This window comes from Aythya marila, assembly GCF_965140915.1.
Source record: "Aythya marila genome assembly, chromosome: 5".
In the NCBI taxonomy this organism is placed as follows: domain Eukaryota; kingdom Metazoa; phylum Chordata; class Aves; order Anseriformes; family Anatidae; genus Aythya; species Aythya marila.
This window is the reverse complement of record NC_139046.1, coordinates 17,485,132-17,735,647: the sequence shown is the minus strand read 5'-3', so window position 1 is coordinate 17,735,647 and position 250,516 is coordinate 17,485,132. Positions and strand designations below refer to the sequence as shown.

At 38.9% G+C, this 250,516-nt stretch overlaps 3 protein-coding genes across 9 annotated transcripts; 2 read left to right on the top strand and 1 right to left on the bottom strand.

Annotated features, from left to right (window-relative positions):
• Nucleotides 1–32,909: 32,909 nt before the first annotated feature.
• Nucleotides 32,910–110,992, bottom strand: EFCAB11 (EF-hand calcium binding domain 11). 6 transcript variants are annotated; one of them, XM_082760529.1, is made up of 7 exons: nucleotides 110,777–110,992; nucleotides 109,738–109,833; nucleotides 106,268–106,313; nucleotides 103,898–103,999; nucleotides 102,439–102,529; nucleotides 100,726–100,785; nucleotides 94,118–94,458 (listed from the first exon to the last, which is right to left on the bottom strand). In XM_082760529.1, exons 3-7 carry the CDS (start codon nucleotides 106,293–106,295, stop codon nucleotides 94,359–94,361), a joined length of 381 nt encoding a protein of 126 aa, XP_082616655.1. In that variant the 5' UTR covers nucleotides 106,296–106,313; nucleotides 109,738–109,833; nucleotides 110,777–110,992; the 3' UTR covers nucleotides 94,118–94,358. The 6 variants fall into 6 exon arrangements, with proteins under 6 accessions (XP_082616659.1, XP_082616660.1, XP_082616655.1 ...); XM_082760530.1 differs by lacking the exon at nucleotides 110,777–110,992 and adding an exon at nucleotides 110,536–110,767; XM_082760533.1 differs by lacking the exons at nucleotides 94,118–94,458; nucleotides 100,726–100,785 and adding an exon at nucleotides 32,910–33,033.
• A 41-nt stretch (nucleotides 110,993–111,033) lies between these two features.
• TDP1 (tyrosyl-DNA phosphodiesterase 1) lies at nucleotides 111,034–153,255 on the top strand. Of its 2 annotated transcripts, none has more exons than XM_082761904.1 (16): nucleotides 111,034–111,080; nucleotides 111,417–111,964; nucleotides 113,459–113,502; nucleotides 115,126–115,181; nucleotides 116,201–116,297; nucleotides 117,756–117,790; nucleotides 118,866–118,958; nucleotides 121,403–121,573; nucleotides 123,456–123,534; nucleotides 125,136–125,321; nucleotides 125,517–125,565; nucleotides 127,682–127,748; nucleotides 133,259–133,366; nucleotides 135,135–135,237; nucleotides 146,438–146,552; nucleotides 152,779–153,255. In XM_082761904.1, the coding sequence occupies exons 2-16, from the start codon at nucleotides 111,421–111,423 to the stop codon at nucleotides 152,850–152,852; spliced, it is 1,821 nt and encodes a 606-aa protein (XP_082618030.1). In that variant the 5' UTR covers nucleotides 111,034–111,080; nucleotides 111,417–111,420; the 3' UTR covers nucleotides 152,853–153,255. The 2 variants fall into 2 exon arrangements, with proteins under 2 accessions (XP_082618030.1, XP_082618029.1); XM_082761903.1 differs by lacking the exon at nucleotides 111,034–111,080 and adding an exon at nucleotides 111,091–111,275.
• Nucleotides 153,256–162,618: 9,363 nt separating this feature from the next.
• Nucleotides 162,619–227,426, top strand: KCNK13 (potassium two pore domain channel subfamily K member 13). Its single transcript, XM_082761193.1, has 2 exons — nucleotides 162,619–163,070; nucleotides 224,281–227,426. The coding sequence occupies exons 1-2, from the start codon at nucleotides 162,725–162,727 to the stop codon at nucleotides 225,171–225,173; spliced, it is 1,239 nt and encodes a 412-aa protein (XP_082617319.1). The 5' UTR covers nucleotides 162,619–162,724; the 3' UTR covers nucleotides 225,174–227,426.
• Nucleotides 227,427–250,516: the final 23,090 nt, after the last annotated feature.

The window sequence follows — 250,516 nt, the reverse complement described above, 5'->3', positions numbered from 1 at the left end:
GCCCCCAGGCAAAGTTCAAAGTTCTGTTTTTCCAGGCTTTGCTCCTAGCCCAGGTAGGCAGCCGTCAGCATGGTGGCTGCTGGCGATGCTCACTGTGTAGAAACACCCGGTGTAGTCCTAATGAAACCACCCCGAGAGGTGGGAGCGGAGCGTTTTGGCTCAGCTGTCAGCACGGCTAATGCAGGGGGCCCTGGGCACCACGTCAATAACAAGGCGTCTGCGAATTGCTTGTGAAAGTGTAATTATCTGTTTGCAGTATCGCCACATCTGGGAATCCCACGGATGCCAACGGGAGCCTCCGTTAATGGCAAAGTCCTGGCCCCACTCAAGGAATCCCCAAATCATAGTCATTGTAGGCACTGCAGGTGCTGATTACCCTTCACAGGTCTACTCCATGTCAACGCTATAAAGAAAGCACTTTTTCCTGTACATACCCATTAACTCCAAGCCAGGTAATTTTCCTAATGAAAGCAGCAGCAGCATTTCTTTGTCCTTTGATCAGGTCGTCTGAATTGCTTTGCGCCTGTATCTGTGCTAACCGCAGCAGCTTTAAACCTCAGCCTAAGTTCCTGCAGAATTTAGCCACAAGTATGTGCATTTCCCTTCCTCTGTTTGCTCCCAGTGATGCAAGCTTCATTATTCCTTCATTTCTTCCTCCTTCCTCCCACTCGTGTATTTGAGGCTTTCTTAGGTGCTTTGTAACTCTGCTTCCCACCTCCTCTTCATTTGGATCCTTCCTAAAGAAAAGAGTGTTTTAGAAGACCCACATTTGCAAGGGAAAAATATTAATAGTGGAAACTTTCTCAGCAATGTATTTTTCCTGTCTCCAAGTGCATCTTGTCTCTTTGCATCAGCCTTAGCGATGTTCACTCTCCCATACAGAGGGCTGCTTTGTTATCTGTATCTGCCAGATGAAATTAATGAAGATGAAATTCTTACCTCTCTCCAAACGGGGGAGAATTTATGATTTATGTTGCAGAACGTTTTCCCATGTCCAAGTCAGCCCATTTCATCTAATTCTCCTTCGTGTTTTTCATTAAGCCTTGTTCTTCTGGAGAGCCTGCAAACCCGGGCTCCCCAGCTGGCAGCTGCTGGGTTATTCCTGGCCTCTGGCATGCAGAGCACTGGGGTCTCCTCTCCCACCCCAAGAAAAACATTCCGGTGTCGGGGTGCTTTGCCGCAGGGACCCCTCTTGGGAACATCTCCATGGTGCTGTAGCACCAGGAGGTTATTTACCAAGGAGCAATACAAGGAGCTGTTGCAGGAGATGCACACGGTAGTCCCGTGCTTGCCCAGCCCTTGGCTCCATTGCAGTATGTGCTTTCCCATTCCCTTTTTGCACTTCCAAAGTTGTTTGCTGAGACCAGTCTGGCTGGGGAGCACAGAGGCCAGGTATCATGCTTCATGGGAGCCACATTAAAATGAACATAACTGCGGGGGGAAATTGGTCGCTGTACAAATGCTCACTCGTCACTTTCTATATGGCACGTTATAGCTGTGCTGCTTACCCTTTTTGTTTCTGGAGCGTGTTTAGTCTCTTCACTTGGAAGCAAAGATAAAAACGGCAGTGTTTTAGCCACATCATTTGTTTTCAAGGGTAGGGAGATGTCAGTGACTTTTATTCCATCTACCCATTTGCCATTAGTATCTGATTGCAAAACCAGGAGACAAATAAAAATATACTGCATTTTCAGACACACTTAATGACTTTTTGTAGTGCCTCAGTTGTTGGGCTGCCTGACTTGGGTTCCACTGAAGATTTTCATAGGTCAAATACTCACATAGGCAGACCCAGGTCATTTCCCTATTGCCTCTCAGACGCATAGAGCACAGCTGGCCCCCGCTGGTAGGGCTTTGTGCCCGACCACTCCACCACGTGGGCCCGAGCCCTGGACAACGCGGTGAAATACAGGGGGATTACAGTAATGACATCCCCTCTTTCATGCTTATGAATCAAGTCCCACTCGCATTCCCCATGGACAGCCAGGCAGACTGTTTATGGCCACACAGGGGTACTTAATTATGCACATCTATGTGCTCTCGTACGACTTTAATAACAGCATAAGAGTCACTTGAGCAATAGACTTGGTTTTATGAACCGAAAGGATAAGACTCAGGTTCTCTGGTGGACAATGAAACTGGATTTCTTCTGCTCTTCCTTATTTTATTTTTGTTAATATCACCCTTAAACTTTGAATTATCCTGCAAGTATTAGGGCTCATTAACTTTGTTTCAGCTTGTACTTTGTGTTAATGGGACAGTTTTTTGTAACAAATATGAATCACTTGAAGGCTAAGGCTTAAATGTTTAATAAAAGTCATTAGCAGAATTACGTGCTAGGACTTACAAGAAAGATGATGGTGTTGTTATGGTTACTGCTGTATCTCTGGCTGTCATTGGTCTTTCTGACTTACCCTCTGCTTGTGTCAGGCCTTGAGTTTTTACCTTTCCACAGATGGGATAACGTGGTTCTGGCACGCTCACAGCAAGCTCCAGCCCACGTACCTGGTGCATTCTCCAAGCTCGCATGTACATGCGAACAGAGACCTTCATCCTTCCTGTGTGACCCAAACAACATTGGTCAAACAGAAGAGCCTTTTAACCACTGAAATAAAGCATATTGGTTAAAAAAAAAAAAAAAAAAAAAAAAGTCACTTCCACTTTATCTTGCACTCTTTTCAACATCTACAGAATTAGCCATCTGCAGATCTGAGCTCTCTCAATCCCTTTTGGGTTCTTGTTCTCCAAAGCCTCCATTTAAACAGTTCTCTGTAAATTCACAGGGCCTTTCGTGTCTTCCTTTGCAGGCACCCCCATACTCCCAGAGAAATCTCCTGCGAGCCCAGCAGGGCCCAGCCAAAATGTCACTGTGAAGGGCACTTGCTTCATTTCCAAAGTGTTTCCTCAAAAATGTGCGCCTGGATTCAGCTTCTCTCTCCTGGGTACACTGCTTGACAATCCAGCTATTGAAGTAGCTCAACGCATGCACACAGTAAACATGTCAACACATCACGTTCATAAATTATTACAGGCAATGCCAAATCTGCCACAAAGATTTTTCGACTTTAGGCTGTAGAAGAGGATCTTCAGTGGCAGAAATGCTGAAAGACTGAAAGCGAAAAATAAGCAGAAGGATTTCTCTTAACCTCATGGAACTCGGATCCAAGACAGCATGCGCTTTACTGCCAGAGGGAAGAAGACTGATGACTACTCAGCGGTGACCGAGGCAGATTTTAGAATAACATAAAACTACAAGAAAACATTCATAAAGCTATTCTGGTACTGCCAAACTTAGTCCGATGTGCCTGTCTGAGAGGATCACTGGGAAGCATGGTAGTCTGTGATGTTTTGTAAAACCAGCTCTCTTTTTCCTTTCTGTTATTTTAACATCCTAAGGTGTACACAATAGTTACAGGCATTATTTTGGGTGCAACCAGTAAGATGCAGGCAGTTTTTCTAGCTATTCTAGATGTAGCCTGAGGCAAAGAGATGCTCAGTCTCCTACCTGCTCCCCAGCCTGTCCCCTCTCCCCACCCCAGCATCCTACAGCTCCCTGTCCTTCTCAGGCTGCCCCCATGCAGATACGCTTTCCTGCATCTCTTGGGGGTAAGAATTTTGCTCCCTTTTTTTTTTTTTTTTTTTTTTTTTTTAAGCAAATCTAGTTTATTTAGCACAGAAATGAATTAAAAGTACAGAGCATCCCAGTCTGCTAGGACATCCATCTGCCTGTGCCCTCCCCCTCTGAACACCCTGTCCCCAAATCCACACTGGCAGCTCTGGCTTCTGCAGCCCAGGAAGGTCAGCACATGCATGAAGGCATAGGAGGAGCCAGCAGACATTCAGCCTGAGGAGTCTCCAGGCTTGCAGGTTCATCATTTTTGTCTCTAGACTTGGTGCAGGTAAACCCTCCCTCTCATCACCATTAACAACTCCTGTCCCACCCATGCGCATGTGCTCCCTCACTGCCCTGCCTCTTTGAAGACATCTGTAGGGTTTTGTATCTTTACCTTGTTTTTTTTTTTTCCCCCAAAAGGAAACCTCAAAATTCTCAGCCCGAATGCTTGACACAAGCAACAGGACTTCAGTGCTGTGCAGTGAGAGGATCAGACTCTTGGCAGTTCTGCCTTGATAGGGACCAAGAAACCTGGCCACAGATTTCCTCCTCATCCTCCCCTTTCTCACTTGCCAGAGTCTGTGCTCTGTTCTGTTAATCTCACCTGGGCTGGCATCAGTAACATGGTTTTGCTCGATCACGTTTAATTATTTGTATATTTGGATTAATTTAACATGAGCTTTACCAGGAGGGGCTTTACTTCTGCAGGCTGTTTTCTGTTTCTAATAAGCACGGCCACTTTATTATTCTATGGTTACCTCATTATCCCCAAGAAAACAAAAATTCCAAATTTTATTGGGATGAATCAAAGCCGGTGATCAAACTATCTTGTGAACTAGCTTTATGTGCATCTCATTAAATAATGTAAGCCATAATAATGCAATTAATCAGAAAGCAGACCTTTTTCTGCCAGTCTTTTTGCTTTTTTGCTTAAATATTTATGCTGGGAGAGTAGCCCATCTGGTTTAGATTGTAGCACGGAATCACAAGACTTACCCACCATCCCCTGACTTGTAATTCTGGAAGATTGGAAGTAGTTTGGCAACATAGTATGTTTCCCTGCCTCCTGTAGAAATAAATCTCCAGCTTCAGAGTAGATTGCAGCTGACAACTGGGTAATTTCAAGACCTAGGCCCAAGTTACAAAATGAGGAACTGAATCCAGATTTAGTTTTCTGGCTACTCAGTGGCTGGATTTATGTTTAGGTTCTAGCTACCATGAGTTAAGCAGGGATTAGCTGTGCAGTCTGCATTCAAGCCCAGGTTTGGGCTCAGCACCCCGTGACATTCAGTGATACCTGGGGACATCTGGGGCTGTCCTGGCTCTCCAGGCATTTCTCACTACCGTCGTGGTGCTTGTAGTTCAGTTCCTTCAATAGGTCAGTGAACACAAACGAAAAAAACACTGTGGCTGCAGCTATTTCAGGGTATTTGCATGGTGATTGCCTCAGTACCATTAATGTGCTACCTCTCAACACTCATGTAACCAGAGGAACGTCACCATCCCCATTGTGCAGGAGAGGCACGAAGGCACAGAGGGACCAAGTCGCACGTGGAGTGTCAATTCACCTGGGAGCTGGTCCCAAGCAAGTGCTGCAGCAACAGAGCCAGCCCTTCCCCAGTTAATTTGATACCACTTGCAGCTGCAGGCATCTGATCCGTAACAGCACCCTTCTTGCAGAGCTCCCCAAGCCCTTCTCAGAGGTGGCCAAGTAGCCTTCTTTCCCATTTGCAGGTGGAAAAGGAAAACACAAGCAAATTCCTATGGAAAGGACTTACCCAGAGCAATGAGTAACTGAGTGAGAAGGACTGAAACGCTTTGAGGTGTCAGGGTGGGATGTGCCAGGATGACAAACCGCTGCATGCCAGCCCCTCCGACCACACTGGCTGTGCCCAGCCACCTGGAGCCGACATGGGCTCTGAAGCAACCTGGCTGATTTGTACAGGACGTACAGCATGTTGTCATTTAGCCTCTTGGTGATAACTGATGTGGCCACTGGTTTCCATTACTAAGTGACCATCAAGATGAAAAGACATTTATTGCTTTACATCTTATTCTTGCCACGTTCTACACATGGTGGAGCAGGCATGGGGAGTTCTTCCAGTGACACCTGGGCACAGCTGGGACCGAAATGGAGCCTGGCATGTGAACTGCTTCCTGCTGCAAGAACTGGCATGGCCAGGGCAGGAGCGTCACAGCCTGGATCCTTCTCTGTGGTGGGCCAGCGTGGGACATGGACGGCCAATTTTTTCTCTTCTTTTCATTTAATATCCATCCAGATTGATGCTACCAAGAGCCACACAGCTACTCCATGTTACAGAGATATCCCCCCATGCTGGGGGGATGCTCTGGGAACAACAAAATTTGTCAGCACTTTCCCCTGCAGAGTACAACTCTGATGAGCAAGCGGGACCATTATTTAGACTAGGCAAGATAACACTATAATAAAAGATTTGAAGCAAAAGGAATTCTTCACCATGTTGCTACTTCCCACAGATGAAGATACAAATGCTGGAGGAGGTGGGAGGTTGCAGCCTGTGGACCCAGCAGGTGCTGGGACTTATTTACCCATGAAATTCTGGCTCTGTAACACAGTCTGTCCCTACTGGAAAGTGAACCAGCAGTGAGGTTATGAGCATTGAGTGTGGGAGACCCAGGCTAAAAACTTATTCTTCACAAAGGTTTTTTGACCCGCAGGGCTGTGTCATTTCCAGCAGGGATGTTTCAGGAGCACACAGGTGGTCAGACGCCAGGAGAGCACTCTGGTCTGCCCAAGCACATCTCGGCAAGAGCCAGCAGCGCTCCCAACACTTTCCCAGGTGCTGCCGCAGCTGTGGCTTTGGACGCAGGGTACTGCCCTGTGATCCCCTTTCGAGGACAGGACAGCGTGGGGACAAAGCTGCTCCTGCACTGAGCTACACACAGGTATGGGGGGCACACAGCGCTGCTGTGGATGTAACTCGCTCACTGTGAATTAAGTCTCTCAGCATCGCTATGGATACGCTGGCATGGTGAGACACTGAGCAAATCACGTCACAGGGCCCAGAGATGCAGAGGAGCAGAGTCCAGTTTTCATCTTCTTGCCCAAACTCCCTCCTCTCCACACCGTTGTGTCTCCACCGACACACCTGAGATGCTTCTGAGATGCTTCACCTGTTCATGAAGCATCTGTTGTGCCACTGGTTGCCACTAGAATTAGCTGTTTAAAATATTCAGATGCAGCTCCCACCTTCTTTTTGTTTTTCTGCTGACCGTAGAAGTAGAGATGGCATCCCTGGGCAGCCAGGCTGATCAGTCGGGAGGGTTTGTGTTGTCTGTGAGGAGTGGCAGACTCACCAGTTGTTAGAAAAATCCTCTGATGTGTTCATAGCCTTGTTCAGAGGTGTGCGAAGACACAACACGTTATGGCTCATTACAGAAAAACCACTGAAAAGAACAGTTGCATGGAGACACTGCATTTAAACCTCCTTGCTGGAGGAATTATCAAGCAAAAACTAAGATTTGCATGGGCAGAGCAACACTTCGCTTTGAAAACAGGCTCGCTGGCCTTAGCCTAAATGATTTGGGAGAAAGGTCTTGTGTCACTGCAGGAGAGATTCGTGGATTGCAGAGGGGCAGTGCCCAAGGCTGTGCCGGGAGAAAGGCTCAGGCTTTGCCCTGGCAGCAGGGGTGGCCCTGGGTCACCTGCCCCCATCCCCTGCAAGGGGAGGTGGCATCAGCGAGGCTGGTGGCACAGCCCAGGGAGCCAAGAAACGACATCGATCCTTTTTCCTCCCTCCTCCAAGTCCTGCCTGGGTAATGAAACGAAGAGGACACGGGGCCATCAAAGAAATCTCCTGAATGCTACCACCTACCACTTGCCAGAGACACTAAAAGCAATAGGGAAGAAAAAAAAAACATTATCTCCTGGGAGGTTAAATCAGCAAGCCATTACTAAAAAAAGATAAAGGGAGACAACTTTCCTCAGGAAGCAGCAAGAGCAGGGTCCTCAGAGGGATCAAGCAATCAAAAAGGCTCTCTTGCCTTTGTTTCTTGAAGTCAGGAATGAACCAGATGCATATGAAATATTTGAAAAAAACTTGCATTACTTAGTATGCTGTGTTACTGCCTGATGAAAAAAGAGCATTGTAACCAATTACATGCTTTAATGAGAGATGGGGCTGTCTCTCCTCACCCCTCTTCCCTGCAGAAGAGATCAGCCTGCTCAGATCTGTTTATTCCCTGGATTGTACACTGGCATTTGCTCTAATCGCTGCAGCAGTGCGTTTCACAGCTCCTCCTCCTTTACTCCATCTGAAACAAACTCCTGGAAGCTGGAGGAAGGGTCTTGCTTGCCGCCGCATCTCACGATGAATGGCTGAAGCTGTTTGAAGTCACACAAAGGTGCAACTGCATTGCTTCAAAAGGAAGTTATAACAGAAATGAATGTGCCCCTTCTCTGAAGGATTGTAAAATGATAGATCGTGAAAATGGTAAATCTGGCCTCCTTTCTGCCCTTGTTTTGGCCTGAGAGACTTAACAAATGTGATTTGGTGGTAATCTGGCTGTTTTGCATCCTCCCCAGAAGCTGTTTCAGGGCCCTTTGCTCAGGCAGTGAGTCAAGGTTGGCTCTGTTTTCTCTTACGCGCTCAACGAGTCGGGGTGTCTCCTGCTGGGGCTGTGCTCTGCCTTCCACACGACAGGGATGTGGGGAGGAGAAGCGAGGGGCTGCCAGTCAGGCTGGGATCCTCACGTGCTGCAGATACACACACAGGTGTCCAAGGAGAAATAACCTTGAACTCCAAAACTCCAAACCAGAGACCAAATGCTTCTAAAGCAAAGTAAAATATTTTGAATTTCCAATACTGCCCACTGTGATTACACCCTGTATCGAAGTATCTGTGGTTTCTCTGGAATGCAGGGTGGCTACATATTTGCAAAATAATGGATGAAAGACTCTGTTTGTAACGATATGAGCAATCGCAGGAGCCGTGACGGAATCTCTCTGACCAGTATCTGTTCTGTCACTCATCTGCTAGCAGTAATAAATGATGGGTCTAATTCAACAACATTCACATCTAGTTTTTATCTATATAGAAGTCTCAGAAAGTAATCTCCCATTGCCCTGCAATGAAACTGGCTATAATTTTTGATGAACTGTGCTCTAAAAATGTGTCTGTACTTGTTATCACCATGCCTCGGTTATGAAAGCCTAATGCCAAAAAAATGAACTTGCTTACTACATTATCAGGACACGCTCGGATTTTTTTCTGCTCTCACCATCTGCTTGCTTTCATATGCTTTCCATTACTGAGACAGTGTATTACACTGCTAGCAGAATTAGTAAGAATAATTTAGCTCCCCCAACAAACATGATAGTAAATACAATGGGCAACACTCTGCTCGCTCCTAAGTCTGTGCAATCCACCCGCAGCTGTTCTGTGCCACTAAATGGGTCAAATTGTTTTCTTAACCCTAAAGGCCCAGCTCCTACTGACTTCACTGAGGAAATTTGGGTGTAGACAATGGAGGAATGCAGCTCAAATTATGCCTAACATCTAATTTAATGGAATAAGGGTTTTTCTTCATTGTTGTGGTATGCTACACTTTTGAGCTACTTACTGAAGTAGGTGCAAACTATTTAAGGCTTGCCTGACACATACCATGCATGCAAATTGTACAGAAAGGTCTGGTTAGGCTGGTGTGCCCACAGGGCGAGGACAGCCACCAGCACCAGCCCTTTGAGAAGCCAGAGGGGTGGCTGAGGAGGGGCTATGTTCTGCAGGCAGGCTGGGGGAAGGAGGCATCTAAAGGACTGAGGATCGTGGCCATCTCACCCTCTTACGAAGAGGGCTTGGACCCAGCAGGCTCTGCTGACTGGCTCTGATACTTAGCCCCCTTCAGTGAGCAGTTCTGGGCTTTGGGGTTATACCCTAAAGGAGGGAAGAGCTGATGCCAGAAAATGGGACTTACTGGGCCTTCCTGTGGGGTTGTTTTGTGGATTTGAGATGAGAAGCGCCTTTTGAGCATATAGCCTAATAAAACTGAAGTTTGGCAAGAATCATGTGCAAAAGTGCAGGCTTTTGATTACAAAATACAAAATGACAATACTTTTATATATTACAACATGAAAAATTCAGGCATGCCAGCAATCTGTAATGACCTGGCCATTCCTGTATTTCTCACAGATGAATTTTTTTTTAAACTGTGTATTCTTCTTTCACTCTGCTAGGAAGTCATGCACTCACCTTCCACGAATGCTCTTCAGCATCAAGATGATGCGACACCCCCTTCGTCTCAATCGCTTCCACTAGTGCCTCTGCAAGGAGACGATTAGCCTGAATAAAAAGAAAGTAGCAAAGTGAAGAGGTTAACTCTAGCACATAGGAAGAGCAACAAGGGGGAAGGGCTTGGAGGTGAATCTGAACATCTTCTCTTTATTGCATAATTACAGAGAACAGAGAAGCACCACTTGTCACCAGCTTGCGCACTCTCCTTTCTGCTGCACTGACTAAAGCTTGTTTTCAGGTTATATCATAAAAGAAAATGAATGGAAGCAGGTTTATCTCTGAAATGAATTGAGCACATGGCCACTGAGTCTCTTCACCCATACAACACTATTTTGAATACTCTGAATTAAATAACTGCATAACAAAATAAACAGTAGTATATAAACATCAATTAATATTCATAGTAAGTGAACTTCCTCCCAGATTTACTTCTGGTGAATAGCTCTTGGCTCTAGTCCTTGAAAACCAGTGCTGAAAAAGCAGAGCTAAAGCTGTTATAAATTATCATTTGTGATGGCAGTGTCACAGACTAGAAGTCTATCAATGTGAATCATAGTAAATCAGGAAGGAACTCACACAAAACGTGCTGCTGCAATAAACAGGCTTCCACAACTGAAAAGCACTATTGACATCAAGTTCTCAATTCAGTAAAAACATCACTTTCTTTACAGCATGAGCTTCATATTTTCACAATATGGCCCTGCACCCTCTTGAATTAAGATATTAAAAACAGTACTTCCTTTAGCTGTTCCACTCACTCTCACCTCAGCTGGAGGAGCTGCAGGGAAATGGAGCTTAGTAGGAAATTTAAGATATTGGTATACTGTTATTGTTTTAACAGGTTTACTTTGACTTCCTAACACAAGGAAAACAATTTATCTGGGCTATACGTGGCTAATAGCTCCAGGAAACTTGGTTATCTGATGTAGCATCTCGCTCACTTGCAGAAACTGTAACAGATTCTTCTCCGTGACACTGTAAACCATAACGATTGCATAAATAGGTAGATCTGAAGATGAGAAGCACTGTTGAGGATCCACCTCACAACAGACTCCCATTAGAAATCAAATGACCATTGCAACTGCCAACATGGTATAAATCTTTTGTTATTGGGTTGCTTGGTTGTGGTTACTTGCAAATGAATTTGATTATTAGAAAAGGAAGATAATAACCAGGAAACACTTGAGCTCTGCAAGTTGCATATACTTCCCTGTTGACTTCAAAATGTGTCTAAACATATACAAATCAAATCAAGTCTGGCATCAGTGCCTTCATTATTCAACCCAATTCAGTTCATCTTGTGAACTGCAAATTAGTTCTTCACATATTTGTCATGATTAGGCTAGGTTTATGAGTGATTTATAACAGATGGATAGTGGAATACACAATAAAGGATGGGGAAAAAAAAATCAGGGAGGCTGATGTTTCTGGCACGCCTCCGACGGGGATGATATGTGAAGAACGTGATGAGAGCACTGGCTTCCTCTAGAGGGGCTGTGAACTTAGCATATTATTTATACAGTTCAGATATTCCCAATAAGGACCCCAAAATACCTATTCCCCAAACAAGGCAAACACGTTTCCAAGGGAAGATTTTACTGTCTTTTGTGTGTGTGTGTGCACGCACCTCTGGAAAGCAAGCCTTTAAAAAAGAGAAATAGTACTGTTATTATTGTTGGGATCTCACAGTAAAATTCAGCACAAAAAAAAAAAAAAAAGAAAATCATGTAGAATTTCAATCATGCCCTATTTAACATGCAGGTGAAAATATTTGCCTCTGTTCTCTGTCAGGCTAAGGCAGAAGATAAGGTTAAGAGAAGTTAGAGAAAAGGGCTACTTATACTTTACTAGGGCAGAATAAAGGATGTGAAAGTCACAAGGAAAACATGGTCATAAAAACTAATCTATTTCCTTGTGTTCTGCAAATCCTTGAAAGGTACATGATGTTCAGGAAAGATGGAAATCGAGATTATCTTGGCAAATTGATGTTGTAGTGCCGTGATGTGGTAAGTTATAAAGGAAAGACAAGACAGCATGGGCAGAAGACTGTTCATGCTGGAATAATCCTGCAGAAGGACAATAAAAGTTGGTTCTACTGCATCTCCAATAGCCTAAGGAACATCATCAGGAAAGGCTATAGTCCTCCATAATGCTCTCACAGAAATCTCATGTCCAATGCCTAGATCGAAGAACAAATACCGCTACCAATATTATAGTCTAGATACTCACTGAGAAAGTCAGATTTCTTCACCAGAGTCAATACATAGAGCTGCAGTTAAGACCTGGTTTCGGTGAGCAGGGAATACATCATGCAAGAGCTAATCATAGACGAGAATCCTGCAGTGAGCAGGCATGGGCTGGCTCAGTTAAAATTAAATCAAAGAATAAACAAAAATAGATCTGTTACTATTTATTGAAGTACCAGGAAACAACTAGTGAAAATAAGTTGACCAAATAATTCAAGGACTTCAATTCAGAAAAGGCTTGACATTCAGATCAAAGAAACCTTCAAATAAGCTGGGAGGGGGGGAAAAACAACAATTTTAGTGAAATGCTTCAGATCTAACATGATGAATAATCCTTTCAAAATGGCTATTACTCATAGGGAGATCAGACATCGCAGGTTGCCACTGCAGTCCTGAAATACAGATTGTCCTACCTACCTCTTGGCAACAATCTCTGAGGTGGTGCTGAGCTCTGGGTTCCCTCTGTCCCTCCTCCAAGCAGCAAGGAGCCTGCTCCCAGTTCCACCACAATGGAGGAACAGGGCCAGCTTCAGCTCCACACCCGGTCACACACCCCAACACATGGGACATGCCTCTCACCACAGGACCCCACATCTCTTTTAAAATGAAGCAAAGTTAATCACTCTAAGTCCAAGTAATCAGAGCACTTAGAAGACATGGAAAGAGAGACAGATCAGCAATGAAAACTGACTTGGAGGTCAGAACGTGCAGAAATACAGTGGAGACTGCTAAAAGTGGAGCATTGCAAAGGAAATTAATATAACAAATGGTTCCTCAGCTATATAAACAAAAGGAGAACAAGGAAAAAATGGAACTACACTGAAATGGGAATGATGTAAAGATCAGAGATAATTCAAGTATGGCTCCAAATCTAAATGAGTACTTCAGTTTTCTATAATGACAGTGACGCTGAATTTAATGGAGGAAAGCATATATATATCATGATGGATAACAGGAGAGAAAGAAGGGAGTGGAAATGCAAGGTGGTGTGTTCATATGGGGATTGAAGGAACAGGATGGGATGAGCTCCCTCCTGGTGACCAGGACACCAAGCAATGCTCTCAGGGGGCACCGGCTCCCCAGAGAACAGCACAGGGAAAACAGAAAGTGATCTGGGCAACTACATGTTCTGTTGCCTGAGCCCAGTTCTCCAGGGCTCTCCTTATTAGGGCAATTTTTGAATATATATGTATGTATGTATGTATATATATATATACACACACACACACACACATATATCAAAAACATGGAAGTAAACGGGGAAAAATAGTCTGAGCTAACCAAAGCTTATCTGCTATTTATGCCTGAGATAATGCACTTTTCTGAAGAAAAAAAAAAAAGACTAAATTATAATTATCTGGACTTTGGTAAAGCATTTACAATCACGTCAATTGGGAAATTACTGCTTAAGTCAGCATGCGCAATTCCCAGCACAAACATGTGGCAGTGATCAGGCCAGTGCAACGGGACATAGGCTTTACTGGAAAAGGAGGGACCATGCCAACAGAGTATCCTACACAGGGAGGAGCCACAAGTACTGTCCATGAACTGCTCTTGTACAACAATTTCATTAGAGATATTTGCAAAAAGGAAGTTACATTAATATGATACTAAATATTTAAGAAAATTGTCTTATGTCACAGACTGAGGAAGTATTACTAGTATGGCAAAGGGTAGGAGTATCATGCAGAAAGACCTCAGTAACTTGGAAAAGCTGACATACGCTATATTTATATTAAAAAAAAAAAAAAAAAAAAAAAAAAAAGCAAAGGCTGGTAACAGAATTGTTGCAGTAAGGTGGAAAGTTGAAGACTACAGATAAAATCACAACGAGTACTCAACTGCAGGATGAGTACTTCTAGAAAGTGATCATACGTACTCCTAAGCTGCGCTCAGGGCATCCCCTGTGGGTCTCTGCACCATTGTGGTGGTGGGACACACAACAAGGAACTCTTACTGTGCATTGTCCTCCAGCTTGAACAACACACCAGTGGCTGAGCAAGGCACTTCATTTCTGTTGAATGAGAGTCCTCAGCTCTAAACTGACAAAGCTCTGCTGAAACAAGCAGAGCTACAGTAGGTTGGCCCTGGCTGGAGATCTAGTCAAGAATATCTAAGAGAGAGAAAATACATGGGGGAAAAAAAAAATCACAGATCTTAAGCAGGGCTTTGTGCTATAGCTAGTGCTGGTGCCCTGAAGGTTCACTGAGGGGTCTCAGTGAAGGGAAGGGGGTAGCGCTTGCCAGAGGAAACGCTTTTTGCAGTTTTAGCTTCCTTCCTGCTTCACAGTGCTCCAATGGTCAGCCCCCTGAATTTCCATACCTGCTCCAAGACAGTGCTGAAGGCACAGGTGGGTCCCCCTGGTATTGCAGAGAGTGTGTGGCTACATGAAAGCTGAAGGCCAGCTATGCAGGTGGAACAATCCCAGCTTGTTTTCTGCTCCTTCAGCGGGACCTGAAATACTCACATTTTAAAGAGAGCCTATAAATCTAGCTGTACACGCATACACATGTATTCATTTAATTTCACTGTTATGAGTAGCTATATAAAAGTCGACAAAAATTATTTGCCAGACTTCCCCCTCCTCTTCTGCTGCATTGTAACAGCTGGTATATGGATTTACATTATGAACCTAATACAGTAATTACAACTTTAATAGTGTATTATCCTTTTCCCCCTGATGGGACCTGGCTAAGAGCCTCCCTTAAATTAACTGTGCAGGTATACAGAGATGGATGCTGAGTCCAACAGCCACATCATTTCTGATCTTTAAGAAAAGCTCAGCACAGGAAGGACAGTGCAACTCTAATGAAGTGACTGTAAAACATCTTTTTTCCCCCCCCAAGGGTTGCAATTTATAAAGTTTTACCACCCTATCTTTAACATACGACGCTAGGCAGTCAGGAAGAAATATGTAAAGTTACACTGCTTGCAGGGAGAGCAGCAAGGGTGAGCTCTTCACCTCCCTCCCTGGGGGAGCAGCCTTATGAGTGCCCCGGGATGCCCTCATCCTCTGGCTGAGTGCAGGGGGGAGATGAGGCCAGTCTCCTAGGCTGGAGAACGATGAAACAGATTGGGAAGATCTGAACTGATAATGCAGACTGGCATTTTTCCTCTTACAGCTCTTTTCTTTAGCAACAGCTTTCATTGTTGCCAACCTACATTTCTGGCCCTTGTCTTGCCTGTATATAACAAACATACGCCTTTCTTATCCAGCCTTATCTGGTTATAAGGCTGACAGCGAGTGCTATGGCAGCACGGATGTCCTCTTCTCTGGGAGGAGAGGTATGTTTGGGGTGGATCAGGCTGCTCTCTCCATCCAGCAGCCTCTGCTGGGTTAGGGGCTTCTGGGAGTCTGACGAAACATCTCTCAAGCTGCAAGGGCCTGACTGCCGGCCACCAACTCTGTAGGCATTTGAGACATTAAGATTAACCTGGCTGACATACAAATGGAAGTGTCTGTGTCACAGCACCATAGGAAACAAGAACACAAGGTTTAAACAAATATCCCACATTGATTACCAAGGATACTTTCATATGATACTTTCATATGATACTTTCATAACAGGAAGATGGGAGCAAGGATATACCACAACTCTTTCCTGTTGGGACAAGAAGGCGAGGATTGCAAAAATGTTTCCCCATTTTGAACTTATCCAAAGATAAAGGGCAGCAACTTCGCTTTATATTATTGGAACAAGAACTGAGCAAGATTTGGGGCCAAAGCATTATATTATAATAGTTGTTTGATTCCTGGAGAACACAGGACCATCCAAAAGGAGTTTGTCCCTGCCAAGAGCCACAGTGAGGGCTCAGTTGTCAGCATCTCTTGTCTCTGCCTCCCCAGATGCAGACACAAGAAAGATCCTGAGCAGATGTGAACACACGTGAGAAATGTTTGTGCACGCATATGTGAGCAATCAGAGATTGAGCATGAGGGATGGGCAAAAGATTTGTTTAAAATAAAATCACCGTCCTTTTATAAGGTCTTACACTGTTAAGAATACATTCATTTCCTGTGACACACAACAACAAATGATGTAAGGAGGAGTGTTCTTCAGAGCCTGTTTGGAAAGCACTGGGGAAGTGGGATAAACACCTCAAACTTTGAGGTTACTCCCCTCTCATCACGCTTCCCTCTACTTTTCCCCGAACACCAAGTTTTCTGGTCAACAGCCATCATTTTACTTTTAATTAAGCAGCCTGCCCTCTACCTTACAGTGATTTCCCTCCATCCACCCCACCTTTTTCCCCACATTTTCTTTGTCAAAATGTACTTCACTTTTACTTGGAAATCAAGATTGGTCAAATTCCAGCCACTCACCAGTGTAACCCCTCTTGGCTAGGCTCAGGGTATTGGTAACAAATGACATACTTCTGCATATTGTGTCTCACTAATCGGTTTGTTTTGTCTTTCTGAAAGGGACTACTTGGCTTTCAATTAGAATTGCATTACTTACTTTTTGAAGGAGCAAAAATTAATGTCTGATAACATAATTCCATCTCCTACTGACTTGCATGTGACCTCTGGTCTTTCTCTTAAATATCCTGAACCCCCCTTTTTCTACATTTTATTATGACTCACCCGTTATAGTGTTTGTTTCACTTGGTGGAGTCCTGAGTATATTAATTTTGGAATGAGTTTTCTGATACAGCTGTAATATCATCCCTAGTGCTGCTGCATTTTAGCATTACTAAACTAGGAAGACAGATGAGCGAGAAGTGATTTCTTAACTGAGGTAAGTCTCCTTTACTACTACAGTTGATATAACGAAAGAGGTAAGAACACAAAATAGGATGGTAAAAGTACCATTGAAATATTTTCTGGATCCCTGCTGCAGACTGGGAAATGCTGCCCCCCTCCTTGACTCATGGGTCTGTGCCCATCCCAGGCCCCCAGTAAGTACCGACACACCCAAAAAGCAGAGACCTCCCAGTGGGTAATCTTAAAAACATGAGGTAATTGTGCTTGCTGGCTCAGCAATGGTGAGGTCACATCTCTAGTACATCCTGAGGTAGACACGGAACAACCCAGGACGTAGCAGATGGGATGAGCAAGACATCAGGCACACAAAAGTGACAGCTGAACAAATCGGGGCTGCATAAACTAAAGGAAAGTCTGAGTGAGGGCACACCACCATCCTTTAAGTGGAACCAGGCAGCTGCAAATAGGGAAAAAAAAAGTAATTTCCATGTCTGTGATGGATTGGGCAGGAAGTAATTGCGGAGAAGTAACAGATGAGGATGTAATTGCAACAGTGACAATTTGAGAGATTTAGGTCAGATATTAGGAAAACCATAAACGGGATAGAGACACTCGAGAAGATTCACTGAGGCGACAGTGGAACCATCATTACAGAAGGTCTTTAACATCAGGCTAAAACAAACGGCCTTTAGGATGCATAGTCTGACTTTCAGCAGTGCAGAAAAACGATGCCTTGCAGCCACTTCTAGCTCTGCTCCAAAAGCCACATCCCCTGGAACAACTTCCATGCAGGCCCCCATGTTTCCAGTGCTGTCTCAGTCTGAGCAACCAGTCCAGAAAGCACTGTGCCTTACTTGGATTTATCATCCACAGAGAAAACAGATCTCCATATGGAATTTGCCCTCCAGAAGCAAGCAGCACAGGTTTTATTGACTGAAGGATTTAACAGAATGCATGTCAAACCTCTAGGTACCCCACGCAGAGGGCTGTGATGTCCAAGCCTCAGCTGGCTTGCATCAGGACATGTACTGCCACACAGGCTCTCCCTGAGCCACGTTAGATGAACCATTGCATTCGGCTTCGTTTCATGCAAGTAGGGAGAACTACAAACCACAGCGAGTTCAAAGGGAGCACTATCATGAGCCTGAACAGCATGAGACACCAAAGAAAGTGCGGCCTTAATATCCTGGGAGGTTCCTGAATGTTATCTCACTTCAGCCATGCACAGATGGCCCTTATCTATGCTAAGGAGGAGCATATTTTCTTTCTATCAGAGCAGCAAGACACACGAGGCTGCTGCTTCATCCCTGGTAACATGGCTCTGGAAGATGAAGCAAGAGAGGCAGGAGAGGGCTGCAGTTTCTGTAGAGCTACCACAACACTGCTCAGTCTGTTTCACTGCCATGGTCCTACTTCTGAGTTTCACTGAGACGTGTAGGTGAGACATCCATGCTGTAGTCTGGCTCCAGCAGTGCAGGAGCTGTGTCTCTGGGAATTTGACTGTAAAGCCCCACTGGAGGCTCGGTGCCCCAATTCCCCAGGCTCAAAGACACTGGCCACAGCTGGTGGCACTGCACCAGGCTGGATAAAAGCAGCCTAGCTTGGCTTTACATCCCAGGTCCTGCACCACTGTGCAGTCTCACTGAACCACCAACTGCTAGGGGATGAAACGAGATTGCTTTTTAATTTTAGAAGACCTTAATCTCTTCCCTGGCTGATGCTAGCAGTAGCCACAGCAGGATGCAAGGTGACAACTGAAGTCCTTTGTTGGCCCATGGTTTATAACAATACATACATAACTCCCTCAGGCTCTGTGGGGATTAATTAGCTAATGTTCATGAAGCTTTGAAGATAAAAAACACTCTGTAAGTGTTAAAGGATTGCTGTCCCAGTGTGTCATGAGGATATCACAAAATTATTCCTTGCTCTTTGAGGAGCAGTTGCTTCAGGTGATCCTACAAGCAAGCTATTTTTTCCCCAGTGCTTGCACTAAACTTAAAACTTGATGGGGGAATTATTGCGAAGAAAGATGCAAGAGTCTTCTTTCTACTTCCCCTCAGTTACGTGGGCTGTGTCCCCACTGCTCCTTGACTGTGACATGACTGTGCCATGCTCCTCAAAGGTTTATTTAAGCTTTCCAACACACTCTCCTGCAGGAGAAATCCTGCTGCTGGGATGCCAAGAAGAGCAGATGCAGCACACCTAGCCCTGCCATCCTCTTCCACAGTGCCAACATGCTGTATTGGTCCAAAGACACACCTCTGCAGAGCAGCTTCAGGGGAGCCGGGTTGCAATTGGAACAGCTTTGGAGCTCAGCTTGCAGCTGACTGTTCAGTTCCAGCCACACATAATAGACCAGCAATTTGCTTTCAGTTGTCCCTGGTATCTCTTCCCCAGCAGTGACAGAAGACAAGAGACATTATCATGTTTGGGAACCAATTCTCCTATAAAGACATATATGAATTTCAGAGCACGATAAGGGTAGATATCTGCAGTACTCCTTCCTAGCCACATATAATCACAAAGGTTTGTAACACAAGCTGCAGCTCAGACACCAGCGGTCTGTCACACCGGGGCTGGACACAATTCACTGCCTGCTGGAGCCTCACTTGGCTCACCTCTTAGCTAAAATCCCTTTCTCCTAGAAAGAGCAAACCCTTATTCAAGGCTGGATGCTTACAGTTGGTTGTAACTCCAAAATAACTGTCAGCTCCAAAGCACATGAGGGAAAAATGAAGAAAGAAAAAGTTTTCCTAAGCTCTCTGGGAGAAGAAAGTCAATTCCTTGACTGACAGTGCAATGGAGGGCTTTCAAGTACTCCACTTAGTCTTAACATTTAAGGGGCTAGATTTTAAGAAGTTAAGCAGGATCTGAAAGCAGACATCAGGTGGTGTATTCGGAAGTCTCCTGGTACTCGGTTTCTATCAATATCATCACAAATCAGAAAGCTATAGTCCAGCCCTGACTTAAGCACCTAAATCCCTTTTGTTTTCCTTGGTTACTCTGAACCAAATTGATTAGTAGATTTAGAAGTGGCAGAAAAATGAAACATGTGGAACATTTTCCTAAAATACCCTGTGCTCTAGTTGAATGAGCAAGTGTTTTCTAAGGGAGAAGCTGGTTCGTTAGGGTATTACAATCCTTCCAGGTGGACATAATTGAAAAACCTTAGAAGAAGCTTTTCAGTTCCCATCCTCTGGAAAAAAGGGTGGAGCTCTGCAAAACTCAAGATACAGCATAAAATTTAATGTGATGTAGGAAAACGTGTTCCATCCTTCAGACAAAGGTCCACACAAGTTTAGGTGTAGATCTGAGATGGCACACATGATTTATCCTCACAATGCTGTGCATCTTAGACCTGAAACAAAACCTGAATTTTTGGAAGTTTCCTGGTTTGTGTCTGTCACCCAGAATTTTCTGTTTTACACAAAACCAAAGGTGCTGGTCTCAACATGCTGCCTGTTCCAAGTCAGAGGTGGCAGCATCACCTCACATGGCTGTTGAAAGCAGTAATTTCCTTAGACCACATGCATACACTCATGCTGGAGGACTTCTGAGACTTGTGAAGCACATCTGTTCAAAAATGAGACGAGCCTGTTTTCTGCCTTTTTTCCAGCCAATTTTCTTGCTTAGCCTAAAGGAGATATGTTTTTTCTAAGGGACCTCTTCAGAAAAGATGCTGAATTGGGACTTCAGGCAAAATATTCTGCAGTCTTCTCTGGAGAGGAGGTTAATGCATACGCATAAGGTTTCATATTTTTATCCAGATAAGAGTCTCTTGACTTTCTCATTCTGGAAAAGCAAGGCATGCTGCAGCAATACTAACTGAAAACCAGAGGTTCCTGCAGTTTTGTAAAAACTTTCCCAGAAATAAAACCTTCCTGCTACTAATAAATAGCTGCACAAGTATCTTCACATGGCTACAGAAACACTAGTTTTGCAGGAACAGGGTGGGAAACTTCTTGCGTTTCACCAGAAGTCAAAAGCCTCTGGGTTTTTGATTTTGAAAGCAGTGGGGCCAGAGTGCCCACGTTCTGGCTGTGGGTGGGAGGAAAAAACCTGCCCCAGGCACCTTTCACCCTCACGATGCTCCATATGGAGCTTGGCCTTGCAGCAGGACAGGGCAGTCATTGCTGCAGCACCCATGAATGACCACAAAGGTGATGAAGTTCTGTCACACAGTTTCCTCCTTCCTATTTTTAGTGTGCAACACTGATTTTTTTTTTAAATGTATTTTTAAATCAACATTTTATTCTTAATTATGACCTGTCAAATCTGATTTGACCCAAAATCAAGGTAATAAATCAAAGCTTTCATATGCATCCATAGTCAAAAGAAATGTTGCTGTAAAAAAAAGAACATTTAAAAAAATTAATGTTAACAGATTCCAGTTAAAACAACTTATAAACATGCAGAAGCATGTTTGGAACATTCCTGCACCACATAACATGCCATGCTACCTGTGGTGATTTACTTATGCTTTCAGGTTCTCATGCACTCATAGAAGTCACAGCTGAGCAATGTTTCTATTGTTCAAAGAGAAATATAACTATCAATTTAACTATCCAATTTTCATATGCATTGGGCCAGAGTTAGACTGAGCACCACTAGCTAAGGCTTATCATTTATTTTACAGTGGGACTACCATGGGGTCTCTGAGCTACAATGGCCCAGATAAGGCAAGCGTGCATTTTGTAACTGTGACTGAGACGAAGCTAGCAATCCCAGCAGGGCTGTTTCAGCTACAGCAGCGTTCCTCCTGCAATTTCTGTTTTTTTCTCCCCATGCCACTCACATCTTTTCAGTTCTAAAATGCTCCCTATTTTTAGTACACAATTTGAATTAAAAATTAAACAAAATGGGAAATAGCAGATTGGCAACCGCTGTCCCAAAGCGCTGTATGCTAATTGCAGACATGTTGCATGTCTCAGCCCTGTTCTCTTTTCACTGAGTTGAATGCAGGTTTAACAAATCCTCGCTCCTTTCTCCCACACTCATCTGTTTTCCTTGTTTTGCTCACTATATGCCTGGTTCCTTCTTCCCTCCATTTTCTGATAGATGTTATTATCTTCCCTCAGGAAATAATAGGAAACTCTCATAGCATACTTGCTCTCAGGCCAATTCCTAGCATGCTTGCACCAATGAAGCTCCCATTGACAAAAATGCTAAGGACCAGCGTAGGACAGGAGGTGACTGGGAAGGACTAGAGAGGAACAATGACTTCGCATAGATGAAAAATTTAAGCAGTATAAAAAAAAGTGAATCTGAAGCTCAGGGCATTTACCTATCCAGAACTGCTTAGAATTTAATAGAAAATAAAGTCCTCATAAGAAGGCACAAGGAGACAGTCACTGCCTCTTACATACTCTTCGTTATGAGGCACAGTAGCTTTGCCTTGTGATGCATCCATGAATGGAAAGAGAAGAGTTTAAATGATGGAAATGCAGAGTAGCTTCCCAGAGCAAACAGTTATTCAATCAGCATACATGTCTCTGAAATTGGGTCCCTATTCTAAGAGATTAATAGTATTACAGTCTGCTCCAGAGACCTCTGAAATCAGTGGAGATCTTTCAGTCTATTTTACCTGGCTTTTGATTAGCTTCTTAGCATAGACTAAAAGCATGACAAGGTACAATAGAGCTGAGAAGCAAGGAACAGGGAAGGAAAGGTTTGCCAGAATATTACAGACAGCCCTTGTTATTCCAGAAAAATTATGATGTCAAGTCCCAAATAGCTGCAAAGTGTTGGAACTAATGTGTTCTTTCTAATGCATACATTATTTTTAAAGTGGAATCATTATGCAAGCGTCACCTGAAAGATCTTCACTGCTCACACTTACTACATTAGCCTTAAATATATGGTGTTACTAGAACCCAGGATTACAAAGGTAAATCTGCACACAGCTCTGCCCAGAAACACTACAGGTTGCACCTCTCCTAGTTAAAAAAGTCATCAAAATTCAGACTGAGACTCAGAGGACCACAGGGTCCAAGCTCATGGCAGCCCCACTGCATACTCTAGCAGCTGCTGCATGCAGTATTTCAGCAGGCTAGCCCCCTTCTCCTGAACAGCTCAGCTATCCTCAGGTTGGCAAAACTCAGCATGGAGAGAAGCAGCCCATCACACCTGCAAGAGACATAGTTGAAAACCTTGGTTACACCATCTCATCCAGCTTTTCCAAATTGCTAAATATATAGTGCCTTTCAAAAAAAAGGCACTTTTAAAAAAAAAGGCGTGGCTTTACAAGCCACGCAAGCAGCAGCACACACGTAGCAGTGACCTGTTCCAGTCCTAGAGGAATCCAGTGCTAGATGTATGCAGAAAACCCCAATAAATAAATAAATATCTTGTTTTGTCCCAGTTCAAGAAGTCTAGAGAACATCCAGGCTATTTCATATATTCTAATACAACCAACACATTATTTGGCAGTACCTTTGTGCCTCTTTGCCAGAAGTCAGCTCTGATTTCTGCTGCATATGGCATTACAACCAAGACCAGAGCGCCAGCCTGCCTAGCTCCTCACAACAGAGGCAGTCACAGTCACCTTACCCAAATCTTAGAACACTATCTTAGTGAGAATTCTTAAACTTTTAACATCTCATAAGCAGGGCAGGTGTTTCTAGTTGCCTCTGAAGGCACATTTGGCAGGTGTGGATCAGCTGGGTCAAGCCTGCTGGGTTCTTCTGACACCTGTATCACTTTCAGGGCTGGGAACCTGTATGCTGGCCAGATTCTCCACACCACCACAGGTTTAACTGCTTCCAAACACACTGCAATGAACAACCAAACACGCAGAAATTACGAAGTGGGATGTGGGGAAAGCATGGGCTCAGCTGCAAGCTGATAAGAAAGTCTAAAGGTAGCCAGAGAGACCATTCATCTGCTTAGTTTTCTGAAGATCAAGCATTTGGCCTATACATTCCTGCCAGGTATGAAGATCCCTTTTATTGCAGTCAGCTTGTGCACATCACTGCATTAACAAAGTGACCTACTTTGCACACTCAGTGGCTATTTTCCAAACCTGAGCATCTTACCCACATAAAAAAAAAATCAAGGCATAACAATATGCACAAGCAGCCTGGGTAGTGTTCCCAGGGCATTGCCTAGTCCAACACTCCTTCACACGTGAACTTTTCCATGAGTCCACAGCTAGGCCCTTTACATGAAGAAGTAGCACAGGATAATATTGCATGCAAATAACTCCTCAATTTTTTGAGAAATAATTTAAACTGTGTAGAAGGTTCGAGGAAGGAAGAAGAGGGTTAGAGGGTATTCAAGGAGAGGAATGACCAGAGCTCCTCCCTTAGAAATGGGGGGCTATTGCAAAGTTATTTTAGGGTATGTGTCTTTCAACAAAGTACAGTAATGGTGTGAGAAGCTCACTATTTATGCAAGCAAAAAAATGTGTTTCCAAATGTTGGCTCCTAAGGCCACTTCAGTGCCTAAGTAACCTTTATGTTGTGGGCATGGGTAATTCACAGTGAGCCCTGCTGTCTGGTCCCTGGGTTACTGGTTCAGGGACCCAGTGGAAACTCCACACAACCCTGTCTGGCCTCCTACTTGCCTAGTTTTCTTTCTATGGACAGAGTTATGTGAGGGAGGAGGAGGTGGTGTATTTGCAGCTTGTACCTGGGTGTGGGGCTCGCGTGGTTCTCCCAGCTCACTGGACTGGCCTGGGGAGTGCGGGATGCAGGAGGTGCTGACATCTTGGCTCAGACTATTTCCAGAACTACGGAAACAACAGGAAAAGTTGAACAGAAACAGTCTAATGCATGATTGTATACATTGGTATTCAAAACTTGATTTATATGCTTGACAGAAGTGTACCGTGGTCACTCTAAAACTGCTACTTACAAAAGCAAGTGATCCTGTCATGGTGTGGACTCCAGGCTTGTATTTACCCATACGTAATATTTTGGACTGTATCAGAGCAAATAAAATCATGTTTTTGCCCAAGGAACTAAATAAAGAAGAAGGCTACTTTACAGATGAATGATGGAGAGACAGCATTGTGTTTGCATTAGCATTTTCTGTAGAGGGCTAGCACACCGGTACTGCAATGCAGGGCTCCACAGTTATTTCAGTCTTTTGAGCCCTAAAAGTAGGGACAGCTTCTACAGGGTGTCCAGTTTGTATTTCATGTGCTCAGTATCACTGCCATTGCTGTCAGGCCATGCCTTGGGGTATCTCTCTTCTGTACCTTTTCTTATGGTACCCATTCACAGGTGGCATTAGAAAGAGGAGTTTGTGGACAGCCTTCCTGGGGCAAGGAGGAGGACTTTTTCCCAGGGCTTGGAGGAGAAATGTGAAGGGGTGGCACAAACCTCCAACTGCACTGTGGCACTAAGGTGTCAGGGAGCTTTTCTGGGGGTCATGGTGGCCTCTGATTTCACCCCATGGCGCAGGGACCCACAGCTGCTGGCACACAACCCGTGGTGCTGCTGGCCAAGGGTGAAGTGAACTCAGTGCACCAAGTCTCAGCCTTGTTCCCAAGGAAAAGACAGGCACACAAACATGGGAAAGAAAAGGCACAGGACACAAGGCATTAATTAGGGCTGCTCCCCCATGGCAGGTTCTGGTGCATTGGCTGAACTTCACTGCTTTACTGCTGAGCTGCCAAAGGTGTCTGACTGTATTTAACCACCAAATTCACATCTAGGTTTTTAGGCTAAACTGCTCTGGTCTGATTTTCACAAATGGGAAAGATCTGGGACTTTCACTTCACTTCAACTCAACACCATTTAAAACATACAGATAAATCTTTCCGTGCTTTTCAAGATATTCAATCACTTCACCTTTTGTTTTATGCTTAAGACATCACTTGAATAATAAGTGAATATATCAGCTCTTACCCTATTCTTTAATGTGTTTTGAAATCTGGCACACACTTGAGGTAAAAGATGTTTTACAGAATCACAAATCAACAGGCATGTTTTTAAGTGTTTTCTGTTTTAATTCTTTCCATTGAAATGTGTTTAAATACAAGTAAGTATGTCCTGACAGTATTTACTAACTAAACACTGAAATATTCAAACATGAAAGCCTAAAAGCAACATTGACAGGAAACCAATAAAAAAAGCAAAGAGCTATGTTACTAAATGCTAAAACCTAAAAAGGAAACACACTGGCAAAGTAAAAGGGAATTAAGATACGGTCTCAGTTTTCTGCTGTGGTGTGACAAGAAACAGAGAATAGAAGCTCCTAAAACACAGTAACCAATATATTTCATAGTATAAAAATGCAGAGAAATCTTTATTTTAGAAATCATCTCTTAGAAATTCAGTACTCTAGAGTTCTGCTTTATGGTAGCAACTCATTTTTTGTCTTTTTAAAATACATACACTTCTTGTTCAGTATCTTTTTTTTTTTTTTTAAATTTAATTGCATATACATTAGTGAATTGCTTCTTTTGATATGTTTTAAGTAAAAACATATCTATTTTTTTTTCGATTCAAAACCAGAAGGTAATACCTCTGAAGGATACATACATGCATGAGCAATGGCCACATAGCAGCATGTGCGCTTCTATTAGTCTGACTGGAGGTATGGTCACAAATCACTCAGATGAGTTCATTGTCCATATTCAGTTTATTCACAGAATTATTGTTTGAGGTGCTTTGGCCAAGAACTGTAAGGCCTTCCTGTCAGTGTCAGAAAAATAACCAAGACAAATTATACAGCAGATGTAAGTAGTTCGCCAGCATCGAGTAAATATTCATCTGTATGTCTGCAGGTGACATTACCCACAAGGCTTTTCAGTAGGGCAGAGGGAATCACATCTATTCACCAGCTTGCAGTCGCTTCAGAAATAAGAAGTATGCCTTCTGGGCTCTCCTAACATACCTTAGCAGAGGTATAATAAAGTGTTATGTGGCCAGACATTGATACTGACTGACCTAGAGCACAAGTGCTCGTGAGGTTTAAGGAGAGCCGAGCTGGTATGTGCTGGAGGAACTTTTGAAATTCCCACCTATATTTTCTCAGTAGTGCCTAAATCTTACAATTTGCCACTGGAACTGAATCAAACCACAGAAAGCAATATGGGCTCATTGCGGTAATAGACAAATTGATGTTGCCTGAGGACAGCAAATGCTCCAACTGCCCAGCAACGCAGGCAACATCTCACACTTGCTGTGAGAAGCTGAAGTGGGGATTTTTAAGCCATGCTGCTTGGCAAACTTTGAAGAGATTTGAAAATTAGATTGATTGAGCATCACAGACAAGACCATTATTCTTATAAAACTCTTTCTCTGTTCCCAATAAAAAGATTGTTGTAAGCACAGAAATGTAAAGTGCTTTGACAAGAAAAAGCAACAGCAAGGAGTAGACATTGGATGACTTCTGTAAACCTGAAAAGAATTAATCTTTTGAAAATAGAAGTCAGGTTCTCAGCTGCGGAATAAAAAAGGCTCAATTCCACCGTCTTCAACATAATTGTACTGTCTGAACCGTCTACCACTGTGTCATATTCACGAGACACTCTTATTGTACAATTGTCATGGATTCCTCCTTTCTCTAGGATAGGCAAGGAAACCATAGGGCTGGATAATGTGGGAAGAGAAGTACCAAGCAGAGAGGAAAAATAAAATATATATATATAGGGAAAGAAAGAAATGCAATGAAATAGTCAAAGCAACTGCAGTGTTAGCCACAGTCTAGGTGCAAGTGTCGTGGTTCCACTCGAGTGGGCAGCCGAGCTCCACCACAGCCGCTTTCTCACTCCCCCTCCTCAAAGAGGAATGGGGAGAAAATATGTGAAAAGGGCTCAAGGGTTGAGATAAGGACGAGAAAATCACACAATAATTATTGTAACGGGCAAAACAGACTCAGCATAAGAAGATAGTAAGATTTATTGCTCATTACTAACAAGCTAGAGAAGTGAGAAACAAAGGAAAGAAACCAAAAGCACCTTCCCCCCCATCCACTCTCTTCCACCTCCTCCCCCCAAGTGGCGCAGGGGAACGGGGGAATGGGGGTTATGGTCAGTCTACAGCACTTCTTCTCTGCCGCTCCTTCTCGGTCACTCTCGTCCCCTGTGCTGTGGGGTCCCACCCACGGGATGCAGTCCTTGATGAACTGATCCAGCGTGGGCTTCCCACAGGCAGCAGCTCTTCCAGAACTGCTCCAGATACGGGTCCGTACCACGGGGTCCATCCCTCAGGAGAAAACTGCTCCAACCTGGCTCCCCCACGGGCAGCAGCTCCTGCCAGGTCACCTGCTTCTGCGTGGGCTCCTCTCCACGGGCTACAGGTCCGGCCCGGAATCTGCTTCCGGCAGGGCCACCTGCTCCACCGTGGTCTCCTCCACGGGCTGCAGCGTGGAACCCTGCTCCACCGTGGTACTCCATGGGCTGCAGGGGGACATCCTGCTTCACCATGGTCCTCACCACAGGCCACAGGGGACTTCTGCTCCGGCACCTGGAGCACCTCTCCCCCTCCTTCTACACTGACTTTGGCACCTGCAAGGCTGTTTCTCACTCCCTTGACTCTCCCGGCTGCTGTGTGGCGCAGCGTTTTTTTTCCCTGTCTTAAATATGCTCTCACAGAGGCGCAAAACAACATCGCTTATTGGCTCAGCTCTGGAAAACAATGGGGCCCTTCCCAAACATGGGGCAGCCTCTAGATCTTTCTCACAGAAACCACCCCTATGGCCCCCTGCTACCAAAACCTTGCCACGTAAACCCACTACAGCAAGTACTCAGGGTTGTCATGAATTCTAGAGGAGCCTCACTGCACACTGAAGTGACTACCTGGAGTAGGTGCACCTTCAGACCAACTTTCACCAGGGCAAGGCAGTGGAAAGCCACTCTACCCAGATACTGATCTAACACCACAGTTTCAGGGAACACAGAAGGGAGATGGATAAGCCAAAGACAAGTTTTCACTCCAGAGGGAACCAGAGATGGTGAGGAGGAAGATGGACACAGCATTGCTCATTCTGTGGGGAAGAGAGAGTAAACCAGGCTTGACTCATACAAGAAATGGGATTTTAGAAATTAATTAAGGAAAACAGCTTGGCCCAGTGGGGTTCAGGGGTTGTCTGCAGGAAAGGCCAGAGCCAGGACATAGTGCCAGGAGGAAGGGTGCAGAGGAGGCCCAAGCTATGGTGACCCCTGGCCCCAGGCTCAGCCCTGGGATCCCAGTGTGCCCGTGTGGCCATGGGGGCAGCAGCAGAGGGGCACCAGGAGTGGCTGCAGGCACCATGGCAGTGGTGCCCTGTGCTCTGAACAGACATTCTTCGCCCCATCCTTGCTGCCCTTCTCTCCAACCGGTCCCCTCCAAGCAACCAACTGCCTGTATTCAAAGCCTCATCACAGTGCACGTTCCACTCGTCTCCCCTAATTTTACAGCCCCTTTACTGTTCCTTCTCTCATTGCTTTTCCTTTCCAGCCTCCCTCACCTATCCATGTGTGTTACAGAGGAAACACCACTGGACTGGTGGTGTCTGCGCTGCCTGGGCACCTGCATGGCCCACACCACGGGCCTGCCCTGCTGGTTTTGACCACAGGCTCCTTAGGAGCAGGCACTGTCACCAGCCAGAGTCCCAGAGTGTCAGCCTAGCAAACCATGTTTTGTATATTGGGCAAACACCTGTAAACTGGGGAGTGGGCACGAGGGGGAGAGGCTTTTCATGGAAAAGGAAGAGGAGGAAGTCATGACAGCGTCTGCGAGGCTGCGGGCCTGAAGTGGGCAGTGGAGAATTTGCTGAGAAGGACTGCAATGTGCCTGTTGGTCTTAGCCCAAGGAAACCAGGAGGGGGGCAAGGTCTGGAGCAAACCATCACTCCTGCTGGCTGCTGAGGATCAGTTAGAGGACCAGCACGGCTGTGCAGCCAGCAAGGACTGGGGGCTGCAGCTTGTCGGCCATCTGTGCCTGCCGGGCTCACGCCAAAGTGGCTCTCCACAGGTCCCTGCGCTGACACTCACTCACATTTTGGCAGGCAAGGAGAGGAAGATGAGAGAGGAAAGGTACAGAGCTCTGTCTTAAAGGGGATTATTAGTATTAACAAATCCCTGTTTTTCTGTAAGAACTGTGACTGATTGCACCAAACTCTTCTTGCAGACAAAATCTGAAGAGCTGCAGAGTATAACATAAAAAATGCATGTGTTATGCAAAGCCACACTTGTGTTACTGCTCTCCTACACGCGGCACATCCTGTGTGCCACTGACTTCATTTAAGCTTTCTTAGATTGAGGACTTATTATAAAGAAACACCCACCGTCTAACTGAGAAGCATCAATTCATGTGGATACATACACTCTGCATCAAATATTGAACCCTTCATCCACAGAATTCAATGCCTGAGTTAAGGCAAATTCATATTTGAATAAAAACCTCTTGCATATTTACCTCACAATTCTCCATGAAATACTCAGGTACTTAACTATCTGCTGACACACTAAAACTTCACAGTAGCTTTCCTAAAATATATGGCTGAACTTTAGGAGCAGAAGCTTGTACTAGTTCTCAGTTCTCAGGGCAGCAAGTGTCTGTGAGCATCTTTACTCTTCAAGTATAATATCCTATACACATCCCAAGCTGTGTGTGGTTATTTACTTGAACCCTTGTCTTTGCCTTAAACTGCTGAGAGAAAACAAAGGTGAAGAAAGATGACTGGCTGAAGAGTATTCAGTATCCCTCTGGCTCTTAGCTGTGAATCACTGTGTGCCATTGCTTGTATTTTTGACAGGCCTTCAGATACAGCGCATCTCCCCTAGTGTGTCTCCATGCTGTCAGGAACATAGTCTGATCACAGTCTCCCCACTTCCCTCATTCAGGAAAACCTCTTGGCCATTTCAGCAGCAACTTGAGGAAATGCTGCAGGCTTCCCCACCTGCAGGCTGCAATGCCATGTCCACGTGGAGTTGCTCATAGCTACATTTGGTATGTCAGAGGTAGACCAGATGACACAGTCAGAATATCATTTTGAATTTGTAGATATTTTTAAATGAAATTGCACTGAATGAAGCACTAGCTTCATCAAAAAGCCAAATTCCAACAGAGTTATCAAACATCACTCAGCTGTGAAAAAAAAGTTCTGTTATTCCTTCTCTGTGCTTATTTGCTCGTTTCATGTCCTCAGTATTAATTTCCCTTGGGTTTCCTACCCCTAAGTACTGTCTGATGAGGAGATTCTTTCATTTGGCCCCCGTTACACGGTTCTCCAGCTGCCTGGTGACAACAGATATAATTAGCCTGAATGGGGAGGGAACAGCAAAAGATAATCCAGCGAAATGACAGCTGCGAACATCCTGTTTGATATTCTTCATTGTGTGCTAATGACTGTTTTCAACACATGCCAGTGAGACACACTGTGAACATGACTGTAGAGTGGGCACGCATGAGAGCTGAAGAAAGTAACACAAAATCTTCTATCAAAAGATAAATGGGCAAAGAATCATTATTAGGTAATCCCTTGCTGACATATCCAAGCAGACAGCGATCTTGGTCCATTTCTGCCCTCAATTACATGGTGCAATGACCAGGCAATTTAAGGGGAGTGGCACCTGTGTTAGTGATGGCACCATGGATCTTCCACATACTATAATTACAGGAGGCAGGGAAAGTTATCAAACATGCATAAGCACAGCTTACACCTAGTTTTGTGAATGGAGCACATTAAGCGTGCTGATATGTCTTCATTGTTCTAGTTTTATATCTAATAATTATATCTAATGAAATCGATCTAGTAATTATGCTACTATTACTAATAAAGCAAATACAAAGCACTTAGCATTCTGCTACAGAAACATTATTTTTTGAGTTTCACATTCCTTGGAGCACTTACCATAGTCTGGTGAATCATGTCTTTCATCTCCTCAGCCTTTCAGAGGATGCATCAGATTAGCAGAAACTGTAAATTGTTTATTTTTACTGTAAAACCATTGAAGTGACTCAGGTTTCTTTGGGGATCAGCCTGTTCAGCTACTTGTACTAGCCTTAAGATAGGGAACAGTCTTCTGGATCTAAAAACATTCTGCATCTTGGAATACACTTATGCATAAATGCATGCGTTCAAAAATGTATGTCTTCATTGTCAGCTACGACAAGATCTGTTAATTTAAACTCCATTGATAATGTTTTCTGCTTACTATCATTAATTAAAAAAAAAATATATATGAAACCGTAATTCTAAAAGCCAAAACTATGCAGAGGAGTGAAGATGTACACGTTTTAAATGGACAACAAGCAAAGAACAAGTCAGACTATTAAGGGGGCAGCACAAATCCAAGGTCTTTCTATGTGCTGTGGAAACAGGAATTAGTTACTGACACAACAATGCTTTTACCTGTATTATGTATATCAACCTACAAGATTCACTCTGAGGCTTGCACATTCTTTAAGTATTAATTTTCATCCTTTTAAGTCTTTGTTTTGTAAATGTTCTGATGGATAATTATCTATAGTCATTTTACAAATTGGGCTTTTGTGAAAATATCTCTTTTCTACATCTTCTGGCTCTTCAGATGTATTTTTCAGATTTTACTTTTCTGATAGATAGGTAAAATAATGAAATAAATAAATGGAGTCACCAAGGTCACTAGATAATTAAAAAATAGTGAAGATAGCTGTGGCTGGAACTGGATATTGATGTCCCATTGTAATTATACCTGGAAAGCATCAGAGAGTGAAAATGCAGTCTGCACAGAATATGTGTTGTCAATACATTTGCAAAGGTGGGGGCACCACGACTGCTGGCTAGCACCCTGCCTGCCAGCAGCACCCAGTCAGGCTTGCCACTTTCCTCATGGATAGCGTGGAGCAAGGACATACAGTGCTGTGCAAAGCACGCTCTGCTTCGCTCTCCACTTTGCCATAGAGATGTACATCCAGTTCCCAAATAAGGGTAATCCTCTATCCACTGTACTGTTTCTCACCTTGAACACTACATGACGGACTATCAAAAGCCTATCTATCTATTGACATCTCTAGAGCACTTACCCCCATGTATGATACCATAGCACTATACATGGACAAAAGTAATTACAGCAAGACTGCCTATTGGTAGCTTGAAGTGATGGCAAGTATTTTCATTTACATTACTCTTTCTATGGGCAGTTTGAAGTAAAAAATATGTTCTTGCTCAGCTTCCTCTGAAAAGGTTGGTTAGATTTTTTCCATTTCCCATTTATTTGTTTCTCCTCAGCTTCATCCTTTTTTTCTTCCTGCACCTGAATCTCCGTATTTCTTTCACATGCCCCTAGAAGAGATGAGAACAAAAATGTCAGAACCTTTTAAAAGACATATCAAAAAGTTTTCTAAAGAAAATGATTGTTCTGTCTAGAAGAATGTGAATTGCATCTGCTGCTTAACTCACAAAGAAAACCTATCTATTTTAATTTGTAGTAAAGCAGAGGATTGGATGAAGCTAAATAGGTATGTGAGCTCTTTTGTTGTTAGAGCTCGTATTGCCTAGGGCTTAGTTCCATCAGCTAATAAACAGAACTGCTTTTACTATATTACTGTTTCTGGTGACAAGATCAAATAAACACCCAAATAAAGTCGTGTCTATTTAAAGTAATGATTAGAAGACAGAAACTGAGAAAAACATGGGTTTTCGTCCTATGACAAGTGAGACACAAGACCCCCTGCTTGAGGGACAGCACTCACATCAGGAAAGAGGTTCAGGCACTGTTAAGCAGAAAGGACACTCCACTGATATTAAATATCTATCTATATATAAAATATTTAAATCTCAATTTATTTACACTTTTTCCAGTAGGTTCTTGCTGTAATACAGCTTATTTCTAAAAAATATAGTCTCCTACTTTCTATTTGTATACTTTCTATGGTCCTTTATCATAACCAACTTGGCCCTTAGAACAAAGTATTTTACTATGTAATTTAATAATATCCCAAAGATTTCTTAACATTTAAGAAATCTTAAAAAAAAATAACCCTTAACAGTTTCAACAGATAAATAAATATCATGCAAATATTATTTTGTATTGTTATTGACAACTGAGTAACAACCAAAACTGCCAGACATCTTCCTTCTCCAAAGAAAAAACAGAATTCACCAGAGATCACTGGGCAAAAAGAGGTAACTTGAACAGACAGCTGAGTTTACCCATTGAAAAAAAGTTATCTGATGTAGCTTAATATTATAGCATATAAATAAGACAAAGCCCTCAGGACTGGACAGTGCTGCTGTCTTTCCACATGCTCACTGCAAAGGCGGGGGGGATGCCCCTGGTGCAGGGTCACTAGCTCCTAAAGCACTACTCTGTGTGGAGAGGACAGACTTTGACTTGTGGTGGAGAAAGATCAGAAATGCAAAGCAGAGACAACTGGATAAAATTTACCTCTCTTATTCTTTTCTTTATTCTTCACTGTGTTACATTCTTAATGCACGTGGAATTCAGAAACAGTTCAGTTTTTAATAGAGGGAAAGGTGAGATTTTCAGCCACTGATATAAAACCAGGACATAGATCTGTCTTTGAGGTACTGCCCAGCAAACGATATTCTTTTTGTAATCATGACAGATGGAGGAGGATTTCCAGGGATCCAGAGATCAGTTCACTCTATCAAAATTCTGCCCTGCAAATGAGGTAATGTACCACGTGGTGCTGCCCTGAGCCCAGCAGCTTAAGATACGCTTGTAGCTGGCAGCACATTGGCAAATTCTACTCTTATGTATGTATGTATGTATTTATTTATTTATTTAAAAAGGGGCTAAAGAAATTTTTTGAAGAGCAGGCGCCAGACTACTTTCAGAAAGCCAGGGGTGGGTGAGGGGAGCAGTCCATGGGTTTCCATCAACTCAGCAGCACTGCAAACAAGAGCAGCATCACATCCCCCTCACCTCCATCCAGTTCCAGGGCACGTTCAAGCGCTATCAAGGCAGTCAGACATCTATTTCCTTCACTAAGCACCTCACTTCAAACAGCGTGATTTTCAAAATGCTGAGCAGCCACAGCTCCCACTGAGATCACTGAGGGTTGTAGCAACTCAGCATGTGTGAAAGATTGGGGGATTTCCATTTCCACATTTAAATATCACCTCTGGTGTCTGATTTCAGGTGTCCAACACTTACAATGGGTGGCCAAAGCAAATGAGCATCCATGCTCCTGTCTAATTCTTTTTGGAAAGCTGAGCATAGGAGAAAATAATCATGAGACTGAAGGCTTCTTTCAGTAAAATTGTTTTCACATTAAAACAAACAAACAAACAAACAAACAAACAAACAAAAACCTTTTTACTTTGTTATTATTATTTATTTATTTCTTAATGTATTTACTCATACAACATAACAATCATTTCTAATATAGGACCACGTGTATAGAATAAATAATGGAAAGGACTGGAGCTTTCTCTAGCATGTCTTTTCATATCCTCACTTCTGCTTCTGATTAGGTTGGAAGCACAGTGCTGGGATGGAGTAATGAACATCCAGCCAGTAATTTATGTGACAGGAAATTGAACAACCAGCTCCTTGGCCATTATTTCTGTGAATTTCCCAAGCTGTAAATGCATCAAATAGTAACAGAGAAACATAAATTTTATTAAACAAAAGGGCCCGTTTTTCTAGGTATGTCTACAGGCTTTAGGGAAGAAAAACAATAAAAAATTTGAACTAACCTGTTGACAGAAAACCTGTAAGACCAAATTTTGGCTCATTTGTTAATGAATTACCATGGTGACCTAAATTGTATGAAAGGATTAGTGATTTTAGATGCCCAGGAATATGAGATCCTAAAACCTTAAAAACGTCATTGGTTTCAGAAAAAGCCACACATTTGCCACCCAAACTTCAGACCTTTTCTAAACTGCTCAACATCCAAAACAGCTCAGTATTTTTACCAAATATTAGCCTGTAGTTTTGGAAAAGGAGTAAGACAATATTCCTGGTGAGTAATACTACTCTGACAAACAGACACTGAAGTAACGTATTTCTGAGGTGTTACAAATATAGGACTTAATTCTACTTCCTCAAAATTAGGACTATTACCAGTAAGAGTTTCTAGAACTAGTTTTGAAAAAAATGGAAAAAGAATATGAATAACTTTTTGATCTTGTCAGCCATAGATATATAATCTGATAAAATATATTTGAACAAGGAAAACTCTGTGGATTCCTTAGTAACTAAAACTTCAGTGAAGTTTCATTCTTAGGTGTGTTTAAATTGTCTGAAATATACAACATCAAAACCCTCAGCAGCAAAGAGCAAGGTGCCTGTGTCCATTGAGTAATACAAGTATAACATTCAATTCTATTTTTTCACTTTGACTGCCAATTTTATGGCACTTCATTTAAGCCTGAATCTCCAAAGAATCAATTCAAATTAGCTTTATAATTTTCCCCAAAGAATCTGCTTTAAAATAAATTGAATTGGAACATAAGACTTAGTAAATGAGTATAAAATTCAAGTGAACTTCTCTGAAGAAAAACCTCTATTAATCAGAAGACAAATAAAGCTCAGGTGCAATAATATATGACAGCTCTAAAAATAGTTTGTCCTTGCTGGTGGTTTAACATCGGACAAACCATACTTTGTGTAGTTGTGATGTCTAACAGTTTCATGCCATGTTTCTGGGAATATAAATTGTTATATAAGATGGTGTCTTAAGGCAGACATCAGAATCCCTTTTTTCTAAAAGAATAGTCATTTCATCAAATCTCAGTGATGTTCCTGCAGAGAACCAATGCTTTTTGACTCATTTTCATACAGTTGTGGTCCAGAATGAGATATATGAAGTTTTCCATCACCGACAGTGACATTATTTGTTACAAATTTGAATGTTGTCTGGCACAGTTGTTAAAGTTTATCCTTCATAAGCAGCACGGTGTTGATAGGAAGGTGGGGAGGCTCACACTCCTGACTGCATAACTTGATGGCTGGCAGTGGGCACTGGCCCACGGGAATGGAGCAAGGGGGTGAGATGGTTGCAGCAGTCACCTGCCAATTCAGCTCCCCAGAGAAGAGGAGAAGAGCATGCTTGGCACTGGCCTGAAATGAAGGCACAAAACCATAGCTAACTGCCAGAGGAGTTGTCAAAAAAAAAAAAAAAAAATGAGGATGCTCACCTATGGTGATATTAACAGATTTTAACCGATGACTGGATATTCTGCAGAGCACTGAGCCCAGATGTCAACAGCTCTTCTGAGTCCTATCCCCATCATTAATTTTCACTATGTCTCCTTGGCAATTCATTTAGCTTCCCTTTACAGTTTTGAATAGCAAATGCTGAGAAAGTGCTAAGTTTAATTATCATATCACATACGCATAAAAATCACTTTGCCTTCTACTTATATGCAGCTCTGCTCAAGGTGGAAAGCTGGCATTGAGGTAATATTAATTCCAGCCACAGCTTCAAGCAGCCCCAGTGTCGGGTGTCCCTGGTAATCTCCCTTCAGAAGGACGATCGGGGGACAGGATGTGCTCCTGTGGACTCCTGCGGCACCATGCCTGCCGCAGCCTGCAGGGTGCTGACTCCATGCCCAGGTGTGGGAGGTGGCTCCTGCTGCCTCGCCACAGGACCAGCCTGGGTCTCGATCTCAGCTCTAAGCACAAGCAGTTAATGAAGTGGTCAAAGAAAAAAAATCATGTGTGCACTCTGACACCACATGTTTATAAAGGTACTGAGTAGTCATTTGTGTTGTCACCTTTCTGTCCTGTCCCTTACTCTGTCCTTACACTGCCGCGTGGGCTGTGAGCAGAGCTGCCCTTTGTGCCATGCACAAGCCACACACATTTGAACACTTCCTCCTACCATCCATTGCAAATCTGGCCACTTGTTATGGCGCTGTGGAAGATGGCACGTGCATCCAATATGTCCCCAGAGAAATTAAGAACTGTGTTCTGTATCAGGACAGACCATACAACACCTTCAATATCCGTCTTCTATATTTCTTCTAAACTCAAAGAAAAAAAAAAAAAAGAGAAAAAAAAAAAAACACCTCACAACCTATTGAGGCAGCACAGGCCTGGTGGCCAGGGTCTGTCCCACCACCCCAGCCAGGAACAGGGCAGCCGAGGGCACCAAGCACCACCCACGGATGAATGGGCTGAGACATGAGCCCACACGTGGGCCCACTTGTTGAGGCCCATCTCCGGGCTGGGCCAGGCTGTGAGGAGCTGGAGCCCAGCTCTGCTGGGGCAGGGGCTGAAGACCACAAGGTGATGTGGGGGCCTGGGCCTGGCAGGTTGAGGGAAGCTGGGCTGAAGCAGTAAGGCCTGGTCATGTCCTCAGGGCCATAACACAATCTCCAGTATTTTTTGTTTTACCCTATATAACACAGATAGAGTGCTGAAGAGCAAAATTCCCTCCATTTTATCCAGTAGCCTTCATTAATATTATTTCAGCTTTCTGCTTGAAAAAATATATTGCTATCCATATACCTATCCATATAGGAAATGACAAGCCCAAGATGCCCAACAGAGCAAAAACTACAGGAGTACAAATGAATTTTTGATTTTCCATGGATACAGTCAGAGAAGTCATCATTCAGGACACCTCATTATTCACTTAATTATTCATTTTGTTTATTTACAGTAGAGATATTATACATAATATGGTGTAAATCCCTAGCATCCTCAAACACCAGATGCTGGTTTTTCTCTGCAGTCCCAAAAGGAAAAACCAAAGCATCACTGTGAGAATTAACAAAAAAGCCCAATTAAATTCCTTGCCAGAATGTTAATTTCCCAAAGATAAAAGCAGCAAATTAATATTAAGCTTCTAGTCACCTCCCTTATCACTTTTGCACACATTTGAAATGACAGTAATCTGTGTTTAAATTGGAAGTTATCAGGTAGGGAAGCAAATTTTAAAACTGATTTAAAAACTCCAAATATGTAATGTTTCACCATTTGCTCATCTCAAATACAGGTCATCAGGAAGAACTGCTAAGGGCATGGCTCAGCTGAACAACTATTAAAAAATGGTGGTATAAAGGCATGGGAGATGAGACGTCTTCAAGTGCGATACAGAGAACCACAGCAGGGGCTGGATGGGTCTCAAAGGTCATTCTCTCATTTCCCTGCCCCCTGGCAGAACCGACTATACCTAAGTTTTTCCTGGCAGGTATATGTTCAGCTTGTCCTTAGACACCCCCTCTTAATGGGCACTTGACAATGTCTCCAGGTAATAGATCCTTACCAGTCACTCCCTGATCACTGAAGAGTTCATGCTTTAAAGAAAAATCTCACTTGCTACAGTTCTGTCACATTAGCTTTTGTACTATCAATGGATGTGAAGAAAAGTATTAGTATCTGCAAGTCTTCTGTGCATTTGAATAATGTTACTATGTCCTTGCTCAGTTTTCACTCCTCATTGAACAATCACAGCTCATTCACTCTTTTTGCAAAAATCAACTCCTCCACAGTCCTCACAGTTTTTGGGGCTCTTGCTTAAGGATCTCCCTCTTCAGGCAGTGGTTTTGACAAATGTCAATATACTGCTCTATAGAGCATGTATTCATATTCATGTTTAGGAAGGAACACACAAGAATGAGTAATATAAGCAAGCCTAGAAGAGCTTTCTTGATAGAGAATCCCATTCCACTGCCCAGCATTGCTGGAGGTCAAAGCACTGTCCACTTGTCTTTTTCTACCTGCCCTGACTTTTAAAGCAAGCTAAAGATGGCTCTGGCACTTCCCACTGTTCTGGAGGGACAAGGGTGATGCCATCGATTGTTATGGCAAAGGGAGTTTTCCCATTTACTGTCACAGCAACTGGCTTAAGCTGTGACCACCTTTAAACCCAACTACTCCCTAACATTTCCCTTGTGTCAGGGAAGCCCTAGTAGTATATGTAAAATTGGGTGAAGGCTTGATACTGACACTTCATGCTCATAATAGACATTATATTTTTCAAGTGTCAAACAATTAGGTATATTCCAGTCACACTTTCATTCCATTTGGAAAAATTGTTATTACATGCACACTTCTTTAAAGGTTTTGACAAGACATTCCTCTTTTTTTTTTTTTAATATCAAGGTCCTACCAAATCAAGCAGGCTCATATTAAACACCCTTGTAGTTGATGTGTGGGACCAAATCAGTGCTTTCGTTATCAATGAGCAACACATCTTAAGTTGCACCCAGATGGTACTTGAGCAATTATGCACATATATTATCTGGCACACAGAGGCAAAACACCAAACATAGCGTGCCAACCTACTGCTGCCTGGGTGATTTCTTCGATAATACCAGAGACTATTTCACAGAGGTGAAATATTTAGGTTATCTGTTGATTAATTCAGGAAGGGGCATTAGTGGGTTTTGCAAAACCTGCAAAAATTTCAGCATACGTGTAGCTGGAGATAAGTAAAATCAGTCAAAAAACAGTGGAGTAGGAGGTTATCTCAGCAGGAAGAAAGATGGACTGAGTGTGCACCTGTTTCTTAGAGACCCTTTAAAGATGTGTTTGTGGAGTGCTTTGCCTAATGGGATCCTGTGCAAGGATAGATGCTGCTGCAGTAAATATTCTTGAAATAGCGACCACGAGTGTTGAAAGGAAAGAAAAGCTTTTATACTGGATTGCATGCAGTTTACAGCATGGAGGCTTTAAACATCATAAAAATACAAAGTTTAACATAACCCTATCCCTATATTGCAGGTAAGTGAATATAACATATATTTTATATCATACAGTAACAGTGTAACTGTAGAGTTAGATTAACTGTTATGCTCTGAAAAGTGACAAAAAAATGATATTGCAGTGTTTCTTGTTTATCGGGCACCAATGATTTTTTAATCAAATATATGTTGTAAGTAAGAAGATGCTTTGTGTAGCTGCAAATCTTCCAACAAAACTTCCAGACCTGACATGTAACTAGATTACTGTTTTCATGCACTACCATCAGAACTCAAGATTGTGCAGACAAAATAAAATCTTCACTGACATCTCTAATTCCACTGACTATGGGTGGGATATTAAAAATGTCCAGGGGTATTTCTCTGCTGTGGAGACCTCCCCAGTTAGAAAGAGCTCAGAAGTAGCTCAGATAGAAGTAACTCAGATATTGAAAGCAGTTTAGCTTCAACTACTTTTCACTGACATGAATTAGCTCATGCATCATTTTACGTGCTGTGTCAAGCCCCAAGGTATTCAGCAACATGTGGAATGACTTCAGTGAGGTGTGCAACTTATTTTCATAGACACTTTTGAAAACCCCACTTTTACCTTCACTGGTCCCTAGGTAGTCCTCCTGCACATATTGACTTTGCATCAGGTGAAATGGATTACAAAAAAATCCCTTGCACAATTAATAATCTGTTATAACTATGCCCATGGAATAAAAATGCATCAAAGGAAAAAAATAATAACTATTCTCACGTGAAAATCACACTTCTCTTTGTTTGTATATTTCCTCCAATATTTTAAGTTCATATTTGTGTAATTTTCCAAGGTTTTCTCAATTCTACTGACATCCTCTGGTCAGTCTGACACAACACTGCAAGCTTGGCGTTTAGAGTCAGACTGGTTTGGGATGGAAGGGTTCTGTGATCCCTCTTGATACTCCTCAGACTGCTCCTGGCTGCATCACTGGTGCCCACGTGAGACAGCAGCAGTGGATAACAGTCCTTAGGCTGTACGAGGCTTGGTGGTCTCCAGGTAACATCCTTGTTACGAACCCCTGGTAAGTGGCAGACTTTCCCCAAGAGCAGATCAGGAAATCTCAGAAGACAGTCTCTTACCACTGGCACCCATTGCTTTTACCTACTGGTTGTTACATGGGGAGCAGGCTGGGCTGTCTCACTCACCTACATGCCCCTCAAACAGGACTTTCCTTTTCCATCTGCAGAGGGGTGAAGCAGTCTGCTTCTGGACCTGCTCCAGCTCTGTTGTTCAAAATAGTGTCTTTACTAAGTCCCCATCAGTATTTCTACTCTACAGTCAGCAGGACTGTTTAAATATGGTAACCTATTTAAAACTTTTATGTAGCAATTTTATTAACAGAAGTTTAAATCTTGTTTTATATAAACTAAATTCATACTGTTGGAAAGTAAACAGAAAAGTTAAGTCAAGAGGAAATTGAAGTAGCTCATCTACAGTATGAAGATTCAGTGTTTCTCTGGAAAACAAGACAAAACAAGACAAAAAATACAATCTGCTTAACTCAGCTTCAGATCCTCCTTCAGGGGAATTTTTAGGTATGCTTCCCAGAGATATACATTCAAAGGGTCCTTATATTAACTGAGATTTAATCTCCTGGAAATCTCCCCTTTTTCTTGTAATAACAGGATGTCACGTCCACATCCATTGTGGAACAGAAGGAGTGAAGAAAACCTCTAAAGTGAGAGATAGAAGATAGGTACTTCAATTATAGTCAGGCACTTTGGAAGAAGTAATATTTGCAGGAATCTGAGATGTTCTGCAAAGGCTCTCAGAGAAGCCCACAACTTTAAACACAGAGAAAGTTACATAAAAATAGCCATGCCTATGATCTTCATTTGTTCATTTTATACCATTTGAGAAATATAAAGGCATGTTCAAAAGAGTATAAATTACATTTACACTCATTCTAAAATCCCTTTGCAGTGTGAGAATGACATGAAAAGGCCTAAGTATAAATAAGAATTGCAGATCATGCAGGAGATAATACAGTACTCAGGCAATAAGGAATCACAGGACAGCACTATACTTACGTCAATCAACACATTTTTTAAAATCGGATCTTATTAAATAAACTTGATATGATTCTCCTATGAGATTACAAGTCTGGTATGTCAATGTTGTTCTGATATGACAGTCTCTGTGAGGCATTTCACTCAGTACTAAATAGCATTTGGATTTTGAAATTACTGTATAAAAGCAGCACAGCATATTCTAAAGGGATTCAAGTGCCCAAAAAACCTCATTGACAAGCTTATGAGAAATCTTTGCTGAATATATGTGTTCAATTATTTTCTGCATTGTGTATTTCTATTTTCTGGAAGACTAGTTTTGTGATCTTTTTTATTAATATGCTATTCTTTAATGATTGTGTTCATTCCTTAGTTAGGTCATTTTCTTCACCATGTTTAAAATGATGCAATACATGAACCACATCAACCACATCTTTGTGAGATCCAGGGACATGACATTGAGAAAAATAATTTTCTTGTTTTCAGCCCAACTAAATAGAGGTGTTGAAGTAAAATCTAACTGAAGGATTTGTCCAACCCTTCTTCTGCATGCAAGCACATCCTTGGATCTTTCCAACTTTTATACCAACATCCCTGTTAAGAGCTATAGCTGTGCTGGAAGTGCTAGGAAAGTCATTTAAAAGACAGAAGATGTAAGTGAGAGCAAAGTTGCCTCTTGAAAGAATTGAAAGAATTGAAGAATTGAAGAATTGAAGAATTGAAGAATTGAGAAATTGAAGAATTTCCTCTGTTAGCACAAGACTGTGGCACACCATTAATTAGCAGTTAAAATCTAATCTCATTTGTACACTTTCTAGAAAAAAAAAAAAAAGAACTGTAGAAGAACATCAAATGACATATCTATATGAAGGATCATACATACACTACGAAAACCTTGGACTGTTTACATTTTCTTATGACACGGTCTAGGCTTTGTTTTGTCAGTGATGATTGGAAGGGTCTAAGTCATTTCAAGTTTAGCACTAGTCTGTGCTTAACAGTTCCTGTAAAGTAAATGTTCTGTTTTCTCACAAGTCTTCAAGATAAGTGGTGTCCCCTCCAGCTTTCTTAATTCAGTGCCTCTGGGGCAACACAAGGGGACTGAACTGCGGGTAGCATCCTGGCTTGTGCACTCTTTCTGAATAGCATCTCCCATCAGCACAACTGGAGACAGGCTATGGAACTAGGTGGACCATGGACCTGGCCTCATCGGGTATTTCTTCTTCATCAGGAGTAAGATGCCTAAATTTCTTTATGTCCTTTGGTCTATGTACACCATTTCATTTTAGTTCCATACAGGAGTTAGAAAATTGCCATAGAGAACAGGGAACTGCAATAATGAATCACCGCGGTAGAGAACTGGCACATATCAGAGAGCTACAAATGTTTTCTTTGTTATCCTACTGTTCTTTTTGCCATGACTGGCTCTCAGCAATAGATACGATGTGATTTCTCACCCTTGGCTTACAGTCCACAATTCTGTATTTCTCACCCTTGGCTTACAGTCCACAATTCTGTATGCCTGAGAATGTCTTTTCCTGAACTAAGTTTTATTATATTGTACCAGCTTGTAGACTGTGACAGTTTTCATAATTATGAGCAAATTATTATAATCATGTCAACAATGTAATCATAGTATCTGACTAGTCTTCGTCAAAGGCACCTAATAAGTTTCAGTGTTTTGTGTTTTTTTTTTGTTTTGTTTTGTTTTGTTTTTTTTATAAATCCAGATGAGTCACTTTTCTTAAGCCCCAGTAAATTTAGGTGATTTGCTCAGTTTAGAAATCTGCAGCTGTTCGCATGGGCTGCTGAAAATGGAGAAAATCTCTCTAAGTAGTTGTCTCTGTCTCATCGTATGTCGATCATATGATCACATATACCCAGGTTGTGGCCCTGCATAAAGGTTGGAACTGCTTGCCTAATATGGCAGGTTAAGGGCAGGAGACTCTGCTCTGATCTATGACTTGTCTTATTTTTAAAGTTCTTTTTAGTATTTATTCACATGTGGTGTCTACTTTTAAAATCTTAAATATGGAGGCTAACGCCTGCAGGATTTTCAAAGCCCCATAAGTAGTTAGTGTAAGGACTGTTAGATTCCAGAAGCTAAGAGTTGGGTGCCTCAACAGTTTTGTAGATTGCAAGAGCCATCTTCCTATTTATGTAAGTGCTTAAATATTGCAAAAAATATGACTTCTATTTTTTATTTATTATTCATGAAATATATTTTTTATGATAGTAAAGTTACATAATGTATGACTGAAGATAATGGAAAAAAATAAAAAGAAATCTAACCGGTTCCTAATATAATTTCTGAATTAGCTGTGCTTCACTACTGAATCTTCAACTTATTGTTATGAAAGCTATAGAACATAAAATGGGAAATATCATTATGCTGCTATATAAAGCCATGGTTATTTCCACAATTTCAGCACTGAGTGCAGTTCTAATCATCTAAAAAAGACTATAGCAGGACTGAGAAAAAAAAAAAAAAAAAAAGAAAAAAAAAGACAAAGACAAAGAAAAGAGCAAGTATGATTCAAGATGAAATCACTTCTGTAATACAGGATGTAATAGCAAGGAGTTGTAAACCTCTGATTGATAAACCTCTGATAAAAGAGGGTGCTGCGGAAGCAGCACTCTCCGCAGCCCTGTTGCTATATGGTTAATCATCACTACTGCCAACGGTCAGAGGCTGGACACTGGGACAGGTGCGTCTTAGGTCTGTCCTGTACAACAGTTACAATTTTCTAGAGCTCAGCTTAAGCTTCAGGACTCTGCTTTCCATCTTCTACACAGTGAAATCCTGAGTCTCTGTCCAGACGGGGCTTCTGGTTTCCACCATCTGCACTATTCTGCAGTTGTCTCTGTAGATCTGACTTCAGGGCAGTATTAAAATCTGTCCACTTCCTCTCCCCCCTCCCCCCCAAATAAACAAATAAACAAATAAATTAATAAATGTGGAAAAAGACCAAGAAAAAAACAAGCAGCCCTCCCCCAACACCCTCCATTGAATTAATTAAGTCAAATCAAGAGCCTCTCAGAGAAAAGAAGGTTTAAAACATGCTGCTAATATATTTGCTAGTTCATCAAGGTGTGACCTATCTTCCAAATGGGGACTTGGAAAATCTGGGATACTTAGGGTCTTTCTTCAGGGATGCTCTGTTTGTGTACAGCATATCAGTTCTGGAATAATGCTTCCCTCTTCCAATACACTGTCAAAATAGAGAATTTCAAGTTCTTCAACCAAGGCCTTCTTAGACAGTTAAATATATCTGTGTGCTGCTTCCCCAGCAGAGAGAGTAAGTAGAACTTCAACTGACTTGTTATTTGTACTCTTTTAACACTACAGTTTCATATTACTAACTCTCAAAATTGCCCTTAGCCAGGAACAGGAATGTTAACAAATATATGACACTTACAAAATTAGTACAATGTTTGACTATGACATGATGCCATAGCATCTGTTACATCTCAATATGTCACTGAGTATTTCACAATTATTTAACATCTCTCACAGCTTTCTTCTCCAAGAAAGATTAAGTATTCAAAGTTCTTCCCTTTCCAGCATAAATGTTCTGCAGCTTCTAAGGTTTTCTCAGTAGAGCCACCTTATATCTTTTAATGCAGCAATTCATCCTAAGATGTACTGTTGTATATGTCTTACTTTTCTATGAAAAAAACCTAGTTTGTAAGCCATCTTTATCTACATTCTTCAACATTTTCTTGCATTTAGTAAAGCTAATAGTAAAAGAAACAAAAAATTCACTTTGCATATTAAATCTACTTATGTTAGAATAACTTTAACAGAATTATATATTTAAATGCAAACTCAACTGGACATTTTGCAGTGCTCATAGAAGTACTCCACCTTGCTGTTCGTGAGATTTCATCTGATTAAGGCTGATATTTTCACAGTAGCACCCAGCTCTTTCTGGCTAAATCTACATTAGCAAATATTTCAGTGCAGAAACAGTTTAGTATTTTGCTGACATTGGTGTTGAGGCTCTTACAAAGTCGTTCTCTATTGATTTAATCATAGTTCTTTAAGATGAGTTCTCTGTTGGCCAAGTTGTGATCAAGAACTCTGAATCCTTCCTCCTAATACTGATTGACAGTCAACTGCAAATTTAAAGGTTTGTAGGCCATTTCATCATTCCTACAGCATGAGAAGCCCTTCAGAGCATGGTAGAAAGTCTTGACCATTCTGCATGTCTGCTTGATATATGCTGGAAGATGTTGAGGACTTCATGGTGTTGCAAGTTAGTCACTCATTCAGACCCATGTATCCTCCATTAGGTATTGAAGCATATTTTCGGGGTGCCTGAGTGGACTCCTAGTTTATTTTCCATCAGAATGAATCAGATTTGCATGCACCATAATGGCTTTGCAAATTGGACTAATATACAGAAAGTGGGGAATTCCAAGGGATTCACTTCAGAACTACTCCATGTTAATGCATGTGCAACCTATATGGGCTGTTTTAAAATTCATCACTAATTTTCAATTTCTTGCAAATAAGAAGTTCAGATAAGAGTCCTTAAAGAACTATGATTAAACCAAACAACCAAACAACTAAATAAACAAAACAACTTTTCCCTTATGTTTCTCATGGGAAAATGGTATAATGTATTTTCTGAAATCATTATTGGCTAAAAACAGGTCTTATTCTTTTTCCATTTGGGTAGCTGTCCATTCAAAGAACAGTGTTAAGGAATTAAAGCAGGGATGGAGCTGTAATTCATATTAATTTTAAGACAGCATTTCATTGCCAGAGAAGTATAAAGCTAATATGTTATAGTAAATGAGAGTCATGCCAAAGCTTTTCTTTGAACTGCGACATTTTGTGTGTCAGTTAGTTACTGGGTTTGACTTGTCAGCCACCACCCACCCAGCTGATTAAAGATAGAAGACACAGTAACACTACCACAAACCTAATGTACTATCTTTGAACTAAGTTTTATTTTGGGAACCTAATAGGGACATATTGCATATTCTATGACGTACCGCGCATATTTACTTTTGGAGTCTTCTGATTACTGAATATATGGATGAAATATTCACCATCTGATACACCGGAAAAGGAAACAAAAACAAAAACAAACAAACAAGCAAACATCTCAATGAGGAAAATCTTGGTAGCTGTCTCAGTCCTCAGAATTCTTTTTCAGTCAAATCTCTCCTGCATTTCGGTATGCTATACTACCAGAAATATCAGGTTGCCCAAAGACCATAGTTCAACACCTGCTCATTTCATCAATAAAATCATCCAAATCCTTTAAACAGAAATTACAGATTACTAGACTTCAAGAGCTCTAGTGACTTATAGAAGCTCCAGTAGAACAAAACAAATATATTTTGAAAGTATGGTTATATAATCTGTTTATTATAAAGTGGCAGCAATAAACTAAGTGCACAAAGTATCCATTTGCAAGTAATTTGAACAGATGATCCCTCATTTGAAAACTCAAGAAAAGTAAATAATCTTTTCATGCGTATTTTTAACAAGCAAATCCTGCTTGTTAAGTAACTGAGGTGTCAGAAAACAAACAAAAAAATCTACATAATAGGAAACCAAATATGCTTATAAACTTGAAATACAGTACAGCATTCTGTTAAGTAAGTCCTGAAGATTCACCTCTGCACTGTTCCATTGCATATATGAATAATTACTTGTTCCTTTTAAACCTAGGGCTCTTTAGCTACTGCAATTCATTTTTTCAGTGCCAGAGATTCAGTCCCAATTTTGTACCAAGGATTCTGCCAAAGAGGGTAGCCATCAAACAATTTTTTTTTTTTTTTTTCTGGGTTCATATTATCATCATCCTTACTTGCTTGGAAGTGTTGCAAATAAGAATGTAGCCTGTTAGTGAGTGTATAGTCCCTTTTATGTCACTCTAGAGTTGACATGAGTTGTCACTGACATGAGTTGCAGCTTGCAATCTACTACTGATCATAGCTCCTAGCTCTGCCAGTCCTTTCATGTGGACCAGAAAGGGGGCTGTTATATCAGCAATAGAACACATACAAAAATGCAAAGAGTATGGTCTCTTTCATCTGATAGTTGAGTAGCTACTGCTTTTATTGTTTCCCAAATCATTAGTGAGAATAATCCACCACCTAACACACCTACTAAATGTCATTCCTAATTTTATCAATGTTTGTAGTGACAGATGAAGTATTTCTGCAGTTCACTAGTCAAAACCATGATAAACACTACCTAGTAATTAGTCTTTATTCAACTATTCAGTAGGGAGAGCACCACCAGAGTCTACTCAGTTCCACTCAACTGTGATCATCTGCAATTTCTTTCCATGGGTTCTCATGGGAGGATAAACAAAAACACTTACGAACGAACCTTTAGTAAAGTTCAGTTCTTTCCTAACAAAGAAAAATAAAAGCCCTTTAGTGACATTGTAAAATAATTTTGTTGGCCTTTGCTGGAGATAATTCAAGTTCACGGTAACTTCCAAGGTCCTTGAGAAAATAAGGATTGAGAGCATATGGACGTAAAAGAAACAGAACCCCTTTCTCTCTAGAGTTCCTTCATATATACATTTTCTAGACATGTTTCTTAGAAGGAAAAGCATACAAATACTTCAATAATCTTTAACGGTCTGCAATAACCTTTAACAGAAGATTATTCTTGTATGGTACAGAGTTTAAAAACTGCAAATATTGTCAGATATTTAGATAGCAAACCACAGTCAGTCTACAAAGACAAACAAGAGGCTATTGACTTTTTAATGGCTAAATGGAAGCTAGTAGTAAAAATGAGATTTCCAGCAGATGGAAACTTCTCAGATCAGCGGCCCGTTATGAACTAAATAATTACTTTGAAATAAATAAAACAATAAAATGATATATATAATAATAACATAATACTGCATGGAATTAGGATTTAGGAAAGGCACAAGGACTGGATACCATAGTCAGTAGACTGAAGTCTATTGACCAAAAAAATAGAATATAAGTAATAGCACAGCAACCCATCATATATTTTTTCATGAATGTGTCTAGACCTGTAGCAACTGTCCCTGTGGGATAATAATTCAATCTTTTGTGTCTCAGCAGAGACAGCGATGATACTGCTAATTAACATCCATGATGACGGTTCTCTTATGAAAACGTTCATCTATTGGGAAATAGCATTTCTAAGGCAAACCCCCAATCTATTAGCGTGTCTTGCCCTCACCTTTCAAAGATAACACCAGTCCTCTTGCACTGATTAGCACATAAAGCATGCTACTTGAGTTACAGCTCATTTCATCTAATGGATATCTGCTTCTTATATATAGAAACAGATACATCTGCTGACATATTCAGCGCCTCTAATTTCCTCCCATTATTTATGTACTATCTGCCTTGGAATTAAAAAAGATAAAGATTTTACTTTATGTGTATGTAGTAAGGTGCATATATGTAACAGGAACAGAAAACATAGACATTATTTTATAAATACTTTGCCCACGTATTATATTCTGGCATGTCTCACTAAAGGTAGGAAGAAATAGGAGACTTCTCTTTTGATTTAAGAGTAGAATCTTTCTCTTACTGATCATTATTATTTGTTATTTATTTACAGTAGTATTAAGTGCATGCTGCAGTCCATAAGGCCTCATGAGGAGGGGATTGCTTCTGGACAGTTTCAGCAGAAATCTCTAATCCAAGCAATTTAACAACTGGCAGGTAAACAGAAATAGAGCAACAGAGTGGAACATGTGATCAGAGATCAGTGCCCATAATGAAATCTCTACTATCTATTACTACTAATATGAAAACAGAAAGGCAGTAGGAAGTAAAGGATCACAGATAAAATAAATTGAATAAGAAGGATTTATCTCACTACAGCACAGCTTGGATGGGTGTACATAAACTTAGAGCAGGCAAGAACATCTCCATAAGCAGTTACTGGATGATACAGACAGAGAGAGAGAGGAAGGAGGAAGGTAGAGAAAATGGAAGAGAGTGGTGTGTACATCGTGACAGATTCTACCTTATTTTTCTCCTCAACTCTTGGAAAATTCTGATATTACTAAAGCATATACATCGAAGTTCTTCACTAAGAGTCAGCTGAAGGTTTGAATACCTACTATTTTCAGACTGACAGATTTAGGTCCATGACGTACACTTCCAGATTTATTTTTATCTCCATTAAAAAAAAAAAATCAAAAGAAAATAATGTTCATGTTTACTTTACTTCATTATTTTTATTATACACACACCGGTCTCCATAATAGCTCAGAAGTAAATTTGATAGACAGTTAATAAATAAATGCTAAATTAAAAATGAGGTGTAATATTAAAAATAAACAATATAAGAAGGGGAAATAATAAAGGAAAGACAAATATACTACAGATTAAAAAAAAAAAAAAAAAAGACATTATCCACCATAAATTTATCTGCTTCTACATGTGTGAGGTATTGTGGTCTGTCAACAAAGGACTTTGAAAAATCATGCAAATAAATTTCACAGTAATTAGGATTCAGTCGGTCCTTCTCCATATGTTGTCAAAACCAAAAAGTAGAGAGTTGTAGTCAGTTCCTAACTAGGGTGATTGGGAATCAATTGAGTTTTCAAATATTTTAAGTATTCTACACACACATACACATGTAAATTAATACACCCAACTTGTCAACAGTAAAGCTTCAAAGGCTGTTCTTCAGAGCTACACTTATAGTCAAAGTTCTTAAAATGCTGGCTGAAACAAATGAAGTTTCATTGATTTTTAAATAACTTGAGATCTAAAGTTTTCATTTTGTCTCTTCACTAGAGACTATACTTTAAGCAAAGTACAATAGTGATCCTTCATCTTGTCCATACTTCATTGCAGATTCAAAGTCTTTGAAGCCGATGCAACCATCAGAATCCTGATCAACCTCTCTATAAGAGAAATGAGATCTGGTATCTAAAACCTAAAAGACATTATGTAAAACAGACATTATACTTAGTTGTAGATATCCAACACCAATATTGTTTTGAAGAGCTCAAATCCTACCCATTTGAATTCTATAAAAAGAATTAATCAACTAAAAATGCTTTTTGTGTAGTATGTCTCATATGTAGATCTCAAAGCTTTTCAAAAAGAACAAGTATCATAATGTTTATTCAACATTCACCATTAGTGGTAGTATGGCAGTATTCCTACTATACTGCAGTATGCAAAATGGATACATCTTCTACATAGATTAAATTGAAAATTCCAAAATAATCCATGCTGTTTAGCAGAGGCAAATTTTATTATCCCCTGAATACCCTGGAAATTTCAAAGGGATTCTAGACCCTGTAGAAGTAGTACACTGTCTCAGTTTTAAAGAAAACCTCACACAAAGGAATGGGATGTTCTCTTCTGTAAGATATCCTTATTCTAAACACACTTTTGAGAGAACTCTATTAAAGGTAAAAGAAAATAATTTATTTACAACACCTTCAAATATGAAAACAGTTCAAAGGGCTACAAGGGCTGATAAAAGAAAACAGAATACTGCTTACATCTGTCTATCCTCACTTCAATTGCAAGAATCTTCTCTATAATATTCAGCTTTCAATATATCAGTAACTATCAAACCACGTGACTGAAGAAAGGTTTCTTCTGAAGAAAATACTGCATCTCTGTCTTCATAAAGGAGGGTCTTGATTTAGAATATGTACTTCTTATTTCCATCTCCCTGAAGAAGTACAATTTAGATTAAAATATTATCATTCTCCCTTTCAATACAAATATTAATCTGCACTTTATTCAAGAATCCTCCAGTCTGCTAACTTGCAACTTTTAACACTGTTTGGTAAGATTCTTCTCCTTTCTTGGCAATAATTTGTACTATGTTGAACTACACTACACGTGAACTATTAACCTCTCTGGTGATATTAAATGTTTTCTGAACTTGGTCAGCTGAACTTCAAACCTCATGGTGCAAGGATGAACCTCACATGACCATAAACACATGAAACAACACCCTACCATTGAGGAAATATTTAAACAAAATTAATTCCTTCAGCTCATTATTAGCTCTAGATCCAGACCAAAACATGCTCACATTCTACTGCTTTTCAGGTAATGACAAGTTTTGGATGATGATCACTTATGTGTTTTTATGGACAATATGACAGCTGATCCTAACTCAATCTAATGAATTTCTTGGTAAAAGGGATCCTTTCAGACACGATATGTTATAATATAAGCAAATGCAAAGTTATTCACCAGTAGGGGATGAATTCAGGTCATAATTACAAAATGGAAATGCTGTCCTGGAAAGCAGTGACTGAAAAGGGCGGAAGAGTCATAAAAAGTAATCAAATGAAGATTATCTCCTACTGTGATGCTTTACATAAGAGGGTGAATATGATCCTTGAATGTATAAGCAGGATAATATCTAAAACAAATACAAGAGTGATTTTATTTCGGAGTATGGCATTAGGAAAATTATTAGGGAAATACCGTGTCTAATTTCTGGTGTCCAGGCTCCAAAAAGGATAGAGAATTGAGAAAATAACTGTTGTAAAAACAAGCTCTGGAAATGACGCCTTATAATGAGACATTAAAATCGTCTGTTCAAAAAAAGATTAGAGAATGGATTCAGTCAAATCAAGATGACAAGTATATATATCTAGAGAGAATATTTCAGATAGTAAATATTCTTTTAAGCAGCAAGGAAAGGCACAATGGTAGACAAAAGTTGGAAGACAAAGCTAGACAAATTTATAAATTACTTAAAATTTCTTTTTTTAAATGGTGCCAACAAGTTGTTGAGGTAACTTACCTACGGATATGGGACAGTTGCTATCACATTAAAATCAACACTACTTAACTTGCTATAGCATATGTTCTAGCCGAAAGGAAGAATAGTAGGTTTAGTTATTTCCTTACTGTCTGACTCTGTGGTGGTAATCATACCTATTGATTTGCACTGTATGTAAGTACCTTATCTCATATAAAGTATTATTTAGATATTCTCCATCAGTAACAGAGCAGAAGAGGCATTTTTAGAAAACAATGAATAGAGGTAAATAAAATGAAACTCACCCTGAAATTTTAAGAAAGATTTAAGAACCTGATGATAGGAATAATGCCACCATCTTTCTCCCCTGATATAGCCTTATAAAAAAGACACTGTAGATGGTGAATGATGATCCATGCTTGTCTCATCTTGTTTTCACTTATACATCCCTATTTGTATACAGATGCTTTTCGAATAAACAGGAACTACAGAAGAAAAAGAACAGTTTTACCATCCCAGACAATCACTTCATTTATCCAAATGGCTTGTCTCTGACAGCAGCCATCAAATGGAAAAAAAGGATGAGTGTAGTGATACTTCCTTGGGTTATTCTCCCTTGGTGTATTCTCTACATTCAGGGGTTTCCTAAACAAGACATGCATGTTTGTATGTAATTATTCTTGATGCATGTTTATTGCATAAATTTTTATAACAGTTTTTCAAAGCCGTGTGAAGCCCACAGCCTGAGCACCTGCTCAGTGAGTAAGTACCTCATCTTATTTGTTTTGAACCTGCTTTGAACCAAAATCATTTGACATTCCCATTCTTTTAAAAGTCAACAACTGAAGCATTTTTTGTAACAAAAAGCCTATTTTAATGACAGTAATTATTACTATAATCTGTGTTATTTGCAAGTAAATTAGTTTATTTAAAGAAAATGTACAGATTCAAATAACTGAGAGAATGCTTAATAATCAAATAGCAAAATCTATTTTTTTCTTAATACTGCAAGGTATTCTCAGAATTTAATTCTGAAAGAACAATTCACAAGCATTTTAGAAGGTAGTGCTGACAATCTGGCTAAACCAAATTTAATAGGAGTTTTGTCATTAATTTTCAGGAGACACCTATTTCACCCCATATACCTGAGTTATGTGCACAGTCACGTATTTAATGTTTATATTAATTACGTGTACCTGTTTGGAAGCTTGTCTTGAAAAATGGCCCTAAACTTTATATGGTGTTTGTTCTACATTGCAAAAGCCACCAAATGACTCTGAATAGTGTATCACCGTCTGAACAACCTTTAAGTAGAGATTAGAAGATATGTTGGCTGATAAATAAATTACTAATAAACTGGTAAGTAGTTAGCTTTTGTAATCTGAAGAAACACTGCATTTATTTAAATGTTACAAATTTCCAAAACCTTGCCAAAGGTAATCTAAAAGCTAGGATGGTCTTGGAGTGTTAAATTTTCATTTTCATCTAGCAGAAGCAAATGATATATTCATTCTTATGATTCTGAAAATACTATGTCACAGTATATTGATCTTTATTTCATAGACCTGTACTCATTTAACATTCTTAGTAAAACATATATAGATGTTTCAAGGTATGCAGTGCCGTGGGTAGACTACGATTTTTCACTGAAAATTGAGTAATAATCAGCATCACAAGTTACTGACTGTGAAGTATAAATTATTCTCTTATACAATTAAGTAGTTGAAGACTCCCCAAATCACCTAAGTGTATTTTCATAGCAAACTATATTAGATAAATGGCACTTTCCTTCTGACAGGAATATTTTAACCATAAATCTGAGTATAGTAAATGAATAGCTTAAAAGACTAATGTCAGTATAAGTTCCCTCTATAAGTTTTGTGTTTATTAATTCGCTGAAGTGAGTACTTATCAGAAAAGTATCCACATGCAAATACAGCTTACCCTTTTATTTTATAAATATATTAAGCAGACTCTTTTTTTTTTTCCCACTATCCTCAAAACAATTCGCTTATAATCACAGAGTAGTGAAAGTACGGAAAAGCCAGCAGAGATTGGTGTTGAGTTGGCTTTTACTGGTTAGCTCAGTAGAAGAAGCCCCAAAGTCACGTAAGAGCCAAGATAAATTAAACATTACTCAGATCTCTGATACCATTGCCATACATCATACATATGCAAGTGAGGAGGGTAGCTTAAAACTAGCATAGATTTCTCCACTATGCAAACATAGTTAAAGATCATTAATTATACAGGTAAGGATGGATGGTCCTCACTTTGACTTTGAAAAAAATTAAGTTAACCCATAGGGAGGAAGTTTTCATTTACTGTATTTCATGCGGGCAGCGATTTTCATATATAGAGATCAGTGAGGAGAAAACAGCAGCTCTATCATGTAAACCAAATATAGGTAGAGAAATATATGGGAGGTACAACTGAAAATAATAATTAAAAAAAAGTCTCCTTCTCACAACAGTCTACATGAATAAGCATTTACTTTGGCTACTGTTCAACAAACAAACAAAAAATATAATTCCATTAAAAGTGACAGAAATGGTCACTTGATTTTCCAAATTAGCTAATGGAAGACTTTAAAATGTTACCCCTTTAAATTTGGGTAAAACAGCATTAACAGTTTCCATAACTAAATATGAAAAGATGACTTTCTGTTTACAAATAGATATAAAATTGGACATTTGAGAAATTTTTACTACCTATTTCCAAACACTTTCAGTTTCACCAATTTACTAGGCACTTTATAGCTGAGGTATTATGAGAAACAACAAATTAAAAGGCCTCTACTTTCCAAACACAGTTGCAATTTATCAAACAACTATATGTGGTGACTTAATAGATGGCTTTTTATGCATTGCTATGTAACAACCTTTTTCTCAGAACAGATGAAGTTATAATAAGATATACCATGTACAGAACTAACTTATTTCTGTAATAGTTTGTGATCTACTGTAATTTTTTTTGTCCCTATTTTTTCTTCCACATTGAAAGTCCTAGAAATATTAGTTCTAAATTAGAGGCAGAAGCATACAAGGCACAAAGGACTGGATACAGTGTCTTCAGATCTCAACCTCTCTGCAGTTTCACTGGTTTTAGGACATTCCAAGAATAGTGGTGGTCTTTAACCATTTATTGTAGCCAAGCCTCATTCCCATCTCAAGTCTCCATCAAGTCTCCAAAAAAAAAAAAAAAAAAAAAAGGTCCCTGCTATTTCATTATTTAGGTTTATACCATGTATAAGGAGAAGTTGTGTATTTCTTTTAAATTATTTCAGAGAAGTGCTAGAGCGCAGTTTTCTGAATTAACATACTACATTGTATTTAAACTGCATTTAAGTACTGTACCATATTTAATTACAGCTCAGTGGTACTGCCTTGCAACTCTCATGATACATTTATTGCCTCAATAAATATTTTCTACATTTCAAATGTTCTGTCATACTTACAGACCAGAGGCCAGCAGGATTGTTGGCTATGAATGATTTAGGCCTGAAGTCATTTTTGCAAGTGTGTCTGGGCACGGTTCTTTCATGCTTAAAGTCCCAGCACCATTCAGATCTAACAATGTCTGCTGTACCTTCATTTTTCTGACCTGACTGGGATAAGCCAAAGCCCATTTTCTATTAAAATAACTTTTCTCTTTGTATTCTTTAAGGAAATCAAACACGAACATCATAGGGAGCCAGCCTACTCAGGAAACCTGCAGTGATTTTACAAGGAGAAGGCACTCTTAAAACCCAACTGCCTTTTTCTCTAATAACAAAAGATGTTGCAGTTTGATCTAACTTGTATTTTCAAGGAAGTAGTAGCACTGAAGAAACGCAACTCACAATGTGATCCAGGAATTTTCCTTTACAGCTCCTCCACTATTTCTGACACTAGCCTTCCTCTGCCACAGTCAGAAAATCTGGATTCAATTTCCAAGGGAATCCCTTACCCATCAAAACATAATCATCCATTGTATGTGGCCAATGATAAAATTTTCCAAATTATGTTTGTCTACTGTATGTAAATTACATTTAAATCTATTACTGACATCCTTTTTTCTACTTTCATTTGCTCTGCACAGACACTTGTTACAATCTTCTCCCAACCCTCCTTGATCCACTGTGTTTCTAAAACAATATGAATAAATGACACTTGGCTGTCATCCTGTTGTCCCTCACTTTAGCTTATTCCTTGTTACCAGAAGAACATCAGAAGATCAGTAGGGTTACATGTTGCCTGTGTGGCATGAGCCGGATATGACTGATTTACTGCCTTTTGTCACAGATTATATTTTAAGAGCACTGTGTTCAGAAGTGTCTTTTATTTCTTCACTATCTGACTAGAAATTTCAACCTTCAGTTCTTCCTTTTGGAATTACAATACAAACAATAATTTTAAAATATTAAAACTAAGGCAAGTTACAAACACAGGTCTATTAAATGCATTTGCCTACTATTTGGTAACACCCTTATAAATTAATATTGGCTCCAATAGGTACCTAACATAAAGCAGAAAAATGCCTTATTAACTGGGAAAAGGCCTCCTTTTTTTTTTCCCCTCTCCTATATTAATTGTTTATGAAAAGAGCAATGAAAAGAACAGAATCTTTTCTTAGACTTTCTGAAGTACCCGCCTGTGAAACAGATTCATAAAAATATTCCCTATGATTACAATATAATTTCAGGGAGTAAGCAGAAATATTACTCAAATGTGTACTAAACTTCACAAAGACCATACAGACTTTTGGGACTTCAATAGCTGAAATACTGTATTTCACAGTTTGAATTGCTCTGAATAAGTAACTCATTACTTGACAGATATTCAGAGAAAGGAAAACAAAACCAACCCCAACCAGAAAATGCTAGAAAATGTGTAAGTAGACCACATGTATATAATCTCAGCAGTTATATGAAGAATAAAGTTTTCACAACCAGAATTTTAAATTGATTATATCTTTTACATTCAAATTTTATTGCTACTATGTTTATCTGATATTCTTACATAAAACCATCAGGGAATAATTGAAACCAGAGTCAATACTTTCACTGGATTAGAACCAAAGCTGTCATACTGATTGAGCAGTGAGAGTAAAAATTACACATCACGCAAGGAATCCCTGCCGAGGATAAAATGACCCACCAACTGAAGATTCAAGGATGACGGCTTCTTCAACAAGCTGCCTTCTCTTCTGATTAACCAGCTGGTTCTTCCTTCTCATAGTGCTTGCCTCTTTGTTGATGGGATTCCCGCAGAGCTCCACAGCTGTTTTGTTACTAATGTGTATATTAATTTTGAGAAAAGCCATTGTGGTCTTTGGTAAATGCAGAAGAATTATGAAGAAACCTCTGGTTTTGCTTCCTGAAACAGGACAAGCAAAGTACATACAGTAGAGGATGCAAAAATACACAAAGTACAGGATGTGGAATGCTCCCAGTCAGAAGTTTCAATCATATAGGAGAACTTAAGGAATCATGCCTCACCTTCAATGCTGTTCAGCTTTTAGAAATATTATTTTAAAGTAGAGAGCAAACAAATTACTATCTGGTGAGAACTGTTCCAACAGTATATTACATTCAGTTGTTTCTTTTCTGGGATAAATGTTGTCCTGTTTTTCTGAGTGCACTACCTGACTACTGCTGTCAATAACTGTAAAGTACTTTATTCTTGATGCCCAATTCTCTACCTGCAATATTCTTTATCTATTTTTCTATGCTTTCCTTGATTTTCTTCTCCCTCAACAGTAGAAATAGTCTTGGGTACAATAGTTCAGCCAATTTTTGTCCCTTCTTAAATGATTGTCTTTTCTGAAGCCTTTATCATTCACGCCATGTTTGATCCGATAGGGCTAGTAGTGTACTTGTGTAGAGCAACTCTTCATTTTATATCTCTGAACACTTCACAGAGAAAAAAATGCCCCAGATCCTCTTCTCGTGATCACTTCTGCCTTCTTTTTCCACTGACACTCCATAGAAGAACCTCTGAGCTTCTACTTCTTTTCATATGCAACTGCCCACTGCAGCTTGTCCTCACGTCTTCTCAGTCTCTTGCACTTAGGCAAAAAAGTTACCCCTTGAATGTAAATGACCCTGCTTATGTCAGTCTTTTTTACTTCTTTTTCTTGTTCTTAAGCCTCTGCCCCTTAGAAAAGGTCTACTGAAACCTACAAGGATCTACAGGTTTTATAAAAGAATTGAAAAATGCCTCGCAAAGGTCAAGAAAGAACTAGCATTTGTGATCATAATCAAATGCATGTGTTTCTAGTGAACTTATTTACGGAGCTGTTGTAGGATCAAAATTAATATTTTAATCCCTGACTTGGAATTAAGTATAATTTATAATATATGATGTTATAATAATATACACTATTATAATGATATACTGCATAGCATAGTATATAATAATATATAGCATATAATAGATAATATGTAACATGTAATACATAACATGTATTATGTAGCATGGTTATATAGGATACTATGCTGTATAATATTATCATTTTATTTATTATAATATGTAATATATAATTTGTGGATTATTCAGAGAAGGAAGCAATAGTATATAAACTGAAAAACACAGTGGTTGGATACAACAGTATGAATCATGTATCAAGGTTGCCTGTTCAAACAAAATCAGGTTTTACAGAATCAAAACTAGAAGCCTAAGAAAAAGAAATGCAGATAATATCCCCAATGGGAGGCTTATCATAGAAAGAAGATCATAAACAGCCTAGGAATCTTAGTGGAAAAGCAACCCAGTGTGAGCTTTTAAGGAGCAGTGAAGATATAAAGAGTGAACTCATTTTTTGTTACATAAATAAGGGAGCAGCACTATATATGCTGTGGATGCAAAATGCCATGGTTGACACCAGTACTGGAATACTGTAACTCTTCTGTCTGCTTTGGTGATTTGTTTTTCTGTTTGTTTTAAAGAATACTTAAACTGTTAGATGATGCAGAAACCTAACCTGCCAAAAATAATTTGTAAAGAGAAATTGCTTGAAAGAAATCAGTTCTTCCATTTCCATCAGATGTTGTTGACATGACAAAAGAGTACCTCCATCCAGAGAATAGTTCATAACAAAGAGATGGTGAATAAAACTAGTTAGAAGGGCTAAGGAGTGACAAAATGTAGAATAAAACAGAAGTGTTTAGAAAAGTATGAGTCTAATTATATAGCCTGTAATGTACAAATTGTCAGGCTAATCTTTTTTTTTTTTTAACCTTAATCACTATACTTATGTCAAAAGAGTTCAGACAATCCCTTATCTCCTCCCATTTTACTGTTTTACTCCCATTTCACTATTTTACTTCACTTAAACCATCATCCTTGCTGGGGACTATATACCTAACTTTGGATCCTACTAATTCTGCCTTAAATTACTCAGTGAAAGCACCGAGACTGACTCAGAGATTGTCTATTGTCCCCATAGCACTCATCAGCTGAGAAAAAAAAAGGAGTTTAAAAATCAAGTCTTTAGATAAATCTAATGTATGTAATGTTTTCATCCTTTTATCACCTTCTTGCAGGCCTGAACAGATTCATTTGAAAACATGAAATACCTTACTTGATGGCTAACATATGTAACTATTTTTATCACCAGTATTCATCTTCTGGTCTTGCCTAAAAGCCCCAGTCAGGCTTGAGGTCTCATTTAACAAGGAATTATAAAATACAGAAGACAAAGACTGGAAAAAATGAACTTATAATTAAGAAAGATGAAAAAAAAAAAAAAAAAAAAAAAAAAAAGTAGATGAGAACTAGTCCTAAACGTTTCATGAATTGGAACTTAGGTTAAAACCTTCCTAAACTCTATGTGGAAAAAGGAGATCCCACTTTCCAGAGCTGCCAGTTCTTTGAGATGGCTTGTTAGGCATTACCAAAAGATTCCCCGTGTGATGAGTGCTTAACCTTGCTCACCCAGAAAAGGCAGAAGCAGAGGAGGATTTTTCCTGGAGACATGTAAATAGTTAAACAGCATCAAGCAACTAAATCATTGTATACCACAACTGCAACAATACTACAACTACAACAATTTTTACCTCTTCCATATCCTAGCATTATTGATTCTAATACTGAAAAAGAACAATACTAGTCCCTAGCTAGGTTGCAGATTGCATGAAAAACAAACAAACAAACAAACACCACACATCCATTTATTTATTTATTTATTTATTTATTTAGTATTTAAAGCTGCACGTTCAGATCTTGCAAGCTAGATAGGATCAGATCTGAAAAGTTTCAAATCAAAGGCATAGGTCAGAAAAGAAGAATAGCGCAGTACCAGTGTTCTAGTACTCATTCCTCTAAGTCACTCTTGAAACAATGTTCTAGCATGGACAAAGCAGATGCCCTGTGCCATGAGATGTTATCTTTCTAAAAAGATTAAAAGTTGAGTATTGAAGGTCATGGACATGTGAATAGGCTAAGAGGTGGCAAGTTAAGCTCTCCTATTTGTCCAAAGTTGTAAACCCACGATGCAAACTTTCAAAGTAGAGGAAAATGTTCTCCTTGATGAACGATGTAATTTTCTCACTCTTAGATCTTTAACTTCCATGAATGGCCTGCTTGTTTCTCACACTTTCAAATGCACATCTGTTCATCTGTGTGCAGCTGCCCTAGCACAGTTTGCTCTAAGTTCATTCTTCACACTTCACAACTTAGGACAGCAACTTGATGTGGTAGCACTACTTGCACAAATCTCAGTCCAATGTCACATTCAGAAGATATTCTTGCTAAACCTTGATTATTATATTCTTGTTCCCTATGCTTTCAACTGGATACTACCAATCACTTAGACCTGCCATAATCTGAATTTACTGCAGGACATAGGATAAAAAGAGCATTACTGTCTCTGTCAGAGAATCCACACTACAAACACAGTAGACTTCCCTGCTCTTTCTTTTCAGCCTCTCTACAGCATTTGACATAACTAATGAACTATGAACTGTGTGTGGAAGAGGCTGACTGTTCTGAAACAGTTTATTTCAAGAGAGCCATAACCAGAGAGGAGCAGTGGAAAAATGGACCTCACTTCCCTTTTTCTTCAATCCTATTTAAAATACAGACACAGACACTTAAAGAAGTGGAAGGATGTCATGAACTCCAGTGAAAACACTATGTAGGTATTACAAAATTCCCCCCTTTTATCATATTGTATTGCATACAATAACACAGTGTCACCAAACTGCCTTGGTACTTGAGCTCATGGATAAAAAGCAGAGGGTGGAAGCAGAAAGTGAGAAAAAGAGAAGTTACACTGGTGGCAGGAAGAAACACTTTAAGGAGCTTGTGGCACCGTGAAGTACCTTCTGGCTGATGTTACATAGTTCCATTTAGGTGAGCTGGTCTATAATTTAGAACTGATCCTGGACCTCTCTCTGACAATAACCCTAAACCAGGTGCAAGAATTCATCCTGTCTTTGCTGTTGATGATTTGGCCTCTATGATACACGCCTTTGTCACCTTTCAGCTGGACTACGGCAATGCAGTATCCTGGGCATGAAGCCATTAGCCCTTAGGAAACTTAAAATAGCACAGAACACAGCAGCACATTTCTGCTGCAGCCCAGGGAACTATAAGCACATCAAATCTGCTTTCATCTTCCACACTAGCTCCTGTAAAATAGTGAGCCAAGTTCGATGTCTTTATCATTATCCTTAAGGTGTCCGATAGTCTAGGCTCAAAATACCTAAATGATTAACTGAGAATCTGCAGCTTTGCCCAGTTAAGGACAAAATGTATTTTGTGCTGTAGATCGAGTTTTGACAGAGAACAGTCTAAAGCAGTTGAACAAATTCTCATCGCATCTAAAGCATCAGAACTTGCTATTGAGTAAAAGATGTACTTTTTGGATCTTAACCTCACTACCAATTTCTTTTGTAATAGTAACACAACAGTCAGAAATAAATTTATAAAAATCTAAGTTTTTTTTTTCCTTGCTGTAAAATGAGACAGTGAAGGAAAATAAAATCACACTCAGGTGTTATCTGTATTCTCTGGAAATGACTCAGCTACAATGATAATGAAGTATGTATAAATAGGTGAGAAGAGCATTTGCTGTATTTTTCCAAATGTGATGACACTGCATGTCTTACATGAACCAGGATATTTAATGTTAGTGAAAACTAACTTAATTTTTTAAGAAAAAATAGATCAGAGCTAATGTGTTTTAGATCAGAATAGATCAGAACTAATGTGTTTTAGAAACCTTTAGGAAAAAAAAAATATATTAATTGGCATGCACTTAAAAAGTCTGAGGACATAAGAGTAACTTATTTTCAGTAAGACAGACTTGTAAGTGCCTAGCAGACCCAAAAGTAAGACTTAGACACTTTTAATAATTTCATTTAAATTTTATTAGATAGTAATATATTTAAGGTGATGTAAAAAACTGAAGCTCATGCCACATCTCACATGCAAGGACTAAATTTAAAAAATGGACTGAAATTCCAGAAACACTCTATTCTGCAAAGGACAAATATAAATGAAAATTTCTTCACAGAAGTAATACTCTTAGTCTCTCTGTAAAAACTATCAAAATGGATGCCATATAATACTAACAAAAATACTGGTTTTATCAACAGAAACTGTTCAGAAATCTTAGGAATACTAACTACTATATAATCATCACTTAACAAAAGCTTTTGAGAACTGATAACTGTTCAAATGAGAGGGCCTGCCTCCCACTTAGCTTTCTTGGAGGTATTAAGTTCCCATTCTCTGCACCTAATTTGGCTACAGAAATACTTAAAGTGCAATGACATTTTTCTTAATTGTATTTATTAGTACCAATGTAGATAAAAGAGCTTGAAATTTTACTTCTAGCATATCAATTCCTGTTAGACAGATTTATACTCTAAATGTCACTCTAATCTTCACGTAAGTGGACAGTTGCAAGGAACCACAGATACACTAACATTAATAAAAAGAAATCCATCTGTCTTAAAGAGTGTGAAACCATAAAGGACATCAAATAATTTCTATTTCAAATATATAATCACTTCAAATGAGCTATCTAGTACCATCTTGAACTTGATTATCAGATGAAAGAAATTGGACAGAGATGATAATCATTTAATCCCTTAAGAACAACTATTCTGAAGAGCTTTTCACTTTGTGCTCAACAGTCTTCTAGTATGTTATGATCCAGCTCAAAAAGAAGTATAATGATGAGGAAAATTATGTTTCCAGTAACAGAGAATCTTCTCAGCAACGGGAAGTCCTACAAAAGAAACAATAAAGGAAAAGCGACCACTTTTAGCTGATGGTGTCATCAATGAGTTGCACCACTGCAGTTGTGACAGAGATGAGTTCATATCTTAAGATTTGGTGAGGATTTGGAGACTTCAGAATTGATATAGCAGAGATTACACCCAATGGCCAATTGTGGCCAGCTGCTGAGCATATATTCACTACTTGATGAGAGACTTCATGGTTCCGACTATACATTCACTGATACATTCAAAACAAAATCCTAGTCATGATTCCCAAGCAGAAGGCCCAGAAAGGTGTGGTGAGAAATACCCAAGCAGCTTCTACATGGACTGCCAGTAAAGGAAGCATGGCTGCTCAAGGGAGTTTCAAGGAATCCTTGAGGACGATTGACCAAGTACAACCAATTTGTCAACCTGCTGCAGAGAGGCGATTATGCAGCACAAAGGTAAGAGAAAGAGGCACATTTGGGGTGTCCTGAGGGCTGCAGGAACTGGTGGTGTTGTTCCCGTGGAACACTAATGCCATCCTCCAGGGTGAGTAGCAGAATGCGACCTCAAAATAACGCACTGCAGAGGGTTCCCTTTCTACCATATATATAAAGAGCATGAAAATGACTGTAAAACCTTCCTCCCATCAGGTAATTTTTGCTGAACCTCCTTTTGCATTTGCAGTTACTCCAACATTTGAAATACTTTTGAGAACCTGTGTCTATTACTGCAAAATATTTTAAAATGTTTTAAGCAGATGCTCCATAGTGGCTGCATAAACACAAAAGTAATGTGTTGTGATGTCAATCAAACTTGAATGCAGTCCAAATGACTAGTTTTAAAGAAAAAAAAAAAAAAACTAGTAAAAATATCACTAAAGCAGAGAGCATGGCAGTATTTGATTAAACTTTATACATAATATACATATATATATTCTGCCTACAGGTTACCAAGTATTTATAAAATTTTGAAAGAATAATGTGCATGTCCTATGAAGCACAGCATATAATATAACTTATCCTTTTCAAACCATGACACAATCTCATTAAAGAACAAAACAAAAACAAAGGAAAAGAGAAACTAATACCAGTTACTGTGCTACATAAAGGGAGTAGTTTATGGAGTGCTTATTTTTATTAATTAGAGAAATTCAGTAATCTGAAACATCTACCAGAAACATCTGAAAAATCTACCAGTAATCAGGAACAAATCTACCCTGTTGATATGTGAAAAAAAACTGTGCAGCAAGAAATGTCAACCTTGTGATAGCTATCATGTGATCACATGCTGAGGTAGCCAAAGTTTTCAATATTGTAAGATTTGAAAACATCACTTCAGCCACTAAAGGCACAAAAATGATACTTAAAAGGATCCTTTGTCCCATGATGGCAAGATATTTCAGTAAGTGTGAAATCAACTTCTCTCCCCTAGAAAAATTATTTTCTAAATGTTTGAGCAACATATAAAATTAAAATTTCAACAATTTTAAAGAGAGACATATAATGGTATCAATTTGATTCGGAAAAATATTGAGTTTTCTTACTCACTCATAATATGCAGTCAGTTCAATTTCTTTAAAATTTCAGTACAAACCAACATAAACTCTTTGTTATCTACTTATAAAGAAATCTAGTGTGATAAAAACAAAAATAGAAGGGCTCAGGAAACTGTTAAATGGAAATATACCTGTAAAGGCAGAAAGTATCTGATCAAAATGAATGCCTAAGTTACACAATTAACTAGTTATTAATGCTAAAGTTATTTAGGGAGAAAAACAATGTAAATCACTACAGAAAAATAACAGACACTTTTATCGTGCTCTGAGTAGAGGAACTTAGAAGAAACCCAACCGTTATTTTAAAAATATTCACTAAAGCTGCAGTAAAACATAAATCTTTCTGTTGACACGTGACTGTAACGAGTCAAACACAAATGATAGCACATGCAATATGCAAAAGACACTGACAACTTTTCACATATTAGTATACATCATAGAGCTCTAGCTCTTAATATTGCCATGTGTTAATAGCAGCTGGAATTGATACTTATCCCCTGACTTACTGATGCACAGAGATACGGTTATAATAGACTTGCATTAATACTTCACTAGGTAGTCCTATTACACTGCAGATTCATATAATTGATCTCTTAAACTATGCATGAACTGTAATATTATTTTAAAGATTAAATTCTTGAGGTAACTTCAGATCCACAACTTTTCCATAATATTTTATAGAAAAAGGAAGAATATTTAGTTACATTTAGTTACTACTGGAAAATAGTAAAATGACAGCAACACCTCTTTTTAAAATATGGGCATTCATATGAGATTTTGTTATTTGTATGGGTTTGGTTTTTAATAAAACATTTCTACACTTCAGTGAAAAATGAGTATCTTTCAATTCATTTTATTTTCATCAGAAGGTGTCCTTGTGATCACCTATTGATATTAATTAATCAAAACAGACTTCTTATCCCACTATGTCCTTAAGAAATATAGGTATTATGGTTTCTGTGACTAGTATTACACGAATGGTAACTCCCTCATAAGATAGATCACAATTACTGAGGCACGCAGTCAACCCAACACCTTCAATTATTACATTCTGCCTACCTAAACAACTCTCTGTAATTGTATATGGTGGGCCTTATGTCTTGATTCCAACTTGTTTCTTGCGTTACCATACATTTCTACCACATCTCAAAGATGTGGCTTTACTCCAGTGATGGGTTGATGAGTTTGCATATCTGACTGTGAAATACGTAAAGTGATGCAAAAAAGCAACTTTCTCAGATTACTCATATTCGATTCACATATTTTCTTGCAGTACCCATGCGCCAGATGATATTATTTGTTTTGAGGCAGAAATCTCAAGGAGCTTCAATCAAGAGGTAACAGTAAATTCTGAAAATGGTATCAGGAATTTCCACTTTTAATAGCAATGCTATTTGCACTCTGATTTTATTAAATACCATGAATGACAATGTAAAATAAAAACTTCTATTCAAAGATTTGTTATTTTTGAGTCCTATCATCTCCCACATTTTTCCCATACACTTTAGTCTCAATTTGAGATCACAGCAAATTAATTTTTCTACAATGAAAGAGGAGGTTTAAGAAATTCTTTTAGGAAACGTTAGAAACAAGTGAATAAACAAAACAAAACAAAACAAAACAAAACAAAAAAAAAAAACAGTGTTAGCTACAATGAAGCTGAAATCACTTCTGTGCTTTTTTTTTTTTTTTTTTTTTTTTTTTTCCCCTCTTTATTTACCTATCTATTATCAAAAAACTTGAGGTTAAAAAGTAGCATTAACTGTGTGTCAGAAGTTTTTCACTTAGAGGTTTTCAGATTTTTATGCCTTCCAATTAATGCTCATTTTTTTCTCCCTACTCAGCAACTGGATTTACCATCTGTTTCAGTATTAAAACAGCATGCAAGGGTAGCATAGAGCTGGATAACATAAACTGCCTCAAAAGCTGCCTTGATAAAAACAGATGGAATGATACAAGCATAATCGTTAAATGTGCAGTTGCTGAAGTTATACTTTTTCTATAAAAAGGGAGCTTTTTGTATTTATTTAAGGAAAACTAGGCCAGCTAGCTAGACTATTTCAACAAAAGATATGTTACTATCTACTTTAAATGTTGAACTAAACTATTATTAAACCTGCATGCATCACAAGCAAAGGTATGCATCAACACACAAAAATACACAAATATGCTATTGGGCAGGTTTACAATGAAAACAGTAGAGGTGAGAAAATCTCTCTTTAGATTTATAGAAATCATAGATTTAGAAAAAATCCTAGTTATTTACTGAACATACTAAATAAACATTTTATATAATCCATTATTCTATGTTGGCCAAATGTATTTTCCTTAAATTGTCTTTATTTCTATATAAAAAATACATTTTGTAGAAGTACTAAAGAACATGTTTTTACCAATATCATATTAAAGTTCTTTCAGTATGTACAACGCCAGCATATTCAGTGCCTCAGAAAGAGAAGCAACATATTTTTATTCAAAAATCTTAAAGGAAAAGGACAATATTTACCAGTCTGTGGAGCTTAGGTATGCTGTTTCTGCAAATCCCCACTACTGGCAAGTGCTCTACTGAAAGCAGAGGTCAGTGAACCAGGTGCTCACTCCGTCATGAATACAAGACTCTATAATGAGTTTCACTGAGACATATATTTCTTTCTGTCTTAAGGGACTTCGATAGATGAATTAATTTAAAAAGCCACAAAGAAGTGAGAAAATTAGAATATTTACCCTGAAATTCTGCTATTCACTTGCAAACTTTCTTTTTCTTTCAGGAATCAGTTCTACAGATTCCTTTCTGGTATTGCGATACAACTGTATTAGATAGAAAAGGTAGTAGAGAAGCGTAAAAGCAAGACTATATTTTTAAAACAAGAATCTGATTAGACTCAGAGAGTTCAGGTTTTCATTGACACTTAACAATTGTTCAAAAATTACACATTTTTACTACAATCTATAGACAGATACTTCATGTCCTATGGATAAATGTTCTGGTACAACTGTACCCTCTAATACCATAAGAGGATTTAAGACAAAAGCTAATGTATTTGCATTCTACCTGAAATGAACTAGCTTTCCCTATAAACTAATATGCTCATATTAGAAATAACCTAAGAAAAATAAAGAATATAAACACAAAAATGATCACACTAGATCAAACCATTGGTTTTATCTTGTATCCAGCCTTTGACAGTTATCTATGAGATACTTCTGGAAAAAATACTAGTATTCACTCTTAATTACTGAACTAAGGCCATGGAAGATTGTTCTCAGTGCTCACTCCTATGTGGCTGCCTACTTTCTCAGAGTTCATATTTCATCACCTAAAATATAACTTTCAGTATCTTTACTCCTCACATAAATGCTTAAGCCTTTTCTGAATAATACTGTATATTGAGATTTATGTAACAGTTTTTGTGCTCATGCAATCCTCCTTGCTTTTTTTCAAATGTTTTTTCTTTTATTACAACAGAGAATCAGTAGTAGCTTGTAGTTACATGCCTTTTAACCATCCTTTTTTGTTTGTTTCTTTCACTTACATATATTTTTATTCCTCTCTCATCCAAGCTGATTCAAATCTTTCCAATTTCTTCTAACATACAAATTTGCCCTTATCTGTAACACTTTTTGCCCATTTCTGGAATTTTTCCATTAAACACAAATCCCTTCTGAGTCAGGAGGTAGGATTTAAGTGGTCCAACTTGTCATCTAAAAATGCTACCCAGTTTAACTAGTTACCTTGGTTTCATCTAGCCACTGGACAGAGGGAGGGGCACTTGCTGAGAGGAAGGCATCCCATCCTACCACAGGCATCTAACATAGGTGGGATAAATCATCCCCTGTAAGAAATTCTTTGAAGATGAGACCATCCATTTCCACTGAGTTACATGGAGCAAACAGGGGAAAGGAATACTACCAGTTTACAACAGTATATTACAAATATTCCAATGTTGCCTTTTTTTTTTTTTTTTTTTTTTTTCTTGTTTCTTTTACTTCCCAGTATTACCTCATATGCTTCTGACTATTGATTAATATAAGCTGAGATATTCATCGACTTGGCCATGACAGCATTCAGGTCATTTCCTTGAGTAGTTGCTAAGTAAATTTAGAATTGAGAATGCACTTGACTATTGAGAACCATTCATTTGGATATATGTAACCTCAATTCTTTAGATAATGTTTCTTATCTCCTATTGAGCTACCTATTTACTTGGCGTTGAAAGTCCCATTAGATACCCTGGTAAGCACCCTCAGTCCCTACCAACATAAATAATCTGACATTATTTATTGAATAGTGACTTTGTTAATCACACACCCTCTTGGATAGTTAATAAATATCCTAAGAATTGTTGGATGCAGTCAAGCACCATCATGCTATTCAAGACTCATGTTTGAAGTTACTCTTCATTTGTGCTTCTCTGTTTTTCAGACATACCCATAGTCCTCATCCTGAAATTGCCCAAATCTGTCATCAGCATGGAAGTTCGTATGAAGCAAAAAGCAAAATGTCCACAGAGGACCCATAGTGTCTTTACGGAGATAAATGTATTTTTCCTCACCCTAAACTCTCTGAAAATAAACGTGCTTTTTGTCCTACTTCCACCCCAGCCAAGGTTAGGTAAGAACAATTTAAATTAAATACATAGAAGCAGTTATATACACTGGATTCCCTATACCCATAAATCTCACACGGAAATTAATGAGATCCCATTATTTAGCAGTGTAGATTATGTTAAAAGATCACAGGAAATAGCAGTCAACCTTCAATGGTGAATAAATATATTAGAAAAATTAGTAAATCTTCTACCAAATGATATTATTACTTTAGATGTAAATTTATTTATAATTATCTTTATTTCTTAGAATTCTGTTTTCTCATTGACAAAAAAAATCTCTGTGATCAGATGCAACTGTTTATTTTATTCTGAAATACTGCAAACATTCTGTCAACAGCTTTACAAACAAAACAGAAAGACAAATGAAAGCAGAGTAGTAAGTAATGTCTATTTCACTAGTTAGATATAAATACTATATTCTTTCCCACAAAGGCTTGTAGTTGCTCTGTAAATAGGTGACATTTCTTTTCCAAAGAAGAAATCATATACAATTGGAAAGGCACTGCATAAACAATGGAATGAGTTGCTCCACTTTAAAAAAATGATATATGAATTTAATAACCAATCATAGGTGGAATCATAAAGAAGAAATATATCTGGCAGACAGACGGACGAGTCTAGAATTGGAGGCCTGTGTTCAGTTATCAAACCAGCCAAGCCATTTCATTTACTCCGTGCTTCAACTGCGTTCACAACATGGAGGGAACGCACCTCTTCACCCCGTGAAAGCATACACTTTAAAAGTGCTTGTAAGGTGCTCGTATCCTAGTCTGCGGATGTAAAAGTTCCTAACATATTTACTACAGACATCACTAAGGTAATTTGTAATTTTGACACAATATCCAACACAAGACCTCTTTATCATCATTTTGTCCAACACAGATAAAATCACAGCTACTTAGTAGTTTAATCATGAGCCAGTCACAGTGTTTTTATTTCTCTTTTCATTCCTACCTGCACTTTTTTCTCCTGGCTTTCATTCATTTTTTTCTCTCTTTTACATTGCAACTATTGAAAAAGAGTTGAAGTAAAGAATTTGTATTTTGGTCCTAAACACAATAAGACAAAGTCTATGTTCTCTCTTCTGGTAAGAAATGTAACAATCTTTTCCTTGTATTGAGGAAACTCACCTTTGCAGTTCCTGCTGGATTTATGTGCTAAAAAGAAATTACTGGAATTTGGGAAGCACTAGCTCCAGCACCTTGTACCAATACCTTTAAAGGTCTTTAGTATGAACAGTAAAACACCTATTTCAGCTATGCATAACAGAAAACTTCATTGTAGGGTAGGATGGTATTGCTAGGTGCCATTGGTCATGCTAGGTACCATTGACAGTATTAAACAGCTTATCTGAGCACGACTTGCTACAGCAAAGAGTAACAGATTGGAATTGCAGCAAATAATTTCATTAGCTCATGAAGGCAAGGATCACCATAGCACAGCCCTCATGTTGTAATGCAGAATGCAGTCTTCTATTTATTTGCATATGCAAAAGAAAGATGTGTTCTTGCATATTTCTGGCTCACACAGTAAATCTGTGGATTCCGAAAGGATATCAGGTGCAGTCTGGTGACTGGACAATTTGAAGAAAAAGATGAGAACTACCCTTGAAGTGACACAAATATTACTAACCTGAAGTGCTTCTTCCTACTAATGCTATTTCTGTCTCACCTGCTCTTCTTTTTTGTGTCTCAATAGCTGATAATAGCCTTATCTTAGAATCAAAAATGAGACAAAAACTAACTTTCTGAATACCATGGGCAAATTTTCCATGAACACAGAAGAACTTGCTCATTACTATGTTTAATGACAAAAGGAGAGGTACTTTGAAAAGCAGTTAGTGCAGCTTCTGGAATTGGGAAAAATCCCAATTTTTCTCTTCATTGCTGATCAGTTGCTAAGAAGGTAGAAAATATGGCATGACCAGACTGCTCTATTCTCTTACTTTGAATACTAGAAGATATATTGTGAAGGGAATTTCATGTCTCTTTCTATAGAAATAAGAGTAGCTCCCCATCTACTTCCAAATAAATAGATATTTCTTTAATTTGGAACTCCAACATCCAGTTTCTGTAAGACAAAGGACTTTTAGGTTCAGAATATCAGTTATGATAAAATTAGTGTAATGTCACAATTGAGATAGTCCAAGAACTGAAAAATTCATTAGACCACTGGATAAATCAGGCAAGAGAGATGGCTAAATCAGGCAAGATTACAGGCATTCAGATACAGAATTCTTCAAATTCTGTATCTTTTAAATTGATTTTTTTTGGGGGTGGAAACAATACTTTAAATGCAATATTGAAGTTTAAATGGCAGTAAAATAAAGGCAGTTTTAACAAAATCAAGAATTTTGAAAAACAAAATGCTACCACATGCTAGTTTTTCATGATGTTTGGATGCTACCCCTGAAAGGGGTATTTACTGTGTTACATCAAAACAGCTAAGATGAATAAAACTCTTAGCTGCAGTGGAAAACAGTGAGACATAACGGTCTAAATATTAAAAGATAAGCTATTTTTGACTTACTCAGCTCTTATTATAGTTGATAAAGATACCACTCACAATTTCTATGAATATGAATTATGTTCACATTTTTAATTTTATAAATATCTGACAACAGGGGTTGGGTTTGGGGAGGAAAAAAATTTTGCTGACCATCATTCTCCACAAGTAATTTTGTTCATTGCATCTGACCAGCTTTATCCATTTGTGTAGAACATAGTGCATTTAGTGTTTTAGAAATTACACTTTCAATCATCAGCAGTCCAACAGAACAAAATATTAAAGTCAAATGCTTAAAGGTACATATCAGTCTTTGAATTGTGGTGCGTAATTATGCAAGACAAACATTATACAATTGTAGTAAGTGATATTTACCTTCCTTACATCCAACTATTTTTTTGTTTTAGAGGAAAGCCATGCTTTTAATTTGTAGTTCCTCACATTTTTACTATGCAAACCAATGAAGCAATAAATTTGTTTGTAATGAAGGAATATTGCTGCATATTGAAATTTTAATGATAGTGCAATCACAATACAGATTTAACTATGAAAGAGAACAATATAAGCAAATTCATATACACCTTAACATCCAGAAAGAAAATATAGTTCTGAAAGGTACAAAATACTATTATCCCTAAATATGACTTTACTGGTTGGTAGGTTTTTCATAGCTCACAAGTTCACTATATTTTCAAACAGATTACTCATTTACTAAATACTTATTTGCAGATAACATTTTGTTTTAATAATAATTTTTGACTTTTTAATTATGAAATCATAAGTATGAAAAACAATCTTTCTCACATATGAATGGGCCAGAAAGCAGATATGCAAACCAATAAAAAAAGAAGAAATGAGTTTTATATCTCAATATAGTCTGAATCTATACGCTACCTGCTTCTCCTCCATTAACACAGTGGCATTTACAGCCATTCTTGAATTTTCTCCTTTCAAAAGAAACTCTAAATTTGTATTCAACCTTCCAGACTATCTTACTTTTCTTTCTATTGTTTAAATCTTCAATGCCTGTAAAGAAAACATGCCCCCCTTTCCTACTATTTCCTACCAGCTCCTTCCTAAATTCATAATAAGCATTAGAATTGCTATATTCATGAACATATATCCACTTATCTTTGTTCCTCCAGGTGAAAACATATTAGAGAAATTGTTATTAAATCATTAATGTACTGGTTTGAAAAAGAAAAAAAAAAAAAAAGCTAAATGGTCTGAGTCAAATTATGAGTATTTTGGATGTATAGTAAAAATTTTCTTTATCAATGTTTTCACAGGGGTGTGAGAAATTGCTGAATGGATTGACATGAATACCATTCCAAGTGAATTGTTATAGGAGCAATACAAACTGTATATTTCCATATCAGCAGATTCTTATGAAGGTTATTTTAAAAAGGACTGTAATACTGGGAAAATTAGCAGTTACTAGTGCAATGTGCAGCAACCATTAACACATACTGAACAGTCACTACACAGCATTATACGTAAGTCTGAGCAAGAAATAAAGCATAGTGTTATAGTAGTTCAACCTAGGACACATGCTATGCTAGAACTGAGGGTCATAACACTCACAGACAGGATTGTTAAGTAGATTGAAGAGAAACTAAGAGCAGAACTGAGACTTGCAATAAGGAGGGATAAGGATATTTAAAACATTCAGATAGGAAACTGAGAAACCAAGTAATCGAGGCTTTGTGCCTTGCTACTGAAGAATGTTATCCGCTGAATTCTAACTGATTTGCTATTGAACAATTCTATAGCTTTAAGCAGATGGTTTGGCTCCTTTATTTGTCATTTGTTGCCCTGTCTGCTTACCTTTGTGCACAGGCCATTTAGAAAGTTCATACTAAAACATATGTCTCAGTTTGATACGATGCAAAAATTCAAATAAGAGCAAAGTGATAAATACTTAGTATTAAATAACAGAATTGTTCAAACACAAAATTACAATGAAAAGGAAAGTCCAAAGAAGACTATTACCTCTCCAAGTAGGACTTCTGGAACATCTCCATTTAGAATAAACAGCATTTAAAAGCATTTTCAAAAGTAAATAAGGATCAATATTTCATAGAGGTATAATAATATTTCACAGAGGTGGCAAAAAAACATATTTTACTATATCAAAATGAAACATTTCTTACTATTGCACTAGTGAAAAGAAAATAGAGCATTTTTTCAAAATTCAGAAACATACAGTATTTCTAATGAGTCTCCATCTGACAGCAATGAAATTGTTCTTTTACCTTATAGTGGGTTAAACTTTCTACAATTCAACTGATTACAGTAAGATGATTAATAAGTTCATGGGATTAAAACTCAGATGGGTTGCTGTAACCATCTAGTTATTCTTTTTACATGAGGCCACAAAATTTCCAATCAATAATGCCTCTGATGAATTAAATTATTCAGTTCTGCTTTACAGCTAGTCAATCTAGTTTTTTAACACAGATATAGATAAAACTGCATTACTGCATTATTTTCAGCAACCTTTGAAGAAATAAGAGCTGCTTTCTATGGGATAGGCATCTATATATTTGTTAAATGTTTTAATGAGCTGACTTAGATATGGATGAGAGGCAACAGCTTTGATTATAAAATACTATTTTACTCTTGGAAATCCTTCACTATAACCTTGAATTATACAGTTATGGAAAAGCAATGCATGATTTCATACTGTTTATGTCTCAAATATTTGCAAAACATCAAAATTTGATGTGAAATACAATTAAAAATATCATTAGGCTCATTCATTTGAATGTTTTGTGACAAAGATAAAAGATTAGCTTAATTTATGAAAATCCACTCCTGGAACACATTATCATTCTGTGGGAGAGCTTAAATGATATCTCTCAAATCTCAGATCTCTGCTGTATTAAATTGTAATTTTTACCTCTCTGAAGAAATAATAAGTCTGTTGCTCCTGTCCATTCACCTCAATGCTTTATTTTTTAGGAATATTAGGCCTGCTCAAGGCAATGGAAAACAAACAAACAAACGATTTTTACATGAGCCTGAACATAATACAACAGACTTCAACAGTGATGGAATGCTTTCTATCAATCTAAGGACCTTGACCCTCTGTATCTGAGCAATCTGAAGTTAACAAAAGGGCTACCTACAAAAATAGCATTTTCTTAACATATACAATGTTCACATATGTTCATAGTTGAAGAGCTGAAGATACCTTTCCAAAATCTTTATGAACCATGTAGAAATAAAACAAAACAGTACTCGAAAACAGTACTCGAAATAAAACACACAGTACTCGAGGTGCGGCCTCACCTCGAGTACTGTGTGCAGTTCTGGGCACCACAGTATAAAAAGGACATGAAACTGTTGGAAAGTGTCCAGAGGAGGGCTACGAAGATCGTGAAAGGCCTTGAGGGGAAGACGTACGAGGAACGGCTGAGGTCACTGGGCCTGTTCAGCCTGGAGAAGAGGAGGCTGAGGGGAGACCTCATCACAGTCTACAACTTCCTCGTAAGGGGGTGTCGAGAGGCAGGAGACCTTTTCTCCATTAACACCAGTGACAGGACCCGCGGGAACGGGGTTAAGCTGAGGCAGGGGAAATTTAGGCTGGACGTCAGGAGGGGGTTCTTCACAGAGAGGGTGGTTGCACACTGGAACAGGCTCCCCAGGGAAGTGGTCACTGCACCGAGCCTGTCTGAATTTAAGAAGAGATTGGACTGTGCACTTAGTCACATGGTCTGAACTTTTGGGTAGACCTGTGCGGTGTCAAGAGTTGGACTTGATGATCCTTAAGGGTCCCTTCCAACTCAGGATATTCTATAAAACAGAACAAAACAAAAAGACAACCCAAGTAGCATTATACATCAATCTGTCCAGTGCTCAACATCAAATCTTGCTACTTGGAGAAAAGCTAGTAGGTCATCAGAACAGATTCTATTTGCATATGTTGCATACAAAACTATTTTATTTGACAGTTCTCCTCACCAGTCCTACTTGCCTAAAGCCATAGAGGCAATATCTGTGATGGAAAGATGCAAATTATGTTATTGATTTCATTCAGCATGGAATGATGCTTCTTGCATTATGTTTCTCATATGGTAAATTGAAGTGAAAGTTAATTATTTTGCCTGATTAACAAAGAAAATAGAATAAACCATAAATTCAAAAAAAAAAGTTTTAAGTCATAAAAAAATCACCAAGATTATCAAAGATTTGGCACAGTCCCAGATCATCCTAAGAATGGAACTAAATGTGTACAAAGCCAACACACACAAAGAGAATGATTCCTAGAATAGCAGAAACTCACTAATCAAAAGATTTGCATAATAATCATCCATCTGTATGAAGCACCATATGGCAAACACAACTATAATTTCACTAAATATGCTTTCTAGGAGAAACATGTTGCTTCTGTTTTCAACTAAGTAAAAAGACAAAACCTAGTCATAACTGGCTGATACACCCAAGTGAGGGGAAACTTTTGATGTAAATATGAGCAAGGCATTGAAGAAAGCATGCTGTAATAATCACACATCTGAAAAATGTATTTCAAGTGTATAACAGAGTATGCAACAAAACAGTCTAGAGAAGAAGAAAAGCAGTGGGCTACTGGCAATAAATTACATGTTCAAATCTTCATACAATTTATTACATAATTTCAAATCACTAACATATCAAAAGCTGAATTCCAGCTTAGCTTGCAAGAGTTGTATCTGTAAAAATAAAAAAAAAATAATAAAAAAACAACTCAATATTATTTTCTTATACACGTTACCAGCTTCTTCAAGAAAAGAATTAAATTGTAGTATAACTGTATGTACTTTCCAGTTTATATTATTTAGAGAGCTGTGCTTCAACAGAAATTAGTTCACTGATTTTATGGCAAACCACAACTTCAGCAAAGCAACTTCATTTGACAAGTATTTTAGGAATGCTATGGAACTGTATGTGAGCTCAGAGGTTTTAATAAATAAGCTAGCACTTAGTTTTAACCACTGTTGAGGCAGCTTTTTAGAAAAAGCATTTAAAGAGACTACCCTTGCCATTATGGTATATAAACACATTGCTTGCATTTTACAAATCCAGGGGCGTAAAGAAATGTCAAACTGAGGAAGAAACAGGATCAGTGTCTTATTGCTGAATGGGGCTGCTTCATGCATATCTGTTTATAAATACAGTAAGAGTACTGAGGAATTCCAGCCTTTTGCCTTTGAAGAGGAGGGCTGACAAATCTATTTTTGTAGGCAGGTATTCTTAGCTATTTGGATCTAGCTACATCAGCAGAAGACCACTCTGTCAGAAGACAACAGGAAAAGGACTAATTTTCAAGGAAGGAAAAGGTTAAATGTCAATCTACCTATGGAAAAAAAAAAAGTAAATCATAGAAAATGAAGGGAGTAAAAGATGCGAGAAACCAGATCAACTGATTGGAACTATATAGTAGAAATACATAGAATTATTTTATTAATCCAAGCTTATATAAGGCAATATCTAACTGGAATTTCCACCACAAGGAAATACCTTATGAAATGTAATTTTTATTTTTGGCAAATGAAAGTCCAGAAAGCCATCTGAGACATTCTGCTTACAACACACTGTTTTTAACCCCCACCAAATATGAATTTAATAACTAGAGAAAGTGTTTCTTGCATGAAAGACCCTCTTATCACCTGACCTTTGAATCAACAGAAACTGCCACAGAAATTAAAACTAAGTTAAATTGCAGTGACCTTCAATTAATTTAATGTAAAGAGATGTTACTGAGGACACAAGTGACCAAACTAAAACTTTATTTAATCTGGGACAGTTATAGCTGTTTAGATATGTTTTTTAAAGGGGTGAGGAAGATAGTTAGCATTGGCTGATAATCACAAAAAATACAAGCAGAGAGCAGGTCAGAGACTCTATTTAAGAAAGTCTCTTTACTAGCAGATTCTTCCCAACTTCATATATAGTCGCACATTATCTGTCATGTTCATTTTAATGAGCTCTACACTGAAGTCACATCTTTGACCTCTGGAGTGCAAAGATCAAGTTATCGTAGTTTTATTTCTTGTCAAAAGCTCTGGAATCTATTCTTATCATGGGCTTACTACGACCAATTGTTTTAATGAAACTTGGCCAAATAATGAAGTGAGAGTCAAACTGATGTGTTGCCTACAGCCTTTAAATAATTATTATTTCACCTATAAACCTGCCAAAGCATGTTTTAAGACTCAGGACTCCCTGGAGAGAATGTAGTTTGATTACTAATTGGTATTGTGCTAGAGAAGATGGAAGGAGAGGGGAGCTAGGTTTAATGCTACTTCTTCAATGTTAGCATGACAAGCTGGTAATTATTTCTTCTTATGGCGGTCTTTGGTGTTTCTATGTTTGTGCAGTGGTCACCTATATAACTGGGAAGCTAGTATATAACTATATGAAAGCTATATTTTCCTGGTTTCAGTTAGAACAGAATTAATTTTCTTCCTAGTAGCTGGTGGAATGCTGGTGGAATGCTGTGTTTTGGCTTAGGATGAGAAGAGTGCTGATAACACCCCGATGTTTTAATTGTTGCAGAGCAGTGCTTATACCAAGCCAAGGACACCTCAGCCTTTTGCTCTGTCCTGCCAACAGGCAGGCTGGGGGTGCAGTAAGAGCTGGGAGGGGACAGACCCAGGACAGGTGACCCAAACTAGCCAAAGGGGTATTCCATACCATCTGACGTCATGCTAAACAATACATAGGGGTGGCTAGCTGGGGGGAGGGGGCCGGACTGCTCGGGGTTAGGCTGGGCATCGGTCAGCGGGTGGTGAGCGATTGCATTGTGCATCACTTGTTTGTACATATTATTAGTAGAAGTACTATTATCATCATTGTATTATTATTATTATTATTATTGTTATTAATATCTTCCTGTCTTATTAAACTGTCTTTATCTCAACCCACGGGCTTCACTTTCCATTTCTCTCCCCCGTCCCAGAGAGGGAGGGGGAAGGGTGAGCGAACGGCTGCGTGGTGTTTAGCTGCCGGCTGGGTTAAACCACGACATATATGTAACTGCAGGCTAGTACTGGTTCTCCAATGACAAAGCTGCCAACTTCACCTAATTTTTCAGCTATGGTGAATCACAGAATCATATATAATCTTGGGTTGGAAGGGACCTGAAAGACCACCCAGTTCCAGCCCCCCTTCTATGGGCAGGGATGCCACCCACTAGATCAGGTTTTCCAGGGCCTTGTCCAACCTGCAGTAATTTCAGTTTGCACTTTACCTTGTTTTCTGAGGAGAGTTAATGAAAGTGAGACAAACAATGAACCTGGAGCAAAAAATAAAGTAAAAGTGAAAATAGGTCTGCTTTTACATGGTTCTTTACACTGTAAATAAAATAATTATTTCAGAAAGATGGCAGTAGCCATTCAGTGACTCTGAATTTAAATTTTGCTACAGTGAATACACCTATACACATTCATCAAGAGAACTATGATACCGAATGTCTTTCTCACAATACTAGAAAATGGACATTGAAATGGTTGAATGGTTGGTAAAACAGTTGCAACTGTAATCACTGAGGGAAAAAATACCTTTCAAAGAAAAGAATGACTTTGGGGTCACCATAACTGCCTACGCTCATAAACTCTGGCGTCAGTTTGTTTCATCTACAGATTTTGTGTATTTTCTTCTGTAAGTCTCATTTCCATGATTTTGCCCTGTCAAATGAGAATTAAAAGATATTTATTTCACTTCCCACTTCCCTCAGAAAACATAGAACTATATTTGAGAATATAGCAATGGGAAGAGCCTGGAAATATTGTTTGATAGCTGAGATTGCCTCTAAATGGTAGCTGTAGAAAGCAGTCTAGACTGTAACTTACAAAGAAACCCTAACAGCATTTTGTAATGGTTTAGAAATCTCAGTTTTCAACCAAAGAATACAAGACATTTCAGAAACTTGTAAACCAAACAGTATTATTAAAACATTCAGTAAATTTCACTCCTTTTGTGCAAGCTAAATGAGATATGTGCTCTCAGTGGCAATTATGCCTCGTTGTTCATGTGGGACCTTGAATTTAAAGCATATTGATGTTTTTGACCCAGATCTAGAAATGATACATTCTCCATCTCACTAGACTGACCCACTAGAGTCATGTGCTGCTGCTAGTAGAGGTCTTAGCTATGTTTGTTTACATTGTCCTGTGAGCCTATTGTCCTAAGGTCAACAATGGCCTTAGGAATAACCTGAAGACATTCTCTGAAAATGGTGGCCCATCCACATGGATGTGCTTAGTAACTGGGTACATTGCGTACCTGCATAGGCTGTCTAAGTTTATCATAGAGATTCATAAATAATCCAACTGTCATGTTGGATCATTGGGTGTTGGATCATTAGGTGATCCAACGCGATCATTATCACCTAACCTTATTACCAAACCTTATATCTCACAGAACAAAATCAAGTATTATCCAAAATCTGCCTTGCAGGGGGCAATATGGGAAAACTAATAAAGAGTGTGTCGTACCTGCTCATTTGTACCATCAGATGGGACCCTAAAAGGTACAGAGAACTCATATAGCTTAGAAAATAGCTCACATAGATTAGCAAAAGTTCTTGAGCTTTTGTTCTTGATTTGCATGGACAATATAGTGACAACCGCATTTAAATCTCTCTTAAAAGCAATGTTTCTGAAAGATGTTGGAATAAAAGACAATGTGAACTATGATATTCACAAATAGTAGGTTCAAATATGAAAGTATGAATTTCAACATAATACTATCTTCATAAAGATAATTATAGTAGATCTAGTAATTCTCTGGACCTTAACATTATTTGCAAAAAAAATTACTTACCTGTTTTATCAGGAATGGAGATTATCAGTTCATTTTTCTATTATATTTATAGGATGTTATTGAATGGTATGCTCATAAAGACATTTTACCAATTCTGCTGTACATTTTTGACTGCCAGCCTTCTACTTCTAAATAATACAGACAATGTGATTTTTAAAATGGGACAAAATACTAAGTTGAGCTTATTAAAAAAGAAAAAAATAATAATCCTTTATCCTTTTCCAGAATCCATCCAATGCCTAGTGGAGGCAGGAGAACAGATACAGACCTTATAATACTAATGAGAAAAGTGCTCTTGTGTGAAGAGCAACAATTAATGCTAAGCAAGATAACAATAAACAACAACAAGGTCAGAAATAGCACTGAAACTGTAAAGCATACAATTGATCTTGGGGTAACAAAAGAGATCCATTAAAACTGCAAATAATTCGTGGCTGTGCATGTCATCTATACAAGTACTTTCACTTGCACATGGTAGAGTTCTTTATGACAATACTAATTAAATAGAAATGACTCTCAGTGAGTAACATAGCGTTAAGGCTCCACATGAAACCCAGCACTTCACTGATAGCATCATACCCAACAAGAGAAGAAGAGGTCATCACCAAGGAAAGGAAATCACCAGCTCCAAGGAAAGCGGCCCTTTAATAAAATGCTGTAATAATAATTACAGCAGTAGGTGCACACCCCTGAAACATCATGGCTCTACCTATTAAGCCTTTGCTCAGGACTTTTATCATCTATTACTATCACAAAATTGATTCACACCCTTCAAGCCAAGCACATTGCTGTGTCTGCTTTAACAAACATATTTTTAAGAAAGCTCTTTCTTCTCAGAATAGATCTTCTGTTTCTACACGAGGAAGCTTGTTACTATGAGGAACATCTTTACTAGACGAGAAGGAAAAAAAAGGAAGAGAAAAAAAAAAAAAAAAAAGCATTGCCAAGGAAGTAAAATAAAATAGGCTGTTAGGATTTGGAAAATGCTTTAAGTCTAAATTCTATCTACTCGATAGCATTATTATATTACTGAATTTTTACATTAAATCTAAGTCAAAGTTTTGGATATTTTAGTGTGTACCTTTTAAAATGGAGTCTTATGCGTGTTTCTTAACTTCCCATTAACCAACTGATTCTTGTGCATATGCTGAAGTACCAGAACAGCCATTAAAGTCAACAGGTCTCAGTCAGGAATAAGTGTATTACTGATTTGTCTCTGTATTTGCAGAAGACTTAAATAAAGATAGAAGAGTCAAGATCAAAGGCCAAATCCAACCTATATATTCATTATGCTAGAACAGTTTGTTTGCTATTTTCTGTAGCCAACAGGGCACAAAATGTGATGCAGTCAGGGTTTGATTCCTCAGCCCAGGCAACTAGATAACTATTTACAGCTGATGAACTCTGGCACAAATCCTGGTAAAGACTGAATTTATACTCCAAACTTTCAAACAAAAGGCTTAACTTTTTGACCTCAATAAATAAATGTTGGTACATCTGAAAACTTCTCCAGTTTTTCCAACTGCACCAGTTAGTCTAATACAAAATATTAACTTGCAAACCTTTCCTCATCTATATCAATGCCATTAATTATCCATTCTGTTACTATATCCATGAAAACTGAAAGCCAGCTCCCAACTCAAAGAGCTTTCATGGTCCGTAAAATATGTTACTGTGTAAACAACTCACAAAACAGAAAATGATCCTTTTAACCAATAGGATAATTATCATCTTTGTCTTTCTTTTACTACCAATCTAACAGAGAAAATGCACTTCAAGATGCAAAGTGTAACATTCCCATACATTTCAAAAATTTGAATAAGAAAATAAGAGAAAAAAACAAATCAAAATATGTTTTCATCTAAAGAATACTTAACAAATAACAGATTTTATCATGTTTCATTCAGAGAAAACAGCATTAATAGAAAAAAAAATACATTTGTCTAATATGCCTTGATTATGCCTGATATTATTAGTTTTCTGGTCAGTTGTGATGAGGTCACTATATTTGGCTTCTGTGAAATGGAATAATGACACTATCTTGTATGCAAAGAGCTTTGTCATGTCCTGATGAGTACTGTACTCTAATCAAGTATTTATGAAGTTTCCACTGCTTGAACTCTCCAGAACTACTCTTTATCTACCTTGTTTGATTAAAAAATGTTCTGTCTTCAACCAGTTCTTAAAGGCCTTTTGGCCAGTACAAGTGCAGCTATGACAAACATCACCTCATGCTATAAATTCTATTTTTGCTATGCCCATCTCCATCCCGTTTCTTCAATTCCAGTTTTCCCCTTGGTTTTCTCAGTAGATTTCTCTGCAAAGTTTGGGGAAATAATACTCACATGACAGAAGCAGCTTCAAAGCCACCAAGAACTGACAAAAAATAAATTAAAAATAACAACAACAAAAAAGCTTCTAAACTTTAAAAGTGGATTCTTTATAATTACAAATGCAGGATCATTTTCAAAATGAAACACAATTTTTAGATTGACAGTACAACTTTCTCTTTACCTCAGCATCTGTTTGTAACATGGTGGTCGTAACAGTCAACTGTTTCCCAAATATTTTATCTGGTGTTGGTCCTGAAAAAAGTGAATCGACTGAATATCTCTTTAATTCAGTTTCTGTTCCTTTCCAACAGTTATTCCTAGACCCTTCATAGATGGGTACCTGAAACTTTGTTGTAGCAAAGCATTAAATAGTTTGTATGCAGATAATTTTTATTCTTACTGTAATTTATCTGCAGCTGGAAACTAGTTGTAATGTCACTGTCAATGTAATGTAATTAAAAACTGTCAATATAACTGTAATGTACTGTCAGTGTAACTGCAAATAACTAATGCAATTACAAATATTCTTATTATTCATGGAACACTTCTTGAATGCAGCTAAGCTTTAGAGTATTGGTTACATTTTATGGCATGTATTTTATAGGCAACTGTTCTATGGTCTGGGCCAAAATGAATATCAAAAAATACATCGTTTCATCAAAATGAAATTTCTTCATTCAGTTCTATGACTATCTCTTTGCTTTACTACTCCCATCAGATGACGATTAAATTATTTCACCTCCGTAATAGGAACTGATATTATGTATCCTAATACTTTTCTGCTTCCTAAATTGAAGTGTCCCCAACTTTGCAGTCTCCTCTCATTTTATTCTAAAATGCCTTCAATAACCTTGGAAGCTTGCCTCCAGTCAATATCTATAAAATACTTTGGAACAGTAATCTCTTTTGAGAACAGACACACCTATCTTTTAATTCAACATCAACATGGAACCGTTAAGGTTGGAAGGGACCTCTTGAAATAATCTAGTCCAACATCCTTGCTCAAGCAGGGTCAGCTGGAGAAGGTTGTCCAGGATCATCTCGACTTGGGGTTTGAATGGAGACTTCACAAACTCTCTGTGAAACCTGTCTTAGTGTTTGACAACAACTGCAGTAAAAGTTTTTTCTTGACTTTTTACCAACTTCACAGAAGGCAAGTTGCATATGAAAATAATTTTCCCATATAAATAGAGCACAAAAGCAAAAATGGAGACATACATGCTAAGATTCTTCTCAACATCTTGAGGCAGAATGCAATCATTTTCTGATGAAAAATATTTTGGAGCATACTGGATCTATTTTTCCTGTTTTCTTGCATTCTCATCCAGTCATTCTAAAAGCCTGAGCTGTCTCCTCTGGGAGACTTACTGTTGCTATGTCTATACACAGAGTTCATTGTTTCAAGTACTCTGCAAGTCAGATTAATTAAAGTATTCACCTTGTTTATTTCACCGCTGCTGAATCAAGGCAGACCTGTATCTTGTAAGAATAGGAGAACTTTACACTTCTACTTTAAAAGCACATTCCACACCAAGTAATTGATTTTCCTCATGGGGACCAATTACAAAATATGAAGGAAAATGACACTGATATTGCACCTTCAAAACCACCAGCAGAAATAGTAACAGAAGAAAGATACTTATCAGTTATTTTTGGCTCCTTCCAGACCTCTATCAGAGTCCTCCTAATTTTAGATTTCAGCCCCTTGTTACAACTTAACTTTCATTCAAGTCATTATTCAAATTTGTCACAATAAATTTAGAAAACTACAGCTGAGCAACAGACTATAACTTAATTTAGATTTTTAATAACTCCTACTGATTATGTACATTACGAGAATAAAATTCAAGTAACAACAGGCATGTATTACAATAGGAAATTTATTGCACATATTTTGCAGTCCTCCATTATGGCCTAACCACTACAAATAGTCAAACTTTGTAAAAGCACTAGGGATTATGATGTTAAGGTGCTCAGTGTGGCTGGTGAGAAATGCCATTTTGTAATAAAGAAACTGAGGCACAACCAGCATGGCAATTTTCAGAAGAGTATGCGATAACCTCTGGCATGTATGCAAACCACAGATCCTCTCACCACTCCTCTTACAAGCCAATCATTATAAACATATTCATTGATCTCTGCATGTTAGGACACCCTTAGCATAGCTTTCTAAATCACAAGTCCAGAGGAGAAAAAAAAAAGCCTAAAATGTATCTTGATAGATTTTTATTTAAAAAATCTTCATAAATTCAGAATCATATATGAAGACATAAGTCCAAAATGGGGAATTTTATCTAAGCACTGGAAAATGAATCCTTAAAACCAACAGCAAGAACACGCTTTTGAGAACTGAGTCAGAGGTAGAAGCTATGGGCAAGCTGGATTCTTCCTGAAAGAGAGTGGTACTACTTCAAATGTTCCTTTCTAATTAAAATTATTAAAAACCCATGTTAATTCTATGTTGCAATGTACACTTTAAAATATATATTATTTTGATGTCTTTTTTTTTTTTTTTAAACATTTATATTTACAGTCAATTCACATTTTGAAAATCATATTTCCTTAGTGTAATCTATATTATATTAAGGCATTATTACAGAGAAAGATGCTGCCTATCTTCTCCAGCTAATGTTGCAGGGAAAAAAAAAGTCTCCAGGGAATAAAAGAATTTCAATATTTATCCTAACATTCTTTAAATCTGTTTTTCCTCCATCTTTGCTTTTCTCATCTTTTTTCTATTCCTGATTATTATACTGTACCGTGCCACGCATATGCCTCTTTCCTTTAATTACTTTTCCTACTTACTTGTTCATCCACGTTTTTACTGCTTGTCGCTAAGCAACATGCATAACATTAGGACATACATTCATTTATCTTCGAACATGTTCTACTTCCTATTTGTGTCATTCTCTTCCAATACTTTATCCCATTCAATTTTGCCATTGATTTCCACATTCTTTCATGTCTTGTTCACAGTAACTGGCCTAAAAATACCTATTCAATTTTTAATATAAGTCCTAAGAAGCCTATATAGTTTTTAATACTCAATGTTGATGCTCCTCTTTCATTTTTATCACTATTCAATTACAATAAATAAATAAATAAATAAAAACAGTTGATACAGAAAACATTCCATAGTAAAAAGAAAGGTATCTGTTAAGTTGCACAGAGGTATGAAGTCAAGGATAGAAGAGTGAAAGGCTACCAAGAACAGATCCCCTGGAAGGGCAAAAGACCACATGAGTTAGCATCTAAGATTCACCTGCTCTCATTATGTGGCAGGGTCTTGGAGGTAGAGAAAATTGTAAATTAGATGCAGCTATGAAAAAGGAGCTAATGTGGGATTTAAAAAGCAGAATGTCTTGGATAAACCAATTACTTTGGCAATTAGGAAACAGAAAGCTTTGGTCGTGTATCTGTTTCTTGAAATCTGTACAGAATAGGAAGCAGGTTAAATTTAGTAAACTCTTTCCAGAAGATTTTTAAGACTATATAGACATCACAGGTGTCTACTTGTAAGAATTCTTCTTTACTTTAACAAAAATCAAAAAGTTTGGTTATAAACTATTACAGAATATGAAAGAAATTCAACCACCTGCCATTCTTTCTAGTCATGGAATATTTCCAAAACCCAGATGGGTTACAGTAGGGTAAAAAGTAGTTCATAAAATCCTAAATTAGTCTTCCAAAATAACAGAAGCTGCTAGCATCAATCCAATTTTCTCTTTTTGAAAAAAAAAAAAAAAAAAAAAAAAAAAGGTGAGCAGAAACAAGGTATTTAATGTGTACAGAAATAACGAAATCTATCTATCCTCCTATAGATTTCCTACATCTCCCTATCACAATAACCTGATTCCCCAGTGACTTCTCCCTTTACAAGACTTCCAAATCTTTTCATGTTTCTCACCCTTTTTCTTGCATTGTCTCCCATGTGTTCAGCTGAGTAAGAGGCAGGATATGCCACAGCTGATTGAAGCTATATTTATGTTTAAAAACTACCTATATGTAGGCAGGCAGGAACCAGAATGGAATATGGTAGTATCGGTAAAAAGTCACAATACGGAATGGGGAGTGAAGGTGTTTGCCTACTCCAGAGTAGACAGTATTTTGTAAGTTTCTTCAGCTAACCTTGTCTTTAAATGTTTCTTGCACATGTCAGCATATGTATGATCCCTTTAAAAGGCCTCTGATTAAGTTTGCATTAAACTGTGCAATCGAGTGCCCTCTTAAGCCAAAACTATTTGAGCACAGACAAAACTTTATCTAGTTTTCCCATTTACTCCAAAAATCTTGCTCCATTCTTAGTCTTTCACAGAACTAAGAGACATTAAGAGGGGTGAGTAGGAAGGGAGGAGAAATCAATAGATCCATCAACATAATTTCTACTAGCATTTTATTTACTACATGGTATCATTCATACACCAGCATGATTTAGTCCATGTCAATGCTATAATGACTGCCCTACTTTCTTCAAGTTCTCAATAAATCTATATAGTCAACAAACTTGGCTTAAAATAAAACATTCAATTTTCCCCATTTTACATATTAGGCTTCTGGCACTTATTAAAAAAAAAAAAAAAAAAAAGCACAGATTTAAATGTTTTTGTTGTTTTTAATGTATTTCTTTGCAGCCTGTTTAAATGTGTACTTTTCTCCACTGCTGTTCCTGCAAAGTAGGCCCTGCATAAACTAGCAGTTCTCCTAGACCATCAGGGACCACAGGCAGCACCAGCCTTGCAAACAAGCCAACCAAATCAGAGAAGCCATATCTCATAAAACAGACTAAAAGACAAAAATGTCCGAATTTTACAATTGGTTAGCATGGAGAACAGTTACCTGTGGTGGTTCCGCTCGAGTGGGCAGCCGAGCTCCACCACAGCCGCTCTCTCACTCCCCCTCCTCAAAGAGGAATGGGGAGAAAATATGATGAAAAGGGCTCAAAGGTTGAGATAAGGACAAGAAGTTCACGCAGTAATTATTGTAACGGGCAAAACAGACTCGGCATAGGGAGACAGTAAGATTTATTGCTTATTACTAACAAGCTAGAGAAGTGAGAAACAAAGGAAAGAAACCAAAACCACCTCCCCCCTCATCCACTCTCTTCCACTTCCTCCCGCCGAGCAGCGCAGGGGAACGGGGGAATGGGGGTTATGGTCAGTCTACAGCACTTCTTCTCTGCCGCTCCTTCTTGGTCACTCTCGTCCCCTGTGCTGTGGGGTCCCACCCACGGGATGCAGTCCTTGATGAACTGATCCGGCGTGGGCTTCCCACAGGCAGCAGCTCTTCCTGAACTGCTCCAGATATGGGTCCGTACCATGGGGTCCATCCCTCAGGAGAAAACTTCTCCAACCTGTCTCCCCCACGGGCAGCAGCTGCTGCCAGGTCACCTGCTCCTGCGTGGGCTCCTCTCCACGGGCTACAGGTCCGGCCCAGAATCTGCTCTGGCAGGGGTCTTCCACAGGTGACAGCCTGTGTCGGTGCAGGGCCACCTGCTCCACCGTGGTCTCCTCCACGGGCTGCAGAGTGGAGCCCTGCTCCACCGTGGTACTCCATGGGCTGCAGGGGGGACATCCTGCTTCATCATGGTCCTCACCACAGGCTGCAGGGGACTTCTGCTCCGGCGCCTGGAGCACCTCTCCCCCTCCTTCTTCACTGACCTTGGAGCCTGCGAGGCTGTTCCTCAGTCCTCTCCCTCTCCCAGCTGCTGTGTGGCGCAGAGTTTTTTTCCCTGTCTTAAATATGCTCTCACAGAGGTGCAAAATAACATCACTTATTGGCTCTACTCTGGTCAGCAGTGGGGCCCTTACCAAACATGGGACAGCTTCTAGATCCTTCTCACAGAAACCACCCCATGGCCCCTTGCTACCAAAACCTTGCCACATAAACACACTACATTACCATGTAAGAACAGTGCTTTTCAAATCCATTGAATTCTAACTACTAACACTGCCTAGGGGAATTACCTATAGTATTAGTCACTTGAATTCAGAAGCAACAGACACTAAAAGTCATACCTTCCTCTGTTATCTTTATGTGTATATGTGAGGTATGATTACTGTTTACCTTCTGCCAAATGAAGGAACAACAGCAACTGCAAAAGGAAATTCACTACCAGAAGAGGCCAACTATGAAAAGCTTCCAGTCCTGAACAGTCAGGATTTAAAGTGTGAAAAACAGAAATGAGTCTGTACAAAAGAACTGCTGTGCTGTACAAACATAGGAAAATAAGTATAACACACCCTAAAATCTATCTTCAGAAAAAAAGAACAACATTTAAGTGAGGGCAGGAGAACAAATTAGTTAATTATAGCCTTGTTAATTAAATGCATCAGCAACTCCTTACTGACCTTTTTTACTAGACAACTCCACATCAGACTCCATTTGAAGTGCTTATGAAGCACAGTTTGCCAGCATGAAAAAGTTAGCCTGAAGAATTTATTAACCTTCCAACACAAGAAGCCAAGAGGAAAAGAGTAAATAGTTGAGAAAATTCTTTCAAGTAAAACTTGAAATGCCCTTTGATTTACACTTTTTTTTTTTTTTTTCCAGAGTTGTTAGTTTTTCAATATAGAATTAGTATAAAGAACAAATTATTAGGTTCTTCTACTGGAATAACAGTCACAATGAATAATTCCAGTCATGAAATATTATGTATGTTTATGCATAAATAGATGACCATGCTCCATGTATATTTGCTAACTTAGGGAAAGAATTCACATTACATTTGGCATTGTACTGCATATACCATATTTGTGTTACTCGTGGGAAAAAAGCAGTCGATAAAGACCTACAGAAAGAAGAGAATGTTCTGCCAAGTTTGCTATTTAGAAGTGTGAGACAAACAGCGGAGTATTTATTAGATGAATCAGGAGACACTGTGAGTTACAGTAGACAAGATGAATCAAAACTATCAAGCAAGAAAACACACGTTGTTCATTCCCCCATTTCCTACAATTCTTTGATTTCAAAAGTGATTAACAATACTAGAAGTTTATAAACACGGGACAAAGAAAGACGTATAAAACACAGTAGGCATGGCACTGGTTAACTAGGAATATCCTAAAAAATAAAATAAATCCCTAACACAAGGTGGTTATAAGAGGATCATTATTTTTCTTGCTAGCTGTACTTACCAATTACAGAGATCACCGATGCATTTTTCAACAGCAAAACTGCGTTCTACCTGTGGAATTTGGCTTACTTTCAGCAAAGCTCAAAACTTTCCCAGAAAAGAAGACTTCAAATCAAGGAGGACTTGAAATAATTTCTTCATCTGTTTCTGAAGGCTATTTTACAATAGGGAGTGATGCATTACCTTGAGAGGAAGATCTGAATTTGTTCCTCTATGATTTTTGTGGTGCAAGAAATATGACCTTTGTCAGGAATGTACTCCCCTGCTTGCAAAGTGAGCACATATTCTGATGCCTCTACTTACATAATTCTGACAAAGGGCTTTCAATAGGCATTCAATCAAATAATTGATTGAAACATCGTAACGCTGCAAAATTTTGGTTTTGCTGAAATTGATTTGCAGTTTCCAAATCAATTCTTTCATACTTCCTATGAGATGCAAATATTTAATCAAACTTTGTAAACACAGCATTTTAACTGGAATAAGAGAAAGAAAAAAAAAAAAACACACTACCCTAACTAGATAGGAAGAATTGGTGAATTCCAGATTATTGGAAGAAATTTGGAATTGGGGAGGGAAAAGAGGAAGGGAATCTCTTCTTCTGAGCTGCCCAACAGCCTTAGGACATTAGGAATGTGCTGCAAAGCTCTAAAGCCTACTGGCACTTTATTATTAACTTGGCAGAAAAGTCCCACAAGAGAAAAAACAAAAACAAACAAACAAACAAAAAACATTTCCTAAATTGTCAAAATAATTTTTGAGAAGTTCAGTTATTGTTAAACACATGTGAGAATTGGGAGCAGATTGAATACATCTGTAGTACAGATATACATATATACACAGAATATAAATAGCATTTTCCATATCAAGATGAAGAGACTGTGTCATGCCAAGTACACCTAACAGAGGACATAGAGTATTGGTGGTACATCATATGACAAAAGATCCTTCTGCTCATTTTTTCTTGTTTATAACTGGATTCAGCTATAAATGATAATGAAAAGATACCACATCAGGTTACTCAGATGACATGTCACCTGATGATAGAATTGGAAACTGTAAACGTCAACAGCCATGGCTTGGCTGTGAAAACAAATAAATTAATATAATTCAGTTAGAAGAGTCTGTGTACAATGAAGAGAATGAAATTACAGCTGTTGCACAATTCTAAGACACAGAACCTGGATAGTAACAGTTCAAAGTTGAAATGGATCTGTGAGTTTCATGTGGGAAATTGTAACTGTTTGTATTAGTGAAAAGTTCCAAAAGAAGCATGAGAAAATTCCTAGAAAAAAAGTTGCTGTTCTACAGAAACATGGGAATAAAAATAGCCTATCTGACAAATGAACAGTCTCCTGCCCCAGCTCACTGCCTCTCACAGTGGTCATCATCACATTCCAAATAAAAGAAATATTATGGAGTACTTTACCCAATAAAAACAGGCGTGTTTTTTTGTTGTTGCTGTTGTTGCTTTTCCTATACCTGGTTAATAACCAACATAGACAAAGAAAGAAAAATAGGAGAAAAAAAAAAAAAAAAAGTGAATTCTTAGGGGTGAGGTGAGATGAAAGAATTAGAAATGAAAGGATCGAGATTCTACAAACCACTTACCAACAGTGTAAGAAAATGTCATAGAAGGTTATTTTTGCAAAGGAAAATATGATTTAGTGTGACCGTTACCTTTCGTATCACTGCTACAGAACAGAAACACAGCATGAAGAATTCTGAAGCCACATTTTCTGATCAGGTCTGAGAGAAGGAAGTCTAGACTGGGGCAGTGAAGGCCTTTTTGTAGAAAGCACTTTTCAAACAAAATAGTAACACAAGAGGGTACGTTTCTTCAGGATATGTGTCAGGTAAGTACTGTGAGTGCTCAAGGATGATACTAACAAAGGTTCATAACCGACTAGCATTTTATTGGGAATATCTAAAATTGTTCACAATGAGAGGAAACTGAATCCTCTCGACTCCAATGAATCAGTGGATTGAATAGAGCTTTCTCTGTACTAACTTGCTGGTAATGACACTGAAGTTCTGTGTGAAAGCCACATATACTCTTTCTTATGTTTAGATGCACTGCATTTGTAAGAGAAAAAGCTAGGAAAGGCACACAGACCCCAGACACAGAGAAAGAGATCGTTGAAAGACCTGGTAAGGAAGTTAACAAAATTTGTTATTCAAATTACCAATAAATACATCAACACTCAGAATTTTTACCTGCAGCACCCTCAATCATTCTTTTAGCTATTTTGTTCGATCACCAGATAGTCGCAATAGACAATCTTTGTTGGGAGAAAAAAACACCATTTATTGTTTTCTTTTTGGCATAGGACACATCGTCCCTATCATAGCTTCAGGCCTGATGCAGACTACTGAGCTCCATGACAATAGTAATCCAACTCCATCTACTGCAGGACAATCTTTTGTTTTGGCACACTAACTTCTTTTTAAGTATGCTCCGTTCTATTCTATGACAGGTGGATACATTTCTGAGCCTTAAGATCATTTTCCAAATCATTAAGAATAGTCAGGTCCATATGTCTGTCCAACTCTATATATGCCACAGTTCTTAAGACTGAAGGTTTTGGATGCTCAAAATGTTCTCATTACCCAGAGAAACAGAGGTCATTTCTCAAAGATGAAGAGAAGAACTCAGGTTCTGAAATTCGTTGTTTCATGTATGTATTACTCAGCAGTAACTCATAAAGTCTCTGGGAAAGAAAGAGTACTTTCATACTAAGTACTTATATACTGCCTGGTATAATGTGACCCTAGACCTTAACCAACTCCCTCAAGTGATACTGTGACTTCTGAGGTTCTCGTGTTGTAGCAGAAATCTTAGAAGCACTGAATCATCTGATCCAAACTTATTGTTGAAAGTAGGGCCTTAGATATTGAGGGCCCTGTGAAGCTGAGCATTCAATATTTCCAGGCAGGGAAATTCCACCACTTCTCTGTAATTTAATCCAGTGTTAATTCTTCACAGCAATGAAGATTTTTTTCCCCTATATTCAGACAGAATTTCCCCTGAAGCAACTTGTACACATTACCTCATGTCATGGTACATCCTCGTTCCATACTGGGGTCTCTTTAATGATTGTATGACTTTTGGTACTGAAGAATCCTCTTCTCTGACATCATCAGCGTACCAAAACACAAGACACAGCACGTGTTCAGGGGTATCTGTAATCTTATTTTTTCAAGGATTCCATGATTAAAAGGTGCTCTTTTTATCAAACTTACTTTAAGAGAATTTGCACAATATACAAAATATTTGGAGGAAAAAAATCAGTGACTAAATTTTAAACAGAGAAATCACCTTAAACTATTTAATAGGGATTTGCAAAAGCATTATACTTTTTAAGCTTCTGAGGGAAATACTACAACAAGAGAATACAATAGATATCAATCTTATTAAGCAAATAATTCTGTGAATAGTTTAACTTTTGATGCATGATTTCCTGTAGATTTGCATCTTTTGACTGACTGGCTTTAGAGCCTATGATGAAACCTTTGTCTGAGGCTTCTCTGCAGTTAGGCCTTTACTGGGTCTTACTTCCACGTAGACTCTCCAGTTAAGATTCAATATCTCATGTAAATGGCCCTTTCCTCTGCTAGGGACACTCACATTATCTGTTTCTATTTCTTTGTTCCCTTATTTTTATGAATTTTGTGGAAATCCAATTATTTATTTGATCTTGGCTCTTTGTGATATTTTGCTGAAACCAACCTGTAGGTTCCAAAGATATCAGTGAGAGGAGCCCATTGTCATGCTAGCCTTATCAGAAGTCAGTTAAAAACTCACAGAACTTCTTTTAAAGCTGAAACTTGAAGACTTTTATAAACCTTATCAAATTCAGAAATATAAGGATTGCTGGGAGTCATTTAAATACTATTATTAATAATTAATATTATTATTATTAATATAATTAAATGCCATTATAATTATTAATATTTTACTCTCCATTTAAACAAAACACTAAAGATGAAGTAAAGGGTCACTGTGCAGCTACCTCAGAAACACCACATGATGCCAATTAACATGTGACTAGTTATTAAATCAAGTTTTAACTTAGTCTGTCATACTAAAAACAAGTGTTGTCACCAGGTATTTTTTAAATTTTTTTTAAGCTTTTTTAGAATTCAATATTACAATATCCTCTTTTTAATTCTGATGCTGATTAGTTTTCTTATAATGCAGCAGAGATTGTAAGAAAAAAAAAAAGAACAAAAAAGAAAACTAAGATAACTGGCTGACAATTTGACACAAGGGCTGTTCTTTTATTATGCTGCAGACAGGCTCATATTTATTTTTTGTCATACTTTTTTTTTTTTTATTATTATTATAAAGGGACCCTAGACTTTACAAAAACTTCTTTGTTGCAAAGTTGTTGGTATTAATATTAGCTGAAATTGGTTTAAAAAAAAAAAAAATCTGGTTTTCAGTCTGACATCATACAGAATCACACAGAATCACAGATCACACTCGAAATACAAGGTGCCATTTATTTTGGTAAAAATATTTTATTCTCAACTCTGGAGAAAAAAAAAATAAAATCTACTTTTATTAAAAAGTATGCTCTGAAAGAGCTTAAGGAACATTTTTGCCTATAGTGTAGATGTGTAGCTCGAGTTTAAAATGAACAAGAATAGTTGTAATCTAATAGTTGTTTAGTAGTTTACTTGAAATGAGTTTGTTGGGGGTCAGTCTTTTTGCCAGTTTCTACCATCCAATGCAATCAAGCAAACTGAACAAATAGAAGCTACTGCTAAAAGACCTGCTTCACAGTTGAAGGTGAGACAAAAAATATCTGTGCTGCTGCTAACCCAGATGTTACTCCTTCAAAAAAAAAATCAACCTTTGATGTTGTGGATTTGGTCTATTTTATAGCTGACACACTTTAATATTTTTAATTGTGTATCATAGTTTTATCCTATCTGAAAGAAAATGTCTTAAAAGAGAGCCCTGAGGATATTACCAGCTAAGCACTTAGTGTGGCATTAGCACATCTTAATAAGTTGTGGTACCATGGATGTAATATCATAACTGACCACGTGCATATTCCTACTCCACAGCAATGCAATACAATGACTTATTTAAATTTGCTAGTGTAATTGCAAATATTTGTTTGAAAAAGCATAAAAAAGCATAAATTTTTTAATTTATGAAATTATAAAAAAAGCATAATTTTTTAATTTAAATACTATTTTTATTTCACAGATTTTGCTTTAAAAATGTTTTAAAATTTATTTTATGCAGTATTTTTTCTCAAATGAGAAAAAAGTGCACTGAATTATTCAGAATGAATGAGTGTAAACACACAGTATTTTGTATGCTGCACAAAGCACTCACATGCTCAGTCTCAAACCTGCAAAAATTCATGTGTGTGATTATTTCAATTATTTTAGAAGTCCTTGTCTCTTCAGTTATACAGGAAATTCAGTATACAGGAAATTTTACACAAAATTTTCAATGAATTTTCTGAAGGATTAGGAAAATAAACAAACTTGGCTCATGACAGATAAAAATTTTATTCCAAATCTTTGTTAGGATGCCCTGGTGTCATATATATTTGTAGGGAGAGCTCTATACTTTCAGTAGGTGTGATATTAGTGTATATTGGTACAAAAGGAACACTATGCCCAGTTCCCGCTAGATTTAGCTAGATGGAATTTTAATAGACAAATGTTAGGATTAATGAAAAATTTGAATTTACAGCAGTATACTGGGTCTGGCTAGGATGGAATTCATTTATATCATAGCAGCCTCTATGGTGCTGTGTTCTGGATTTATGACTAAAACAGTGTTGGCAATGTACCAGTATTTTGGCTACTGCTGAGCAGTGTTTGCCCAGCATCCAGGCTTTCTTTTTCCCACTCTCCCCACCTTGTGAGTAGTCCAGAGGTGGCCAAGAAACTGGGAGAGGGCACAGCTGAGACAGCTGACCCAAAATGACCAAAGGGATATTCTGTACATATGACACGCTCGGCAATAAAACTTTTGGGAAAGAAGGAGGAAGGGGGAATATTTGTGATCATGGTGTTTATCTTCCCAAGTAACCATTATGTGTGCTGAAGCCCAGCTTTTCAGAAGTGGCTAACTCACCTACAGGCAGGAAGTAGTGAATGAATACCTTATTCTGCTCTGCTTGCATGTACAACTTGGCTTCATTTGTTAGTGTCTTTATCTAACCCATCTCACTTTTCCTCCTCTGAGTCTCTCCCCCATCCCACTGTGAGAGGAGTGAGCAACTGACTGAGCAGGCGGGTGCTTAGTTGCTGGTCAGGGTCAACCCACCACGAGCAGCAAAGCTGTTAGGTAATTGGATTACAAAAATAGTAACACATTTATAGATAGGAAAACAAACCAAATCACAGTATTAATAATTAGCAAAAAGATGTGTCTATCAATAGGCATTGTTCAGGATTTTCTACAAAATATTTTCGACCATACATGTTTTCTTGAAAAGTATCAACCCACCAAGGCAGAGCTTGGGACTCATACAGCCTATACTGTGTGTATCACGTCCCTGTGTAATCAATAATCAAACAGGTACTGCCTTGAAAAATGAGAACCCGTGTTAGGATACAGCTTCTCAGTGTAAAACACATTCAATTTCCTTGCAGTATGGAAGGGTAAGCATGCTCTAGTGTTTTAATTAGTCCATTCTCCATTAGTTTAACTGGCCAGCTTAGGCAAATCCCTTTAGACCATTAAAAAAACAACTATTAAAAAAATCTTGTTAACACTGCAACCAACTCATTTCATAATGATCTAACTGGATACAAAGATACAATAAGCTACAACATTGGAAAAGCAGATTTCCACATCGCATTATTAAGGCGAAACTCTATGATGGAGTCATGCAGATCAAATATGGTCCATGAAAAATAGCTGAGAAAAATAATTAAATGAACTGCCTTGTATGAAGTAACTCTCCTAAGATAAGCATTACTTTTCTTTTCGTTACTAGTTACTTACAAAGTGCTATTTTGATGCACACACAGTACTGCTATGCAGTTATTATAAATAGTAGGCTTTACCCTCTACTCTTATGAGTGAGAGATGCAAGACAACATATTCTGATTTATTTCACAGTCCATACCAGCAAGATCCTTGAGCTCCTAAATAAGTACTATAATCTCTAGACCTGCTCTGCCTGAGAAGAAACTCTTTTACTCTTTCCCCCTGAACATCCTTAATACCTTTCTAGATTAATTGTGAGGATCTCTCTCTTTTTTTTTTTTTTTTTCTTTTCCCCCTTCCTTTGGTTTTATATCTCACAAGAGTGAAAGAGAGTGGATATTAATACAGCTGTTGCATTCTTCTCCACCTCACAAATGCCAGCTAAGGACAGGTAAGAGAATCTGTTGGCTTATTTTTACTTCATGTCTTCCTGGAATGAGACACTAGTTGTAGAAAAACAGTCTTAACTCCAGGCCCTGATAGGAGATAAGATGCTGAGCCAGGTTCTTTCCACTTTGATGTTCAATCTGGCTTACCATCTTGTCTTACCAGTTTTAGGGCAATAGTTAATTATTTGTGGGCATGGGAAAAGCTCTTAACTGCTGATTTGAAAAAAAAATGTACATATACAGATATGCATGGGTAGACAAAAAAAATTGATCTGTTCTATTAGAAATGGCTCTCAGGAGGTAAAGAAAAAGATGTGTAAGATGTGTGTAGGTGACGAAGTGTGATAATATGAAAGGCTGCAAGACAGTTGCTTAAGAAACAAGAACAACAAAGGAATAAACTACTGCAGGCATCACCAGAGCTGGAATGACATTGTACTGTGTACTATGTTTCCACGGCAACTAGCCATAGGAAGATGAATGTTTCATATTCACCGTGCTCTGCAGTACATGTCTATAAATCAAACTTGCATAAAAGAGCATAAGATTTCTTCCGTGGGGTGGCTCTGAAAACCGGGTTATTTTCTCATTATTATATAATTACATGAAAGAAAAACGAGATAATTAGGTCATTTTTTTGTATGGAAAGTACCAATACACACAGAAGTACTAATATACCTCTGGTGTGCCATCCTATCAATCTAAGAGTACAGCAGCATAAAATGCAGATCACAAACGCCTTCATTTCTTCCTTGAGATCTGCTTTATGCTTGCCAGCTTTAAAAGCTGTAGGAGACTTTTCTGTCCACTTTTGTATTTGAGGACATTTTTCATCATTTATAAGCTCACTCACATTCACGTGCGATTGGCTGTCAGCTTATTTCTGTTACCACTTCCATTATCACAGCCTGAGGATTTAGCACACAAATACTGACTTTCTCTAAACAAATGTTACAGCTAAGACAAACACTTTCTTAGCAGCCATAATTAATAATGTTGTGTAATTCTAATTCATAATCACATTACTTTTTTTTTTTTTTTTTTAAAAAAGAATTCGGATCCTGCTTTAAAAGACATGTTCACTTACACCCAGCAATTTATCACAAATTATTATTGCAAAGGACGTGTCACATTTCATATCCATGTTGCAAAACAGAGAACAACAGCATTATTATATTCTGTGCTACCCATTAAAAAGAGCCCCACCATGAAAGAACAGATCATCACATCATTTACCTCAGAAGGTACTTTTGCAACTCAACAAAGAACGTTGAGTTTTCACGGTACGATGGCATTTCAATCAGGTGCACACCAGGTGCATGATAAGCATTTGAGTGTTTTGTTCAATATAAATGCTGTATTAACACAGAAACAAGAAATATTATACTACTGTAAACCTAAAATTCAGGCAAGGTTAGGGTCAGTTAATAAAATAAACTGAAAATTCAACCACATTTTGTGAAACTTTAGCAACAACTAACTGCAGAATATTACTGACATTTCTAAGAAAACAATACATCAGGAGAAAGAATATCTACATTAAAACTGTTTTATCAGGAAGAGATGAAAATACATTTGGTCATATTCCCGTGGAATTAAAAGTAAAAAATAAAAATGCCCACTTACTATAATCAGAAACAATGCCATTTTTTTTTCTTTTGTAAAACAGAGCACTTAATACCACCCCATCCTGAATACCACCCCATCCTGAAATGCTATTACCAATTCAATACATCTTTATACATTAATAAAAGAATATGCAGTGTTAAAGTAAAGCAGATGTATTAAGTGTGTATTTCATAGCTCTGTATTCCAGCAAATATAGTGGAGTAACAGATCACAGACTCTGTACTGAGTGTGCAAGGCCTGAGGACTAAAACTTGTCAGACTTGGTCTGAGCTTGCTTGACCTGCCTGAAGCTTTTACTTGATTTATCTCTAACATCAAGTCTTTTAAGAATCAGGTGGCTATGCCTAATTTGTTCTTATGTTTATACAGTATAAACATAGTTTTATAGAGACAGCAGTAACAAGAATTTATTCTATGTAAAATGAAATATTTATGAGTTTAAGATAATGATGTACAGTAGAGAAATACAGACCTGGCTTGATAGCAGAGACCTTCAGAAGTAGGACAGCATATAGAGCAGAAGAATATAGGCCTAGGATGTTAAGATGCAGGGCACAGACTAACACTGGAGGACCAAGACTATAAACAACTCACCAACAGTCAGTTAAAGAAATGCAGACACAGGAGCTATACAAAATCAGCTTTACAGATGAGAAAGAGAGCAAAGAATAAGTATCTAAAGCAGGTAATATGTGCCATATCTCATAAACTCAGATACAACATGGGTTTGCAGACCAATGCAAAAAGAGGAAGGTGTAAATTGAGATTTTTTTTCTAATACAGTCTTCTTTTTCGTTTTATTTTTCTGAAAATATTAGATTTCTACTAGTAATTATTCTTTGACTAGATTGCTAAGATTTCAATTTATTAACAATAAATTTTTGCTTTGTGTATCAGGTGCATCTCCTTTTAGCCATAACATGATTTTGAGTGATAGAGTTGCTGTACAGGTAAGATAGGAACAAGTACATTGACTCTTCTGACCAATACCTATGCCCAAAATATTTCCTCTGGCTTTCTTTTCATACAGTTTTAACCGAATTGTACAATTTAGGGCAAAAGTCTTAGTTCTGCTTCCCTACATAATGTTCAAGACACACACCGAGAGTTACAAGAAACATCCAAAAGGGATGTGTATTTTAAAAGAGAATTTAGGACTCCCATTCCAAATTATTGTTCTGAAGAGTTCCATGCAGATATGACCTGTGCAATCCTATGGAAATGTGTATTACACAACACTATTGCACAACTTCTTTCAGGGGTAGCCAAACAAACATGCAAATTTCTGTTTGAAAAAGAAATTTTTCTATGTTTCTTCTTCTGTTTCAAACCTCATCCATAAATATGCAATCACAAGTTGCACTTGCTGGACTGTGTTACTCACTGATTAATATGCTAACATTAGAACTGCTGTTGATTGTGACATGTCTTCTTCTCTAGTTGCATGGTATACTGCAACATTTGTGGTATACTTCTGTTCATTTAATAAATTCATCATGATTATAATTGAAATTCGAAACTGGGAAATTTCATGGAAAATTGCACATAACCTACTTTAACGATGGTCCTCAGCAAGCTACCTGATGCCATGCCTTCAAAAGCGTAGCACATCTTTCAATAGCTGAGTTACTACCAAACAAATCATTCATATCACAAGAAGAAAGTTTTACACTTTGCCATGCAATGTTTTCCAAAACACTTTTGAAATAATGCTAACTTGCAACTGCTGCGGTAAGATCAATTTCTTTTATGATCCACAAATAACTCTCAAACTTTTATCCTTTCACTCCTCAGCCAAATCTTACAAGATACAGATGCACTAGTTTTAACCCTAAATTTTTCAAGAGACAGCTCCTGAATGCAGATTTCCTGATTACAGGAAGAAAATGTAAAAGTAAATAACTTTAGGTTTCTTAAGAAAGTATTCAGGCACCAATTTACTTCCTGTATTTAATGGTATCTATTATTGTATTGTATGTATCATATGTTATTTTTATTTATTCTGTGTTATTTTTATATTAAAATATACTGTATACATTTATAATATTCATTATTAAAGGCATTTACATAGTAATGTGCTGAAGTCTGTTCAGTTGCACAACAAAATCTAATCATTTCAACTTACTGAAACATATATAATAAAAAGACAGCAAGTCAGGAAAAAGGATCTCTCTGTTTTTCTTACCTGAAGGCTTCAGGTATGACGCTTTCAGGTAATTTTGAAGAAACAGAATCGAAGGTTTTCTTGAAGTCTTCAAAAGTTAAAAACCCTCTACCTTTTAAATTAAGATTAGACATGAGAAAAATAATACAAATTAACTTAAAAAAAAATACAATTATGTTTGCACGGGAGCTAAACAATTTACATTTCTGAAATGATTATACAGTTTAAGTTATTGTACTTGCAAAAAATATTTTAGGATGGCTACATCATATTGATAAGCAGTCTCAGAAAGATTTTATACTCAGAAAGGATTTTAAAATTCCTTTGTGCCAGCGTAAACCCTGTTCAAAAGTACTACCTACAATATCCACAACTCTCTTATTAAAATTTTTTAATTTTAAAATTAGACATTTTGAATTGAAAATTCAGACTTGTGAAACTTTGAAAATATGTTCTCTCAAATATGCCAAATCATATTTGAAATCTATTATTTTTGACATGCTAGTCACTATGAGCACTGTGTTTCAAAAAAAAAAAAAAAAAACTTCCATAAAAATTTTCCCCTTCAGTTCAATCCTGCTGAAGCTCCTGAAACATATCAGTGATATCAACTGATCGGTCATGTAGGTTATAAATTCACTTCCAGATCCAACTGGAAAATAAAGTACCTCAAACCATGCTATCACAGATGGTGTGCAGCAGATAGCAAGACAAACAAAAGCACAGTGCTTGAAACAGTTAAGTCCTTTGAAATAACTCACTAAAAATAACACTTCAAAAGCTACTTTCAGTTCACAGCAAAAAGCTGCAGTGAATGCTCATATGATCATCCCAACATCTGATCTGCCATATGTTTCACTTTCACTTGTTTCAAGGGCCATAGTCCTATCTCAGGTCAGGAAGAAACCAGGAAAGGATCATCTCAATATCTATTTGCTCAGAGGCTTTTTTCCTTTTTTCAGTTTGGTGATGGGAAATCCTCTTTGCTGTCTAACAGGAACAAAGAAAAATCACCACATCTACTTCACAAAAAGAACTAGAGGAAATTCATGTTGCTTTGGTTTCCCTTCCTTGATCTATTGGGAGAAGTGAAAAAGATCTACAGCCATCACCAAGGATAGAAATGTCTAAAATATGTGGCATAAATATATGAGGGCAACATATATGAGAGTAACAGAGAAATAACAAGAGGTAGTAACAGTAGGTAGGGAGGGTAAGTGGCTGGAGGTTTCTTTCAACAGCTGGAGGATCTCTGTACAACATAAAAGCCAGAGCTACTAACTAGAATGTTGTAGCCTACTGACCCTGAGTGTTTTTTTTAATAGTAATATCACCATCTTTGTTACTGTGATACTTTTTCCACTTCATGTGGCAACATCCATGACACCTCATCTTAATCTCTTCTTCTTTCCTTCAGATGTTTTGTTTTGCTTTATTATTTTAGAATTAACACTCAAAATGTTTCAAAGAAGAAACTTACTTTGCACATCAAAAGCTGTGAATATTTGCCATGTTTCACTGTTGTATAGTTGTGCAGCTTTCCTTGCACTCATGAGATCTAAAAACTTTTCAAATAATATACCTAGAAATATGGAAATAAATCTCCTTGAAAAATGTCAGTTTTATTTTTCTCCTTTAAAATATGTATTACTATTGTCTAATAATTAAAATTCATTTTAACAACAAAAATAAATACAATATAAAAATGGAAATAAAAGTCTTCAAAGTTGGCTCATGCAAACACTTCAATGACTTTTAAAATTTCTCATGTATTTTCTGTATTTGACTAGAATGCATCTGTTTATGTCTACTAAGTTCTTGTAATGTCATCTCATCTTTCCTTGAACTGGAAAGAAACATGGACTTTTCTCAGTCCAAACCACTTGCATGCCATGGATAAAGTTCCATAGATGCTGCATAAACAATGTATCTGGCATCATTCCCAGCACTGAGAGAACTCTGAAATAATCAGATATAGATTCCTATGAGAGTCACACTAAAATTGAGCGTAAACATGGATTGTTTATTCCTCCTGTGTACTATATTGAAGTCTTTACTTGCACATTTGTCTTACCCTTTTAATGAATGAAAACTGAAAGAAATTTAAAAAGCAAAGCTACTTTGCAAGTACTGTTTGAATTGACCATTTGTTCTAAAATTGAACTAAAGCATAAAATACAGAAACAAAATGCTGCCCCCCAAACTTTAGGCCTTCTTATGAAATACGCAGATATGTATATATAAAAATTTCTGCAAATACATTTTTTGGGAAACAAAACAACACTTCAGCTCAAAATTCAAACAGTCTAATATTTTTCTTATACCCTTCTAATATATGCTTTATGCTCATTTTTAACTATTAAATTTTAATAAGAAGGTGACATGACTGTGTTCTGCAGGATTTTTTAATTTTTTTTTTTAATCTAATAACATAACAAAAGCTCTGCACTTCTCTTTCTTTTGATTCATTCAGATTCTATTCTTTCTGCAGTGCCTCAAAAGCACAGCTCCTTCAGCTCCACCTGCCGTCTCAATTCAAATCTTAGACTCCAAGCCTGTAGCTTTCTGGTGTTTCTTCCCTTATTTCTTCTTGAAAATTCCTACATTAAGAACTATTATAGTCTCAGTTTCCAGGATTACAAAGACATGCTGATTTCAACTGCTAGGCTCTGTACATGCACAATTTCTTTAATAACAGAGGTTGCCTAAACATACTGAACTTGCCTGCATGAACAGCTTTCCATTCAATTGGATAACTATGGAAGTGAAACCATAAAAAGCAATATGAGATTTCCATCCATTTATTTTTTTTTTTCTCTTTCAGGGTAACATACAAGCCCAGAAAATTATAGTATACAATTTTCCTTTTATAGAATGACTCCTATTATAGAGTGCCGCCTATTCATTGATCTTGAGAGTTGGCAATTTATGTGCTACTATAGCAGGCTGTAAAGCTATCTCAAACCCACAAAAAGGTCACGTTAACGGAATATTCAAACCATTTAGACATTGACAAATCCATGGTCTATCTTTATGTATTCATTCACTTATTTTGGTTCAGGCATTCATGTGTGGGTTTTATCTTGAAAAAATCCAAGTTAAGCCTTTATTATCTATTTTTGCTTAAACTAAAAATTTGAAAGTAAGGGTGAGATTTAACAAACATGGGTTTTGGCATCAATACAAAACACAGAGACAGAGCTCTCACACCACCCTTCAAATGTATCGATACAAATTCTTGTGGGCCATGTGGTGAATCGGATGAGGGGACTTCTTGATGAAAGCAACCATTTTTTCCACAACTTTTATTTTTTACAAGAATCTGTACAATCTCTAAAATCTCTACAATTTGCCACATGGCCCCACTGATAAGGTTGAGGACCAGGAAAAAAAAAAAAAAGCAGAACTATATGAATGGGGATGTTGTTACAGAAAGAAACACTTATTGAACTGTGCTGTAAGACTTATTTATTTGCCCAGGTGAACAGTGGAACAGTATCAAAAGAAAAGATTTTTTTTTTTAAATGAAAATCTTTTTCATTACTTACCAACTCAAACACCAATATTTTAATTGTTTTTCTCTCTCACTGATCTATATAATATTAAGAAATGGTACTTTGAGAAGCAAATGAATTCCAAGTTAAATTTAACACATAAGCACTGAAAATATTCTAAAACTAAATTAAATCCTATAATCCTCTTTAATAGCTATGGTCAGCTCATTTATCATTAATCTACCTCATTTTTTTCAAAACTCTAGGGAGCAAGCATCAGATTTTTATTTTATTTTTTAAAATTTATGAATGAAAAATGAGTGGAGATCATTGACAGATTAGTGTTCTTATATTACCTGAATTTTCTGGTTTCACAGAAGACATTACTGCATCCACCTCCACCTAGAACAGAGAAGATAATAACACAGTGTTTTTCTACAGAAGTGATAAATCTGAATGATTCCTGTATGATTTCCATTTTATATGAACAATATGTGACTTCACTAAATGCTGATTTCATAGTAATACATATTATGTTATCATCTATGCCATTTAAGAAAAGATTTAAAGCTAAGATTTTAAAGCTAAATAACCTGATGAAAACAATCAGACTGACTTTTCAGAACTATATTAGGAACTGACTGAGAGATTACTGGCAAATCTTTGAACAATTTAAGGAACAAAAAGGGAGTGTATATCTAAAAAGGCACAGACCTCCACTTTGGGCTGTATTTATACTGCTTTTTAGCATGACTGTTTTCACAAATCCAAGCTCTTGCATCTATGCTGTTAGAATACCAGCTTGCACATACTTGCAGCAGTGAAACATTTCAATGGGAGTAGACGAGGCTTTGGCAGCTAAGTACAGTCCATTCTGGAGAACGGACAAGCCAAGCATGCTGTGACCAGTTAACCTAAGCCTATAGTCCATTTGGCCTGCAATACTTTTCACAGCCTGTGTTGGGCAAATAGACATGGGAGTCCTTTTCAGAAAGCTTTAATAAGATGTGCCAGAAGAGCAGCTGGAGTTAGTGAGCAGCCCTGAGCTCAGATTGCCTTTCTGTACTCTGGATGCCAAGGTGTCCTGCTGTTGGCTTCTTGATCAGTAGCAGATGCTGAGCTACAGGTGTCCTGATGTGAAGGTATGGAGTTCAGTCAGGGAAAACACTGGGTGTTTTTTTGGACACTGGACACCCAGGCACAGTGTTGAGCTCTTTTATTTAGATCTGAATGTAACATGTAGTACAGTGAGTGAAACTTCAGCTTGGAAAACAAAATGCTTTCATGGCTACTATTCCTGCAGTGCCCTCTTTTCATCTGAAACAATGTCTGAATGTGCAGTTAGCTAGCTGAATGGGTGTTGAAACATGGCACACCTTAGATCAATTAAAATATTCTGTGGGAAAAAGGGATGACTTAACCAAGCATTCAGAGATAAAAAAAAAAGTATTTTGTCACCCAAGCATGACCCCAAAATGCTACTAGTTACCAGGAATGATTATTCCTATGTGCTGATAAATATATCAGATGTACATCTAGTATCAATCAAAAAATCAGGCTCACCTCTTTCCATTTTCGTATATTCCTAGTTACCTCTCTCAGAAGGCTTAATTTTAACAGTAGACAGCTCAGAATCTCTTTGAATAAGCACACAATTACAGTATTTTATAAAAAAAAAAAAAAAAAAAAGAATTTTGTTAAATTACAATGAATGATTTTGAAAAAGCATGTGAAGTATGAATGTGGTTCTTATTTTTAGGTCCTACTTCCTCCAGTAAGGAGTTCATTGCTGACATCTTGTGGGTAACATTAGAATAACTTTTAATTTGTAGAATAAATGAAAACATGACCAAAAGAGATGAAGAAACAATTTACCATAAATGTGGTTGATTGATTGCAGTTAGTGATGCTAAATAAATGCCATTTCTACTGAAAAGAATTATGTTAGTATGCAATGTAGTTGAGTGAACAGTTTTGCCTCAACAAGTAACATACGCACACCATTCCCTATCTCTTGGAAAAGCTGTTGGAAGTGCTCTACTTGTCCGGGCTATTCTTTATGACTTCTAAAGAAATATAAGGGCTATTATTTAGTCCTAGATTTCAATAATTGCGACAACAAGGTAAAATGCACAATAATATTCTCAAGAACTAGACACTAACAATTAATTTTTAGGGCCATGACCTCCATTTGGTTCGTATCTGGTGCACAGAAAAAGTTGTTTCTCATAACTTTATTAAAAACAACCAAAATGCCGAAGGGAGTACTCACAATGCACAGCCATCAGCAAAAAGCATGGCACAGCCATGAACCATAGTTAACCATAGTTAGTGAAAGGCACAAAGAGAAGTACCTGTCTACCCGGAGCTTTTAGTATTTTACATTAATCAGTCACTGGATAAAAAGCAACAGTTGCTGGAACCGTGACCACTTAAGGAGCTAGCAAAACCACTACAGGACAGAATCACACCTGGAACAAGTGTTTTTAATTAATTTTTGTGCAGCTGCACAGACAGAATAGTCTACAGCCAGGTGGTCATGACACTGTCTAGAGACATAGCAGGTGTAACTTGGCACCTTTACAAGAAGAAATAACTAAACCTGCACCTCATTTCTGCCTGGGAGTCTTCTACTTATATTCTCTTCCCATAAAGGAGCCATCAGTGACTTACACACAAACTCCTCTTGTTTGAATGCCTTAATCAAGCTTTGAGTACTCCTGTTATATTCAGAGAATATAACAGAAAAACAGCTAATTCTAACACAAATGTAAGAACAGACAGTGAAAGACTGATAAGGGGAATCTGAGCATTTTCAGATTCAGAATCCAATAGTTAAATCTCACTTTAAAAGCCTAAATTATTTTTAGATCTGACCCTAGCTCTGTGGGAAAATATTTACTCATAGTTGAAATGTATCAGAGATGATTGCTTTCACAGTTAAATAAAACATTTCTATGGTTTTTACATTAAATAATCATATACAAAATTTTATCTATGACCTTGTTAGGCTATTGTCTGAAAATATGTGAAGAAAAAATAAATACATAATCATTCACAAGTAACCCCCTGAATATTGCTGAAACTGCAGAAGAAAGATGAATCATAGTTTCTATGCTAAATATATATGATAACATACAGGTCAAGCTTGTATTGTCATGGCATGAGAAAGACAAAGTTGTTGACATACATGTATTTATTTCTTGTATGTGTTCTTTATATTCTTTCTGAGATCACTTACAGTACTAGAGTAAAAATGTAATTTCCTGAACTGCATTAAGTCACACAATTTATCACATACCTTCCTATGAGTACGGAGTACCCAATACATGATTCCTCTCAATAAACCTTTCTTTTGTTAAGATTTTCATACAGAGGAAGATATATATTAGAGAAGTCATGATTAAACACGTCCCACTTTCACTTGAATCCAGAAATAGGTGTTTTTGAGAATACCAGTTTATTATTAAGATACACACATCTTCACACCTAGTTAAACCACTGAGTAAAGAAATGGAGCATACTACTAATAAAACACAATAGTTTTGACTTAATCTCTTAAGCAATAAATACAACGCATCCCTCTGCTCATCACAGTCTATAGGATACCTTCTCAGCAGGAAAGTACTTCGTTATTTTCTTTTGAAATAAATATCCCCAGATAACAAAATCACTTTAAAAAACTATAGGTGTTCCTGTTTACCACAATTAAATTGTACAGACCCTTCAGAAAACAGCGTTCTCAGTAGCAAGACGTCTATATATGCTGGATCTCACATAGACCGGATCTTCAAAACATAAAAGTAAAAAATATATATATACACACCTTTGAGGGCTTGTAACTAAACAACAGCACTACTGCAACTTTAAATTCCTCTCTGCTTAAATAGCCTTTGTTATCTTCACCACACACTTCAAACACCTGCAGAAAGAAATTGATTTGGGTTAAAAACCAATAAACATGACCAAAATTTTTTACTTAGAGTGACTGTTATGGGAAAAATGAAATAGTTCACTTAGTTCACTAGCTGAATGAACTATGTGTTAAAAAAAAAAAAAAAAAAAAAAAAGTGAAGATTAGTCCCATCTCTGTCAGAACTCTGTTATGGTAGCTGAAGGACTACACCTAGTCAATTTACTTTTAAATTTTTGTTGAAATACATTTTCCTTATTTTTTATGTGCTTAATAAAAGCCTTTTTGTAAACTTAGAAGTTATCAGTACGGACTTCTAGAAACCAAATCATGTTAATTTTGTTTCAGTAGGATGTTTACTCTTGAAATACGCAGGCATGCTTGATTTCTCACTGAAGTTCCTGGATAGACAGGAAATGTAGGACTGAGAGACTGGAAAGCAAGTGTAGTTAGGAGCCATCAAATTTTCTAAAGAACTTTTAGAAAAAAATACTGTTTCCATAATCTATGCTTAGAAAAGAGATTAAGCACAAAACGTGTAGAAATGGGCATTTTTCCTAAGAGTTTTTCCCCCAGAAGAGCTTCAGCCAGGGTTAGTAATAAATCATTGGATCTTCTGGTACCGGAGGATACACCCATAAGTTGTCTGGGGAAGCAATGCCACATGCAATATTACCTCTGAAGCCTGTAGAAAAGTCTTAGTAAAATTACCTAAACGAGTTGAAACTTCGCTACTATTTTTCGAATAAAATAAATGAGAGCCAAACGCGGGGACGGTTCAGTCCGCTGGGCGGAGCACGCTTTGATGTAGCCCAGGCTGTCCCTGATTACTGTTACACCTGCTTTCCTCCCACTCCCTCCTTGAAGTCGACATGCAGTTATCTCATTAGCAGGGCACTTCAGCTGCAGTAATTAACACCGAGCTGAACGAGCGATTATGCAAATCCCGCACCTGCCCTGAGCCGCCACGGAGCTCAAGTGACGATTTATGAGGTTAATTCGGCCGGCTGGGACGTGCCCGGTTTGTAGGGTGGGCAGCACCAGGGGGCTATGGCAGAGATGGAAAGGGCCCTCGGGGCCTCCCGGTGGGACTGACAAGAGGCATAGGACTGAGCTGGGGCTGGGTTTCTTCTTCCTCCTCCTCCTTCATCTCCTCCTTCTCTCAGGCCCAGGCGCTAGGGCCCGGGGGAAGCCGCCGCGCTGCCGGAACGGGAAGGGGCGGGCGGCAGCTGTGGGGCGCCGCGGTCGGTGCCGGGGTGAGCGAGGCTGTGGGGGTCCGTGAGGGTCTGTGTGGTGCGGGGACGTCTCCTCCGGCATCCTAAATGCGTGCCTGGGGGCGCCCTTATCCCGGCCCCTTTTCCACGTGTGGGTTTCCCCCTTCGCTGCCTGCTTGGCAGCCGCTGCTGTGCCCGCCTTCCTTTGTGTCCCGGGGAGCGGGGCAAGCAAGCCAGGTGCGAGGTTAGGAATTGTGCGAGCTTTCTGCCAAATAAAAACAAAACAAAGGTCGTGGTAACAGGCCGGTGGAGTCTAGGAAGGGAAGCAGCCTTGAGCACAGCAAAAACGCGCGATTTCTGTTTATTTCTAATTCCTAGGACCATGCTTCAGGAAGGCGCGCACGGCAAATGGACGGTGTCGAGCAGCGATGAGAGCACCGAGGAGAACTCGGACGGCGAGAAGCCCTCCACGTCTGCGCTGCTCAGCGCCGCACCGGGCAAAGCCAGCGGGCCCCAGTACCCCTGCTCCGAAGCCAGGAAGGCTGCTCACAAGAGAAAAGCTTCTCCGGTGAAGTTCAGCGATAAAAGTCTCGCTCCAGAAACGCCTCCCGCAGAGAAACAGAGAGCGACCCAGGAAGGCTTGGGCTGGTGTCTTTCCAGTAGTGATGAAGAGCCCGAAGACCGAGAAAAGAGTGCCCCCCAAAAAAGGCTGAAAGAAGAAAAGGGTGATGTGCCTGAAGAGCTGCCTCCAAATCATATCAAAGACGAGCACTCGGGGAATCATAAAGCGGAGGACTATAACGAAGCACCCAGTGAAGCCCAGGATACCTGGGATTTGCTGAACGGAGGGAACCCGTTCAGGTTTTTTCTCACTAAAGTCACGGGAATTGAGCAGAGCTATAACTCTGGAGCCTTGCACATAAAAGGTGAGCAAGTGACTCTTGTGGAAGTGGGCTTTTGGGGGTGCTTGTGTGCATGAGAACAGTTCCTTATAGCCTGTGGGTATTTTTAAATGCCCAAATCCCTTGGTGTAACTGAGGCTTGATACTCTGAATGTGAATGTTGCAGGAATGGGCTGTTACCTGCCTTTGTGCTTGTATTCATGCTACGGAGTGGTTTGGACCTACTAATTCACTGTTACTTGATACAGTAGAAGGTACCACTAGTGGGTTTTTATGGCTAGGGTTCACATTTCAGTGCAGCTGGAAATGAGCATAAGTCAAAATAGAGCAGTCTTCAGTGATGTGATACTGATGCTTTATGCTGTGTAACTAAAATTAGTTATATAGCTGATATAAGGGGGGAAAAAGCAATGTGCACCTGCAATCATCTCCTTATTCTGAAAAATCTCTTAGGTCACCAGGCTGAAACAAAAGCAATCTTTACAGGGGGGTTTTGCACAGAGATATTAAAACAGGTTAGGAAAGTTCTGTAGTTCCTCATGTGGCTCTTTAATCATTTGTTCGCATACAACTAGACTGTAGCTGTGCCTCAACCTTACACACCCCCTTGGAGCATCAGTTATTACTGAATGCAGGCTGGTGTCTGAGACCTCGATTGCATTACTGCTGTACATCTTTACCTACCTCATGAACACGTTGTGGCTTTTGGCCAGTCTTAAGAGTAGTTTTCTTGTTAGGTGGTTCCTTGAGCTGGTGCAGAGGCTGTTTTTTGTTTTTTTTAGTTTAACCTGTAAAAACATTTCTATGGAGATGGATTATGGAATATCATGTCTTTATTAGAACGCATTTGTAGTATATGTTTTCAAGTTGCTGCTGTGCTTCAGTTTTTAAGGTTTTCAATGCTCAATCTGATTAGCACTCTGCTCCCATAAATAAAATACAGTAAGGATACACATGTTCTGCAATCAGTCTGCTGTGTAGCCCTCACATGGTTCAAGTTTCTAGTCTGTCTACCTGTGTTGATTGACAGGGTACCAGACAAAGCTGTGGGCAGTTGTTATTCTTTTCCTTTCTCCCCTTAAAATAATTAAAAAGGGGAAAAAAAAAAAAAAGGAGGAGAATTGGAACTGCTGCCAGTACTAGTACAAACAGCTTGCAACAGGTAAGTCTTTAACTTTCCACTTATGGTTTCTAGCCTGCCACAGTTCTTCAAGGCCTCTGTACAGGGAAGAGAGGAGTTCAGTGTCTCTTTCTCCATCTGATCTTAGTCTCTTTCCTAATGAGTTTTTGCACTTGACTTTCTACTTTAGTGGGGTAATGCTATTTAAAACTATAAGACCATAGTCACATCACAGCAGGACTGGGAACTTTACTATTCAAGTCAGTAAACTTAATTGTGAATGTTTGCTGCACTAAGTGTGAACAGTCTGGTACTCATGTTGTAGTTATCACAACAGTCAAGATGCAGAATGCATACTTGAACTTTTTTACTCATTTATGTCTTAATGTTTTTAATAGATATTTTGTCTCCTCTTTTTGGGACTCTTGTATCTTCTGCTCAGGTGAGTTTCTTGTGTCAGATTTACTTTGCTTGCTTATTTCACTTTGTTAACCTCAAACCTGATAATCCATGTTTGTCATGTAGCTGATGCAAGTAGGGAACTTGATTAAAATATAGAGGGAACCCTAAATGTTTTTCAACTGTCTTGGGATCGGTACTATTTAATAGCTTTTATCAGTGACAAAATCCCACAGACAGTGGGACCGAGTGCACCTGCAGCAAGTTCACAGATGGCACTAAGCTGAGTGGTATAGTCAATACAACAGATGTAAGGGATGCCATCCAAAGGTCCCTGGACAAGCTAGGGAAGTGGGCCTATGTGAACCTAATGAGACGCAACGTGCTGCACCTAGGTTGGGGCAGTCCCATGCAGGAGTACAGGCTGGGAGAAGAACTCATGGAGAATAGCCCTGCAGAGAAGGACTTGAGGGTTTTAGCGGGCAGAAAGTTTGCTATAAGCTGGCAGTGCACGCTTGCAGCCCAGGCGGCCAACTGCACCAAAAATGGCCAGCAGGTGAAGGGAGAGGATTGCCCCCCTCTGCTCTGCCCTTTTGAAGCCCCACTTGGAGCGCTGCATCCACATAGGGGCCTCCAGCACCAGGAGGATGTGGATCTATTGAAGTCCAGAGGAGGGCCACGAAGTTGATCAGAGGGCTAGAGCAGCTTTCCTATGGAGGTGTGCTGAGAGAGTTGGAGGTGTTCAGCCCAGAGAAGAGGAGGCTCCAGGGAGACCTTACTGCAGCTTTTCAGTACTTAATGGACACTATAAAAGAGATGGAGAGCAACTTGGGGGAGGGGGAGGGAGGGGAGCAAACAAACAATGACAGGACAAGGGGGAATGGTTTTAAACTAAGAGAGGGGAGATCTAGATTAGAGATCAGGAGGAAATTCTTCACTTAGAGGGTGGTAAGGCACTGGAACAGGTTGACAGGTTGCCCAGACAGTTTGTGGAGGCCCCATCTCTGGAGATGTTCAAAACCAGGTTGGATGAGGTCCTGGGCAACCTGATTCAATAGGTTGCATTCCTGCCCATGGCAGGGGGATTGGAACTGGGTGATCTTAAGGTCCCTTCCAACCCAAGCCTTTCTATGGTTTTATGAAATATAAAAATAATCCCATGTTCTTAGAATTAAATTGTTTATAAGACCATCTCACATTCTGGGAATGTGTAACTGAAAAATGCATCTTTATGTAATTGTAAGTGATTTAAAAATAAGTGTGTTGCAATCTAGGAACAATCTAGGAATATTCTTGTTAATGCTTGGAAGCTCTTCCTGTATGAAGAGATGGTTCTTGCACTGCAGCTTTTACATCGTGCATATGTGATTCTTCTTGTGTGCATGCTGAACTTTATGAACACTAATGCATTCTTTTGAAAAACTCAAATTTGTCCTTGAATTAAGAGACATGAAAGAAAGGAGTTGAAATTCAAAAATGTACTTGTTCTGAAAACATGCTGTTTGAAGTTTTTATACTGTTTTTGTTTGTTATGATGCATCGTTGCGCATTTGTATGATATAAGTGGTAATGAGCAATAACTTTATGCATTTTTGTTGTATTCCATTGTTTTGACAAACAGTTGTTTTCTTTTTCATGAGCTTGTTTTCTTTTTTTTATGCACAAGTTTAACTACTGCATAGATGTGGAATGGCTCGTTAGACAGTATCCACAGGAATTCAGGTATGTTTATTTTCCAAAGGTGAAATAATAGCAATTTCATCTATAATAGCAAGAAATTCTGTTCATGTGAGTTCATCTTACAATTGAATTATAAGCTTTTGCTTACCCTGGGAAATTATTTTCTGATTGTGTATGTGCAGGCTATTGTTTTTTCCTTTCACACTTATTCCACATTTGTATTTCTCTATTGATTTCTTGCTTTTTTTTTTTTAAAGTATTAAATGGACAGAGTTCAGTACGGCTGGTTTCTGATTTTTATTAGTCACCATTTAGAAGACCCCACTGTGCACCAGTACTACAGTGTAGTAGATGACCTATGCAAATGGAACAAAAACCCCTGTGCCATGCAATTTACAGACCCAAGAAAAAGATAATGCATGAGGAAGGAGGGAATATAGGAGGAGCATAAGAAAACAGTGTGAAAATGATTGGGATGTTATGTAATGCCTGGAGTTGCTGGATATTGTCATGAAAGTAGTTCTTATTTCCTCGAAGTTCTACTCTGATAATGGCAACCTGCAACATGAAGTGAACTTAAAACAGGAACAAAAACTGTTGTGTATTTTTTACAGCACTCAGTAGAACAGAGTATTAGGAAGCAAAAATGAAACTACTGCTAGAATAAACCTAGCTTCTCCTTTGTTTCAATCTTTTCTGTAAATAATAAATTCTTATATCCACATTTGCTATATCAGTACTTCAGAGATCTTATTTCTGTATTTCTAGCTATACAGACAAGAGTTCCTTACAAGATCCTGTATTACTAGTTTTTATTTTCAAGTCTGATTTTCTCCATACACCTCCTGTTTTCTTTTTTCTATTAAAGTGTTCTAACATCTTTCGCATAGAATTATATGGTAGTTAATGTTTTTTTCAGTTAGTTAGGCATGTAGAATTTAGTGCCATCTTTCTGATGGGCCATTGGGTTTAGGAACCAGAAGTCACAGCTACATCAGAAGCTGGTTTGGGCTGATTGCTAATTCTTTTGATGTTTTAATAGTAATATCACTTTATTTCAGGAAGAAGCCATTGTTGATAGTTCATGGTGAGAAGAGGGAATCCAAAGCTGAACTGCTTGCACAAGCACGCCCTTTTGACAACATTAGTTTCTGTCAGGTAACTGATATTTTCATCATCCTTTGCTTGAAATTAACCAGGGCAAGATCTCTGGGCTGCTGTGTGCTATGTTAATCAGGTGTTTACACTAAGTGGTAGACTAGTAACCAATTTTTTATTAATTTCAGAGTTTAAATATTCTAACAACAAATTCATGGTTTTGCATATAATTTTTTCACACATAAGAATTCAGGTGTAATCTATCCCATATGATAGACTTGGCAACGTAGTCATTCCCAAGTAGTAGGGGCAAGTTGTGTTTGTGATGGCTTTCCTGTTTGGTTGTACTGCTTCATGTACTTCCAGCAGCCCATGCATTCCATTATGCCAGTACCCAAAAATGAAATATTCATATTTACATCTGCTCTACTCATGTTAACTAGGCACAATGTTGGAGCCATCATTGACTAAAAGTTCTCTCAACATCTGTAACTTGTGTTTTATCCTTTCCCTAGAAATAGTGTTTTAAATGTCCTTCTTGATAAGAGCAAAGCAATGAATAAAAAAAGCATTTCTGTCCCTGGCTTCTGGCCTTTTCTTCAGCCACTAAGCTGTTTGTGACAGTTATATGCTTCAGAATGACAGAATGGCTGATGCTGGAAGGCACCTCTGGAGGCCATCTGACTCAACCCCCTGCTCAAACAGGGCCACCCAGAGCAGGGTGCCCAGGACCATGTCCACATGGCTCTAAAGGCCACTCAGGAGGGAGACTCCGCAGTCTCTCTGAGCAGTCTGTGACAGTGCTCAGTCACCTGCGCTTCCCGGTGTTCAGACAGAAACCCTTGTGTTCCCATTTGTGCCTGTTGTCTCTTACCTGGTCCATGGGCACCACTGAAAAGAGCCTGCCTCCATCTTCTCTGCACCTTCCCTTCAGGTATTTAAGGATCCCCATGTGAGTCTTTACCTCTCTAGGCTGAACAGTACCAGCTCTCAGCTTCTCCTCATGGGAAAGATGCTTCAGTCCCGTCATCATCTTCATGGCCCTCTGTTGGACTCTGCAGCATGTCTATGGCTCTCTTGTGCTGGAGAACCCTGAACTGTTCACAGTACTCCTGTTGTGGCCTCTGCAGTGCTGAGCAGAGAGGAAAGGTCACCTCCCTCAACCTGCTAGCAATGCTCCCACTAGTACAGCCTATCAGTAGTTTCCTTTTCTGCAAGGGCACGCTTCTGGTTTCTGGATCCCTAGGTCTGTTTCTGCAAGGCTGATTATTTCTGAAAATATTGCTGGGTAAAGAAATTTTGTTGTAGCAGATCCAGCAAACAATTTCACTGCAACTTCTAATACAGTTTCTAGCAATTAGTATATTTAAAGGTGATAGAGGATAACGTATTTTGTGATCTGTCCACTAGAGAGCAGTGAAATGAAACTAAATATGAAGCACCCTTCCGCCTTTAACATTCTTGCATATGAGATGTGCACAACAGCAATTTTTAATGATTGACTCTTTCATTTTGTAGGCTAAACTGGATATTGCATTTGGAACTCACCACACGTAAGTAGCAGCTGTGAAGCAGAATGTTCCCCTTCTAAAGACGACCCTAGAGCTGATACATGCAGTTACTGCGTTCAGTGTAGCAACTAGAATCTAATGTCAGAAAGTACTTAGAGAACAGAAAGATAGATTATTACTGTATGTGAAGACAGAATTCTGAAGGAAAGGCCTAATATATTGATGAAATTTGAAAGTGATGTCTTTCATGTTGTATATCTCTATTTCATGTATCTGCGAGTTATTTTAAAGCTATAAAATGGGGTTTCATAGAAAAATTGCAGAGTCTTAAAGATAAATTTCCTTCATTGTTTTGTATTTATAAGTGAGAGGTTTGTTTGTTGTTTGATAGGAAACAAATGAAGTAAGATGAGGCGTGCCAGTTACACAACTGGAGTCAGTGAACTGTAGGTATTGGCTGTTAGTACCTCATGCTTTGATGCCAAAAGTATAATGCAGACTTTATCAGCCGTTGGTAGGCTGGATAGAACACTAATTTACAGCTCTTTGTCTACATCAACTGCAAAAAATCTGGAAGCAATTACTGAATTTGGGTTTTTTTCAAAGGAAAATTTGAGTTTGATATTGTGGGAGTGTCACAGATGAAATGTCATAGATTGCAAGCAACAAGTAAGAAAAGATTCAGTGTCATATTTTGTACAGTGAAGACCTTTGTGAAGATCTTCTGGTTTCAGGGCAATCCAGTGCTTTTTATGAATTAATCATTTTGACAATTCTCTTATAAAATACAGCTTTTTTTTTTATCTGCAAAGTAATATCTTTATTTGAAAGAACATAGCAAATATTGTTCTGAAAGGATTCATTGTTGCTTTTGGAAGTCAGTCATGGGAGATATGAAGCTGTACTCGGGAATAAATCATGATGTTGACAATACACAGCAATAGTTTAATGACATGCAAGTTTGGCATGTGTGTAGGGCAAAACACTTCAACGCTACTTTTTATGGAGAACAGAATAAGTCTTTTGAAATTGATCTTCTTGGAGCATTTTAGAGAGTTATTAGGTTATTTCCTACTCAGTGTGCTTGAAGCAAATAAAGTGTTATTCTATTTTTAAGGAAGATGATGCTGTTGTTATATGAAGAAGGTCTTCGAGTTGTGATACATACATCCAATCTTATTGCTGATGACTGGCATCAGAAAACTCAGGGGTAAGTAACAATCTCTAGCAGGTCTTTTGATTACTTGCTATTGAGTTGTCAGTTTGTATGGCTTGCTCTGTGTTAGAGGTCTGTTTTCTTGGTTGTGCTAGATATGCAACTCCTCCTGTCATTAAACACCCAAATATGTTGAAAATCAGGCTTTACGTAAGTACTAAAGAGAATTTAAGTCACTGAATCATTTTGACTAATGTGTCAAAACAACTGGAAATATGTATTTTAGGCCTTATTGTCTTTACTGGAAAATAATCACCAATTGGAGCATATGAACCTCAACTGACCTGATGACGTAATAAACACATGATAATCCTTGTACTTTAAATTGTGCAAAGATCTGTTATATAGTAGGTAGTATGGAATTCTCCCCTGGGGAGTTCTGAGGATGTGAGAAATGAGGGACATTCTTACAGTCATTGGAGCATTTCTGATGCAATTTAGAAATATACCTATGTGCTCGTGACTACTTATTTTGAGATACCGGAAGTATTCACTGGGAAAATGAGATGCCTGTAGCAGAGACTTGTAAACGTTCTTTGCTCAGTGCTATCACTGGCAACAACGATTCTTAGCTCTGTGCCAGACTGATGTTGTGAAACGTATAAGTACTGTTACAGGAATCACATTGTCAGGGCTAAGGATCTGTCAGTTTTAGATTATCAAATCTAGCTAAGATCTGTCGATCTATTCAGTTTTGCAAGTCCAGCCATTTTTTAGCTTGTGTACAAGGCAGTTCATCAAAATCAACTCTGAGGTACATATATCTTGATGTCATACATCAATCTTAAGACTTTTTTTATTTTTATTCCTTTTTATAAATAAACCATAAGATCTCAAACATTGAATGATATGGAAGAGGCTGAGGATAGTTTTCCAATAGACACTAGGTTTCATGAAATGAAGTTATCACTTAAAAATAGGAAAAGGATTTTTTTTTTTTTGAGGCATGCAGTTTATCTGTGAGCTCCTTGCAAAAGGATGCTCCAGATAATTAAAAATTTAAATGTGTTTGGAGGGAAGTGGAGTCAAAATCCGTGTGAGAATACTGAAAAATAGGTAGTAGCTTCCTGAGATGGAGTAGTTGCTCACCTTTTACACATCTGAAGTCTTGGACAGTCCCAGGGGACGTGTAAGTTTAATACTTTTCATAGGTATCTGCTACTTCTGGAGACAGGACAGTAGATCCGAACATCCAGTGCTACAAGTCTTAACACTGTTAAGATTTAAAAAATCTATAAAAATAGATCTAGAATGGTGGTAGCTGTCAAGGCCTGATCTCTGGTTGCTTTCTACTGTAAATAAAATTCATGTCCTGAGCTGACTGTTACTTTAAACTCTGACTAGTATCAGATCTCTTATTATGCTAGGACTAAGTGAAATATTAATAATACTATTATAGCGTTGATATAACAGCCTTCTGTTCTCTTGACCCTTTTCTGGGAGCATTTTTAGTTAGTGCTCCACAGTAGTCTAGGATTTAAGATTTCTTAGTCAAATGACTTGAAATTGGCCTTTCAGATGTCACCGTCATCTTGATACCATCTTACTACCAATAAATATGACAAGATTTTGAGGCTTTTCACTTGTCTGAAGCAAGTTCTTATAAGGTTTGAGTGGCAGAGGTACAGCCATTGATTTCTTGCCTTTAAGTCTTTTACTTTGGGATGGCTTCAGTATTTTTGACAGCCAGCTTTTCAGAAAGCCAAGAAGGCATGAAAATACTTACATGGGGTGCTTAACGTTGTCCTACTTGTCAAACATGAAAAATAATTTTTAGCTCATGCACACTTCAGTAATATGAAATGTTACCAATATGATGGGTCACGGGATCCTGTATGTTTTATTGACTCCTGAATTACAAAGGATAACATCAATGTTTTTGTGGAGCTGACACTGCAGAACATTTGGCTTTCATGGCTATAAGAATGTGTGACTGGGAAGAACTGCTAGATGGTTTTGCCCTGTATAGTACCCACCCCATTTTATTCTGATGGAAATCCTGGAGAGGCAAGTTACCATAAGGTAATTTTAAAGCCATATAGAACTTTCAGACTCTCTAATAGGATTTTTTCTATGTCTCTACAAAACCAGTAACTTAGAATGTGTTGCAGTGTTCTATTCATACTGAAAGTATTGATGGAAAGCTAACTGGTCAGTAAATCTAAGCTTGGCCTCTAAGAGTAGAGAAATCTGTAAGCATCTGCATGGGTAAATGTGTTTACATTTGTTGTTTTTGTTTGAAGTTACTGGTGTTGTGGTACTCACCATAAGACTTGATGATTCTGTAGTTGTAAAGCAATGGTAAGTTGCGTTATCTTCAGTAGCATCACAGTAAACTAAATCTGTCAAGAAGTCATTTAGGATCTTCAGATCTGCTTTAATGACTTACTAAAACCTTGTGATAATGTGTGGTGTCCTTTTTGTGCCTTTGTTTTTAGAATATGGCTAAGCCCTTTATATCCAAGGCTACCTCAGGGAAAAGCTGGTTCTGCTGGTGAATCTGAAACTAACTTTAAATCTGACCTGATAAGTTACTTGATGGCTTACAATGCTCCTACACTCAAGGAATGGGTAGATGTGATTCAAGAACATGACTTATCAGAGACAAGGTATCTCTTGTATTTTTTGTTTATAGTTGTTTGCATGCTTTCTTCCCCCTAATTAAGGCTCTGTGGCTAACATCTATTAGCCAACAAGTTTGTTCCTTAACCTTAGTTGTTTTCAGGATTAACAGTTCAAATATGGGTCTGACTATGGGCAGTTGTCAATGGAGCAACAGACTTGATGAGCTGCTCATTCTGGAATTTGAAGACCATGTAGTCCAAAACAGATATTCTCAGCTTTAATAAAAAAAAAACAAAACACAGAAGCACTCATTTCTGGATAAACTATCACTTAAGTATGTATGTGCTAATGTTTTTGTCATTTTGCTTTGTAAGGAGTTCCCTTTAAATCTTTTATGCAGACTGTTGAGTTAATCAACTTCTAGTTTAATAAACATGAAAAAAGTGCATCAACAGTAACTTGACAGAGGTGGCCCTAAGTGATGGGGACATGGGGTTTCTTTTAAGTTGGTCTGGGTTAAGTATTTGCTCCAATAAAATTAACAGTGGGGGAAAAAAGAGTTGTATTAGATTCTCTCATATGAGAGATCATGTAAGCAAAGGTTATTGTAATGAGGATTGTATTAAGAATAGGCTTCTGCACTTTAAGACAGAGCTCGATCCATTAATCTATGTGTAGAATTTGGCCCATTAGTCATAGATTGTGTGCAATATGCTATATTATGTTGAGCAATAGCATAGCTTGTCTTGAAACAGTCTTCTCTAATATTACACTGTTATTATTGCTTTAAAAAAAAAAAGCGCATTCATTTAATTCACATCTAATAGATACATCTAGCGCTTCTACAGAAAGACAGTAGTTATTTCAGAAAGAATAAATTTCCTTGGCAACTTAATAGTTCTGCAAGCCAGCAGAAATGTTCAGGGGGAAAAAAAGCTGAAAATGACCTTTTGGGCATAGAGACTGAAACCATATCTAGCTCAATATGTAAAATGATGTGCCTTTTTCATTCAGATAAAATCTTACAAGATCATAAAGAAAGGCGTAGCCTATAGTGAGCTGAGCTCACCTGAGCTTCTGTTTTTGTACACTTGATGAGCTTCAGCTTGGACAGGTCAGGTGAGCCTTAGCTGATGTGAGTTTATGCATGGTTTAGGAAAGAGGCACTTCCTAGGATGTGGATCAGTTCCTTGCTGTATAAAATATGTAGGGATATTCCTGGATAGAACTAGGATTGAGATGCAATGAGGAACAGCTTCTTAAATGAAGATTCTGGGCAAGTTTCCATTCTCAGGACAAAGTCAAAAAGATTACTAAACCATTATTAGAAAGTTTAAAAAAGCTGCACTTTGCTTCTGAGCTGTTAGGTACCTGGATGAAATCTTTACCTAAACCTCTTGATTTGTATGTAACAGTAGATTGGCTTTACTCAAAATTACATGCCCAATCAAGTGCAAATAATTCTCATTTGGCAAAGACTTCTGACTATACCTGTCTCTTGCGGTTTTGTGCACAGAAACAGGTACAGTTCATGCCTCTGCTATAGATCAGCCTGGTGGTGCATGACAGCCATGCAGGATTCTAATAGTTACATACCTGAAAATCTTCTTTTCTTCATATTGTAAGTCCTGAGTGAAATATTAAATACTACTTGAGCTATGCAAGGAAAACTTATTAGCATATCTTGAAATTTCACAAACCAAAATACTTCAAAATCTGTTATATATGGTACTTAATTGCTTGGTATTCTTATTTTTGTAATCCTAAACAGAAGACATGGCCCTCTGCTATGATGTGCAGTACCTTCCATTTCCTGGTGTTAAAGTAGCTCTTCCCATTGACTTGATTCCCACTGGTTGTATGTTGTTTTTTTTCTTGTGGGAGTAGCAAAGCTGCAAATAACTTGGTATTTTTTCCTTTCTGTAGAGTTTATCTGCTTGGTTCTACCCCTGGACGATATCAAGGTATTGATAAAGAAAAGTGGGGTCATCTTAGGCTCAGAAAGGTACTAAAACTGTAACCTCTTTTGTTAGTATTATTTTAACTGTAAGTGTATTTTCAGAGCATTCTTTAGTTCCTTTTAGCTTTTCCAGCTGTGCTCTGTAATATTTGAAAAAATTGATACAGTTTAAATTAACAAAAAACATAAGCTTGCAATTTACAGCAGTGTAGGTCTTGCATGTTATGTTTCTGAGCTCTATTATCAAACTCAGCTTGCTGTCTGAAGTGTCATGCCCTTAGAGATATCTGAGGAAGCCCCATCACTTAAATGACTTTATCTGTTCTTGACATTTGTAAAAAGTTTGCTATCAAGATCCAGCCTTCTGTGACTGGGTATCAAACATGGCCTTTTTCAGAGGCTTTTTCTGAGGAATGAGGTGTTGATAAAGACTTCCCTGCATGCAGGGATCAGGCTTGTTTAATTCACTTAACTGTTAAAAATTAAGTATTTTTGTTTAACTATCTAGCCAAAAACATGGAATTAAAAAAAAACACTTTGTGTACAGCTGATGTTATCCTTTCAGTCAGATTTTTAGTGTTGTTCTTCTATATTTAAGATCTTGACTTTTTATTTTTAATAAATAATTAGAATTTTTTAACCCCCTGCATTATTTAAATAAGCTACAATAGTAATTAATTGTACAATATTGCATATCAAGATTTTCTAGGGTTCCTTCTTTTTCAGTCTTCAGTATTAACAGGTGACGTGAAATACCTTACTTAAATGCTTCTCATATCTGGGGAATTTTCAGTCTGCATCTCCTGATGAAGTGGTTTTGTTTAAAATTCCATGCTGAATTTTTGATGGTATTATCCAGAAATTCTGGTACTGTCCATGGCAAACTTCAGTGGTGTATAAAATATCAATTTATCACTTTGTATTGAAAATCAAACCTACTCTTTTGGACTTCCTCTCAAGGGTAGAGTACACCCTGTCTGATGTATGTCACCTGCATAGTTTTTCTTGCCTGTAAGACACTGAATGAAAATGAAATAAACCAGAAAAAAGTAAAGGATAAAATTCTTGTCACTGTTTGTTTTTTAAGATTAATTTCTTTAATAACAACATAGGTATGACTGGTAATGCTACAATGAACCCCTTTAGGCATAAGTGCCCTACCTAGAGTGAGGAGAGGTTGCTACTACATAAAATTTAGTATATGCTTATATCTATCTGGTTATAATGTGACTTTAAATTCCATTCACAGCTTAAGAACAACTTGAGAAGAAAACTGAAATAATTCATTTAAATTGTTCTGGTTTTCCTGTCATTACATCTGGGGCTTTACAATGTGAGAATTTGAAGGTCAACAACCACCATATATAAAAAGACTTTTAACGTCTGAAGTTTGTATTTCCTGTTTTTAGGAAAAGCTCCCAAAATTCTTTTTACCAGTAATTTAAGGGTTGGCTCTGATGCTTTTGGATAAAACTGGTGATGTTTGATCTTCTAAATGAGCAGTTGGTTTACTTGGAGATCCTGATGACTTTTTTTAATTGCCAAGTTAGATAGTACGAATGCTAATCTTTGTTTTCAGAAGTGAATACAAGCTCTTAAGGCTTTCTTCCTGTTGAATGTGTTACTGTTTTAATTTTCCTCACTAGCTTTTGAAAGAGCATGCTTCATCAGTACCCGCACAGGAGTCTTGGCCTGTTGTTGGACAGTTTTCAAGCATTGGATCAATGGGAGCTGATGAGTCCAAATGGCTGTGTTCTGAGTTCCAGGAGAGTCTGGTGGCCACAGGCAGCAGAGCGACAACTCTCCTTAAATGTGATGTTCCGGTCCATTTGGTATGTCTCTTAGGTGCTAATTTTTAAGTCAAGTGCAACTTTATTCTGAAAAATTAAGCTTTTAGTATTTTGTAACATTGGAAATAAGTAGCATGTAACAAGTTTACTTTAAGATTTTTTTTTACTTGAAAATTGACAGCATATATATTTAAAGCTGCATTATTAAAGCTAACTTTTTTTTTTCCCTCCATGAAGGTTTATCCTACTGTGAACAATGTGAGGCAAAGTCTGGAAGGCTATCCTGGTAAGCAGATAAGCAAAAGGAAGTACATTTAGTTTTTTGTGGTCAGTGTCTTGCAAAATCATTTCAGTGGTTGCTATTTGAGTGAACCTGAAGTTGTCATCTTGCTGATAACTTGTTTGAACAGCTGGCAGTAGTATCCTTGTAGTATTTTAATATTACTGGGGTTCTGACTCTGGATTTTCTGCTCTAATTGAGTAGAAATACCTTTGTGGGCACTGGTGTGTTTGATGTGTTAATCTGTATAGTTATGTTTATATATCAGCTCTTGACTGGAGTTAGAACAGTGCTTTGATTTTTGGCAGAAAGCTCCCATTTTTTAGTGTTCATACTTCAAGTTCACCTTGCCTTCTGTGCAGCATTCTACACATCAGAAAATGTGTTTTACTGCTTGTTATTTTTAATACTGCAATATGCAATTGGTATGATCAGTCTTCCCACATCTATCTTCATTAAATATTTGTGCAGAAATCATAGCCTCAGCCAACCTGAAAGAGGAAGAGGTACTGTAGTGTTTTGATGCAGTAAAGCTCATTTCTTGAAAGCAAACACTTGGGGCTTACAAACATGCATGCCAAGGTTGATGTCATTGTGAGGCCACTGATCAGTCTTCAGGAGGTCATGACAATTGCATGAGATTTGTAAGGACTGAAAGGAAGGAATTATTTCCTATCTTCGGGAAGGGTAGGAAAGAAGGATATGAGGACATACAGGCAGGCCAGCCAGTCTCACAGTGATCCTTGGGAAGGTGATTCAGAAAGAAATTGATTGGGAGTAGTCAGCGTGGATTTTTAAAGGAGGGATTTTTACAGGAGAAATGATGTTTAACCAAGTTGATGTCCTTCTGTGATGACTCACTTCATGAATGAGAGGAGTGCACTGGATGTTGTTTAGCTCAACTTCAGTAAGGCTTTCATCATGACTTCCTATAACAACCCTACAGATATCTAGCCTTTACTTCATCAAGTTGAGTGGAGGCTGAGGTGGGCTAGAAACGAGCTGAGCTACCAGTCCCAAAATGTTGTGATCAATGGCATGAAGCACAGCTGAAGGTCAGCCACTAGTGGTGTGTGCAAAGCATTGATATTAGGACCAAGTATTTAGCATCTCCATGAAGTGCCAAGATGGTGGGGTGGAGTTCCTGCTCAGTAAGTTTGCAAATGATATAAATCAGAGGAGTGGTTGATATATTTTTTGATTGTGCTGCCCCTCAGAGGAATCTATACAGGCTGGAGATTGAGGCTGACAGGAGCTTGATTAAGGTCAGTGAAGGGCAGTGCAAAGTCTTGTACTGTATGGGAATAACACCAGGTACCAGGACGTACTGGTGGCTGGCCAGTGGAAAGCAGCTTTGGAGAAAGCAATTTGGTGCTCATTAAGTTGAAGATGAAACAGCAGTTCACCCTCATGACAAGAAAGTCAGCAGCATCCTGGGCTGCACTGAGAGGAGTGTTGACAGCAGGCTGAGGAAAGTGATCCTTCCTCTCTGCTCAGCACGGGTGAGACCACACCTGTGAGAGAGCGCTATGTTAGGGACTTTCCAAGATTTTGTGAGAAGTCCTTATGGCTTCTTGAAGGACAAGTTGAATGCATTAAGTTCTGCATCACGTTTCTAATACACAGCACTGATATAATTCAGTATGTCACAAGTGATTTGTCTACGTTAAATTCATTCCAAGAAATTAGTGTGTGTTAGTCAAAGACCAGATCCAATACAAATACAATTTCAACTAAAGAGATTTTGCTTTTTAAAATCTTTTTTTTTTCTTTTCTGAATGCTGCTTGCTTTACACCCGCTTGCTTCTGTGAGTAATGATTGTTGATATCAAGTGGTATCGTAACAAAGCACCAATGCACATTTTCTTTTAAGAGGACTTAATTCTAGAGCCTGTGTTCTAGAAAGAAAGAACAAGTGTAAATCTGCTACTTTGTGTTCAGGGACTTGCTACATCTTAAGAATTGGGAGGGGAAAAAATATATCTTTGGAGCATGTAAATTTTCCAAAAATAAGTCATGAGGATAGAGATAACATACCCCAAGTCTGCATGTTTTGTTTTTTGTTTTTTTTTTCAGAATGTCTTTCAAAATGTCAATATAGGTGTTCTATATTTTTTTCCAGCTGGTGGTTCCCTTCCATACAGTATACAGACAGCGCAGAAACAGCTGTGGTTGCATACTTATTTTCAGTAAGTTAAACTCTTCTTTGATTTTGTTTTAGACTCTTACATTTAAACTAAAACTTCTGTATGTTTGAGTGTTAAAAGCAAATTAAGTGGCAGTGATAAGAAGCATGGAATCTTTAAACTCCTTAAAATAAAAGCCTCTAAGTACTTATTTGCTGGTCTCATCTCCAAAGTGTGGATAAAACATGATGTTCTTATACCTGCAAAAATACAGAGTACCATTGCAAATGAAACAAGTAGTCGTATTTTGGGTTCTGTAATCTTCTATTTAGGCTTTCCTTCTCTGCATTGGAATCAAGTTACTTTTTTAGTGCAGTTGTGCTTCACTTTTCTACTTATGCCTCACTGTTAACAGGAGTTCAGCTGAGGCACAGCAGCGTTAGGCTTTGTTTGTTTCAAATGGAGCAGTCTTGCTCTAAAAATTCTCAGTTCCTCATGGTAATGCCATCTTTTGTCAAAGGTGTCTGACGTTTTCCATTAAAAGCTTCTATTTTCACTTGCTACTAATTTTTGCCAAACTCTAACCATCTGACAAAACCAGAGCCAGATGTCTCCCTCAGGCTGGATCTTTTTAAAATTTTAATTGTTTTTTTGAGAACAATGGGAAAAGTTGTTTTGTGCAGATCAAAAAAAAAAAAAGTCAAAATCTGGTAACATCTTACAAGACCACTGGTTTCCATTCATTTCACCAGAAACTTTAACTCTTCCAGGCGGAAGCTGTTCCAAGATACTTAGCCCACATTGAAGTACAGCCAGAATTGATGGAGATACTGTAAATATTCAGAGGGCTAGGAATACAACTGCTAGTTGCAGAGAGCATCCCCCATTCTGGAGTGAGCATGATTGCTACTGTGAGCCTTGCTGGCCAATGTCCAGCCTCAGTTCTCCTTCTGTAAGCATATACTTCATAAGAATCTTACTGGAAGAAAACCAATTCTGTTCAATTAGTCTCTTTAGCACACAGAACATTCCTTGGTAATAACATTCATCGTATTATTCCTGTTCAATAAGAACACTCCACATACCTGTCTCATTGAATATATTCATGTCCTTCTCTGGCAGCAAAAGAGCTGTTTTAAATTCATCTGTTGAAGTGGTTGCAAATGACAAGTGGCCCTGCATAATTGGCTCTGTAGTGAGTGTCCAGATGTAGATTCTTATCCTGCAGTAGTAATACAAGACACTGGCACTTGAGGAGAGCCTGCATGTAAGCTGTTAACACAGTGGATGACAAAACATGACAATGCATGGTAGTAACCTGAGAGAGAGAAAAAATAGTAGGTCCTTTTTCAGTAATATTAAATATAAGATAACCTATTTTAAAGACTTGAAGGCTTTGGGCAGTAGAGGAAATAGAAGGAATTTGTCTTTACCTCACTGGAACACAATGCAAAACCATTAAGGAAGTAGGGAACCTACCAGGGTTGAAAGAAGAGAAATACATCATACTTAAAGCAAGGGTGAAGGAATAGCTCCTTTTTAGAAGCACGGAGAGATCTACGGAGTAGGAAAATTGTGGTCTATGTTGTCCTCTAAAGAGGTAGAACCTATGCAAATTTTTATGTCTACGGACCGCTTTTCTTAATTCTTCTAGCAGTTGAGTGTAATATAGCTCTGAATTGTGATTTCTCAGAAGTAATTTCACAAAAGAACAAGATGACTAAACTTAATATCGATTTCATTTTTCTTACCAGAACAGAACAAATGAAAACTAGACTACTCTGTTAAATTAGCTAGTGCATAAGTGGTACAATTGCTCAATTTTTCTTTGATAGAGTGGCTGTCTTTTCCATTCAGTATTACTCATTGATAAGGAGAAACATATAATCCTCAATGATTTCATTACTACTTTTTGCAGCAGTTGATTTTCTTAAGAGTACATAGAACATTGCATTTTAATGCTAATTTTAATTGAGCGATGTTTAATAGCATGTCTTATGTTTATGCAGTTACCTTGTCAAATACTTATTTTCAAAACATTAAAGTTGGCTTGACAAAACCTTGTTTGACTTGTCAGTGACAAGTCTGTAATTGGTTATATTGTCTGTTTTTAGAGCATTGTGTATTCTTTAGGCCTTTAGAGTTTTGAAGAAGAATAATCTCTTCTCAATTTGAAGAACAACAGCCATTCCCTTAACATCATAAAAGATGAGAGATGAAGCATTTACACAGAGGACCTACTGTTCTCTTGTGGTGGAGATTAATGGTATGAGTTCTCTTCACTATGTTCTAGCCTTCTTGCTAGTGTTTCAAGATAGAAAGCCCATTCACTATTTGAAGTTAAGAACTAAATGATGAAAGAGGTGATGTTGTAGAAAATGAGTTATTCATGGCTCTGCTTCTGTGTTGAATGTGTTTTGCATTGGATTTATTTTCAGGATGTTAGGATTACCTGGCTTCCCTGTCTCAGTAGCTCGACTTGAAAAGATGGGGTGGAGGGAAGTTGTGTTTGCTCCTTTACATCATTTGTGCCAGAAATGTCAGGCATTAGTGGTGAATGATATTTTTTGTATGCCTTCCAGCTAAATGCACTGCAATTGCAGTGTCTCTTATTTTCAAACTCAGAAATTTACCAGATAGTAAAACACTTTTTATCACAAATATTAAAACTAATTAAAAAAAAAATACTTCTGAAATACTACAAGTAAATGAAGTGATAATTTGTGAGCATTCTTATCTGTAGTGCTGCACAAATATATTTTGCAAAAAAAAAAAAAAAAAAAAAACAAAACACAAAAAAGCAACAATTATGTGAAACTCAAAGACAGCTATTGGAAAAAGAGAGGGACAGGGCAGGTAAAAACTCTGTGTTTTAAGAGTAGGAAAGTAGAGGGACCCTTCAATTCAATGCTTTGACTTAGTTACACCTAATCATAAATGTATAATTTAAAAAAAACTTTGGACTGAAATGCCACAAAAGACTGAGTAGTAAGTTAGTGATAAAAATTTCAGGAATAGTGTGGTCTGAAGTCAGTTAAGCTAGTAAAATCTTAAAACAGCAAAAAGCTCTCATGTTTTACTGGTCAAATAGTTGATTTAAATCTACCCGTACAACTTTTCCTTACTCACACTTGTGCCTTCAGTTTAGACTATACTGTGACCCATCTAACTGTCAAGAAAATAACTACTTCAAGCTGTGGTTTTGGTCCATAAAGTACATCAAAGCTAGTTTCATTTAACTTACTGTATTTACTGTGAGACTGAATTTTGAGAGATTGAATATGCTGGAAATTTTATTGCAAGATGATACCAGCCCTTTCTGCAATCTCTGCCAGCTACACTGATGAAAAGTTTACAAATCAAAATGTGTTAAGTCAGTTCTACTAGAATTAGCCTCAATTTGTTATATTATTATATGTTCTTTTATTTATTTTTTTTGCCCTCTTCTAAACAACTGATCTCATATCTTCAGGCTTTTTTTTTTTTCAGCTATTTTTTCAGCTATTATCAAAGCATATCTTCAGCTATTTTTTTTTTCTAAAACATGTCAGGACAGTTTCATGATGAAGTTGAAATTTAGCTGTATTAAAAATCAGAAATGCCTGACTGAAACCCCTTCCAATTCATTCAATTTGTCATTCTGGTAAGCAGTTCAGTTACGTGCTTGCTTTTAGGCTGAATTGAGAACATTTCTTAACTACCTCTTTGCTAATAGCGATTTTGCTAAAAGCATCTGAGATTTTCAGTGAGGTAGTAAATAGTATATTACTAAAAAGAACATAATCACTTTCCTCTTCTTATCCATATATATTAGAACTGCCCTACTGAAGGAAGTATGGCCAAAATATATGTTCTCTTATTTTAACTTTCTGGAATACTGGTTTCAATTGCTTTTAGTTACTACAGTAATCTAAGTGCAGTTAGCATTATGTAGGTGGAAGAGAAGTGGTAGTACTGCTAAAATGCAGTACTTAATTGTGTCTTTCTGAGATAAGGAGGTAAGAAGGATTTAGACAGATATTAACTACAAAGATACTGGGATATGGGGAGAGAAATTTGTGTTCAAGTAAGGTATTGAGATGAAAAATCTTTCTTTAAAAAAGGCGTTTCATTGCTGGTTCTATTTCTTCCTGCTTTTCACTTCTATAATCTTACTGGAACATCTTAACTTTCTTTGTGCTTTAAGTTTTCTTCTGCGAAGATGGGAGATAATGTTTGCCTGAACTGCTAGTTGTGAGATGAAAGATGTTAACAATTACTCATGGTATTGTTACATAGTATGTATGATGTGAAATAATGTAATATACTTCTATAGAAGTTTGAGTTCTGTGGGGGACCACTAGTTAGCTGTTTTACATATCTTAGCCTACTCTTCAGAAAACAACTTCAATGTGGTATGCATCAAAATAGAAGTTTTGAGCAGTGTTTCAAGTCTTGCCCTTTCAGAATATTGTGCCAGTTCTGCAAAACGGTGGGTTTTCATCTGAGGATAGGCATGTTAAAGTAACCTAATCTCAACTGCTGAACTGCAAAGCCTATTGACTTACTTGCGTGAAAGTTAGTCCTGAAAGTCAGTTCAAGTAATTCAATCATTCCAGGCCTTCCACTTCCTGAATTTTCTTAGGCTTTTAAATGAACAAAGCTCACTTGAGGTTTATGAGAGCTGATAAATTCTTTTTGATCAACCTTTTAGAAAAGAATGCCAAACTAGTAAAAGAAGATTGTGACAACCAAAACCAGAGCATATTAATTAGTATTACATTCCGAACCTAGGGAAGACAAGTCTCTGGTTTAATGTAGGTGTATTTGGAGGCCCTCTCACTTCCTGATTTTGAGTGAGGGCTAACAGTTAAATGGAAAGTGCTTGTGGACACCATGGTTACACACCTTCAGTTCTGTACATACCTTTACTGGTTACTTGCAGTTGAGTTCTGACAACCAATAATTGATGTTGAATTACCCTAGCAATGGTTTATGGTTTTGAACTGGTTATTGTGTGTGTGTGTATATATATTTAACCTCTACTGTGTTAAGTTCTCAAGTTTCTGAGTGGCTTAGGGGCATAGAGAAGGGAAGAGAAAGGATAGTGTAATTGATCTGCTCCCTGCTTCTACTTTATGTTTAATGCATTGTAATAACTTTGGGGAATTCTGCAAGGCTTAATTTGGTGCCAAGACAAAGCTCATTTGTTTAAAGGCATAACCATTGATTGTCTTCAAAGAAGGAAAATTGGCTGGAAGTTTGGACTTCGTTTCTTGAATGCTGTTTGGAGTGGAAGAATGGAAAACTCTTTAGGGGATTCTAATACACTGAGGAGAACGTCTGTCAGGGTTGTTTGTAGTAAGAAGAATTATCCTGCCTGTTCAGCTTACATTAAGATTGTGGATTTCAAGATTAAAAATTAAGTTTAATGAGGTATTTCAACCTTTTCTGTAAGGTATACAAGTATTAAATGTGGTAAAGAAAGATAGTATCAAAACATGGCATTGTAGCATGGTGAGTATGTGTGCATTTTGTTTTTTAATCAAAACACAGATATCTGAAAAAACATTCATTTTCTTCTGTTTCTCTAGCAAATGGTCAGCAGAAGTCTCGGGTCGAAGTCATGCTATGCCTCACATTAAGACATATATGAGACCCAGTCCTGACTTCAAAAAGATTGCATGGTTTTTAGTTACAAGGTAAATAACTAACTATACACCTCTCACTTTTACATGGCTTCATTTTTTAAGTTCTCATAAATCGCAGGCACAGGTGAGTTACTACTGTAATCATACTGCTATAATTAGTATTAGGAACTTTTGTCAATATATAATGTTTTTTGATACATTCTCAGGGACTTTCTTTTTAGAAAGTCTGAGTCTTTTACAGGTTATTTAAATGAAAGTTTTAGTGGAAACAGAACTGACCTGAAAATAGTTAAGTGTGTATGTACATTTATATATCAATTGTATATCTGCATTCATATACATACACACAAAGTAAGAATATAAATTTTCCATTGTTAAGAAAATGCTTGTAAGAAACAAGATAACGCTACTTAGAAAAGCTAGACTAAAGAATCAGTTGCATCTTGTGAGAACTTAAATGTTAGAGATGCTTTGACTCTGTTCTTAGCATTTCCTGAAAGCACATGCCAAATTTTACGTATTTAGAAGACATGTAAGAAACCCTTAAAAGTACTCCCTTAATGGTGACAACCCAAATTGTTCTCTGGGCTGTAACTTGCAGTATCAGGGTCCAGCATCAATGGAAGTAATAAATACTTTCTAAACCTTGGGCTGAGTTTCTCTAAAACATGCTGGATATGTTGGCTTGTCCGTTGACTGCTACAAAATAGAATGAGTTAAGGTTAAGTTTATCCTTGTGCTGGCTTATTGTTATGAAACATAGATATCTAATATTTGCTGTTTAGATATCTAATAAATGCTGTTTAACTTCAAGTACAGACGATATTCTTACTGCATCTTTTTTTTGCTCCTTTGGATTTCTTAACATGAGGGGAGGATGTGTTACTGTGAATGAAAATGTAGATTTGTTTAATTTCTGGAAAAAAATGACTTTTGTGTAACTATACATACGAAAGCTTATGATGTTTGTATCATTCCTCTTAAAATGTTCAGTTACTTGATTTTTTCTCTATATTCTGGCTTCTTAAATTTCATTGGTTACTGATACTATTGTAGGTTGTAGTATCAGTGATTAAAGTGGTAGTTAAAGGATACAGATGTCATTTAAATGTGATGCTAGTCCACCTGATATAGAAATTCATGGCTATTTTGACTTTTCTTAATGTCTTTTCCCTTCCACCATATGCTACTATCAAAAAACATCTAGTGTGTTTGTTGGTTTAAGTATAATGTTTAGGCTATGTATTATTCTGTAAAAGTAGGTTATGAGAACAGTTCTGTATCTTTCTGGCTCAATGTAGCCAATACTGATGCAGGATTAGTGAGCTGCTGCTGAATAGCATGTTAAAACAAAGATATTCTTACTTGATAATACTTCTGTTTATGAATGTGTCTAAGTACCTTTTGTTCCTAACATTTTGTTCTATGTTTTAACACTTGCAAAAATGTTCTATGCTAAATATCTTATAACTAGTCATAATTTAGTTAGCCTTTAATCTTCTAATGTTGTTATATTGAAGCTATTTACCAATTTTAAGTTCCTTTCTGAAATGCATGGAGAAGATCCCAAAGGCTGAATCTCTTCATATCTCTGTATGAGATGAGCAGGCTTGTATAATTATCTGCATGTATTCCATCAATTCTCTTCTGATTATTGCCCCTGCTGCTCCCACCACACAAATCACTTTTTAGTAAAAATTGGTTTGACTGAAGTGAAGTACTCCTGGTAGAAGTGTTGCTACAGCTGTAGTGCGTTGCTACAGCTTCAGCATTTTTTGCTCTGAAGATTATTCCTTGCTGAAATGCTTTCTCTTTTCAGTGCCAATCTATCTAAAGCAGCGTGGGGAGCTTTGGAGAAAAATGGCACCCAGCTGATGATACGCTCATATGAACTTGGAGTCCTTTTCTTGCCTTCAGCATTTGTAAGTTCATAGTTCGAGTACAAATCCTGGGATTGCTAAGAGTGTGACAGAATAATCTAGTTATGAGCTTCTGTGTTTCCAGGTTAGAAAGCTTGTAGCAAATGGAGTTTGTACGAGTCATTTTTTCAAATAGTAATAGGCTGTTTTCCTGCACAGCAAGTATGGATTTGGTATTGATATGACTTTTGTCATGTTGTTAAAAGGCAGTAATACTTTACAATGCTAATTAATGTTGCTGGTGAGGATGATCAAATCCCTTTCATACTTAAATCTATTCTGAGTGAATATTCACAAGGAAGTGATGTATATGGATTGTAACTTCAAAAACAAATCCTAATTTTAAACTGATTGTTCATGCTTTCTGACATGTATTTGTGAAGCTACATGACTTTCTTCTCATACTTTCTGCTCTGAGGAATAAATTCTCAGATGTGTTGTCTTAAATTCCTATGTTGATTTTAGAGCATCTTTCTAAGAGTCTAGATGCTGAAGTATTTTACTTTCCAAACCTATGACAGCAATCTCAGTATATAGAAAAAAAGTTTTACCCCAAATACACATTTTAGTGTGTGGAGGACTAGGAGACATAAAAATGTTTTAGTGAGACCCAAGACCTATCCAGCTTATATCCAGTCTGAGTGCAGCCTTTTTATGCTATGGGGATTAGCACGATAAACGGTATCTGTTAGCTCTATGGTATGTTCCCTGGGATTTATTTGAAGACTTACAAGAATGAAAATTGTCCAGAGTAAGTTAGTGCCACAACTTGAATTATCTATTAACATGTCAGGTTCCTTACTGAGCTAATTTTGTTGGGTGTTAGCCCACACAGAATCCTGTGGTACTGAGTTCTGTGATTTAATTGTGCATTTTACTTGAAAAATGGATGACTTCTTGTTTTTCTCTCTTAAATTTGGTGCCTGATAGTAGGGAGATATGAGTTTGCTAATGCTGCTTACTGCTTCTTTCTTGTGAACCTATTGGTACCAAAATGTTATTAACAGTATTTAGTCTATGATCAGAAGCCATTCAAACTTTTTTCTTGGTGAAACTTATACTTTTCTGGAGAACAAATGGCAAATTTCTCTGAAAGAGTTTGTATGCCAAAAATCCTCAAACATTTTCTGAAGAATATGTATTTCACAGAATCACAGAATTTCTAGGTTGGAAGAGACCTCAAGATCATCGAGTCCAACCTCTGACCTAACACTAACAGTCCCCACTAAACTATATCCCTAAGCTCTACATCTAAACGTCTTTTAAAGACCTCCAGGGATGGTGACTCCACCACTTCCCTGGGCAGCCTGTTCCAATGTCTAACAACCCTTTTGGTAAAGAAGTTCTTCCTAAGATCCAACCTAAAACTCCCCTGGCTCAACTTTAGCCCATTCCCCCTCGTCCTGTCACCAGGCACGTGGGAGAACAGACCAACCTCCACCTCGCTACAGCCTCCTTTAAGGTACCTGTAGAGAGCGATAAGGTCGCCCCTGAGCCTCCTTTTCTCCAGGCTGAACAATCCCAGCTCCCTCATGTTTTGTCACTTCTGTTGATCAGTAATGTACTCCCAAATGAATATCTGCTAATGTTATAACTTCATAGAAATACTTACTTACCATAACTATATATATATAATTTTATTGTCTCCTAAACTTGTCATACTAAGATTTGGTAGTTTACGGCTGTAGCTCCACTGACACTTGAGGCATTTATGTAGTGGTGTGGTCTTCGTCTCAGATGGATACTGAATCTTACGTTCTCAAGCTTGGTTTCTGTGGAATACAACTTTTAGATAATGTGGATTGGTTAGAGACTGAAACAAGAATATCCTATTGACTACCTATAGCAGGAAGCGTTGGTAACATAATAATGAAAGGTTGCGCAAAAAAATTGCTTAAACTTCCTGCACAAAAGCAACTGACATCAAGGGATAAAATAATACTCTAAGAAGTTGGCTGCGGTTATCTCCAGATGCTGCTGAGCAAATAACTTGCTTGTGGCAGTGAAATGATTGTACTTCTGTGGACTTTTTAAACTTAATGATGATAGCTGATCAGTAGATCAAGCAGTCATTCTATATAAAATTGACATTCTTGTTCTGACTCATGTTTTCCATGCATTGCTAGCTTTTTGAAAACATATTTCAAATGGGTAGAAAGTCGGTAATAAAGTTAACATAAGTCTCTTTACCAAGAATGACTGGACCTGTAGGCTTTAAAAAACAAATCTGAGAATATTTGGCTTGCATGCCATCCTGAACCTTCAGTTCTATATGGAATTTCTTGCACATGGACCAGGAGAAGGAGGATTGCCAGAATATCTTTTAGAGGGCTAAAATTTATGGAGGAAAAATCTTGAAGTTTCTTCCCTACTCCTAAAATCATAGTAGTTTTAATGCCTGTGTTCCTTTTCATGAGTTTTTTCTCTAACTCAGTTTCATTAAAATCAATCTTTTTTTTGTTGAAAATAAATGTATGTTTAGGGGCATTTAATAATCAGAAAGATAAATATTTTTGAAGCACTCAAATACTGTAATATTTCAGCAATCTGAAGTTAACAATTTACTTTATTTGCGAGTTAGTTTGACCTTTCTACTGTTAAACGCCCAGAAGTATGAAAAGTCATTTAAACCAAAATTATTAAAGCTTTTGTTTCTGCTTGCAGGCTAGTCATAGCAGTTGGAACAAACGTTATTTAGTCATTTGTTAAGAGACTGAAAATTACTAAAAATAGAAGTGTATTTTTATTCTTATGTTGTATCAAAAAGACATTTAAGTTTGTCAAAGCAAAGTTTACTGATGATTAAAAACACATTGAATATTCATTAAGCATCTGCTCCAGCAGAAGCCTATGGGCCTGTTTACACAGAAAATTCAGTTAGTTCACTATAAATCCCATGTGAGCACTCTACTAGTAATGACAACTAGAAGAACTGTTTCAATAAATATTCATGGGTGAGCAATTCATAACGAAGCCCAAGTTTTGTGGTCATTGGGAGGGGAGGAGAGAGAAGACATTAGGACTGCTTTCTCTCCGTTTGACAAACTACTTCCCTCTGTTTAGGAACTGGAGAGAATTCTGTTCAGTTGAGGGAAGGTTATATTGCTTTGAATTTTCTTTGAAGGCTTTTCATTAGTTTTGGTCATATTCTTTGTTCATGTACACTCTAAATTTGTTTATAAAATGAATGCAGGAGAACACTGTAGAATGTTCAAGCACAAATACAGACTGGGCTGAGAATGGATTGAAAGCGGCTCCTTGGAGAAGGACCTGGGGGTGTTTGAGAAGCTCAACATGAGCCAGCAACGTGTGTTTGCAGCCCATAAAGCCAACTGTATTCTGGGCTGCATCCAAAGGAGTGTAGCCAGCAGGGTGAGGGAAGTGACTGTCCACCTCTGCTCTTGTGAGATCCCACCTGGAGCTCTGTGTTGAGCTCTGGGGCCCCCTGCACCAGAAGGACATGGACCTACTAGAATGAGCCCAGAGGAGGGCCACAAAGATGATCAAGGGGCTGGAGCACCTCTCCTGTGAAGGCAGGCTGAAAGTTGGGATTGTTGAGCCTGGAGAACAGAAAGCTCCAGGGAGACTTTACAAGCAGCCTTTCAGTACCTAAAGGGGGCTACAGGAAAGCTGGGGGGGGACTCTGTAAGGGAGTGCAGTGATAGGACAAGGAGTATAATGGTTTTAAACTAAAAGAGGGCAGGTTTAGATTAGATATTAGAAGGAAGCTTTTCATTCAGAGGGTGGTGAGGCACTGGCACAGGTTGCCCAGAGAAGCTGTGGATGCCCCATCCCTGGAGGTGTTCAAGGCCAGGTTGGTGGGGCTTTGGGCAACCTGGTCCGGTGGCAGTTACCGCTGCCAATGGCAGGGGTTTGGAATTAGATGATCTCTAAGGTCCCTTCCAAACCATTCTCTGATTTGATGTGTAAAAGTCCTTGATTTAAGATAATGGGTATTCTGTTTTGCTTTTTGATCACCCTTTTGGTAAAGGCAACAAGATGTTCCCTTTCCCTCAGTTCCAATCACCACTGTGTTCAAAAGATCAAGTTTTCCATTCTTTATTATCAAATATTGCTCTGATTTTTTTTTTTTTTTTTGCTATTAGTTAATGCAGCAAGCAGTGTGGAGACTTCCTGCAGTACAGAAGAATCACTGCTGAAAGTTCAAGTTGGACCAACAAATAAGGGGTTGCAAAATGTTTGTCTTGTGATGTTTGTAGTAGCAAAAGGGAGGGAGAATTAATAATTGCACTGGAGCAATTAACAAACTAGTCTCATAGTATGCCTCTAAGGTTCTATCAGATTGATTAGATAAGCGGGATTTGTCCATTGTAAATCCATTCCAGTGCTCCTAATATCTGATTGTTGTGGCTTTCCCTTATAGCTTTAAGGCTGTAGTAGTTATGCTGCTTTATCCTTGGAACTTTGTCAACCTTACTTCCAAATTCTGTACTGAAGTTCTAGTTTTCATCTTGGGAGCATCCACCTTCTCTGCCCATAAGACAAATTGTCATGAAAAATGCAGCTACTGTGTTTCGTTGTGATTTTAAGTGGAAAATAAATGTTAAATTTAGTATAGACAGTGTCAAATTGTGAAATTTAGGGGCCAGTATTTTTAAAACTGAATTTTCACTTGTATACCATACATGGAAGTATAAACAAGTTGCTTTTTGGGGAGAGGTAGGAGTGGGTAGGAATGAAGAGGGGTTGTTTAGGAACCTGCTAGCTTTCCAAGAGTGCTGAAACACAGATATCAGGAGGATGAGTCACTACCAACAAGTGAATGAGTACTGCTTGAAACAAATCTAACTGTAGGCATCAAGGATTTTGAATCCTTGGCTGATGGTTTTTTATTATTGCAGTGTGAATTTATCCTTAGGATGCATGCATAAGACAAACTATTTTTGGTTTTCAGATATGAGATTAATGCATGCAAGATGTTTTTTGAGAATTCCCAGCTGACAGTTATAGCAGCAGAGTTCTGTGAAATGCTGGGACTGTCCAAGAACTGGAGGTAATACAGAGCTACGATAAGTAGTAAGATTACTATGCTAGCAGTGTCCACGCTAGTTTAAGGTTTCCTCAGGCATACCTGTACAAGTTGCTGCTGCTATGGTGATGTGCCATTCAGTAAGTGCATTTGTAATATTTCAGTAGACAGAGATGCTTTTGGCAATTGTTTTCCTTCCATGCAGCTTCAGGATTCAGTATTTCTAGAAGATGGGTCCAAATACCTTGAGATGAGAGCTAATGTAGTATCCATAACTTGAGGTAACTTACTTCAAGGCTGTTTTCCAGCCAGGTGACGCTGGATTCTCTTAGAAGAGGATCTGACCCTTGTGATCCCCATCTGTCAAAAATCATTCACTTCAATGGTATCATTAACCTTTAGAGATCAGAATTACTGTCTGTTGGCCCCATTCTTTATTATCAAAGTTTTTGGAAGGCTTGTGGAAGTTTCATACCTACATTCAATAAAAGAGTAAGCCATCTCAAAACTCAGTGGCCAAAAGCAGATGCTTATGGAAACATACAACGGGTATGTATATGGTAATTTCTCTGAAAGTTTCCTGAGTTAGAGGCAATATAACATCTTCTGTTAAATGCCTCTAAGCTCCTGGCATTCACAGCATGCTGTAGCTGAGTTTAACACTGTCACAGGAAGCACAGTGTTTTGAAACGGGTTTCATTTGATGTCTTTCTCATCTTATACTGGAAGAGGCAATAAATGTGATCCCTATTCACTCTTTCCATGCCACTCCTTCTGTAGGCTGTTATATTTTTCTAGGATGAAGAGTCCTAAACCTGCTCAAGCAAATGAGAAAGCTGTTCATCCAAAATTGACAGAAATGTGTATACATGAGAAACATATGTCTAATATCATACTTCATTATAAATTCTGGTTTGATTTTATGTTGAGTAGTGTGGTTAAAATATATGCAATATAAAGGTGGTTCATGCAAGGAAATGCAATACTTCCTACAGACCTCTCAGCTTTCTTCTTAAATTGCAAAAGCAAACATGCTCCTGTACAGGTGGCTGTACTGAAATCTGTCAGCATTCATGAGATGGTTTCATGTTTGAGTTTCAGACCTCAGAATGTTATTTCATTGCAGCTGTCTTTCCTTTCCTTACTGGGAAACACTAGTGGAGACACCTTGATAACAAGGAGGTAGCTGTGGAATCAAATATCTATACTTGCTTTAATGCCCATTAAATCATCTGATACTCAAGTTGCTATGCTTAATTTGTTAATCTATTGTATGTATATGCCCTGCAGTTAACTATGCATTACAGATTTTCTTAGACAACTTAGTTTGTTGTGAAGACTTCTGTTGGTTCAGTATGGTTTTAACATACTACGTGTTAGAGTAGTCTGATTTAGATGAAGATAATGGAGAGAGAAATAGACTAACACATTTCTAGAAACTTTTTAAAGTTCATCATTAGAAATATCCAGAATAAAATGAGACAAAGTGATTTGAAACAACTAGAGCATTCCTACATCAAGAGACTCAGTACACTCTAGCTGTTGGAATGCCAATTTAACACTGCCAATTCCTGATAATTCTGTTTCTTCAGGCTGTTTCATGCAGTTTGGTTGTAGTTAGTGACACCGATTTTGATAGCTATGACTTGCATACCACACATTTAATATTTTTAACCCTAAAATAACTGCTAGCTCTCCAACGTCTACTTTCTGTTTTCTGCTGAATACAAGCTTGGAAGTAGATTGCTTCTTCATTGCCATCTTTTGACTGCCAGCATTTTTTTTTTTTTGTCTCTTTTTCCAAACGCTTTCCAGCACTTATGCTTTGAGGTTGGGTATTGGCCTGGTGTACAAATCCAGACTTACAGAAATATGTTGAATGGTTGTTCTCAACACAGCTGCAGCTGTCATCATTTACAATTTTAGTGTTTAGTGAAAAATCAGCTGATGCAGACATTAGATCATAAGCTTATATTGATTTTGAAAAGTAATGTTTATAGAGTCACAGGTCGTGTCTTCTATTGGAACTGCATTTCTCCTGCATTTCACTTTTTATCTCTGTTTCTTGCCTCATATCTTCATTGTCATTCACGTTCAAGGTTGCTCTTTCAGCTGCTGGGGGTTTCTTTCCAAAGGTTGGAATAACTCAAATCTTTAACACACAAAATGTTGAAAGAAGCCCTTCACCTAATGGTATGGAGTTGTTCTGAGAAGCATGTTAAAATCCTCTAAGGATTGGAAAAGCAGAGTCTTCCACAGTGGTAGCTTCTGTGTCTGATAAGGTTGGAAGATAAACTGAGCTTAACTAGCCCAAAATGTTTGTGGAATACTTAAATCTTTTAAAAGGAATGCTGAAGAACGTGGTACTAGCAAGCGAGCTTCTGGAAATAAAACCTCAAAGAAAGAAATATCGTAATCGTGATTAAACTGAGAGGTTACCTGTTACTGCTACTTAGTGGTATCAGATACTATAATTACAGATAAAAGATCAGTACAGACATCTAACAGTAATACTTCAGATTCTGAAATGCCATATTGATGGCAAATATTGACCAACTGGTAAAGAATAAAATCGTTTCATAATTCTCTGCAGAGAGGATTATGAGCTCAATCTGGATTAGACAGTAGTCAATCATGTTTGTGTGTGAGCAGAACTGAACAGCTTTTGCTGAATTCAGACTGAACTAAAGCAACCTCAGTCATTGCTTGATTTAGACCAAGCTTAATTTGCAAAGTAATGTAGGAGTACCATTTCCCCTGTCAGTTTCTGGTTTCAAGTGAAGTACTATTCCGTATCGAATGAAATAAAATTCTTAATGCAATTTAGATTGTTTAAATATGTTCCATATAGAATTAAATATAAAATCTTGTTTTACCCATGTTGTATGTGGAATTCAGGATATTAAAACTTGGTACTTTATTCTCCATTTTATTCTCCATTTTCCCGTTCTTCCTCCCAGTGCCTATTTCATCAATGTATGATGTTAAGGTACTAGGAAAACCCACAGCAGTATCTGAAATTCTGTAACTACAAAAAAAAAAACAAAAACAAAAAACATGCTTTTGCAACTGAGAAATACATCTCTTAACACTTCAAAATTTATTGCTTTGAGCAGCAGTGTCAGAGAACAAAATACAGCTGTAGAGGAAACATTCTGGAAGAACAGGGTATGTCTGAGGGTAAAAACTTAGACGCAAGGCAGCATATTTCTTCAGGCAAGGTCCTGCTGGTTGGTTTTTGGAAGCAGCAATGAGAGCTGTCAACATCCAGGAAATGTTCAAAACAGACAAAATACGTGAGTAGTTTCAATTTCTGTGTGATCTTCTGTGTGAAGATAGACATATGAGAGTTGTTTTTGAAAGCATGTGAATCTCCTCAGAGAGCCTTGTTGAGGAATGTATTCTGTAACCTAGGCTTTTACTCCAGGATGTTTTTGAGGAAAACTTCTAGATCTCTTTTCTTAGAGAGAGATCATCCATTCAGAAGAGATATGGGTTAAATTCTGATAGAATGGTTTTGTGATGGAATCCAATGGGGGTGGGGGTTAGTATCAGAAAGATAATACTCAGAAGTGGGGAGAATATAGATGGTGACTGAGGAAGAGCAAGGAAGAGGAAAGTGAAGGTGTAGAACAAGAACAAAGCAAAGAGCTTGAAAAGAAACACTTAAGTAATAATAGAACAAAGAGTAGAAGAAATAGAAGAAATGAAGCAGAAGCAAAAACAGTGAGGGGGAGGGAGGCAACAAAAGAAATCTGGATAACAAAAGGAAATGAGATTACAAATGTACTACGAACACCATACGAACAACATATAGCGTAGAACATATGCTATATGTTCTATGGTGTATTTTCTTTCATATTTTGTGAAAAACACCTAATACACTGAACTTCGGAGTGGAATAGATGTGTTATTGCTCTTCATATTTGAATTGGCTGAGATTACCAAGTGTGTATGTGGAGTCCAAGTAGCTGTTCCATCTGCTTTGATGGCAGTGATTATTAAAACTTAAAACTCATGGTGCCAGGCAATACTTGTCTAGCTTCAATGCTCTTGGTCAGACGTGTCTCTCAAGTACACTGTAGAAAAAGGACCAACTCATGAAACACCAGAGACACTGTCTACTATTCCATATTTCTCTATTAGCTGTATGTGGAAAATGAGAGCTTACAGATAACTGGTTTCTGTGACTTGATTTCCTCATTTTAGTTTGCAATTAAAATGTCAACTTATGATTAGTTTATAAGGCTGCTCATCACCCACCTTCTCCACCAAATGAAACCTAACTACTGTGGTTTGTACAAAAATGCTGTCCCCCTACCACCTCATTTACACAACTCATGCACTTTACGACCTATAGCATCCCTTGTGTATTTCATATGCTCTACTACAGAAGATGGTAAACATGGTTATTTGCATTTTATATGAAATTTCTATCTATTCCTGAGTGACTGCAACATCATTGGAGGTAAAGCTGTACAACTTGATTGTTGCATTTTTTCTAAGTAGTTTTGAATTTTTTTATTATTCAGTCAATCTCTTACAATTTGTGAGCTTTTAAAAATTTACACATCTCTGTGTTGGTATATTTTGAACATAGTACTTGTATGTAAAAGCTAATCTCTACAAGAGACTGGTTTTAAAGAAGACTTTATCAAAATTTCACTGACTTGAAAGGCATAAGAAAGAGAAGTTAAAACAGATTTTGGTTCGCATAGTCCTTTAGCATGGTCCTTGTTTCTTTCTCCTGTTCTTTCATTGAAAATGAAGTGTGTGGTTTTTTTTTTTTTTTTTTTTTTTTACCTAGTCCTTGAAGTAGTTCATAGCATTTCTTTGTAACTAGTGATTTCCAGTTGCTTTGGGTCACAAGGCAAAATAAGCATCTAAGGGAATTTCTTTGAATGACTTGCAAGGACTGCTGTGGTGTGGCTTGACATTGTCTTTGGTAGCTCTCCCTTTTGTCTATTATGCTTCTAGAGTATCAAAGGAAAGGGGAAAGGCTGCTTTGTTTCCCTTGCTTTCTGTGGTCATATGAATATTGTTTTCTGACTTACAATGATAACTTTAGCTAAAATAAAACTTTATATTGTAAAAAAGTAAAACCATAGGCAGGGCTATCAATTCAGTCATTTATACTTGAATAAAATAGAATTACTTAGTCATAATTAAGAATCTTGCTTGTACTTTAACAATCTTAGTCTAGTAAAACTTGAACAAATGGGTCCTGTGGCTCAAGAGTATAAGTTGATACTCAGACTTTCGTGGGGGGAAAACTACACTTGTTTAGGAATGCATTTGAAATTATTTTTAAAAAGCTTTGTAGCCTTTAAACTTCTGGTCTGTTCTACTTAAATTGTACTTGATTGGCAATATACTAATAGAATCTCAACATTAGAGATTGCTTTTAATTCATTACAACTGATGAATGGGTTCCCATTCCTGTTAAAAAGTGGCTAAGAGATATAATCTGCCAAAGTTACTTGAATTGCTTTAAATCCATTTGCCCTTGTACCATGTTTCATTGTAGCATGTTCTTTTGCAGTTCTTAATGTGTAATCTGACTTTGAAATCTGCTGTCAAACCCTAATAGCATGAAATCTTTGTGCAAGCAGTTTTAAATCTACACTAAGTCTTTTTGCTGCTCGTGAATGGTGTTATACAACCTAACTGAAAAGCATGAAGTTTGAAGACTTTATCAGGTTGAATCTTAATTTGGTTAGCAAAACACATCAAGCATCTAACCAATAGGTTAGTGATGAAACTAAACAGTAAAGAGAATTTTTAAAGCTCTTCCCTTTAGTTAAATATTATAGACCAAATGCATAATAATCTTTGATTAAAATTCAATTCCAGTGTCCATAAGCATGTTTGTGAAAGCAGCAACATTTTGTATTAGGATATGTTGCCCCTATGGTACTATGAAAGACTTTATGCAGTTTGGGGAAGGAACTGCTCACACAAGCAAGATCACAAGCCTGAAACAAATTGGTAGGGATGTATGGGACTGAGAAGGTAGATTATATCCACCACCGAGTTCTTAGGACAAAGTGCTCTAGTAAGCATCTCATCTCAGTAATGGAAGCACAAAACTTTTTGTTCATTGAAATATTGTTATTGGGAAAGACAAACCTAATTAACAATAGATTCTTCCCCCCCCCAAAAAAAAAAAAAAAAAAGCATGCCTCTTTTCTGTGTGTTTACCTTCCTTCATAGGGTTTGGAAAAAGGTTACTTCCGTGTGAGAGGGAAAACACTTTCAGAAGGTAATGATTCAGCAACGTCTTTTCCTGTACCTTTTGACCTGCCACCAGAACGGTATGGAAGCAAAGGTAAGATGTGACTTCAGAAGAAAAGTAGGTGTATTATATAGAGTCAAACTAATCTGAGTAACTCTTAAGTCACTTCAATTTATGTTATATTCCAGAGCTTTATTTTAACATTGTTGTGGTTTGACTGTATATTTAAAACGTTATCACTCCCACATTCTGGCTAAAACTTTGAAGAAAGCAGGTAGAAAGCAGTTTACATGCTTTTGGTTCCAAATTTTCTTTATTGTTATTTAGGTTTTGGATGGATTGATCTTGTCTTTTTTCATGCTAGTAGCAGTAGTCATACCTGCATTAACTAGTTCAGTGGCTGGTCTTGTCTCTTTTTGTTTTACCTTCAATAGGACTTTAGATCTGCTCTCGTAAGACTTGCAGGAATGTGATGCATGTTATTCTTATAATTTGCAAAGATAGCTTATCTGCTTTAAGAGCTTTCTGCATTCTTTTATTAAGAAAAGAATTAAGCTAAAAGTATTAAGTGGTATTCTAGCTTTCCCGGGGAGAGAGGGGAAGGCTCAATGTAGAAATGATAATCTATTTAATACTGCTTTTTATCTAGTATAAAACACTGTATGTTTAAGTACTAACAACGTTTTGTTGGGGGGAGATAATATGGGGTTGTGCCTGAGTTACTTGCTAATAAAGGGGAAGAATGTACTGCATGTTATCACTGTTAGTGACCCAGCTTTCAGCTCTTTCTGAGAATGGAAGTGGTCAGATTATCTGCTGATGTTCCATTAAGTGCTGTGAACACGTACACTTGTGGGTTATTTCTTATGTAGTGCTAAGGACGTGATACACTGATATCTGGTTGGTACCTAATGCTTAAACTGATGTATTTTGAAAGTTTTTTCTAAAACTTCATACTTAAATTAAATTAAGTATGAAGTTTTATTTCTTGAAAACTTTAAAACAAAGATTAAAATTAGAATCCATCTGTGTATACTCAAACGTTACATTTACTATTTTCTTCCTACAAAAAATATAGTTGTATACTATATATATTAATTCCTGCATTTGACTGTGCCAGTGATTTTTTCATGTATACTTTGTCTAAACAGTTTTTCTAAAAATCCTTTTTCACTTTTTGCATGGAAAACTTCAGTTCTGTGGAGAACTTATTTTTCTTTAGTTCAGCTTTTGGGTCTCAGCCTTCTTCTGTGAAATGAATACATGTCAGAACTTAAGTTCTATAGGCTTTGGCAGTAGACACAGTCAGCTGCCCATGCCTTCTCACATCTTTTCCCTGAACATTTTCCACCAAGAGGCAGAAGAATCGAAACAGATATTTAAAGAACATCCGTGTTATGGGATGGACTCATAAAATAATCTCTCTGTAACAACACAGTTATCAACTCTCAGGGTCTCTCTAAATTTATTTTAATGAAGTCTTGAGAAGCAGAAATGCAAGTAATTATCATTCCTTTAAAGAAACTGTTTTGACTGATCCCTATAATTGAAGGAGAAAAGGCTCCAGGGGTTTTTCCATGAACTCAGATTCTCTGAACATGGGAAAGCAAATTATAGATCACTTTCATATAATCAGAAAACTTGTATTAGCAGCAGGAAGGAAGAGAAGCAAGTAGACTAGTGAACAGATGGTCAGGAGCAGGGCCATACATGCAATCTAAAGCTCAAAGTAGAAGATATGTATACCAAAATACACTTTTCTTGTACTCATACAAATTCCAATCTTTGATCAGACATGAATCATGTTACAGAATTACATTATATAATAGCGAAAGAAAAGCAATTCCTTAGTCTGTGGAAATCTATTTGCAAAGATTCTTCTTTGTCATTGTCATAGTAGCTTGGTCATATTAATTGGGGTTTCAGATGGGATTTGGCTTCCAGTGTGAGAATTAAGTTGTGACTGGGTTACAAGACAGGAATTTAGCATTTTAACTGTTCAAACCCTCTGGGTGGGGGGCGACACACTACAAAATAGGGGAGTTCCTGATAAACAAGTTTTCCCATTGAGTTTTCTTTTCAGTGTATTTAAATCAAGGAAACATACTAGCTGTTCAGCTGACAAACAGTACACAGAAAATTGTATGTATACAAGATGGGTTCCAGTATTACATTTCTTTTGGTTATTTTGCTTTTTTTGTTGAGGTCTTCTGATTCTAGTAATTTCTGAAAATGTATTAATGTATTTCATTTTTTCCAGAAGAAATCAAATTTATCCTTGTTAACTGTGGGCTAAAGGTGTCAAATCTCGTACTCTGAGAAGGTGGAAGAATGGTAGCCAAATGAGATTGAAATTGGATTTAGTGCAAGTTAAAGCATTGTGGAAAAATGAACAGTCTACTTAACCATTCGTTAGTTCCCCTAGCTAAAGTTTGCAACCTCTGACAGTTGTGATTTCATTTTATTAAGAATGCACAAAAATGCATGTCATATCTCACATGAACAGGTTTCTCCTTTGTGGCAGGCCCTTTTCACTTCTTGATTTTTTTTCTATTGCCACGCTGTGGAAGAAGAAATTGTCCTTTTCCTTGTAATTCCAGATAGACAGTGTGTGTTACTCTGCCCAACTTTCAATAAGTGGAAATTAGGAGTATGGTGGAATTACATTTAGTGGATATTTGTAATGATTTCAGGAAATGAGTAACACCATCTTTTTTTGTTTCACACAAGTTGTTCAGTATTGGGTAAAAATAAATTTCACAGCATATTTGCCTGCAGTCTGGTGCTTTTAGTTATTTATGACTAGAAAAATATTTAAAGAGTAGGGCAACTTTTAATTTATCCTGTCTAGTGACAGTGCCTAAAAGAGGAGATCAATGTCTTGTCCAGGTAAGCTTAAAGGAATTATTACTCTGAGCTCCTGTACAAGGACTTGCTATATTATTAGAAATGCAGATGTCCTGGGAGAATGTCACTTTATTTAGACTCTGTTCTCCCAACTTATTTCATTCTTAGAATTCTGTTTTCTCTACTAAGTAATTAAAATATCTGGGAAGGAAATTAAGAAAGAAGACTTTTGGGGAAGTCATTCCTATTCTTCAGTAACATCTATTTTTCATATTAATACTGCATAGCTACGTGACCTGTGTACTTTCTAGAGTTTGCAAGAACTTGACTTGGAGCATCCTTTCAATTTTTTAGAGAACTTCAAGTCCTCTCAGCATGCTTAATACTGTACAATGTTCCTTCTGAGGAGATGACAACTAGAAGCTAGTCCTGTTTCTAGTATTATTAATAGATTAAATAGACAGTATTTCACTTACTAGATTAAATGCTAGCAGCAGTGGTAAATACAAATCTGAGTATGTCTAGAAGTTTAATTTTTCAATTTGTGAAGTAGTGAGTACACATTATCATTGTAGTTTGTATATCGGGGTAGTCTTCTTGGGAGAAGTTGGAACTCATCTCAGGCAGTGTTGTCATCCATTTCTTCCCTGGGTGTAACCAAAAGCATTATTGGTTGGTGAACATCCCATATGTGCTTGCAGCTTTCTTCAGACAGGCCACTTACTCAGATGGCCTTTCAGAGTCCACATATAACACTTGGTAACATGGCAAAGCCTGTTTGTTGTGGTTTTTTTCTTTTTGTTTTGTTTTGTCAAGCTCTTCTTAATGGTAATGAAGAAATGAACACTTTGTATGAGAGGAATTTGAGTTAGCCGATGTTTAGTTTTACCACTTCAGTGTATTGCCGTAATAGGGTTAGAGTCTTGAAGACCAGAATGGGCCACTACATTCTCTGGTCTGATCTATCTCGTGTTGCTAGCCAATATATTTGAACTCAAAGCTTGTGTTTGGCTGAGAGAGATTTTCCAGAATATGCCTCAGGTCTTTAATTGAGAGCATCATGAGATGGCATATTCATCATGGTTCATATTTTGCTTCAGTAGTCAGTCAACCCAAGAGTCTAAAATAAGCACTTCAGTTTTATTCTTTTTCAGAGTAGATGTGTGATTCCCAGTCTAGTTGTTGCACTTGCATGGGATTTATCCATCTTGTGCAGACTGCAAGGTTTGTAGCTGAAGTCTGAAGAAATTTAACAATATGTCATCCTAACAAATCAGAGTTAGCTGCACATAGAGCCTTTACTTGGGCATCTTTCCTTTAGACTATTTCTCCCCAGCTGCTTTAAAATGCCAGCACAAACCAGAAGAAATGGAGTTGCAGGGAAAAGCTATCAGTTTTGCCATGTATGATATACGTAGCTTGCATCTTTTCTGTTGCTGCAGAGAATAACATGCATGTTTAACATCTGGCAGTTTGAAAATAGAGTAGGAATAATCTTACTCTTTGAAGTGATGAAGGACCTCATTAATTTTTAGCAGATAACATTTGTTACATGTAACTTGCACATTATTAACTCTTTGCAAATTGCTGTTTTGAACAATGGCAGCTGTTCACCTCCAGTTGTCAGCTGAACAGCAGAAGCCTATTTGTGGGCAGCAGATGTATCTTCAGGGCAAAACAGAATTAAGAAGAAAAATAATCATCTGAAAGATGATAGAACTACTTCATATCTTTAAAGATAAAACTATATAGTTTATAAACTATATACAATGATCTGTTAGTCAGTGACAGGAGTTCACATTGGGCTTTTTCAGGCTGTCACAGCAGAAAAGGCTACGATAAAGCTGGATATGTTGATGGTACTAGGATTTTATTTTTAAATATATAGGCAAGGTATATAATTTAATAGTTCCTTGGAAGTAAAACAGATAATGATTCAGTCTCATATTTGGGAAATGAGCCAACAACAGCTAATCTCAGCTAGGCATATTTATAGATTAAATTTCTTTCTGCTTTGCTGATAACATTCAGACTTTTTTCCCCTCTTGAATCTTTTTGATGAGTACTGCTATTTTGCTGGATAAAATTTTCTTCTCATCAAGCTCCTTTGTCTCATCTGACTTGAAATATTCCTATTATTTCTATTTGTGGCTGGACCCGAAGAGTTGTGGAGAGTTCATCCAGTTGGATGCTGGTCACAAGTGGAGTGCCCCAGGGCTCAGTACTGAGCCCAGTCATCTTTAGTATCTTTATCAGTCATAAGGACAAGGGGATAGAGTGCACCCTCAGTAAGTTTGCAGATGACACCAAGTTGTGTTGGTCTGCTTGAGGTTAGGAGAGCTCTACAGAGGGATCTGGATAGACTGAACCAATGGGCTGAGACACACTGCATTAGGTTCTGCAGGCCAAGGTCCTGCGCTTGGGGCACAAGAACTTCATGCAATGCTACAGGCTGGGGGAAGAGTGGCTGGAAAGCTGCCTGTCAAAAAAGGCCTGGGTGTGTTGGTCAATAGCCATCTACATATGAGCCAGCAGTGTGCTCAGGTGGATGAGAAGGCCGATAGCATCCTGGTTGCATCAGGAATAGCATAGCCAGCAGGCGCAGGGAGGTGATTGTCCCCCTGTACTCAGCTCTGGTGATGCCACACCTTGAGTACTGGGTTCAGTTCTGGGCCCCTCACTACAGAAAGGACATTGAGGTGCTGGAGTGTGCCCAGGGAAGGGCAATGAAGCTGGTGAAGGGTCTAGAGAGCAAGTCTTCTGAACGCTTGAAGGAACTGGGGTTATTTAGTCTGGAGAAAAGGATGCTCTTGATTTAGAATGCTTGGGGATTGATTTTTACATCACCTCTATTTCACTGCGTAGAGAAATTTCTTGCACCCAAATCATGTTGCACAAAGGGATATGGCTCTAGTTTTTAGCATGGGCAAAGGCAGAAGCCTTGGATCATGCTTGTGGATGTCTTGATACAACTTGACTGCTAGCTGTATTCAGTTTACCTTCCTTTTTCAGGAAATTTTCTCTTAAAGTCCTAGTGTTAGGAAGCTGGTGCCAAAGGTTTGTAAGAGCAGCAGTACAGCACTGGGACACTAATCAAAATAGCCATTTCATTGTGCCCAAGTAGGAGGCAATGTAGCTCAATTTGGTGTGTACCAGGTAAAGTCAGCAGGTACAAATTCATAGCGGCTGTGAGGAAATATTACTGATATTGAAGGGAAAGATGTTTTAACCCGCAGTATACGTAGGTTGGTCTGACAACTATACTACCATCTTCTCTGATTCATGGCTGACCATGGCCTCTGTTTTGTTTATCAGGATTTGTACTAACATTCATTATGCACAGGATTGATCGTGTGATAACCAGTGGAAGCTTTGACCTCTCTTCTTCCTCCAAAGGCAAGGGAAGAGGAAGATCAGACTTCTACGTTTAATAACTGAGCTTTCCTGAGCTTGTTTTTGTTTTGGTTTACAGATCAACCATGGATTTGGAATATTCCTTACACTGATGCCCCTGATACACATGGAAACATGTGGGTTCCATCGTGAACATTACTGGTGTTCTGTGATGTTTCACTTACTGACACTGAGCCTGCTACGCTAGATGCAAGACTGCTTATTTGTGTTTTTAAGCTATGATGTCTGCTGTAATGGTTAAGTTCTAGTTGAAAGGTAATTGTTGATACTGGGGAGAGTCTTAGAGAATCTGTAACTATGATACTACAAATGAACTCGTAACATTGCATTTTTTAAATACCTTTTTATATGTTTTTTCATTACTGCTGTTTCCAGTACATTTTTCTAGATTTAAAACAAGAGTAAGACTGGAGATCTTCTCTGCAGTTTTCAGCTGTAATGGATTTGAATTGTGTTGTTTTGGGAGACTGTCAGTTGGTCCCAGTAGCTCTAATAAAAGCTATTGTATGTAAAACTTAAGTGAAAATAAAGTTAATCTTGTTTATATATCTTTGGTTCCATCTTCTAAGTGTGTACATTGCAAATTGGATTGAACATTTCCTTTGGTAACTTGCTTCTAATGCAAGCTTTATTTGCTGTTTTTGGCTTCTGGCAGTACATCACATCAGTTATTTCCTAAGCCCCCTTTTTTACCTCCACTTGCAGGCACTCAAGTACTGCCAAAAACACTAAATTAGGTAGGTGGGGGTGCTGAAAAGTAGTCCTAGATATTCTATAGGATGTATAAACAATAGCTCTTGTAATCCAAAAATCTTATTGTATAGTGCAGTATTCCACTCACAACTCCTTCTGGATCCCAAATCTGACTGGGTAGCAGTTCCAGTACTGCTGCTTTCATTTTTGAAGTGTCATTCCCCATGATGGCTGGGACTACTACACTGGGAAGCATGACTTCCCCATGCTTCCTAGTGTATATCCTTGTTTCTTTCAGAAGTTGCCATGAAAAAGGTGTCTTTAGGTTGACATGGCATCTGACTAGCAAGGAGAAGTCTTCCTTCCTATGGTGTCCTTCCTACCAATCCATAAAGAAACACTCTAAAGCACTGCTTCTTTGCCATCTGTCTTAGCCTTTCACTGTTGGTGTACCCTCTCTAGTTAACTTCAGTTTCTTGCCTGCAGTTACAGTTTACAAATCAAAAAGGTTATTTTGAAGTTTTTGTTCAGGAAACCATTGTACAGTCTCTTATGCAAAAGGCAAATAACCTTGGCTATGGCACAGAGGAATTTTACACTCACTTTACACAGCATATACCATGAACTTAAGTATTCAGGCTGCTCGTTTCTTTTATGGTGTTGGCAATTTACAGGCCTGTTGATCATAGTTTTTTCCAGTTCTGAGAACTTTGCACATAATGTACACTGCATATGCATAAGTGCTACAGGGATGTCTGCGGAACAGATTGGAAGATGGCTGTCTGGGCTTCCTGATTTCCATTTTTCCTTGATTCTATGTGCAGAATCTTTACTATTTATACTACTTGCAGTAAGTTTGATTTTTATCCTTGATGTGGTTGAAAATAAGTGGATCAGGGAAAGTAACTTGTAAATGGAGCAATATGTTCTGAAATCTGAGAACTTCCTAGTCTTTCTATTAATTTTTAAGAGTATGATTACATTTTAATTATTTCCATTCTGTGAGAATTAAGGAAGCTCTGAGTGGAGAAGTCCTATATGAAGACTTCTGGAATGTAGGCTGAAAATTAATACATGTTATCCATTCACAATAGATAACCATTGCAATTTACTAATGCTGCTACATCTATGGCTATTTCTGTTTTTGACATAGAATGGTTTGACAGGCTGAGGCATTCCTGGATAAATTCTAACTGGAATATTGTGGTCTCTAGTAACTTGGCATGGTTTAACTTCAGCTCTCCAGGGCTCACGTTAATCCATTGTTAGAAGATCATTCCAAAGTTCATCAGTGTGAACAAATAAACCAAGTGATCAGTTCTGCTAGGAAACGCATGAAGTCTTTCCACAACATGACTGTGGCCCAAAGCAATTTTGTGACATAACGTGTGAACTGAGGCACTGATGGATGGTGGAGGTGAAAGAAAAAGAAAAGACTTTTGACTTGGCTTGCTTAACAGTATGTGGTTTAAGGCTAACATTTCAAGTAAAAGTTGGAGCTTGGTAGACATAGATATGTACATAGTTTTTTTGTGGGTTTTTTTGTGTGTTTTTTTTTTTTTTTTTTTTTTTTAGCTTCCACTGTCCTGTAACAGTAAGGAAAACCTGTTTTGAAGAAACTGTCCAAAGATGACCAAAGCTCCAGCACGGTAACACACTTCTGCAGCTAGCTGGGCTTGATGACGTACTAGAGCTGTCCAGAAAGCTCCTGAAAACGCAACACATTTGGTCAGAAAATGCTGTTTAATTGCTATTTGTAGACTATTTACAAGCTCTTAGGAGCCAGGACAGATTTGAATGCTTCTTAATTGCTCTTAAAATTCCTCTTAGAATCCTTTAAAATTCCATTTTTTATACCATCCTAATTGTTTGTTTCATGTCTTCTTTTACAATTTTCCTGTTTTCATTCCTATCGCACTTAATTCTGGTAAGTAGTTGAATCATAGATAATACTATTTTTCTAGGAATTATCTAGAAAACTCTTGGATTTCAGAATTGTCTTTAGAAAATAGGAGCCCTAATATTCAGAAAGTGAAAGCAAAGGAGAAAACAGACAAATGAAATGTCTGTTTTCAGACGCTGTTTTCATTCTGTTAAGACATACAACAGACTGTATGTAACTAGATTTGCCTGAGCATGTTAGACTATAGTCAGCTCCTGCTGAGAATGGATCTGTTCTGGTGCCCCTTCAAAATGAAGTGCTTTTCCTTACAGATTAACAATGAATTCTTGCATTGTTGTATCGTTACATACTGGTGTAAATAACGTGCGTACGTTTTTGCAGTGTTGCTAATAAGGCTGTAAAGGAGAAGGTAATGCTTTTATTTTCCCCTGTAACTAAGTGGATAAAGTTGGTTAGGGTCTGATCAAACTGTTTTAATGGCTTAATGGCTAATACAATAGGTTGTTCTCTAAAAGCTCAACTGACTGAACCCCCAGCCATACAAGGTTCTGTACTGATTTTATAAACCATGCATCACTGAGGTCATGGTGTGGAAGGGAAGCAAACTGCAGAGCTGTCAAACATCCAAGGAGAGATCAAGGTGGGTAACTGAAAATCTGTTTTCATAGTTGCGCATCACTATTGGCCTGTATCGCTGTATCCTCTAATGTAACGTGATAGTCCCAGTTTACTCCCTTCAGGGACAAAACAAGAAACTTGGTTGCATGTGATTTTAGAAAAGATTTAATCTGTCTGGAGCAACATAAGACTAGATTCTTACTGGAGTTGCGTAGTAAACTGATGGCCTAATTTTGGCCTAAAACAATGATCTAGCTAGTTTTTTCGCTGCTCCTGAGATTAAATCCAGTACTATAAATATAAAAAGGCATGAAAGGTTCCATGTGGTTTGTTCCATGTTAGGTGTGCAAATGTGCAATGATGATATAGCTCCTTTAGTGGATTTTTTAGATGTGTCAATGTGCTTTTTCAGTAATGAGTAATATGTTAATTTCTTGTACTTTCTGCTGTTAAGACTTTGTATGATTTCAGTATTTCAGCCTCCGAGTAATGTAAATACAAACAAATGTGAAGAAAGTAACAAATAACTGCACATAACATCCCAAGTAAATAAGCAAATACAGATGTAATGCCAAGAACTGAATACTGAGACCACTAAACTCATGTAGTGTGCAGATACTTTCATATATCTTACCTACCCAAGGAGCGTTTGAAAAAACTCAAATGGATTTTCATGTTCTTTACAATGCTAGATACCACCTAATTCCACAGATATTTCTATTCATATTGGTGAAGCTGATGAGATTTCACAGCTCTAGAATAAATCACTATGACCAAGGTTGTCAGAATTTCATCCACACACTGACATCAGCCCTACCATTTCCTTTCTTACCTCTGAATTTCCTTTAATCTGCCAACTATAACTGGCATCCTGAAGGACAAAAGCAAGAAACACGGTGAGAAGTATTGAAGATGCTAAAGATGCCAAAATGAGCTCAGTAAGATCAGAGAAATAATTTCCTATTTTAATTTAGTCTTTATACCTTGGCTTTTTTCTTTTTTTCCTTTCTCTTTTTTTTTTTTTAATATATTGCCTTTTCAGCTTCACTCATCAAAATAGATTCTACTTACTCTTTTTCTAATTCCATTCTGACTATATACACGTTGATTCATGTGTCTAGGTTTCTCCCTTAACATGTAATTCACTACCATGCACAGTTCCAGTGCTAATTTGGGAACTTAATGTTTTGGTTTAGTTTACATGGTCTCTGGGAATTGTATGTTGACCAGTTCTCTTTAATTTCTTCTAAATTGCCTATTTTTTTCAACTGCTGTAACAGCTCCAGATCCTTTATTTGCATTTGATTTTTAACTGTCTGTATTTTAAAGTAAGTCATTAAAACAGCATTCTGCTTTGTGGAAGTCTTGACTATACTGAAACAAATAAGTTCTGGCATTGACTTCATTCATCATCTCTCCTCTTGTGACTTCTCTTCTGTTCTTTTGGAAGTGGAAAGTGTAAAGCTGAAGTGATTTTTTTGGTGCTTTTAAAAAATCTATTTAATGAGAATATGCAAACTGTTACAATGCTACAAATAACAATATAGTCCACACTTTCTGAAAAATCCTCCATGGAAATGGCTGTAGAGATGCATCCTTCTCCTGACACATTGTGTGACCCCATTTTGCTCTTTTTGAGGAAATATATTGTATATGAGTGTCTTTATTTTGTTTACTCAGAATTCCCCTGAGTCCTACTTTCTTCCTTTCTTGCTAGGCTATGGGTGGGAAATGGGTAAGCAAGCCAACACTTCTTGATTGGTTCTGTTATGCAGATTAAAAAAAGGTACTGCTTTTTCTTATGTATACCATGAAAAAGAGTCATATTTCTCTAGAGATATCACCAGTGAAAATCTTAATCTAGGACACAATATTCCAATACAGCTTTCTAACACCATTCTCATGTCTTTTGTTCACAGTAAGCTAAACATCTAGACATTTCCTTGTTCTATAGTTTCATTGCAATGGTATATATGTGGGTAAAGGAAGAACTTTAAGTCATCTATTAAAAACAAACAAACAAAAAAAAACCACACACACACACCACAACTTTTTGATGTTTTCTTCTTTTTTGATGCTTTTATCTCTGCAAGGGAAGGAAGCCATCATATACTAGTAAAAGGAATGCAAACCTGTAGGGTTGTCCATTGCTCTAAAGTCAACTTCTTTTGTTCTTACCAAATGTATTGGTTTTTCTTATAAATATTGTCTTAAAGTAAGATGAAGGCAGCTTCTTTTAGTCAACTGAGATCAGAGAAGGCAGTTCCCAGGCATAGGTCGAAGAAGATACGAATATTACCCTATCTCCAGACCTTATTTTTACAAAGTGCATTCCATCTGGATAAAGCTCATCTCCATGTACAGTTACAGCCTAGGCATTTCCTTATGTTGCCTAAAGTTTGCTCCCATGTCGTGCAAACGTTAGATGTGGGTTACAGCGTCGCAAGATGTAGAAGGAAAAGCAGTAGGAGGAACTTGAAGGAAGGCTGCTAAAGCCCTACAAGAGACAGCCTGGTGCTTTGAAAGCCCCAGAGGAAGATGAGCAGCATGCTTATATATGAGTAGCTTGGGAAAAGCTACTTCACTGCAGATAATAAAAGTAGGGGGGCGGGGAAAAGCATAATCATTGGTCTTGTTACACAGAAATGAGAGACAAAATATATTACACAGCAGATGTACTGCAGGCACAGAAAACTGTGAAATGACTTTTCCAATTATGTGCCTATATATGTGGAAACAAAAAAAAAAGAAAAAGGCATAAACAAAGAAAAACCTGCTCTGAATGGTGTTGGTTTGTTATGTGGTTTGGAAAACCAAGCTATGAACTTTGTTTTTTTTACCTGTTGAACTGAGAGAAGTTAAGCAGCATGCAACTGTAAATTGGTTTCCAGAAGTGGTAGTAGTTCTTGAGAGCTCTTGAGGAGTCCCTTGTAGGGACTATGAAGTCCTGAATCCCTCTGTCTTTCACTCACAATAGCTAAATTTAATCTTCAAATAAAAATATCCTCTCTAGGGTATGCTCAAAGTATAAATGAAATAGTCATCTCTAAGAAGTCTAGAATATGATTTTAATAACTAGCATGGAAGTAGATTCAGTGGTCTTTCTGCTTTGTGAGATAAGCAAATAGATGGGTAAATGCAAGGCGTGACATTCCTTACTTTGAGTTCAGTAGAACTCTACCACAGATGTAATCTCATTGGAAATCGTAACAGTGGAACAGGCATGTTGAAAAGTTTAGCCTATTCTAAATGCCCAAAATGTTGCACATTTATAAAGGGTTGCTATGTTTGTTTTTGTTTTGTTGTTGTTTTTGTCTGATTGATTTTTTTTTTTTTCCCAGATTGCTTTGTTAATTTCAAGATTATTAAGTTTTGGAAGAAACTTCATTGTGTATAAAACTTGCTTGGAAGTAAATTGCAGTTCTCTCAAAGGCTTCTCCAAAGACAAGCAGTGCGTTTCAGTTAAGTGTACCAGTTTATGACTTCCAAATGTGATAAATGCTTAATTAAAAAATATACCATCAGCAAGATAGAGAAACCACATCTCTTTGTGAGTCTTCCAAGTTACTTGTTGACACATTAATAATAGCTCTGTTCTCATCAGACATTTATTAGTAATCATTATTAGGGAGGGCTGAGAGACCTGGGTCTGTTCAGCCTTGAGAAAAGAAGACTGAGAGGAGATCTTATCAATGTCTATAAATACCTGAAGCGTGGGAGATAAAGGGATATGGCCAACCTCTTTTCAGGGGTTTGTGGGGACAGACAAGGAGTAATGGCCACAAGATAGAGCACAGGAAATTCTGCACCAATGTGCGAAAAAACTTCTTCAGGGTGAGGGTGACGGAGCACTGGGACTGAGCAACTGAGGTTGTGGAGTCCCCTTCTCTGGAGATATTCAAGACCCATCTGCACGCCTACCTGGCCAACCTGCTCTAGGAAACCTGCTTTGGCAGGGGGGTTGGACCCGATGGTCTATGGAGGTCCCTTCTAACCCCTACAATTCTGTCATTCCGTGATTATTAGGGTACTCAGTGACTGCATCTTTATCATTTACTGGGTTATCATTTAACAATATCAATAGAAACAGAAAATACATTGATTTTTTTTCTACTATTTGCAATTGTGCTCAACCTCACTACCATCAATCCCTTTGTCCCTAAAAACATGCACGGAAAAAAAAAACCAACAATGGAACTGTGTCCTTGTGGTTCTGACGTGTAAGGCAAACATAGCAAATTTCCTGATGACAATACCACAAGTGAAACATGCTGAGGTTAATGGCAATGCATTCAGTGTTCAGGCTCAAAAGGTGTTAATTTGGGTTTAGGGTTCATTTAAATATCACCAATATGTTTAAACATTTTTTTTTTCACCTGAAACTAAAAAATATCTTATGCCAGTGAACACACTTCATTTCTTTATTCAACCATGCTTAAATGCTCTGGATGAGCAACTACGTCTACACTGTGCATGCTCTTCTCACACTCAGATTTTTCTAGCTGTCTACACAACAGCAATGGGATTAGTGACCTTTATACAAGAAAGTATTATTTAAAGTACCTTAATTAGAAACAGGGGAAGTAAAGGAAGAAAAGGGAGCTTAAAACAATAAAAGGTACCATACCTGTGGTATTTGCCAGCCAGTTTTTCATTTTCCGCTTCAGGATTCCAGTCAATATAATCTCAAATTTGTTCTATCCCTGAATAGGAAGCATTAATAAGATGATTTCTCAAGAGATTAAATCACTGCACATCCTTTGTAATGCTTTAGCTTGGTGAAGATCAGATTTGACAAATTAGGATCACTTGCAATTTTTGATGCCCTGTGACAGTTGTATGCTTCATTGTTTCTCAGGAACGTGCCAGATGTTCTGTACCTGTATTAACAGTCACACTCGTGCCACACATAAAACCAACACAAAAACTATTTCATGCAAAAAAAATAAGTAACAGTAAGAACTCTAAAACCCTGGATATTTTTCCTTGGATAACTCTTTGGGTAACGTGATTGTTCTTCACATTCCTGTAGCAATCACAGCGACATCATGGTTACAAACAGGTGAAGGCTTATGTGCCCATTGTGCTAATCCAAGCCACCAAAGAATAGCTTTGATGGACAGAAGCTTCAGAGCAAGAAGCTTCTCTGCAAGAGAACTGATGTAGATCCATCTTCTGTTAAAGCAGGGGATAAAGTTTTTGTTTTGTTGTGTTTTTCTTCTAATAGAAACTGTCAATAATTTTAAAGATAGAGCATCCTTTTTAATGGAAGTATGTGGTTACCTTTGCACATGGCACGCAGTCTGGTTAGTTTGACTGGCATCTAAGTCATCTTTTTTGGCTGTTCAATATCTTCCAGCTTTGCTGCTAATTTTAATTGCCATATGCCACTGTATGTTGAAGAGGAATGAAGAGGGAACAAAACCACAACATAATGTGTTACGTTTCACCTACGAATAACAATAAACAGGAAAACAAAGAGGAAGCATGAGTCTCATTCATCCTCATCTGTTGGTTTGCTGTGCGATGTGGGAATTGACTTGGCTCCCCTCGCCAAGCAGATCCCCTGCCGTGCCATCCTTGGTGATCCTCTCTTGAAAACCAGCGAGGAGTTGCACGCAATCAGCCTGCAGGACTCAGCCCCATGCCTGAGATGCAAGCACGTCAGGCTACGAGATGGCCAGTGGCTCTCACACTAAGTGTTCTTTATTTGACATTAAGGGGGATTGACATTAAGGGAATAATTATTAAGAATATCTTCGTTCCCATTGCATTTTTGCTGCAACATGATTAATAGAAGGGAGTGGGGAAAGTTGCAGTAGTACCTCGTTAACCTACTTTCTAAAATAACGTGTGTAACGTGTCTTTCACCGGAAGGAAAAAGCGTTTATGTATGAATATGTTGTACGGAGCTGAATTTCTAACTCCCGATCTTTTCAAGTAGAACTCAGCACTGTGTTAATTGCCGGATATCGCTCACTTCAGCTTTTTCTTTTTACAGTAATTTATCTTGCCAGAAAGTTTCCATCGAGGGCGCCTTGTGGCCGTACGCAGCCCGGCGTGGAGGCACCCGCAGCCCGGGCGCGGCACCTGCCTCACGCCCAGCCCCGGGCGCTGGGAGCGGAGCCGATAACGCTTGGCGGAGGGGAGAGAGCGCCAGACCCGCAAAGAAAGCGGTGCCCTCTCCTGGCAACGAGCAGGAACTCCTCCTGCGCTGTGCCACAACCGCGCCGGAGCCCTCGCACCTGACGGCGCCCAGCCGCCGAGCCGCCCGGCTCTACCACGGCGCTCTGAGGGGCTCTGAGGAGCCCCTGGAAGGGCGAGGAGCCCTCGGTGCCGCCTCGGCCGAGGGGAGCTGCCCTCGGGGGGCCGGCTCCTCACATGGCAGCGCCCCGGGGCGGCGGGGCGAGCCGAGCTGCCGCTGCCCCCGCCGGGCCCGCCTCAACCCCCCCGGCGGCGGGCGGGCGGGCAGGAGGCGCTTGGCGGTGCCTGTCCCTGCGCCCCTCTCCGACGTGCTCGGGGCGGGGGAAGGAAGGGGATATGAAACTCGCCCAGACGGCGGCCGCGGGGGCGGCCCGAGGGGGCTGAGGGGCTCCGCGGGACGGCACGGGACGGGACGGGACGGGGCGGGGAGGAGGGGACGGGACGGGGCGGGACAGGACGGCCGGTGGCCGCCGCCGGGTCGCCCCGAGCCCTCGTCCCCGCTCACGCGTGGCGGGCGGCGCCGCCGTGATGCCGGGCGGCGGCCGCGGGAGGGCCCCGAGGTAGGGCCGGTGGCGCCCGGCGGAGGATGGCGTGCGGCGGCGGCGGCGGCTGCTACTGCTCCAGCGCGGGCCGCCTGAACGCGGACAACGCGCGGTTCCTCCTGCTGGCGGTGCTGATCGTGCTGTACATGCTGTGCGGCGCCGCCGTCTTCTCGGCCATCGAGCTGCCCACCGAGCGGCAGGCCAAGGAGCGCTGGGAGGAGCGGCTGGAGAACTTCACCCAGCGCCACAACCTCAGCCGCGCCGAGCTCCGCCACTTCCTCCGCGAGTACGAGGAGGCCGCCGTGGCCGGCATCCGCGTCGATGACATCCGGCCCCGGTGGGATTTCACCGGCGCTTTCTACTTCGTGGGCACCGTCGTTTCCACCATCGGTGAGTGCCCGGACTCGACGGGGTCCCGGGGTGGGGGTGCCGCCGTCGTGCCGGTGCCCGCGGTGGAGGGGCGCCCCCGGGCTGTGCTCGCCTCCCCGGGGGGACGGGGGAGCCTGGGGATGCGGGGACAGGCTCCGGGGATCACCGCTCACACCCGAAGCCGAAAGGTTTTGGAGAGCCGCCACGGCATCCCGAATGTTGTAGCGTCTTCCTGGAGCGAGTCTTCGGTCCGGAGTTGGGGAGGGTCGGTAGGCAGCGAGCTCTGAAGGGACTTTGCTGCTGGGCTAATCTTTTACACAACAAAAGTCCTGAAACCAGCGGTGCCCAGCTGGCAGCTGTAGCACCTGGGAAGGTTGGGTTTCAAACCACCCAGCTCTCCGTCGCACTGGCTTTCCGTGTCAGAGTCAACAGGTCGGTGGGCACTGCCTGCTTCTTGGTGAACAAACCCGAGTTTATCCGGGCAGAAGGAGCTGCAGGGGAAAGTGATACTGAACAGAAATTCAGGGGGGCTGAGAAGAGTACATGAAGATGGAAAGGGACAGAGCCGGGAACTGACATCAGCGCCCCGGGGAGCCTGTGGGTGTCATCAGAAAGGCTGCGTTAGCTGCTGTGGGCAGCCAAGAGCCCCGGAGAAACGGAGCTTGCTTTAGTGAAAGACAGGCAATCTTCTGCGCATTTACCACTGTGATAAATGGGGTCACTATGTCTTAGTAATGGGATTTCCAATTCAAATCAGTTTCACTCCACATGAGAAACACACTGAGGAATGATTATTTAATTACTAAGGGCAATTTTTCAAGAAATCACCATTAACACTTGCTCCCTGAACACGGGCTTTGAGATGTCTTGCTTTATGTTGGACCTGCGAGCTGTCCATCAGTTTGTTGAACACTTGATGCTTCCCAGCAGTTCTACTGATTCCCCAGCACCAAGTTTCTTAGATCTTAAGTTCATTTTGTGATGACAGGTGTCATTGGACTGATTTTACATTACCTCAGGGCATTAAGGTTTGGGTGTTTTGTGTCCTTAGACCTGGAGAAGTATGTTTAAATGTTCTGCTGAACTGGTGCTTTAAAGTAACATAACATTGCTAAAACCATTTCTGAGAACTGATACTGTTTGTTTGAGATTGTAACATCTCCATTCAGGTCTGTTCCCTGAATGATCAAAATATGGTGTTCATCCTAACCTTTGCTACTGCCATAAAATCACAGGAAACAGAGCTGGGAACAGATCTCCGAAGTTCACTAGGTCCACCTCTGTTCCTAGAGGAGGTATCTTGTGTGCAGTTACTTTCCTGATAGGCATTTGTCCAAGCTGATGTTTTGAACCTGCAATGCCGGAGATTCCACAGCTTCCACAAGGAATCCAGACTAGTGTGTTATCATCCTCACTGGAAAAGAAGTTTTTCCTGATGTCTGCCTAACTGCAGTTTAGTGACTTTCCTAATTTTGGTCTTATCCTCAGACATAGAGAATGGCCTCTTAGGTACTCTAAAGACTGTCATGTGTCCCTTCAGTCTTTTCTCAACTTAGAAAGCCACAATATTATAAAACCCCTTTGCAGTGATAGAGTTAATTTTTACCTGTAATAACTGATGCCAGTAGTTCTTAATGTTAATATTTATCTTATATGAATGAGATTGTTAGAGGGAGAAGAGTATCTGTGGTCTTATTAGCTGTAATTACTTACAAGCACAAATATCCACTTAGTCACTCATACTTCCTGGTAATTTCATTGGTTTGCTGATTTCCGTTGCCCACAATTGAGAACTCAATCAGCATTTCTACAGAAAATGCCCTGGAGAACCCTTCTTCCTTCAGATGGTCTGTAGTCTTTGAAGATTTACATCCTACCCCTTCTTTTGACTTGACATTTCTCATTTTTAGTTGTATCAATAGTATCACTTTCTCAGTTTTATCAACAGCATCATTCTTTCTTAATCTGGTCAGTAGCATTGCATGCTTTTGGTCTTATCAATGTCATCACTCTTCCTTAATCTCCTCAGTAGCGTGGCTGCTCTGTGAGGCTGCCGGTGTGTTTCAGCTCTTTATCTTAGTGTGTGCCGCAGGCTGGGCTCTCTGGATGGTCACAAGACGATGGTGACTTGGCCACATCCCTGGGGCCACACCATGCAGGACCATTCTCCCACATGCCCTGCAAGTGTGTTTGTTTTTATCAACCATATCATGGCTCATCCTAACACTAGATTGTGTTATACGTCTCTGATCAAAGATTTTGCTCTCTTCTTGACCCTTTCTGAATGGTCTGCATTTCTTTCATGCCCCAGTAGAGTGCCCCCAAATCAATGTATTAGCTCCAGTTGTGACCTTACTAGTCTATGGAAAGTGGAAAAATTATGGCTTGTGTTTTTTATTCTATCCTTCTGGTGGCCACATACATTTCTACAGCTAAGTTTGGTGCCTTCAGTTAAAGACACTTTTTCAGGAATTGGTGTTTTTATGACATACTCCCTGTCCACAGTCAGTAATACATACTGGTGTCAAAGGTTTTGATTTAACAGGTAAACTGTTGTCAAAGAAGCGGTCTTCTATTTCTCTTATAAACTTTATCTTTTATATTTTTTTCTCTTCCACATGGTGGCAATTGTTTTGCTACTGTACTCGAATAAATGTATTTCTTCTGCAGTAAATAAGGAAAACCTAACCACTTTGATACACTGCTAAAGCATCACTGAAATGTTACTGCTAGTATCAACTGCCTACCTGTACTTTAGCTTGAAAGATTTGCCATCATGTGTTTTGGGCTTTGAGAGGAAAGAAGAGAGGTTTACAGTATCTAAGGGGATAGTACTGTATTTTTAATTAAGATTCACATAAGATGTCTGTCACACAGATATCATACTGTGATATCAGTGTGTGGAGTCAAGAGGTTGAAACAAAATATACCAACTCTTTTCATTTGTCAAGAAAATACAAAGCTAAACGAATAAAAAAATGTCCTTTTTTCAGTTTAATAATCTAGAGTTTGTTCTGTCAAAGGATGTATTCATATCAATGCTCAGCCTGTAATTCCTAATTTTGATGTGTCTTTTGCTTAATGTGATCTAGCATTAGGCCCTGAAGTGGAAACAACAGAGGCATAAGAAGGCAGCCACAAGCACCCGCCCAACTGGCAGATTACCTAGTTTTGCCAGGAGGTCATCCCAGGGAATAAGATGGGGTCAAAGCCCCTTCATCCCATGAAGGCAGTTGCCTAACTCTAACCTATGGAGTGGAGCCTACCTGTGTAGGATTGTAGAAGCACAGAATATCCCGAGTTGGAAAGGACCCGCAAAGATCATTGAGTCCAATGCCTGGCTCCACACAGGGCCAAGTCTGTAGCAAAATCCTTCATACACCCCCTTTGTTTTCCAGGTTAGTTTGTCTGTTTGCCACATAATGCACCAGCATTTGGTAGGCTCTGGATGCTCAGCAGTGTCGGACTGTAAGGTCACGGCTGTCAGAAGGCACTCTGATACCTAAGCTCTGTGGTACTTTGGGACAGCAGCGCCTCCAGGAGTTAGGGAGATGATGCCCAGGTGCTTGAAGAGCTATGGATTGGATTGCTGCTTGTCTTTCGTGATAGACACCTCGGCACCCTCTATTCTGCTTGAAATAGGTAGATGCAGCTGCCCAGAGGGTTAACATAATGGGGTATTTGCAGCATATAGGTCCTTCTCATATACGTTCTTCTCTGCTTTTTGAAACCACTGAAAAAAACAGTTACTGACTTCAGCTGCATCAAATGAAGGACTTATCATTACTGCCTCCATATCTCATGTACATCTGTATTTCTGTGAATAACTTCACAAAATTGAAAGGACTTTGTTTCCTTTTTAAAAACAAACAAACAAAACCTGTGCTCATCCCAGGCAGTATCATGGTCTTGATTAAAAGTGTTTTATTTTTAACTCTAAATGATGGGAAACGTGTCTTGTCACAAAGGCATAGCCTAAAGAAAGTAACTCATCAAACTGACATATGATGTAGCATATGTGTGGTGTTTGACCAGGCTCACAGCAAATGAGGTATTTTTTCCTACTGTTGAAACAGAATTTCTTGTATTTCAGTTTGTGCCCATTGCCTCTTGTCTTTTCTGTGTGAACTCCTTATAAGTAGTGAGGCAGAGGAGGAAGTTATATCATTTTCACAAAACTAGGTACATTTTGTGGAGAAATTGCCGTAACTTGTGTCCTTTGTGGCAGAAGCTGCCGCGTGTTGCTCTGGAGGTGCACAGCCTTGGTGCAAGGTGAGAAAAGAGGTTTGTCCCCCTGCTGCCTTACCTGAGGCCCAGGAGCCAACATGTGCTGGCAGAAGAGTGGGCTTCGTGCAGTAGAAAGCAAGAGGCAACCAGGTGGTAGTGTGTGCGAAAGGGGGCACGGGGAGTCAGGGCGTCTCCTCTGAGCACCTAGAGGGGGCTGGGAGGGGAACATTGCTGGCTAACTGGGGGGAACCCCCATGGCAGGGCTGTTCCCTGGCAAGGCAGCCACGCTGCCCATCGAGCAAAGGAAGGAGTGTTCCAGGTGCCAGACAAAGTGCTGGTATCCTCGTTTTTGCCTGTGTAAATGCAGCACCTGCTGCTGAGGAGAGTTACATCTGAGGAGGAACCAAATGGAGGGGGAGGAATAATGCCCAACAAAACACCAAGGTCATTAAGATAGAGAACTGGGCTACTGTTTGTAGCCTCAGATTGCCCTGTTTTTACCATCCTTTGGGTGAGCAAAGGGTGGCGGCTGCACCGAGTGCCACCCCGGTGGCCGAGGGCCTGGTGTCACAGAGACCAAGGGACAGGCCGTTACCCAACCGAACCCGATCTGCATGTTGGAACTTGTACAACACAAGGTACATTGTTCTGCTGGCTGATGTTATTCTTTAAATTCTGTTTATGCTGCAAGCAGCCCTAATAATTCAAAACAGTGGCCTGCTCTAGCCACTGGGCCGTGACCGAGACTCAGTAATCCCGGGTGAGACAATGCGGTATGCTCACAGGAGCCAGTGTTTCTTTTCTCTAAGTTCATTCAGGTTCTGGATGTTTCATGTCATAGATTCTGGAGTACTTTTTCTTCTTGGTGAGTTGGTACTAGGCTAAGTTTGTTTTTATGTTCATAAAGTCTGTTGTGGTTCTTGTCCCTGAATGTCAGTTGAACTTGTCTCTGAATGTCATGAACTTCAGAAGACAACATCTGACCTTGAATCCTGTCTGAATGTAAACTCTTACACATTTTCTTTTAAAGAGATCCCTCTTCTCCTTATAAACAGTGGCATATGGCTGCTATGTAAAAGCATCATGTTTAAAATTCTGCCACAAGAAGAGAGCTTGGGTTTCAGTTCCCTGCTTTATCCCCTCGCATAGCCTGGCTATTCTTGCTGTGGGTGTAGCCCATGTGCTGTTCACCTGTGTTTAGTGGAGGGTGATGTATATATAGCTCAGTTTTCTGGATCTTTACTGACTCTGAGATTCTTTTCACCAAGGTTGCTGTCAGTAATGGAGACTCCTATGAATAACTTTGTGCTGTGGGGACTGTTTCAGGTGCCCTTCTGAAGTTTTGAAGTTCTCCCAGGCATGACATACAGAACTACTGTGCAAGGACTGGGTTACACTCCTGGAGCCACTGAGCCTCTGAGTCCCTTTCTGGATGTAAAGTGCTTTTTGTCATCTTGCCATACTCATCAGCAGAAGTATTGCACTAGGCTGCTTAGGTTCTCCTTCAGATTAAAACCAAACCAAACCAAAACATTTAAAAATTATATAAAACATTTAGTTCCAACAAGCTCTGTTAAAGGTAACAAATGATTTCCCTGCTTTCCTCTACTGTAGAGCTGCCTGAAGGATGAGAATGCCCCAAATATCAGCGCGGGTTATGGCTACTTGAGTTAGTATGACACCCACTTTCTCTTTCCCTTTGAATCTACCATATCCTGCAGTCTCTGACTTGAAAAGCATATTCCACTTACACCCTGTAAATGTAGAATACGGGGAACTGAATGTCATGTCTGATGTCCTTTTCCTGTCAGCATACGTTAAAAATAGTAATTAGTTTCAGAATCACAGAAAATTTTCCATGATTGCAAAAGGTAGGTATTCAAAGATCTCAGACTTTCAGTGTAGAAAACCTGGCATTGCGATAAGCAGAAATAGTAGAGGAAGGGCTTCATAAAAGTGTTATTGCAGTAATTAATGTGTTAGAAAGTATATGATGATAATTAGAAATGAAAAGTGTGTCTGGCTAAGTAAGATTAAGCAAGGAGATGATGTTTAGATTTTCTTTGAAATATTTCACAAATGCAAAAGAAACAAAATGCAAAAAAAATTGTCACACTGATCATTTTGGAGGCTGTTATTTTCTGAAGGTATTGAAACAATCCTACTGGCCTTTGTTGTGTAAATAGAGCAGACCATTTTTTTTTCTTTTGTTTTTCAAATAATATTGCATTTGCATTAAGGAGTGCAAAGAGGATTTTAATTAAATATTAAAAAACTCAATTAATTAATTTCTTAAAAATGGACCTACTAAAGAAAGAGGAACAACTAGGTTTGCCCAGTGCCAAGAGGAGGAAACAGCAGCCAAAAAGCTGAAATTAGAAGCAGCAAAAAACAAGGTTTATTTTACATGCAGGCAATTAGAAGCAGCAAAAAACAAGGAGGTTTATTTGACATGCAGGCAACTGGTATAGTGACAAAAAGGGAATAATCTTTCCTCTATCTCATCCTGATACTTTAATAAGAAAGGTTTTTTTTGTTTGTTTGTTTGTTTTTCTGTTTTTTTTTTTTTTTTTTCTCTACTCTATATAAAAAGGCTTTCATTAGTTGTAGGTCATCTTTAAAAATGCATTCTAATGCTTCTGATCTGATAGCTCTAAGAGCCTGAAAGATGTGTGCTCTTAGAGGATGACTACAAGACTGATTCCCTTCCTTTGGGTTTGAGGAGAAAGTTCAGGAAAGGCATGTCTAGAGCTAAAGGCTCTTCACTTTACATTCCCATCCTTCATCTCTCTCTCTCTGAGCCATGTTTGCCAATACCGAGATCTTAGGCTAAAGCTTAGGGAAGATGCAGGTAAACTGAGGTAGTTTATTTGCTTTACAGAGATTACCAAGTAGTCCTCAATTTACTTAACTTTTATTTGTTTCTAGAACTGCATCTGTTTGTGTAACTAGTACATTCCCCACCTCTGAAGGACCTATTTGCCCAAGTTAGTGATTGGTTCACTGTAATAGTTACTGATGAATATACAACAGATCTGTATAAAGCAAAGACGTAAAAAGAAATAGGAAAAGGAGAACGGTGGTTACCACGACAGAACGACCATCAGTCTATACGCAGAACAAAGCAGAAATTTTTAAGTTAAGCAAACCATGCAATAGGAAAGAAGTATGAAATTAAATGAATCTGGAATTTCTTTTTTGTGACATTTGAAAACAAGATCTAAAAAAACACAGGAGTGGTAGCCTAGCACATTTGCTCTTGGACAGAGGTTAAAACAAAAGGTTAAACCACACAAGAGTAACCCACAAGATTAGGAAAAGGCCAGGTGACTTCTACTGTGTACATTTTATAATTTCTCTTAGTGTCAGAGTTTTCAAGTGATCTTCAAGTCATCCAACTTTTCAGTATATATCTTACATAGGTCAGATGAATTAATGTGTCCTAATATGTCTGTTTCTCTTCCCTGACCAGAAAAAAAAGCTGAGGTTCCAAATGCAAAAGTTGATAATGATACTAACAGCATTGAAAATTAGGTGAAATAAATCCCACCCTAGCAATCTGATGATGGGCACCCAGAAAGCAGCAGAATCAAGACACTGACTGTTAATTTCTCTGCCACAGGTTCCCTCTCCATTAAAATAGATCAGTAAATATTTAAGAGCACTCTGAAATCCACAGATGCAATAATTATATCAGCAATTCTCTTTCAGGAAGGTTGGGATGAGGCTTTTTGTCCAGGGCATAGAGCTTGATCATAATGGAGGATTTATTTTATCTATTTACAAGTTTATATGCTGGGAGATTAGCACAAATTCTCCTATAAGTTTTTCAAACATAAATGCAATTTAAGAGGAAACCCTCTCAATTTGTCTCTAACTTTGCTGTGGTGTAAATGTAGAAGGCAGCTTCTGTGACCACAAAGTGGCAGAGTTCATTAATCTTTAGAGGAGAAGGAGAAAGAGAAAACCAGGGGATTTCAAGAGCAAAAGTTTTAATAACTCAGAGACTTGCAGCAAACAATCTCAGAGGAACCAAAACTAAAGAAAAATTAGGTTAAGGCAGGCTAGCAGTCGCTCTGACAAAAGTTACTCATGATGCTGGCTCAAATAATCCACATGTAGAAAGAGGACAAGAGCTGTAGTGAAAGACCAGCATGTTTAAATTTTCAGTTAGTTATAGATTTCAAACTATATTTCAATCAGAAGGAAGCATACAGGAAATGGTCATGTGGCCACGATGAAATAGGGTAGGGCCCAGTTGGACACGGTATTCTTTGAACAGTTTTCACTGGATCCCTGTAAGAATAGAAGCATGTATCAAATGGGGCTCTGCAGGGGCCTTCCTGCAGTCCAGAATTGCTGCTATGCCAGTGGAAAAATAAATCACATTGAAATGTATGAAGAAGCTTGCAGTGTTATGTTTCCACTATATTCTTTTCTGGGAAGCATTATCCAGAAAACAGTTTTCATGTTTGGCTGCTGCACTTCCAGAAATAGGGTCTAGAAGGAAGCACTTGGTATGACCAGGCATCTAGAAAACAGAACTTATGCCAAAACCGGAAGAAATCAAGGAATTTGAATAGCCAAGAGAAGAGAATTCGTGTGGAAGAAAACAATATGTGAAAATCTGATGCAAGATGGATTTAATACTCTGTTCTCTAAGTGCACAGCAGCTAGGAAAAAAAGTTAATGGGGCTTAAATTACAACACTGCCAGTTCAGGTTACACACAAGAAAGTCTCCTAACACTGACTATAAAGTGAACCAGTTGTGCAGTCTCTCTGGGACTGCCATAGAGAATCCAGCACTGTAGTCCTTGAAAGCAGGTTAACCAGACATCCCTGGTGTCATCCCAAGAATGACACTAGAAACTTTAATTCTGTCACTGGGCAGTGAATGGACAAGATGACCTTTTTATGCTCCTGCCAGAGCTTTTTTTTTTTTTTTTTTTTTTTTTCCCCAGGTTCTGTCATAGTATATTCCTTATCCCCATTAGCCTCCAAAAAGATTATGTGTTTAGCACCCTGCATATAAAAGTTTGTTCTTCAGCAGTTTTCCCTTGTATTTTTAGGATGCAGATAAGAAGCATTTTGTGACAAATTTACAGGGAAAATATAGATTAAAAAAAAAATTTGTTAAACCCTCAGGAAATGAAAGCAGGATTTTAATATTAGAACGAAACAGGCTTTGACAAGTGCAATTGTGTTACCCTACTTAGTATATATCTCAAATTAAATAAACTTTAAAACAGCCTAAAATAGAACTGATCATGCACTGAGAAGCACTTAATTAAAGCAGTGAAATCAGATACAACAATATCTTTACTGCTGTTAGAGTGAAAAGAGAAAAATGGATGAAAAGAGATTAATCAAAGCCACAGCTTAATATAAACAGATCTTTACTTTGAAGAACTTGGTCCTGTAAGGAGCTAAGTACTTTGCTGGAAGATGCTCTTCTGTCAGCTGTAATTAAGCGTACCTCCTTCTGTAGCGTTATATATATCCCTATGACTTAGAGACAAAGAGCATGAGGAAAGTACGATTGTTCTTATTCAACAGCTGGAGAATTAAAGCAATGAAATGATACCTAAACTGAACAGTGGGTATCTCCCTCTGTGCCCTCCACTGCTCCTTGCATCTCCCACTTGTTCTAAAGAGAGACCTAGCAAAACACACCACTGTTCACTTGCAGTGCTTCCCTGCAGAAACCAGAGGAGGGAAGGAAAAGGAGGAAGGGTGGCTGTGCACACCCAGACCTCGCCTTCACATAGGGGTGGGGCATGGCTGGGGCCACAGCTGAGTGTTTGGTTTTTAGAGTGGTTTTGGGTAAATGCTGGAGAGGAGAGGAGAGGAGAGGAGAGGAGAGGAGAGGAGAGGAGAGGAGAGGAGAGGAGAGGAGAGGAGAGGAGAGGAGAGGAGAGGAGAGGAGAGGAGAGGAGAGGAGAGGAGAGGAGAGGAGAGGAGAGGAGAGGAGAGGAGAGGAGAGGAGAGGAGAGGAGAGGAGAGGAGAGGAGAGGAGAGGAGAGGAGAGGAGAGGAGAGGAGAGGAGAGGAGAGGAGAGGAGAGGAGAGGAGAGGAGAGGAGAGGAGAGGAGAGGAGAGGAGAGGAGAGGAGAGGAGAGGAGAGGAGAGGAGAGGAGAGGAGAGGAGAGGAGAGGAGAGGAGAGGAGAGGAGAGGAGAGGAGAGGAGAGGAGAGGAGAGGAGAGGAGAGGAGAGGAGAGGATTGAGACATTTGGGAAAGCTAAAACTATATCCTCTTTAAATGATGCAAAACTTTGGGCCCTACATGAGTTTGTAACTGGATCAGATCCTAGAAGTTTAAAATATTTGTAATTTGCTTCTGAACTCACCTGGATGTTTTTGATGGCAATATTCTCCTTATGAAGAGCCTAACTAGCAAACTCCTTGAAGGGGACACTGGATAATGCTGTGGAGCATGAATTCTGCAAGACAAAAGCAAAGGATTTAAATCTGCAGAACAAAATTTCCTAAGTACTAAAGCTGTGCCTCAGGGAAATGTGATTTTTGACATGGAGGAACTCATCTGAACTGCTGCCGGCAGTAAACTGTTACAGGTACTGACTGCTGTGTAATGGGTGGTTCTCTTGAGGCTGCCTACCTTGTTGTTCAAAAACTCTTCTCCATGTGTTCATCCAGACCAAATACAATAAAACCTGCAGGTATGAATGCAAGGAGAGATGGACAACTTCACTCACAGCATATGGGAACATCAAACCATGGATCTGAACATGTTTAATACCTTGAGGTACTCCAAAGAGTTCAGCACATTTGCAAAGAATAAAAAAATCTCCCTGGGTTATGTAGTCCACTTGCCTGACTGAGAAGGGATGCTTCTCTGAAAGACCTGAGGTTTTGGCTTTGTGCAAAACACTTTCCAGTGTAATGGTGAGCCCTTATTAAATTGCTCATTATATGGTGACATGAAAAAAATAGGTATCAAAACAAGGAGTAAATCTGCATAATTTTCTAAGCCAGAAGTTTCCCGAGGAGTGTGCTGCAGGCTGAGCTGGAGATTAATTCTGCATGTTGGAGCACACAGCAAACGAGAGCTTTCTGACTGGAGTGGTGACACATGCGATACTGTGTTTTCCTATTTCCTGGAGAGAAAATTACTTTTTTAATTGAAAGTAAAAGCCTAATCAGAGCTGAGAACATTAGACATGCTATGAAGTGGGATAAGTTGGATGGAGAAAAGAAAAACACCAATTTAAACCAACTACTTGCTGGTTATGGGTGCTGTCTTAATTTGTGCAATGGATGAGTGCTAAGAGTAGGGCAGGACCATGTATACCTAACAGTGAGACAGTATTGACTTGAAATAAGTGATTAAAAGTGGTCAGTTCAAATAATGTTTTATATAATAGCTATTAATAGAAAATAGTTCCTTTAACTTGGATCAGACCACTTATATAAAGAAGCATATACATATTTTGCTATTGGAAATTTGTAATTAAATGAATGCTGGGGAGGAGGCTTGCAAACTCTAATTCCAATATTAGCTGACTCAACGAATTTTAGAATAGTTTAGTCAAGTTATAAAATACTGCAAATAAAGGCTTTGATGACTGTTTATCATTACTCATACAAATAGTTCTGCCTACTACAGTGGAATTATTTCTGCTGATAAACTGAAGCATTTATTCAGATAGTTGATGCATGAACAGTTAATACTTTAAAGCCTTTTCAAAGCAGTATAAAATACTTGAAAATAAAATTGTTTCAATGTTAAAACTGGGAAAAAAAATCATCCCTGCACAGTCTTCTTTGAAATATTATTATATATCTTAGATTGCCGGGGAAAAAATTAGGATTATAAAGTAGGGATTTTTTTTTTTAAAGCATTGATGTGGCTTAAGGGTTCTACTGAATTCACAGTGCCATCCCTGTCGGAGGGCTATAGCTTGCGGAAGCATTTCAGTTTTCTTGACTTGTGAAAATCAATATACCAGAAGATGGTGTTGATTGTAAATATAGCCCAGGCTTCTTGCAACCTCAAACCAATTCTGCGTTTGAGGTGGTTTTGTTCTCACAATAAGAATGTTAATAAGACTCTTAATGTGTTTCTATCCACACAGGGGAAGTGGTGAGCATTTTAAGTGTGACACTTTTTAGTAGAAAGCTATTCTTTTGAAAATCTGATAGTCCTCAGTCATTAGGAAGAAAAGGAAATGGGAAGTACTTATTGCTTCACTTTTAGAACATTGTAAAAAAAAAAGCAAAAAAGTAGTAAGAGGTGATAAAACATTGAATACAAATGTACCAAAGTAAACTAAAAAAAGTTTTCTATTTTAAGCATGTATTTGCATCCATTTTATACTTTTTCAACACTTCTTTTGCAGTAGTCAGAACTTCACAGCAACAGCTGTGCAGCACTCTTACTAAAAAAGACTGTTCCTTGTGTGCATCTGTACTTGTGATTCTCTTATTCATGTCAGCAACGTATATGTAGCCTATACACACAGCTGAGCTTTGCTGCTTCCCATGATAATGAATTCTGTGCTCTTAAGCACACACATCCAGTTAATAACATAGTCAAACTCAAATATCTTAAAGCTGGTTGGAGCAAAATGGTTGTGTTCCAAGAGATGCTTTGAAAATAACAAGATGTTGAAATTCAGTTAGAAGCAGAAACTGATTGTTTTATGAAGTTATTTCTACCAAAATATAAATGGGGTAGTGCTGTTGGGACAGAATCTTCTTTTTAAATGAAACTTTTTTTTTTCTTTTTCTTTTTTTTTTTTTTTATTCCCTCCTTTTGTTGTTCTCTCTACATCCCATCTCTTTTCCATTCTCTGTATGCTCTGCAGTGGCACTGTGGTGCTGTTTGTTGTCAGAAAAGTTATATTCTGTAATGGCAAATTTCTCTCTTTTTGTAAGCACGAGTTCATTTTGTTATACAGGCTGCCCTTCCTCCTTTCATCTTTTATGTATAATGCTTTAAGTAGGAATTTTCATCTGTCCAGAGAACCAGAGTCTGCATCATCCACCTGTGGCTGTAGTATTCCTGTTTCACAGGGTAAGCGGCAACAAGCCCGGTTTGTAGAATGATGAGAAAGTTCTTAAGACTGTCCTGTGTGCTTCAGTGAGTAATGTTGTCTGTTCCTGCCTCTAAGATGCCATTTCAACACAAGTGTGAACATCATTGTGCTGTTAGAGACACTGCATTCCAGATGAGCTGTAAGCCAAATCCCCATATTATTAAAACTGCCCTGGTACCCCCTGTAAGAATTCAGTCTTGCCCATATTTCAGTGGGGATGGATGCTTTCAGAACAGGGACGTAAAAGGAATTCTCCCCACATTTACAACCGACATGCTGTTCTGTTACCTCATCCCCCATGTGTTTTTTTTAATTTGCGATATATTCTGTCACAAACTTGTTTCATGACAGAATTGCTATCGTTCAGTGCCATGACAAGACACCACTACACAATCTAAAAAAATCATTTTGGAAGGATTTTTTTTTCAGGAGTTAGTAGTATTTTAGGTATAAATGGATGAATAAAACATTTACTCTGAGGGTCAGATTTTGGTCCCATTAATGACAGATTCAAGGCTCCCTACGTTTGTTCATTTCAATTTCTTTCTTTGGAATCCAAAGGAGCAGAGGAATAGAAGGTGGCATGTAACAATTTTGTCAAAACTAGATAGTAAATGCTTTGTAATTTATGCAGCAGGGGATGGATTACCGCTTTGCAAATTGTCCTTTGATATGAGAAATGCTTCTGTTAGCAGTAGTTTTTCTCTGACGCTTCCCCAGAAAGAATTATCTCCCGCTTAGAGAGCAGATGCAGGGGAGTACTGGAAAAAGCAAATTAGCGGGATGAGGTTTTACTGCAAAAACTTTGGAACTGTTTTCCTGATGTGTTTAGAGTTGATCATGTAAATAACAAGGTAGGTGAGTCTGCAATCAGTTTAAAAGCTGTCTTTTGCAGTGTTACTTCTATACAGTTTGTAAAGTGTTTGTCTACTCACATCAAGGACAAAATACTGTTTTTTGGAAAAGCATTTTATTTAGTCTACAAGCCTATGTCATATCTTGGAGACGCTGTTACACTGAAGGGCAGATGATTTTAAGATTCGTTTTTATCTTACCAGTGTTCAAGGGACTAAATTCAACGTTTTACAGAAGCTGCCTGCAAAGCCTTTTCACCCTAAAGAAAACATTGGCATGACTCAAAATACACAGAAAACAGATCTGCTCTGTTTACTAGGTGATTTTACAGTCATGTCTCAGAACAGACTTGCACTTTAAAAATCAAATTTTGCCCCCATTGAATAAAAAAAATAAATAAATAGCATTCATTAGTGCTAGTTTATGTATTTTCTCTTCCTAAAGTTCTTTGTCATTAATTCTGAGGGTCATTAACCCAAATGACTGCATCAGAAAAGAAGATGGAAACCCTACTTTTAATCTGCTCTAGGGAAGATCTGCAGTCAGCTGGGTATTGACACTGCTTAAAGCAGATACATGGGGAGTGAGCAGCAGATGTGAGGAGAGGGCTGCCAGGGGAAGTGATCATGGCAGTTGCAGAGAAAAAGGGGCTCACTGTGGAGGGCCAGTGGGTAAGCAGGTGAGGATCATGGACTTAGAGTCACCAGCTGAGCTTCAGCAGCAGCATGGGTACTCCATCCCCCTTGCTCAAACACAGTTATCCAGCTGTCTTCTGGTGGCACTGAATATTACCCATACCAAATGCCCTGTCCCTCATTTGCAGATATTACAGATGTTCTGAAGACACAAGTCTGGCTAAAGAGCATGCTTAATATTGACATCTGTCTTTTTAACAATGGAGCTAAGCTCCAAAATCTTTTGGCTTGCATGTTCCTGGACTGTCTGCTATAATGAGCCCTAAAATAGATCTTGTTGTTTGTACTTGACAATTAATGCATAACACTGGTGCTTCCTCCTACAACTGATAACTGGCATGTCTGTAGCTCCTGAAAAGGAAAGACCTTTAACATAATGAAAGGATCTGTTTGGTTTGTGTCTATCCATTTCTTCCACACATGGAATGCCTGTTTTTCTTTGCACCACTTCAGTGGGAAGCACTGAGAACATACGTAGAAAATATAGTCACTTGGAGTAGCTACAGTTAGTGTTTTCTTTCACATGGGGCAAGGGCTTAAAGTTTGTTTAGCCTCATCCTAAAATGAGATGTGCTCCTAATCTCATTACTGAGCACAGACATTCAAACTTCACATATAGTTATCAACGGGGATGGGATCTGTCAAGTGACCATTTGAAGAATTCCCTGAACAAGGAACTAGCATGAACCAGAAACCTAAATAGAGTAAAAATGATCTCGTCCTTTATACGTAACCTCCGTCTTCCTCAGCTTCAGCCTGGCAGTCCTGTTCCGAACCTCTGGTAGTTTCCCAGTACACCGGGAGCCTTCCTAAGTATTTTAAAAGTTACATGGATTTGTGCACAATTCTTGCTGCAGAGATTTAGATCACATACATGTAGCTATGGCTGTGCCCAGTGCCACTGGTGGCAGGAAGTTCTCCTGCAGGATAAGGAGGTCTGAGACAGTGAGGCTGATATTTTAGAAATCACCAAAGTTGACTGAGAAGAGGGCAGAGCAAGTGCGTTAACTGTCACCAAGCCTGCACACGTTGGGGGCATTTTTTCTCCAAGTCTCTTGTGCTGTCATAGCTGGAATTCAAAGCTGTTCTGATTGAGTGGGATCCCTGGGGTGATCCTGCTGCCAGTCACCCCCCACTCCAGCTGCTCAGGAGAAAGTACCCAAGGTGGAGCAAGCTCTCTGACTCTCTAGGATGTAACTGGCCCCTCTGTCCATACTAGAGTAAATCAAATACTGGCTAGAATAAATAGCTTAAAATAGCTTTTTTGATCTATGGTGGTTTTTTGTTTGTTTGTTTGTTTGGTTCGTTTTTGTTTGTTTTGTTTTGTTTTGTTTTGTTTTTCTTAGAGCAATGCATTATATCAGCAGCATTTCCAATTGCAAACAGATCATTTTTTCCATGACAGAACGTGTTACACAAGAAGGAAGTAGTAGGGAGTAGCCCAAATCTAGCATGAAAATGAACATCTCTGGAGCATACAAAAATATCAGCTCAGTTTCTGATGTGTTTATTTGCTGCTAGAGCTGTGAGATACAACAGGCTCCTACCTAGAATTGCCTTCCTGGCAGATAAAAGTGGGAGCACTGGCAAGCATTTACAGTCCTGACAAAATCATGTCAGCTCTTGATATAATGAGTAACAAACAAAAAGTGTGAAACGTTTAAGTATTAGTTTGAGATATCTTAGTGTTGGCATAGAATCAACACTTGATTGGCATAGAGAAAAGGGAAAGCAAGAAATTTGGGTAAGAATAAGAGCCACTCTGAGACTTCTGAGCTGAGTCCTGCTGCTGGTGCTGGCTGCGATGCTGGTGCAGCTGGCTGCAGCTGGGCGCTGTGCTGCTCAGGGGCTGGCGTGTGCCTTGCTGCAGTGCTAGGAAGAGTGGGTGACCCAGCTGTAAGCTGAAATAGCTGTGGAAGGAAGGAATAAATGTGAGGGGCTGTGAATTTACAGGAAAGCTGTAAGTATCCACAGAAGGAGAGTCTCATCTGAAATATTAAAATCACATCAGTTTCTTTCATCTTGAATGGAGTTTCATCACCAAATACATTCCTTTTTTTCTCCCCCATCTTGTTTTGACTTTTATCCTACCTATTGACTGGAGCCAGGCCCAAATTCTGTAACTGGAAAAACTAAAACCTCATACTTGACTGATTCCTGTGATTTTTTTAGAAGAAAGATGCTCTTAGCAAAGCATTGTGTAGAAACCTTTATCTCATACTGGCTTCTCTGAGAGCCTCCTGCATGGGATCTGTCTTACTGGACCACAGCATCAGGCCCACCAGTCCACCTCTGTCATGGCATAATAATGCCTCATGTAGCAGAGGAAGGACTTGTTTTCTGCAAGAATATATTCTTCCTCGCTCTTCCTTTCTATTCTGCATGTCTTCTTTTTTTTTTTTTTTTTTTTTTTTTTTTTTTTTTTTTCTTCCATGTGATGCCTCGTGGGCCCTGGCCCAAGGTTCTGATCTTATGCCAAAATCATGGGGAGCAGATAACCAGCTGTGAGGAGGTGGATATTAGGGGGCAAATCTCTTCCTGACTGCAGCAGAATATCAGCTTCTGACCAGGAATAATGAGTATTCCTCTTTATCTGAGCTCTTGTAAATTCAAACATGTGCTCATAATTTTATCTGCCCATTAACAATAAATCAGGACTGTAGGATAATTCAGAATTACAGACTAAATTGTACAATGAAAATGTGTTTCTTAGCAGAACTGTTTACAAAACAAATGCTCAACTTTATTAAGAAAGGAGTTAGCTGGAAATTGGTTATTGGCCCACCAGACACTTGAGCTCTGGAACTGTCCCAGGACACGGCTTTAGTGCTCGGTTACATTTCCAGAGGGCAGCACGCAATAAAAGTGTGTTCGAAGGAGTTCGGGGAAGCAGGTGACCTGCTGGAGCTAGATCAGGCTCAGGATTTCTGTTATACAGGAGATGCCATTTGGATGAGACTCCAAAAGTTTCCATAGATAATATACAAATTTGTCTGCAGGAACAATTTTTTCTCCTCCTCATTCTTCCAAGCAACACGAAGCAGCAATGTCTGAACTGTCAGGGATTCTGTACACTTCCAGGTGCACCACGGACTTCACTTGCTGGACCTAAAAAGGGGGTTTGCTTTGGGGTGACCAGTTACCTGTCATGGGGTAGCCTGTGCGGTGGAGACGTCTCACAGCCACACACGTGGAAGCCAGGCTGCTCAGCGAGATGGCTTCTCAATTGTCAGAACCCTCTTTCTGTTTTGGGAAAAATATGTCAAAACCAAAATGTTTCTGTGAACCACTTGGGTTTGATGCTTTGTTACTTCCCCATGAAAAAATGTTTTGTCAGAAAATTCCTACTTAATTCCACTACACAGAAACAATTAGAATACAAGAAATTTTCTTTCTTTGTTCCCTTATTGTTTTTATTTTTTACAGATATTCTATTTTTAAAATTAGAAATGAACTGAGTATCTGGCAACAAGGGCTTTTTTTCAGTTCAAGTAACTATTATGGGACTTGGTAAAAAGTCAGCTTGTTCTGCCTGGTGAAGTTAGCTACAGTGGCCAACAGAACTTTGCTTGAATCCAGAGAAAACAAACAAACTTTTTTTTTTGTTCCACAGAGGATGTCAGAAACCTCTGCCCTTACTACAGGGCCAAATTCAAATTTTCTTTGGCAAAACCACTACAGTGCTAATGGACGTGAACAGAAGAAAGTGAACAGGGCCTTCCTCTCCTTTTCTGAGGCTCTTGTGCTTGTAGGGCTCTGGCTCAGTGATCAGATAACTCAAATCAGCGATAAAACATGGATTTAGACTCCTCACTTTAGGCAACTTGGTCTGACTCCATGACAGAACTTCACAGGGTCCCCAAGTTTTCAGGAACTATATACTATTTTTTCTAAATTACTTATCGCCCACAGAATCCTGAGGCATTTGAAGTCTTTTGTAGACTTCACTTGCAAGAAGCATTCCGTGAGACATAAGTTACGTAGACGTTTCAGGTCATAGTTTTCGACTGCCACTTAATTAAAATGTTGAAGTGAAATAACTTTGCTGATGAGCGCACCAGGCAGCAGTGAGACAGAAAGGCAGGAAAAGTTAAGATTCCAACGTTGTGTTAACAAGTGAGAAAGGAAGGTTAAGTGGGTATAACAACCTTCACCGATACGCTTTGTGTTAGATGCAAATATAATTGGTTGTCATTATTTCATTAATTAGGAGGTGAACAGAGGACCTATAGATAGAGAGAAGAAGCAAAAGGCTCAATTACATAAAAAAAAAACAAAAACAAAAACAAACAAACAAAAAAAAACCAACAATTTCCAAGTACTTATAATATCAGGGATTTCAAAAGAATGGGAAAGATTTTTAACTGTAGAATCTTCAGATGGGACTACTGATTTTCTAGCAATGTTCTGGCCTTAGTTCTTGCCCTTTCAGAGGACATCCAGAGAAGTAACATAATGTTTTGTTTTCTAAAATCATGGATTTGGTTTTGGCCAAATAGAAGCAGTTACAGTGTGTTTTTTAATTTCAGAATTTTGTATCTAACATGGAAAATGTAGTGCTTACAACAGTCCAGTCAGAGAAGTGGATCCCCTTCATAGCCTCTCTGGGTCTTGGTGTTTGTTTTGGGGTCCAGTAAAGCTGTGGGGTCTGATGACAGGAGCAGACACTGCTACAGATGGTTTCATTGGTATGCTTTGTCCACATTTTTTTTCCTCCTTCTCTCTTCACTGTGTGTTTTTTCCTTCATTCCTGACCATTACCTTGTCCCTGATGATAACACAGGCATGACTGAGGCGTTCCAGCTGCTTTAGACCAGACCTTGTCTTTTCTGAAGAATGGTCTCCCAGAACAGAGCTCTGGAGAAGCCCCACGGTGCCTTTACCTGAGCCTGCTGTCTGGTGTGATAAGCTCAGGGACTGACAGGAGAGCTTTTTCTAGGAGCAGATTCCTCTGAAGAATCTCATTTTGCTAGGGCAGTGCAGAAAGTTGATCCCTTGGCTACAATCATGAGTGATGGCAGTGTTGGAACTTTGCTACACTGGTAAAATAAAATGCAGAGGTGACAAAGTCATTAGGTCATTTGTTCTGTAAATTGCTATTTTCCATCATTGATTTCAATCAGCTCAGCCTCAAAGACCAAAATTAATGGACAGCCATACAGTTGCTTTCTGTACAGAAGTCAGTGGCATTGGGCAGTGAGCCTTTGGTCATGACAATGTCAATTAACTGAGATGGAAGTATAACAGTTAATAAAGGAGGCTTACAGCAGAATCCAGATAATTAGGTGAAATCAGGGAGGTAATTTTTTTTTTTTTATATAATGGTTTAGCCTACCCTGAATTCATACCTCAGATCTCTGCTCTATGTTTACATTTTTCCTGGCTGTATTACATGTCTTTGGTGGCTTTGTCAACTGTTTCTTGTCCAGTAATCAGAATGACAAAATTTTAAAAATACCTTCAAGTCTTTTTGAAGTTCATCTGCATTTCTATAGCCAATATTCTTGTCACTGGTATTAATATCTTTAAAATGGTGGAAGGCTATATAGCCAGAACAATTTTTTTTAGATGGCTTATCTACATTAAAAGGTAATATGTTTAGCCTTGCAGGGGGACTTAGATGAGCCTACAGAGTTACTGAAGTGCCTTTATACAGTCAGCTAGCATATTTATGGAGTGGTTCAGCACTCCTAAATGAGATACATATTGCTGTCCTTGGCTAGAAAGAGAAGGCCAGGTACTTTTATAGGGTAGTGCTGTACTCCATTTTTTTCGCCTAGACCTGGGAGAAGCTAGGTAAGGAGTCTATCTGAATGAGGTTGGGACATGTGACTGGGCAGTCCCATTCCCATCTGTTCAGGAGTCTGGACCCACACATACTCCAAAAGTGTTTTTGTATTTCCTTCAGTGAAGCTCGTAATGAAAAATCCATAAGTAGTCCAAGAGCTGGAACTGGAACCTCCGAGCCGCCATCCAAATAGTTTCTTCCCTGGCAGCTCTTTGTCACACTCCCTTTCTCCTTCTGCTGTAATCCACACAGCAGCCTGGTTTCCCTAGGAGGGGACTTTTCTGTCTCAGCCTTGTGTTCAAGTTGGTGGGTTAGATGCTGACCTGGGCAATGTTTGAAACCTCCCCATGGCTGAGTAGGATTTAGAGTTGAAGCTCCTGACTTCCTGGGTGATTGATCACTTCAGTCATTGCCCACTGTATGCAGTAAATTTAGGTACCACCACTGGTGATTTTGAACACAATTCATAATAGCCAATGCCTAGCAAAGTCAATGAGTGTCAGTCAGGAGATGTAAAGAGAGTTTAGACATCTCTCTCTATGACTCTGGAAACACCAAGTCTGGATATTCAGGCTGAGATCCCACTGAGTATTCATGGCAACTCAGGTGCTTGGGGATCTTTGTGGAGGAGCAACCAGGCTCCAGGAATTTCAAGTCAGGTAACTACAAAGGACAGAGAGTCTGAATAGCAGTTTGAATTTGTGTTGAAAGTGTGCCTCAAAGAGATGGTGCTGTATACAGGTGTCTGAAATACAATCCAGATTTGTGCAGATGCTTTATTTTACACATGCTCAATAATCTCCCTGAAGTATCTGAACTACTTGCTTTCCTGTTCAGGACAAGTAACATATATAAACAGTTCTCTGCAGAAGTGAGTTTTAAATTTTCCTTCCACAAGTATATGTAAAATATATCATTAACGTAGTAGAAATGTCTTGTTTGTTTGTTTATTCACAGGACAGCAAAGTATAGCTAGCTTTCTCTGTGCTGGCATTTCTTAAAGTAAGCTGAAACAAAATAGTAAGTGAAGTCTTCTCTAAAAACACAAAAAGCTCTTATAAGGAAGGAGCTATTTTTAAAATAGATTAGATTTCAGGTTTTTAGTGTCCATTCACTCTTACATTTTAGATTTCATTTTAAGATAGGAGAAAAATACATAGGCCTGAAGCTCTGATGTGTGAAGTACAAGAACAAATCCAATACTTGCTGTTGCATAAATCCTCCTGTTGTTCATCTGAGGACTGCAGAATCTGCCAAAACTTCTCATAACAGCACCATGGGAACCTCTGGAAACTTCAAAGAGTTCAGTGATTACTGTCAAAACATGCACAAAGTAGCAATAAAAAACAACAACCCTGCAGGATTTTAGAGATATTCATCTCCATTGAACCCTTCTGGATTGTAATTGATACCAGTTTAGTTTCACTAAATTAAGTGCATTTTGTTGGGAAAACAGTCATTGTCCCCTTTGACATAACATAATGAACCATGGCAATAACAGTTTCATGGTCATTAGTTGACTGTATGTGTGAAGTGTGAAGCCTAAACTGTGGCTTTTCGCTCTTAAATCACAAGGTCTCGGCTCAAGATGCCACACTGCCAAAGATTGCCTTGACGTGCCGCCAGCAGCCTGACTTCAGGGCTGCTGTGCCTATGAACCATGCTAATCTGCAAGTGCAGGCCTGTGATGGTAGCTTAGATGTAGGTAGAAATTACTTTCTATTTATTTATTTATGTATTTATTTATTTATTTTAGGGCATCAGCAATTAGAAATGAAGGTTTCTAATCTTACAAAATGCTTCCTTCCTTAAGTTACAGAGAAGGGCTGGTGGGACACCTCTCCATGAATGTGTATCTGACATTTGCCATGCCTCAGAAGACCTGCATTTATTTACATGTCTACACATAAGCAAGTGTAATAATAAACAGAAATGAACCGAATCCTCAAAGTCTTCCCCAGTTTCTCAGTGTTTGATTTGGCATTCTGATGTTTTCAGACCTGTAGCCACTGTGTATCATTTAGCTGACTTCTGTGTTTCAGGCAATTGAAATGTATCCAGTTTCTCCTGTACTGAACAGCAAAGTTTGCTTATCTGTTCAAAGTCAGAGAGGAGACTGGTGAAGACTGTGCAGTCCAGGTAGAGGAAATGAGCTTAGGGATGGTTATGGATATGGTTTTAGCTGTATCCAGGGTATTCGTACATCTGGTAATAACCTCAGGAAACAAGGCTGAGGTTATAGCGTAGGTTTCAACTGAACTGTGTGTAACACCCAGACTGACTTAGATGTTTGTGAAGATACATCAAAATTTTATCAAGATTGTATCAGTTCTATCACATTTTTTTTTTCCATTTTATTCTTTTTTACCTTAACTCAGTTTCCTTTAATTTGTTCCTTTTATTTCCTTAGCCAACAAACAACTCTACAGTAACCATACATGTCCTCACAAAATCATAAAATCATTTAGGCTGGAAAAGACCCTTGAGATCATCAAGTCCAACCATCAACCTAACACAAGGGAGTCCCATCACTAAACCATGTCCCTTAGTGCCACTTTGTAGCCTATTCCAATGCTTAACCACTCCATCCATGAAGAAATTGTTCTGGATATCCAATCTAAACCTCCCCTGGCACAACCTGAAGCCAGTTCTTTGCATTCTGTCATTTGTCACCTGTGAAAAGAGACCAACACCCACCTCCCTACAGCCTTCTTTAAGGTAGTTGTAGAGAGCTATGAGGTCTCCCCTCCGCCTCCTTTTCTCAAGACTAAACATGTGTCTTCTGGCCCCCTGTGTTTTGCAAAAATCAGCACATGCTGTTTCTTATCAAGGGCTACATTGTTAGGTGTCTGGACAATGTATATATGCTGATTGCTGCCAAACAAAATATAAAAATTTTTTCCAGACTGCTCTTGTTTTCGGATAACATGAATTATGGTCTCTGTCTGCCACCCAAACTCCTATTATCAGAAAATCTGTGGGATCATAATTATTTTGGCAACTTCTAGCCCTGTTTCAGATCTGACTGAGTCTAATTGACTGCTCCAAAAATTGCTCAGGCAGAATGATTCTCTGACTGACAGGGAATCAGGAGGATGTGCTGGTGGGCATATACGCTCCATTTTATTGCAGAACTCAGCTGAAACTATAAGCATGTTTATTTTTTCCGATACTGTCACTACTAGACTTTTCTATGCCAAACTTTTCTTCAGATTTCTGAAAGCTCTGAGCTTTGCGATGTATCTGTGGGCGAGTAATGAATTCTTGGCTAGGCATGGGAAGAATGTCTTTGCATTTACATGTTCTGAGTGTACATACTAAATTCAACAGAGCATGAATTAGGCATGGAACTTATGAGCCCTACACCTTTACAAGCTAACATATTCTGCCTAAAAAAAAGTTTTTTGCTTTGTAAATGATCTCTAAATAAGCTAGAATGTAAGGAGTGAGCAGGTCTTTGCAATGTGGAAGCTCACACACATTAAAACTTGAGCAACTTCTGAGCAGCAAATGAAAATGGCTAAGACAAAACTTTGCTTTCATTTTTCAAACACTATCATCTGAAATTATTATTGTTACCTCCACCATTTTTTCTGCTGAAGACTTCCATTTCTCCTCCCCCTCATTGCCATGGGACTGGGAAGAAACTTGCTGGGTAAAAATAGCACGACTGTGTTTTTTCCCCCAGTAAAGTCCAGTCAATCAACTTCACAACTCTTACACATTGCTCATGATAATGTTATATGAAGATCAGAGCACTGTGGATCTTCCTCAGCAGGCATTAAAACAGGAGTTACTGCATAAAGCAGCCTTTGTGTCAGTTGAGGAACAATGCTAGGCAAATTCTTTGGGAGAATTTTCACTGTTCCATTCCTCAGTATAATCATGGGGCTCATACATTGTCAGAGCTCTCAGCACCCTGTAGGGAAAATCCAGGACAATTAATCAACCTTGAAATGTAAACAATGGAAAACGTTCATTGGTTCACGTGGGGATTTACAACTTAAGGAATATGGAACCATCATTTTGAACAAACGTGTAGTGCCAGCTAGGAAGATTATCACTAGCATAGACAAGAAAGCCAGCTGTCCTGATAATGTTTGTTAGTTACAAGGAAAATATTACTGCTAATGCAGTCTTGTACCCATAACAATATGACTTTATGAATCTGAATTTGCAGCTCTCAGGTCCTTCTGGCTTCTGTATAGAAATGCAAATCATCCTAAGACTTCTGTCCTCACTTCAGGAGCCTTATAGCAATGAAAGTAGCAGCTCTGCCACTGGGAAAGGAGCTGGTGATTGCACATTTTACAATGCTAATGTACATACTTAGCACATTGGGATATGAAACTCACTGTTAATGTTGATTTAGTTCCTCACGGATAGAGACTGTGCCACTGATTATTGCTGGGAACTGAATGTGCTTTGAGCCACAGGTCCACTGTCTTAGATTAGAGCCTGGTGGTAATTACCTAAGCCCAGAAACTTCTGGACTTGGAAACTCAGCAATACTTTTATTTCTCACCAGTCAATTTGTAATATAGAAAGGAAGAAAGAAGAAGGAAATTATATGATAGTTTCTTATCTAGACAAATTTGGACTAAATTTTTTCTTTATTCCAAACTGTGCATTACTGGATATATGCCTTGAGAAGTGGTCTTTTGTTCTTAAAACAAAACTTTAGGTGATCTGGACAAACAGATCACCTAAAACAAAACAGGTGTGATCTGGAAGGAAATAAATGTCGTTAAGAAATGGATGATTTCAGGTTTTCATGACGCATCCACTTGTGTTAGTTCTAGTGATTTGTATTTGATCCTGACATATTTTGAGATTGTATCAGTGCTTTGGGATGGGAAATGTGCTAAAATGTAGCAAGCTACACTTACCAGGTAATGCTCAATGATATGACCTGACCTAGATCTTTATGATACGGAAAAAAGCATCATCTTTCAAATATACTTCCCTTTACAAAGTATTCTAAGAAGAAAATTAGAATGAAATTGTCCTTTGGGGCTCTATGGACAGAGTTCCCATTTATATAAATCATCAGGGATGATTTGCAGTGTACTGAACACAGGTGTTTAGGTAGCTTAGAAATAATGTTTTCCTGCAGGTCTTTCTGTCTTTCAGAATATGGTTTCATACTGTGGATATATTCTGGGCTTCCCCTTCTAAGAAATAAAGTGAGCAGTGCCTCAGCTGAAGTGAATATGGAAAGATGTGAAGATGGTTAGGACTATAGGACCTCCACATGCTTTTTAAGTGCTGTGGGGTCTTTACATCCCACCTCTACAGCACCCATGTATGGATAGAAGACACACTGGCGTAATGTCTGAACATGAGGAGAAGCATTTGATGCCTTCTGGTCTTGGAGAAGCACTGCTTATCTTCCCGTGTGGGAATAATTCAAAATAAGAACAGAATGAGGGGCAGTCTGACCTCACTGGAAGAACTCATCTTGTTTGCTTACAGATGTCAGAACATCTCTTTGCTATTATACAATGTCAGCTGGCCATACCTTAGAGATCTTGCGTACTGCATCATACAATCTGTCCCCCCCTATGTGAGCAGGAAAAAGAAAGAAAATTGAATGTGTTCCATGCAATAATATCACTGAAAAATAAAAAAAAAAGGACTAAGTTTAGCTCATATTTTGTGGGCTAAGGATGCAGCTGAATAAATTTAGGTTTATTAGTAAAGTAATCCTTCAATTACAAATAATGTCAGAGCTAAAATACACAGTAATTATGCCCTGTTAATACTGCTGAAATAAAATTTTCAATGCAAAATTTGGCTAGCATGGAATCCCAGTGGGTTAAATAAACTACAGAGAGGAACGTACAAAGTCCACTGTCAGTGGCAGGTGAAGATGAGTATGCAGAAGAAGATGCCATAGAAATTTAAGGAGACATAAGAGGGTGTTTCACCAGAAATTAGAAACAGGAAGCATTCTCAGATACATATTTCTTTTGCCCTGTACCTCTGGTGAAAATGAAGAAAGGAATTTTCATTATGGCCTTGATAGGAAACATCACTCTCGGAGTCCTGGAGCAGCAGCATAGGCTGGGGCAGCTGTGCCAGAAGACAGAGACAGAGGCTTGGGATCCAGCTCTGGCTCTGTGCTGGGACAAGACCCTGGCTGCTGACGGAGTAGTACCGTGTGTCCCACGAGCACACCTGAGACATCACTGCAGAACATCTTGGAGATGGTCAGGGAATGTATTTGATGTATTTGAGCCAAGTACGTAATGCAAATATGAAGAAAAAAGGCCTACATGCTTTTAAGATACACTACATGTAGTTATATTCTAAGATATATATATGTTCATTTATGTATGTATGTACATATATATAGTGCTTACGAGCTATTTATGAAGGTAAACACATTGGTGTTACACACATTCTTCCTGTTGCTTTGGAACATGCATAAATGCTGCTGGTTTGAGCCACTAGGCCTTTCCCGAAACAGAAATCAGCTGATGTTAGCCTTCCCTGCTTCCCTTAGAAGCTCTGTAACCAAAAAGAAATCATTATTGATACTCTGCTAAGGTGACAAACAATCAGGAAGACTTTACATCCATCAGGAGGACAGAGCTGGCCTTTAGGAAGTTGCCCCCATTCCTCACCATGTGCACTGATGAAGCATTTTGCTTCACAGTTTACCCATAAGCAACAGGTAAGCAAACAAAAGGGAGCATTTGGAGGTTTGCTCCTCACTGGTATTTTAACCTCTTGTGGAGACTTTGCTGCTCTCCGTGTATGATATGCCCACTTGGAACCTATTCACTATTCACTTGGAACCTAAATATAACAGAAAGATGATAAAAGAGAATGAAGTCATCTGTTGAAAATGACCAGATAGCGTTTTAGAAGAATGCCAGGATAGTTCAGGAAAAATACTTTGTGGTTGCTTTCGGAGAAGAGGAAGCATGGAGTTTGACTGAACAAATTGTCAGGGAACAGCTGGAGGCATAGTTTGCTGAAGAAATCATTAGCTAGTTAAGAGGCATGCAATAAGCAGCTTAGATGAGCTTTTGGGTCCTACCAGTCCTATCTTCTCTTCTTCAATGAGTCAATGAGTGATTTTGCTTGTGCCTCAAAGCATGGAAATCTATATATCCTTTACATTTTTTATCAACTTCTTCATAAGAGAGGATATTTGCTACAGTAAAATTAGAAATTGTGTATTCTTGCTAGCCTCCTGTTATCATAAATCAACGAGTCCTGCAGCAGTATTGCCAGAGTGACTGTTATTTGTTTTAATGATGTTGTTCTGTGATATATTGTTGCTATTGTTTCTGATTAGGTTTATTCATATTTAAATTGCAGTAGTGCACAGAGCTCTCATATCCAGAGGACACACCTGCTTCTGGGTTGCCTTGTGAAACTGTGCGGTAGCGTGCAATTCCTGTCTCAGGTTGGATTTTATCATATGAACGTATTTACTTGTCTTCATCAGTATTTGAGTATGCATTTGTTTTCAAATACGCTCATATTCTTAGGTTAGAAGAAAACATAAGCAGGAGTGCTCACTTTCTTTAAGCCATTTAGTATTTTTTTCACTGTCATAGTGTATCTTCCCTTTGAATTTAACAGCCAGAGCCTTTTCAGTCTCTCTTTGTTCAGTGGTTTCCCTTGCTTTTTGTCATTATCATTATTATCTCAAATCCTCTTTCTCCTACACTGAGAGCAGCTTACAGCTGAAGATGCTAACTGTGATGAGAGCACACTGGTGATGTAGGGTATGGCTTTTCCCAGCACTGCACACACTGACTCCAGCAGGGTATTTGCCTAGGTGCTTAACTTTAATTGCATATGTGGTACCTTAGCCTTTGCTGTATTTAAGATTAATTTTAGCTCCTGTTCTTTATGTTCTATCTTTTGTTGGCTATTTTGATGGTCACTAATCTCTACATCTTTTTAATGGTAAAACAGTTTGGTGTGGCCAGTCAGCATATCTTTTTTTTTTTTTTTTTTTGTGGAAACCCATGTCTTCTCTTGCATTTCCTGCCAGAGATGACTACTTGACCAGTATTAGACAGGTTTGTATTAGACTAATTTAGTTAATTAAAAGTTATTTTCCTATTTTACTTTATGCCTCTTCTTCAGCATTTTTCTTTGCACAGCCTGAAGTTTTGTTTTGTTTTATTTTCTGGTTTTATTTGTTTGTTTGCTTTTGTTTTTGTTTCTCTGGGGAGACTCTTCACTGAACTACTCCCTGGATAAAATTTAGTGCCTGATTGTGGTCTCCTGACTGTGAATTAAATCAAGGGAAAACCAATGCATGGGGGCAGCTTTAGACATCAGATCCAGATGTTGTACTGAAGCTGTCATGAAAGCCCCAGATCTGTGACCAATGTGCAGAACAATATTCTTCAACAATAAAAAAGCTAGAGGTGAACGTAGAATGGATTTGTATATGAAAAAAAGGGGGTTTATTACCTCCGGGGTGGTTTGCTCTTCCCTAATTGGGTGGAAAACAGTGTGAGGATACTTAAAGCACTGTACAACTCTGCCTTCAGTGATGGGAATGCTTTCACACTTGCCATAGTAACAGCAAAATTGCTAGTGGTAAAATTAACTTAGTCTCTCTATGCTTTCTGACATTGCTATTTTAGCACTTGGTATGCATTTTAACTTTGCCCATGGCCAGGGTATGTAATGAAATCAGTAGGGCTACAGTCTATTCAATTAGCCCTTAATAGTGGCTGCAGTGTGTACGTATGAATGGTGGCTTAAAATCGATGCCTAAAAGTAAAGTTTTGGTTCAGAGCCTGTCTTCATCTGAGAAAACCTGGAAAACAAACAAACAGACAAACAAAAAAAAGCCACTTAATATAAATCACGGGCCACCCTGAATTAGGGATTAATTTATTGCTGTGTATTTTAGCACCAAGGCTGTGTATTGATTTTGGGGATTCAGCCCAGCTTTAACGGAGATCTGCATACAGACTTTTCTCCTAAGTGCTCATTAGAGCTGCCCTGAGCTACCTCTGCTAATAGATGGTTGTTCAGAACATGAATGCTGGTGGAAATTGAGTTTTAGAGCAAATGGCAGTATTAGTCTGCAGACAGCATGAGTTTACCAATAAATACATTCATGCAATTGATGTAGGTATAAATATATCACAGATCTCAGGCATTCTGGAAGAATGCTGAGGAAACTATGTGACTTTCATGGACTTCTTAAAATAAACCCTCCTATTTAGAAGAAAGTAATCCAGAAAGTATTTTCTTTAAAAAAATAAATTACTATTTAACAGTAAAACAGTAGTATCATGTCCTTGTGATAAATACATTGGTGCCAAGAAAAATACACCATCCTTTTGCAAGTCAGGTTGTGGATTTCCATTGTACTTCCAGAAACTGGGAAACTCAGTTACCATTTAGCCAATTCACCGAGTTTTGTGGAGGAGACAAAGAGGTACAGGACAGATATCCCCTCATGTCTGCAGGTTTCCACAGTCAGGAGCTCTCCCTAGAGCACCCCTGATGCTCTCTGACTTGGGTGGCCAGGTTTTGCCAGCTCCTGCACTGACTCTCAAGCACTGAGCTTCCAAAGAAAACCTTCAAGTTGATGCCTTATGAAACCTCCTAGAAACACGTCAGTATTGGTGGGCTCCATAGGGATGGCAGTGGAGCAAACCGATCATCTGCCACCATCCTTGGCCATAGCCAGGTAGAAGAAACACAAATAGTGCCAGAGGGTGGGCAGGAACTATGGCAGCTCCTGAAACAGTCCTGTGCCTCCGGGGAGCAGGAGGGCCAATCCACAGCTTCATTCGGGGAAAGCACATACAGATTTTTGGACCCTTTTTATTCCCCTTTATTTTTCCCTCCTTTGAGCAAAGTTTTTACAGAATAAAGGAGAGCCTTACAAATTTCCTGTGAGTCAAGGTGTGGAGAGATGAGAGAAGATAAAAAAAAAGGCAAATACTAATCACTTGATAAGAAGCAATAAAGTAACAGCCTGTAAATGTTTCATAGTACAGGATAAATTGGTAATGATCTCTAAATATTTGAAAACATAAACATATGGGAGGAGTAGATTTACTTAGTATAAAAAGAGTATGATTAATAGCAATGGGATAAAATTTAGCAGAAAGAAAATTTAGGATGAATATCAGAAAAAAATTGGAAATTTTATTAACTGCTATCTGTCAGATTGTGCTTTTGAATCAGTAGTGGTCTACAAGATGCTTGCTGTTAAATGTTCTAGCTTTTTTGATCTGTTAAGTGGTTTTCAAGGAGACTAAAAGTACTGCGAATCTTTTCCTACTATTTCCTTCCAAGTTTGTCCTTGTGCCAAGTTTGGCAGGGGGTGTGCTATGATTGCAAATGCCAAGGGGATCAATGTGCTCAGTCACAAGTAGAAGAGGTACCCATGAAATATCCCTTGTAGTAAGATAAGGGTTTTTGCCCAGGAAAAGCTCTCAGAATCCATTATAAGTGTATTTGGAATATTTTATTAGTATGCTTTGTGTGGATCCTACTACTTGATCTATTTTAGCCTTTAGATCTATTTACTGAATTTAACTTCAGTGGGCTAGAATTCTTGGTTTAATAAGAACCCCACTTTGAATTCTGGAATGCCATGTAACTTCATTTTAATGGAAAAGCTGTGCCCAACAATAGCTTTCAGAACACCAAATCTTTTCATATTTTTTCTATGTAACTTGAAAGCAACATAGCTGAAATATTAAGTAGCTGATTACTCAATGAAGCTATTAAAATGACGTTGAGGTTTTGATGTTTTTCCCCTCAATTTTTGTCATTCCTATCAGATAATATTTATTTTATTTGCTAGATGGTGAGTCACTTGTGCAAAGTTTTGCATCTGTTGTTTACAGAACATTTATATGTCACTGAATTTGCTATCTTGGTGTCTGACTCATCTTTGTGTTGCCCCGGTGTAAACAGACTTTTTGTAATGGAGTTACAAAGGCGTACAGAAGGAGTAACATAGCACTAGACCAAACTTTTGGCTGCTGTAAAATTTTCCCAGGTGAATACCTGTGTATCACTAATACGAATATCCACAAATAGAGACCTTTTTTTTGACTTTTTGGGGAGGTAAGATGTGTAAATCGTTATGCTTTGGAGTCAAAACTGATCTCCAGCTGACACAGACAAGAAGGAAACTTTCCAGAATACACTGCGTCAGGCATTCAGATGCCTATAAATGTGTATATATGTATGTAGTGCTGTATTTATATTCCTCAGGAAAACAAACAGTAGCACATGAGTAGCACATGAGGTGAATGACATTTTAAAAACACGGTCTCGCCTTTATTTAATGCCACTCACAGTCACTCCCAGGCTGTGCAGCACAGGGCTCCCATGCGATGTGTTCTGCCTCGTACTGTGCCATGGGCAGAAGATCTGAGCACCAGCGCCTGTGTCTCTTCTAAAACTGTTGGTGTGATCACAGAACAGTAACATGGGAACAGCACACAAGGGTGAGGGCAGCCAAGGAAGCTGTCCCTGGATCTGGGCAGGTAGAAATTTATCTGTGCTACAGGATTAATGTGCTGTCTTGTCAATGAGGCTGGAAATGGGGGGATATCACAGTATACAGCCTAGATGTGAGGCTGATGGCGTTTTTGCTTTTTTGCATCCTCTCAGTCATCGTCCTTTCTGTCACAGGTCCCATGTACTAAAGCTTTAGAAATGGAAGTGCCACACGGGGTCGAATACAGAATAACTTAATGTGGGAAGTCAGGTGAAGGTCAACTGTGCACAGCCAAGAAATACCTTACACCAACGTGACTATGTTAGATGGTAGCAGTTGCAGGGTCTTCCTGTTGTATTTGCTTTAATAAGTTCAGCTGATAAGCATTCATTCTTTACTCATGTGACTTCTGCTTAGATAAAGAATTTGTGCTGTAAATTGTTTAAAAATCTGAGTCAAAAACTTGTAACATCAGTGTGAAGGTCTGCCACTAATGGACAGATGGGCTTTGCCTCTCCTGTGCCTCAGTCTAAACATCTGGAAAACCAGGCAAGAATGCTTGCCTATCTAATACCAGTGCAGTGAGATTCAGTTTAATCATATACATGATGTAATATTTGGGTTTATGAGTTGTGAAAAAGACAAATAAATACCAGCATTAAAGACATCATTGATTTTAGCTTCTTCAGTTTTCAAGGTGATACTTTGACATTGATTTTGGTCAAGATTTTATTCCAAGTGCAAGGTTTTTTTTGCATATTTTAACACGAGAGAGTTTCTTTAGCTTACCCCATTCAGTTTTGTGATTATAGACAGAAGCATTTTGTAAGTTCTGTGCCCATGGCCTCCCCTGGTTTGCGAGTAAGTAATGTCAGGGCACTGCTGGTTATTTCTGAGAAACTTCCTTCAGTGTCCTGCTTCGTTACTTGGGATTTTTTTTATTATTATTTTTTGTATGTGTTTGTTTGTTTGTTTGTTTTAAAGGACACCTGAGATGTATTAGCAAAGTCTTCTCCAGGTTTCTGTCTCTGGGACAAGTCTATGCTTTGTCTTTCTTGCTTCAAAATTACACAAAAAGCATGGGGAAATTGCAAGAGGAGGGCAGGCAGGCTTCTGCTTTGGTGTAGGAAATATGCATGATCCTGGAAGGATGTGCAAACCTGTGTGGCTGGGTTAGTTCCTGGGCAATCTGATTGTGTCACTGGATGAGGAGCACAAGCACAAGTTTCCAGGCTTTTCAGCAGGGCCAAAAGAGATATGCTGTGCATCCTATGGCAAAGATTGCAGCTCATATTTGCAGGCTGGGAAATGCTCCTAAACCATGCAAGGGATTGGCATGGTCAGCAACTCAGCAAGCAGCATGCGGAGCATGTGGCTCTGTAGCTGAAGGAGCCAGGGTTTCTCTCTAACATCTCTGCAAGGAGATGTTGGGAATAAGTAGGGAGGTTGTGGTTCCAACAGAGATTGCACTGTGTTGAGTGCCAGTGGATCATACTCTGAAGCTCAAAGAGAAGATTAAGTTCTAGGAAAGAGCCATGAGAATGAGTAGCATATCAGGAAACTTGTTTTCTAAGGAAAGTCTTGAGTTCATTTTAAGTTAGAATCTGAGAATATAGAACGGTTTGGGTTGGAAGGGACCTTAAAGATCCTCTAATTCCAACCCCCCTGCCACAGGCAGTGACACCTCCCACTAAACCAGGTAGCTTGTGACCACACAAGGACAGGAAGCTGATTTTGGACATAGCAGATTGGGTTGTATAGCTTGGCCAGCTCAGGCTTTCGGTGCTTTTTTTAGCTGTTGGAGTTAGGACATGATTTGTCCATCAGCATTTACAAAGGAGGATTCTTTCATTCAAAATATGTAAAGAAGAATTTTTGCTTGCTGAAGATTTCATTAATTCTCCATGTAAAGAAGAACTGCCAGCAAAAATATTCAATATAACTGAAAGTAAACAACTGTGTGTATTTTCTTAGATTAAATGCTCTAATTGCTTTAAACAGTCTTCTGTCTCACATAACACATCCCCTTTCAGACATGAACAACAAAGCAAAATACTTTAAAAGTTAACAATTTTTTTTTTTTTGCTTGTTTGCCATGTTTTCTCAATTTCATGTGATACACAGGAAAAAAAAAAAACTACTCATATTTCTCTGCATTCTAGGCATCATAATACAGGAAAAGATGCTGTATGGAAGGCATTTCTCTGCAGGGACGGTCTAAATCTTAGAAAGAACACTAATTTAATATTTTCTTCTATCCTTTAATTGCTATTCCATATGCTGATGAAGACATTATTGTAGCAGACAGCATGATTACTTAATGGAAATATTTATTTCCATTAAAACGCAGATTTATTTATTTATTTATTTTTTATGTAGTGTTTGCAGCCAAAATATATGGCATTGTACATTGCTGCCTGAGAATGTGTCCAGATACAAAAGCAGAACTCGTACTTGTTTTTGCTAGCTGCAAAATAACTGGGAAAAAAACCACCACCAACAACAAACTCAGAATGGCCACAGCTGGCAATTACTGAAATGCTTTATTGTTGTTGTTGCCTTTCTCACTTTCAGTTGTCTATCACTGTGTTATTAACAATGAAGAAGAAATAGAAATACTTGACTTTTGAGTTGTGTTTTTTTTGAATTGTGAAGATAAAATTCATCTCTGGGAGAACCAGTGGTGATCTCCACAGAATTTTATCAGGATCAATGTAACACATTTTTTTAAAAAATGAAAAAAAAAAAAAAGAAAAGAAAAGAAAAAGAAAGCACAGTCTCAGACTTCTGTATCAGTGAAAGAAAATTCCAGACCCATCCACTGTAACTGAAACTGCGCTGAAAATCGTCACTGGAATTGAATAGCCATGCATCAGTTTATTCATCTGTCTTTCACAGATAACCCCATGCACTTCAATTTCTCATGACTTAAAGCCAGTAATTCCTCACCAAAGGATAAATAAGCAAATGTGTACGTTCTTTGATGACAATATTTTCAGTCATTCAACTTTTGGTGAGAAACTCAAAGGGAAGTTTGAGAATCAACCTCATTGCACACATTGCACGTGCATTTTTTATTGGAATGTGCCATCAACAGCTGTTTTTCTTTTTAAGAAAAAAGAAAGTTAGAGTTCCTGTTTCCTGTCACCACTTCACTTTTCTCAAGGCATAAGCCCCACACCATCTGTGCACATTTCACAGTAAGGCTTTAATTTCTATCTGTCAAGCTAAAAGGAAATATCTTTTCATAGCAGTTCAATATTGCTCATTGACATTCTGTGGGATTCATCCTGGAAGATGGTAAAAAACATTGTCAGAAACAGGAAGTTTAGGGGTCCATTGCCCATCCAGATATGCTTAACTTTCTGTGAGGAGCTAACTTGGCAGTATCCTGCATCTCAAAATCGTCGAGACTCTACTTGTACTGATGGAGTTGTTCACTTGTTCTACAATGTCTAATGTTAGATTCTCCTGATAGAAATTGTTCCTTAATTATTGGTGGCAGCAATTGCATCTTATCCGGTATGACAAATCCAAATACAGTTCTTTCAAGGAGACATATATAGGATAAATTAATTTCTCAATTTTTATTGTACTTTAATTTACTTTAGTGAATTTCTTCAGCACTTTCCCGTGTTGGAGGGCTGAGGGCAGGGAGGGGAAGAGTTTTTCATAAACACAGTGCTTCATCTGTGTGTGCACGCATTTTACATCTGCTTTAAAGTGAAGTGTTCTCCTGTTCTGTATTTCCCATATAGAGCTATAATTCTCTCACAGTGCTCTAGTTAGTTTACATGCACATAAATAGCAGGAAGAGAAGCTTAAAATCTTAAGAAAGTGAGACTGCTGTTTTCTACCATGCTATATCTGTATCAAATGTGAGAAGAGAAAAAACAGGGGCAGGAAAGTTGAATGTTGTTTTTAGGTAGAATCGTGTTTAATTAGAAGTTGTTTTAGGGTTTTCCATCAGGTGCTAGCAGAATTCTCACAGTACCTGCTTAGTGATGCTAGAGAAAATTGGGCACTTGAAGATGTGAAAATTCCTGGTATGTTTTAGCTCACTTTATTAAAGTTGGGCTTGCTGAAAATCATCCTTCTTTGGAAAAAAAGAGCAATGAGGTATAAATTGTGTAAGACTATTTCTCTGTCACTTCTTCATAGAGCTTGTCTGTCTTGGACTCCTAAATGCAATTGCAGATCAACTGGAGGTGAAAGTCAGCTTTTAAATGCAGGTGTGTAATAGCAGTTTCTGTTACTTTTGATGTTAATGGAAAGAAAATGTTTTTTTCTACTTGAGGGTTGCATGGAGGTTACCTGTTCTACTCCAGGATGAGTAAACTCTGATTAAGCTGCCTGAAGCTGGTAAGTGCCTGTCAGACACTCAGCAAATGCCTGAAGAAAAATTAAGCATGAATTTCCTTGATGGTTCCAAATTAAAAACACTACTATTACTAATAAATGTGTTCTGCTAAGCATGAGGAAGGTTTATAATTATTTATCAACTTATTGATCAGGATGGACAGCAGATGCCAGCTCCTTCTCGTCTTTCTCAGAGGAGGGGTGGCAGTGGAGCAAGGTGCAGAGCTGAGTGCTTGGCTGAGTCCCTGAACCTCTCTGCCCGCTCCCTGCCCTCCAAGGAGCAGGCGCCTCACCTGAGGGAGCACCAGAACTTGTGTGCTGCCGGCAGCATCCACTGGTGTATTGCCTGTGATTTTGTGCTGGCAGACACTTGAGTTGCCATTATATCAGTGTTTATACCCGTCCTCGTGGGCTGTTTCCACATCCCTCTGGCTTCCCCTGCCTTTAGCCTATGTTCTCCTACGGACAGTTGCCCATAGCAACACCCATCAGAAAAGGCCCGGTGCCTCTCAGGCCCTCTGAGGGAAGCTCAGTGATGCCAGCCGTAGTTCTGGAGGAGCTCAGCTCTGAGCCTCCCTTCAGAAGCATTCCTTCAGAAAACAGCAGTTTGCAGGAATGAGAGGACAGCACACCCCAACCCAAAAGCATCTGACAAAATGCTTACCAGGGATTGTCCTGCGTGACTAGCCACGCTGGCATTTTCCTGCTGGAAATATCACATTGCTGATGTTGTGTAGCTTCCTTCAGGGCAGCGCTGCACCCAGCAGCCCCAAATCCCATCCATATCCAGCAACCAGCACACCCCTCCCCTCCCATCCACCTGCTTTATGTGGGGCTGTGCCATTAGTTGGGGTAAGGAACTGACCTGGTTAAAAAAAAATCTGAGAAAAAGGGTTATTTTTAACCCTTCCTCTGGATCAAGTTGTGGCCATGGATAAGTACACCGGCACAAGGAAGCTGACTTGGGATCAGTGGATGAGAGCTGCTTCTGCTGCCATTGCCGCTGAGGTGAATGCATATTGATCTCATTGTAAATTGAGAAAGCTACTTATTTTTGTTAGTATACCAGACAACTTCTCTATTTGTGCTGGTATAACTACAGCAACAGAGATCAGACAGAACTAGGTAGTGTGGGACCCACATGCACTGGAGTCTCACACTCAATCTGCCATTAGCTGGAAGCATGAAGGGTTTGGCAAAAGATTCCCAATGCTGATACAGCTCCAGCATCTGCCAAGTCTGTGTTCCTGGAGATCCAAGTCCTGGTCTTCTTGGCCTTAATGTCGAGGATGTTTGGACTCACATCTAAGCTTTCCACATCAGGTCATTTGTCCTCATATCAGGCTCTTTTTTTCTTGCTTCCCATACATCTGCCACCACCAGACAGCTTTGTGTAACCATGGATCTGTAGCTTTTAACCCATCAGATTACACAAATTTGATTTACTGAAATAGCAAAACTGCAACGGCATTGATTGAGGCTTGACACAGTGAGGGCACTGAACATGAACTACTGAAGTTGCTATGTGGAAGCTCAGAATAGCAGTGCAGCTCCAAACTGGGCAACTAAAACCTGCCCCTGATCAATGCTAATAATGCCTTCATTTTCTTATTTGCTATGCTGAATTTCTTTTAGTAGGTAATGATTTCCTGAGGGAGTTTATTTCTGTTCTTACAGCTATAGCTGTTCTTACATCCAAATACAAATCAGGAAAGAAATGTATGTGGCTGACCGTGAAAATATTGGAAAATATTGGAAAATACACAGTGGGCGTATAAATCCTGATAAGAAGCTTATGGAAACTGTAGTGGGAACCTAGACCTTACCTAGGACAGTGGGTAGAGAAGCTCAAATACTCATGGATACCATCCTACTCAAAGCATTTAACCCATGCTTTAAGTTTTTAATCATTTTAGCCTGCATAATTGTTTTTATGCCTGATCCAGCTGTCAGTGGACTGGTACAGGCAGTACTGTATGCTTCGCCTCCCTCCAAGCAGAGCTTTGCTGCAGCAAAAAGTTAAGTAAACTGTGGGATTCAGAGGTCTTTAAATGACATATGAGCATCTTCCAAGCAAAAGCAGTAAAGGATGTTTCATTTTAAAGGCAACTTCACTAGTTGGTATTGTTACATTGTGGAAGATAAGATCCTTTAGCAGGATGCTTTAGTGTCTGCTTACCCTTACAGTGCTGGAATAAATCTATCATTTCCTCACACCTGTTCACATCATTAAGTTATAACTATCCTGAATTTCTGCCTTCACATTGCTGAGTTTAAAACAGCCACTTCAAGCTATTTAAAGCAGAATTAATTGGAGAATGCCATAATAAGGACTCACAGTTCACTAATCTGAGTAGAACAAGTAAAGCAGTACTCATTTGTAATATATGAAGCATAACTATAATTTCCTTAAAAGGATTAATTCATTTCATCCTATGCTTTTTATGGGGATATATAAAAGCTGGCAGGGTTGTGGGGTTTTTTCTTAGTTTGATTGTTTGTTCTTAATTTACCTTTAGTCATGTGCCAAAGTAAGAGAGTACTATAACATTGGCACTTTCAATAAATTTACAGTGAGCAAAGTCCCTGAAAAAAAAAAGGCAGTTACTGTTTGTCATGCCAAGTGGACTGTAAAGCAAATGGTGTCTTTGCCTGAATCATCAGAGCATCAGAGATCTCCTTAGATTCAATTGTTGCAAGGTAAAAATAGAACAGTCTTCAACTGAAATTGTGACTGTTCTGTGGAAAGACAAGAATACAAGAACTGAACATCCTCTTTCTTGCAAGCTCCAAGGCCTTGGCTCTGTTGAGAGACAAGGGAGGTCATCCACATAGTGCTGTGTTCTTTTGCTATTGAACAAAAAATGAAATGTGTGTATTCATGATTATTCTCTGCTGAAAGGAAATATGTTCCTTAATAATGTACAGAGACACTACAGTGATTTGCAAATCAAACTATATATTTTTAATCCATAGAATCTTGTACTCAAATTTAAATTGACTTGTAAAATAAACCTGACTTGCTAATATCCCTTAATAATTTTATGGAAACAATTTATTTTTCACATTAAAACTTGTTTGGAGAGAGGTTCCTAAAATATAATTGTGTGTGATGTCAGTCAGCCAAGCCTCCCAGGTTTTTTGGTTGGTTGGTTGGTTGTTTTAAATATCTGTGTCAGTAAGTCTTTTATGAAATCTGTATGAAATTCTGGAAGAGGATTAATTAGATGTTTCTAAGATGTCTTCACAGAAGACACTTTCTAAGATATGTGCTTCATTAAGTAATGAAGCAAGATAAAAAGGGTTTTCTGAGCTTTAATTAATACTTTTGCTAAGGAACAACACGGTAGAAATGTGACATATAACCCAAAACTAAAAGAGAAGGGAGAGTGGGGACAGAGACATCCTTCCTACAAAATTTGCAGCACAGTGGAATAACATGCAAACCCTGACTGGGCAAGCAGGAAAGCAAGGCTCCTATAAAAACATGAGAAATTCCTGAGGAGGCCAGACCAATGGTCCCTTTAATCCAGTGTAGTGTTCCAGCAGCAGCAGGAGGTGATGGGATTTAGGTAAGTGAGCCTGGTCAGAGTCACAGGTCCATACTCCTTGTACTTCCTCAGCACCCAGAACTGTTGGATGTGGTTGTTAAAGAGTAGGTTCCGACCTTTTCCTGCTGTCGTCTGCTCACAGACTTGTTGTCCATCCATTTGTCCAATTCTTTATTGAGCTTGCTAATATTGTCTGCCTCTATGGTCTCTTGTGGAGGCAAATTGTAGACATTCAAAACACCAGTTGTATGAAGTAATTTCCTTAAGTTTTAGAGCAGTTTCTTCCTTGTTTTGCTGAGCGATGTGCTAGTTCCGGTATTTCAGAATCTGAGGAACAACATATCCCAATTCAGTTTGTTGTTGCTATTTGTTTGGTTAGTTTTGTTTTTATTTTTTTTTCTGCATGGAATTTGCATTTGTGGAATTTCATTACCCAGACAAACTTAGCATCATCTGCAGATCTGTGCATCTCACAGCGCACCCTCTTCTTGCAGTCATTTATTCAGCCGCTAAATAAAACAGGTCCCAGTACCAATTCCTGGGAGACCAGCACATTCAGAAGAACTCCTCTACATGTCAGTCTACAGAATTCCTCTTCTACATTTTTGACGACAGTGATTAAAAAAAGATGTAGTAAGACAGCTTCACTTTGACGTTTCAGATGGATCTCATGGACATTTAGTAAAGAGGGGGTATAATAAGAAGAGAAAGTTTGGTCTGTGAAGTAAATCTCAGGGCAGACCAGTTCTGAAGCTGCATCCACAGTTCTGACTCCTAAAGTGAAACTCTGAGTTAGGGTCTGAACAGAGAAATTTTCAGGCAGATTTTTTTTTTTTTTCATTTTGTTTCCAGTATACTAATCAGGAGTGGAAGCTTGTACTTTTGTTAGAATAATTTTGATTTATTCTTCTCCTGTTCTTGACTTGCACTAAATCCATAGTAATTTGACAGACACCTGGCATGCTGCTCTTCATGAAAGCTCTCTAGGTGGTGTGCAGATTTATCAGATGGCACCTTATATTCAAAGACATGTTCAGGGGATGTCAGGAGCCTGACACATTTCTTACAATGCTGTAAGTGACAGCATAAATGTGGGTAGTACAGGGGGACAAATTCATCTAGAGAAGCCTCATCTGACAGCACCCACTCACCAGCAAAACCCCTGGAATTTGCTCACCAGGCAGCAAGCAGGAGGAACACACAGGGTTGCTTGATTTTGAACAGCAGGAGCTGCCTGTCTGCGTGTGCTCCACAACTATATGCAGGCAGAGGAGGAAGGAGCCACAGTGGTGCAATTTAGGAGAAATTTCTTTACTGAAAGGGTGGTGTGGAACAGGCTGCCCAGGGAAGTGGCTGAGTCACCATCCCTGGAGTTCTTCAAAAAATTTGTGGGTGTAGAACTTAGTAGCATGGTTTTGTGGTGGACTTGTCAGAGCTACATTAAAGGTTGGACAAGATGCTCTTAGAGGTCTTATCCAGCCGGGATGATTTTATACTTCTATAATCACAGAGCTCAGCGCTGCAGGGTGCTGAACAGCTGTGCTGAGGTACAAGTGCTGGGTATCAGTGCACTGGGGTGCCGTACCTCCTTACACGAGCTCTTCACCACTTGGCATGTAGGAGTCCCTTACTGTGTTTCACACAAACCCCGTGGTTGTTTCTTCAGCCCCAGTGCTCTGCATAAGGGATCAATGTCAAGAGGACTGAACCCTGATCTCAAACTTCCCCTAGCAGGCAGACATCACCAGCTGGGCTTTTAAGAGGATGGAGGTGCAGTTGTTGTGCATTGTGCTAAGCACAGCCCCGTTGTTGCACGTGAGCCATGCTTAGACTGCAGCCAGACAGGCTCAAGCATCGTGGGGACCCCAGCAGAGGACTGCTGAGCTTGTGCAGCTCTGGAATGCTCAGGCCAGTGAAGGTAACAGCATCTATGGGCATGCATGGACAAAATTAAGCATCTAGAGAAGTAACAAGGGGAGAAGACTATGATTGCTGGGCTTTTCAATACCTAAGGGAAAGTTGGCTTTTTGTGTATCATGTTCTTAGACTTTGTCAAATACATTCTTAATTAAACACATTTTAGGTACTTTTGTACTAATTTTGTTTTGGTCCTTGTAAGTATTTAAGGATTTTCTTTGCAATCAATATTATCTTCTTGTCTTCAGCCAATTATTTTGATGTGCAGCCAGCTAGGTGCTCTTCACACACTTTTACTTCAGCAAGTTAATTCCTAGCTGTGTTTACTTCCAGAGAATGTTAATTAAAAGGTGATTAGGTGATTGTTTGATTGATTGTGTTTGTTTTGTTTGTTTGTTTTTTAACCAGGAAAAATCATCAATCTGTGTAGTCTCTCTTTAAATGATCTCTTTTGTACTCTCACCAAATTGCTGTGCTTAGACCCAACTTGGACATGGACATGGTGCTTTAGCTTTGTGAGCTAAAGTTTGAAACATTTTTGGTCTCTCTAGCCCAGTTTGAGGAAAAGACTGATTTTTATTTTTATTTTTTTTTCCATTTCATGGCTCTCTCTGTTCATCTGCCATGGCTTACAGGACTGGTACTCCTCCTGTAAGCCACCCTGTCAGCCTAAGCACCACCCTTCCCAGAGCCCTGGGCCCCAGGGAGCTCAGATGTGGTTTTCCTCTCCAGGACCACATATTGAAGCTTATCACACACAAACTCTTCAGATAGTCATCTCAACCATAGCTTTTTCTAAAGAGTTAAAGAAATACTCAAACTGAGCTGAAATGTCTGTTTGCTGAGATGGACTGCACCATCTTTCCAGAATTCCGTATCTTTTCATTTAGACTCCTTTCATCGTAGCTATCATGCCTTCTCCTGCAGAGAAACATGGCTCCTTCTGCTCCGTACAAAGTCCCAAAAAAACTTTCTTCTGACTGCCCTTGGCTTCCTTTTCCTCTTTAAAACCTTTATGTTTGTTCCTTTGCACGACCTACCGTTAAACATTGTTCCTTCCCTGAGAATGAAAGGAATCAAATTGATTGTTTTCTGGCTCTAAACCCTTCTTGGCGTTTTCATCAGCTATCCAGAATTTGGTTACTGAAGTCAAATTCTTTGTTTTATGTTTATTTACTCCAGAGGGGAGGTTGACATGTCAGCCCTAGGCTGAGTTACTACATATTGAGCCAGATAATTTGATACAATTGCAAACTTATCTATTTACTTACTTAGCTTGTTCTACACAAAGTCCTCAACTCATCACGAGATGTCACACAGCTTTTTTATTCACTCCTCAGAACCACTTGTCAATTAAGAAGTAATGATCTTGAGCAGTGCTATACAAATGTAGGGAAAGACAAAAGTAGCGTGCAATATGAGTATATATAGTTTTCAGTCTACATTGTTCTTCTGCATTTCAGAGTTTGTTTCTGTAATACGATATCCACTCTCATCACACAAAAATTAATGGCAAAGCTTCACTTCTTAAGATGAGAGTAGCAATTTCCAGGAATTCCACATCAACAGCAGCAGGCAAAACCCCAATTTCTTGACAAGATAAAATGCTGGCAAAAGTAAACAACTGTATTTTTAGTTTTTATGCTTCTATCTTATAAGATATTTTTATTATAAATAGCTAGCTCTCACTGAATCCCAAATCAGTGTGGACAGTGGATCAAATTTTACCTCACCCTTATTGGTGCAAAACCAATATAATTACATTGGTTGTAGTAGATTTATGTCTAATTTGTAACATATGGTTTGTATCAAGGCCAAAATCTGATTGCCCACTATATTTGTCTGAGATGCAATCATGTACAAATAGTACAGAAATCTGTCTAAACTCCGTAGTTATTACTTGGGCAACTGGATTTTTCTGCCCTCTGGTAATAAAAGTAGTGAGCAACTAAATTCAAACATTTAACATTACTCTAAGAAACATATTTTCAGCCTCAGCTGATTAAATGGAATTTGATTAACTCTCTTACTTCCATCCTACTGAAATGAAAGGGCTTTTCTTGCAAGGATAGGGAGGAGATGGCAAGGACAATTATATGACAGTGCTTCAGTAAGGAAAGGGTTGCAGATGTGAAAGGAGCTGCTAATGATTCATAATTCTCCTTGGTTAATACAGAGCAAGTACTTGCTAATGACAAAGTTTCTAGTTTAATTGAAAGATTTAACTAGCTTCCTCCCTTACTTAATTCCACTAAGTTTTTGGGGAAGTGTTTGCACATGCATATAGTCGTATTGACCCATGCTCTGTCTTCCTATTCAATTCGCTTATCTTTCCCATGACACTGGCATTTCTGTTAAATTGAATCTAGGAAGCATGTACCTATCAAATTATGTTCTTTATCTAGAAAGTAAGAACTGTGTGATACTTTATGCACAGAAACAAGGTAGGAGCTCCCAGCGTGTTGTTCTGCCTTTATACTGTCCTTTAGGTATGAATAAGGAGTAGGTCTGATTTCCAAGAGAAGAGGAAATGCATTTATTTCCATTGTGGAAAACAGCACGAACATTTTTCAGTCAGCAAGTTTTCCCTTGTTCTGTGATCGCTTGGAAGAGAAGGCAGCAATTGGTTGCCCAGGCTGGGGCTGTACTCAAAAGCATCAGCTTTCAAACAGAAGAACAAACTATTCTTGCCAGAAGGTGGAATGTCATGTGGAAACATGGATGTCCAGAAAGCAGCCCCTGAAAAACAATTCTCCTCCCTATAATTTTTGCAAAGCCCTGTACATGACTTCTCTGCTCCCCATCTGAAGCCCTGAGCACTGTTGTGGCTCAGGAGAGCTGTGCAGGGCACTGCCTGCTTCCTTCACAAAGTCGCTAAGAAACTAAAAAAGTTGCTGTGACTTTGAAACCATTAATTTTTCCAGCTCCTGGCTGGGTAAAAGAAAAAAAAAAAAAAAAAAAAAAAAAAGTGTACAAGCCTTGTTTGCAGCAGAAAACAAGCCTCTAATGGAAGTGTGATAAACTCCCTTCCTTCAACTATTTCACTAACAGCCTTTTTATTCTAAAAGAGATTCTTTTGTGACACAGGCTTTTGCACCTATTTTTCAGCATGTGCATTATATGCTATATCAAAGCACTATTTCCTTTTCATGTATGGCAAACTGTTTGGGACATGGCGGCTGGGAAGCCATTATAGAGAGACAAAAGGCTGCATGGGTTCCTTTTTGAACAGAAAGGACTTGATAAATAGCTTCAAAACTTTCAGATTTGTTTTCACACAGTTAGCCATGGCATTGGTCACTTACACTCCTGAGAGATCCCATTATTTAATTCTTTGCTTCTTTTCCAAATTAAAACATGCTTTTCAGAACTGTGAATGATGAAATTGGAAACATTTAAGCCTATTACCAGTACAGGTGACATCTTCAAAGCTTCTGGAAAGAGCCAGGACTTTGCTGTTTCATGATAACATTTTTTTGATATATATATTTTTTATTTTTTTTTTAACGAGCCACATGTTTGGTTTTGAGAGTTATTCAAACATTTCTTCTTCCCCTGGCAGAATACATTTTTAACTAGTGATACTTCAGTTCTTGTGACAAACATATGTAGTGAAAGCTTTTTCAGGTTCACTATTTTCATAAGCAGAATCTGTAAAATCATTTTCATTAACTGTAGTTATTTAATTGATCAGCACTAAATGTATCAAGTAAACCACCACACACATGGAAAAAAGTATTTACAGAGCAGCTGTATACAGGCTGCCAGCAGCTGAACCTCTCTGCTTCCAGGTGTAACAGCTTCTGAAAGACTGGGAAAAGCTATCTTCCAAAATAATCTAAGTCATCTCTGGGATGATTCATGTGAGAAATTTCTCTTTGTGCTTTTTAAAACGTTCTAATTTCATTTAACACCGATGTTTGAAATGATGGACCTTTCTTATGTGACTATGTCTTAGCACTGAGACCAGGAAATAGCCCTCGATTACATCTTGCAAACTTCCAGAAAGGTAGTTCATCTGCTGCACTCCAAATCCACTGTAATCTCTTGAAAGTTCAGACAGGCATTCACCCCCCAGAGTTTTTACTCTTATAGTTTTCAGCCTTATGATTTCAACTCAGTGATTGTCACGTCTTCAAGTAACCACTCAGAAAAGAGTTCACTTTTCCTTGAGGCTCATGAGTATCAAACTCTGGTAGGTATCTAATTTGTTGGACCAGGCAGCTACAGATACCTGTGGGCAGAGGTGAGCGATTCTTTAAAAAGTTTTATGTTTTCAGCAACAGTATAGTGCTTTCTCATAAACAAAATCTGTTAATTCAGTTAACAAACTTGCAGAGAGAAACCTCATAGAGCAGAGGAAAACCAAGTAGAGTTTCTGAGAGTCTCTTAAAGGCTTCTACAAGGTGTGTTTAACCTTTGATCAAAAGTATTTCAGAAATGGTTTTGCAATTTTCCTTCTAAAAAGATTCACCCCAGTTTTATCTTTCACAAATGGGTGTCTCTTTTTCTAGACATAATTAAAGTACGATTTTGTTCCCATAAATCTGCAAATACCTGTCTGGAAAGCCTTATATCCCTTTTATCCTTCAGATAGTTTCATGTTCCACTGGACACACCCTATAAGCATTCTCCAGAAGCCCCTTCCAACCTCAGCCATCCTCTGATTTGGGATGTCCTCAGTAGCTTTTCACCACCCTTTAACATCCTGTAATCTCATTCAATTCTAGTCTCTCTGAATGCTTGTGGTGGTGGTTTATAATTGCTCATGTGGGTAAGGCAGCTGATGCACAGAGAGCAGGAGTTGGGCATCATGCAGAAAGGCAGGAAAAGAGAGAATCAGTCCCTGCATGAGGCATTGTTTTGTGGTTCACAGGCAGGGGCAGGTGCTTTTTGTTTAGGAAACCCATGAGAAAAGTGCCAGCAGCTCTCACAGCCACCCAGTGGCATAGCAGGTCCTTGCCTTTTGAACCAGGTGGACATAAACTGCAGACATAAACTAAACTGTATGTTTTGCTGTCATGCAGGTAGAAGCCAGCACAATCTCACACAGTCCAGACTTACTCTTTCCTCCAAACCAAAAACCACTGTGCTGTCTATTGCTGTCATTAATATTTGTTTGTGTGTTGTTGGTTGTTCTTTTTTTTTTTTTTTCTTCTGTATAGAATCTTTAGTTGGTCTTGACATTTTTGCACCTGGTGGCAACAATGCTTCTTTTGTAGAGGATTTCTCTGGAATAGCCTGGCACTGTTTCACAAAACTAGCTTCTTTATTCAAGTGTCCAACCATCAGTCTCCCCAGCATAACTTCTTGCTTTTAAAATGTTTAAAAGGGTGAAAAATAGCCTTTGCCTCCTTTCTAAATCCTAGTCTTTGATCTATCTTATACATGTTAATGGGTAGGAAATTCAAAGCTGATAAAACACATGTTCAAGCTCTTCATCATATGCTCATAGCAATTGCTCAGAGAAATGCCAGTGCTACATCACCAGCTCTCCAGTGGCAAATATTCGTCACAGTCTCTGTTAACATAGCTGTCATCATTGTCTGCCAGTTTTCATAATTTTAATCAGAATAATCATATTTTCTTCTTCTTTTATGCAGAATATTTCAAGAATCTTACTACATACCATACCAACAGCTCTTTCTGTATGGTGTGAGCTCATGTTCTTTGCTTTTTATTTGTAGCCCCTGAAGCATCTGCTTTGTAATTCTGAATTTTTTTTTTGGTCATTTTCTTAGCTTTTTGGGGGCTGTCTGTCAGTCTCTGAGGAACTAAAGTGGTGTTTGTGCTGGCTTTTATACTTGCTCCTTTGATCTGTCCTTCAGCTTGATGTATCCAAGTGTCAGCCTAACTTCATTTTCCGGCTGAGGTTTTCTGTTACATTGAGGTAGCAATGCCAAGGCCCTTGGCATGTGATGGTTTTGGTAGTGATGCCTCCCAGGCTGCCTTTCTGTCATCAAGATAAAGCTTGAAATTGGTTAGGAAGATGTAATCACACACAAACACATGTGCTCATAAACTGTTTATTCACATCACCAAAAATCATCTTTCCTTATCTGAGTCCAGCTGCCTTTCAGCCTATGTAAAAGATCTCTCCTGTCCTGTCTTCTTCCCCTTCCCCTTCCCCTTCCCCTTCCCCTTCCCCTTCCCCTTCCCCTTCCCCTTCCCCTTCCCCTTCCCCGTTCCCTTCTTCTTCCCTTTCCCCTTCCCCTTCCTCTTTCCCTTCTCTTTCCCCTTGCTCTTCCCCTAATTATCACAGCAGAGATCTTCCTTTAGCTGAAATGCAGGTGACACTGTTACATAAAATTGCTCCAACCATGTCGATACCTAGAGACAAGAAAGAGCATTAATTTTATGAAACCCACTTCACCAAAAAGCCATTGAGGTGGTTATCTCAGCCTCATATTGCCAAAATACACACACACCACATATTCTCACTTGTTTTTTTTCCCACTGTTGAATACAAAAAAAAAACTTGCCTTATTGTCAGTAGCTTTACCTCTAAATGGGAAAAAATACTAAAGCTGTACAGCAGAGGAAAAATGTATTAGTACATATTGGACTGAAAAAGCAATTCACAAAAGCTACAGACATATGTACCTTTCCTACAGTATTAGGTGAAAAAAAATCCCTCCAGGAGTTACATAAACACTTTTTTCCTCCAAGAAAAATAAGGTCCTTTGTGTATATATGCCAAGAATGAAAGTTAAAAAAGAAAATTTAAACTAACCTTGGAAAAACTTTAAAATACACACAAATTTGTACTGTTTAGAAGGAAAATTTTAGTGTAGATAAACCCATAACTTAATTAGCACACAACATTTTGTTCCTATTCCTTAATAGCTCAAGTTACCATATTTACTCAGACTGACTGCTTAAAAACATACCCTTGAAGCAATGTTCATTACAGTCCTGATTCTGAGAAAGTACTATTGTGCCGTGACAAATTATGGCTTGACGTTACTGTTTGTTGTAAGCAAGGTATACTATTCAACAGAAGAAAAGGTTTATATACATATATATATACATATTCATCATAAATGCTTATGCTTATCTGATGCAGATATAATTGTATGCATATTTCAGTTTTGCATGTAAATAAATATATTCATCTTCTCTTCAGATGTATTGAGGCTGTCAAAAATTAATTTTTTAAAATATCTGTTTCAGTCACACTTCGAGATCTCTAGATCTGATTTTGATTCTTCAAACATTACAGACACTTCATATATACCATGTATACATTATATATCTCTCTGCTGAACATACTGTGCTGGGACTGAAAAGAAAAGGCCAATATTTTAAGGAGTTATTTTCCTATAAATATGTCTTTATGGAGACTTCTCTTGGTGCTATGAGTTAACCAAACATGCATAGCAAATCTGCCATTTGTTACATTTCCTTCCTCAAAGACTTTAAATCCAAATGTGTATGCATTTGATTTTTCAATTTGAAAATATTTGAAAATAGTTCTGTTGTGATTAAAATTAAAACTGATGAGAATGCTATTTTTTATTATTTTAACATATTTATATATTAAATATATTTTAACATATTTATAAACATACAGATGTGTTAGTAACATCAAGATGATGCAATTAAAATCAACGTTTCTGTGTTTTAAGAATACATAAAAAATACACAAGCCTTTAAATGACTGTTCTACAAGTCATAAAAAGTAACCATAAAAAAAGGAGTAACAATGCTTTCTCAAAATTTAGCTGTGCTTTAGTCCTGTAGTGACACAGGGTGTATTGACTTAAAAATGATGATGGAAATTCATTGGGTATAGCACCTCAGGCTTCAAAAACTGCATAAAAATTATAAAGGGAAACCAGAAGGTAGGTATAAAATATTTATAAGTGGAATTTATGATTGCAATGGAACTGTAACAAGGCAGTGTATACTTGTTACACAAGACCTGGCATGAACCTTAAATAAAATATAAACTTAATTACATAAAGCAGAATGGTAGAGATCCCATGAATTATCTTATACCAAAAAAAAAAAAAAGCCTTAAAATAATGAAAATTACAGAGGCTGTCTCTCACAGAGTCATGTATTATTTAAGGGCGTTGTAACTAAGGTATCAACAGCCCCATAAAGACATTTTCTATTAATATTGAATTTTTATTATATTTTACATCCAGTGTTGTCCCTTTAGCATTTTTTTCATATAAACCTCATAGATTTCTTAAAATTGGAAGCTTTTCTTAAGCTATGTTTCTGTTCAGTGCAGAACATGTGGTTTATATATGGTTTATATATTTGAAATGAGAGAAGAATGGCAATAACAGGTACTCAAGTCTCCAGACAGGTTTCAACAGTGACTCACTGTGAGCCTGTGAGCTAAACTCCACTGTGTTAAATACAGACATTTTATCATACACATTAACAAAAAAAATAATAAAATAAAAAAATAAAGGCAAAACAAAAAAGCTTTCCTTCTGTTCTCTAAAACAAAATCACTCAAAACCCCAAAGTTTTGCTATTTTTACCCTCAAAGTCCCATTCACACACTCATCATGACGCTGATCTTCTACATCTGTGTTACAAGATTCAGTTTTCAGAAGGCAAATAAATTTTATGCACAATCACTTACACAAGTCTTTTATATCCTTGGTGTATCACAGGCTGAACATGAGACTGGTACCATCCTCAAAGCATATCTCCCTCCTTTCAGTTCGGCTGTTTTTGCACACTGGCACTGGTTTAAGAGCAAGCACCTTTGCCATGCTCATCTCTGTCTGCAGAACTGCTGCTGGTGTTGTGTTCTTCAAAGGTTTTGGAAAATTATCATTTGATTGTTGAAAGACATAAAAAGGAAATGCCACTGAATCACAATTTTAGGATTTTATATAGTCACAGGCAATACAATTTTCTCTTTTATTTTGCCTATGTTATCCAAACCAGCCAACATCCTTCCTCTGTTTTTGTTGTTGTTGTTGTTGCTGGTTTTTGTTTGTTTGGTTGGTTGTTTTTTGTGTGTGTGTGTGTGTGTGTTTTGTGTTTTTCTTTGTTTGTTTGTTTGTTTTTGTTTTTGTTTTTTTTTTTTTTGGGATTTGTACATTATAATCGTTCCCATTTCATAGTAATCTAGAATTTGAGTAATCATTTTCCAGTTTTGATATGTGATTGGTCCAGGGAAGAGACCAAGCCACACAGGCCCCCTGACCTGCTCATTGAAAGAACCTGGGATGCCCTTTTGAGTCTTCACATCCAGGTCCATCTGTTTACCCTGTATGCACAGATGACTGCCCAAGGAAGGTGTAGTTTGAATAGCTGTGTTGGAAAGTTGGTGTGTTGATTGGTAAAGATGAGGATTTACAAAACAGAAGAAAGCATGGTTTGGGCCATTCACCTAAGACTCCAGGGAATATAGTCAGAAAGCCCCTGCTTTATCCCTGTCTAAATTTTTCTGAGCCTTTTCAGAATATGCATTGGTGTGGATGTTTTGCTGGGGACACGCAGGCATGGGGCATCAGCTGCATGGCAGGGTCCTTGGGGACAAGCTAGTGTCCTGGGTCTCATTGTGCTCTTGTGCCCGGGTGTAAGGGGCAGAGCTGCCCTGATGCTGACACTTAGGAAGGTTTTGAAACATAGAATCATAGAATGGTTTGGGCTGGAAGAGACCTTAAATGTAGTCAAATTCTAATACACATACACGTGCATAGGTGTACCTAAGTGTGCATCTGTGCATACACATGTGCATGGAGTGCGCTTCTTGGGGAAAGGCAGTAACTCTGAAGAGAAACCACTTTCTCTACCTCCCAAAGACAAGTAGAGAGTAAAGACATTAAAAGTTGTCTTTTAATCCTACCAAAATCTCATACAGCAGAGAAGCAGCAGACTCCTACTGTTTTCAGGGGGGGGGGGGAAGGTTGAAGACAGAGAACTCTGGGCCTAGTTTGAATTTGGGAGGTGGTGGGGACATCTTGAGATCCCACCTTCTTTTGTTGGATGGAGTCAGGCAGGACATGCAGGTGGGTCTCAGGATAACCTGGTATTGTTGGCTTCACAGGTCCAAGTACTCTGGTTACCCAAAACCTCAAGGGCAGCAGTCTCCTGAGCTCCAAGTGTGAGAGCCACACCAGAAGCTCATGCATGCCATGAGTGGCTCAGGAACATGTATGAACCAACCTAGTAGAACCACAAGAAGGACCATTAAAACCAAGCTTCAATATTCTAATTCTTCCCAATAGTAGTTTTCCATGACTGTGGACAGCTAAGAATGATGTTTGAATAAGATAGGACAGTTCAGTAGCTGTAATGAGTCAGACTCATTTACTGGTTTTACTGGTTGAACTCTTGCTACCATGAGCTGAAGGAGAAACTTTTCTGCCACGTGGTTTGGCCTCACTTCTTTGGAAGTAATTCAGCAGTCTTTGAAACAGTGGCAGTAGTGCTCTCTGCCAGGTTTGATGACTCTCCAGATAAGCTCAAGGGGGAAGAAATCTCAAGATATATGAGAAAGTGTAGCTTGTACTTGGGTAACTATATTTATAGCTTCATCAAAACATGTTATATCATTAATTTCAGCTTCACTATTGCCCTTTAGGAATGGACTTACCCCTGCTAGGAGTTCTGCAGAAGGTCACAATCTCTCTAAGTCTTCCTGAGCTGGATGCATGACACTGCAAATGTAGCCTGGCACAGAATGAAGCAGCAGCCACGCCACTCAGGGCAGGGTACCAGGTCACCATCAGCCGGTCACTCAGCATAGTGGTCTATCTGTGGATATGACTCAGCCCTAACAGCCCTGGAGGCATTTCCAGCTTTACGACTCCCCAGAGCACTCAGGATGCCCAGGCAGGAGGTGCAGCACTCACAGGCACCAGGAACATCATGAAACAGAAGAACAGATAGCACAAAGCAGTGCTGCTATAGCCATACGGGCCCTGCCTTCCCAGCAGGCTGAGCCCTTCTCCACCATGGAGCTACCTGCACAACAGAATACCATCGCCAATGAAATACATATCATGGCACACTAGGCTGTCCCTGAGAAAATATTATTTCATTAAATATAATTATTTAATTAATATTAGGACTCAGGACTCAGCTAGCTCATTTTTTCCTCTGTATTTAGAGAGAAGGTCAAGAAGTTGAAACAAGTGTTTCTGACAACACGTGTGACTGTAGGTGTGTCACCACAGAAATATGTCTTTTTCTTCTCTTTTTGGGAAGGACTTTTTGTCCTCCTTCCTTTACAATACAGGACTCTATTATAAGCTTGCTGTCACAAGGGGAATGATGTGAGGTGGTTTGAGAGTGTTCCTAGAAGCGTTCCTGCTGGTGACAGGATTACTCCAGAAGAACTAGTTTTGCTAGGACTACTTATCCTGCTCAGAGAGCATAAGAATAAACTATTATGGCAGAAGTGAATTTTGCCACATTATTAGTGTCTTGACACTGTGGGAACAGTACAGGACATTTTCTCAATAAAGTCTTTCAAGTACAGCTTCTCTTAGAGTGGTTTTTCCTGCCTCTCTTTTAGAGGCACACCATACCCTTACAGAAATAGCTCAGCACAGAATGTGTACTGGAAGAAAGAGGGTCAGCGTCTTTGCAGTTATCCAGGACTTCCTATATTTCTCTTATCTAATTACAGTTTTCTTAATCTCCTCATTGTAGTTGAGTATCTTGGTCATATTTAGTTTGGTTTACACCTTTCCTGATCTTCAAACATTTCCTTGTGATTGTTCCACTGGTGAAATTCAGCATTTCCCCAGTGAGTCATGACCAAAGTAGAGTTGATAAAGTAAAACAAGGAAGAGAGTTAATCAAATAAACAGAAAATGCAATAGGAATAGAGCCACAACACAAAGAGCTCTGATTGTAGGTTAAACTGGAAAGCCATTTCATGAAGATATTTATATTTCTAGCATCGCAATGACTCATTATTGTTGCTATAGCGTTACCCCCTCTTTCTACCCACTTCCTCTTTGTGGGGAAGGCAGGAGCAGTGAGCTGTACTTCTGATAGCACACATTCAAAAAGGAAATGAAACCTCTCAGGAAAAAAAAAAAAAAAGAGGTATTTTGCAAGACAATAGAAAGACCCAATCTCATGATCCAAAATGAAATGTAAAATCTATATGTCTGTCCTAGCCTTCCTACACACAAATTATATTTGGTGCTTCAGGCTTCATTCATGAAGGATTAGGACTGATGAACAGTTTCTCATAGTTCTTCATGGCACCATGAGTACCAGGATATGAAAACTGGAAGTTTAACTGGTATAACCTGTGAATGTCAGAAAATCCAGAATTAACACGTGCCAAACTGTGCACCACCAGGCAGAGGAAGCAAGTGCAGTAATGACGTAGGAAAAAAATGCTTGCAGCAGTTGGTAGCTTTGGAGTAGTTTGCAACAGAAAAGATGAGATGAACCCACACTGGCCTGGAGTAGACATCTGGATTTGCCAAGGCCATTTGCTGTGGCCTCCTGAGAACACCAGGGCAAGGGTGGCACAAGTCCCCTGGGCTATGCCCCGTCAGGGGAATGAGATGGGATGGGGCTGGGGGACGTGGGCAGGGTGAGAATGGCTGGGTGGGACCACTGCATAGCCTTGTCCTGGCGCCCAGCTTCTGGAGGCTGGCGCTTGTTATAAATAATCTTTTCTAGATTTTCAAAGGCTGATAAACCAGGATATTGAAGAAAGAAAGTAGAGAAACTGGTTATTTTGTAGGGTTGATTAATTATAGCAAGATAATGCTTGTTTCCTCTTGTATTTTGATATAAACCTGTTTCTGTTAGATTGAGAACAACATTTGCTTAATATTGGTCAATACTCACCTTCTGTCAGATTATTCATCTTTAGGAGAGCTTCCTGTTGGACACAAGTCAAATTGACTATTGATAAGAATTACAGCTGCTTTCTTTTCTTTGGTTATCCTTATTACTCGCTTCAGGAAACCATGGAATATGATCATATTACACTGTCAATATGTTTACAATTCTTCTATCATTCTTTTTCTTAAGTATCCCTGTATCCTTTTGGAAAAGGCATACAATATACTCTGAACTTACAGGTGGATTTTAGAGCACTTTGAAATAACAATCTTCAAGACAGAATTTTTGCTGCCAAGATGAAATCTGCAAAATTGTTTTGCGTAGGAGGTGTGTGGTGCTTTAGAAAATTTTTATTGACTCTGCTTGGAGTTTGAATTCCTTCCAACTTCTGCAAACGTAGCTCTGCTACAGAGAAATTCAGAATTAGCGTGTATATTCAGCAAAGAAAACTAAATTCTTTTTTAAGCACTATTAAAAAAAGAAAAAAAAGACAATAATTGAAGGAAAATTGAAACTACAAGGAATGTAGTCGCTCAGTCTCGCTGAATAACATGAAATATATCAGGCTATAGTAATCAATGGATCATGGGTCACAGGCAAATCAGTACTGTGCTGATTTCAGAATAGAAATTTGAAATTTGTACTTCATTGCCATGCTGCCATACTTAGGATTTGTCATGTGTATCTATCAATGTTAATAACAGTGCCATATCCACAGATACATCCAACAAATCCATTGAAACACTCTTCGGTAGTATAAAAACATTTGTTTTTTCCAACTCAAAATGATGTGATTTTCGCTTGATTGACTATAATCTTGATTTCTACACGAAATAACTCTTTTTCAAGAAATGTCACTCAACTTATAAAATAAAGTTCATTAAATGTCATCAGCATCCCTCATACTATAAAAAAAAATGTTTATCACTAGCATTTTTTTCCTGTGGTTCCTGTTTTTATTTCTTCATCACAAGTAATCTTGTGTTTTCAAATAACCTGCAAGTGTCAGCCACTGCTTTTATTTCCTCTTTCATCTGATTTCATAATTTCATTCTGTATTTGCTTCTCAGTCTGCAGTTTGGCTTCTTACTCTTTCCCTATTCAGCTGTATGGTTCACACTGCTGTTCTAATTGCTCTCTAAGGCATTTCCCATCTATATATTTGCCGTTGGTTTCTCTTCTATGGGTCATATTGGAGTAACCTCTTACAAATTGTTAGGAGTGAAGTTTTTCTTTCAGGACTTATAAAAGAACTCAGACATGAAATTGCTGCTTAACTAAGTGTGATTTATAACTTAAAATCATTTTTGGTGCAAGGAAAATAATAAATAGCAAAAGTGACAACAGTTTTTAGAAAAGGATGCAAAGATGTTCCTAGGAGCCATAAGCCACAAAGTCTGTCTTCCATAGGGGCACATTGGGAAACTGTAAAGAAGAACAGAGCTAGTAGGAGTTTTGATAGAGATGATGGAGCTTTTCAGGAGGGAAGTCATGTCTCACAAAAATTACAGGTTACCTAGACATTGAAGAAGCACTCTCACAAATGTCCTCAGCAAAGTCTCCAAAGAAATAAAATTCTGCTGGGATAAAAAGTAAATTCCTATCACTGATAAAAAACCATTAAAAAAAAAAAGTCTAGGTATCATTATTCAGTTTTTGAAATGGAAGCACATTAACAGCAGGGTCTTTGAGGCTCTATGCTGCTAGCTGTACGTTTAACAGTCATAAACAATGTAAGACAAGATAGATAACATTTACATAAGATAGAGAAGTATTCAGGGTAGGCAGCTATAAACTTCACTGTGAAGAACTGCAGGTGGATATCATATTACTGAATAACTGAGTAATAAAATGACAGATGAAATTCAGTGGTGACAAATACAAAATAGTGCACATGGAAAAAAATGTTTAATAACAGCCAAACGCCCGTCACTTGTTGAGCAAGAAGTCTCATCCTCTGTGGGTAGGCCTCTAAAAACATCAGTTTGGTGGTCAACAGCAATTAAATGGACAACCAGAAATTACTATGAAACAGAGCGCAAAGCAGGACACATCAGTATGTCCTGCATAAATTCATTGTACATTTACATTGCAAGTACTGTGTATAGTTATTTTCCTGCTCCATCTCTGAAGGACTGTACTAAGGTAGAAAGAAACAAGCAAGGCAGTGGGACTGGTAATATGTCTGAGCAGATAGAAACTAAGGACTAAATACTATAGAAGTCCTCAGACTGGAGAAGAAGTGGGAAAGAAAGAAACAACAGAAGTGTATAAACTCAGGCGGTGAAGTGAGAAAATGAGCAGAGAATGATTATCACTACAGCTAACAATGCAAAAGGTAGGAAACCTGAAATGGATTGTCAGGTAGGAGGTTAGACAAAGATTTCTTTTCCACAAACCATAATTAAATTGCAGAACTTACTGCCTCAGGAGACCCAATGTGTAAATTATTTGAAAAAGAATTTGACAAGATTGATGGATAAATTATTAAATGTGATGTCCTGAAAGCCTCTAAATTGCTGAATCTTGGGAAGATATGCCAGGGAAAGATGACTCTATTCATACTTTCTTCTTTATTCATGCTTCTTTATATCCTTTCTCTGAGCATCACACACCCAGTGCTGTCAGAGGCAGGGGTCTGACCCAGCTCTGTGGCCCTGCAGCTTGGCGCTGCTCGCCCAGGCTCCCACTGAAGTCCCAAGCCCCAGTGCAGCTGGCACTCCTCAGCTGACAGCCATGGCCTCGCAATGGCAAAGAAATGCCACGCAATGGCAAACAGCAGACCTGTGGGTTTCCTGGGATGGTGCAGAGACCTGGGAAAGACAGCAGGCAGATCAATAGGTGTTCTACAACTGCGCCGAGATTTCAGTTCCAAATTGATGTATTTCAGATACTCAATTAATTATTTTGGCTTAGAAATGCTGCCTCAATCAAGCATGCCAGTTGTACTTTGGACGCCTCGCAGCCCGTGTCCCCCTGGCTCAGTTTGGCACACAGGCAGCATCAGGGGTTGTCAAAGAGAGCCTCACTTCTATGGAGACACCTGACAGGTTGTTCTTTTTGTTTTGTTTTGTTTTGTTTTTTAACATTATATTTTGGAAGAAAAAAAAAAATGCAGTATTTCAGTTTTAAGTGCTGTAGTGTTACCCCAGACCTCACCCTCCTGGTCTATAACCAAATTGTCAAAAAGGCATTTTGCAAGCAAAGCAGGGAATCCACATCTTTGGACCATTGCACTGTAGGGTATCTGAGGCAGAAGAGAGAGGATAAATATGTTTTTGCTGGTGTCCCAGTGAGCAGATGTGATGGATGGAGACACCTGCCCCAGGGCAGGCACCTCTCCTCTCAGAGACAAGAGCTCACAGCCCCTCCGATGCTGAGTAATGTGCATGACCCCAGCACGCAGCCAACAGGCTTATTTCAGTGTCTTTTGATTAGAGGGCAGCGTCTGATGTGAGAGCTTTCACTGACTTAATGAAGGAACTCATTTAAGCCATAGGTCTTCATGCTTGGCACAGCACAGTGTTGTCAGCAGTTTTACTACAAGAATGAATCCCATTATCACGTCTTTTTGTCTGTGAATGAGCTTTATTTTTCCTTATACAAATTTGGAAACAAAAAAGAGAGAAGCAAAGCAAGGAAAGCAATTTATTCCCAGGTAGTGTTTGCAGAGCTGTTGTATGAAAAGGGGTTTTGAAAACATTAATTTATTTAGTAGAGATTAGTGAGATTTCTGGCTTGATGGCCAGTGGAAAAAATGGGAAAAAATTTGACCTGAAGTTGTATTGGAAAACATAATGAAACAAATAATGAAAGTTTTGGTAGGTTTAATTTGACACTTAGTGAAATGCTGCATTACATTTTAAGATTATTAAGCTTTTAAAACTCTGAAATGTATTGCATTTTTTTCCCATTTGTTTTACTTCAAACTGAGAGATTTTAACCAAAAGGTGACCGATCTTTCAAAATGAAAAGTTTTGCCACAAAAATACCAAAAGAAAACAGTCTCTTTCATTTCAACTGGTTCAGCCTTTTACCATTTTGCACTCTTGCATTTCTTTGTTGAAACAGTTCACCAAATTTACTTGGATTTATGAATAATTTCAAACACCCCAAGAGTCCATTTGGAGAAAAAATTACTTATTGTCAGTCAAGTCCTAGTCTGTAATACAATATACCAGATTAATTTTAGCTGTGATGGTCAAAGTTGAACAGACTCAGTGTCGTCCAGTACTTGTAAATACAAGACATTTCAAGAATTAACATTAGTTCTGTGACTAAAAGCTTATAGGTCACTTTTGACAAATGGTCTTAAAAGGAAAGTGCTTCTAAAATTAATATCTTTATTGTAATACTGCTTTTAGGTTTCCCATTTTAGTGCTTCTCTGGAAATGTTAGCATTGATTGCTCCATATTGAGATTTGTAAACAGAAAAGTGAATTTAAAAAATACATTTTCTCCAGAAGGTCAAAGCAGCTGAAGAGGAGGAACTGGCACCGGATAGAGCCACACTCAGGCTCGCTGCCTCCTGGATCAATGTTCTGCATTTTGGCGTATTTATAGCTCACTGTGCCTTTCTTGCCATGCCTCTTTGGGTGCCTTTGTGAAGCCTTTGTTGGTGGGTCTTTGCCCAGGCAGATGTGAGCTCAGAGACCACTGAACCTGAGCCCCTGACACGAAGTGCCCACGGGTGGGGACGAAGCAGCCAAAGGCATAATGCCACGCTGCAGGTGTGAGCACCGTTTGCCATAAATGCATCTCTCTTGCCAGAGCTTTTACTGTACAGCATCTGGCACACACGCTGATCCCCGCTGCCGGCCACCTTGTGCCAGAGGCTGCCCAGCTTCCGTCTCTGCCCAGCCTGGATGTGGCAGCCCTCCCCTACCTCCCCGCCGCCGCTTTGGGCAGATCCCACCGGCTGCAGAGGTTCCCCTTGGCTGTCGGTCTTTGCGTGTCTGTCCACAGGGTGGAGGTCATGACTTGCATATAACAGGCTGCACAGAAAATAAGTCAGCATCAGAACTAGGATTAGAGGCGGATCGGTTCAAGGAGAAGGAGGGGAAAGCAGGTGGATGGAAACATTTGTGTGCCAGGAGGAACAATGGCAAAAAGCTGTCATGAACAACATTTTGTCAGTTTGATTTCTCTATTGCCCTGTTTCCTACTACAGAGAGCAGCAGCCCAGCTCCCTCCAGCAGAGAAATTTGACAAGGAGGCTGGAGCCTCCTCCAGGTCCCCTGGAAGCTGGGGTTTGGAGTGTGTGTCTCAGAGGGACACTACTCTGCAGGGCAAGAGTCATGCAGAGGGGTGAGGACAGGGGCTGTCACCTAAACATATGGGAGCAGAAGCAGCCTCCGAGAGGGATCTGTGCTGGTAGCAGGTCTCCAGTGGTGGGAGGAGGACTGCAGTTCGGAGCTTTGGGAAACACAGTCTCTTCACACTGTAGTTGTCTATCTTCCAAGCACAAATGTGTCACACTTCAAATACAATTTCCTTTATTTCCCAGAGCCTAATTTCTTTATTTTATAATTAGCATCTCACAACTGCAAAGTGAGGGAAACAAATAACTCTGTCTCTTGTCCGACATGATTTTGCTGTTTTCTACCAGGATTGGCTTAATTGATGAGCTATTTTATCCCTTATTAATCTTCTCCAGACCCTAATAAAACAGCAGCAAACTTATTTATCATGCATATTACTCTAATTTACTCAGTGTTGTTCTGGACATGCTTGTTCACTTTTTATTCTTCAGCAACCTCTTGGTAAAACAAGTAGGTCTTAACGGCAGTTTTAACCAAATCAAAATTGCTATTTGCAAGCTGTGGGAAAGGAGGGAGATAAGGGAAACCTCTGACCTGAGAAATTCCTTGACAGAGAATGAGACCAGAGGAGATATTTGTTAGGTCCCAAATACAGATTTTAGCTGCAGAGAAGGACATGGACAAATAAGAAAGCTTCATCAATGCTGACTTAAAAGAGGCCGATAATAAGCAGTCAACACTGGGGTTGGACGTGATACTGGGTGCCCATGTCCCATCTGTGCCCACAGTTAGCTCAGTGAGGCACAGAAAGGCTTCGTCTCGGGTTGTACGGCTCTGGTGGGGACAGACTCCTGTGCCTGTGAGGTGAGAGTCATCCTTGGATTGGATCCCCCGTGCAGAACAGCATCAGAAGGAAGGAGCAAGTATGATAACCCCAAGGCTAGAAATGAACCAGGGTGCAATGGGGAACAGATTGAGCCTACCAACCAGATGAAAATCCAGACCTTCAATAACCTCTGTTTTCTTTCCTTTGTGTTTGCTCTTGCTTGTTTCATTCTGGTTCTGGAGGAAATGCATGAACTTCCTTCCCCTTGCTGCAGGGAAGAGGTGAGCCTCAAGCAGGTAACAGTTTGGAAGAAAGTCCTTTATCTCCTCAAGCTGAGCTGTGCCACAGGGATTTGCTGCCAGTTCCTCTGTCTAGCCTGTGACAAAGCTTCTGATGTGATAACTAAAGGTTTATTTTTTTAAAACCCTTCTGTTTTGTCTTCCAGGGTTTGGCATGACCACCCCAGCCACTGTCGGAGGCAAAATTTTTCTGATATTTTATGGCCTTATAGGATGTGCAGGGACCATCTTGTTCTTTAACCTGTTCCTGGAGCGCCTGATCACTGTCATAGCCTATGTCATGAAGTCCTGCCATGAGAAGCAGCTGAGGAGGAAGGGCGTCCTCCCTCATGATGGCCGGCGAGGCTCGGGGACCTCGGAGGCAGACAGCCTGGCGGGCTGGAAGCCCTCAGTGTACTACGTCATGTTGATTTTGTGTGTAGCATCACTCATCATCTCCTGCTGTGCCTCTGCAATGTACACACCAATTGAAGGGTGGAGTTACTTTGACTCACTTTACTTCTGCTTCGTGGCCTTCAGCACCATTGGTTTTGGTGATCTGGTCAGCAGCCAGAACACCCAGTATGAGAGCCAGGGCCTTTACCGCTTTGGCAATTTTGTCTTCATACTCATGGGGGTTTGCTGCATCTACTCCTTATTTAACGTGATCTCTATTGTCATCAAACAATCCATAAACTGGATACTAAAGAAGCTGGACTGCAGGTGCTGCCATAGATGCCAAAGAAAATTATTTCGGTCACGGAGGAATGTGGTAATGCCGGGAAACATGCGCAGCCGGAGAAACATCTCCATCGAGACTGACATTGTCAACGAGAGCGACACAGATGGGCGCCGGCTGTCAGGAGAGATGATCTCCATGAAAGACTTCCTGGCCTCCAATAAAGTGTCACTGGCCATCATGCAGAAACAGCTGTCGGAAACTGCCAATGGCTACCCGAGGCAAATGAGCACTAATTCAAAGCAAAATGGATTCTCTGGTGGGGTTGGAGCCCTAGCAATTATGAATAACAGACTGGCAGAGACAAGCGTGGACAGGTAAAACAGTAACAGAAATACCAGTGACACAGTGTGAAGCATTTCAGCACATACGGCAACAACAGGCATCAAATGGAAGTAGCAAGGGAGAGTGTCACCAGAGGGTGGGCTGCACGTGACAAGCATACCTTCTGTTGGAAGACCTCTCACACACATTTTTTGGGCTGCCACTTAATATCTTGGCTCTTTGAATTGCACCAGTCTCGGCCTTCCTTCTTCCCCTTCCTCCCCTTCTTCCTCTTCTTTCCATTCCTCAAACAGACTACTGCAGGAGAAATTCTGTTTAGCCTTCAGATCAATTTTCCATGCCCTGTACTTCTCCATTTATGTGAAATACAGATTTCAGGATAAAAAAATCGGTGGTATTGGAAGAAATCAAGAGTGTCTTCTGGACACATACTTAATTCAATGATTGTTTTGAGCTTTCCGTCTTACACTTTTCATAACTGTTTTCTGAAGGTATCTTATCTGAAACCAAAAGAGGAATCATTATAAAGCATACTCTGTCCTTCTACAGATTTAATTTAATGGAATAGAAAAACAATTTCCTTTTAAATATCACTTCTTAACATGTGTTCTTGTGAAATATCTAGGCTCGATGTTGTGAAACATCTAGGCTTGAAAAGCCAGGTTCTGCTGCACTAAAAATGTTTAGATCTGGAGCGATTCTCTGACAGTCAGTAGAGGAACTCTGGAGCTATTGTGATGTGAATGAGAGGAGAATTTGACCTTTAGAATTTGATTTAGTCTTCCCTTTAAAAGGATACTGTCAAAAGAGATAGAATAAAAAATTACCTTACATTTTTTTCTTCTATTTGCAAAACATGATTTTTTTTTTTTCTAGGCTAAATTTCCTTCTAGAATTGAATCACTGTGGTTTTCTGTTTCAAAACTATCAAATTGTAAAAATCACCATCCTGACAAGTTGTATGAATTATTCCACAATAACGACCATAGACTTTTAGAAATTTCTGTCCATATTATGCTCAACTGTGACTGAAGCAGTTCAACATCAACATTGTGTAATGCAACTAGTAACTGGGTTTACAGAGCAGGCTTTATTCTGCAATTAGATTGCCATGCCAACATTCAGTGCATTATTATAAGTGACTGTGATCACAAAATCACTTTGGCAATGTCCTTTTTACCTCTAATGTAATTCTTCACCTGTTTTCTGGCATTCATTAATGATAAAGACAGGGTCTTGATTAGGGAAATAAAAAATATTTAACTCCTCATTTTTCTCAATGAAATGCTCTGAGTGTTCATTATGACTAGAAAGGAGACTTCATTGAGAAGCATAATAACAGCACGAAGAAAATGAAAACAGGAGACTAGGTGATCTTTAACGACAGTGAAATCACGCTTTCTGTTAGATAACTGTAGAAAAAAGGGATGAAATTAACATAAACTCTAGCAAGAATTTAAGGAAGTCTGGGCTGAATTCCAGTTTCTTCTTAGTGCATTAAAGCTGAACACTATATGAGAGTGTAAATAAGCAGAATGGGTCACAAAGGACCTGAGCCAATTCTCCCTAAAGAGAATAGTACATGCATCAGGACTGAATGTTTTCTCACTTCTGTTAGTAAGAAAACCTTTCAGAATACTACAGTTTTAGGCAACACCCCTATGTAGTTCGTAATTTCTCTCATATGGAACAATGCTGATAGCTTCTTCAGTTTAACTTGTATTGCAAAATAATATCATATTATTTTTGTTCATTCTGACCAGAAACTCTTTTATTTAGGTTCCTAATACTACAGGATAACATTTTAATACTCATTTTAAGCAATATTTGAATTTGAAAATAAAAACATACCTCTTGGAATCCTTTCCTATCATAAAGCAAAACCAGAGATTAGATTAAAAAACTGCACTAAACAAGTGAAAAGAATTCCTAGCTCTTCCTGACATGTTACAATTAAAATATCCTGATTAAAAGTCAAATCCTGCTGTCCTTAGTTGCAAGGAGAGCTTCAAGCTGCAGTCAGTAGTCAAAAGTCTAGTATCAACTCACCTGTACAGCAGCGCAATATGCCTAATGGTATCCCCCCACATTAGTGCTCATGTGAAATCCAAATCGGTTCACAAACCTTAACTTTGGTGAGAAGAGCGGTCTTATTTGTCACTGTGGGGAGGGGAGGTGTTACATATTGGAAAAAATTCCACTGAGATGTTTTAGACATATTATAGTACCCAAGATCTATTATGTTGTTACATTTTTTTTTTTCTCCCAAAATCTTCTGTCTCAACCTTACTGAATAAAAAGACTTGCATATAAAAACAAAAAAGTTCTGCTCTGAAGTCTTCTTTCTGATTTCATTCAGCAATGCCTGTGCCCTAAGATTTCATTGTTACAGGAGTATTCCTTGTGCTGCCAACTATCAGAAATAATTTAGGACTCAGCCCATTGCTTAAGCAGAGAGCTCATCCTGGTCAGAACAGCCACAGACTTGAAAAGTGCAGCTTACTTCTCCATTTGTGCTAGTTATGAGTTCTTAGGTGCAAATGTCAGATTTTGCTGAGCACTGTAGATAGAAGTTAATCCCTTTCCCTGATGATCAAGGCAATGCCCCAATTAACCTCTTAGACAAACAACCAAAACATGTAAGTTTCTTGAGTCCATTTATTCTATCATTTTGTGTCATCATTAATGAAGGATCTGGCTTCCATACAGGATTTTGACCTTCATCCTTCCATACCTAATTAGCTTTCAAATTTGGTTCTACAACTCTAAGCAGTACACAGTGAGACAACTAAAATAACACGAGGCAACATTCATAGCAAATAGGTGAAAAAGAAAATTGAAGGAGAAAGGAATACATATACACTGATGGAAATAGATACAACATTACAATCTGCACAGTCAATTCTGCAGAGATATTTATCTTTCCGAATATGACACATCCCAGCAGCGGATCAATAGGAGGTGGTTTCCATTGCTCCCAAGAGCATTTATACTGCTCCTTTCCATTCCTTGTGATACCAACCCCTGGTTGCCCATCACCACAGAGGAATCTTTATCAAATTCAATAGATCTGAAAACATCTATAGTTATGAAAGCAAGGCCATAAAATGCAGTCTTAACCTTGGTCAAGGCTGAGTGAGATTTTTGGTGTGCAATAGCTCTGCCTTTCCTCATCAGCCCCAACCTTCTGTTCTCTCAAGCTCTGGCTTTCTCATGACCAGAGCCTGCCAGTTGCAAGACAGTCTACAGTTGTTTTGTGGTCTGGTTTCATGTCCACTGAAGATAAAGAGGGAATAAGTGCACTAATTTTGGCTAATCACCTCTGTTCAGATGTGAATTGCCATTCCAGAGCTGAAGGGCTGGTACATTCTGTGACCATGCCATCTTCTATCATGAAGTCATGCTGTCCCCGAAGCACCTCTGACTTTGTCTTTAAGAAGCCATGCAGAATGCTTTCCTTGGGTGGCCAGAGGAATTCTAGGAGAATATTAGGGATTTAAAAAGAAGACCTCAAGTTTGGAAAGGGAAAATTTTGTCCAATGGTACTACTACAGTTGTTTTTCTAAAGGTATTGGACAGAAATCCTCAAAAGCTCATTTCATAATGTAGCATCAGAATTTTAAAGACACTGAATATGTGGAGATGTAAGCATACATATGCTAAAAAAAGGCAAAATTTGTTACAAGAGTGCCAAATATACAGGAAACATCACATTTCTAGCAAATGAAAGCAGTGAGGAATTAAATGAGGAAATGAGGAATGAAAGGAAATAATGTCAAGTAGCCATGGATCTATTTTCAAAGATGTCTAATTTAAATCTTAATTCTGTATTGCTTAGAACTAAAATATCAGCTGGCAAGACAGAAACCTTTCAAAATTACCGTGTTTCCTCATTACCTGATATGAATTTGCTTTATGGCTAATGAGATGTGGACTTTATTTTTTTAATGCAAAAATGTTTCTGTGAAATCTTGGATGTACTGAGGCTCTGAATTTGCAATTAAAAGGTCAGGAGTATCTCTAATGCCACTGGATTAAATAGCAAGTTGCAAGCTAGAAGATTTAAACTGATACTCCTTAATAAATTAACTTTTTTTGAAAGTTGAGTTTATAGTTATGCCACACTGTAATAATATTAGTATTGTAAATTATCATTATTGCACGATAAAAGGAAATATTTAAGGCTAAAGAAAATATGATCTAATAGTTTAAGTAAAGGTAGCTCTCAGGACAGTCTTAGGTTTTGTAAAATTTGTTCATTGATTGCTTTGCTGTGTGGGTAGGTAGGCGCTGACAGAGTTACACTCATTTATCTCTGCAAAGGGCACAGTCCTGTGTTTACAAGGATATGAATAGGCTTTTCAAAGGCATCTAGTTCCTGCTGAAAGTCAATTCACCTCCTGCCGCACTTTGACTTTCAGTGGAAGTTAGGTAGCCAATTCCCTAAGGCAATTTGAGATCCCAAGCCATGTTTTAGGTCTTGAATCTAAGCTGCCCTGACAGTGTCCCTGAAAAGTTCAGGCACTCGGAGCAAGGTTTCAGTGCTGCCATGCAGTAATAGCTGAATTCATTTATTTAAAAGCCTTTTATGGTGAATGCTTTGCATCTACCCAACAGCACAAGCAATGATTACAGTTTGCTTGATTTAATCTTGGCCTCTGCCAGTTTTAATTATATTTGACACATTTAGAAATTGAATAGGAAATAGGAGGTTGGGCTGGGCAGGAAAAACAAACTGGCTCCGTTTCTCAGACTGAATTAATCAAGAGAAAGAGGTCAGGTTGGGGGAGAAGCTTTCTGATTAACATTGCATTTGAATACATTTCCTCTAGAGGTGGAGGGTGTTAAGTTGTTTGGATGACTCCTCTTCTACGGCTGCAGAAGTGGAGCTGTTTGCTGTGCCATGCCAATGCCTCCACTTGTGGAACAGCAGCTCAGCTTACATCTTTTCTTATTTTGACTTAGTTTACTAAAAATGGGCTAGTGCTGTAATTCCTTGGACTCCTTCAAGAAGTAGTAAAATTATTTTGTAAAATTCTGTGTACAAGCTGTGGAGAATCACCAAGTGTTGTCTTTCCACTGGGCAGAAAATACTGCTAAATATACCAGAGCAATCTGTCTGTTTGAGAGCCTTCATGGTAGTGTTTTCCTTAATCCAGGAAATAAGAATACAACTCCTTCCCACTTCCCTATTTTCTAAGCATCTCTTGGCAACAATGCCTACACAATACTCTGTGCTTACTGCCTAAAAGATCATATTTCACTAGGAAAATTAAAGCCATTGCCCATCAAGATGGAACAACACAGCCCTATTCTTTATCAGATTCAACAGACGCACAGCGTAAACACAGGGAATGACTCTTCAGGTCCAGGGAGACAGAAGCTTTTTGAAATGCCCCATGTTTATAGAACTGTTTCATGTGACACCAGAGAAAAAACCAGTCACTGCAGATATTTGAAAGCTTAAAGAAATATAAGAACAATATTACAGAATAGAAACACTAATTTATATTTTGTTTTTCTTAGTTCTGCTCTAACATTTCCTACAGTTTTAATGATTCAAAATTATTTACAATAGCACAGAAGAATATACATTCACTAAGATTTTGAGGAAAGTGAGATTTGTTTAAAATGAAATATCCTTTTCCTCAGCTTCCTAGCATTTTATAAAGGGAAGGGTTGATTAAAAGAAGAATTATTGGGCTTCCTTTCCAAGCAAGTGTGCCAGTTTCTGGATTCCAAATGGACTTCCTATTAGGTGTCCATGCAGAAGCTACTAGAGAGAGGCAAGGTGCCCTGGATTTCAAACTTTATCAAAGTTTGCTTTTTCAAAGCTATTCTGCCTTTCAAAGCAATGGAATGCTACCAGTCCTTTCTGTTTGTGGTCTTATCTGAGACAACTTAACCTTGCACTTTATTACCTTTAGAAGGAAAGGATGTACATGAAGAAAAATGAAAATAACCTTAAATAACCTTAAAATGTACATGCTTGGAGCTGCTAAAATCCTCTCCGTTTTGTTAATTTGACGTTTGTGTCAGAGTTTAATTTCTCCGGCTCACCAAAGAGGTTTGCTCTTACTAGTGAATAGTCACAGTTCAAATCAACTTTCAAGTTGCATTGTTCCATCTGTTCTAAATGCTGGAAATGAACTGGTGATCTGAAGAGTGGGCACTGTGCTACGCCTGTTAGAATTAAAAAGGCTGGGGTCCTAGTGCTTAGGTCCATGCGGCGGGCAGGAGACACTCTGGGGCCATTACAGACCAAGTTGCTGCAGCAGAGGCGATTGCTGGCTGCTAGCCCCCGGGTGTCATATCGTCTGCATCCTGTGCATGGGGCCAGAGTAAACAGAGATAATGCTCTCCAGAAGCACCAGTTCAGAAATTCACTGGATAATTAGGCTGGAAGGGGCCTCTGGATGCCATCCAGCCGAAACCCCTGTTCAAAGCAGGTCCAGATAGCTCCTGCCCATCTCACCTGTTATGCAGCCAGGTAATCCTGCTTCTGCACATAGCACTCAAAGCACATTTCTCCATTAAAAACTGACCACCTTTCTCTTTGAAAAGGAAATGACAACCCTTCCTCTGTAGCTATTGCATTTGGGAAAATGTTTAGCTCTAGGTTAAACACATTTCTTTGTAAATAGCATCTAGGCAGCTGTTTTTCTCAGTGTAATACAAAGCAGATGGGTATTTTGATCCCTAGATATCCTTATTGTTGGCGGTCTTATTAGAGATGGCAAGGACTGAAAAGGTCAGTCAGTCTCTGTCAGCCCTAAACCTCTGGCAGGCAGCACAGAAGATCTCGTCTTGCTCTGTACTTTGGGTTTGGTTGCATCCTCAGCTCAGAAACTGACTCAGCTCCACTGAAATCAATGGAGACTTTGCTACTGGGCTCTTTATCTAGCATTTTTCACAAGAAGTATTTTCACTTTACAAATAATCCAGAGAAATGTTGACTAGCCTTTTGTTTTGCTTTTACTACCAGCTGTACAAATGTTAACTCTGCTCATGCCTTGCTGTATTGTGCACGAGCTTTTTACCCAGCGACCATTATTTGGTCTGAAAATAACAGTCTAATTACAAGGAAACATAGAGTCATCCAGGTTGGAAAAGACTTTCAAGATCAACAACTCCAACCATCAACCTGACATACTGAATCTCAGCTGAAAGTATCTTGATTATTATCTCTAAGAACTGTTTGGTAGTTACTCAGTTCCTTGCCTGGAAAACTAACAAGTTTCACATTTTTCCCTGGAACTGTCCGCAGTTCTGCAAGGGCAGGTTTAGCTCTGTCCTGGCTTCCCATGTGAGTTTGTTTTTTCCTTCACCTTTCTTCCCTCAGGCAATACCTGCCAGGTCTTCCACCCTTCATTTTTTTCTTTCCATTCATCTTTACCTCAGTTCAACAAAGCAGTCTCCTACCCAAATATACTATGGGTTTTCCCTCTCCTTAACATTGCAATTGAAAGTGAACTCACTGTCAAAAAAAAGGATTTTGGAAAACAAAACCAGAACAAAACAAAACCCACCTTTTTAATCAATATGAATTCAGAGCCATATGGTGCCCATTAAAATTAATGATAAAAATGTGTTCTTAATCATTAATCTACTTGCTCCACACTGTCTGGTTAATCCACTTTTTTTGAAGTATGGTGCCCAAAATCAGACACAATGACACAGAAAATGTGCTAATATAGCATGCAGAGCAGCATGATTATTTTCCTCATCTTACATAAGAATCTCCTATGCATTTAGGTTCTAGGCAGGTGCTTGCTACCTTAAAGCACTGTTGATTCATGTTCAGCTTGTCACATGCTATTAATGCCAAATTATTTTCTGCAAAACTGTTACTTAAGTTTTAATGCTTCCAGTCTATGCTGGTCATTATTTCTATGCACCATTTACATGTATTGTTGTTGAATTGTTGATTTTTCAGATCTCTTTCCCATAGCCATTTCATTTTGAATGCTAGTCCTTCAACATCTACTCCACCACCCCAGTAATTAACAAAAATACTGACCCCATGCAGGTCTTGCAGAACCCAATAGATACCTTCTTGCACTTTGATACTTAACCATCACTCTATACATACTGTGGCTTGAATACTGCTTCTCAGTCAATTCTGCACTCATTTTGTGTTAGTCTCACCGAGTGTGAATGACAGTAACCTGCATCTGCAATATTTTCATCCTGGGTCATGAGTTATGAGTGAGAAAAGATTTAGCTTTAAGATCTCTAAGTGAATTTGCACAACAGACTAGTAGGGAAAAATATAATAATAATAAAATGAAATAAATGCAAATCTTGATTTACCAAGCCTCCAGCACAAAACTCCACCCTTTTCTTTTACAGTTACTTCTTATGAAATAAATGTGTTCCAAGAGCTAGTGAAACAGATTAAATTACTTGAAATATTATCTGGAAGAATTTACTCTGAAAAATAAAAATGTATTTTGGCAATACCTTGGAGGATTTGGGTTGTTATTCCCCCCACCCGATGCATTTCTGTTCTAAAAGTTGCAATCCATTAAAACAAAGTCATACATGAGCATAAATCATTTTTCTATAAATATGAGCTCAATTTTAATTTAAATTTGTATATAAAATCCAATTCTAAGTGAGATTATATTGGATATTTAATCTTGTTGGTTAAAAGTACTGAGACACAGAATGCCTTTATTATGATAAAAAGATTTTTCAGGAATTATTTTCCCTCAATGTGTCAAGCTGTTGATTATCTTTTTGAAACACTGGTCTCTGTGAGCATTTCAGGGTTAGTGCTGTGCAACCAACAAATCATAGAAACACCTTTACATCATTCCCCAGACAAAACTTACAGATTTAGAATGAATGTGTTGCATGTGAGGGAGCATATTGTTCACTAGTCATTCAAGCTCCACAAGCCACTTAGAAACAGTGGCTGTGTTGTCAACATCAGTCTTCTTTGACCATCCCCTTACACCACAGCTCTGCAGAAAGCAAGCGATGTGGCCTCAGCACTCCAAATGTGCAGCTCCTTCAACAAGAAGCCAGCCCACTTGTCATGTAAAGGCTGCACCTCGGGTGGTCTGCCCAGCCACTGCCAGAGGTTTCGCTGCCCATAATCCCAATAAGCAAGTTTTTCCATGAGCAGTGGAACTAGGGGTTTTCATACACATATATGTCTAATGTCCCCTATACTCATTCCTTGCATGACTGTAACATCCACATATTCCCTAAACAACCAGCCTCTCTCTTTCTATTCCCAATGACACCCTACCCCAATACTCTGACAGTTTCAGCTTCTTCCTGTATCCACTGCAAGCACAGTGATACCCTGATTATTTTCCACATTTTTAATACCCCTGCCTCCTGCATTGCCCCCTCCCCTGGCCAGCAGGACCTACGCTGGGCAGGCTGCTGACAGGCCAGGGAACAGCCTTTCCCTCACGCACACTTCTCCTCACAAAAATGTGTAGAAATTTAATATATTTCAGACTTTTACCCCTGAATTAAATGTGGTTGGAAAAAGATAAGAGGTTCAAATGTTGTTTCAGGACAAACTGCCAGATAAATCAATGAAAAGGGACACATCAGGAGTACGGGTCTATTTCACCTCATCTCTGGAAGCCTGGTCGGTTCTGAAAGGAACTGCATTTCCATGGTTTCCATTGCCCCTATCAGACCACAGGTCTTTAATTGCTGGCAACACAGCACTGATCAGATTTACAAAGGTATTTTTATACCTTTGCATAGAAGACCATTGCAGATTAAAAAAGAATAAGTACCCAACTCCCACGGAAATCATGTACATGTATTTGCAAAGCTCTGTAGGCAGGGCTGAGCTTACATTCAGTCCAAACAGTTGTTATTCCCAGCTCATTACTAAAAAAAAAAAAAAATAAATGTGTGAGCAGGAGCTGGTAAACATGGTAAACCTCTAACTTAAACAGGTATTGTGATGGAGGGAAGGGAATCTGTGTCTGACGCAGTCCAGCTGCCAGCACAAATACTCCAATAATTAATCAGAATCTGAGTATTCCAGGAATTAAGATCAGAACATTTCAAGGAGAACAGTTAGTGGAAAATCTGAACAAAGAATAATACTTCACATATGTACAGCCAGAGACAACTCTGAAGCACTCCAGAAATACTGTGTTAATAGCAGATGTAATAGCACAAACCATCTGAGTATATTCTATTTTAAAGGGAGAATATTAAACTGCATGAAATGGATTCTGAATTTATAGAGGCAAGTATGAAAGCTATTGTTTGTATCTCCAAAGGCAGTTGAACGATGACATCTACTCAAGATACAACATCAATCAAAAAACAAGTAGCATATGAAATTGTATTAAGAATCTGTTATTGCACTATATAGATTAGATATATGTCCTCATCCTAGCTATTATTGTAATAGTTTGAACAAAAGATGATTACAAATGTAAAAAGATAAAGCCCAGGTAAAAGCAATTACAAATATCCAAATTAGAGGTCCCTACATGCTAACCCCTAAGGCACACACATACAAAAAGAAAGTCAGAACTATCTGCAGATCTGACTCTTGAAATAAGTGTGAGTCTCGCTTATATCATGACTGGACAGTAGAGGAAAACCAAGGAGCATAAGGAAACACACAGCTGAGAAAAGGCAGCCCTTCATCAGGAGCGATGCTGGTGGGAGAGGACAGTCCTTCTCTCCTGTGCAAGGCTCACGTGTCTCACTGGAGTCCTGGGTGTGCAGCAGCAGGACTACCTGCAGAGCAAAAAGAACAGGACAGGTAACTATCAGGACCCATTTGTTTTTCTCCACTGAAAGAATTGAAATGACTGAATTGGATTAAAATGAAAATAAATAAAAAGTAGGCAAAAGGAAAAAATGCACTTGTAAGGTTGTGTTTAGATGATGAGCAATATCCACGTAAAGAATACAGCAGGGTTTAGAAAATGGATGGTTACATAAATAATAATTGTGTGATATGGTATAAAATAATGTTTCTGAACCCTCACTCTTCTGTGCTGATAATGTTAAGAAAAAAATTGTCTTTTCCTGCAACATGTACATTTCAAGACATAGTGCCTGTGAAGGTTTTATACTTTTCTCTTTAAGCAGGTGTTGTTAAGGACTTGTAACAAGACCAATAAACCTCTGCAGTTCTCATAAATACTATTTCCCAAGTTATTAAACTGCTCAGGAAGTACATGAGCAAAGCAAATGTAATTTAGATATATGACTGTGGTAAGGGCAATATAGATCCCATATCAGAATATTTATTGAAAAGAAACGTGTATGTTTATATACTACAGCCATATCATACATATATAAATTTTTCTCTACTGATGAATGCCCTCAAAAGCAACAGGCTTGTTACAAACTGATGCAAAACACCAAGCCCCTTTTCAGCTGTGGTAAATGCTGAAATGTTGGGTGGACTGTTTAAGGGAGAAGCAGTTACACAGATTTCCAGGTGGGTTAAATTGACAGTGTTTAATTTACTTAGATTTACACCAGAGAAAGATTTGGCCTTTGGCACTGGTTGGCAGAAACATTAGGCCAGTTGTCTCCTATTACATTTCAGCTTTCTCTGAGGACATCTGGAGGGCCCACATTTATGATTAATGCAGCAGTTAAATACTATAATAACAGTAGTGGTACAATATAGAAGTACATTTACATTACAAGACATGTAAGGAAATAAATACGACAGTGCTAATATATGTAGCTGTATGAATCTTTCAACTTTATTTTAAGCATTGCATTTCATCATCATTTTCTACGTTAACAGCTATTTTCTTTTACAGAGGTTGGGAACTGGTGTATAAGCTTAACATACAGGACCAGGTATAGGGTTCCATGAGGTCAGGCAGCTATGATACCATTCAAAACTCACATTTTATCAGATTCAAGTCTTTTGAAATGTTTTTTCCTGTTTCTTGAATGACCTATTAATTTGATAAAGTTTTCTCATTGAGATATTCAGTTATCAACCAGCTGTTAGAGAGACTGGTGAAGCATGCTGCAAGCAGTAAGGAAGTACGAAATATGAACCTACAAAAGATCTGCTGTCACCACGTTTGGTTCCCACAGATGAAAAGATGTTAGAGGATCTGATAGCATGTAGTTCATTTATTTTCATGCTTAGAAACAGTTTGTAAGTGTTTTAAAAACAAGAATACTGATATTTTTCTATTCAATAAGAGATAGCAATGTCATCACATATGCACGAGTGGCTTTTTTCAGGTAACATAGACCAAGATGACTACAGACATTAAGAAATATTTTGTGTTTGTTTCTTTGTTTGTTTGTTCCTGTGCAAATTTAGAATTTTAGAGTGCAAACAAGTGTAGGGAAAGCAACACAGAAATTGATGGTGTGTGGTTTGGGGTCACATTAGGATTTGGCACTTTGCAACACAAAACAAAAGCATTTCTACACAGCAAATGTGTTAAAGTGGCAAGGAGCAGAGGCAGTGCAGGTGTCAGGGTGAAGTGGGTCTGGATGAGACCCTGCAGAGGGGAACTGGAGCCGGACACAGCCCTGGGGATGGCCATAGGGCCATGGCTCAGCAGGCCCACGGCTGGCACCGCCGGGCAGTGGGGAGCAGTAACCTGGCCCTGCTGGTGGCCTCAATGGGGCAGGGGCTGAAGGCCCGAGGGTTGATGTGGAGTCATGGGACTTGGGCAGGGTCAGTCTCTTTGGGGCAGAAGTTTCTCAAGGGATGATGAGAGCATGATGAGGTTTGTGGTTTGCTTCAGGCCTGTCTTGTTCCCATCAGTGTTTCCCCCAGCCTGTGATGCAGCCCTTCAGGGCCCTGCCGCCCCCATGGCAGGGACAGCCAGTCAGCACTCCCTGCCACCACAAAACTGGAGTGGGTCAATTGAATGCTCTCTCATTTAATCTGCCTGTCACAGGCTGGAGCCATTTTGTGTGACTAACCCTGTCTATTAGTATGTTAACACAGCTTTTGAAATGCTCTCCTGGTTTAAGCGGAGCATTGAGGGAATGACAGTAAACAGTTAGATGAGACACTCCTCCCTTGTATTGCAATGTGTCAAATCCACACATACAGCTCTTGTATTTGCTGAAAGGCAGGTATTCTTGTTCGCTGAAAGTCACTTTCTGTAATTTAGATGATTTTTATGTCTTCGGTTCTATTTTCGGGAAGTTCATCTTGTGGCTGGGTTTGTGCTCCTGATAGGTACATGGTGAGCAGGGAGAGAACTCAGTTCTAACGTGAAATAAATGATCTTTGCTGTTCTCAGAGCATAACCTGGGGTTTGTGTTGTATAGATTCCTGAAGGCTTCTCCTGCCTCTTTGCTTCGTGTAAGATAACAAATGCTGCAAGAGAATTACTTGTCTTTGAGTAAGTGCAGGACAAACATTGGAATCCCCTTTGGAAACGAATGATCAGACCTCATTTATGTTATTTTAAAGAGCAGTTTCCTATATCCCAGGTTGCTGCTTCAGTCACCAGGCCATGGACTGCTTTCTTTGGGGTGTATCTGTCTCAGAAAAAATGTTACTATAGGCTTTGGAAGGTATTAGGAATACCTACTTCCTGTCACTTACAATTAGTAAGTGACAAAAAAAAAGATCAAATTATTTCAAAGGATTAGGCATGCTGATGGAGAAGTTGTTAAGGGTGCTTCCAGGCAATTATTTGTTTAAAACCTCTGTAACATTGCTGTGGTCACTGCTGATGTTGAGTCTTTGTGGCGGGAAAAGAGCTATCCCTAGTATTTTCCTATATGCTCAGGTTGCCCTTTCTTTCATACCAGTCCTAGCTAGAGGCTTGTTGGAGATCAGATCATCCCCTTCACTTGTGCTACCACTTACTTTTGAAGGAAACCTGGAGATGAGTGCAAATCAAGCTCCACTTATGGATGAGCCACTGATGCATTGCCAGGGAAAGCCTGGGAACAAGAGGTGCAGCAGAGAGCTCAGTCCTGCAGCCTCAGCTCAGCATGTTTCACACCTCCACTTTCTTCATCTTCCTAACATGCTTAGACAGAGGAGATGCAATAACTAATGTCACAGCTGAGACGTTACTCCACCGCCTTTTTTTTTTTTTTTTTTGACCAAGATAGGGTTTGTTCTAAGGCAAAAAAATCAGTGATCTATTTTAGTGAATAACTAGGGTGATGAAGGACACTGCTGTGCCAGCTAAAAACAAACAAACAAACAAATGAACAAACAACAAAACAAACAAACAAACAACAAAACAAACAAACAAGAAAAAACAAAAAAAAAAACAAAAAAAAAAAAACAAACAAACAAACAAAAACACCGTTTTCATCTTCACTGCAGACTGCTACCTGTGGCATGATGACGTAGCAGGCCTGATAAGCACAGAAAGACAAATGCATGTAAATGTCAACGTGCATTTGGTTGTTCCTTGTTATATATGGAGTGGTAATTCGTGTTGAGAAAATGGTTGATATTAATAAAGAAGGGGGACATTTGGGAGGGTGGCCATGGGGGTCAGAAAGCCCCGTGGTTGATGATAACATTAGACTCTTAAACATGAGGCCATCATGAATGCAAAAGATTTTAGAGGGAACAAAGAAGGGTGATTCAGGAAACTCCATGCAGTCTCTGGTTGCTTGTTCTCCAGCCGTTAAGGCATGGAAGTTTCTGGGTGTTTGCTGTTGTTATATTCAAAGTTGTTTGACCAATGAAAAGTTCTTTTCAAAAGAACTGCTATGGGGTGAAGGGTGTAAGAGGGGAGCCTGTCCTCAGGATTAAAAAAAAAAAAAAAAAAAAAAAAGGCAACACGATGTAATGAAGTTATATCGTCAATGGGTAGGCAGAAAGAAGAAGAGGAACAGGCTAGTGGAACCAGGACGGGAACAGGCACATTGATTGCCTCATGAAGATGGGTTCGGCCAAACTCAGCAAACTGCTCAGGGAAGCGCATACAGAAAGTCGCTGGAAATGGGTGCACCAGAGCTGGGAAGAAGCTCAAGCTGAGAGAAGTGGACCCGCGCACACAACTGCCCCTCACCCCTCGCTGGTAAGCAGTTGTGCATTATGGGGAATCATACGTCCTTAGAAACAAAGACTGTCCTGGTGACCTTACAGCTTATTCTCCTTATTAACAATCGGACAGTTTATGATCCTGAAATATGGGACCAAACTGAGGTCAAGGTGTGGGACTCTGCAACTAAAAACAACAAGGTTGCAGTGGAATTGGTTGGCACCTGGTGAGCAATCTCTGAGGCCTCAAAGAGCCATGTGGGACCACAGTCAGAAACGTGTGGTTTGCCAGAAAGTGAGGGAACTGTGGGCTCATTTACTGATCTGACTGCTATGCCAGCGGCCCCTCTGCCGCTACTGCCATCGAAGGCTTTTGCTGTTACGCCCCCTGATGACCTGGATGTGCCTTTTGACACAGGCCCTATTGGCCTTGAAAGGCAGATGGATATGCTTTTCTTTGATTTGGGAAAAACGGGATACATAAGGCCTGAAGACCGAGTTGCTTGACAACTTAAAGCAAGGCATATTGCTCAAAAGGAATGGAAAACAGAGACTTGTTTGTAGTCAAGAAAAGGAATGGAAAATGGAAACTGTTAAGTCATGGAACTTAAAGGACTGTTTGTTACCTTTTCTGATTGTACATATGTATAGGTGTACTTGGGTTTAGTAAGTCATGGAACTTAAAAGATTGTTTGTTACCTTTTCTGATTGTATGCATGTATAGGCATACTTGGGTTTAGTATGTAAAGCAATGTTCTATATGTTTAGAATGTTTGATGTTCGTGTGTGCGTGTTGGTGGAGTGTAGACTCCCCGCACACCCAGCACTGTTTACTTGCCTTTTATACCATTTGTAAATATTCTTTTATAAATATTACTAAATTCAGATTGAGATGAGACTTCATTTATAACATTCCTTATTCATTGGCTGACAGTATCTTTGAACTGAATATTATTTCCATTTCCTTTTGTTGTTCCTCATTTCCAGTGCAATCAATATCAACCAACAAGCACTCTATTAGGAATGCGTGGTGCTTTACTGTGAGCAGTAGGGTTGTTTGATGTTAATAGTTTGGAGTACATGACACTGGCTTGTCATTACCTGACATTGCTCTTGTTTTACATCAATGCCAATGAGACTAGAGGAGCTTCTGGGAAGCTAGGGATATTGAAGATTAGTGCTCTGTCCCTTTTCTCTTTTGGTGTGTTCACATCCCAAGGTTAGGATCTTGTCTTCCAGCCAATGAATATATGTCACATACAGTGAAATTTACAGTGGGAATTGAAAGCCTGTCCAGAAGATTATATCTTTGGAAAAGGCCAATGCACTAACAAGGTAAGATAATGTAAGAGGCCATGAAATGGTTTTTGTTTGCATTTGTATTGGGCTTACATGGCAAAGTTTTGGTAGCAGGGGGCTGCAGGGTTGCCTCAGCAGATCACAGCAGCTCCAGTGTCAGATCAGAGCCAGCTCCAGCTGGCTCCAAAAGGGACCTGCTGCTGGTCAGAGCCAAGCCACGAGTGATACTGGTTGGGCCACTGCGAGAGCAGATTCAAGAAAGGGAAATAAACTGCTACACAACAGCAGCTGGTGGGAGAAAGGAATGAGAAATAAGAGAGAGACAGCCCTACAGCCCCTCAGGTCAGAGCAGCAGGAAGGCAGGAGATGCTCCAGGCATGCAGCAGCAGTTCTCCTGCAGCCTGTGGAGAGGCCCCTGGTGGAGCAGGCTGTCCCCCTGCAGCCCATGGGTCCCACATGGAGCAGATCTCCACGCTGCAGCCCATGGAGGAGCCCCTGGTGGAGCAGGTGGATGTGGCCTGGAGGAGGCTGTGGCCCACAGAGAGCCCCCACAGGAGCTCCTGGGCCAGAGCTGCAGCCCGTGGAGAGGAGCCCACGCAGGAGCAAGGGACCTGGGAGGAGCTGCTGCCCGTGGGGGACCCGTGCTGGAGCAGTTTGCTCCTGGGGGACGGACCCCATGGTATGGAGCTGTGTGGGAGCAGTGCTTGAAGAGCTGCTGCCTGTGGGAAGCCCATGCAGGATCTGTTCGGGAGGGACAGCATCCCAGGGGAGGGACCCCACACTGGAGCAAGAAAGCTAGGAGGAAAGAGCAGCAGATGATGAAGTATTACAGGCTGACTGTGGACCCCATTCTCCTGTGCCACACAGAGGGAGGAGGTACTGGAGGGTGGATGGGGGAAGGAGTTTTTTGTTGGCTTCGAGTTCTCACTGCTCTAGTCTTTTATCAATAGGTAATAAATTACATTAATCTCCCTTATGCTGAGACTGTTTTGCCCATGACAGTAATTGGTGAGTGAGCTCCCTGTCCTTGTCTCAACCCACAAGCTTTTGTTTAATCATTTTTTTCCCCTGTTCTGTTGAGGAGAGAGAGTGAGAAAGCGCCATGATGGTGCTTAGCTGCCCAGCCATGTTAAACCACCACGGCATTCTAACTTGCCTTTCGTTAATGAGTAATCCTTTGTTCTTTTTCAGTCTTTTGATTTCTTAGAATCTGTTTTCAGATAAAATAACCACAAGTTCTGTCATATTTTTTTTCCAATTAAAAATGTTACTTCTGACATTTATTGGGTGACTAGTTTCTCTTACTGTTTATTAGCATACTTCTACTGAAGTGTTGAAGTGTTGAGGTAGATTTTGGCTGTTTGTTTTCTGTGTTTGTGCTTTTTCTGCTTTGTTTATTCTAATCCTTTCTGAAAGTCTTGTTCCTACTGTGAGGGGTAGCCAAGGGGGGGGATGATTATCCTTCACCATGTCAAGTTCCATGGACCTTCCTGCTAAACTCATCCTCTTTTTTTATTTTATTTTTAAGACTCCTAGAAATTACTGATTATTTCCTGCTTCTTCCTGATTGACTCTGAGGCTTTCATCATATGCCAATGCCACTGTGGTAATTTAAAGCCACTTGTTGCTGATGAAAATCAATGTAAATGGTCTCTTGACCATTATTTTGGATCTGAATGTCAGAAGCTGTGCTCAGAGGAAGTCCGCATTTGCAGACTGATAGAAATCTGTGGACACTCATGGAAATTTGCTACTTAGTACGCTGGCAGTTCCCTCTGCATTTATGGCCCATCCTTTCCCCCTGCATATAGCAGATGTAGCACCCTTATGAGCTGGTTATCTGATATGCAGGAGCAGAATTTCCATATCTTCATATACTGCAGTTTTCTACTTTTGAATTAAAATGTTTGATTGAAATGGGGATGATTGTAGGTTCCATTTCTTTCTGATTGTTACACCAGGGTTCTCATAGCCTGTTTAAATGGAATTTGTGATGGGACAGATGACCTCAGAAAGAACAAGAAAACATTTTTCTGCTTTCCAATCTTAATTTGCAGAAAATACAGAACACTTCATTCTGTCTTCTTTGGCAACAATACAAAAAACAATGATAGTGAATTGAGTGGTCTTACTTCATTTTTTATCTTAGACACAAGTTTAGATTTTTTCTTTGGAATTGCTGATGTTACAGGTGAGGATGTCTATGCAGTCTTGGAGTGCAAATAAGTGCAAATCTATGAGCACATAGTTCAAGACCCTGGATATTTTTAATTACCCTACAAAAGGCAGTAACTGTAAAATTAACAACACTGAGGAGATCCAGAGTATTCTCAGGTAAGAAGTATCAGGCATGACTGCAACAGGAGAAACAACTTAGTAAGGATCTGGCAGTCTGGGTTTTATTGTGAGCTGAGAACCAGAGCACCTAGGGACTCTGACTAACTGATTGCTGTATGTACATGCAATCTGCTAATGTGCTGAGGGGTTGTGTTTTCATTGCCATTGTTGTCCAGATAGCTAATTAAAAAACTTGCACTGGATTTATTTGCACATGCTACTATTTGTACCTAAAGTAAAAACATCCAGCCAGATCCTAAGCGTTAAAGTTGTCTGAATTTATGCGTGCAGAGTTTCTAAGATTCTCGCAGAAAATAATTCAGTTTAGCTTATTTGAATCAACTCCTCCAAGGTTTCTCCTTTATTTTGCAAATGTTTCCCATATCTGTGTGCTTTTCCTGGGATGGTAGCCAAATGCTAAAAGAAAGATAATACTTCATCGATTAAATGGCAGCACGATGTAAGGCAATGTTTTTTTCATATCATATCTGTAACAGTCTGGGAAAAGAGATTGAATTGAAATCCCCAGTAAAACTCCATAGCCCAGACTGTGCAAGAGGAATGACTGAGATATGTCCCAGAGGCACATTCAGTTAAACATCCTATGAAAAATGCATTTTTTTATCTCATTTGTGTGCATGCACCTTGTATTAGCTCTAAACAAATCTTAATATGTTGGTTTTGCCTAATACTTTTTCATGCTTTCACCATTGTTACTTCTATGCTGCTCTCTTCCCAGTTTTCAGAACTCTGCCTCGTGGTAGTGAAGTATTTTTGTAAAAATATTTAAAATTATCTTTTCATCTGCTGGAGATAGAGGTAGTAGAAGTATCTGTAGTAGGAAAAGGAAGGGCAGTTTCATTTAACTGCCATCCTGTTAACAAACCCATGTCCAACTAGCACTTTGTGGTTATCACCACACAGCATGTCATGGTCACCTGAAAACTCTCACTGACAGAGGACAAAAATCAGATCACTCTACTCCAAGAGCAGCTTACTGTTTGTTTAAGCAATAGGAGTTAATTTTGCTCCAGCTTTAGCAATGTAGCACACAGTCAAGCAATTCCATTTGCAGCAAAAAGGTAAGAGCAAGCCCAAAACGTTTTCCAGTGTTACATGATTAAGTAGCTAATCAGATATACCTATTGTACTTGTACAATTATCCCCAAAGCAGCACTACTTCAGGCACACATTTTGTTAAAATAGCTTTGATCTATAATATGTCTAATACTCTGAGGATATGTCACAAAGCTGTGAGGTAATTCAGATATTCTGATTCTTGACAAGTTGGTTTAGACACCTTACTAGCACTTGCTGTAATAAAGCACCACAGTGCAGGTGGTTCCCTGGTGTATTTAAGACATTTTCCTTTGTTGTCTCTAGTGATTATCTTTATGAATCTCCTCTGAGAACATTGGTTTCCAGTTTACTTCACTCTTCTGGAGGAGGATAAAATTTAACTACATGCAGTAATGAGTTACATTCATACTGGGATAAAGTATATTAAGTTTTTTTGCATTTACATCATACTTACTGGTGTTTCTTTGGAGTGTGCTGTGTTCAGATTAGGTAAGGAACCATTCAAGGCTACTGATCAGAGAAAAGTAGAAACGTTATCACACTTCTTCATTTCTAGCAGATATACTGAACTTAGGCTATGGGTAGGGGCACTCGTCAAGGCTCTGGGTGTTGGCTTGTGAAGAGGGAAAAGGAGAATCCTTCTAGGACACTGAAAATAAAGGTCACTGCTGCCAGAATCAGAACTCAAAATGTCCACATGGCTCTGCACTAATTGTTACCCTAGTGCAAATGTTGTGGTAAAGACAGAGCTCAGTTAAACATCCATAGGCCTTACCAGGCCATCTGTTCTGAGTATAAAACAAGTAAAATTCAGATCTATATTTATTAGTGAAGCGTTTGGAAGCCAATGAGCTATGGAAATTATTTTTTCCCAGAAGCCTGGACTACCTTTGCTTATCAAAGTAAGATTGTCCGATTTCTGTTCACCAAGTACAGCAGCTGCATCTCTTCAGGACAAGACTCAGAAATCTCATCAATCTCAAGTGGCTCAGCTGAATATTTTCTTGGCAAAAATTATCTGGGTCCAGAGAAAAAGACACAATGGTACTTTGAGCCTTCAGAGAACAGGCTGGCTCTGACAATTACAAAATGGGGCCCATAAGGGGAAAGAGGTAATTCTACTTCTCACTAAATCACTCATTTGTGTTCTCTGTTCCTCACGTAAACACTTCAGAAGGAAACTGTTACTTCCCTCTTCCTCTTGTCTGTGAATGTCCTATTAACTAACAGGACTTTGCAAATATGCATTCATAGAGGCAACTGAAATATGGTGGTGAGTGCTGCATTGCCTATAGTTAGCACACAGTACTTAGAACTGCAGTTATGAAAATCTATTTTACTGTGTTAGAACATTTCTTCTCTGATGTCACTTGAAGACACCTTCTTCTACTAATTGTGAAAGAGCAGCAGCTGCAAGCTTCAATGCCATTTTGTTCCAAGGGCTAGACATGCCCTCTCCTCTCCTTCAAGTGCTCTGTGTTTTTCCCAGTGTTTCACAATGCATGTGAAAACACTTCTGCAGTGTTTGGGCTCAGTGAGACATTTTTGAGTTTGGGATTATGGAGAAGTAAACAAATATTTCTTGGCTTTACCAGCTACAGACAAGATCTGCAAAAGCGCTTTAATCCAGCTCTGTTCTGGACACTTCTGCCACTGTCTTTCTGCACTCCCCGCACAGCTCCACCTGGGTGGGATGCTTGTCTTGGTCCTGCCCCTGCTCCAAGCCAACTCCTGGTATTATCATCATGATAATTTATTGCTTGGCACTTAGATTTTTTCCTTAATTATCTCCTCAGATGATGGAAGTGTAACAGAACAGTACACTGACAATAATAAAAATAAAAATTTTTAAAAAAGTTTTTAATCATCTCAGTCATAAAATTCAGATGTTGGCCAACTTTAACAACAGAGCAAGAAAAAAAAAAAAACTTATTACTAGCCTGGATACTGATCTTATAGCTCCTATGGTTGCAGTATATGTTTAGTTTGCAAGAGATCCAGCTTCAACTTGTACCTGTACCTGAGTGTTCAAGCTGGTCTCTTCCTTCTCCCAAGCTATTGCACTGTAAGTGTTTAAATATTCTACACAAATATGTAATACAACTGCAATAAAAGAGAGGAAGGAAAAGACCTACCCTAGAGTAGCCTGTCATCTGGTAATCAGACTATGCTCCAACAGATGGGATATGTCAGTCCTCTGATTCTTCAGAACCTGTAACTCCTTCTGAAGTTCCTCATTTGGTTATCAAAAAGCATGAAAAACAGATTTACATTTTGTCTGTTTTTTATTTCATTCATTCCTGGGCATGATGGGATCATGCAGTTCCTTGATTCTGGAATCCGCTACCAATTCCGTCATTGCCATCAGAGTATTAACCCCAGTTCTCCTCAGTCCAGTGAGTTTGAATAACAACTTGAGTATAAACATTGTGGCATGCCCTAGGTACAAAGGTTAATATCAATTTTTTCTGGCAGGCTTCTACAGTCAGTGCTGGTGCCTGTCATGGATTTGCTTCTGTTGTTACTCAATTAAGCAATATAAAGACATCCTGGGCATGGTGATGCCATCCAGCTCTGACATAGATGTGTCTGGCTCCAAAATCTGTATTCAAGTCACTCTTTTGAAACAATGCCTTCCAAAATCAGTATTTTCAAGACGGCATAGGCAAAGTGCTATCACAATGTAATCCTTTTCTTTTGATATACTTAATTTCCAAATTCCAATGCCTTTAACGCTGGCATATCTTTGGATGTGGTTATATTTATTTTTCTTTCCTGAAGTGCAGTTAATATCTTTAAACTGTTTGTGTTTTAAAAGTAATGCATTTGATGTTAAGAAGTAGTAGGGAGCATTCTGGGTCAAAGAGTTCAAAAACATAAATCCTCTAACTCCTTGTCTCATTCCATACACCTTTCCACCCCCAAAATCTGAGGCTAGCAAGACCTGAATGTGAAAAAATATTCAGCTTAAAAACTGTTCTTTGCATTAAAAGCTGTATGGCAAAGCAATACGTTGAGTAAGGAGGACACAGCTACCTGCATACAGAAAGAGTGCAGGTGGCCCATTCAGAGGGATGTTAAGGTGTCTGCTGCTCCTGGAGGAACTTATGTGTAACTTGACAAAGATCAAAAGCCAAGGTTTCCCAATATTACTCTGAAATAGTAATAAATAAATAAATAATATAAATGAAAACAACTAAGGAGCTTCTGAGCAATATTAGCAGGTACAGAAAGGTGTCAGTTCTCCTGGAATACATTTTATTGGTGACTTGAGGTCTGAAAGGCTGATACTGTGGAATGAGACACTCCAAGGCACTATGGGATCACTTTGGAAATTGGCTGCCTTCAGCATGGGTTCTTGCTGTGCTGGTGTGTCAGTCTAACATCAGTACTTGGTTTCAGGCAAGTTTTCTCAGCTTTGGATCTTGTTCTGAAAAGTCCTCAACAAAAATACTAGTAGATCAATACTGCATTATTGGTTCTGTGCTATAAACACTCCTTATATTACTGCCTGAACTGCACACACAATCCAAAATTTGGCTCACGGGTGATGAAATTGACCGATGACTAATGGAAGGAGAACAGGGAGAATTTAAGCTCATGGGGAAAAGACGTGGTGTTATATATTCCCCCTGAGCCCCAGCAGTGATATAGTCAGTGCTTACTGCTTCAGCTTTCTGTTTTTAACATGCGGGAAGGGGGAGGTTTTGGCACTTCTTCATTAAAATTTAGTCCCATGTTTGCCATATGTTGTAGTTTACTGTAGGCAAAATGATAGAGTGAGAAGTGTTAATGAGCATCATTAGTGTTACAGACTGTTACTCTGGACTTCTACTCCTTAATTTTACACCAGGGGTTCCCAAACTGTATTTTCTGTACACCACCATGAACAGAAGCTCTGTGGTGTGGGGCCAGCCGTGTACCACTGTGAAGTGTTCTGCACGCTCTATATCGGTACATGCACAGCTCGCTGTACATCATAAACTTGGCACTCAAAAATGGTCCATGCTGGATGATCTCACCTAATTTTAAGATCTTTGGATAGGTTCCAACCCCCTAAGCTTAAGGAATTTAGTTACATAAAATATCAGATATGTTTTTGAAGCCGGATTGAGGAAAATTAGGTTGAAAATTTATTCCATTTAATCAGTAATGCAGCTAGATGAGTGAGCTGCTCTGAATCCCTTTGCAATCGTTGATCTGACCTAATCATTCATGTAATTAACATAACCACTCCTGACATCTGATGCACACATTTTCTTATATTCAAAGAAAAGTATAAACTAATGGTCTTGCAATTACTTCTGCAATGCACGTCTGTCCTGTTTGAGCAGCAGCGCCCTTTGCTCTCAGTAAGATGGAAAGCCTCATGGTGTCCTTTCTAAAGAGCTTAACAGTTGCACCCCTCTTTGTGCCTCTGCCTTCACCTTCTGCCTTCTGCCATGCACTATTCAGAAACATCCCATGACATGGGATGGACTAGTTCTGACCTGTTCACTGGTGAAAATGCAGAGTAATACCAAGCCTTTATTTTTTTTATTTTTTGGGCCTGTTGTCATTGTTTTGACAATGAACTATAATTAGTTTTCAGTCAGCTCTGATTCACCTTTAACCAGTTTCATTTATGCCATATTGCCCTGGATTGCCTGTGAAAATATTGTGGAAACATGTCATCAGAGCTTTAGAAGGAGAAGATGTACAATCTTTACATCTTCTCCTTAGCTTGACTTGGATCGAGCACAGTTAGTTATTCAGTTAGGCATTTTTAAATTTAATTACAAGTAAATTGCGTTGCCCTGAGGGGACATCTAGCACTGTCCCCAGACTAAACTGGTGAGCAAACACCTCCAGAGCACTCTCCAGCTCTGGCTGGCAAGGCAAGCTGGTTTCTCTGCTCCACGGCCCCTCGAAGGGTCCTTCCTCATTCTGCTGCACCCAGTGTAGAGGCAACCAGAGACAGCCCTGCTGCACAGACACCCTGTCCCAGAGGCAGACAACCCATGGAGGACATATGGCAAGAAGTAATTGATCAGGGCCGTGCAGCAGGTGAGTTGCAGTGGGCAGTACCTGGCTCTCCTGGCTCCTGGACCACTGCCCTGCCTGCTCTGCTGCCATGCCAGAAACTGCCCTGCTGTCTCGGGCACGTTGTGACTGGAAGATGGAGATGGGAAAGACTTTCAGAGAGCCCTGGGGCAGCCTTTGTCCAGCTGCAGATGATGCTTACAATGATTTCCTTCTGAGTCTACTAAGTGAACTATTTACCCTGTGAGGTGTGAATAAACAGGACAAGTGGTTTTTACACCAGGAAGTATTTTGATTTGAGTCGAGAAGCTGTTAATTTAAGGAAGACAAGTGGGCAGGTCCAGAGACAGAACACCACTTTAGTTGTTAGTTGGGTACTTACCCAATAAAATTATTTTTCCCTGCTGTAGCTTTATTATCCTAGGGTTAGATTTGTATTTATTTATTTATTTTAAATGTATGTATATTGCTTCCCTAGGGTTAACTGGTGAAAGAACCAGATTTAAGAAAGAGCACACTTTTCCTCTGCAGCCTGATTATACCAGCCCTTCCTGGGAGGGGGCCAGAGAATGGATTTTCACTTTTTACTAGCTATAGCCAGGCTTCTATGGGGGATGTAGCTGCAGTTGAATTGTATTTTTAATAAAACACTATAGAAAGCTGTAGAAAAGAAAACACTGGTTTC

Excerpts from the sequence above, each read along its gene's own strand:
- KCNK13 (XM_082761193.1), top strand. The coding sequence starts at position 162,725 with ATGGCGTGCGGCGGCGGCGGCGGCTGCTACTGCTCCAGCGCGGGCCGC. Across the intron at positions 163,071-224,280 it reads CACCGTCGTTTCCACCATCG|GGTTTGGCATGACCACCCCA; the intron begins GTGAGTGCCCGG and ends TTTGTCTTCCAG.
- EFCAB11 (XM_082760529.1), bottom strand. The coding sequence starts at position 106,295 with ATGTCTTCTGTGAAACCAGAAAATTCAG. Across the intron at positions 104,000-106,267 it reads TGTGAAACCAGAAAATTCAG|GTATATTATTTGAAAAGTTT; the intron begins GTAATATAAGAA and ends CCATATTTCTAG. Across the intron at positions 100,786-102,438 it reads GTCATACCTGAAGCCTTCAG|GCCTATATTCTTCTGCTCTA; the intron begins GTAAGAAAAACA and ends TTAACATCCTAG.
- TDP1 (XM_082761904.1), top strand. The coding sequence starts at position 111,421 with ATGCTTCAGGAAGGCGCGCACGGCAAATGGACGGTGTCGAGCAGCGAT. Across the intron at positions 125,566-127,681 it reads AAGTCTGGAAGGCTATCCTG|CTGGTGGTTCCCTTCCATAC; the intron begins GTAAGCAGATAA and ends ATTTTTTTCCAG. Across the intron at positions 146,553-152,778 it reads AGAACGGTATGGAAGCAAAG|ATCAACCATGGATTTGGAAT; the intron begins GTAAGATGTGAC and ends TTTGGTTTACAG.